Consider the following 288,358-nt stretch of genomic DNA (forward strand, 5'->3'; position numbering starts at 1 on the left):
TCTATGAAGAATCACAAAGGTACTGGGTTACTCCGCCGCGGTACCCCCGAAGCAATCTAAAATAGTCTGAATATAAACACTTATTCTAGATGATTCAGGACAAGCTAAAAACACGGTTTGGAAAATGGATTCATGGTGTACTCGCTTAATATATACATTTGTCTACATTTTGAACACAAACAAAGTTACGGACCGCAGCTCTGATTGGTTGTTTCTTACCGGGAGCGATGTATTTCTGCAAATGGCAATAGGAGCACTGGGAGGAGCCAGAGGAGCTTGATTTTTTTTCACAGATTATCTGTCTCATATTCTACTGTCAGGACATAATGACAGGTTTAACAAATATGTAAAAAAATATATTTTTTACAAAAGTTTCCTACTGCAGCTTTAAATCATGTCTTCAAACAAGGGAACAAAACATTAGTAAAATGTGCCATTAATATAATTGACCCAAAACTATAGGAGACAAGTTGTTTGCATCTTGTTTTTTTCTGTCTGCATTTTTTTCAGTATTTTTAGCTTTAGTTTAAACAGTGTAATGTCAAACATAAAACTGTTTAAACTGAAGCTAAAAATTTTGTGAAACCGGTTTTCAAACGTTAGCATGTTCACCGCTGAATTTCATACAGTATGTCCACTAAAAACCAACTGCAAACTGCATTTTTTGCACCCTTGAAGGAAACCACAGGAAAGGGACGAAAGAAATTGAGCAAATGAATCTCTTCAGAAATGGAGGAATGACAAATTTCGTCTTTTATGATCTTGCCGTCCTGAGTTTTTATTCATTTATTTGATTAAAGTTAACTTGGAATCGAACCACTGTGAAATATTCCTTTCACATTTATACACATCGTATGTTTTTTTCTCCCCCAGTCTTAACAGATGAATTTTCTTAAGCATGAATTTAGCTTTTTATGTTGTTGTCATGGAAACACAATAAAGTGGCGGTTACGTATGGCTGTGCAAATGGCCACATACTGTATGAGACAGTAATGCCCTGCACCCTTGAGAGCATCTGCCCTTCAGAGTGCGTCGGGCAGTGGGTGCTCACATCAGAATGAGCAGATGAGACGCTTTCATAACTAATGCAATGAAATCCATGCAGTTTTAATTGCGACTTAAATGTCTAAACACATTTGGGGTTGCCATATTGTTTGTGAGATTGGCAAATGCAAGAAAAAATACCTTTGCGTGATGTTTGCTATATTTGCATAGTGTTTGACCACGTGCAATACTAGACGCATTTCGAGATGATCAAAATCAACAGGCGTCGGGTTAAACCCTGCGTTTAAGAGACCTTGAGGTGCTGAAAAGGCTTCTTTCTCTGCTGTTGTGCGCTGATGAAGAGCCTGTGGGGACTGAAGCTCTGCCTGCAGGTGTGTGTGTGTGTGTGTGTGTGTGTGTGTGTGTGGAGATAGAGAGGCTGTGTCCTGCCGAGGGCCGGGGATGTTATTCCTCTCGTCTCTGAGGAAGTCAAACTGGTGGGATCTTGTGAGGAGGTGGAAGGCCGACCCCCGTAACCTCGCTATCATCTCAGCATCAGATCTGCTGCCCACCATCGGTTTGAGAAACTCGCGCCACCCCCAAACACAGTCCTGCTCCATTCAGAGCCAGCATTAATGCATCTCCGGCTGATTTCAGTATGAATCCTGTGTGGAAATGCTTATGTAACATCCCCAGCCTTGTAAGATGCGCGAGTCACGTGACGCTCAGGGAGGAGATGCGAACCCAGAGGTCTCGGTTTGCCCTGACCCCTCTTCAGAGCCTCCGGGTAATTGCGAGGAAAATGGATGTTGTGTTGAAGTTGTGAAACACAAGTGGGCGTTTTTATGGAGTTACTCCAACAAGTGCTCTAACACTCATCTGCCAATAATTGCCAATAATTGTGCACATTAGTGCTGCTCTGATGGATTTTGTGAGTGAAATATTTCTGCTCTTTTAAAAGGCCTCTGGGACAATAACCACAAGGTATTACGGGCACCGCTGTACAATTAATACAATCAGCAGAAGCAAGCTAAACCATTAGGCCGACTTCACGGCGTGCCATCAAATGAGAGCGGGACAACACAATGCCATACTGCAGGAGGGAGGCTCATCGGGGTTTGATTAAAATCATCACTCGTGGCAGGTTGACCACGTCGAGTCAGACACTTCAAAATAGTGCCATAAAAACCACCTGGTTGAATCACAATATTTCAATTGTCACCTTAAAAGAGGGGTTTCGTGCCAACGCTTTATAAGAGAGTGCTTGCTGTTGAAGTATGTTAGTGCAAAGCCATTAGTTGCACTCGAAAAATTCTGATATTTTTAATTAGGTTTGCTTCTCCTTTGTGTGAGTGAGTGTGTAATGCATGACACATGGCTGTGCACTATTAAAGGAATGGTTTCCCTTTAAATGTTTAATTCGCTGGAAATTTACATCCAAAACGTACTGTAGATGAATTTGTTTGTTTATCAGAACAGATTTGGAGAAATGTAGCAGCACTTGCTCAACAAAGGATGCTCTAATGTGAATGGGTGCCGTCAGAAAGAGAGTCCAAACAGCTGATGAAAACAACACAATGATTCACACGTAATCCTCAATGTCTTGTGAAGGGCAAAAGCTGTGTTTGTAAGAAACAAATCCATCATTAAGGCGTTTTAACTCTGAACTGTTGCTTCTGGACAAAAGAAGGAGTCCATTCCTTGTTGTCCTCACATCAGAATCTAGCAACACGTTTGTTTAAAACTGATTTCACTTGTAAAAGGTGCTTGATCTCTGCATATTTCTCTCCTGATTCAGACAAGATGACTTTTTTACTGCGGCAATATTATGTAGATTACTCGTGTTTTAGCCGTAAGCAATGGTTTGAGTTTAAAAACATCTTAATGCTGGGTTTATTTATTATATAACGTGCACCTTTTCACTTCAAAATATTACTGGACCGGATTATTGTGATGTTTTAATCAGCTGTTTGGACTCTCGTTCTGACGGCACCCATCCACAGGTGAGCAAGTGATGAAATGCTACATTTCTCCAAATCTGTTCAGATGAAGAAATACACTCATCTACATCTTGGATGACCTGAGGGTGAGTACATTTTCAGCAAATTTTAGTTTTGGGTGAACTATTCCTTTATAAAGGGGAATAATTAATTGAGAAATAAACATGAAAACTCACCAGGTGTATACATGATGACAGATAAATTTTTTTTGGGGATGAATTGTCCTTTCTCTGAAATAGATAAAGTGTGATGTCTTTTGTTTTTTAAGACGAGCTGGCTCTTTAAGGCATGGTTGTGCAGCGAGCCGAGTGCAGACCTGACATCGAACTAAAAAAGTCAAAGTTTGATCACAATATCTCAGTCTTATCAAATGCATCTAGAGATGTGTTTTATTTACAGACTACAGACTGAAGAATCCACAAGCTTGTACACGTAAGTAAACTTTAAATTATTCGTGATAACACATTTGAATGAGGCAAAAATGAAGATTTGAGATTCGCAGTACAGTACAAGTGCACTTTCAACAGAATTAAGTTCACGTCTTCTCAAGAGTTGATCAAAACTTTTGCTCAAGAACGTTTGTTATTAGCAATTTTGAATCATGCACGAGAAAGATTAAACCCAGTAACAAGAAATTATAAATACAGTATTCTGCTTGGTCCTGGTGTTGATTATATTATCATAGTTAAGTGAGCTCTTGATGATCCTATGAATAATTGCCACTTGACTGCTGCCTCTGTCTCCCTGAAGGATTGGAGAAATATAAATGTGACTGAAGTGACATGACTCACAACTGAAAAGAAACTAAACCGAACTGAGTAAGATAATTATTACTTCCCACGGTGGTCTTGCCATTTAGGATAGATTACACTAATGGAGGCTAAATAAAGAATTTAGCACTTTTCACAAAGTTGTTAAGAGAGATGTGGTTAAGAGTTGGATGTAAGATTACATTTTGTCCCCGTCGATCTGCTCGTCCTCTAGATTTCCCTGGAGGAGATTGTTAGGGAGATCGGCGTGTACACTTCCACAGGGCTTCATAAGAGCTGAAGCCTGAATATGGCCACTATGAGGAAGGACAGGAGGAAAAACTGAACTAATCCAGTTTACATAAGCCTGGGTTGGGTTTTCTTCCATGCAACTGCTGTTTGTTTCTGTGCCAGATCTGTTTCACTCCCAGGTGGAACGGATGTCAGTATAAAAGAAATGAGATAAACTTTTTTTTCTTGGGTTACATAATAAAGTGTTTCTCTAAGAGCATTATGAAATGAATACTGCAATTTGCATATGACTCTAACATTCTTCTGAGTTAAGAGCACTTGTGTTTGTGGTTACAGAAGCACATTAATAACATTAATGAAAGCGCAGACACACTTAGGACGTTCCATTAGTTTAATCGTTTCATAACTCTTGTCAGTGACAATTTAGAGGTTCTGCAAATTAACACATCAGGAATAATCACCGACAGGAGTAAACTACATAAGATCACGTTTCACCACAACTAAAGAAAAACTATACTTGCATTGCAAGATGAAGCCTTTTTTTAGGACCAGCAATGATTTTTGGATTGTTACATGATCACAATTTCTCCCAAAATGTATTGACTTTTAGTGCTTCTGTATTTAATATTATTCAGTACAGTGTTTTCTCATTACTGTAGTTTTAGAAATAAGAAACTTATTTTCTAAAAATAAAATGCTGAGATGTTTCCTCTATTATAAAAAAACTATTTTTCACCACTGGCAATAGACAGATTAAGACAGTAAAAACGGTTTATTACAATTTTAAAGTTTTCTACCGTAATAACTTTTTAAAAACATTTATTCTTGTGATGCAACGCTACATTTTCAGCATTACTCCAGCCTTCAGGGTCACATGATCTCAGAAATCATTCTAATATGTGATTCTCTCAATGTTTAAAACAAAATGAAAGATTTTTTTTTTATTTCAGAAATCCTTTGCTGAATAGAAAGTTCAGAAGAACTTATTTACTCAAAATGGAAAACTTGAGCAAATTTATGTCCGTCACTTTTGATGAAATGTCTTTTTTTTAAAGAAAGTGACAGACTTAGCAGTAGCATATTCTTTTCAGTTTTATATATGCATTTTATTTTTACAATCATTAAACCATGAGCTGTGATTAAGAAAATGCAGGCGAAGTCATTTATAATTGTAATTATTTCTTCATTACAGTAAGCAAGCATGAAACTCGACTGCAGTTTGGATACCTTGTTGAATGTTTATTATGAAACAGGGAGAAATATCACAGTGGAGAACATCAGACAATAACATTACATAATATAACACACTAAAGTGGCACATTTACATTTGTGTTGATCTGGGCTTTCTCTACCCTGCCCAGTGTGTGAAGCCATGTGTGGAAGGTACTGTAGGTGTGAAAGTCTTATTCTATCACCACCTTCAGAAATATTTGTTTTCAGGCTTTTCAGCCCTCCACTGTTATTTTCCATCGGCTCGGGTCGATCCTCCACACCATCTGGATTTATAGTTTTGCCTGTGGAAAAACTGGCAAGAGAAAAGGAGTCAAAAACAGAGCCCTCGGACCTCAAAGCACACAGCGCAGCACAGACGAGATGTGCTCAGGTAATACATGCTATTATGTAGTTTCACTGGTCGTGACCTCAGCCGGTTGTAGTCATCATTGCACATCTTTACTGCGTTAACGTCTTGACATTCACTTCAGTTCATGTTGCTAAACCATTTGCACTAAAGGTGCATTTAAGATCGTTGGACGTGTCATACCTTACAATCCTTGACGTTTGTTGTTTTCTTGGCGTACCATTCAAAGTTTCACTTCATCTTGGCTTTAATGCTGCAAACCTAAGAGAAAAAAAACACAGCTTTTAGCTCATTCACCATCTTCTAAAACAACTGGTATAATATCAGTTCGAATGCATATTCATGAGACAGAAGGGCTCTTGACATAGTGAGCACTCACTCGTCTGCTAATGCAGCACCTGACAGACAGGTAACAGACGCCTCCTGCATGCTAAATGCATTTTCATTTAACTCCCTTTCCCTCTGCTCTCAGCGGATTCACGGACCCCAGGGAGAGCGAGTGGCCCATGTCCTGTAGACGGAAAGAGAGGAGTGTCAGTTAGTCACTTCATTACTGGCTGAATGAAAAATTGCTGCCCACTGCTCCAGGTGTGTGTTTGTGTGCGTGCACTTAATGGGTTAAATGCAGAGCACGAGTTCTGAGTATGGGTCACCATACTCGGCTGAATGTCACATCACTCCAGTCAATCAATAGTGGTTTCCCATTATCTAGTCTAAAAAAATGGTCAGAGAAGTAACACTTTCTTTGTCAGGATCAGTAAGGTTGATAGATTTATTCATAAAAAATGACTTTGATAAACCTGTGAGGTTGTTTTCAGGTGACAAAAAAAAAAAAACTATGAAACAAAAAGATTTCCTTTAGACATGATGCAGGTCAAGGTCATTAGGTTTATAATTGACTTCCACTTTTCCTTCATAATTTTTAGAAATCATTCTAATAGGTGTTTTATGTGAATGTTAAAAAAATAATTGGAAATGAATTTAAACTGATTTCAATCTACAATTTCAATTTATTTTTAATATTTTTTTCAAATGGATAATCATCATTACTGATCATGAAGCACGGATAATAATAATAATAATAATAAACTGTATGCGTGTATGTGATGTGCGTATGCTTGTGTAGAGCTGAAAAGTATTTCAATGCATTTTCAGTCATTTTAATTTCTACTTGTCACGTGTCACCACCACCATGAACCGGTCTAGAAATAAACACTGTTGGTCTTTTTTTCCCCATAAAATGTATGTTTACTAAATCTATGTGCATATAGATATTTACCACATCGAATATTATTACAATGTTGGCTTGATTTGTACTTCATCAGGATAAAATATCAGCCATATATTTGTCCCAAATCAGTTAATTTATCTTACAACTTAAGTGTTAAAAAGCACAAAACGTGCCTATAACTTAAATCATCATATATTATACATATGACCAAACGGTTTATGATATCACGCCATAATCTAGAAGACATGGTGCGGAGCACGTGTTTAGCAGGCTAACACCTAGCCTTGCACAGCAAGAACCAACAAACCTGCTGCAGAACAACTAATAAACGACACATTTAAGACCTGGTTCAGATTACCTGGGATGCCGTGCTGGTAAATCGCTGTAGAGGACTGTAATCTGGCCATAGATGCAATAAGAGTTGAGTCTGACTGTCTCTGCTCTCTTTCTTTTACTGTCTATGGTCTCTGCTCTGCGTCTTCCTGGAGAAAGGAGGAAGGTTCTCGCTCCTGGGGTTTAAGAGGAGGAAGTGTGCGCCCTCTACAGGACAAAACTGAGACAAACTGTTGTGAATATACTGGCGTCAAAACTTTGCAAAGTACAATAAGTGTTGGGCTCGTTACTCCAAAAATATAGATTGTTACTGCATACTATATTTACTCCTTTTAAACGTAATATTATTATGCTACTAATTCCCATCTGGCAACAGTAATTAATTACACTACTAGTTAAATTACTTTTCCTTCACGCCCCACAGAAGTTATAATTGTGTATTGTCCCCACAGGGGCGGATTTAGACATTTTGGGGCCCAAGGCAAACACAGACATGGGGCCCTCTACATCTCTTGTTTCCCTCCTTTTGTCAATCCTTATTTAAAAAAAAAAAGTCCTACTTGTTACTTCTCTTCAGCAGTCTTCACACAGCAATGATGTATAAACATCTGCCGTGTTTCCACTATCGAGCTAGGACCGGGCGTGCTAGTGCGTGCCAGGGCCAGTCGCGTTTCCACTGTCACTTCCGGGGCTTGATCGTGCCTCGCCGGGGCTTCCTCGGGGCCAACGGCCAGGGTTTTTTGGCCCGACGAAAACCTTGAGCCAAAGCGGGCCAGCTGGGGCTAGAGGAGGGGTTATGAACAAAGGCGGAGTTTCTCCGTGTCTGGAGAGCGTCAGCGGGGATCATTTCAGAAAGATAACAGCTTTAACACCAGCATTAAAGACGTTTTAAAATCAGTTGAGCTCAAAACTCACTCTTAGTTCGCAGCAAGTGTTTGCTTGATCCGATGTGGATTATAATCACTAAACAAGGCAGAAATATTTATAAGCGATGTAAAAGACTATGCACGCTAAACATTAACGTTACACAGTAAACATGTTAAATATGACCGCTTGGAGAAATCAGACGTCAGCTTCTTATTCTCTATCACAATTGTGTATTTATTAAGTAACATTTTATCTGTCGTCTCGTTTCAAGAGTTTAGCTCCACGTTGCATATCATCAAAATATAATAATGATTTTTGTTCGGGAGCTTTTATAAAAATAGAGAGTCTGCGCCGAGGATCATTTAAGAAAGATAACAGCTTTAACACCAGCATTAAACACTTTTTTTTTTTTTAAATAAGTTGAGCTCAAAACTCTCTTTCAGTCAGTAGCGAGTGTTTGAAATAACTTGATCCAATGTGGATAATCACCATACAAGGCAGAAATATGTATAAGCGATGAAAAAGATATGCACGCTAAACATGTTACCATAGTAAACATGGTAAAATATGACCGCTTGAAGAAATCAGATGTCAGCTTCTTATTCTCTATCACAATCGTGTATTAAGTAACTCATATTATCTTTCACAAGCCTCGTCTCGAGTTTATCTCACGTTGCCTATCATAAAAGAATATAGCCTAATAATGTTTTTTGTTCGGGAGCTTTTATAAAAATAGAGATTCATTCTAAATGTGACGGCTATACTGTGGCTAATAAACAGAGACAGACTCGACTGAATAAGCAGGCTATTGTCATAAGCGTTAAAAATAAATAAATAAAATAGAAATAAGTGTATTTATGTGTGATTAATTTTGAGTCCTGATAAATTAAATCAATTCTATAGTTAAAACATCGATGATTTTGAATTTGAATATATAACAAAGCATGCAAACAAACGGCCTCTTTTAAGCCCTGGCTCGCACTGGGCCGACAGTGGAAATGCGGCTAGTGACTGCTAGTACTCATTACTCATCAATTTTCCTAAAAACTTTTTGCTTTCTTCCTGTTTCTTCCTTTTTTCAGCACCGCTTGGGTAGCTTCGCTTCATTTTTACTGTCAACACTCTCTCTCTGTACACAATGTCTATCACTGTCAATCACTTCTTCTTCGTCAGTTTTTTGGCGCATTACAGCCTTGTCACTTTCGCAGATGCGCAGTAAGTGAAATAATGGAATAGTCCAATGTAGTGAGGTGGGGGGGGGGCCTCCTGTCTGCGACACTAATGATTTGATGCCATTTTTCGCAAATGGAGTTTTAGAAATATATATTTTGCACGAAGTAAAAAAAAAAAAAAAAAATCTTTAAGCAAGTTAATGGGGCATTTTGGGGGCCCCTAGGTAGCTCGGGGCCCAAGGCAATTGCCGACCTTTGCCTAATGGTAAAGTCCGCCCCTGTGTCCCCATTAAATTCTTCTGAAATATTACTAACAATATTTCTGCCTCATCATTTGACCAAAATCTACACTGCATCGTCAGACGTTTACAAACACTCAATTGTGACTGATTTAATTTCTCTGTTGCCCAAATATGATTGGCTATTAATATATTAAGTTAGCTTCTACTTCTGTTAGGCCTAAACATCAAAGCAGTAAAATCTGATACTTTTCAGTGGTAAGACGTGTTTTATTCACATGACTGATCTTGTTTTTGATGAATGTACTCGGAGATTGAACAAATATGCCACAGAAAGAGTTTCTCAGGTGTTGTTTTCAGTTCTGCCTGTAGGTTACTCTTAGTATCAGCAGGGGGCGCTGTTCAACAAGAGATCATTCAACATACCAATAACTCAATGAAAACTGTCTTAAAGCTACAGACAGACCCTCAGCCTCCTAGAAATTTCATCAATATTTAATAATAATAATAATAATAATAATAAATAACAATTTATAAACTAGAGTAAACAAAATCTAGTCTAATGCTGGAGACGGTGCTTGAAGGGCTTTCTGAGCTCAGACAGATGATTAATGCTGCTCTTTTTTGTATAATTAGTGTCTGGGCAAAATAAAGCTCGGGCAAAAAAAAAGAGCTATTTTCCCTCGGGATACAGATTAAAATAAACGGAACGTAGGCTATTTGTACGCAAAAAAAAAAAAAAAGTAAAATAACTGCGCTTCTGTTGCGTATACGCAGTGATGTCCAGATGTGGGCAGTAGTGCATTACTGTACCGAGCTACATTTGACACTTTTATGGAAGATTTTACTTCTGGAGCTAAAGCAATTTATAACTGACAGCATCCCCTCAAATAGGCTACTTTTGACCGAGATCTTCACAAAAGACACTATAGCTATAGCACTTAGACTATTATAATATTTCAGCACATATTTCAGGCCCTTCGCTGCACGTCCACTTAAGAGATAACAAGAAAAAGCAATCAAATTCTCAAATTACCCACAACTTGTCATGTTCAGCAGAGTGTCCAAGCCTCTGTCGCCTCTTGATACAACAACAACCAGTGACTCAATTACGATAACATGCTTACAATGTGTGTTCAAACCGGTGTTGGTGTGTGTGTCTTCAGAGAGATGCTGTGCACGCGCACATGAGCTGCTGGTGAGAAACGCCCAGTGCAATTAAAGTCTTCAAACTGGGGATGAGACTCTGAGTGATTTATCAAAATTAGCTTCTTTCCGCTTTTTATCTGGAGAAAAGGGTGATTTTATCTGGAGAAAAGGAAATGTAAGTCAATGCATGAGACCTTTAACCCTTTCATAACTCTGACAGTCTCCATTCAAACCGCTCGATTTCCTGCTTTATGCTCAATTGTTCATCTGTAGATGGCATAAAATCTTCCCCAGAGACTTTGGGGAAATGTAAGTTTTTAAATATTAAAGATTACAAAGATTTACTTTGAACATTTATTGGTTGTTCGTGCATGCTGCCAGGTTATATTTATGACAGTAATTTTACTGTATTTAATTGGAATATGAATATTTTAATGTATAGTTTATACCCTTAAGCTGTAAGGTACTATCAGAAAAGGCAGAAGTGTTATACTTTAAAATCATGGGATATTATATTGAGTTATTTTTTGCATAGTCAAAGACAAACTTTTAGAACTTTTAGGCTACTTTTAGATTTTTCAGTAAAATTTAAGAGATTAAGTATGGAAATCATGCTTTCTCTTATTTTTCTTTCTTTTGTCAAAATTTTAAGTCAAACATTTCTCAGATTCTCTGAACAGAAATGAGATTTGTCTGATAACTGAAAAGTAATTCAATTTGTTATTTTGGCAATAAATGCATAATGAGCTATCATGGAACTACTATGGTCATTAAGATGGTTAAATTATTATTTTTTTTTTAATTCTAATTACAACTTGTGAATTAAAAATTGAAACTTTTTCAGGCAAATTTTTGTAGTTTGTTGATTTCAAAATCATATGCCAGCCAAGCAGTCTCCTGATCTTCCAGACTTGAAGACCACACTGAATATTGGAAAATGCACAGTTTAAAATTTTTTGAACAGATAGAATATTATGAATATTACAAACATGTAAAATAGTGTCCCTAGACTTTGGTACCCCACTGTATCTGTCAGCGTACGCATGCTGGACCACTCTCCTCCACGGGTTTTGACAGAACTCTTGTTGTTTTAATTCCTCAATGGTTAAGTCATATAGAGAATCAGGGTAGTCTGGGGCCGCAGTGCCTTTTTTGGGAATGTCATGTGAGAGCGCTGATGCCGTTTCGCCTGAAAATAAAGTGGTAGCTGTCTGGAGGTTGTGGAATGTGTGGCCGGCTCAGGGCCAGTGCTGTGTTTGGAGACGACTGGCCGGATAGCAGGGCTCTCAGGGACACCCAGACAGACGCGAGGCAGGTACCTGCTCCTCCCAGCTCATCTACACACTCATGAGGAGAATACAATACACAAAAACACTTCTAAGAATAGCCTCCATCACAGTTGAGTGATATCCCATATGTGAATCCAAATGCTTAAGTCCATCATTTGATGGCAGCTCCTTTTTCTGCTGAAGGGAGGATTTTGCTGCTGATGCCCTATATTTAAAAAAAATATATTAATAAAAACTTTATATATACAATACCAAACTCATATGAACTTTTCTTCCTTTTTCCTTTAAAATAGAGAGAGAGAGAGATTTCTCCAAATGTCCAAGCTGCTTTTTGTCGTACAATGAAAGTCAAAGAGGACCAGATGATGTCAAGCTCCAAAAAGTACCATTAAATTACCGTTAACAGGGTTATTTTAGTATGATTTAGACAGTTTTTATGAATATTTTGATTATTTGTATAATTTTTGTTTCCATTTTAATTGGAAGGTTTATTGTATTTTTTATTTTATTTTTATTATTATAATTAAAAAAATAGTTTTCATTCATTTTATTTCTGTTTTGGATTAAGTTGTCCTGTTTTTTTTTTTGTGTGTGTGCTCTGCGATGTTTAATTATTTTTAATATGTACAGTATATATGGTTTTCAGTAATTTTATTCCAGTCTGAATTCATGTTTTTTCTATATATATTTTATTTTATTTTATTTCCCAAATTGTTTTTAATTTTAGTTTTAGGTATAACTATCGTAACCCTGGTACTGTAAAAGTACTTACTAGAACTCATATGCTATATCCCAATTCTTGTGCAAAGTGAGGAAGAGACCCACATTTTACATATTATTTACTGATACTATGGAATATCTGCTGTTTTGTTCCGTGAGTGTTATAATAATACTAATGTGATCTATCCCTGTCGGCAGCAGCAACATACTGCACTTTGTCTTCTACAGAGCATGTCTTTAAGGAACATTTCCCATCGTTCTGTACATTTCCTTACATGTCTCACAGCAAATAAAGTCACCCATGCAGAAACAGACACTGTTATACAAGCCAATCCCAAGGAGGACAGTAATAGTTAATTCCTTTCATTACTTTATTCCCATTGCACGGGGTTATAAATTGAACAAAGTCATCTTGAAACTATTCCAGAAACTCCCAGGGCAGCCCTAAGGTTTAATGGAGCGTGCTTGCTCTTATCTTTGGTTCATTCAGTCTTTGGAGGATGGGAGAGGAGTGGATCATTAGCATGCCAAGGTGATCATATGCTGCTGGCTGTTTGTATTGGGCATTAAAAAACAGCACTGCAATCAGGGAAATAAAGAAATTGGGAAAAAGTGGGAAATATATTCTAGCAGTGTGCCTTGTGGATGTCTAATATTAAGAGATGCTTTGTTTCTTAAAATGACAAACTAAAGCTGTCCCTTGTGTTAAAAGATGTACACTTTAGCATTCTTTTAAAAAAAGCACTTATTACAAATATAACAGACTTAGAAACATACTTAACTTTAATGATAGTTTAAATTTGTATTAAATGCAATTATTTTAATTTTAAAGTGTTTTTCCCCCCTTGACCCACATAAGTGACACTTAACTACATCTTTTATGTTATTTCATAATTGCTTTCACTGTCTTTGAAACAGCTTTGAAACTTTTAAATGGCCTTATTATAAAGTGCACTTACTCTCGTATTATTATTTGCATTTTGCATTATTATTAATTATATTAAAAGTAAGTACAGTTTAAAAAAATATACTAATAAGATGTAAAGTACAAGTGCACATTCAACAGAATTAGCCACACTTATTTCATGATTGGAGATGCTTAATAATAATGCTGTGTGTGATTGTCAAACTGTTTGTCTGTGAGTCTTATTTACTGTTGTCTGTCCAGTTTAAGAGCTCCTAGACAATGCCCAAAAGCAAGGCGAAAGTTAAGCATTCTGGCGATTCCAAATCGCGTTTTAGGCTGTGTGTTCCTCCCTGCCCGAGATATATAACGGGTGGGGATACACACAACCTTTGCGTGGTTTGCCTGGGTTCGAAGCACGCCGAGTCGGCTCTCGAGGGGGCCGACTGCCCGCACTGTTTGCGGATGTCGGTGCGTATGCTTCGTTCCCGGAGGGCCCTCTTCGAGGAGGGGGCCTTCGCCAGCGTTCCCCGCGGTGCTGGTCCCGCTTCTGCTGAGGCAGAACGGCGGCTGCACTCGTGGGGTTCGCAAGTGGATCTGGTGGAGGGAATGGAGACGGGCCAGTCCCTATCTCCTTCCACTTCTGCCAGATCCGGCACCCAATCCCTAGAGTCGGAAGCACGCTCAGCGGTTCCTTCCACTCAGGGAGAGGGGTCGACGCTTCGCCTCTCTTCCTCCGAGGAGGAAGTTGATGTGGAGTCGCTCGACAGGGATTCGCCACCCCACTCGCCGCAGTATGAGGAGCTCTTGGAGGTGGTTACTCACGCGGTGGCCAAGCTAAACATCGATTGGCCCACCGAGAAAGCAGCTGAACCGCAGAGAAGCAAGCTTGATGAACGCTTCCTGCGCGCGAGTCAGCCACCTCCCAGCCGGGGCCTGCCATTCTTTCCCGACCTGCACGATGAGATCTCCAGGTCGTGGAAACGCCCATTCTCGGCCCGCCTCTACATCCCCTCGTCAGACTACTACGGGAACGTAGTGGGGATGGGAGAGCGCGGTTATAGAGCGATGCCCCGGGTGGAACAGACGCTCGCGAGCTATCTGTCCCCCGGTGCGGCGTCGTCTCTAAAGGCCCCGGCATTGCCCTCAAAGCCACTAAGAACAACTTCGGCTTTGGTAGGCAAAGGGTATGCGGCAGCAGGTCAGGCTGGTGCGTGTCTGCACACCATGGCGGTGTTACAGGCGTACCAAGCCGATCTGCTCAAGGAGCTAGATGAGGGAGAGGAGATCAAGTCCCATGATATCTCTGAGCTAAGAAGGACCGCTGATCTCTCCCTCCGCGCCACCAAGGAGACCGCTCGAGCGATTGGGCGGTCCATGGCAGCTATGGTGGCCGCGGAGAGGCACTTATGGTTGACCCTGTCTGATATGAAAGAGCGGGACAGGGTCTGCCTCATGGACGCCCCGATCCAGCCGACTGGCCTGTTCGGCGACGCAGTCAATTCTGTCGTCGACAGGTTTCAGGAGGCCCGCAAGCAAGCGGCGGCGTTCCATAAGTTCCTCCCTCGTCGCTCCCTCGGGGCATCTGGGCGGGAGATGCCCCAGCCGCTCCCTAGCTCCTCGTACCGCGAGGCTCAGAAGCAGAGCGTCGCCTCTCGTGCTCCTCCGCGTCGGGAACGAGAGTCTCGACGACGCTCTCGGCCGAGGACTTCCCAGCCCAAACAAGATCTCAGGGCGGTTATTGAAGCTAAGAAGTCCTCGGCCAAGAAACCCTGACGCCAACAACCCAGGGTTTCAGAGGGCAGCCTCTGCTGGGGTAGAGCGGTACACACCGCAGTACACGGTGCCCGTCTCCCCTCAGCGCCCTCTGGGGGCCGGTCTGCTAACCCTGCCAGTGATCCAGGGCGCAGCAGGTCCCAGCGAGCATCGCTCTCAGTATCTTCCGCCCGTGCGCGTAGCGGAGCTGAGACGCTCGCCGCCCCTGCGGGGGCCTCTTACACCAGAGATCAGTCTCGAGAGACTGATTCCCTTAGTAGATTATTTAGCAGCGTGGAAACTACTGCCAAATGTATCTCGTTGGGTCCTGCACACAGTAGAAAAAGGCTACCGCATTCAGTTCGGCTCCGTGCCGCCAGTATTCAACGGGGTCGTTCAGACAGTAGTCGGCCTCAGGCAGGGTCTGGTTATGGAACAGGAGGTGAAAACCCTATTAGAGAAGGAGGCCATCGAGGTGGTCCCTCCTCAAGACAGGGAGTCCGGATCTTACAGCCGGTATTTCATAGTTCCCAAGAAGGATGGGGGGCTGCGTCCGATTATAGACTTGAGGGTCTTAAATCGTTCAGTTATGAGACTAAAATTCAGAATGCTCACAATCAAGCAAGTTGTAGCACAGATCAGGTCCCAGGACTGGTTTGTCACGATAGATCTCAAAGACGCATATTTTCATATATCCATCCTTCCACATCACAGGAAGTTTCTGAGGATCGCTTTCGGGGGCGAAGCTTACCAATATCGAGTACTTCCCTTCGGCCTTGCACTCTCACCCCGCACGTTCACAAAATGTGTAGACGCGGCTCTGGTCCCCCTGCGCATGCAGGGCATCCGCATTCTCAACTATATCGACGATTGGTTGATCTTAGCTCAGTCAGAGCAGGCTGCGGTTCGGCATCGAGATGTCGTCCTCGCACATATGGGGGAGCTGGGTTTGAGACTGAACGCCAAGAAGAGTGTACTTTCTCCGGTTCAGAGAACCACCTATCTAGGCGTAGTATGGGATTCGACCACGATGCAGGCACGATTGTCCCCTGCTCGTATCGAGTCGATCCGCATCTCAGTCGAGAGAGTCAAACAAGGCCAGTCATTCACTGTCAAACAATTTCAGAGATTGTTGGGTCTGATGGCAGCTGCGTCCAACGTGATACCTCTTGGCCTGCTGTACATGAGGCCCCTGCAGTGGTGGCTCAAGACCAAGGGATTTTCCCCGAGGGGCAATCTACTTCGCACTATCAAGGTCACGCGGCGCTGCCTACGTGCCTTAGATGTATGGAGGAAACCTTGGTTCTTGAAACAGGGCCCGGTGCTGGGAGCTCTTTGTCGCCGTGTAACGCTAGCGACAGATGCATCCCTCACTGGTTGGGGTGCAGTCATGAGTGGCCACCCTGCCCGTGGTCTGTGGAGCGATCGCCATCGAACATGGCATATCAATTGTCTAGAAATGCTAGCAGTTTTTCGTGCACTGAAGCACTTCCTCCCAGACCTAAGGGGTCACCATGTGTTGGTGCGCACCGACAACACATCGGTGGTCTCCTATATCAACCACCAGGGAGGTCTGCGTTCGCGCCCTTTGTACAAGCTGGCGCACCAGATCCTGGTGTGGTCCCAGAGCAAACTCCTCTCACTAAGAGCAGTATATATTCCTGGGAAACAAAATGTGGGAGCAGACATACTGTCAAGGCAGGGGCCGAGGCCCGGGGAGTGGAAACTTCACCCACAAGTAGTGAAGCAGATTTGGAGAATATTTGGCAGGGCTCAAGTAGACCTATTTGCATCTCAAGAGACGTCTCAATGCCCCCTTTGGTTCTCTCTAGTTCATCCAGCTCCTCTGGGACTGGACGCTATGGTACAGACCTGGCCGAGGCTTCGTCTGTACGCATTTCCCCCTATTGCTCTGCTCCCGGGAGTTCTGGCGAGAGTGCGCCGGGACGGGGTCCGTCTGTTGTTAGTAGCCCCGTTCTGGCCGGGCCGAGTATGGTTCTCAGATCTAGTCTCGCTCCTCGACGGCTCTCCGTGGGAGATACCGATCAGGACAGACCTCCTCTCGCAGGCGCAGGGTACGATAATTCACCCTCGCCCGGAGTTGTGGAAGCTGTGGGTGTGGCCCCTGAGGGGGCACAACTTTTAGCAGCCGGTCTCTCAACCGAGGTTGTCGAGACCCTTCTCCAATCCAGAGCTCCCTCAACGAGGAAACTGTACGCCCTGAGGTGGAAACTCTTCACCTCATGGTGCAGAGACCGCCAGCTAGACCCAGCAAACTGCCCGATTGGTACAGTTCTGGAGTTTCTACAGGCTAGGCTCTCTGCAGGGTTGACCCACTCCACGCTGAAGGTTTACGTGGCGGCTAGTGCGGCCTACCACGCCCTTCTCGATGGCCAGTCTTTGGGAAGACACCCCTTAGTTACACGTTTCCTCCGCGGTGCGCTGAGGCTTAAACCTCCAGTACGGTCCCGTATTCCCCCGTGGGACCTGGTGGTGGTGTTAGAGGCAATGTGCAGACCCCCATTTGAACCTATTCAAGATATCTCAGACAGACACCTTACACTTAAAACCTCCTTTCTGTTGGCTATCACCTCTCTGCGGAGAGTAGGAGACCTTCAGGCCCTCTCTGTGGCCCCTACTTATCTTGAATTTGCACCAGGCATGACTAAAGCGTTCATATACCCTCGAGCGGGATATGTTCCTAAGGTTCCCTCTGTTACACCACAACCTGTCGTACTGCAGGCCTTCTGTCCTCCTCCCTTTCGGGAGCCTGACCAGGCGAAGCTAAATTGTATGTGTCCAGTTAGAGCGCTGGACGCATACGTCCACAGAGCTGCCCTGTGGAGAAAGACCGATCAATTGCTTGTATGCTACGGTCCCCCCAAGAGGGGTTTTCCTGCTTCTAAGCAGACTATCAGTCGTTGGATAGTCGAGACTATCAACGTTTCCTATGAGTCCTCTGGTCGTCCCCCGCTGTCGGGAGCCAAGGCTCACTCTACCCGGGGTATGGCGGCCTCCAAGGCCTTCTTAGCAGGTGTATCCATGCTGGACATCTGCAACGCTGCGGGATGGTCCACGCCCTCCACGTTTGTCAGATTCTATGGCCTAGACATGCCAGTCACTCCAGGCGCTTCAGTCCTCCTGACCTAAGCTGTGCTCTTCGGATACACACTAGGCAGGGGTTTGGTAGTCTGGCGGCGTTGGTACTCGTTCCCCAAAGCGCTTTTGACGCAGCTCGAGTTCCTGAAGAGGAACGTCTCTAGGTTACGTATGTAACCCTAGTTCCTCGAGGGAACGAGACGAGTCTCGGAGCCATACCCCCCGGCATCCCTGCCGGCGCTTGCTGGTACTCGAAGCTGACGCCAGCTGCGTGGCACGTGCTTTTATAGCTTCCTGGTCGCTTACGTCACTCCGCCGGTGACGTCACGCTCTTCCATTGGTCTGATTTCACACGATATTCAGAGTCACGCACGCTGGGCGCGTTCCCCAAAGCGCTTTTGACGCAGCGTCTCGTTCCCTCGAGGAACTAGGGTTACATACGTAACCTAGAGACGTTTTAATGTATTTTGATGTTTTTTGGTTTGTTTTGTTTTTGTCTTTTTCGTGCAATTATATTATATTAGATGTTTACCAGTGCCCAATATTTCAGAGTGCTCTTAAAAGCATGAAAAAAAAAAGATATTTCCCCGTGTCTGCTGTCTTTGACGTCACAGCTCAGGAGAGTTCGTATGAAGGGCTTCAGAGTTTTATCGTACTAATAGAAAGGCAATTAAAACTGTTCAGTTGTGCTCTATTTCTAGGTCTTGCATGTCTGTGATTGTAATTTTGCAATTTTCCATCTGGGTTTATCTGTTTGAATGTATGCTTTATTAATAAGGTGTACTAAACTTGACAGCATGCCTAATGCAAAACATTATGCATTAATGCATTAAAAGTGTCCAAGAATACAAAGTTTGTTAAAGTGTTTAATCCAAGTTTAAAAGGAAGAAGGTTTGAGCTTGTCTCTTTCAGCGCAAAAATATAACAAAGTCTTTGATGTGCATTATCTGTCACATCTGTGCCATATGTCAGGGAGCGCATGTGAAGGAGACATAAACACACTAAATAAGAGCAGATTCTGGTTACAGCTGCGCAATCGAAAAGATCAAACAATGAGCCGATCAGCAAGCTGGCAAAGGGGTCGTACTCCTGCAGCTGGAGGTGTATGTGTGCCAGGATTGAGCTTGATTGCATGCTTCTGAAAACACTTGTTAGCGCTGTATGTAAGTACTGAGCATCATGTCATTATCAGTTCATATTGCCACTGCTTTATGTATTTGATTCTCTAATGAGCAGAATGTCATTACTTTCTAATTTAGTGAATATTGTGCATTTGCCCCGAGCACATTAACTGAAGTGCTGTGAACATGACACCAGAAACCTCAGCATCCTCATCGCTGAACACCAGAGAGCGAGAGAAAGCACACATCGCAGTGAGCCGTGCAACATGAGAAAGGGAGAAGTCGGGGAACATGGCAAAGAATGAAGTTTTCTCTTCATAAAATCCCTTGTTTTCTGCTGCATGGAGAAAGGACATGAATCCGGCCTAATTCCAGCCTCATTACCATGGCTTTTGGACAGGGTTCAGACTACTATAATGTCAGCTCGATTGGCAAAGCTTCAATTTGCACAGCGTGACTCCTCAAAAGAGCAGGGCCGGGTCTGTTCACTACCAGCTTGTATTCAGAGGCTTTCATCAAAGTATTTAAACTAGAGTCAGAGGAACTGTGACCATTGTGCGTACATCAGATGAATACAGTTATTTAAAGATGTTTTATTAAGTGCTTTTAAAGCAAGACACTACAGGCAAGCAAAGCAATTTTGCTTCCATAACTTGTAGGAAAAGTCCAAAATTCACATATTTGATTATACTTCTATCTATTTTCATCTGTATTTCAATTACAAATCACATCTTTAAATGCTGTGGGTTTTGTTCTTATGCACTTAGCCAGAAATCTCAGTAGCACCAAACTTTATTCCTATCTATATTCAGAAGAATATGTTTGTTCATATATTACAAAATATATGACTGTATAAGTAAAAGTGTGTATCATCCTGTTAATGGTCAACCTTTTTGCCTTCATTAGTTTATTTTAAATGGTCCCGCAGTGTGACAAATAATTTTTTGATATGGGATTTTAAGTATTTGTAAATATTATTTGCAGTCTGTCTGCATTATATAACAGCTGCATACATTATAGTTATTAAAAAAAAGATTTTTTTTTTTATTTTTTTATTTTTTTTTTTTAAGTTCATTAGAATTTTTCCCCATCCCAAAAATACTATTTTTACATAACAACACCACTCATGCACAATATTTAAATGTATACAGAGCATACATGGTTTATTTAAAAGGTTATCGGGAACTATTTCAAATTCAACATGTTTTTTGCGTGTGTGTGTGTGTGTGCGTGTGTGTGCGTGTGTGTGTGTGTGTGTGTGTGTGTGTGTGTGTGTGTGCATGTGTGTGTGTGTTTACCTCAAACCACTTGGGATGTACGTAATCAAATCCACTCAAAAGACATAAGATGGAAACTCAATTATATTTGCCCCTTGTGGCAGCACTGGGGATCTACTTCTAATCAGAAATGTCCAATGATTTTATAAAAGAAGAAGAACACTGAAGTGTTTTCTACTTCCCAGAGTATTCTCTTCTGTTATTCATCCTATATTTCTCGTTCAGCAGCTGTGGATCATAGATGCATGCAGCACAGACACTACATCACAGTAACTTAGTTTCTCTAAATTAAAAACATTTCACTTAGAGATTATGAACCATGGCTACATGTACACTTGAGGATACTTGGACAGATTGCTATTTTGCCTTGTTAAAACTATAAAACATAAATGATGACTTTTTAAAAAATTAATAGGTTATAAAATATTAAAGTGGTCAAGAGATTACTACACATACCATATGTAATTGTAACAAACAACACAAAAAGTAAAAAAGTGATGCAATTAATTAATTAATGTTTTGTTCATTAATGTGGATGGAAGTATGTATAAATACAAATATTTGTATATTTATTTATAAAATATATAATTTATTTATTTCCTTTAATATAAATGAGTGAGTCTCAGTAATCTACACAAAAAAGAATGACAGCAATGGCTATTTTAATGAGAACTTGAACACTTTTAGATGATATTAAGAGTAATCTCAGTGAAAAGAACAGTGCTCGAGGACACCCTGTTCTAGAGCTTATTGAAGTGAACTGAGATCTGGAATGGCAGCATGTTAGCCAGTGTTTTACTGTGCTGTTCATGTGTGAATGAGGTAATCAGCAGGAGCTGGCATTCTCTGCTAGTCCTTCAGCAGCTGGCAACACAATGTACAGCCTCACAAAAAGAAGTGCGAGAGGAAAGAAGAAGGAATTCTTCATAATCCTTGAGCACAGAAGAAGGCATGATGGAGAATGTCTGCTATGCGGAGCATTCACAACAATGTGTAGTGTCACTGGCAGGGCCCTACAAAAGCGCCGTTCTCTCAGCTGTCAAAGACGCCATTGTGGCACGAGTCGAACAGAACCAACCCGCCAAGACTCTTTATCACTCACACATTCCACTCATACTGCCCCCTGATGCACATTCCCCTCCATTCACCCTGTGATCTCCCTCTGCCCTTCTTTATTACACCTGCCTCCAGCTGTCATGCCACAAACGGGACGGGAGCTACCAGAAAGCAGCGGTTCCTGGGTGTCGCAAAGAGCACTCAGCACCTGAGGAGAGTTGTAGTTTCTTAAAGTGCCATGACGGCTGATGTGTCCTGAAGAGATGACGCCTCCCGGGGCACGGTGTCAGTCAAGCGTGGGAAGCACCAGTCGACGTGCGCACGCCACCCAAAAGGCGCACCGCAGCTAGGATCGTAATCTCTTTGAGGAAAAAGTGGGATAACAAGGGCTTTAGCCTACTTATCCCTCTCATGCGTCAAAACGAGGATGTGTCGCTCAGCAGAGAGGAGCTCCTAACAGGATAAGACATCTCAATCCTTCGGGGAAGTGATACAAATTGGAAGCTAATTCCATTGTGCTGTATTCACCCAGCCATTGTCTTGCCATCCAGCTTTGTGGATCGACAGCAACAGGGTTGCTCTCTCGGGGTCCTGGCAGGTTTGCTTGTTTAGGGCTTGGCCTACCCACTGAGAAGCTGTTCCTAGCTTGCCCAGCCTGCTGGCTATGGGTAGGGTTTGGATCAGATCCCCTGCCGAGCTTGTCTTGGTGTGAGCGACAGGAGCCCCAGCCCAGCTCTTCACACACCCACCTCACCAACTCAACTTCCTCTTGGGTCCTATAGCAACTAATTGACACTTGTTGTAAGGGCCTGGCTTCATGAAGACGTTTGACATATGTGAGGTGTCTCCCTCCTGTCATGTCTTCCCTCCCTTGGCTCTCCTCACTGTGTTAATGGGTGCAGGTGGCAGCATGGGTTATGAAGTGAGTAAAATATTGTTCACAGACTTGCCAATCAAGGGTCACCATGCCAGGGCTGGATTTCCCTTCCATTTCCCATTATAAGTCTAATTCGATAGTAGAGACCACTGGTGCCAATGCTTTCTACAGTCTACTTTGCTTTTGGGAAACATAGACAGGCATATGCAGGTAATGCATGTGGCAGACCCTAAAGTTACTTAGGTTGCATTGAAGGTGCATTCCCTCTGCTTTGAAGACAGACCCATGATCTTGGCATTACTAATGCAATTCTATCCTGTAGTTTGAGCTACAGGAAGGCAGTGTGCGAGTTCATACCTGAATCAGGAACTTGAATAGAGCGCTAATCAAGATCCATCCATTCTTCAAAACTGCTTGCTCTATATGGAGTCCTTCACTTATTATGTTTTTTGCAGGCCAACCAGAAACTGAACATCGCCCTGGTTCCTTCTAGTTGGCTTTTGGAATATTGCAAGAAAAAATGAGCTCTGGGACCAAACAAAGTGTATAGTTCTTGCATTTATGACCTCTTTTACCAAGATGACAACAAAATGACAACCCCATTTATGAGACCCACCAGTACCTATGTGTAAAGGGGTTGGATCTAAGTGGATTATGTTGCTTGTTGATCTGGTTCATAGGTAAGATACTGTATGAGAAAGAGTGAGGAGTAGTACATGAAGCACATTATTAAATTGCAGAGCTGAAATGTTAAGGGCCAGTCCAGTTGATGAGCCTAATTGGGGACAAGACAGGATTTTGACGGATCACTTCCTGCATAAACCTTAGCGTCTGTTCTAACTCAGTTAGTTGACAATGGCTGTGTTTGTAGGGACAGGGTGGAGTGTGGGACCACTGTGCGAGTGCATTGATAGTTTGTAGATTTAGGCTGATTCAGATCTACAGGGGGCCGTCAGAAACCAGCATGTCAATGACAATGGAAGGAATTGAGAACACCCCCCAACACAGCACTGAAGCCGACACAATATATGTCCATTGTGTTTTTTTAAAGGAAAAGTTAACCCAAAAATGAAAAATCTGACATCATTCATCATTCATTCATGTCATTCCAAAACTCTATGACTGTCCTTTTCTATAAGTCATATTCCAAGTTATTGAATATTTAAAAAAAAAAAGTTAAATTGTACAGTTCCAACTCTTAAGTTGCTCTTTTGTTGTTTTAGAGCTTGAAAGCATCAGTGCCCATTCACTTTGATTGTATGGATAAAAATTACAATTATGACAGAATATTTTTTAGCACTTTATTTTAAAGGCATGTTCTGCGTGCACATACTATGTGCTTACAATTACAATAACTGAATAATAACTAGGTAGTAACCCTGAACCTACCCCTAAATGTAACCTAAGTACACGTAATGTAAAACAAAGTATAGCTGAATATTTATTTTTGGGTGTATTAAGAATGTGACACAATATTTTAAATTTAACAGTTGGTCACTGTAAAGGCTGACTGACTGTACTCTCATGCTTTTGTTTTCTATTCAACATGTGAAACCTGAGTAGTGCTGACATATTCCAGTAAAACTGTCCATCAACTGGTAAAGCCATTCAATTCAAGTTTATTTATTTGTATATCGCTTTTTACGATAAAAATCATTGCAAGGCAACTTTACAGAAAATTAAGTTTCTACAATATTTAGTAGTAACTTAGTAGTGGTCACCGTCAGTTTATGTGCATATGATAGGAATTTTCAGAAAAAAATAATACAAGACGTAGTCAACCAGATGATGAACACTATTAACAGCAATTATTATATGATTGCATAGTAAGTAGCAATATTTTTAGTTCTGTATGTTGTTTCAAGGTTGGCATCATCTGAGGTCCTCTGAGGAATTGGCATCATCTCTTCTCAGGTGTTCTGGATCCCGACTGGAGCTTGTGTAAATCCTAGTGCTTGATGGGTTGTAGCGTGGTATAAGTCTAGTTAGGGACACAGGAGCTAAACCATTTAGGGCCTTATAGGTAAGTAATGATAATTTGTAACTGATACGGAACTTAATAGGTAGCCAGTGCAGAGCCTGTAAAATTTGGGTAATATGATCATATTTTCTTGACCTGGTAAGCACTCTAGCTGCTGCATTTTGGACTACCTGTAGCTTGTTTATTGAAGAAGCAGGACAACCACCTAGAAGTGCATTACAATAGTCCAGTCTAGAGGTCATGAATGCATGAACTAGATTTTCTGCATCAGAAACAGAAAACATGTTTCGTAGCTTGGCAATGTTTCTAAGATGGAAGAATGCAGTTTTTGTAACATGGGAAATATGATTTTCAAAAGACAAATTGCTGTCTAATATAACACCCAGATTTCTGACAGTAGAGGAAGTAACAGTACATCCGTCTAGTTGCAAACAGTCTACTATATTCTGTGGACTGTTTTTGGGTCCACTAAGTAATATCTCTGTCTTATCTGAATTTAATTGGAGAAAAATATTTGTCATCCAATCTTTTAAATTTTTAACACACTCTGTTAGCTTAGATAATTGAGAAGTTTCATCTGGTCTCGTTGAGATATATAGTTGAGCATCATCAGCATAACAGTGGAAACTAATCCCTTATTTTCTAATAATATTACCAAGGGGCAACATGTATATTGAAAATAGCAGAGGACTTAGGACAGATCCTTGTAGCACTGGTGATAAATAAGATGACTCTCCATTTAAGTAAACAAAATGGTAGCGATTGGACAGGTAGGATCTAAACCATCTTATAGTTTTGTAATCTATCTATAAGTATGTCATGATCTATGGTGTTGAACGCAGCACTAAGATCAAGTAAGACTAGAAATGAGATGCAGCCTTGGTCTGACGCAAGGAGCAGGTCATTTGTAATTTTAACAAGTGCAGTTTCTGTGCTATGGTGGGGCCTAAAACCAGACTGAAATTCTTCATACAGATCATTTTTGTGCAGAAAAAACAACTTTTTCTAAAATTTTAGACATAAATGGAAGATTTTAAATGGGCCTTTAATTTGCCAGTTCACTAGGATCTAGTTGTGGTTTCTTAATAAGAGGCGTAATAACTGCCAGCTTGAATGGTTTTGGGACATGACCTAAAGATACGAGTTAATAATATTGAGAAGCGGTTCTTCGGCTACAGGTAACAGCTCTTTCAGTAATTTAGTGGGTACAGGATCTAATAAACATGTTGTTGGTTAAGATACAGTGATGAGTTTATTTAGCTCTTCCTGTCCTATGGTTGTAAAGCACTGCAGTTTATCTTTGGGTGCGATGGGTGAAACTGAAGTGTTAGACGCTGTAGAATCTACATTCGCTATTGTATTTCTAATGTTATCTATTTTATAAGCAAAGAAATTCATAAAGTAATTACTATTAAACGTTTATGGAATATTTGAATCAGGTGGCGTCTGGTTATTCGTTAATCCAGCCACTGTGCTAAATGAGTTTGTGTATATGCTCTGCCCTAGCAGTTTTTAGAGCCTGTCAATAGCTGGACATACTGTTTTTCCATGCAATTCTAAAAACTTTCCAAGTTAGTTTTTCTCCATTTGCGTTCAAGACTTTGAATTTCTTTCTTGAGAGAGTGAGTATTACTGTTATACCATGGCACAGTACGTTTTTCTCTAACCTTTTCCAATTTGATGGGGGCAACAGCTTCTAATGTATTAGAGAAAATAGTGCCCATGTTGCCAGTCATTTCGTCTAGTTCATATGTATTTATGGGTATACATAGCAGTTGAGATAGATCAGGCAGGTTATTTGCTAATCTTTCTTTGGTGGCTGGAACAATAGTTCTGCCCAGACGGTAACGCTGATCCGTGTAGTTACAGTAATATCAGTTATACGCAGCATGCACGATACAAGGAAATGGTCTGTAATATCATCACTTTGAGGTGCAATATCTATATAAGTATGCAGATAGTTTACATTGTAAGTCATTGAAATCTGAATGAGGTATATGTTTTACTGGGCTTCATTTATTTGTCATGCTGCTGTACCTTAAATCTGCTGTAATCCTGGGCAATGTTCTCAGCCTCTTTCCCTCTGCGGTCTTAAGGAAGTTAGTGATGATGAATGACTGGCCTGCACATTACAGTGGAGCTCTGGCTGGTGCATTTTTCCTTCTTACCTGCATTGAGTCATGGCATGTGTTTGGGTTTTGTGAGAGAGTGCAGTCGAAATCAGTGCATTCCTCTGGCTGCTACATGCCTCAGTGCTGCTCAGCCACAACCTCTAAGTGATTTCAGATGCCTGTCTGGCACTTCTGTCTATCCTAAACTCCCATGTCAAGTACTGTCTTAGGTTTTACATGTACATGGGCTTTTATTTTATGACATACCCCGACTCCCTAACCATACCAGGCACTGGGTAAATGCATGGTACAATAAAAGGATTTATTTGTCTGGTGTTGATGGTGAGTTTATAAGAAGCTGCATCATTATATTTCCTGGTTTAAGTGAGAAAAATAATCTAACACATGCTGATGTAAGTGATGTGCATGATTCAACGAATTGTCTAATAAAAAAAACATCTACCGTGACTTGCACGTCATCACCATTAGTTTTTTTTCTTCATGTGATGAAAGACCAGGGCCATTGTTTAAAATCATGGGCCCCCAATCTGTGCTTGACCTGTGTTTGTCACAAATATATTTATAAAGAACACACCATCAAACAATCCCTTTGTCACAAAACCTTAAATCTAATCTTAAATGAATAGAAATGATTTCATATTTTTGGACTGTAAATGTTCTCATTTCACCCGCAATTGGCAAGTTAATTTTGGACGTTGTCTACAGTATCATTCATATCTCACCAGCCTGTGACAGTTGTTTTTCCTTTTTAGCCAACAATGTAATTGGCTCATGTAAGTAGATTTTAAATACGGTGGTGTTGTGAATTTACATTCCCCTGAGTTTGTTTACTTTGCTGTGGTGGTTGTTGAGGGCTGGTCTGGCCCTGGAGAACACAGTGATCTCATTGTGAGCATGAGAAGCTTGTGGCCCAGCACTGTGATTGAAAAGCACAACGTGCCAAACAGATGGAGGGGCTGCACTCACTTGCTGAGCCCACTCTGCCCGTTGCCAAAGCGCCTGAACCCTAGAAACAGGTGGAGGGTGCCTATTAATCTCTTATTAAAGTGGAGAAATATTTTAGCTATGCGTATGCTCCACTCTGTTATTCTAGCCCTTGTCCGAGCACTGCCTTTCATTACCTAACAGGGCTCATGCTTTGCTTACAAACTCCATTAAATGACTAGAGAAAAGTCGTGTAGTGCTTCTCCCATGGTATATCATGCTCCCATGCAAAATTGGTCATTTGAAAAATGAAGTCAATTTTGCTCAGAACAGCTCGATGGCATGTCATTGAGAGAAAAGTAAACCCTAAGCTATCGGATTAGTTATGTTATATAAAGGATCATATAACTGAATGTCTATTGAGACCAGCAGTGCCAGTCCAGCTTTTCATCAGCTTTTGGTTTTCCCATTCATTTTTCCCTTAGGGTTTTTATTTTATTTTAAGTATTTGTTAAAGAGTATTAAGCCTTGAACCAAACCAACCAGCTACAAGGTAGTGTAAAATGTAAAATTGGTGTAATGTGTGAGTGTTGGTTTTTCACAGTGCTTAATGGGAGTGGGCTTTTATTATTCTATGACTGGTGGAGATTTATCTGTAGAATCATGGGAAATGTAGTTTTTCACCATCACTATTACACATTATTATTATTATTATGTTGGGCTGATGACTTCAACAAAAAGATAAACCATCAATCATAAACCTTGTAGCGGTTTAAATGTCTTTAAAGGCTTATATGTAAATGTAAAATATCAGTTTCAGTAACGATTGTGATCTTTTACTTGGAGAACCCATACTGCACTTTAGTCTTAAATAGATATTTTATCCAACAATCTGTACATTTCGCAGAAGGAAGTCGGTAACATGCTAACTAGACAAACCCTATGCATCCATTAAGCAAAGATGGCAGATTTCAGACTCTGTACCTGACCTGCCATTGAGATTAATGGGAATGATCACAGACAGCAGTTTTGGATTGGGAAGGAACATATTACATTTATACTGGCTTTTGAGCTAACGTTTTTATATCCAACCCAATCAGGCTGCTCAAACAAACACACTGCAACACCAAAATTACATTTAAACCTATCCTTGTGTGGGATAGGAGGAAATGGTTAGATTTTAGACAAAGAAAATTGAAATGACCTGGCTGTGAGATCAAGATTAAATGAGAGGATAAACCTGTTGAAGAATCCACTCTGCTACATTGTACACTAGCTTCCACCTGCTCAACTCATCCATCAGCAGACCACAGAGAGTTTAGACAAAACAAAGGTGCCAGTCTGCGAACAGGAGCAGTCCTCCTAACGAATGCCTTCCTCTCATCAGATGACCTTGAGTCGCAGTGATTAGCTCCAATAATGATAACGTTTGGTCTTCAGCTCAAAAAGAGGAATCCCTTTCTTTAAGCTTATCCCTCTATTAAGACCTTCTCTATCTGGACAGGGGCCAGAGCTCAGATATTTGGGTGAATAACTCTTACTGTGTGTCTGTATCCAAAGCACCACAGCCCTGCAGACCGGCTCTTCGTGGCAGGAACTGAAATGTTTATAGCTGCAAGGTTTAGACAGAGTTTTGCAGGAGGAGACTTTGTTGGACTCTAAAGCACTACTCAGATTTCCAGCATATCATTCACACTTGTAACAAGGATAAAATGGGTAGGGTTTGGAATAAAATGTTTGGGACTGAAGCAGGTAATTTAAACCTGCTTCCAATGAGATGGACTTACAAGTATAAAGAGATAAAGAGCTTGAGTAACTTCAAAAGTCAAACCATCCCAAACCATCATTTATTTAAATGAATAGTAACTTTTAAAGCATGGTGAGAAATATATTTGAACACATGAAAAATGTACTCTTCAGGAATGCCCATTTAGCAGGATAAATGCTGTTATTCCCAAACACCAGAAGAGCTAATGATAAAGTCATGTTTGTGCTATTTCTGGTTCTGTGTAGCACCTACTGCTCTGTATAGTATTCTTTGAAATGATCCCACGATTAAAAATACGCAGTTCAACTACTGATCTTTGCAATAAAACCACTGATCTTAACAGTATGAGCTGCACATTTACACATTTATCCAAAGTAACTTACAATGCGCTTTAAGACCTCGTTACAGCAATATGACTGAGCTACAGAAAGACATTGCAGCACAGATTGTTTCAAGAAATTGTCACATTTGTAATGTATTCAAGGATGTGGCTGCTATTTAATGACAAACCTGAAGCTTTTTAATCGAGCAGAATTCTACAGAAACCATGCACTTGCCCTTTTCACATTCAAACAGTATGTTTTATTGAGGACTGTTTAATTCAAAGTAGACCTTTCATAGCACTAATCTGTATATCATTATAAGTGGACCTCAGTGGGAAAATATGATATGGACATATTAACGTGGACCCTCGTGTCTTCTAGCTGCTCATGATTCGGACCTCTCAGAGTGTTGTTAGTTCTGCTCAATAGTATTTCCACCACAGCACTGAAGTTAGGAAGTGTCCCAGAGGAAGGGAACGAGAGCATGCAGCTCTATTCCTCCTTCAGACTCCCTCATACTCTTCTTTTCATTATATTCCTCTTGTGTTCAAGTTGGGTCACAGCTGCCAGGTCTGTGAAGTTAATTATATTGTGTATTTCACTAAATGTAGGCAGTTTTTTTTCTAGTTGTCCTCTTATTGGTCCTCGTATACTTGAGATAAAACCAATTATTGTGCTAGATTAAAAATATAAATTTTCTCATCTGTCTTTGTGCGTCCTAGAGAGTATAAGATTTGTCGTCCTAAATGAGATCTTGTTCAGACTGGGGTCAGCATGGTCACTTGCTTTGGGTTTGTTAAGCTTTAAATGAATTACAAAGGGGCTGTTTGCTCTCAATGTGGACTATTTCGTTATTATGTCCTTTGGTTAAATGCAGTCTAGGCAGTCAGGTTGCGCACCATCCGGGGGTGCGTTTCCCAAAACCATTGTTGGTTGCAATGCAATTTCCCATTGCCAACCAACCAAGATGTTAACAGGTTAGCAACTATGGTTTTGGGAAACGCACCCCTGGTTGGGAATCAGATGCAATGCTAGTTGACATGAAGTTGCAAAGTTACAGTTAGTAGAATGTCTAACATGGACTTTAGAAAAAGTGTCACTGGATTGTTTATGTTTTTATTATGTTCATTCGTCAATGGAATTCAGTTCACATAATGTACCATAAAGGTTAGAGATCTGTGCAGGTAACTGGCACATTGGAGGTTCAAAGACCAAAAGGGGTCACTTGTACCCTTGAGTGGAGAATGTGACTCCTTAACTCCAATATATAATATATAAACCATGCATTCCCACCCACAATCTTTTGTTGACATTTTAAATGCATTATGGATGAACCATCTTCATATAGTTTTTGCATATTAAATAAAGCACGGCCACTATCAGGTGTTAAATATTTGATAGCATCGTCAGGTTTTATTGCACTGTGTGAAATAGGGAGGAAACTAAACTGTCATTAAGAGCGAGGTATGCACTCTCATTACACTCTGGGTGGGCATGTGCTCTGCAGGTGCTCTGCGATTTTAAACTCTCATCAGTGTCGACTTTAGCCCATGTATTAGCTCTGTGCTTCACTTTGATTTACTGCCACGCCAGCTGCCAACGTTTCCACAGACCACATGCTCACACAACTAATTTAACAGTGCTGTGCAAATATGCATTTTTTTCTGCAAGTGCATGCCACATGTATACTGTGTATATAAACAGTCTTCATGCTTCTGAATAGGTGGATCCTAACCCTGGAGAGACTTTTGGACCTACTTGAAAATAAAGGTTCTTTATTGGCATCGATTATTGGTTCCATAAAGAAACTTTCAAATCTATGGGCGCTTTCCATTGGTCAAAAAGGCTCTAACTGTTCTTCACACTAAGAATTAAACTGTTCACTGAAAGATTCTTTGGAGAAACCATGTTCTCTATGGCACTGCGGCAAAAACCTTCTTATGATATACAGTCAGATGTGTGTTTAAATCAGTTTAGAATTAGAAATTTCATGAACACCATGAACATGATTCTCCAAATGCCACTGAGCAGCCTGTTTTTAATTACTCAATGGTCAGGTGGCACTAAAAACAAGAGCTCCAATCTGAGGACATAAGCAGTTTAATTCAAGCACCACGCTCCATTTAGTTCGACTTTGGAGGGTGTTGACAGAAATGGACCCTGCCTTTAAAATCCAAACAGAGCCAGAGCGAAGTATGCTTGCATGAAGAAAGTAAATTATTCCAAATGTATCTTTCAAATTGGCAGAATTATTGGCGTGTGGATGTGACAGATCAGATCATATTTGGTTAAAGCGCTCTTTATGATTGGTATATGCTCCTCAAGCTCAGTGAACAAACAGAGCGGTGCCAACTGAGCCCGGTCAAACAGGGATGCCTGTAGTTAGGTCGTTTCACATCATGGCAGCTGGTATTGTGTTGGTGATTGTTAAACTAATCATCAGCTCGATTACGCAGGAATGTGCCTGAGAGAGACGAGGAAAAAAGCTCTGTTTTGACAGCTCAGCACTCCAAGGGCGAGAAGTCAAGCCCTTCTGCAGGTTCACCCTCTTTTACTGGGACTTGGCGATTTGACACCATCCTTTTCAGGTTATTATCTTGCATGAAGCAAAATAAAGATTAGTTTTTCAGGATTTGACACTTTTACCATTTAATCTGTTTCCTTAAACGTATTTGAGAATTTATGGATTTTTATGATGAAACTGTTTGAAATCATGTAGCATCTTTTTATCCAAGGTCTGAAGAATCAGTGATGTTATAAATAAATCTTAGAAGTTTTATTGAGTCATTCAGTGAATTTGCGATCAGATTTAAATGGGCTGAATCATAAATAACACGACTGAAAATGTACCTTTAGGAAAGTACAGTATAGCTGTGTGACAGATTGATCAATTAATGCTCCAAAAAAAACTCGAGAGCTTTTTCAGACTCCTGGGGTTAATTGGCATGAACCTTAACGCACCGGGCTTTTGTTTGACCCACAGTCGAGCCATTCATTTCATTTGACTGACTTTAAAGGAAGTATTTGAGCCGATTTGTGGATTCTGATCTGTAATAGAAAGAATTTATCCATAGACTTACTCCAGCAGTTGGACGTACAACATACAAGTATGAATGAAAAACTGTTTTTAAATATCTTACTTTGGTTCATAATTAGATTTATTTAGACTAACAGTACTGAATTCAATTATTCTGTATTCATTGCTACAGATGTAATGGATGTCCGTTGCACATACAGTGTCCCCACACAGACTCTTGAAATGCATATAATGCATAAGACAACAGCCGTGGAGAGCTGACAGGAATTAGCACAGAAGTGCATGCCATGCTAATGTGAAGGCTGCAGTGTCTGATGCTCCTGCAGGCAGGGCCCGGTGGTTTCCTGGAGGAGGGGCGGAGCCTGTGGAGCAGCCCATCAACAAACTCAACTCAAAAGACAGCAGGAGCCCAGCACAGAAGTGCTGATGACTTACCACGCTTTAGCTGAAATAGATTATTGTTGGTCAGTAATGACAAACAGATAAAAATGTAAATAAATAAATACTCTTTTTAACAGTGTTTCATTTCCTATTTCATGTGAATTATTTGTGTATATGTATTTTTTAACCACGTCGGCCTTGGACGTTTTTAGAACAGTAAACAGTAACCAACTAAACATGGAGGATAACATGAGCAGATAAATTAAGAGAACTGTGAAATAGTTTTTTGCCTTTATTTATTTGTAGATTTTGGCTTTGCTCATTGTATCTGTTTTTATGCCTTGCAAAGGAAATTGCAAAAACTGAATTCATTGAATGCATGAAATAATACATTTTTAAATCCATTGCATAAGACGCTTTGATAATATATTATTTTTGTATTTTATTTATTCATATTTTGTTTTTATTTATTTATTTTTTAAATGGCGGGGACAGTGAAAAGATTGTAAAATTAGCAAAAGTCTGCACTGAAGAAAAAAAAAAGATTTACAGAAAACCAATATAACTGCATTATGTTTTACAATAAAATATTTTTTTCACTATTTCTACTTAAAAATGTTTATATTTAATTAAGCGCATTAATTGCCATTTTTTTATTATTTCTGCAATTTACAAGCAATTTCAACTAAAAACTTAAATAATAAAAAATAAAAAATCAGTGTGAGCTAGAAAATAAAATAAAATAAAAATTTGTTTTGTTGAATCCTGACATTTAAAATGTCCTGGTATAATTGCAAAAGTTGTAAATTAAGATGAACATACACTGATAAATGGACTTCTACTGGTTCATTATAAGAGTCACTTGGCAGTCAGTGTCAGACCCTGTTGTCTTTCCGTATTTTGACCATCAATCACATGATGGCTTAGTTCTGCAGTAAACACTCCAGTATCGTGCAGTGCCACACACTGACCTGTCTCTGCCCGCTTCCTGTTCAGAAGACTGGCCATGTGTTTTCTGCTGTCAATGTCACTCACTCTTGTGGAGAGGGGCTGAAAGTAGCTGGCAGGTCTCTCTACCCCTCATTTATCTGCTGCTTGCGGTCTGTCAGGGCCACTTGAGAAGCTCTCCTACTGCCTGTGATCACAGGGCCATCACAAAACTTATATAATCAAGCACAGCAATTAGCAAAGCAGAGGGATGGTGTACCAAACAGGCTTATTCATCCACTAGAGCAAGATAACAGCCATCATTCAAGTCCCATCATTTTATTTTAATGGGTGACATGAACAAAAACACTGAGGGATATGGATGAATCAAGATATAATACAATGACTGTTAGACACACGAGTTCAGAAGAAGACTCTTGCACTGAAGGACAAAATCATTGTCATTCATCATTTTCAAATCTTAATGCTTATTTTATGTGGATTAGAATGGGGTCTTCGCATACTCATGTACAAAAAGAACAATTTACCGTTCAGCATTTAGGTTTTAAAAAGAGTGGTTTCTCTCTTAGACAATTAGGCAGAAATCTAATGTCCTTTCTTGTTTCTTGCACTGCTTTCCTCTACTTTGAAAAATTATCTGGTTTATAAAGCAATACTGATTTTTTTCTTTTATGTGTTTGTCTTCAGTATTTTCAATAATTGCTCTGTATACAGTTCATCTTTTTCTTTGCGTGTGAAAAAACCCTTTAAATCAATATAAAGACATTTAAAAAAAAGTATTTTAAGGAATAAAATGCAAACTGGGTGTAAGGTTTTCACACCCTTAACTACATGCAAATTAAATATTGTTTAAATTTGTATTAAATACAGTTGAAACGTAGTGCTTTTTTGACATATTTAAAGAAGATAAAAAAAATTACACTAGTAAAATTAGCAATATTGTTAAACTGAAATAAAAAGACTAAAATTGTACTTTCTTGCAACATACTCCAAATATCTGTTTTTTACAGTGTAATTTTATAATTCTGATGGTTAAAGTGTACTTTCGAATGTACTGACAAGCATTTATAGTAAACTAATACAGTTATTGAAACTTGTGTGTCATGCATTTAAACATATTTGTAATTTGTTGCTGTTTAGTACATTTTAAAATATCTTAACTTTAAATAAGCAATCAAGTACTTCACATGTGCTTTAGTATGTTAGTCCACACATTAAAACAAGTGTACATTAAAGCAAGACAAACACATCTTAAAACAATGATTTAAAGAGTAATTTAAAATAAACCTTTTGAATTGCCAATAAGTTGCTTTTTATTTTATTCATATTTATTATCTGCAAAAATAGATTTGAAGTACACTACAAATGTACTTTCAATTAAGCACAATTCTGTTTTTACAAAGGTGCATTAACGCAAAATAGTCTTTCTGGCCTAGAGTTTGAGAAATCTGTCATGTCCCAGTGTCTAGTTCTGCCTCAGGATGAAGCAGCTGCTGATGCAGGAATGTGAGGGTCACCTGGTCAGAGATCTCGCTCTCGAACCCTACATTCACGGGACAACCAGCCCAACAGCTGTCTTTTACCACAAATACAATGCAATATCTGGCACTGAGCTGGTATAAAAATATTTAAAGCTGCAGGCCTCCAAAATAATGCTTGATTTCACACCAGCATACTCTACGCTCTTTGCATTCTTTCTGTGGATTTGGGTCGAAGTTGCACAGAGAGGGCGATTGCCACATTCTTCTGCTTTATCAGGATCTCTATTAGGACGAATCTTCAGTGGATGAGAGGAGTCTGTTTTAACTGCAATTGTTCAAGTCGACTCGGATCGCCAGACAGGAAGCGCATACCGACTTTTGACATTTAAGAGATGAAGTTGAATGTGAATGGAATGACACTATCCCTTCTGGGACTTCGCGTTCTCCGTATTTCCTTCCCAAAATTGGTTAAGAGCAGCATAAGCGGTGTGTTTCGTTGCCACTGACCTCTCAAATGCCATACACCCCATTGATGAGGAAAAGTAAACATTTAAAATAAATGTGAAATTATGAAGCACTTCCACCGACAACATTTAAGGGGACAGTAATCACTGCAATGATTTAATAATCCATCCAAACAAAAATGATCGTCTGCCAATAAAACTTAGCAGTTCATGTATAGCAGTAAAAAGAAATGACTTATTCCTAAGGCGATTTGACATCAAAAATAATCTTTTAACATGTATAACGAACAGAAAACACCAATCAGTAAAGTCACAAGACAAATATATTAAAGTAAATCAAGATTTTCTCACACATTTCTGCCTGCTGTACGAATCAGTTCTTTCAACAGAACCTGTGGTAAGTACATAAACACAGCACAGAGAAAAGAGAGACATCTACCTCTTAAACCTCATTTAAGGCTGTGTGGCATCCTTTACAGAAGCGTCCTGAACTAGATCTCTGTCCATGAGCGCACATTAAGGGCACAAACTCAAGACAGGATGGTATGCTTTACTAAAACACTAGTTTGTCCCAAAGCTGTTTCTGTGCTTGTCTCTCTGATAGAGACTGATGATGATCCCCTGAATAGTTCCCAAGAAAGTCCTGTGAGGAAGGGATCCCCACGCAGCGCTGCAGAAGTGGTCCGGTCTCTGTCTCAGAACCAAACACTGGCCTTCACTTTGTCCTGCTCAAGCGCTGCGGGTAAACAGATAAATCATTAAACACGTCTGCTTTACTCAGCAATGGAACATTAGAATGTGTCATTTATAATAGCAGAGGATGTGCTAGAAGGAATGCAACACTATTCAAATTCTGGTTGATATTTATTTGCATGGGATTTTGATTCAATTAAAAAATAAACCAATAAAATCTTGAAAACTGAAAATAAATAAAGCACATAAATTAGGCATCACACCATTATAAATTTACTGAATTAAAAAAAACGGATGTTCATTAAATTCTGAAGATTACATTTAAAAGTGTTATTAAATTCTATGTAAATATAGATTTAATAGTACATCATTATTTCTCTATTTTTTTCATTTGCCATATATGAGCATAAGATGATGGCAAAAGTCATCTAAATGTAAATATAGAGAAATTAATGTATGTGTGTGTGTGTGTGTGTGTGTGTGTGTGTGTGTGTGTGTGTGTGTGTGTGTGTGTGTGACTATCAATGGCAGGGCTGCTTTATATTATTTATATGTGAAAGCAACAAAAATTATAATGTGAAAATAAGGGTGATTTGTTTTAAACTATTCAAGACAATGAAGAATTCATTATTAAAGGTTATTATTATTATGAGTCACAACTATTTTTTTTTTATTTTTTTTTTACTGTTTTAGTTTTTAACTCGTAATGTGAAGCTATTTTTGCCCTAATGCTAGACTTGTCATTTATTTGTTATATACTCTACTGTATAAAAATTTTTGTGGATCACTCGCAAATTAATACTTTTATTCAGCAAAAATGCATTAAATTGGTCAAAACTGACAGTAAGGAATTAGGATATTTATAATGCTAATAAAATTAATGTAGCTTCGCTGAGTGAGCATAATACTAATACTTTGAAAGCTAGTGTATGTATTTATGTATGTGCATGCAGTAGCTTTTGACTGTAAAGAATTATTTCACTATACCATGATAATTTACACACTCTAACACAGTAAATGCACCCATGCTGCAGAAGTGTCCTTATTCACGATGTGTCCTCTCATCTCGTCTCACCTGTCTCATGACAGATGTCCACTGACCCATGGAAAGAAGCAGGCCAGTTTGCGATGCTGCTTGGATCCAGCTCAGTTTTGATTCCGTCTGTGCCGGACGTCGGGCTGCAAGACGCTCTCGCTCCGGACAGCACAAGCGGGCTGAAGCACGGGTCCAGAGCGGGGCTGTGAGCGTGATGGAGCACGTGGTGGGCGTGGGAGTGTGCATGCGGGTGGCGGGGATGCATGTGAGGGTACATCTCGTGAACGTAAGGGTATCCCGCTGCACCCTGGGCTCCCAGGCCGTAGTGCCAAGAGTCAGTGAGAGCAGAAGGAGGGGGCAGGCTGTGACTGCTCCAGAGGCCAGCGTCTGCAGGGTGGAAGGCAGCGGCGTGGGGGAAGTCTGGGTGAGACGAGCTCTGAGAAGGGTAGCCGTTACCCCACAGGGACGACGCTAAAGGTTGACCCTCAGAGTGGGAGTTTCCTTCTGAAACACAACAAACTGTAAGTTCCCAAGAGTGGCTTTCACGGCGCTTAAAATTAAGGTGAATGCAAAAAAGTGATTAAAAATTTAAAAATGTACACTTTTCAGTATGGATTTAATGAGCTGAAACATAAAAGCTTGATGTTGACAAAACAGTTTGCAAACACAGAATATGTTTAGTTTAAACAGCGAGGCTGAATTGACCAATCAGAAGCCAGGACTGGAACTATCATGTCTAATAATAATGTTTAACCAATTTTCTCTTGACATTTTGTCACTTTTCTGTTTTTGATTCTTGAAAAAAAAATTGATAGGAATTTAATCCATAATCTTGGCTTTGCTAGTGTCATGATCTTAGGGTTTGAGCTGCAGAAATCACACAGAACAAGGGCTTTTTTTTTTTTTTTTTACACTTTTTGTAAAAAAAAAAGACAATAGTAACAATGCTGTTTATAAAATGTACCATTCATGAAAAAAATGGGTAAATAATTCATATGTGTGTGTGTGTGTGTGTGTGTGTGTGTGATTTGTAATGTGTGATAACTATTAATGTTAGTGATTATTTGGTGAATTAAACTGAATTCAATTAGGGCCAATTTGACAGATTTTTTATGCAAAATGATTCATTTTTAATGCAAATAAACGATATACATTTATTCGCACTATTTCTGTATTTTAGGATCACAAATAGTATAGATTGCCATAAAACACAGTCTTCTACCTTTCCATGGTCCTCCAGAGTGAAGTCTGCCGGCGTCACTGCTGAAGGCGCTGGGCTGACTCAGCGCACGAGAGAAATGCTCGTCCACCACATCCCCGATGTCTCCTCGGAAATAGGTGAAGACCACACACCTGGCACTCAAGTACTCGGCCTCGGCGGGCTGCGTCTCCTTGCAGCGCTCCTCCTCCTCTCGTGGACGCTCAGGCTCAGGACGGGGCTTCGGCGCTCCAGACTGCTTACTCTGGCCACAGTCCGAGGGAAACTCCTCTGAATCCTGCATCCTGCTGTAGACGCTGAACTTCTTCTGCCGACACAGACACAGAAAGAATGTGAAGAGTGACTGATCAGGGGTTAATAGCTGGAGCACACATTCACCACCTGGTCCTGGACTAAAATAGAGGATTGTCTCTGAACTGGTGGCCCAGTGCCCACACTTGGCACATTAGTGGTATGCCGATTTACTCCCAAGAAGATTTCCGCATGAGACACTGTATAAACACATTCAGCTGTAATTCACATCTTGGAATCTGAGGAACTCTATATCGGATGTGATGATAACAGTAGAATATATCAGTCTGGAGACACCCTCTCGTATCAGTATTATTATTTTACACTTCTTAGAGTAGATATAAATCTATAAATGAAAGTTTAGGAATGACTGAAACGTCAAGGGAAAAATATGCTCCATGAACTGCATCCTGACTGTGAGATGGTTTTAGACACTTGTTAACTGCAACTCTAACTCCATTAAATAAAACATATTTTTATTTCTTATTATTTGTAACATGTAGATATTTTAAACATTGAACTGAAATATTGCAAATTAATTTCTACTTAAAATGACCATGCATGTAACATTTTTACAGCTGATGCTCAGCTCTGAAGAACGCTTTTAAACCATCTCAGTAAAACTATCTGAAGCAGAACTGTATTTGTCTAGCTCTTCATCAGTTGTGTGTGTGAGTACCTGCTGCTGGTGATGATGCTTGTAATAAGCCGCTTTGTAAGCCGCTGCTGCTGCTGCTGCTGATGTCGCGGGCAAGTAATGATGAGCTCCATAACTCTGGTGATACATAACATCCAAACAACTCATGGCAGAGGCTTAGACGATCTCAAGAGGCTCTTCAGGAACACGGCAGCTTCCTCAACCACAGATACATGCAGTCATGATTCCCCCCAATATAAACCTGGGCTTTGACAAAAGCGCCGCAGTTTGTGAAAGAAAATATTAGCATGAAAACAAAAGCGTCGCCTTCGAGGCTTCTGCACTTAATACACACAGAAGGCGCATCAAAACAGAGCGTCAGGCGCGAGCTGCGCGTGGAAGTTACAGCGGCTGCTCTGATTGGTGGGAAGTTTAGAGCGCTACGATCTGATTGGTGGAATCAGGGCTTCGCTGAATAAAATGAATTATTCATTACTAGTTAGTGTATAGAAAATGGTAAAGAGTTTGGTAATGAGTTAACTTGTAAACCCTCAAAGCTAACATTTAAACAAGTTGTTAAGAGCATTACGCCTTTATTTGCATTTTTGCTTTGCATTCCTAGTTTTTGTTTATGTTTCTGTGGCGTATGACACATTTGACGCTGGCAATATGTAAAGCGCTTGAGGGCAAACTGTAAATAACCGAGGTTTTGTTTTTATGTCCTCGTGATTAGCGATGTTTTCGGTAGGTTTGCATCAGGCATGTGCTGCCACCTGCTGTAGACCAACTGAGTGTCCAAACCAGAAATCACTGCCTGACAGTTGCTTTTGTGAGAAAATATGTTTTTCTATAAGATTTTACATTTTAAACATCGGGCAAAGAATGCATCTTTTAGCTTTAATACAGTTTTTTTTGTCTTAATAAACTACGTCATTTTGAAATTAATAATTATAATAAGAATAAATCATTATGAAATTATGGCATATAGCTAGATAAAAAAAAGAGGTTGACAGTTTTATATTTTAAAAAAATATATTTTTTTCAATAATCAATTATAGTGCAGAATCATGGCAACGGGGTTTAACTAAACAAATTATGAAAAGGACTTACATGAATTGACATCTTAGATGAATTATGCTTTTATGACAGGGTTTTTTTTTGTTTTTTGTTGTTGTTTTTTTTAGGACAGAAACACCATAAGACAGATCTGGGAACCAGATTAAACAAAATACTGCTCCATATTCAATGGTCTATATATTTCCATTTTAATTAAATTGGGAATATTTCTTAATAAAGAGAGAGAGAATTTGTAAAGAGATAGGAGTGACAAGAAACATTATTACATCTATAAAATGTGTGTGTGTGTGTGTGTGTGCGTGTGTGTGAAAAATGTGCTTATTCAATGGAAAATCACTGTAGTACAGTATTATACCGTAATAACTCTAATAAAGCATACTATAATATAACACAGAACAATTATGTGTGTCAGTTAATCATTGTTAAATTCATGCATATCTTAATAAGTGGCACATGACCCATTTGCAAACATGGCAAGACTGATTATATTCATGGTCTATTATAAAGCAATGGATTGACATTTTGATCATTACATCAACAATTTATTGTCATATCAGTGACACACACACACACACACACACACACACACACACACACACACACACACACACACACATGCTTTCAGTACTGTGCAGTGAAGTCTTCTGAATGATTGAACTGAATGAATCTCACCAGCGCTCCACTTTCCTCTAATATAACTAATTATGATAATATTTAACATGCATATAATTTTTTTTTATAAGCGTTTGAGCAGGAAACACAGAAGATATATAGTAGTGATTAGTGAATGTTTTTTCTTTCTTTCTCTCAGCCTCACAGCTCACAATGACTCCAGTGGCACACATTTAGTCAAATCCCCCTTGTGGTGGAGTCTGGAATCCACCTGTCAGTCTCACAGTCTCCTTATATATAATTTAACATAATGACATAAAAATAGAATATGTGTACAAATATATAACAAGTATTCATATGTATTATTTATATTAATATTATAAATGCTATTTGTGCCAATTATATAACACTTTGTGCTGCAATACGTCATGTGTTACTTTTTTGATTTTGATTGATACAATTTGCTTTTTGCTTAGAGGTGGCTGCATGTCTATCCAGAAATAATCTTGTAATGTTGCAGGTTCAATAGAGTGCTTCTTAGTGAGGTGTATATGAATTAAAAAAGATATAATACTTATCAGGTTGAGACATAATCATGATACAATCCTTATCATTTTTAATTTGAAATTTTCAGCACAAGTTCTTCTTGAACATCCTCTCTTCCTCTTCTCCAGAAATCTTTTAAATTCCTTGAGTCTCAGAAATGCAGGAGCTCTTAAATTAATATTATTATTAATTATGAATTTTCCTTATATTTGTCTCTTTGATATTTGAAAGACATGTTTCTTGCTGTCCTGGCTGATGTTACGGTCAATGATGTGTTATAATAATCTGGCATGATTGTTTAAATGAAGGTCGAATGCATAGTTAAGTTTTCTAACCACCTTATGGTTATTTAACTGTCTTCTTTCCACTTGATGAGCCACAAATTGTGTCAAATTATAGAGATTCACGTGCACAGCAATATCTCCACCAGAATGAGGTATTGTAAATATGATTATTTTGGAAAATTAGCTTTTTGAAAAAAATGAACAATTATGTTAAATTAGAACTTCAAAGACCTCAAAGACTGAGACAATCACACTTATCTTTGCTCTTTGAGTGTCACTGAAAACATACTTTTGGATTGTTATTAACAATGAACTGTTTAAAACAGGGTTTCTGAATGCACATTTAGGACTTTTAAAGACCTTTTAAAACATAGTAAAGAGAACAAATACAACAATGTTCTCTTAATATAAACGTCTCGTATTAACAACTCTTCAAAGTTTGAGAATACAACTTTTCCAACAGATCGCCATTACTTTTTCATTATTTTACAATAATAATAATAATAAAATCAAATAATAATAACAAAAAAGGCTTAAGGTTTGAATACCTCCCAACTGCTAGAATTTTGAATACTTTTACTTTAAGCTACCTTCTGGTCACAGTGGAAAAAAGCTTGAGTTAGTATCTTTACATGGAACATGAAATGTAATTTCTTTATAACTTAAGATTTTATGTTCTGATTTAAGACATTTTTAAGGTCTTAAAACAGTGTAAGGGTGAAAAAGACTTTTTAAGACCTGCAGAAATCCTTTATGTATTAAGCATACGATCTGATCAAGTCTTTCACTGGAAATGGGCTTATTGGACACATTAAACGTTGCATTTTATAAGTTGTACAGAATGCAATGGTTTATCAAGCAAGCTATTGTTAGTAATAAACCTCACAGATTTAGTCACAGGTCTTTCATTCTGCTGTACCATGCAGCGCTTTTAGTAAAGAATTCAGTTCATTCCCATGCATCTCTGCCTGAATTGCTATAATTACACGGCTTGTACTTAGACCTCAGTTAGACCCTGAGCAATGCTGGCACACAAAGTCTGTCAAGGGTTTATATTTCTGAAGGACAGCGTTTTCCTCCATGAAGGACTCATTCTGCTGATGCCCTTGTGTCTTTGTTGATTCTAATTCCCCATGCAAATACCATTCATTTGACTCAGTTGAATAATTCTGGCCTCAGTTTAACACCAAGTCTGTAGAAGAAGACCTGCCACTGGGACCCCATTTAGGTGTGCAGCACCTCACTTGATCATTTTATGGTGTTATTGTGTGCTACTATCCATGCACTAGACTGATTAATTATGTTGTCATTAACGGTGTAGTATGTCACAAGCGCTCATGCATAATATGTCGGTCAGTCAGTCAGTCAATGGGCCCTATCTTGCACCCAGCGCAATTGACTTTGTACACCGAAGCATGTGTCATTCCTATTTTGCACCTGCGCAAAGCGCACTTTTCCCTCCACAGAAGCACGTCGCTAAACTAGTGAATGAACTTGCGCTCCCTGGGCGGTTCAGCGCAAAAAAGGAGGCGTGTTCCGGCGCAAACAATCCCTGGTGCTATTTTGCTGTTCCATTAAACAATTGCGCCACTGACCAGAAAAAACCTAGTCTAAAGTCAGTGGCGCGTTGCGCGTTGTTCATTATGCTATTTTAAGGGCGCATGCTTGACCATAGTGTATAGCGTGCACAACGCGCATACACTTTGCTCATGTAATCTACACAGATGCAACAGTTATTTTTGCAAATCATAAATTGTTACACTAAAAAAATATTAACACTTGAGATGACGGAAATCATTGTGGTGTGACACGAAGATGTGAAAAAATAGGCATAAATCTAGCTTACAAATTATTCAGGCTAATTGTAGTAATTAAGGATCAGACATGTTTGAGGTCATATATGTATATAAGGACATCTGACAAATTGGTTTGTCCGTCAAGAACCAGGAAAAAAAATCGATGAAACAATTGTGGCTATTTCCTCCCACGCCTGTTTAACCGACGCTATTTTGGGTGGGTTTCTCCCATCCCCATACAACACAACTTCTCTGTCTTTCACTGCTCTTACAAGAACATCAGTCTCCTCGGCTGTGAACCGCTCCTGGCGTGCGCCTGGTAAATACGCCATAATAATAGCAATCCATAATGGAACTTGCGCACCTGCTTTTAAAGGGAATGTTGGATGACGCTCTGATTGGTTTATTTCACGTTACGCCCAAACCACACCTATGAATAATGAAGCTACTTCAGACCAACCCATTTTAGATTTGCGCCGGGCGCAAGAGCCATTTATCCCGCCGGGAAAATAGCAACAGCGCCGAGACCCGCCCACAAACTTACTTGCGCTTCGCGCTTTGACACTTGCGTTTCAGATCGTTAAAATAGGGCCCAATATATTAATGCCTTGCCACCAGTCCAGAGCAGTCGAACAAAACGTATTCATCACCATGAAGATGTGGCTACTAAATCAACGTGATGAGACCCAGATTCAATGCTTCTTGTTTGCATACATCTAGAAATCTGTCTTTTTAACAGTCATGTTTTGAACACTAACATTGGTGTCATTATATAGTGTCATAAAGATTATTTTTTCAATATAAGGTGATTAATTTTACATTGCATAATGTATTGTTTTTTTTTGGTATGTATTATATGCAGGGCTCCAGAGTAACATCTGATAGCACTGGGGGGATGGTGTGTGGGAGTATTAAAAATAAAGATGATTTAAATATAAAATTACTATTCTTTTTCATTAATAAGTGCAGTTACTAATAATATTACACATTTATTTCTTGGTAATATACATTTGACAATAGAGCATTGAGTTGGGAAGCATGCAAAGTGTACCTTTATTAACGGCAGCAACATGTGCAAAATATAATTTTTAGATCTATTTTTTTATTCTTATTAAATGTATCATCATTACTATAATATGGAACTGACCAATAACTTCAGTGATTATAAAAAGGAACACTCCTCATGTGTGACTCAGTCGCAAATTAATGAAAAGTTTGTGCATGTCAGAGCACTTTGTGACTTTTTTTATTTTATTACTTCATACAAAAAAAGTGCAAAACTTTGATAAAAATTACATTTCTTGATGATCTGATGTTTTGCAAAAAGTGGTTTTTGTCATTTTAAATTATAAAGCAGAAAGAAATGAAATACTAATAAGCCAATAAGTGCTCCTCTGCTGCCATCTAGTGGCTATAGTAGCATTTTAATTTTTTCTATTTTTTTCTATTTTACATGCATACAACTGTTTGTTTACTACTATGGAATCAGATTTGTGCCAAATAAAATGAACGTAACTTTTGCGAAAACGAACAAAAAATATACATTGATTAATGAGAAAACCACTCTCAAAATAAAAACAATAAACTAAATAGCAAAAAAGTAACAGCGTCTTCAAATAAACTCGTTTTCGCTTTCCAAGTTTTTGTTTGCGCTTCGCAGATTTACGTTCGCCATTCTGACACAAACCTCTCGTGAGGGCGGGCTTAACAGCAACTTACTCTGATTGGCTCGTGAGATTTTGATCGGCAGCTCATTGAACCGGAAGTAGTGTTTTAGTGGCGCGGGCACATGTGGGGAGATGTTATGGTAATAAGAGGATATTAAAGAAATGTATATCAAGGTTTGGTAAGGTGGATAACTTCTTTTAGTTTTCTGTGTCAACACTGTTTGATCTGTTTGTAACAGAGAATTCTGTGCAGAATCCAAACTGGATCTCGAAGAAATAAGTACCGAGGTTTCGTTACTCTTTTGTTTCTGTTGGTGTCTCTCTCATAGCGCTTACAAAATTTAGTCGCACCGACAGAATAAATGGTTGTAGTCTGGAGCCCTGATTAGTCTTTTGTTCAATTCATACGCAGCCCAATATTGCAGTCGTCTTGGATCTTTACCGACACCTAGTGGCACGTTTCTGGTAAGGGAAGGGTTAACCGTGGTAGTGAATATCATTCAGATCGTAATGCGATTTAACATAAACGTCATGGCAAGTAAAAAAAAAAAAAAAAAAAAAACTAACACAGCCCACAGGCTTTACCAACACAGCCCTTTAAATAAAATGTCACAAAACAACATTATTGTAAATCTACTTACTTTTGTGGCTACTCCATAAGGAATTAAATATGGCCTTGTTGCCTTAGTGTGATTTTTTGTTTGTACTCTCCTTGATAGTGCTTATATAATTATCTTATTCCTTAAGTCTCACAGAAAAAAGGTTTCTGATAGCTGAATTTACAAGTATAGCCTAATCAAGAGATTGATAATATACACCTCAGTTTCCAAATTCTTAAAAAAAATAAAAAATAAAATAAAAATAAATACATGAAACTGTCCAATTTGTCATTTATAAATCTAGAAACGTCCCACCATAAAAGTCAGTTCTCACATCTGATCTCAGATCTGCATAATTAGGATAGTTGGATGGTTAGATTAACAGGTTATCTACCTCAAGACTTAACAGGCATTTTATCTTTCAAACACTTACTTTTAAACCTGTCTCAAACAAGAAAGACATTGTCACTATTCTAATTTGATAGAATTTGTAAAAATCTATTTCATTTATTTTTTGCTTTTATCAGCTATAAAGATAACTCCTGCATTTACAGACTCGTACACGTGGTAAAGTCTATAATAAATGAGTGGTGTGTGTCAGTAAAGCAGAAGAGCTGGAGGTAAGCTGATATTAAATCATCTGAATCAGTCATGGTCTTCTCTACTCACGTTCTGTTGTCATGGTCAAGCTGAATTCCCATCATGTCCGAGTCTTTGTCCTCTTGACCTTGGTGCCAAGGTGAGCCGAGCGCCATCGTGCCAAAGTATCCTCTCAGATGGCAGAGTTGGTTGAGCTCAGCAAGTTTTGTGTACGTTGACCCTCCCTCAATAATACGTTTCCAATACGTCATCTTTCGCGTAGACTTGTACTTGTACACAAACTCTCTCATCAAGGTTCAGGGATGGGCAAGTAACAAAATAATTATCATTATGTTAAAAATAAAATAAAAACTCTGTGACTTTTTTGTACTTTTCCTATTTTTGTAGTTTTCACCTCACATTATTATTAACATATAAAGAAAATTTTGATATTTTCATAGCTTTAATCCATATTTCATTCTTTTCAGAAGTTTAAATTAATATTTAAACTTAACATGTTTTTTTCTTTTAACCTATATTCTTATATTACTTATTTTCTTACTTTTCTTTTATATTTTACTTTCAAATGTCTATTTTTTACTTATTTGCATATCTCCCTTTTACCATTTTATTTTGAAAGTTTTTATGATTTATTAGTTATATTAATGAGTGAGTAATTTTTCATTCATTTACTTGTTGATTACTATAATTAAAATTATATTTCACTCTTTTTTTAAATATTAAAGTTAAAGCTGTGAATTAGCTGCCTAATATTTTTGTAGAAATCATGATACCAAAAAAAAGAATTTATTTGAAATATAATTTGTAATGTTCTGCCTGAGTTTCCCTGGTTTCACCACTGGATGGCGTACTTTCAAGCCCAGAGCACCTCTTTATTAGAGACTTGTAGCACACCTGTATTGATTCTTTGATAATTGCACACCCTATTTAAATGCCTCACTGACTATTGTTCTTGTTCAGTCCTAAAGTCTTTTTGAGTATGATGCTGCCAAGGATTTTTGGTTGGAGAATTTAGCTGTCTTCTGTTGAGTGTTGCTTTGGATTTCTCTCTTGTCTGACATTTAAGGACAGAGTTTTTTTGTTTTGAGTAAAGAACTTTAGGAGTCAGACTCTGAGCCTCTTGGTTATTTCCTCTGCATTCGGGTTAGACCTGCTTCAGTGGAGCAGTGGTTAGTGCCAAGGTTATACACACTACATACCTGAGTTCGATCCCCATCTGGATCATAACAGTAGGACTGAACCATGGATACAAGCCCAGCAGAGGAGAACCAACCTTTATCAAATGCAGAGCGCATCCTTGCTGCTGTTTCAAGCCAGTGCTGTTCACCATGGAACGACATGAACAAGTACTTGCACAACAAGAGGTGGCGGTTTCAAAGCTGGGTCAGGCAATCACAGAAATCCTACAACATCTTCAGTCTCTTTCAAACCCACAGCAGGAGGCTGAGTCTCAACCCCAGGTCCCACCAGCACCTCCTATCACTGCAGTGCAAGGTTCAGATGTCCACCTTCCTCTAGTGATGGCCGATTCGTGAACGAATCGTTCAAATTAATCCCGGTTCTTCTTAGTGAATCGGTTGAACCAGTTCACCAAATTGAACTGAATCGTTTGAAACGGTTCACGTCTCCAATAAGCATTAGTCCACAAATTACTTAAACTGTTAACTTTTTTAATGTGACTGACACTCCCTCTGAGTTCAAACAAACCAATATCCCGGAGTAATTCATGCACTCAAACAGTACACTCACTGAACTGCTGTGAAGAGAGAACTGAAGATGAACACCGAGCCGAGCCAGATGACGAACGAACACGCCCACTGCTGGAGCAGTTCTCGTTCTCGAGTCAAGAACCGGTTGCATCGGTTTTCGGATCACCAGTACACTGAACCGAGAATCGTTTCTGTCGGACGTGTCCGATTTGAAAACCGATGAACCAATGATACTGCCCATGCGTGTGGTTTTCAAAGGCAGTTTCCATAACTTAATTACAGTCTTATCACTGTATGATCATGTGATTGAAGCAATTAATATTGGAGCAAGAGAAACATTTTAAAAATATTTATTTAAAATATTAATGTATCTGTGTGTCTTAAAGGACTTTGTGTAAGCTATTTAATTGAGGATTATGTTAAAGAGTTTTTTATGATTTTGTTTAGGTGTTGGACCATAATAATTGAGACGCTATGTTTAACATGAAACAAGGGATGATTTATGAAATACCTCTAGGCCTACTGTCATTATAGTTAATGATGAAGCATTCATAAATTGAGTTTGTATTAAATAAACAATATTTTAATAAAATTGTATTAAAGTGTTCAGCGATACAAATTTTTTTTTCAACAATACAACTGCTGGAAAAGTGCATTTACACACTGTAATTAACTCTAAATGTTTTACACACTATATTTAAAAGGTACTGCCTGTTGTTTGTAAATGACTAAAGTTATTGTGCATTATCAAAAAAAAAAAGAAAAAAAAGAAAAAAAAAACACATGTTGGAAAGAAAATTGAAAAGGCAGTTTTAAACAGAGATTTTAACCACTGTAGTGAAAAGCTGTAACAACATGCAACTTGACCCTCTCTTATGAGGGTAGGTTTGAATTCAGAAAAACAATCTGCCTAACTTTGTTAGGACTCAGTCTGTTTCGCCTTTCTGAAATAATCTGACCCGTTTTCGAAAACACTCTCTCTGATGGCACAGATGTAGCAACTATGCAAAGTCTCCTCTTCATGACGGCTGTCAAACCTTCATATACAGTATTGTTCAAAATAATAGCAGTACAATGTGACTAACCAGAATAATCAAGGTTTTTCGTATATTTTTTTATTGCTACGTGGCAAACAATTTACCAGTAGGTTCAGTAGATTCTCAGAAAACAAATGAGACCCAGCATTCATGATATGCACGCTCTTAAGGCTGTGCAATTGGGCAATTAGTTGAATTAGTTGAAAGGGGTGTGTTCAAAAAAATAGCAGTGTGGCATTCAATCACTGAGGTCATCAATTTTGTGAAGAAACAGGTGTGAATCAGGTGGCCCCTATTTAAGGATGAAGCCAACACTTGTTGAACATGCATTTGAAAGCTGAGGAAAATGGGTCGTTCAAGACATTGTTCAGAAGAACAGCGTACTTTGATTAAAAAGTTGATTAGAGAGGGGAAAACCTATAAAGAGGTGCAAAAAATGATAGGCTGTTCAGCTAAAATGATCTCCAATGCCTTAAAATGGAGAGCAAAACCAGAGAGACGTGGAAGAAAACGGAAGACAACCATCAAAATGGATAGAAGAATAACCAGAATGGCAAAGGCTCAGCCAATGATCACCTCCAGGATGATCAAAGACAGTCTGGAGTTACCTGTAAGTACTGTGACAGTTAGAAGACGTCTGTGTGAAGCTAATCTATTTTCAAGAATCCCCCGCAAAGTCCCTCTGTTAAAAAAAAGGCATGTGCAGAAGAGGTTACAATTTGCCAAAGAACACATCAACTGGCCTAAAGAGAAATGGAGGAACATTTTGTGGACTGATGAGAGTAAAATTGTTCTTTTTGGGTCCAAGGGCCACAGGCAGTTTGTGAGACGACCCCCAAACTCTGAATTCAAGCCACAGTACACAGTGAAGACAGTGAAGCATGGAGGTGCAAGCATCATGATATGGGCATGTTTCTCCTACTATGGTGTTGGGCCTATTTATCGCATACCAGGGATCATGGATCAGTTTGCATATGTTAAAATACTTGAAGAGGTCATGTTGCCCTATGCTGAAGAGGACATGCCCTTGAAATGGTTGTTTCAACAAGACAATGACCCAAAACACACTAGTAAACGGGCAAAGTCTTGGTTCCAAACCAACAAAATTAATGTTATGGAGTGGCCAGCCCAATCTCCAGACCTTAATCCAATTGAGAACTTGTGGGGTGATATCAAAAATGCTGTTTCTGAAGCAAAACCAAGAAATGTGAATGAATTGTGGAATGTTGTTAAAGAATCATGGAGTGGAATAACAGCTGAGAGGTGCCACAAGTTGGTTGACTCCATGCCACACAGATGTCAAGCAGTTTTAAAAAACTGTGGTCATACAACTAAATATTAGTTTAGTGATTCACAGGATTGCTAAATCCCAGAAAAAAAAAATGTTTGTACAAAATAGTTTTGAGTTTGTACAGTCAAAGGTAGACACTGCTATTTTTTTGAACACACCCCTTTCAACTAATTGCCCAATTGCACAGCCTTAAGAGCGTGCATATCATGAATGCTGGGTCTTGTTTGTTTTCTGACAATCTACTGAACCTACTGGTAACTTGTTTGCCACGTAGCAATAAAAAATATACTAAAAACCTTGATTATTCTGGTTAGTCACATTGTACTGCTATTATTTTGAACAATACTGTACTGCTTGCCTTGCTTTCCACCAAGCTAGTGGGTCTTCTGTTCTTGGAATCAAGGTCTCTGCAAGATACCCTCTCATTTAAGCCACTGCAGTGGATGTTGGGTTGCTGATGCTGACTGCATCAGCCACTCTTTCATCAAAATCCTCCCAGACTGAAGACTGCTGTTCAGAAGACGGAGGGGCTGGAGGAGATGTGTGCTCAGCTTGAGTTTGCTCACCTGTACTGGACCAAACCCTTGCAGCAGCTGCACTTATGCTTTTGGCTGCGTCATCTGCTGCAGCACTATCATGAAAGGCCCTTTGCTTAAATCTGGGGTCAAGAAAGGTAGCCTCAGAAAGCAGACGAATATGCTCTATGTTGTGGAAGCGATTTTGCATTTCCTCAGCCAGTTTGTTCATCATTGCAATAACTAGGCCATGTTTAGACACAGCACCCCGCAATCGCTGGACAATTTTTTGCAGTCCTCTTGCCATCAAAATGACCTTGGATGCGGTCACATATCTGTTTTAATAAAAAGACAAAATAACTTAATTAGATCAAATGTATATATATATAATGAAAATGTAACGGGGGTATTAAGCCCGTTGTGTAGGGGAAATGGATTATGGCTGCCCTGGAAGTTTGGACAACGAAAGGATCTTGGTCCCCATTCCCCAACCTTTTAGTCTCGTTACACACTAATGTGGGTATGTGGTTTCTTACTCTATTGTGTTAGAACACTACTGATTGACAAGGGTAGGCTTCAGTTATAGTAGTGATACACGGTGGCTTCCTGAAGTGAAATTGCATATATGACAGTGCAGTGTTATATGCTCCTCCCTCCCCAGATCTAATAAAGTAAGTGAGACTTCCCCACTCTCTGACAGCTCCCAAGAAAAGAGTACACGTTCCAAGTTTAGAAATTAAACTATTTATTCTAGATTTCTTCTTCCTATGATTTTTATTTTTTTTGTCTGATTAAGAAAGCAATTAAACGAAAATATAAAGAATTTACAGTATTTGTGCCGTTGTTACAAATTTACATAATCACCTTAAACATATCAGTTGAAAGAAAAACTTTCACTTGTGATTTAACAAATACCTAATGAAACTTCAAAATGAAATCACATACAATTTTTCAATTGGTAGACCCACAAATTCTCACCCTTCTCAAATGATCACTTTTAAACAATCACATTTGAAGAAAACAATACACAATTAAATCTTACTTTAGAATGAGCACTTATAAGAAATGTCCTTTGAAAGGTTTACTCACAGTATATTCTGTTCTGTAGTGCACTTGAATTATCACAGTTCACTGTTTATCAGTTCAGTCACTGAATAAAATAAAAAAAAATGAGAAAAATACCAGTTCTTAGAACGATGAATTAGAGTGCATTGTCTGGACGTAGGGTGCGTTGAAATAAACTGAACATCACAGTTTAATTAAAAAAAAAAATCACTCAGTCTTGTAAAAAAAATAATAAATGAAAAAAATATCCCACAGATAAACTGCCTCAAAAAGGTTCAAACTGCGATGAATCAACTGGAGATGTCCCTTGGATGGCAGGGTAACAACTCAATCTTCAAACTCTGATCGGAGGAAAAGTTAATTGCATTTCACAGCGGTCTCGGTCTCACGTGCGCTAATACGTGTGGGAAGCTTAATTACACGTGAACAGTCTCGTTGACATGTTAGATCTCGCCGATGCGTTTCAATCAAAACACGAGTGCAAAATGCAGCAAAAACACATAAAAGATATTAAAAAAAATACAAGCAAACAGGGTTTTCACTCTAAGCTTACTCACAATCTCAGTGGCCTTCACGTTACGTAACTGCGTCACTCTAACAGCCAACACACATCACGAGAGAAAAAATCTATTTACTTCTATGAGCCGCGGGTCACTTTCCACACCTTCACTTAGTGCAGTTGTATTTTACTCGACGTGAGCCTCGATAATCTTCCGTTGAATCAACTTTATCGAACGAGCTTCTCGATCACAACGCTGCACTCACTTCTGTGTGCGACACACCCATACATCACGCTCTTCTTCGTCTACACCTGCTGCAATTACAGCATGCGCAAAAAGCGGACCACTCGCCAAAATAAAAGTATCCCAAAAATAAACTTCTTTCAAAATAATATATCCGTTACATTCCCCCCTGCTAGACCCTGCCACTCCATTGACATCTCCGGCAGATTCATCTCTGAAACACAAAACAACATGTTAAGAAACATGGCATTATAGATTAATAACTTATTATTACCCAAAGTTTCAGAAGACTCTGAACTCTTATTTCACAACATAGTCACTTCTGTACTTCACAGGTAAGATACCCTTGTTTTGCCTCTGAGAACGCCTAGGCTCAGAAATACTTTCCCTTTCAGTTTCGGAAACATCAGCATCATCTGAGTCACCTTGTACCCTCAACTCTGATTCTGCTATTACATTCTGATTCTCGTAGCTGTCACACTGTCGTATTTCCTCTGACTCCCCTTGACCCACCCTTGTGTGTGCATGGTAAGTGGAGTGTTGCGGAGCTTCAGGATAGCAGACAAAGTCCGATATGTCTGTGACTGTCTCTGTTTTATCTCTCACACGATGCCGGCATGTACGCGGTGTTGTAGGTGATGGGAACGAACAGTGCCGAAGTTGATCTCGGTGTACTACTTTTGTAGGACCCCCCTTTTCTGGTTTGATGGTAAACACAGGTAAGTCTGAGTGGTTTTGCTTTATCACTAAATAAGGTGTGTCTTCCCATCTGTCCTGAATTTTATTTCTACCCCTGTGTTTGTGATTGCGCAGTAGCACCCGATCTCCAGGCCTCACAAGAGCTCCAAATGTCTTGCGATCATAAATCCTCTTTCTCTTTCTGGAAGCCTCTTGAGATGCTGCGTTTGCAACTTCCACAGCCGTCTTCAGTCTTGCATGATGAGCTTTCACCCAGTCATCTAGGTTATCCACCTCATCCTCTTCTAGATCCTTTTCTCCAAGGACATCCATTGGTAAACGTGCATCCCTTCTGAACATTAAATAGAACGGAGAATAACCAGTAGATGAATGGACATTACTGTTGTAGGCCATTAGCAGCTCTGGCAGATGAGTCTTCCAATCTCTCTTCTTCTCTGGAGGCAAAGTTCTTAACAAGTCGTGCATGGTACGATTAAATCTCTCACACTGAGAGTTTCCCTGTGGATGGTATGGGCTCGTACGACTTTTACCTATACCATAGATCTTGCAAAGCTCTTTGATCACATTGGCCTCGAAACATCTGCCCTGGTCAGAATGCAAACGAGCCGGACAGCCATAATAAACAAACCAGTGCTTGAGCAGGGCCTTTGCAGTTGTATTTGCAGTCTGATTCCTGGTAGCAACAGCGACTGTGAATCTGGTAAACATATCAGTGAGAACGAGCACATTTTCATACCCTCCAGAAGATTGTTCAAGCTGTGTATAATCCATGGCTAGGACCTCTAATGGAGCTGAAACATTACTGCATGTCATAGGAGCTCGAAGCCTGGGGAAAACATCTTTGGCCAGTGTACATCTCTTGCACTGCCTTATCCAGCATGGAACATCTGCAGACATGGTAGGCCAGTAATAACTGCGTCTCATTCGAGTTAATGTACTTCTTTCACCGAAATGACCTCCGTGTTCATGTTGTCCCTCATACACTTCATGCTGTAGAGGCTCAGGAACGACCATCTGCCAGATCTCTTCCCCATCCCTAGGATGCAGGATGCGTCTGAACAGCACTCCCTGACGCAACTTAAGACGGTCAAACTCTTTGGCAAGCTTTTTCATTTTAGACTCCATACAATTGAGATTCATTCTACTTGGTCTCTTGTTCTCGGATACTGCTTTATAAATGGGGCCGATCAAAGGATCGTTCTTCTGCTGCTTTCCTATCTCGCTCCAGCTATACCCATTTATTTCTCCTCTTATTGATGCTTGAACCGCAGCTTTACCTTCAAGTTCCTCTCGGTCAATTCTCCTGCCTGGCCACAAGCATGCTCTCACCTCGTCAGCTCCTAGTCTGATGAAATCCTTTCCATCATCGTCCTCCTCTGGTTCCTCCCTTGAGGGGATCCTTGACAAGGCGTCTGCATTTGTGTTGTGTCGGCCAGGTTTATAACATACCTCAAAGTCATACTCTGCCAGCTGTGCTACCCAGCGCTGCTCAACTGCACCAAGATTAGCGGAGTAAAGGTACCGTAGTGGGTTATGGTCAGTAATCACCGTGAATTTTGAATACATGAGGTATTCTCTAAATTTTTCTGTGATCGCCCACTTTAATGCAAGCAGCTCCAACTTGAATGCACTATAGTTTTTATCATTCTTCTCTGAACCTCTTAGTCCTCTGCTTGCATATGCCACCACACGCTCAATCCCCTCCTGCTTCTGGCTAAGGACTGCTCCCAGTCCGTGATGACTTCCATCCGTGGTAAGTGTAAAGGGCTCACTGAAGTCAGGGTATGCCAGAATTGGTGGAGACATTAAACACCCTTTCAAATCATCCAATGCGGTCTGGCAGTCTTGAGTCCAAGTGAATGTTACTGGCGTCTTGCTTCTCTTTCCTCCACTTACCAGCGCATGTAGTGGTTTGGCCATTTGAGCAAACCTTGGGACGAATCTTCGGTAATAACTCATAAAACCGAGCACTTGCCTGACTTCTCTCACATTTCTGGGAACTGGCCAGGTGTCCAAAGCTTTAACTTTCTCGTTATCTACTTTTATGCCTTCTGAGCAAATCTGGTGCCCTAAAAACTTTACTTCAGGCCTTAGAAAGAAGCACTTGCTTGGCTTTAACTTCAGACCATGTTTTCTTAGCCGGTTAAAGACAAGTTCTAACCTCTCACAGTGACTTTCAAAATCTCTGGAGAAGATAATGACATCATCCAGATAGACCAGAAGAACATCAAAGGCCAAGTCACCTAGCACCACACCCATCAGACGCTGAAAGGTGGCCGGAGCGTTGCACAACCCGAACGGCATCCTGGTCCACTCAAACAGCCCAAATGGGGTGGTGACGGCTGTCTTCTCCCTATCTTTCTCACTCACAGCCACCTGGAAATACCCAGCAGTCAAATCCAGTGTAGAGAACAGTTTAGCGTTGCCCCGCGCATCCAAGGACTCGTCCACCCGTGGAAGCGGATAAGCATCCTTATACGTCACTTGGTTCAGCTTTCGATAATCGCAGCAAAAACGCACACTGCCATCTTTCTTCATTACGATAACTGCCGGTGATGCCCAGGGGCTACTGCTTTCTTTGAGGATTCCCTGAGACACCAGGTTTTGGACATGCCTCTTGACTTCTTGAAATATCTGTGGTGGTACTCTACGATGACGCTGTTTTATCGGTGGTGCTTCGCCAGTAGGGATATCATGCACCACAGCTGTGGTGTAACCATAATCTCGGTCATCTCTGGAGAAGACATCTCTGTTTTTTTGATAACAACTCAACGAGCCTTTCACATTGTGTTGGTGTGAGACCCTCATAATTTACTTCAACCGGAACTGGCGGCTGCAGAAGTAAGTTATTATCAGCATGAACATTATCTTCCTTTAATCCTTTGACATGAAGTACACCGTCATCTTCCTCCAATTCAAGAACATCCTTTGTGACCACCTCTTTTGGCTTAAAAATAGAAGCCACTCTAGATCGGGGTGCAATTCTAACAGTCTTTCCACTCAAGTTCAGCATACGCACAGGAACCTTTCCACAGTTTGTTTTAGCAAGAACATGAGCCACTAAGAGTCCTTTTGGCAAACTAGTGCCATCTGCAGGTTCTACCAGCACATTACATTTCACCCTAGGTGACACTCCACAGAGGCCCTCAAGTACCTTCTCACAGCGGGGAGGAATAGTGACAGCTTGTCTTCCAGCAATCTTAACATACCCAATCCTTCCGCCAGGCCCTAGATGTCCTGCTTCCTTCTCAACTCTTGCAAGTACCCTCCGGACTTGAGCTTCATCTCGCTGACTATACTTGTCTACCTTTTCCATCCCCTCTGCTGAGATGAACAAAGACTGCACTTCATTGAGTATATTCATACCGATGATCCCAGACACTCCTTTCATTTCCTTGACATCAGGACTTGTGTCAGTCAAAACGAATATGCACTTCCTAGGAAACACTTTTCCCATACATTCGACATCAGCCTGTAAGCAACCTAAGACAGTAATGTCTAGTCCATTGGCCGCTGTCAGTTTAACCCAGCACGCAGAGGACAACTTTAGCTTTTGCTCCCCAAAATGCTGTCTGAAGTGGGATTCGGAGATGGTGGACACCTCTGACCCTGTATCTAAGAGGCACTTGGTCCTGACACCGGCTATCTTCACATCAACTGCAAGACAATCCCCAAAAGCACTATCCTTCAGTTTATCAGCAGCCTCATCCACCAGCCATTCTGCTGTGTGACATCTAATCAATGAGGGCCCTGGGCTTTTCTGTACTGCACCTCCTGAGTCTTTCTCTATAACTTCAGCAGACTCCCCTATACACTGTGGTGGGGCTGGTCCCCTCCCAGACTTGCCTCCTTGTGGACAATAGCGGCTGGTGTGTCCAGGTTCACCACATGAATAACAAATATAACGTCCTTCACTGTCTTTTAACGGTTGTTTCTTTGGATGGTTCTGCTGTGGTCTATCCCTTTCTTTTGCATGAACGAATTGATATAATTCCTCTTGACGAGCAGCTATTTTCTGAATTGCTTCATGCAACTTCTCTAAAGACAGAGTGGAGGGAGCATCCTGCGTTGCAGCAGCATTTACTACCCCTCTAGCACGGATACTGGGCCTGAGATTACTAGAAGACTGTGCTTCTTCCTCCTCTGACCAGGTAATTGCCGCTTGCATCAACTCCACAAAACTCAAATCTGGCTCAGCCTTAATTCTGCGTTTCATCTCTCGGCGCAAGAAGTCATCTTTTAGGCCTAGCACCAGTTGCTCTTTCAAAACCTTTTCAGCATCTGCTACTCTAGCTGGCTCTCAGCGCTGAACACAATTAAGTCTTTCCCGAAGGTCATATGCATAGGAACGTATTGTTTCTCCTGTATTCTGAGCACGATCATAGAAGTCCTTCAGCCTTGTACCAATGGGCACTTTATCTCCATAGGTGTCAAGGAGAACAGTGAAGATGTTGTCAACAGACTCCTCTTTTCCATCCATCATGAACTTCACTGTGGCTTTGGCCTCATCTTTTAGGTGCTGTTTCACCAGCTCAACCCGATCCTCAGTGGGCACCCTCATGACTTGAAATGCAGACTTCATTGATGCCACCCATTCTTCAATACTCAGGTCACCTGGTTTTGAAACGCAACCAGTGAAATCAGGGAGCTTCCGGTCCCTAGGGATATAAATGGCAGCTGGGGTCGCTTGGGCAGAGGCCTGGCTCTCAATTACGACCTTTGCTAAGGATAGGGCTTCTCTCTGCTCTGTCCTGGCTTGGTCAAGTGCCCCCGCCTGCTCAGCAAACCTCCTCTGCATCTCTGCCATCTCTCTCTTTAGTTCCTCCAGCTCAGACATTTTCTTACTTGACAAAAATTTGTGGGCCTGGAGACGTGTGACTATCTAAATGTGCCTAATTCGATCCTGTTCGTGACGCCACTTTTGTAACGGGGGTATTAAGCCCGTTGTGTAGGGGAAATGGATTATGGCTGCCCTGGAAGTTTGGACAACGAAAGGATCTTGGTCCCCGTTCCCCAACCTTTTAGTCTCGTTACACACTAATGTGGGTATGTGGTTTCTTACTCTATTGTGTTAGAACACTACTGATTGACAAGGGTAGGCTTCAGTTATAGTAGTGATACACGGTGGCTTCCTGAAGTGAAATTGCATATATGACAGTGCAGTGTTATATGCTCCTCCCTCCCCAGATCTAATAAAGTAAGTGAGACTTCCCCACTCCCTGACAGCTCCCAAGAGAAGAGTACACGTTCCAAGTTTAGAAATTAAACTATTTATTCTAGATTTCTTCTTCCTATGATTTTTTTTTTTTTGTCTGATTAAGAAAGCAATTAAACGAAAATATAAAGAATTTACAGTATTTGTGCCGTTGTTACAAATTTACATAATCACCTTAAACATATCAGTTGAAAGAAAAACTTTCACTTGTGATTTAACAAATACCTAATGAAACTTCAAAATGAAATCACATACAATTTTTCAATTGGTAGACCCACAAATTCTCACCCTTCTCAAATGATCACTTTTAAACAATCACATTTGAAGAAAACAATACACAATTAAATCTTACTTTAGAATGAGCACTTATAAGAAATGTCCTTTGAAAGGTTTACTCACAGTATATTCTGTTCTGTAGTGCACTTGAATTATCACAGTTCACTGTTTATCAGTTCAGTCACTGAATAAAATGAAAAAAAATGAGAAAAATACCAGTTCGTAGAACGATGAATTAGAGTGCGTTGTCTGGACATAGGGTGCGTTGAAATAAACTGAACATCACAGTTTAATAAAAAAAAAAAATCACTCAGTCTTGTAAAAAAAATAATAAATGAAAAAAATATCCCACAGATAAACTGCCTCAAAAAGGTTCAAACTGCGATGAATCAACTGGAGATGTCCCTTGGATGGCAGGGTAACAACTCAATCTTCAAACTCTGATCGGAGGAAAAGTTAATTGCATTTCACAGCGGTCTCGGTCTCACGTGCGCTAATACGTGTGGGAAGCTTAATTACACGTGAACAGTCTCGTTGACATGTTAGATCTCGCCGATGCGTTTCAATCAAAACACGACTGCAAAATGCAGCAAAAACACATAAAAGATATAAAAAAAAATACAAGCAAACAGGGTTTTCACTCTAAGCTTACTCACAATCTCAGTGGCCTTCACGTTACGTAACTGCGTCACTCTAACAGCCAACACACATCACGAGAAAAAAAATCTATTTACTTCTATGAGCCGCGGGTCACTTTCCACACCTTCACTTAGTGCAGTTGTATTTTACTCGACGTGAGCCTCGATAATCTTCCGTTGAATCAACTTTATCGAACGAGCTTCTCGATCACAACGCTGCACTCACTTCTGTGTGCGACACACCCATACATCACGCTCTTCTTCGTCTACACCTGCTGCAATTACAGCATGCGCAAAAAGCGGACCACTCGCCAAAATAAAAGTATCCCAAAAATAAACTTCTTTCAAAATAATATATCCGTTACAAAAAGGAAATAAGCATAAACTAGGTGGGTTGAAATATGTCATTCACAAAGTATTTCACCAGTGGAAGCAGTTATGTTAAATTAATTTATACATACCTTTCAGCACTGATTTCAACAGTGACTTCTTCAAAGGGCTTTAAAATCTCACACACATCTTTGATTATGTCCCACTCTTCAAGTGTCAGGGTTGGAAGGCTGGGGTTGACCAATGCAAGCGTTGCAATGATTGCTTCTTTCTGCATCCAAAATCTTTTCAGCATGTAATAAGTGGAGTTCCACCTTGTTATTACATCCTGCTTAAGCTTCAGCTCTTCAAGGCCCATTTGTTTTTGTGTTGCTTTTAATCGCTCTGTTGCAACAGTGCTTCTGTGGACATATTCAGCAACATTCTTCACTTTTGGTTTTAAGCTTTCCCTCACAATTAAGTTTAAAGTGTGGGCAAAGCATGGCAAGTGCTTCCATTCAGCTTTACGGATAGCTGCTTTTATGTTGCTAGCATTGTCAGTGACACACGCAACAACTTTGTTTGCGATTCCCCACTCATCACAAATCTTTTTAAGTTCAGCTGCCAGATTGTCAGCAGTATGCCTCTCTGTAAATGAGAAGCAGTCCAGAAGAAATGATGAAAGTGTAAAACTTTCATCAATGAAATGACAAGTGACTGCCATAAAACTATTAGTTGTCCTTGATGTCCAGCAATCAGTGGTCAGACACACAGCTGAAGCTTTGCTGACTTTCACCATCACCTCTTCTTTAATTTTGCTGTAGAGCTGTGGTACCAGAGTGTTTGATATGGTCTTTCGGTTTGGTAAAACGTATGATGGATCAAGTGCCTTCAATAACCTTCTAAATCCTGTGTCATCAACAATTGAAAAAGGTTGTAAATCCAGTGCAATCATTTTGACCAACTCCTCATCAACTTTGCTTTGTCTGACAGGGGCAATTGGTGTTCTCACAAAGCTTGTTATTTGACTCTGTCTTGACCTTTGGACACTGGTGCCAGATCCAGATGCAGAAGAAGTAGAAGCAGTATCTGAAGAGACGGTAGCTGTAGAAGCAGTACCTGAGTCTAATGTTGATTCTGTAGACTCCTCTTGTCTCACTTGCACAAGCAATGCAGTTGGATGCTTTGTTTGCAAGTGTCTTCTATAATTTGATGTGGATCCTCCTTGGCCTGACAAAATAATGCTACAAAGCTTGCATTTTGCTTTCTGGGGTCCAGCCTCATCAAAGTGAAGCCAAATATTGCTTCTTTTTCTGGAGGTCATCTTGTGTGGCTGTTCTTTCTACCTCTCTGCCTTGGTTGTTGTTTGTAACCTTTGGGGTGAAAGGTGTCAAAAGAAGGTGACCCTTCTCCCAAATCACTTTACAGCATACAGCTATGTGGGGGAAGGGTATACATGCCCTTTCACTTTTGAGGTTACAATCAGATTCCCTTAACAACAGAGAGTTTTAGCAGACTAACCAATAGAAAATTGATTGCTCTTTATTCCTCTTAAAATTTATTCTGGCAAGTATTTTAGCATTTACTGTAATGCTGTAAAAAAAAAAAGGTTTCTTGTGCTTTTCCAAATACACCATAACAGATTAATAGCATAAAACATATACTGTACAAGAAAATACATGCAACATTAACAAATATTTTGTTATATAGTATATTGTTTGGAAGCATTTCATTGTTGGTAAAACTATAAAACTGAACATTTATTTATTTAATATAATCCATTTTTTTCAACAGTTTATTTAATTTCTAAACAAGCGACTCCTTTTGAATCACACTTGCGTTTCTCGAATCTCGTTCTCGAGTAAAGAACCGGTTGCATCGGTTTTCGGATCACCAGTACACTGAATCGAGAACCGCTTCTTTCGGACGTGTCCGATTTGAGAACCGGTGAGCTGATGATACTGCGCATGCGTGATTCAGCGACAGCGTGTGTGATCTGAACTACCGAACCGAACAGTAATGTCACAGCACAGCAGCTGCAGCTCCGCCCGCCAGACGCCACAGAACTCTGAACCAGGCAACTGATGCCAACGTTGAGCTCGGTTGAAACGAGGATAGTGAACAAATCCGGCGAAACGTAAGTTTACTTAATTACAAATAAACCGTAATGGATTATACATAAGTGGAGCATAGTTTCTGCGCTGATGAAGACTAATTTATTGACGCCATAACTGTAAAACATCCTAGTTTGCAGATCAATGCCTGTATATGTGTTGATGCTTTAGATACGTTTCTTAACATTCAGATTTTTGTATCGGATTATAATGATGTCTTAACTGACCGATGTTATGATTTCTGACTTGATATTTAAATGTGTTAAGCCCGCGATAGATTTGACGGCTTTGCGTCATCGCCAATGACGTCATTACGTCGAGCGTAAAAGAATCGGTGAACCGGTTTTTTAAACCGGTTTATTAAATCGAACTGTCCGAAAGAACCGGTTCGCGCAAAAGAACCGAACTTCCCATCACTACCTTCCTCATCCTGAAAGGTATGATGGAAGCCCCGGCAGATGTAAGGGCTTCTTCACCCAGTGCTCCTTGAACTTTGAATTGCAGCCAAATAGATTCCCAACGGCACGTAGTAAAGTGGCTTATATTATTACTCTTTTATCTGGGAAAGCCCTTGCCTGGGCAACTGCCTTGTGGGAGCAGTCTCCACAACCAGTAGTTTTTTCAGATTACAGGCACTTTATGGAGGAGATGAGGCGAGTGTTTGATCATCCTGTGTGTGGACGTGAGGCTGCTAGCCGCCAACTTCAGTTGACCCAGGGTTCTCAAAGTGTTGCTGAACTAGCTGTGGAATTTCGAACTCTAGCTATGGAGAGTGACTGGAACCAAGAGGCACTAACTGTGGCATTCACTCGGGCGCTGGCTGATGATATTAAGGACGAATTGGCAGCCTGGGACCCTGTGACAGACCTAGAATCCCTGATTGATATGGCCATTAGACTAGACAATCGCCTTAGAGAGAGGCGTAGAGAGCGCACTGAAACTTCTAGAAATGTCCCCAGTCAAAGATCCTTGGCACCTCTCATGTCTCCTGACCTCCCTGCCACGTATGTAACATGCACTGAGAAACCAATGCAGCTGGGCCGGTCACGGCTCACCCGTTCCGAGCGGGACCGCAGGATGAAAGAGAGGTGCTGCCTGTATTGTGGTGAGTCTGGCCACTTTCGAGCTTCCTGCCCAATTCTCTCGGGAAAAGCCAGCTCTCGTCCAGGGAAGGGAGGACTGTGACGAGAGAATCAACCTCTCCCCACTCAATTTCTTCTGGGGCTCTCATGAATACTCATCTTTTATGGAAAGATCAGTCACTTCCTCTAAAGGCATTCATAGACTCTGGGGCAGCTGGTAACTTTATGGATTTGGAAGTCGCCAAACGTCTTAAAGTACCTCTCACCAACCTTGATGACCCCCTGACTATCACTGCACTAGATGGGAGGCCTCTGGGGTCTGGACAGGTGAGTCTGTGCTCTATTCCTTTATATCTCTGGATTGGGGGTCACCTAGAAACTATACAGTTTTATGTAATCAAGTCACCCGAATTCCCTTTAATCCTGGGGTTCCCTTGGCTAGTCCTTCATAATCCCCAGATAGACTGGCCCTCCAGTAACATTCTCAAATGGGGGTCTGACTGTGATAAGTGTCTCTCTGCCTCATCTCTTGGAATTTCTGTTTCTCCCGAGTTACTTCAGGCTACCCCCAGCCGGTTAATGTCTGCTCTACAGTTACCAAGGACTTCTCCAGAGTTTTCATGTGTTCCCCTAGACTATGCAGACCTGTTAGAGGTATTCAGTAAAGAGAAGGCTTTGTCTTTGCCACCTCACAGACCGTACGATTGTTCCATAGACTTGTTGCCTGGTACGTGCCCCCCCTAGAGGGAGATTGTTTTCCCTTTCGGCAGCAGAGAGAAAGGCCATGGAGGATTACATACAGGAGTCTCTGGCATCTGGCTTTATTCGCTCCTCAACATCACCAGCTGGAGCTGGTTTCTTTTTTGTTGCTAAGAAGGATGGTGGTCTCCGACCTTGTATAGATTACAGGGGCCTTAATAAGATTACCATAAAGAACCGTTATCCTCTTCCATTGATGTATACTGCCTTTGAGTTACTCCAGGGGGCTACTATATTTACTAAACTGGACCTTCGCAACGCATATCATCTGGTCCGCATCCGTACTGGTGATGAATGGAAGACTGCTTTTAATACACCCACTGGCCATTATGAGTATCAAGTTATGCCTTTTGGTTTGGTAAATGCTCCTGCGGTATTTCAGACTTTGATTAATGATGTGCTAAGAGACATGCTAAACAGATTTGTATTTATATACTTGGATGACATTCTTATCTTTTCCAAGAACCCCCAGGAACACGTGCAGCATGTTCGCCTGGTCCTCCAGCAAGTCCTGAGAAACCATCTCTTTGTCAAACTGGAGAAGAGTGAGTTTCATGTTCAAAAGGTTTCCTTTTTGGGTTTCATTGTGTCTAAAGGTCATATCCAGATGGACCCTGCAAAGACCCAAGCAGTTAGAGATTGGCCTCAGCCCACCTCCGCCAAGCAGGTACAACGTTTTCTTGGCTTTTCCAATTTCTATCGAAAGTTCATTCGAAATTTCAGTGCAATTGCTGCTCCACTTACGGCTCTAACTAGGAAGAGTGTTAAGGGTTTTCAGTGGACAGATGAGGCTGAAAAGGCTTTCTGCAAACTTAAAGACAGATTCACCTCAGCACCCATGCTTACCATTCCAGACCCTGAGTTACCCTTCATAGTGGAGGTGGATGCTTCAGAGGTAGGAGTAGGAGCTGTACTTTCCCAGCGAGCCATAAAAGACAACAGGTTACATCCATGTGCTTTCTTTTCATACAAGCTCTCATCTGCGGAAAGAAATTATGATATTGGTAACAGGGAGTTGTTAGCTGTCAAACTAGCATTGGAGGAATGGAGGCACTGGTTGGAGGGAGCCAAACACTCCTTTTGTAGAATGGACCGATCACAAGAATCTAGCCTATATCCAAGAAGCCAAGAGACTTAACTCTCGCCAGGCCCGATGGGCTTTATTCTTTAACCGCTTTGATTTTGTTCTCTCCTATCGACCAGGATCAAAGAATCAAAAGCCTGATGCTCTTTCCAGGCAGTTTGACCCACCCAACATGACCTCAAGCCCAGTAAGGACCATTCCCCCCTCCAAGATTGTGGCACCAGTCAAATGGGGAATAGAGTCCATCGTCAGAGTGGCACAGCAGCAGGAGGCTGACCCAGGTAATGGACCTCCAGGCCGTCTCTTTGTACCTAAAGCAGTGCGGTCTGATGTTTTGCAGTGGGGACACTCCTCACTCCTTCAGGGGGAAGTCGTGGCCTAATGGTTAGAGGGTTGGACTCCCAATCGAAGGGTTGTGGGTTCTAGTCTCGGGCCGGCAGGAATTGTGGGTGGGGGTAGTGCATGTACAGCTCTCTCTCCACCTTCAATACCACGACTTAGGTGCCCTTGAGCAAGGCATCGAACCCCCAACTGCTCCCCGGGCGCCGCAGCATAAATGGCTGCCCACTGCTCCGGGTGTGTGCTCACAGTGTGTGTTTGTGTTCACTGCTCTGTGTGTGTGCATTTCGGATGGGTTAAATGCAGAGCACAAATTCTGAGTATGGGTCACCATACTTGGCTGAATGTCACTTCACTTTCACTTTCACTCATCAATGACATGCCACCCAGGATCTAGTAGGACCCTAGAATTCATTGGCAGACGTTTCTGGTGGCCTAGGATGGCTGAAGACATCAGAGCCTATGTGGCTGCCTGCTCAGTTTGTGCTCAGCATAAGGATTCCAGATCCCGCCCCCCAGGGTCTCCTGCTACCCCTCCCTGTTCCTGCTCGGCCATGGTCACATATTTCTATGGACTTTGTAACGGGCCTACCACCTTCACAAGGTAACAAAGTGATCCTGTTAGTGGTGGATAGATTTTCAAAGGCTTGCCACCTTGTACCACTCCCAAAACTTCCTTCAGCTCCACAAACTGCTGATATTGTTTTGCAGCATGTATTTAGGTTGCATGGTTTTCCCCAAGATGTTGTATCAGACCGTGGTCCCCAGTTTGCTTCCAGGTTCTGGAAGGCCTTCTGCCAGCTGATTGGAGCTACAGCCAGTCTGTCATCAGGGTTTCATCCCCAGTCTAATGGACAGACTGAACGAACTAATCAACAGATTGAGACAACTTTGAGATGCCTGGTCTCATCCAACCCAACGTCCTGGAGTAAACACCTAATTTGGGCAGAATTCGAACACAATACTCTTCGCCATTCCTCAACGGGTATGTCACCTTTTGAGTGTCAATATGGGTTTCAACCTCCTCTGTTTTCTGAGCAGGAGTCTGAGGTGGGAGTCCCAGCTGCCCAACATCTGGTTCAACGCTGTCGCAGGGTATGGAGGAGGGCCCGGGCTGCGCTTAAGACTTCACAGCTACAACAGCAACGGGCCAACCGTGGGCGCAGACCAGCACCAATTCTGCGTCCAGGGCAGAAAGTCTGGCTTTCAAGCAAGGACCTTCCCCTCAAAGTTGAGTCAAAAAAAATGTCTCCAAGGTTCATAGGACCATTCAAGGTTATAAGGAAAGTAAATCCTGTTTCCTACCGTCTTCTGCTACCCAAGTCCTTACGTATTCATCCCACCTTTCATGTTTCACTTTTAAAGCCTGTTAAATACAGCCCTCTGTTTCCTGCCACCAGGCCACCCCCAGCACCATGCATCATCGATGGCCAGCCGGCATACACTGTCCGGCGGCTCCTGGACTCTCGGCTGGTTTGTGGAAGACGTCAATACCTTGTGTATTGGGAGGGATTTGGGCCAGAGGAGCGGTCTTGGGTCCCTGCTCGCCACATACTGGACAAGAGTCTTAAGGACTTAATTCGGCTCCACACGACCCCAGCTGTTGGGAACGTCAGGAGCCGTTTCTAAAAGAGGGGGTTCTGTAATGTTTTGCCTGAGTTTCCCTGGTTTCACCACTGGATGGCGTACTTTCAAGCCCAGATCACCTCTTTATTAGAGACTTGTAGCACACCTGTATTGATTCTTTGATAATTGCACACCCTATTTAAATGCCTCACTGACTATTGTTCTTGTTCAGTCCTAAAGTCTTTTTGAGTATGATGGTGCCAAGGATTTTTGGTTGGAGAATTTAGCTGTCTTCTGTTGAGTGTTGCTTTGGATTTCTCTCTTGTCTGACATTTAAGGACAGAGTTTTTTTGTTTTGAGTAAAGAACTTTAGGAGTCAGACTCTGAGCCTCTTGGTTATTTCCTCTGCATTTGGGTTAGACCTGCTTCAGTGGAGCAGTGGTTAGTGCCAAGGTTATTCACACTACATACCTGAGTTTGATCCCCATCTGGATCATAACAATAATTGTTTTTGTAACAATGTAAAAGTCTTTATTTTGATCGGTTTAAAGCATCCCTACTGAATAATAGTATCATTGTATTGGGCATTGTTTTTTGAACAGTATTGAATATATAAAATATATATGTATATATACACTTGTGTAAATAAGTTCTAGCAGAACATTTGCATTATTCTATCTATCTATCTATCTATCTATCTATCTATCTATCTATCTATCTATCTATCTATCTATCTATCTATCTATCTATCTATCTATCTATCTCTCAGTTTCAGATCAGTGAACTATGAGGATTTTCCAGACGGTTTAATTGCATGTTTTTCTCTGCCCCATCCTGTCACAGATATCATTAAAGGGCAGTCCAGAGAGCTGAGAGGCACCCAGAGACAGATCACCAGAGACAGAGCTGCCCTGGAGTGACAGGAGAAGAAAATGGTAAGTGGAGAAAAACAGTTTCAGATCAGTTGACTTCAACTCCCAACATCCTCCCTTCCAGCACCATGTGTCTCTGCTTATTTCAGAAAGTCCCTCTTTAATTTCTTTGTATTGCAACAAAGAATAGAATAAGCTAATGAATGTAGTTTTGATCGTCCTGCTAATTGCACTTCGAAACAGGTAGGTCACGTGGCCTTCATCTCTCTTTAAGTTAAAAACTGTTCATGGCTCAATACTTATGAGGATGACTTGAAACACTTCCCCTCGCTCCCTCCATTTACGTTAATTGTTTCATAAAAATGTTCATAATTGCTTCCCAAAGTGGGGTGGGGGTTCTTTTTTTCTTCAACTTTTTTGTAATTAGACATGGTTGTGCTTTGTTGTTGAATGGTTTTTTAATGACCTATATGGTAAGATAGCTGCGGGGCGGTCTAACACGCTTACAGTGGGTCCAGAAATCTGATGTAATGCAAAATCTCATTTACATATAAAGACACTTTCTGGATGGTGGGGAAATTATAAAAACATTTATGTTTTGGTTGGATCTGTTTTCACCCCTCAAAAAAAAAAAAAAAAAAGAAAAAAACCCTGCTTCGGCTGCCGTAATGTCTATCATCTGCTGGATCATTATTAGTCATCAGAAGTGGGCCATGCTTTTCATGATCTGTTTTCTGAAAGGGTTTTGTTAGGCACATCAGTCTGTCACTTTTATACGAGTTTTCTGACGCTACAGCTTCGTCTCATTTAGCTCTCATTATTTTTATCATGGTGCAACAGTAAAAAATACCCTAGTCCAGTCATATTTTGTTAGTGACATGTAAACATGGGCAATATTCTCAGAAGCAGCGTCGTATTGTGTTAAAGTAGGACGATGGTGTGTGTGTGTGTGTGTGTTTTGTTTAGCAGGCATCATGTGAGGTGAGTTCAGCATGTAATGTGTGTGTCACTAGTGTTTATTCTTCCTAATGTGCCTTTTTAGCCGATCAGCAGGAGTTTACATGAGAGACAAACATTAAGAGCACACAAGAGAAAACAGGATCTGCTGAGGTAACGTTAAATGTTTAAAAGAATATGCCTAGATATAATAATAATGACTGTCTTAAAGATGAATTGTGTAATTTTCTGCACAACTAGTGAAACCAAACTGCAGAAACACATTATATTGTTTTCTTTTATATTTTATTTTAAAATGTAATTTATTCCTGCGTCACATGATCCTTCAGAAAGCATTCTAATATGCTGATTTGATGCTCAAGAAACATTATCAGTTGCAGAGCATTATCAGAAAACACACTTGTGCTTAATATTTTTGTGGACACTGTAATTAATTTTTTGATGAACTAACTTTTTGAGGTTCAAATGAATAGCATTTATTTGAAAGAGAAATCTTTTGTTACATTGGAAATGTCTTGATTAATTTAATGCGTCCTTGATGAATGAAGTCTGCACTTCCCAAAACGCTTCTTCTACATCACCTGCCATCGGTCGAAACTGAAATATACACGTTGGACCTCTGAAAAGAGCAGTGTTTTGGAAGTGTCTACGCTCTTTGCTGTGTCAACCCACTGATGGCCTAATTATAGTCAATTTAGCCAGATCTCGCTTGAAAATGCAGCAGCCGAGTCTGACAAAACAACACAAAATAAGCCCAAATGATTCCTCATACACATTTTATTAATGACTTTATGAGACACCAGTGAGTGGAAACTATAAATTATTGTTCTTTTTAGCTGATTTTTTTTTTAATTTTATTAAATTAAAAAACACTTTTATGGTTTTAGTTAGTAACCCTTCTATAAAAATCTAGTTATTAAAATATTGAAATATGTTCCAAACAATTTTATTGATTTAATTTAACCGGCATGAAATTAAGTCTGCACAACACTGCTTTTGCCCTTAGAATAGCCTCAGCTATGGGATTACAATCTCAACTTCCAGCTTTGTTCTTAAGCCTAATTTTTACACTTCACATTTTATGTGAAATGGTTATGTTTATTGATTTTACCTCTGGAGACAATATTTTATTGAATAAGAAGACATGCAAATACTCAGCATGCACTTCTAATGCACACACTTCACAAAGCATGTTTTATCTTTACCAGTTACTACAAGCATCACATAAAATGCAATTTCAGCCAATTCCTGTACTCCCACAAAAGATTCAGTGTGTCTGTATGCAATCCATATTGTATGAGGAAGGAAGCTATTCATACTTCCTCGCCTGATTGTTAATGCATGGTGGGATTTGTAGTCAATCATAAGGAGGTAGCTGGTGTAACAGATCTGAGATGGGTGATAATGAGGCTGTGTGTAAATAATTCTCCCTAATCAGACAGGACTCTTCCTGTGTGTCTGTCTAGAGACCCAGAGAGCCAGTAAAACACACTTCTCTCCATGCAACCTATTTTTATGTTCCGCAGATGGTAAGAGCCCCCTCAGCAGGAAAGATCCTCCCTGGCGCCCCACCAGCGAAGTCTAATGCGGCCACCATCTCAGACGCCGAGATCGAGAGACAGCTGAAGGCTCTGGGAATGGACTAAATCTCTTTACTCTATACACATGTGCACGACCATAGGGAGTGTCCAAGAAATAAATGAAGGAAATGATGTCAATAAACATACTCTTATTGGAGTATCGCAGGGAGTTGCTGGAGGAGAGTCAGTGGTCAGATAAAATGCTCTCTAAATCTGCTGCACGTATTTTAGGGTATAAGGGGGAAGAATGTCATTAATGGAATTGCAATCTGTTTGAATATATGTCTGAGGGTTCATAAAACAGCAGGTGAAAAGTCACCGGGTGACCTGCGACATTCGGGCGAGATTGTGAAGTGCACATCTGATGAACTCTTAACTGTCCCGTGAGGACACAGGACAGGGTTTGTGAATAGTAGGGAAGAGACACAACTGACTCTGGTAGGGCAAATGGTGAATGTAGTACATCTGGATTACATTCATACTATTTAGCACATGCTTTTCGCAAAGTGATTACTTATTTAAGAAGAAGTACTGCATGTACCTGAGTATGTGGTTTTGGATGCAGCCATTATTTTTGCAGATCTGTTTAATGCTGCTAGTGTGCAGAAATTACACCCTTTACTTTTAACTTTAAAGGGTGCTATTACTGTGACAATGAATTTTCCTTTAAATCCTTAACATCTACAGAAACACTGGGAGATTCATGAGATGCCCATGTTTTTTAAGGCTAGTCGTCTGAAACATGTCATGTTAGTCGAAGGATGCTAATTATGTGTATTTTGAATGTCTTTTTAGGTTATGTATTACTTAAGGAAGTATATTACCGAAAACAGTTTTCCTTTGCAGTGAAATTTGGTAAAAACTCTTGCATACATACAGTACAAAAAATTATCTTGAATGAGAATCTTTGTTGATATGATAATGTGAATTGTCAACCTTGAAACAGTACAACCATTGAGACGCTTTAACTGCTTGGTGATCTTGGTAGATAAAACTAAACAAGCTGTAGTTTCACAATGGTACAACTTGAATAATGTGCAACATACAGTACCATCATATCACGACGATGCCGTGAAAATAAATATAATAATAGTAATTCCTCAGGTTTAACAGAAATAATCAGTCCTGTGAGCTTCCCTCATCGATTTACATTATTTACACATTTACACAGATTTACACAGTCAGGTCTGCCATCTGGAGAGAATGAACAGCGTGAGGACTAGAGGTGATTTTAGTGATTAACGGTGAATGAAAAAAAAAAAAAAATATATATATATATATATATATATATATATATATATATATATATGTGTGTGTGTGTGTGTGTGTGTGTGTGTGTACAGTTTATGGTTTGATTTGATTTTCTAATTAATAAACTGGTGTTTCAACCTGTTTCAGCATTTAACCGTACGGTTAGCTATGACCATTAAGAGGCCAACTGAAAATGAAGAGGGCTTGTACTGGTCTGTTAAACATTTAAGCTGTAGTCAAAATGTTACGAGCCTCTACAATTGTTCTAATGGCCTTTCAAAGCATCTCATATTTCATTAAATTAGACATTGTTATTCATAATCATACCGAAACGTGATTTTTAAATAAGGTCTTAATGAGTTTGTAGAGTGACCTTTCTTCAGTGAACAGTGGTGTAGTCTGTTCATTTTAAAGTAATTTAATGAGGTTCGGATGTGTGACTGCTGCAAACATTTCTGCAGGACTGTAAAACCATTCAACGGCAGAGTCTGCTGAAATACATAAGGCCAAATACATAATTTTATTGTTTTTATGTATTATTGTAAGTTTTTTTTATGAATGAAATATGCCAAATCCTGCCAAAATCATCCCAGAGTATACTGTATTTGTTTTATTATTAGATCAGATGGGGTGACAGTCAACAGCAGGAGAGGATGATCATCATATACAGTAGATCATCAGTAATATCTCTCTGCTGAGAGCACTTGTGTGCAGGTGAGAGGCCGAGCTGCCTCGTTATAACACTGTGAGGAACAATGTAATACTGTAAAGAAAACCCAGCAGAGTCTGATGATTACACCGTCTGCAGTAAACCACACATTAAATGAACGCATGCCACATACACACATGATGCTTCATTCTCTCTATACAACTATGTTTGATTATATTTAATAATCTGAATCACAACACACTTACCATGTTACAATTCATGTGAAGCATGTAATCCCCATTATAATAAACAGATTGCAGCAGAGCCGCTAATGACATGCAGGATCTTATGATAATATGACAAATCAAGCATGGCTACAATGTAAGTTATTTATTTGGACGAAATCTCTGTACAAATGACAATCGGTTGCTTCATACAAAACTGAATTTTTTTTTGTTTGTTTTTTGCTAATATATTAAACTTTGGAATTCATTTAAATATATTAATGATAAATACATTAACAACTTTTTTTTAAAAAGTATCAATATTCTATTCTACACATGTTCTCTTTGGGTTATAGAATCACAAACATTTCATTTGAGAGCAAATCATTTATAAAAATGTAAAAACATATTTATATAAAATATGTCTTTTCATAGCTCAAGTTTAAGTTCCAGTAAAAGGGTTGTGTAAATCATCTGATTTATTAAAGCAAAGACAATAGAATAAAATAATGTGGACACTATAGGCACACCTAATAATCTATGAATGTCATTGCATTATAAAACTGTATTTAAACAAAACAAAAAAGAAAACAAAAGAAAGAGATCAGAAATTTGTTGGGTTTCATATGACAAAAGAGTGGGTGTACATTATTAAGAGAAATACTGAGACACTATTATTTATAAAATGTTAATGTATCATATATTAATAAATTAGTCCACAACTGTGAATACTCTGATATGACACTTGTGTGAAGTTGAGGAAAACTGAATTCAGACATCTACTAAAAACACCTAGAGACCTTTTCCAAATGCAAACATGTTTCATAATGTCACAGTTTGTTTACATATGTCACTTGGTTTAAAATTGTATTTCCTTGATATAACATTCAGACATGTGTTTTTTTTTTGGTCACTCCATGTCCTCACTCTCACAATAAACCCACTCCCTGCCAAAGGTTGGTGGTGATGTTTTGCCTGTAGATAGTCACAAGATCTACAGGCCGTGATCTCTTTGGCCATGAAGGAGCTGTGATGTAGGCTGGTTTTGACCCTCTTCTCCCTCTGTCTGCGGTTACAGAACCAAACCCGCACCACCTCCTTCTCCAGAAGGAGACCCTCCGCCATCCGCACCATCTCCTGAGATGATGGCTTACTCTTCTCCACAAAATTCCTTTCTAAGGCTTCCTTAGCCCCAAGACTGAGGGAGGGAATTAAGAACTAATTAGGTATTAATTAGATGGAGATGCTGATACAGTGGCTTATGTTTTTTAGTTCAGATCCTAATCTACCTGATGGATGTTCTCCGTTTGCGTTTACGCTCTTGCATGCCCATCTTCTCATTTAAAAGAGCTGATGGGAATCACAAATTAGAGTTAGGTAATTCTACCATCTTGTGTTTTCATTAGAAACTCAGGTATGATAGTGGTAGGTAAATAAATAAAGAGCAATCTGACTCAGGAGTGTGTGGACTGACTCACCACCGGCTTGCTCGGCCTCCTCCAGCCACTTTGCCAGGATGGATCTGAGCTTGCAGGCGTTTTTGAAGCTGAGCTGCAAGTTCTCGAAGCGGCAGATGGTGGTTTGGCTGAATTCAGAGCCGTGCACAGCCGCCAGCGCTTCACCAACATTGGTCTGTGTGTAACCTGTCAATCAAAGCTAAAAGTAAGGAGAAGCTTTAACCCCTTGTGCAAAAGCAGTGTTCTGAATTGTATTGAATGTGCACTTTTGATGTACCTAAAACATCTTAGAACATATTTTGTTAGCTGGGATATTAATGAAATAAAATGTTTATGTTTCGTAACACACATAAGTAATGATTCAAAAAAGTGCACTTTGTAATAACATCAAATTAAAAGTTTTACTTAAAAAAATGTTGATATACTGCATGAAGTCTCATTTACATGTGCTGATTATTCTGGTCTAGAGTTGCCAATTTAGGCAGAGAAATGACCAAACAAAAATCAAACAAACAATCTGTGCAGCTGAATGTAGATAATGTCCGTCCGTGAGCAGGGACTGGGGCAGCGGCGGTAAGCCCAAACCGTGCTCTGGGAACTTATAGAGGCGTGGAGCCAGAGCTCCTGTGGGACGAATAACTGAAGGTTGAACAAAACTATAAAAGGATTACCAATTACTCAGTTACCATTTCCACATATTCCAAATAATAATTAAATAAAAAAACACCTATAATACTCCCAAATAAACTGCACTTTTTTCCATGTGTATGTATGCATGTGTGTGTGTGTGTGTGTGTGTGTATTTCTACCAGAAAGACTCGGGAGATAAAATGTACGAAGCATACATTTATTGACAGCTCAGCAAGCGCAATTATAAATTTCTTTGGCGGAAGGCCCCGTCCATGGTTCGTAATCCGAGGGTAGCGAATCTGCATTTCCTGCCTGAAGACGAAGGCAGGGGCGCAGCGGACCCCCCTGGAAGGTAAGGACAGGACCATCCTGGTGGTGGTGGGGAGGGTGGAGGTTGTTGTCGCGTCGGCATCTGTGAACTCAAACATGTGTAAGTACGATGTTTTATACAGGAGTATAAAGACGTGATTGGATAATGATGAAGGTAATTAGTGACGAAGTGATTGAGTCTTCCTGGCAGAACTTAGGCTAAAGCTTCCATATATATATATATATATACAGTGGGGATCGAAAGTTTGGGCACCCCTTGCAGAATCTGTAAAAATATGAGTAATTTTCAAAAAATAAGAGAGATCATACTAAATGCATGTTATATTTTATTTAGTACTGTCCTGAGTAAGATATTGTGCATAAAAGATATTAACATTTAGTCCACAAGACAAAAAAATTGCTGAAATTATTAAAATAACCCCATTCAAAAGTTTGGGAACCCTTGGTTCTTAATACTGTGTTCTGTTACCTGATGATCCTCGACTGTCTTTCTGTTTTGTGTTGGTTGTGCATGAGTCTCTTGTTTGTTCTGAACAGTTAACTGAGCAGCGTTCTTCAGAAAAATCTTTAAGGTCCTGCATATTCTTCAGTTTCCAGCATCTTTGCATATTTGAACCCTTTCCAGCAGTGACTTTATGATTTTGAGAAGCATCTTTTCAGACTGAGGACAACTGAGGGACTCAAACACAACTATTTAAAAAGATTCAAACATTCACTGATGCTCCAGAAGGAAACAAGATGCATTAAGAGCTGGGGGGGTGAAAACTTTTGGAATTTGAAGATCAAGGTAAATTGTACTTAATTTGTGTTCCGGGAAACATACAAGTATCTTCTGTTGCTTACGAAGGGCAGAACTAAATGGAAAAAAAATATATTTCAATAATATAAGACAAATTTGGCCATCTTCATTGTGTTCAAAAGTTATATATATATATATATATATATAACTGTTATGTGAAATAGCTTATTCAAAATGCAATTTTGCAATATAGTCTTTACTGTTTTAAGAATAAATTGATCTGCATCTCCCTCTAGTGGCTGGATATATTCAGAGCAATATCACCTCTTCCTCACACACACTGTATTTATGTTTAAAATGGAAGTTGAATTCAGTGGCGAGAATTATATGATCCAAAAGGCAAATCAATGTAGCCTATTTCTTTTACATGTAGAATATTCATAATGCATAAACATTAATATGATTCTATTATAAAGTTATAATCCAATACAGGCAAATGTGAAATCAAAGGTTAAAGCTGCAGTAGGGAACTTTTGATGCTCTAGCGGTTAATAAACAGAACTGCTTGCGTCTTGCGGAAGAACATCGTAGCCGGAACTACTTCTCTCTGTTTATGTCTATGAAGAATCACAAAGGTACTGGGTTACTCCGCCGCGGTATCCCCGAAGCAATCTAAAATAGTCCGAATATAAACACTTATTATAGGTGCACCCTAGTGATTCAGGACAAGCTAAAAACACGGTTTGGAAAATGGATTCATGGTGTACTCGCTTATTATATACATTTTTTTTCTACATTTTGAACACAAACAAAGTTACGGACCGCAGCTCTGATTGGTTATTTTTTACCGGGAGCGATGGAGTTTCTGCAAATGGCAATAGGACACTGGGAGGAGCCAGAGGAGCTTGATTTTTTTCACAGATTATCTGTCTCATATTCTACTGTCAGGACATAATGACATGTTTAACAAATATGTAAAAAATATATTTTTACAAAAGTTCCCTACAGCACCTTTAATGCAAGGGTTAATTATTTGTATTGTTTTTTTATTATAATTATTATTTTATTCTGTATGCATCACTAAACCTAACGCTAGACACGCTTGTTATTTCCTGCCACAGACACTAGATGGAAGCACAAACATATTGAAACCACCAAGTAAACGCTCACATTTCTAGTAGTGCAAGTCAAGTGTGGCACAAACACGCACGCGCTGCTGTCATTGTAGTGGATCATCATTTTTCTCGGATTATACATTATTTATTCTGGCTGACTTTGAACTTGTACAATATGTACACTTGGCTGTTCTGTTTGCCAGATCTCAACAGGAGTGCACTGCACACACGTGCATGTGATGGGGCTGAAGGTTTGGATTTAAGCACAGGTTGTACCTTGCAGTGAGTTGGCACTGTTGACCATGCTGGCACGAGGCATGCTGCAGGTCTGCAGGATGCGGGTCTGAGAGATGCTGGCAGAGTGCATTTCCTGTGCTGGAGACAGAGATCATACATAACACACACACACACACACACACACACACACAAACTAAATCCTGTATTTCTGTGTGTGTTTATGATGTACAGTAGTACATATGCACAGAAGAGTGTAACTTGCATAACTTGGCGTACCTGCCATCATGCCGTAGGTGGTCTGCTGGTTATTATATTGACATGGGGGCATTGAGTAGTGCAGGCTGGCTGATTCATTGCCTAAAGCAGAAGCGGACAGGTGCATATGAGAGCGTTTGGATGACTGGACCAGAGGGAGACCTATGGGGAATAAACCAGACACTAATATCTGTGATATATCCTAGATAGAGAGTCAGACAGCAATGCATGCAGAAATAATGCGATCAACCTTTGTTTTATCCAGAGTGCCAGCAGTTAAATCCTCAGATACACTAACAACCACATTATGATGAATAACTCTTCAAACTTCAGAAAGCTGTACACTCTGACATTCCCAGCCACTTTCCGCAGGTGTAAGCGGGACTGAGTTAACGGAGGGCATATGTGCATGAATAAAAATGCCAAAACATTTCATTTGAGAGTTTTGCATCTTCTGGCTCAGAGCCCGGGCTGAATTGCACAGTTCAATAATTATGCATAAGAAATATGATTTACTATGGCAAACAATGAGCGGAGATTTACTCAATTCACTGAGTTTCTGACAAGACTTTCACTTATGTTCTCTCGCGTGTGAGACAAAACCGGGACAAAATACGTACATGATAATTTATCCATCAACTTGTCAACATAATAATATGTCTGCTTTGATAATTATCTTTGAAGAAGTAACAGCTGTGCAAATTGAGCTGATTAGCCACGTCTACATAATTTCCATTTATTTCAATAAATTAATGTTTGTCTTGCTCCTGATAGTGAGAGGTGTCACTAAAAACCATCTGATAAATTATACCCTACCTTTTAAAAGTTTAGGGTCAGTCAGAGTTATTCTTTTTTTAGAGTTTGAAAGAAATTAATAGTTTCACTCAGCAAAGACGCATTAAACTGAAATGTCAGGAAAAGACATTTATAATGTTTCTAAATAAGATTTCTATTTCAAACAAATGCTGTTCTTTGGAACATTCTGTTCTTTAAAGAATCCTGAAATCTACCAGTTTTCAGAAAGTATTAATCAGTTTTCAACACTGATGATAATTAATGTTTCTTGAGCATCAAATCATCATATCTGAATGATTTCTGAAGGATCATGTGATACTGAAGACTGGAGTAATGATGCTGAAAATTCAGAAAACAGTTATTTTAAATTTAGTATTTCCCAATATTATTATTATTTATTCTTTTTTTTTTTAAATAAAGGCAGCCTCTGTGAACAAAAGGTACTTTAAAAAAAAACATTACACAATCTTGCCTGCTCCTCTAATTTGAATCGCAGTAAAATGTGTTTTTCTGATATGAAAGACATTGTTCAATGCATTAAACTTTGATTTGGTGATATCTCTCCAAAAACATTTCCCCTGGGACAAAGAGATGTGATCTTTGGAAAGGTCATTCCTCAGAGTGAGAGTCAGACAGATTGTGAGTGGTGACAGCAGTGAGGACTGGAGATAATATCAAATAATATGTGAACTCTAGGGTCATATAGACTAGGTCTAAAGAACATCCGCTCGTAGTCCAGTGTCTGTCTCTTTCATCACCTTGAGCTTGTTCTGTGTGTTTCATAAAAACCTGAAGGAAAGTATGCCCAATGGACAAATGCTATCATTTGCAGAGTTGAGAATGATCTATAAAAGTACAATTATAGACTTAGACTATAGACAGCTTATGCAGCGGATGCCACTTCTTTCATATCTTTTTTTTTTTTTTTTGGAAATTATTCATACAATAGTGATATATTTAGTGATATAAAATTTGTTTTAAATAAACAAATGATTTTATTCAGCAAGGATTAATTAAAATGTTCAAAAGTCATTTATAATATATATATATATGTATTTATATGTATTTATATGTATATATATATATATATATATATATATATATATATATATATATATATATATATATATATATATATATATATATAAACTTCAAACAAATACGTTGAACTTTCAATAGATCAAAGATTAAATAAATCTTTTACAGCTTCCACAGACATTTTAAATGAACACATCTGATCAGCAAGGATGCATTAGATTGATCAAAAGTGATGTCAGCTTTCTATTTATGAATTTATGATGTCAACATTCTATTCATAAAAAAGAAAAAAAGAAAATAGTTTCCACAAAAATATTAAGCAATTTTTAATTTTTTTGAACTTAAGAAATCATGTGAAACTAAAGACTGGAGTAATAATGCTGAAAATCCAGCTTGGTATCAAAGAAATAAATTACTTTTTTTCAAATATATTACAATATAAAACAGTTTTTTTTTTTTATTGTAATAAAATGTAACTGGTTTTACAGTATTTTGGGTGAAATAAATTGCAGTGGTGAGCATAAACATTTTACAGACCCCAAACTTTTGAACTGTAGTTTTAATAAAATGTTTAAATAAACCATTTTTAAATCCTTAATTATAGTGTTTGATCGGTTGTGCTAAGCTGGTTTTGTTTCAAATTAATTAAATATAAAAGTAAAAAAAAAAAATGTGACAGAGTCTAATGGGAAAACTGACAATTGTGTAAATAAATACCAGCAGAACTGTACCAGCCAAACACATGGATCAAATACTGCATTAGCATCATCGCTAAATGCCAGATGGATTTGCACCAAAATACTGCACAGTTTTGACACCAGCAATAAAAGGGACACATTTCCTTGTCGTTTTAAACAGTTATTAAGATGATTTATTTAGATACCCTAACTCTACACATTTAGTTAGTTGCATTATATTGTTATCATTCAGCATGATGTTTTCCCTGCTCTCAGTTGTGAATGACTGTGTGATCATCAGATGTACCTGAAGGCATCATGTTGGCCGTGTGGCTGGTGACGGGCAGACAGTCTGCGGCTCCGCTGTGATGCATGAGCAGCGGCAGAGCGGCCGAGTCTCCGCTCAGAGTAGTGAAGCAGTCCGTGGTGCTGAAGGCCTGGCAGGTCATGACTCTAGATGCTCACTACTCAGCACACCTGTGTGACACCAGCAGGGCGTGTGCAGGTATTTATACTGAGCCCCCTCAGACCCCCTTCATCCATGATAATGAGCTCTCGCTGTTAACAAACCATGACAGCCCGCTGAGGCAAAGAGGTGCAATCTGATACAGTCCATTTCCACTGTGTGTGGCTTCCAACAAACACCAGCGACAGCGCTGACAAACCACGGCTTATCTGATTTAAGATTAATTAGCTGTTTAAGAATGTGTTTACATCTACATTAGAGATGCATAGAGGGATTGAGTTCAACTGCATAAGTATGGAGTTATCACTGAATGTGTGACACAACAAAATCACACAAGTATTAAACCATAGTACAGTAATAAAGAATTCTCAGAAGCACATTAATATTTATGAATTATATTATATTTATACATTTCTACCATGTCCATGTTTGTTATTCAACATCAAGGTTTTAAATTAAAACCACACATATATACTGTATGTTATAGCTAAAACATTGGTTTGGTATTTCTTTAAAATATTTTTTTCTACACTTTTGAATTTTCTTGTGTTTCAAAATTGTTTAAAAGTTTAGGTTTTACTGAAGGCCTATAATGTGCTAATGGGGCATGTTGTTAAAAAAGGTCAGTGTATGATGAATTAATATTTTAATCTTATTTTCTAGCCACCATTGGTGGAATTGCATTATTATTATTATTATTATTATTATTATTATTATTATTATTATTATTATTATTATTATTATTATTGTTGTTTTTATTGTGCTTTTTTGTTAAGCCTCCATTTGTTCTTGTTCAAATACGAAACTACAAATACATTTTTAACAGAACAAATATTTAATGTATTTTCTCAGTTAATGCCATAAAAAGTGTATACAGAATAAATAGAGCTGAAGCATTTTTTAATTAAATTAAATTTAAATAAAAGCATGTTAAAATGCTGATGAATTACAGAAGATCAAACTGCTATTAACTATTCACTTTTTATTTGTTTTACTATGATAAACATGAGTGAGCTATTTATGGGTTATGTTGTCCCAAAAGATCAATGCATAATCAATTAATATTTTAACTCATTTATTTTCTAGGGAGCAAGGGTGTAATAATAATAATAATAATAATAATTTTTGTTACGACTTCAACATACTATTTCTCACCATTATAATAACTAAAAAGCCTCCACTAATTATTTTAAAAGAAAGAAGAATTATGACAAATGTTTTTAAAAGCACAAATACTCCATGTAGTTTCTCAATTAACACGAGGTCATAAAAAGTATATCAAGAATAATTACAGAGGAGCTGAAACCTTTTACATTTTAGATGAATTGCAGAATGTCAAACTGCTGATGAATTGCAGAATGTCACAGGCATTCAAACAATGTTTCATTTCATTTGGAGAAACATGCTTTGGCTTGATCCCACACGAGTGTGAATGTTTACATGACTGGTGTGTTGCTGGCCATCTGGTCACTGGATAATTAGTTTGTGTTTTGTGTGTTCTGGCACATTCACTTGTTTGTTAAAATAATCTCCAAAAGCCCTAGTCTTGAGACAGAGATGTTGTGACTTATTTGTGATCATCTAAATCACTCTGCTTAGCCGAGCAGGTGCCCATCTGCAGGCTCAGGTACAGCACAATAGTTCACTTCAGCACAACATCCTGAGGCTTCCTGGTGCCTGAATGACTAATTAATTTCCTGAAGACTATCTTCCTTTTGCATACTGAGGAGGATGTGGAGAATATTTCTCATTAGAGTTGTTAACTGTTGTACGGCAGCTTGTGATTTTTTTCTTTACTTTCTTCAGGCATCTAACACACAATGGCTGATTATTAAATACTGCAGAATTGTAAATTAAAGGTCCCCTTCTTCGTGATCCCATGTTTTAAACTTTAGTTAGTGTGTAATGTTGTTGTTAGAGTATAAATAATATCTGTAAAATTATAAAGCTCAAAGTTCAATGCCAAGTGAGATATTTGATTTAACAGAATTCGCCTACAAAAAACGACCCGTTTGGACTACATCCCTCTAGTTCCTGCAGTAATGACGTCACTAAAACAGTTTTTTTACTACCCTCCGCCCACATGAATTCACAAAAAGGGGGGCGTGGCCTTGTTGCATTCCAACAGAGAAGAAGGAACAGCTGCGTTTGTGTTCGACATGTAATCGAAACGCTGTCATTTTCATCTTGGAGTCCAATCATCTTTGTTTGGGCTTCTCAGGGACGCTGTACTTGGAGAATAATGGTTTATGTTTAACTCGGTTCCCGAAAATTATAATCCACAGGTAAAACTATGTGCAGCACATTTAGCTGAGGACAGCTTGCTGAGGACAACTTCCTCAATCTCAATCAGTTTAATGCAGGATTCGCACAAAGATTATCCTTGAAGGTGGAGCAGTTCCCTCTTTGTTTGGAGAAGGCGTTGTTTATGGACCACAACCAGTAAGTGTATTTTATTATTTAAGTTGGTGCGTTTAACAGTTTCTGTAACTTATTACACAAAGGGCAACGCTGTTTAGCTTTGTTAACTAGATGTTAGGGCTGTGCAAAAAAACGTATTTCTCACGTCACGTATTTCTGAAGGAGGGACTTTATAGAACTAGGAAGTCATCAGCCCGTTTTTATGACAGTGAAAACAGCGGCATACAGATAGGTGAATTGTTTGAAAAATACTGTGTTTTTTACACGCAAAACATGAACACATGTTATATTGCACACTGTAAACACAATCAAAGCTTCAAAAAAGCGCGTAAAACGGGACCTTTAAGGTCTTAATCATGGATTCACAGGTGAATTACTACTAGCAGAACAGAACCTATAGATTATTGTGCATGCGCGAGTGAACGAATCACGCGAGACGACTCGTTCTTCCCGAGTCACATTAAAGATTCGTTCAAAATGAATGAATCATTCAAGAACGACGCATCACTACCGTAAAGCAACAGGAAGAAGACGCCTCATGCGCAGGCTGTGTCGAGGACGTTCAGGCATTTTAGTGCATCAGTGGAAAAAAAAACCTGATATAAATACTGCTCAGTATCTTGTACAGACTGATCGTTTCGTGTCTTTAGACATCAGTGTATCGACAGGAGCCACAGGGTTTAATTTGGTTTTGTTTGTGTATGTTCTTTGACTCTCAAAACTGTGATTCCCATCAACTTACATTATAAGACTGATAGACTGCAATGGTTTGAGCTAAAAAATAAACATAACATTTTCATTTTCATTTTTTTTTCACTATCTCTTTAAGTCGGGAAGCAGGCACATGCAAAGCAGAAGACTCAAAGCGGAAGACTCGAAAGATAGCATTATAGTATATTTTTCTTATTCTAAATGTGATCAAAGTCGCTTAAATAGATGTGTTGGGGAATTTGGCTATTAACGTGTAACATTTTAACTATATTCTGCTGGAATGAATGAAATGACTTGAAAAAATATTTGTTCATTTTGATGAATGCGATTTAGAGATCCGAGTCAGTAAATCCATCCAAACTTCCCATCAAGTGTGCACGAGTGCAAGCACGAGCAAATACGTTGAAGGCTGCAGTTCACTTAACAGCAACCGGTGCCGCTAAAAACAAGGGTTTCTGAATTTTATTTTCATGTCTATGTAACTTGCAATTGCAACCAGTTCCAACCCAGTCAAAACTATACTTTTTATCCAATTAAATAATAAACTTTGCTAAAGTTCAAAGCATTTTTTTTATTTAAATTTTGAATTATTTTTCCCATTTTAAATCTAAAGTTTTAGTCATTTTGTTATGTGGTTTATCATTTTTATTAGTTTAGATTTTTTTAAATATGCTTATATACTTATATAGTTTATGTTTTTTTGTTTTGTTTTTTTTACTTTTATTTCAATACCCTATTAAGTTTAGTTGAGTAGTTTTAATACATCAAATTTAACTAAAGGACAATGATAAATGTTGCCTTTGCAACTCGAAATGTTTTTCATTATATTCATTTTATATTTAGTTACTTATGATTAAATCTGCATTTTAAATGCTCTAATTACATGTCATTTGTTGTTTAAAACTCACATGACTGGCTGAAAAACAGCTGTTGCCCCTTGAGTAAAATTACAAGTTTATAATATCATGTTCTGTGCCAGCCGAGTCTAACACTAGGAACACTAACACATGCTTTCTCTAGATATTGTAGAAAGCCTCCTTACTGAAAACAAGCACAGTATTTTTCTAAGTGCCACAAATTTCACTTTTTTTGTAGAGATCAACCTATGAATAGCTTAAACTCTGCACTTATGCAGAAAAAAAAAATGTTTTAACAATGAATGAATGACATATTTAACTGTTCACTATTTGATTAAATAATTAATGGCTGAAATTATAAATGGAAGTATTAAATAATTGCATTACTAAGAAATGAGATTTAAAAAAGTATTATTATTAACAGTTAAACAGTCTGGTAAGTCCTGCAGTAATGCGACAGCACTTTCAAATCCTCAAGCCAAGAGATCAATGGAGATGAATGCAACACATGCCCCAAGTGAGTTGGTGTCTGCTCTTAAAATAACCCCTTTTGTAGCTACGAGCTTCTGTTGTGATGGAGCGTATAGCAGAGAGATAGACGAAGAGAGAGAGAGAGAGAGAGAGAGGATGAGGCAAGACCAGTAAAAGCAGGCTTCAAGCACAGGATTAGGGAGACCGTGAAGAAGACCCTTTCCCATCAGAATGAACAAAGGACATGTGATTTGAAGAAGTAAGACCATATTCATTACGTCTCAAAGGTAAATCCCTGCACACTGAGTCCTCGTAGCCTGCCAGACTAACCAAGCACAACTTCACAAAGCCCCTAAACTTCATTAGTGCAGGGAGCAAGAGCTGAGGACCAGTGTTCAGCGCCTGCACCTGTCCTGACCGGGTCCTCACCCCAACCTGACATACACACACCTCAGCCAATGATGCAGCCCTGCAGTGGGAACATGAGCATCTCACACCTTCTCACAGGTATCACATCCGTCTAGCCCAAGACACACTCGTACCGTACAGCTTCCTAATTCTGTGTGTGGAGAAACATCCTTATTCATTAGACTCACTGCTTCATGATTGGTGGGTCGTGACCCCAAAATGGGTCACAGGTTTGTTGTGATAAAGCCATAGACAGCAGGAAAAACAATGCTCGATGCATGGGAGTTTGTTGTCTTATGGTCATTCATTCATTTAAATGCAGTAGATAAATACATTAGACGGTGAAGACCTATTTTCTGCACTAATGACATCAACAAATAAATCCCTACGGACATAGGGTTTTCGTTGAATTAACAATTTACTCAAATCTGGTTCACAAATCAAACGACTAATCTAAATGCTTGTACTGTATTTTCCATTTCAAATGAGCATAAATAAATAAGAATTATCAAAAGAGCAAATGTCAAATGTTCAAATGCAGACCATTCCTGCTTGAAACATTTTTTATGCATTGGGAAACAATTATAAATTCAGATCAGCCAGCACAGATCTCACGGTTAATAGGAAATTAAGGGAAGAGATGGGCCGTTATTAATTACATTGCTGAACAGTCATTACCCCTGGTTTTCACTCTCAGAGTGTGTGATGAGAAATCAGAATTTATAATTCTGAAGTGCTGGAAGAGCATTGCTTACTAAGTTTCTCTTACCCTCTTTAGAAAGGAGCTTGCAACTTGTGCTTGTTTCATGCACATCAGTGTTAATTTTGACACGAAATTTTAATTTAGTTTTAGTCTTAGTCTTTTGACTATAATTCTTTTTAGTTTTAGTCAAGTTTTAGTCATCTGATTTGTTTTAATTTTAGTCTTATTTTAGTCGACTAAAATTGCTTGGTATTTTAGTCGACTAAAATTGCTTGGTATTTTAGTCGACTAAAATAAGACTAAAATCAATAACAGATTTACTAGACAATTTTTTACAGCTGGTATAGGAAACAAACTTAACCAAAATATATAAAACACAAATTCAACTTTATTTCAACACAACTGTGTCTTTATTTCGATTCAAAAGCTTTTATGCAGCAACAAACACTGTCATGATAATGTAAACAATAACTAGCTGCCAATTGACCATCAATAAAAGAAAAATAATGTTAGGTCCAGGACCTTAAAGCTTACAGCTGAGCTGAACAATAAGTGCATACATTTAAAGTAAATATTTAATAAGTTGGCAGCTAGGTGGATAAAAAAAGTAACAAGATTTTATAAGGTATTCATTTGTCTAGCAATATTGTATGTTTTAAATACTACATTATTGCTAGATTTGTATGTATAATGATAGGATGTGAACATTCATGTTTCACATGACTAATATAGAAATATTTGTGATATTGTCAACAAGTGGAACATTATAAAATATACTAAACATTAGTATTAATCAAATGTATTTATCATGATATTACGTATTAGTATTGTGCTCGCATCTAATTTGAAGAAGGGGCTATTTTACAGTACTTTTCAGTTCGTAATATTTAATGCTACAACATCTACGCACTGCACTATTCCAATTTTGCTTAGCTCAATAAACAAAAGAACATCGTTGTGAAATTACATTTGAGAAAATGTCCGGGTGGCTCGTCTGTTAATGTCTTTTCAAATTGGTTGTGTTCTTGCCACGAATGAGCGCTCTGCGTGCTTTACACTTTGTTTTGTTTTGTTCGTCGTCAAACGTGAAGTGAGCTGTGGACATTTTGTCGCTCTTTTAAGACAGTAGGGACTTTAAGCAACAGCTGCGAATGGAACGGCTACAGCGACCGGAAGTTTGCCGTCACACCGCTGTAGCCAAGAACGTAAAAGTCACTAAGCAACGGTAAAACAGAACAGCGCAACGCAGCATTAATTCATTTATTGAGATCCCAAAATTATATAATTTAAAAAAGCAAGAGAAGGATTGCTTTTGGCGTTAAATGACAATCTTTTGTCAGAAGAGGAGTTTTTAATATTGTATGATGTAAATAAGTCTAAAAACATAACATTTATTTACCTAACCTCTCACGTTGTAGCGACTCTGGCAAATCAGCTGTTCTCCCGTAGTAGACCGTTAAATTAGAACGTCACAAAGTAGCAGTTAAATTCGCGCAGGCAATACAACGCCAGAATGGCTTTGCCGTTCCACCAGAGGCTGTTGCTTAAAGTCCCTATCACCTCTTCGAATGCCGACTTCCCGGGAGCTCATAAAAACTGAAAACCTTCGCTTCACGTCTCAATAAGTCAGGCTCTGATTGGTTCTCTTCTCTCATGCAGTCTGTTCTTTTTTGCCGGTTCTTTTGCTCATTCCTCGCATCTCTCCCGTCTGCTGATTTGATTTTCGTCACAGTCTATTTTCGTCTCGTCCTTTATTCGTTGACGATAATGTCAATCAATTTAGTCATAGTTTTAGTCTCCATCAGTGCCTTCTATTTTAGTTTTCGTTTCGTTTTCGTCGGCAAAAATATATTCGTGACGAAAATAATGACGAAAATATTTAGTCAACGAAATTAACACTGATGCACATTAAGCATGTGCCTTTGGCTGTGATGAATGTCATCTGTAAGTAAACAGGCCAGAGCTCAGGAGCAAAGTGTGTTGAGCAGCCTCAATTCCTTCATTCATTATGCAAACCCAGTGTACTGATTAATATCAAGAGAACCTTATGTTTAAGTCCTGTAACATCTGCCGAGAGGGATCAGTCATTCAGACTTCAATACATAAACATGCAAAACCGAGGCAATAAAGGTAATTTCATCAGTATATTCAACATCAGCCCTTATTCTGAAAGGTTAAAGCAGAAATCCAGCTCTCTACAGTGACCACATCGGTACACGTGAATTTATCAGTTATTTAGCAAATCTGATTTCCACTTGTTTGCTCTATTATAATTCATGAATTGCATATTTTAAGATAGTGTATGGATTATATAAAAGCATTTTCATTTGATGTACTGTATAGCTCTACAGTAAAGGTACAAAAGTTGTCACAGGGACAGTACCTTTTCAAAAGGTACACATCTGTACCTTATATTTTCCCCTAAAGGGTGCATAATGGTATTTGTACTTTTCGAAAAGGTACTGCCCCAGTGACACTTTTGTACCATTTGTGTAGAAATCATTAGCCTTTAAGACACTGTACAACATGGGCAGGTTTAGTGAAAATGTTTTTATTTAATTTTATGTTTTTATAAATTATCTCCTATTTTTGCAGCATTTTACAGCTATGTGTTTTGCATGGTTCGGTATAATATCAAATAAAAAAGTACCTTTGTTTTGACTTGTAGGGCTTTTTAGTAAATCGAGCAAACGCTCAAAAATAAATCAAATTGCACAGAAGATAAACATACTGACTCACTGACTTGAGTGACTCTTTTTATTATTATTATTATTATTATTATTTTATACAAAATGGAAAAAAGTACCTACCTTTCAAGCGGAAACAGATGTTTGGCTCTCTGTATTTTTCCCGTGGACTAAAAAGCATCTAAATGCATCCATCAGTGCGACAGTGTCCTCTTCTCAACAAACTGAACTGTGCTAAACTCGCCACAGGCATTGCATTTAACATTTCTAAAAAAAAAAAAAAAAAAAAAAACCCAATCATTGAAATAAATGTGATGTTTCAAGAGTTTTAGCGCAGCTCCACCTGTTTGAATCTTCTCTCTCAGCCTCACATCTTTCACCCGTGAACATCAGGTTGGGAAGTTTTAAATGTTTACTTATGCAGCTTCCAAATGCTTCATTCATACCTTCTCCATTTTCATCATGTGTCCAGTCTGTGCAGTTTACAGTGTTCGGCACTAAATATTAACATTTGTGAGTCAACAGCAAGTCAATCTTGATATAATTATTAATTTTACTCAGCTTTTCTTGACAACTTCCTGTAAATATTTCACTTGCTATTGCATTTTCATAATGTGCGGGGAAGATGTACACATTTTGTATTTTTATGATAATGAGCAAAATCAGTAGATGAATGGTGACCAGGATGAAATTCACAGCAAAATCGATTACATCCACATCATCCACCGACGTAAGATGGAAACATTTAGAGATTGCAGGTAACTAAGCAACAGGGTGAGCGAGGAATGCTTGCTGCTGTGGACAGAAGACACACGCTCTGCAGATCATGCTGCTGTCTACCAAAGCACACTAGATAGTAACCTACAGCTTATAATCTTCTATATTCTATATTCTATATTCTAACCTGCATCCAATTCTTAGGATTTCCTTTGTTTCTCTTTATGTAGTGGAAAATAGCATCTGTACAATTTAGGACATGTATTTCAAAATGTACTAGATTTTACCAAATGTAAAATTCGAAAAGCCAGTCATCTACCCAGAAAATATCTAGTTAGGGTAGATGACCTTCAAGAACAGACAGCAGGTAAAAGTGGTTCAGTCACAGTAATAAAGGCTTTTCCAGACAACGTCTACTTGTGAACCTCAAAAGGATACTTCGGCACAGAACAATGGCCTTTCATGTCCACCAGAAGATTCAGAGCACTCAACAACAGCCACAGAAAGGCCCAATGCATGACCTCAATTCACTGACACATGCTTCTGGTGTTGATAGAAGCCCTTATTTCTTCCTGAAGGAAGACTCACAAATTGAGAATCAATATTGTGTATCTTCATGTACGTATAAGACCACAATGTTTTATGGTATTAAACATTTTACTCATAAACTGTAAGTATTCTGTGTGTGGTTTACCTAAACGTCTACATTTATTTCAAGAGTTGTAAATATCAGGGGCATCATCCATTATTTTTTAAGGGTCACCACGGCAGTCCATGATCACTTGAAACTGCAGTTGAGCAAGGAGCAAGGTATATACAGAGAATTTATAAGTTGTAAAATATATCTATATTTTCTTTTTTTCATCTTTTTTGTGTAAAGCACTTTAGACAAATGCTTTTTGCCCACAACAACCATGCAACTTTTTTCTTTTTCTTTTTTCTTTTTGTTTTCTTTTTTTTTTTTTTTTTTTTTTTTTGTGGCCATGAGTCATGATGGAGCCATTTGAATGGGTCTGACACTCTTGGTAAATATTGACGCTTCCCCCTCAGGGCTCAGTTTAGAGGGCTGTCATAATGTTGTGTGTCTGACACATTCTAATCTCCTATTCCCCGTGCAGCACTCTCATTTACCTAGCATCTGTGTTTCCAGCCCAGATAATAATTAGCTTCACTTTTGTTTTAGTTGACAAACACTAATCAGCTAAGGCAAGAGGTTAGAGATTAGAAAGCAAGACTTTCAATGTTCTTGCACAGTTAAAATGGTTTCTAGATGGCATTTCCATCACCATGTATGGGTAGTATTGTCTGATCAGTGGTTTGGATGCAACCTTTGCAGATAAAAGTGTCACAGCTAATGATAGGCTACTGCTGGTCCTTTAATATGAGCCTGGAGGTTGAGATCAAATAGACTATGATGAAAGTGGCTTGCTGCTGTCTTGTTGGACAGAGATTCAAGATTAACCATAGCAGGCCCATGGCAGTTCACCTTATTCTTTTGGATTCTGGGAGCTTCATTGATATGATGCCATACAGAGTGTAATCAAATGATAATGTCAAGTGTCCTTGTAAAATGGCTGTAACTGTCCACTTAAGATCCAACATCATTTTGACAGTTTAAACTTTGTTGGAACTGACACAACTTTCTCGCTCAAAGCAGACAGACTAGGGTTTATTTAATATGAGTGCCTAGGAATTCAATTTAAGTTGAAAGTTTCATTGTAGGGTGTGACCAAAGGGGTATGGCAGACACATTATGATAATACATTCACAAGAGCCCAAGTGGCAGCTCCATTTGAAATTCAACATATGCGAGGCGTGGGTTGACGTCAGTTTCCTTAGGGTGGTTTTAAAAGACCTCTAAATAAGCTCGTGCAACAAGTGCAACACTGCTGACAGGGAATGTTCTCAGAACTTTGGTGGGTTCTTTTGGCATGGTTCTCCTAAAGTTGCTTTAAAGCATTCTTCCAGAAACTTTAATAGAGTGTTTGTTCAAAGTGATCTATGCTGCGTCTGAACATATCTGCTTCAATACTAAATAGTATGAAAGTAGAAAAACCTCTTCTCAATATTAATAACTCGTCGTTATCTTTAGGTCACGTCCCAAAACAATTCAGACTGGTGGTTTTTAGATCTCTTATTAAGGAACCACAGCTAGATCCTAGTAAATTGGCAAATTAGCGACCGATTTCAAATCTTGTTTATGTCTTAAAAAAAAAAAGTTTTGTCTGCTAAATTGTGCTCCTTCCTGAAAAAATATCCCTATTAATAATTCCAGTCAGGTTTCAGGCCCCACCATAGCACAGCAACTGCACTTGTTTCAAATGATTGCTTCTTCCTTCAGATCAAGGCTGCATCTCATTGCTAGTTTTACTTGATCTTACTGCTGCTTTTGACACTATTTTATGACATACTGATCAATTACAAAACTATATAGGTATTCATGGGCAGGCTGTAAGATGGTTTAGATTCTACCTGTCCAATCGCTACCACTTTGTTTATTTAAATTAAGAAAGTCATGGCCTAATGGTTGGAGATTCAGATTTGCAATCCAAAGGTTGTGAGTTTGAGACTTGGGCTGGCAGGAAATGTAGGTGGGGGAATGAATGTACAGTGCTCTCTCCACCCTCAATACAATGAATGAGGTGTCCTTGAGCAAGGCACTGAACCCCCAACTGCTCCCTGGGTGCCGCAGCATAAATGGCTGCCCACTTCTCCGGGTGTGTGTTCACGGTGTGTGTGTTCACTGCTGTGTGTGTGTGTGCACTTTGGATGGGTTAAATGCAGAGCATGAATGGGTCACCATACTTGGCTGTACATGTCACTTTTTTTTCCTTTCACTTATAAATGAGGAGTCATCTCAGTTATCACCAGTAAAATATGGAGTGCCACAAGGATGTGTCTTAGGTCATCTGCTATTTTCAAAATAAGATACTGTGCAAAAGTCTTAAGACACTAGTATCTTCACCACACATTTTTTAAAGTTATTTCTATGTGTTGCTGTAGTGTGTCGATAGAAAATATCAGTTTACATTTTCAAATATTATTTTTTGACATTAAATGTATTAATCCAGTGCGATTTCTTTTTTTTTTTTTGCACACACACATGCGCACACAAACACACGCACACACACACACACACACACAAGTGTGACTGCCACACAGGACATTTGTATAGATTAGAATCTGCCAAATAAAATCAGTCACAAATTGAGAATACAAATATGATGGGGTGAGATATACACAAATGCACTCACACAAGCATACAGTGTGTTATTGTTTTCTAGTGTTCACTCTTCACATCTGTTCATTCCTGTGTGTTGCTTAATGATTTTTTTTACCATTTTTTAAAATTTAGTTCATTGAAATAAATAAAATGCAACTAAAATCACTCTAAGTCTTGTCTTGTGACATTTTTCTGTACATTTCTGTGGCATTGTTTTTAAGGGATTAAGGTATGATCTCTATTGCCCTCTGCGGGATATATGGTCAAACACTTTCTTTCTAAAACTGTAATTCCTAAGTTTTTCTACACAACAGATGGAGGTTTCTTTTTTCTTTTTTTTACAGTCATTTACTGTAATAAATGTTTGGGGTCATACTTACTGGAGTCATGTGAATAACTTGTGGATTTTTGTGATGTTTTAATCAGCTGTTTGGACTCCCATTCACTGCAGAGGATCAAGTGTTTCTAATAATACATTTCTCCAAATCTGCTCTGATGAAGAAACAAACTCATCTATACTTGAGGGTGAGTAAATCTTTAGCAAATGCCCCTTTTGATGAATAGTTAGTTTAAGAACAAAACTTGATGTAAATGGAACAAATAAAAGGAAAAATATCCAGATGACTTTCCCTCTGCCTCAAGGAACTTTTGTATTTTTTCACTGCAAATTAACTGTATGCGATGACCTTCTGACAACTTTATATTGTCTCATCTGCACTGGGTCTGTGTCTAAAGTAGATGTTTGAGAATAAAAGATGGTCACTATGTTCTCTTTGAATTCAGCAATGCAGTCAAAACTAATGTCAGTCTCTCAGTATTCATATGACTTTAACCTCTGTGATGGCTCAAACTGTAATAGCAGAGGCTAAAGAAGAAAGTCTTTGGTGACAGGCTGTTAGTGGGAGATAAAAGACTGATTCAGACACTCAGGCAGCTACGTAGATCATTTCATGGCTCTTTAACCACCTGGACAAAAAGCAGACGACTATATACAGTATAAGGCTCTGTGAAATGAAGGACAGATTGTAAAAGAGGCAAAAGATGTGGGACAGAGACGGTACCAGGAACAGACTAACTGGCGAACACAGAGATGAGGAGAGTTTTCATGGCTGTAATTAACAAAAATCAACATCTGCCTGGAAAGCCGTGGTCATATATCTTTTCAGTCCATCTGTTTCTCATCTGCTCATCGCTGTTTGAAACTTGTGCATAATGTTGTCTCACGGAGCCCACACACCGTATTCACAGTGCTACTCGTCTACAAATTATCCAATGTTTTTCCTCTAAAGATTTTACATATTGCCTTTAAACTATGGGTCGTCAGTGCTCTCTAAACAATTAACGAATGAAATACACAATACATAGGTTTTTATATATTTATCATACGTTTATTTATCATAAACTAACTGAATATCACTTGTTCAAATCTGTCTGTCTACATCCATCCATCACTTAAAATTTTTAACAGTACTTTGTTGACCTTTAAAATATGAACAAGCTTTTACAACAGACTATTTGTCTCTCTGTAGCTGAATGTGTTATGTAATCAATAGAGAAAACTTTCATGTCCTTATTTGCTTTTAATAAGTCAGAGGTACTTCATTATTCAGTGGAATTGAACTTTTCTAAATTAAGAGTCTGGTTCAATGGTCTTGTTGATTTTTTGAAGAGGACTGACCATAGTTTGGAGAGATGGAAACAAAAAAATAAATCGAGTAAAACCGCAATATTCTCTATCATTAATTATGCTGAAACATGGGAATTTCGAACTATTTGAGGCTTGGGAATGGATGCACAGGGAAAATAATGTGAGTGGCTAAAGACGAACATTATTACACGTCTGGTATGGCTGGGAATTCCTGAAAGCATGAAATTGCAGTGCTGTGTAATGCATGTAGAACATCCTCATTAGCAAAGCTCTGCGGAATTCTGTTCTAATCACACTTTGTTAAGAAAACCTCGGAGGAATGAATTGCCGTATGGTTGCGCCGCAGTGTGTTTTGAGTCTCATTAAGCGTTGCTGTCACTTTTCTTTTGGGAGACAAACAAAGGCCGATGAATCTTCTGGCGGGTTTCATAAAGATGCTGTGGGACCTGAAGCAGGAGCACTCATTAAAATAAATAAATAATCATAACTCTGATTGCAGCTAAGAGGCAGGTCAATTCTGAAGTACTTAATGGTTGTTTATCTAACCATTATTTATGATTACATTACGTTATGTTGAATTCATTATGCATCACCATTAAAATGCTGCATATGCCTCATTTATTCGTGACTCTGGAGCACAAAACCAGTCTTAAGTCTCTGGGGTTTATTTGTAGCAATAGCCAACAATACATTGTATGGGTCAAAATTATCTATTTTTCTTTTATGCCAAAAATCATTAGAATATTAAGTAAAGATCATGTTCTATGAAGATATTTTGTACATTTCCTACTGTAAATATATCAAAACTTATTTTTTGATTAGTAAAATGCATTGCTGAGAACTTCATTTGGACAATTTCAAAGGCCATTTTCTCAATATTTAGATATTCAGATTCCAGATTTTCAAATAGTTGTATCTCGGCCAAATATTGTCCAATTCTAATAAAACCATACATCAATGGAAAGCTTATTTATTCAGCTTTCAGATCTAAATTTGACTATGAATTTGAATATGACTGCTTTTGTGGTCCAGGGTCACATTTCTAAGATGCCGATTTTCATTCTGAACTGCTAGCTTTTGCAGTCAGTGAAAAGTAATTTTCATGACTTTTATGAATGATGCATTTCCTGTTTTTCATTATTATATTTTAATAGCAATGCTTTTTTAATGAAAACTTCCAAATAACAAATTCTCACGTTTTGTCATAATTTCCATTTTTCTACATTTTTAATAATGGTTCTTTAATAAAAGACATTTTATGAAATGCCACATTCTCATGTTTTTCATAATTTACAATTAGTTGCATATCTTTTTTCAACATTTCTTAAGCTGTTAGTTGTTAGATTGATAGATTTATTCAGAATGATATGTTGTGGTGATGTAAAACTATATATTAAAAAAAAAACATAGAGATCAGTTTAAATTTTTTTTAAATCAACTTTACTTTACAGCTTATTTCTAATTGGTTAAAACCATAGTCTCCCCATTAATATAATTTTCTCATTTCTGTGTATTAAACCAAACCTAATACGAAATTTTGAATTCTAGTCTCAACAAGCCCTCCAGCTGCTGTCAGTCCGTCCTCAAAGGAACTGTGAAATAGAGCAGTGTCTCAAAGAGTGCCATGTCTTTGATTCACTGAGCTGAATGATTTATGATTTTAATATTTTCTCTCTTTTTTAAATCTGACAGTTTCCTCCCAAAGACCTCCCCAAAAAAGTGTTCAGGCATGTGTTTCAGGCGCAGTTTTAAAGCCAAATGTTTGGAAGAATCTGCAATGCTTCAGATAACAAACTGGCATAATCATTAGTAAGTAATCATTTTAATTCCTACAAAGGTTAAAGCTTTAATTGCGAGTTATACAGCATGAGGTTCCTATGCAAGCTCTTTTAATTTCCCACTGAAGCAGAACATGAAGACCATTCAAAATGCAAATGACCAACTGGGATTTTTATTGTATTATTGTCCAGGGAGAGCCAGAATGGTCAGGAATTGTGAAAGTGGAAATCACACATGATGTGATACAATGCACTTGTGCCAAGTGATTATGCCCTGGTCATTTTTTTTTTCTGCCTGCTTTTACTTTAAATATAACAGTGGTACTGACCATTTGAGTCCATAGATTTATATGTCTGACATGACATTAGAAAGGATTTGTTTTGCCAGAAAAAAACATATATATAAAATAAAAAATGCCCTTATGAACTCTGTGAATTATGTCTGAACTCTAAAAATGTGTTGCCTGTGTGGTGTCAGTCTGTATTATGATAAAATAACCATTCAAATGCAAGTCATATCAGTCCACTGAAATAAATTATTCATAATTGTATTCATGTCACTGGATGTACAGAACTGTATCACATGTTTTTATTGTGACTAAGCATTTGACTTCATTTCTATATATTATTTAAAATTTTCTTTTCTCTTCGGAATGTTACAAGCTCTTGGTGCATAAAGAAGATCTGTAAAGTCTCAAATCCAAAGAGATATTCTTTATAAAAGTTAAGACTTTGCTACACCCCCTAAAACAGCTCGTCCACTTCAAACACATCTACAAACACTCTACGTCACTACAGGTGCATCTCAAAAAATTTGAATATCACAGAAAATGTCTTTATTTTTTTGTAATTTAATTCAAAAAAGCAAACTTTCTTATATATAAAAGTTTTTTGTATTAATACTGATTGTTATGACTTACAGCTTAGGAAAACTAAAAATATAGTATCTCAAAGTATTTTCTCAAAGACAAATTTTAGAAAAAGATTTACAAAACAGAAATGTTTAAGATCTCCAAAACAGGTTTAAATATGCACTCAACACTTAGTTGAGGCTCCTTTTGCATGAATTACTGCTTCAGTGCAGCGTGGCATGGAGGCGATCAGCCTTTGGCACTGCTGAGGCATTACTGAAGCCCAGGTTGCTTTGATAGCAGTGTTCAGCTCCTCTGTATTGTTTGTCAGATGTTACTTATCTTCCTCTTCACAATACCCCATAGATCCTCTGTGAGGTTCAGGTCAGGTGAGCTGGCTTGCCAATCAAGCACAATAATATCATGGTCAGCAAACCACTTGGAAGTGGTTCTGTCACTGTGGGCAGGTGCTAAAGTCCTTCTGAAAAATGAAATCAGCATCTCCATGAAGCTTGTCAGCGGTTGGAAGCATAAAGTGCTCCAAAATCTCCTGGTAGTTGGCTACATTGACTTTGGACTTGATAAAACACAATGGAGCAACACCAGCAGACGTCACGGCACCCCAAATCATCACTGACTTCAGAAACTTCACATTGGGCTTCAAGCAGCTTGGATTTTGTGCATCTCTAGTCTTCTTCCAGACTCCAGACCTTGATTTCCAAATGAAATGCTAAATTTACTTTCATCTGAAAAGAGGACTGTGGACCACTGAGCAACAGTCCAGGGCCCGGTTCCACGATAACACTCACTCTTAGCACGCTAAAAGACCTCGAAAGATATATCTTACCAAAGTTGTTTATGTTCCTAAGTGTTTTCCCCGAAGTGTCCCTTAGGAAGCTTCTTAGCACTCTGCCTCTTACGTTCGATGTTAAAAAGGCGCTGTCCTAAGTGAAGGTGCTGAATTAGTTGGCATCGATTGCTCAGGAATCACGGAAAGGTGTATAAGAAAAGGCATTAAGGCGTTAAGAAAGACAACACGTTCTATGCAAATGAAACATTCCTCAAATTATTCCAGTAAAATTTATTATAACATAGTTTAAGTTATCAGTAGAATATAGACTATTAATTAAATTATCAAATGGTCAGTAATATGTTCACATGATATGTTGTGACGTTAGACGAACCGGGTATCCCTCGCTAATCATGCACCCTCCTTATCCTGTTGTGCCACTTGTGCTGCTTCTTGACATGGGTTTAATGACTTCTAAAAATTATGTAATACACTTTTATATTAATGGTAAGATACTTTACAATCAGAATTGATTAGCGAGCAGCTGCAGTTACTTCTGTTTAATGTGGTATTGATTTCCATTGGTTAATGTTTTCAATAAAAAGCAACCTATCTACAATGAACAGAGAGAGAGTTAGATACAGATGGTGGGGAAGCAACGTAAAAAAGGGCACCAAGCTTCTCGTCAGAGGAACTTGAAGTTTTGCTGGACCTTGCCACCAGGTCGGGGATCACACCCCTATGGTCCCCTATAACCTGCATGTTTATAGCCGTGTATCCCTTTCGCGATATGTACACCTGATCAATCACTGATGGATTGGCGATAGGGATGAGTGCGCTATCCACCAGGATGTAATCCCCGGCATGGTGCAGAAGGGCGTTGGTGACAGTGTGGATGCACCTCCACACCGAGGAACCAGGTGTTGAAACCTGCTCCGTTGAAACCAAATCCAAATCTTACTTCGCATCTCTTCCAGCAAGTTTTAAAACAGCTGCACATTAAGCATAATCAATCTACTGCATTTCATGCACAAAGTCAGGGAGCATTGGAGAGATTCCATCAGTCGTTAAAGTCACTTCTCTGTGCATACTGTGTGCAGCTGGATAGAGATTGGAAAGAGAGTTTACCGTGGATGATGCTAGCTGCACGTGGAGAAGTGCTTGAAAAAATGGGTTTCAGCCCTAACGACTTGGTCTTTGACCATAATGTTCGTGGACTGTTGTCTGTATTTCAGCAGGTTGGTAAAGCTGTAGAGCCTCCTAAAAACTTGGTGTCATATGTATTGGGGTTTAAAAACAGACTCATCCAGGCTAGAGAACTAGCTAAATTAAGTCTCGAAAAACATCAAAAAAACATTAAACGATTGTATGATCGTACAGTTGAACGTCAAGTTTTTGTACCTGGTGATCAAGTTCTTGTCTTACGACTGATGGTATCTTCTCCTTTTGAAGCCAAATTTGATGGTCCATTTGTTGAGGAGACCATTTCGCCCGATCATTGTGTTTTCCGGGGTCGTTTGAATAACTCTGAGTCATTGCACAACTTGGAGTTGGAGTTCTCCGTCATTTATCTCCTGTAAGATGTCAGAAGTTATGTGATTTATTATGTAGTTTTCCTGAATTATTCGGTAATGCACCATCACGTACTGATTGGGTTGAACATGATATCGCAAAGTTAACGCTTTGACAAAACCAGACTGTTTTCCTCTGCCCCGCGTTGAAGACTGTGTGGACCAGGTTGGTTCAGCCAAGTTCGTCAGCAAGTTTGACTTGCTGAAGGGCTATTGGCAAGTGCCTTTAACCAAGACAGCGCAAGAAATGTCATCTTTTGTCACTCCGTCAGGGTTACATTCTTATCAGATCTTGAGTTTTGGCCTGCAAAATGCTCCGGCGACTTTTCAATGCCTCATGAACCGAGTAATTTGTGGTCTTGAGGGTTGTGCCGTCTATTTGGATGACTTGGTAGTTTTTAGTGACAGTTGGGAGTCTCATTTAAAACGTTTGCGTTCGTTGTTGAGACGTTTGGCTGATGCTCGACTTACAGTTACATTTTGTTACTCTTTTCATTTTCACTTCAACACTACATTACACTTCACACCGGATCTTGCTTTACACACTGACCTTACTGATGAATACAGAAATACTGTTATTTTCTTTAATTGTTTTCATTCTATAATTAAGTGTTGTCTTATTTTGTAATTAAATAAATATTACTTGGTTTTCGTGTGTCCCTTGTTTTGTTGCTTCCCTTGAGCCAAGGGTCATAACAACACAAAATAATGATCTTTAAAAAAAGCATCATAGGAACCCTTTAAAGTAACATTCATGATGCTGTCGTAATTTATTCACCATCATTTCTTTATAAACCTCTCTACTTTTCTTCCATAAATCACAAAATGAGATTTTAGACCAACAGTCTGCTCCTTTAGAAGAAGCCGGCTGCAACATACTCTGTCCTACACCAACTAGGCACAAATTTACTATAATATATGCCTATGAAAGATGATCGAACCAATCAGAGTAGATATGGGGCGGGGCGGCACATGCAGCCCCGCCCCAGGTGCATCCCCTCCTCCATCTGCAGGCTGCAGCCGAGTGTACTTGCCTTTCCATGCTGTGAAAATCTCTAAATCAAAGTCAATATGACTCATGCACAATATTTCAAGTCTTTTGAAGCCATATTAGACTGTAATTTATGCTATTATTAACCAATTATCTTGCCTTTAATATTGTTTTGACATATTAACCACCATTAATTTCTGAAAAGAGCATCTTAAACATTCAGACAAACATTATATTTTGTGTTCTCTGGGGGACTGAAATTAATATGGATTTAGAAAGACACAAAGGTGATTAAATGAATCATTTTCTAGAGCTATCTCTTTAAATTTAAGTTGAATTAGATGGTTAGATGCATGTTAGTCATATATAATCCCATGGTCAATTTAATTATGATTTGGAAACTGAATGAATTAGGAGAGTGCCACACAATATGCTCTTCTTGAATAGGCCAGTCCACATTAATCAATGCCTGTCAGTGTCACGGTAGGTTGTGCATATCTAATTAAAATGCTAAAATAAACTCTCATTAGTAAACAGGAGGCACTGCTTTGACATTACTTGTGAAAACACACCTGGTGGCTCAGATAATCAGCCTCCTCATTCCCTTGCTTGTTGGAATTGAATTCTTTGACATTTTACTTCATCTTGAGTGTAATTCTCCTGGGCTTATCAGTGTGCTTATTTCCATATTGTCTTAAAGCAGGACTGCAGTAGCCACTGCATCACACTACAACCTTGTGCTATTTTCATCAAATAAAACTTACACTGTTTGACAAACATATCTGAGAGATTATGATTACAGTATATGAAGTGGTGGTATGTGAGTACATAGAGTACATTAGCTGTTAATACATCAGCACATCAGTTCAAGGGATACTGTATGGGAAGGAACTGCAAAGAGTGAAAAAGATGTTGAGCTACTGTAAAATCTGAGTTTGTTCTGAGTGTTAATTAATGTAATAAAATACCACCAATTAAAATATTTTAAGTAAATTCAGTGAGATTTCATTAAAATATTGTTTTATAAATAAAAAAGGTGTCATTATGTTTTCAATGAACTAAAGTGATATTTTCTGAAAATATTTGCCACACTCTTAGCTGTAATTTCTGTGGCACTGGCATCATCAAAAGGAAATTGTTAATATGCATAATTTACCATTAATGTGCAATCAACATGTTTTTTATGATCTCATCACATCACGTGTTTATTTGTATTTTGCATTCCAGTTTTGTAGGAAAATAGGAGCTGAACTATGTAAGTGTAGCTTATTTTACTTATAGCTCATGTACACATGAAATGGAAAGCCAAGTCATGTGCATTTCATTGTGGGATATAGTTTTAATTCATGCAGTGTGCTCTGTTACAGCTTTTGTAAATGTGAGACCATCCAAGCAATGCATAAAGAAACAGTATGCATATAACTGCAGTCTGCAGCAATAGTAAGAGAGGTATTTCGACACTTTCTGCTTGCCGTATAGTGACATTTGCACATGGTTTGCATTCTTCATCACAGATAAATTGGATTTGATGAAATATTTGGCAAATACACCAATGTTTCAGACATTTTCATGAAGCAACGGAAACACTTTTAATTCAATACTTTATTTACTGCTTAATACAGCATTTATGTAAAAGAATAAAGGTCAACATAATTGTACACAGGATTTAGCTATATTTTTACCAGTCTTATTTTGATAAACGTGACAGTCTGCAAATAATGCTGCACAGAATGGGCCAGCCAACTGTTCTTGAATCGGCCTTCTGGTACTTTAATGGTGTTGACACTTGACAATATTTCAGTAACAGCAATATTTTTTAATATTTTGTTGTTGCATGTTGTCTGTTTATAAAACACATGCTTTATTCTATATAACCATATTCTAGATCCTTTAATCCACCCCATACCTAAACTTAGCAACTAACTTATTATTACTATTAATAAGCAGCAAATTAGAAGTTTATTGAGGCAAAAGTTGTAGTTAATAGTTAGTTAATAGTGAGAATTGGACCCCAAACTAAAGCATGACCAGATTTCTAACCAGCATGCACTGCTTGAAGTCAGGCAGTGATCGGTCTATGGAGCCAAAAGAGTCTCAATAAAGATAAATGCACACACTACATTCACATATGCACACACAGGATTCATACATGCACACACATGATTCATAAATACACACACAGGATACACAAATGCGCACAAAATTTACAAATGCACACACAAAATTTAAAAAGCACAGAAGATTCACAAATGCATACAAAATTCAGAAATGCACACAAAATTCAGAAATACACACACAATTCAGAAATGCAAACAACATTTACAAATGCACTCAAGATTCACAAATGCACAGGACAAGATTCAGAAATGTATTTCTGATGCACACACACATATATCTTGATTTACTGCTTGCGGTCTGTGAACTTCACTGCATTTGTGTGTGAATTTTGAGACTCCTCTGACTTGGCTCGACACACAAATGCTTTTTTTTAAACAGGGAATGATCAGCAACCAATCAGATATCTCCCTTGAAAAGCGTTTCACGTGAAAAAAATCTCACATGAAAGCGTTCACACAGTGCGATATGCGATATGAAAATACAGATGTTTAGATTACTATTCAGGTTTATTTTTTATTCATTTTTTACAAAATATAAATGTAAAAATGTCTCAGTACATATAGCCCAGACTGTGACTGCAGAAAAAAAGTGAGTCATTCACTGAGGAAAGTGAGTAGTTCGCTGATTGGCTTTGGGTAAACAATCGCCCACCTGGGGTGCATTCTTGTGATTGGCTCAAACCAGGGAGATATCTGATTGGTTGCAGATCATTCCCTGTTTAAAAAAAGGCATTTGTGTGTCGAGCCAAGTCAGGGGAGTCTCAAAATTCACACACAAATGCAGTGAAGTTCACAGACCGCAAGCAGTTTGTAAATCCATATATATGTGTGTGTGCATTAGAAATACATTTCTGAATCTTGTCCTGTGCATTTGTGAATCTTGAGTGCATTCGTAAATGTTGTTTGCATTTCTGAATTGTGTGTGTATATCTGAATTTTGTGTGCATTTCTGAATTTTGTATGCATTTCTGAATGTTCTGTGCTTTATAAATGTTGTGTGTGCATTTGTGAATTTTGTGCGCATTTCTGAATTTTGTATGCATTTCTGAATGTTCTGTGCTTTATAAATGTTGTGTGTGCATTTGTGAATTTTGTGCGCATTTGTGTATCCTGTGTGTGTATTTATGAATTATGTGTGTTCATGTATGAATTCTATGTGTGCATATGTGAATGAAGTGTGTGCATTTATCTTTATTGAGACTCTTCTGGCTCCATATCGGTCTGCACAGTCGATCACACACTGTTCTCAAACAGGTTTTGGTCAGACAAATAGTCCCACCCCAAACTCACACCATTGGTGGAGTCAAAGGGTGCCTCTCAAATGCAAGGCTGCATCTTAGTAAAACTAAATATCTCATTATCGAAGGTCGTCTCAATTTAGAGGATCCTTGGAAGGCCACCTTCATTTCTTTTGAATCAAGTGTATCCTTTGCATTCCTCCGATCACTCACAATACTTCACACACAATCTGAAAAAAAAAAGAAAGAAAATGAGTTGCACTGAACTTTTTATAAAATGCAAGGCAAGAATTTATTTTGTTGTTGTCGTTGTAAGGTTAATCACATTACTCTGAACTGTCTGTGACAAACAATTCTCCTTCATTTCAGGTTTGATAAACAATTCAGGTTTAATAAAGGTTTTTAAAAAGTATATTTTCTAAATTAATTTTTAAATAGCATTTTTGTGCCATGACAAAAATTGTGTAACTCTGTATCACAAATATACTAGACAGTCTCATAGGAATTAATGCTGAGGAGGTATGTGTGCTTTTAAAGTGCTAATATAATTTTAAAGCACTAATTTGTACCTTTAAGATACTAATATGTTCAATTTAGGGTAAATAAGGTACAAAGATGTACCTTTTAGTGTACCGTCTCAGTGAGAGCTTTGCACTATTTTTTCTGAGACCCTAGGACTAGTGAGGACACAGTCTTTGGTTTGAGAAGCACCCATCCTTGCTGCGGTCTGCTGGTCAGGACAAAACAAAGAGAACGGAAAGAGCAATATTTTAATAGCATCCCCAGAGACACAGGGTTTCACGTTTTAAAGGAAAATCAGTATGAATCTCATCCTTGAATATTAAGCGGAGATTGGAGAAAGCATCTTCACATCAAGAGCACACTTCACCTCTATTTTCAATGTGTCTTTTTGATTCCCCAAAATTGACTTTCAGTAGGTTGGCTTTTACTTTTTTCAAGCAGCCTAAACAATTGATTTTCCTCTGTCCAAAAAAATTCCTTCATAAACCCATATATCAAAAACTGTACGTTTTGCCCCTCGCTCAAACCATTTAAATCATACTGCAGAGACAGTGTACGGTCAGGGAAATGGTTTCTCAGCATATACCAACAGAGAAAATGTGTCCATTGTTCAGAGTTAGCATTATTTGCATGTGCCTACCTCTCTTTATGCAACAGTTCCCAGATACTTGTCACAAACCTAAGGGCTTAGCAAAGATGAAAGGACTGACTTCAGAGAGAGACAGTATTCCCCAAACTCTGGGTCTGAAAATGCCTCAATACCTGACAAAAACAGTAAGGGAAAGAGAAATGATCAAAACGCATCTGTGGCTGGCTGCATAATGCGTGCTTCTGTATTAGCAATTGACTTCATTGAGACAGAGCACCCAGCAGGTGGCTGAAACAGAGAACAAACCTCCTTGATCCAGAATAGCCTGTTTTGTTACTGTTGCTGCTCTTTTGTTATTAAAGGGATAGTTTGCCTTCAGTTGCTGGTCCACATTGACTTGCATAGTATTTTTTTTTTTGCATACTATGGAAGTCAATGGGGACAAGCAACTGAAGGTGAACTATCCCTTTAAAATGATGTGGCAATTTTCTATTTGTGTTAAAAGCCTTCAGTTTTATAAAGAAACATCATTCTAGCAACTTTTATCCTACACTATCAAAATGTCAGTCTAGTGCCATCCATTTCTTTGCTCCAGGCTAAAACTACTGGGTTAAAATTAGAACCATTTCGCCCTTGTGTCCTTTAAAACCTGCATGATTTTCTTCTGGAAGACAAAGGATTTTTTTTCTCTCTTTTTTTTCCTGTGTGTCCAGTATGTGAAGTTTTGGTGGTGCAAGGATGAGGTAAAGTCTGGTATCTTTGTTTGGATTGATCTCAATCATTTTGACATCGTGAGTTCTCTGAGACCACTGAGGCAGACCAGCACAATCAAGACTAGATCTAGATCACCTCAATGTCTGGTGGTTACAGCATGCATTACTTTCTCTGTAAAAGGAAAATATTGCCCTACCGAGCTCGAATTAGAGCTGATTAGAACTAGGCAAAAGCCAAGTGCTCATGGAGACAGCTGGGAATGCTAACTCAGCGGGACAGGGAGAGTGATCCTCTGGATGTTTTTGGATACTGCCTATTTAATTGGAGACATTTTACAGTTAACCAGCTAAAGAGGGAGGACGAGACCAATTTACTCATGAAAAAGGTCTTACTGTTGCATGCACAAAAAAAGTCAAAGGTCACTGACAGTGACAGCCTGACCTTTTCAGCATCCACAGCTCCGCTAATTAAATTCCTAAACCTTAATTTTTCGCTTTTTCTTCATTGTCTGAAAGGCAGCTTACAGTTTACTCACATATTCTATACTCTGGGTGAATGGAAACATATGCAAAATATGAACATATCTAAAAAAGGAAATATATTACTATACTATATTTAGCTTCTCATTGTAACTGTTGGGTTAAAAATAGGTCACCTAGCTATGGAAAAACTAATGTAGCCTAATTTAAATAGAAACCACAAAGGTAACATTGTTTACAAATAATAAATCATTCATTTCATTTCAAAGCATTTAACATAGAGGCAAACATATCTTAACTGAAGTAAAAAAAAAAAAAAAAAAAAAAAAAAAGATATGAGGAATTAATTTTCCTAAATCTTTTGAGATAAAAGACTTAAACTGTACTTTGGAAACTTTCAAAACTCTAAAATCAAGAAACTTCGCTATAGTATATTTTTTTTAAACAGTAATCTGCAAAAGTGATGTTCGTGTTCACTAAATTATGACTGTTTTTGCTCCTAAAAGCTTCCTAAAAATGAAAATGTACCCCATCGCGAAGCACCCCATTGGAAAAAATAATTAATAAAATCATATGATATGACTGCTGTAGACTGTCAGTGAGTTTATAGTAAAACAGCTATATTTTTGGATAGCTACTGCATCCTCAAGATGTGCGTTATTCTGTATCCGAGCCTTTCAAACACTTAAGAGTTCTGCTGTTTCATTACAAAATAAAAAATGTCTCATAAGTAAGACATTATTGAGTCATATATTTATCTAAACTACGGTGTAAAAAGCCATTGAAAAGGTAACTGCTAAAGCTCATTTGCACTCAGTTAAAAGCGCAAAACCGACCTCAGCTACAGTAAAAGTCATCGGTTGCGCCTTTGATGATTCTCTGAGTGATGTCAACGGAAAAGATCTAGTTTCTATTCTTTTGTTGTTTGAGAGAGAGCGAGAGAGAGAGAGAGCACATTATATATACCGTTTACTCAAACTAAAACTACCTGTATCAAGCAATGCACTCATTTACACAACTGAGTGTGCACGTGAGTATTAAATTGCGCGCTCTCGGCGCCTGGTCGATCCCGGTTGAATGTCAGTATGAGCGCGAGCGCTGCTCTGTGCGCCTGTGATAGACATTCATCTGTCTCGTGAGGAGAAACATCAAATTCCGGCGTGCGCTTCTAGAGGAATGCCATCACCTCAACAAATTGCATCTCAATGTAAGTCATTATTTCATTCTTGTATCAAGTTGTATCAAGTTTCAAGTTGTATCAAGTTCGTTGCATGGTAATGGCTTGTTGCAATATTGCAAAAATAAACAAGCTTATTAAGATACAGGTAGTTTTCAAACTCAAACGGATAAATACGCTTTTCAATTAAAAACGATGTGGTTAACAACAGTGCGAATCATTTAGTATCTTGCGGTATTATGTTATTTTCTGTTTCTAGCCCCTTCCCTTGTCTCGTGTAAACTAAAGAGTTTTACTAGACACATTATTTTATCAGATCAAATCTATCATTATCAAATTCTTGATCTGAATCATCGGGGGTTTTATGATTTATAGCACTGTTCAAGATGCATCTTTTATGAACAGTTTGATAGTGATTATGAATTTTGTCAGATAGCTATATGAGGAGAATGTGTGTTTTACAGATATATAGATATACATATATATCAATCACACACACATGCAATAATCAGTTCTACGTCATTAATATTACCTCTGCTGCATGTATAACAATAACAATAGACTGCAGTGAGTAATAAACACTAATTTGGTGTTTTTCCATAACCTTTTCTATTTATAACGATGTCTAAGTTCCACACCATGTCTCATTACCATACTGGCCCGATATGGGCAAATGTTGTTTTTGTTCATTAGCATATTAGCTGAGGACTTGATAAGTTGGTCTTCATTTTTTCCCCATCCGTGACATGCAAGTGATTGATGAAGGGCTTCATCATCAGTATCTTAAGGAAAGCCTCTATCTCAACATATGAGAACACTGTGTGAGTCATTATTTCATTTTCTTTACCATTATTGGAGGTTTCTGGTTCATCCTAGTTTTTGCTAGGTGCTGTTTATTGGCAAATACAGTTTTCTGTCATTAGCATATTGGCTGCTCACCTGATACTTTACCATTAGTTCTTTGCATTTTTCTCTCTTACCTGACATGCAAATGATGGATGAAAGGCTACCTCAGAATCCTCTGTATCTCACCGTTGTTTTAGAGAAAAGAAACAATTCTGGACAATTCTGGACTTCATCCAGTGACAGTGAGGCACAGTAACATATCTTGTGCAAGAGTCATTTGTCAGCAATAACAGATTTTTGCTCGGGAGCATTTTTCAGCATAGGTTTAGAGTGAGAGGAGTTTATGGACTTGGTCTTGTGATTTCACACCAGTCTGAGTCCCTGTTCTGAGAAGACTTGGATGCAGTCATGTGTTTAGTCTAGAGAAGTGTGTGGTAGAACCGTCTTGATGTGTGTTTTTGTTTGTTTGTTTGTTTGTTTGTTTTTCTTCTCACAGTGAACAATTTAGAAATTATCCATATGGATATTGCAGTTCTTGAAAATTGGGTAAAGGGAAATGTAAAGGGGCTTCATAGTATATATTTATATATAGGCTATATATTCTTCGTTCTAAGTGTGAAGAACAAAGGAACATTTTGTGCAAAAGAAAGATTCCATGGAATCTTGGAACCATATATTCCATATATTTTTTGCATTGTCATTTTCATTATTTTTTGCTGTTTAAATATTGGTTAAAAAAAGAGGTAAGAGTCAGGTTCCTACGTGACACCTTACCCCATATAGTAGGACGTGTTGTCATAAAATGTGACATCTAAATGTGTTCAGTGAACTGTATTGTTTTTCTTTGGGCAGTAATGATGGATGGAATATTCTAAAACTTTTTTTGTTTTTTGTTTTTTTTGAAAAGGTGAGCAGCCAGTGTTGTGCTAGAAAAAGAAATAATGTATACTGTTTACATTTCCTAAGGCCTTCATCTCACCAAATACTTCTAATGTTAGGCTGTTATCTGATCTCATGCAAAATCTTATCTAATGTTATCTGATCTTTGCGAAGCTAAAGTTTAAAAACCAGCAGGGATTAATGGGGGTTTTGTCACACAGCTCAGATGTATCCGGGTTATGTGGTTTCAGATCTGAAGATGTAGGAATTAGTGAGGACAAAAGCTATAAAGTGCCTCCCCTGAGACATCTTGGAAACTGCTTTTATGTGAGCAACAGGACAAATAGACTGTGTCCTCAGATAGAATAACAAAGATATTTTAGAAAAATGGCTGATGTGATGAGACAGGGTAATACAGTATAGCCATGTCTACTGTCTCAGTTCAAAACGTGTTTGCATTTGAGACAGAAGTTGCAAGACGTCTGCTTTGCATCCCTTTGATCCATATGGACCTGTTTAATATCATTTTGTCCCTCCATGGCTGGCATCATAGGAAGCATATTTTCCCATGAAGAGCTGTCTGAGAATGTAACAGAAATAGCATACAATCTCCAGGCATCTCTTTGAGTAACGTTAATTGTATTTTTAAGTGCTTCAGCTCAAGTTTTGACATTGTACTAACAAAGAAAAAGGGACTTCTTTCAACAGGAGACCCTTTAATGGTTATTCCTTTGACACAAAGAATGTCAGGTCAGCTATTTTTCTCCCATCTCAGACGGTGCATACGAGTGTATTGCAATCACTTTCATCAAAACACAGCTGAAGAAGTGCAAATGGTTCCAAACCATACAATAATTTGATATATGGAAACGGCTAAAATTAAAATGTTGAACAAGGACTTGAATAGACATTTTATGGTTTGCTTTTTGTGCATTTTGTAATCAAAACTACCTTGTTCCATGGCAAACAACAAATGAGGTTTGACATCAGCAGTGTTATGACCGATCATCATTGACGAATGCATTGTCGAAATGCAGCAAGTTTGAACGAGCAAATGTGCAAATCTGTGCTACATTTTGGTCTGTTATTCATATCATATCTATCATATGCTATCAGATTGCTTTATTATACTTTGACTGTGTTCTGTGACTGGATTCTCACTCACTTTTATTTAAATGGCAAAGACCGGTGAGTACATTATTCAAGATTCCTCCTTTTATGTTCCACAGAAGAAAAAAAGCCATGCATCTTTTGATCTTTGAAATGACACGAGGGTGGGTAAATGATGACAGAATTATCATTTTAATGAAGGTCATGGTACTGTATCTCCCCAAACCCCAAAATTATTCAACAAAGAAAACACGTTGCGAAGGAGCACGTCGTTCCCCTCAAGTGGTGAAGGAAATGATAAAGCAACAGTACAATGCTCAGGATACTTCATATTTGTGCTGCCACAGTATTTGTCCTTGAAATGCCTGGATCTTTGTGCTAGTAGAACACAGTTCCTGTTTCATTCAAGCAGATTACTCATTCAGTTATCATCAGGACTGCTGATTTTTGCCATTCTCTTATCATGGCAAGATATGCAAAATGTGGCTTTTAAATGAAAGCAGTAATGAAGCATGCATTTGATGGCATCCCTGCTTTCAAGTCAGTTTCTTAGTTCTTCATTTTCTCGTACACCCATTTTCCCAACTATATCACGCTTTGTGTAAGTACAGTCATTCTCAGTTCTGTCATATTTGGTGCTGCCCTGGCTCTGACGACATCACTCGTTATATTACACCAAGTGGCACTGTTATCTTTTTCCATTAGTACCTGCTGTGAAGAGGAAGTGTGTATTAAGCGTTCTCATCAAGCATGCCATTTTCAGACCCAGTGTTGAGAGGCAGCTCGCTCCAAAATGCAATTAGAGCTCTTTCTCGATTGCTTAGACATCAAGAGGTGGTGCATCTTGTCATCTCAAACTTCATTCATAGCTTACCATCTTAGAAATGTTAAAGTTTATACAGTTGATATCAAATATTGATGTATGCTGCATAAAGGCACCTTTTTGCTGAATCGCTCAGAATAATACTCGACTGATTTGCCTTTGGGAATTTCCAGCTGTTAGCGAAGGTCTTTCTTTGACATAAAAGCATCACTGATCATGTAAATTAAATAATTGAATGCCTATTTTAATATACAGATGATAAGCATGTTTTTTAAGGGGGGTTTTGGTCTTAAGCCTTTTTTTCCATCTGTAACAATATGAATGTTTGCTACAAACGCAGCTAAAAAATGGTGTTGTTTTATATTATTAGCAAGATATGGGGATATTTTTCTGCTTTTTTAGTGGAGTATTATCAGTAGGGAAAAATATTCAGCAGTTTTGCATTAACTCAACAGCAACTGATTTTAAAAAGATGTATGAAGTCACTTTTCTTATGTTCACACAGGTGTGGCTCATTAACTATGGACATAATCTGAAGTTGTCACAGTATTTTGTTATATTTTGAACATTACAGTATTGTACAATTTAAAACCTTTTGTGAAATGTTTTTCTTAAGCTGTCTTTATCTAAAATAAATAGCAATAAGCTTAATATGCTGTATTCTAATGTAATGACATTAGTGTTGTTTTAGTATTATTTTATATACTGTTATAGTATTTATACAAATTTTGAAATACCTTTTATTTTTTGTATTTATTTAAAAATATATATTTTTCTGGTTTATTTCAAACTTTTTTTTTTAAATACTGATTTTAATAGTTCTTGTTAACAATAACAAAACATACATGAATTATATATGGTTTTAATTTGCAAATACTCTAAGAAATCACTTTTTTGAGCTCATAAATATAAAAGTAAAACTTACATCGGTAATATTTATGAAAAAACAAGATAAAGACATAGAATCACAGACTGCAAATAGTGCAATAAATATTAGGCTAAATGTGTATTGAGAGCAACTTATCTTCAAAGTGCAGAAGGTTTCATGTCAAATGTTCCAGTTTTTATTCATTACTTGATCCTTGTTTACATGTTATTACATTTTTTGTCAATCATTTTGTGTGCCAGATGTTTGCTTTAAATATTCATACGTGTTTATGATTCTAACTAACTAATCTTTGGTGTGTAAAGTCTGATAATTGAATTAGAAATCCATGCTGTAGAAACTGTTGCAGTAAAAATGTATTTGATTTAACCGAAAACAAATGATTCCAGCATTCCGCAAAATGCTCATTCAGTGAATTAGATATGCATGTCATCCAACAAATAGAAAAAGCAACTGGCATCTGTCATTTTGCGTATGAAATGTGTTTGCACTTTGGGTCACACAGTTCATTTAGTCCATGAAATTGCATAGTCAGGTTACACTTGGCACCCCATAAAAGACTCTTATTATAACTGATAGAGTTTTGTTTTTGTGTGGGTGAATCTGTTGCTGTTTATGCATGTTTATTAGTCATGGATCTTGGAAAAACATATTGTGAAGAACATAATGTGGCCTTTGGCCTTTTATTTTAATACTATTATGCTGGTAATCAGTGTACAGTATTTTAAGGTTCAAAACAGATTGTAGTTTGTGTTAACATTACATAAAGACATGCAAAATATACAAACATTGGCATACATGAAACATTGTCAGTGCATTGTGTCAATACTTTGACAATCTGGATTGTCAAAAGCACTTTATAAATAAAGGTGACTTGACTTGACATTTTTTTTAAAGTGAGGATCTGGCAACCACAGTCACCTTCTTTTTTCACTTTATATTTAAAAGGAGTTTTTACATTGTCAAATTCAGGAATAAAAGTAAAAATGTAACATTTAGTTTCAGGAAGTTACTCTGCAAAAATATTGTAAATATTGCAACATTCTTCAGTGATGTTCTTATGTCTTTTTGTATTATTTCTGGCAGTGTCAGTGTACCCTAGAGAATCTCCACACAAGAGCGAACAGAGAGCATGTGGGGGGAGACAGTGATAACAAAGTAAAAAGAAGTTTGTTCTGTAGGACAGAACTGCTTAAGTTAGGAAGCGCAAAAACAGTAAAATGCAAGAAGACTCATGCGAAATGAATTATATTCTTATAGCGTAACCAAATTTTTATTTTGGTAGTCCTCAGACATACCTTTTAGGTTTTGTAACTATCAACAATGATGTTTTGCAGCTTTTAGTCTGTCTGTCTTGTGCTAATGTATAGTAAAGATGATAATATTCATATGCACGTTTCAGTTTTGAGGAAGTAAAAAAAAATAATGACTCATTTTGCATGTAGAGGCATTTTGTGGACTAAAATGCTGTTTAGTATGAGCATGTTTCTCCCTCTAACATCACCTGCAACTAGAATATCTAGAGAGAGCGATCCATTAACGTTCCCATTCATCTGAAAGGCAGTTGCTCAGTTGGCACATGCATCACCCAGGAGTACGTGAATTGAAATAATCTACATCTACTATCATGGAAACAGTTACTTTGGAGATTCAGGAAAATGATATCAAGAAACTGATTGGATGAGACCCATGCCCAAATGTTTCATTAGGAAACACCATACATGAACAATGAGGAGTGAACCAGAAAACTGTGATCGCCTGATGATTACATGAGATCAGTGAAGAGTGTCGTCTGATCAATATAAGCAATTTAGCAATGTGGCCGAGTGTCACTGAGCTAAATAACTCCACTAGCTGCAGGAACAACTAAATCCTTTTGTTGAGAGCCTGTCCTAATGTCTGGTGCTTTAATAGACAGATTGGAAGAATCAACATAATCATTTGTTCTATTCTATTTCTGACTGTTTCAGGTTATACATTGGAAAGGAATAATTTGTTAATAATAAAAATTTTGAATCAATCAATCAATATATATACACACACACACACACACACACACTGGCCACTTTATTAGGTACACCTTGCTAGTACCGTGTTGGACCCCCTTTTGTCTTCAGAACTGCCTTAATTCTTTGTGGCATAGATTCAACAAGGTGTTGGAAACATTCCTCAGAGATTTTGGTTTCAGATTGGCATAATAGCATCTCGCAGTTGCTGCAGATTTGTCGGCTGCACATCCTGAATTTCCCGTTCCATCACATCCCAAAGTTGCTCCATTAGATTGAGATCTGGTGAGTGTGGAGGCTATTTGAGTAAAGTGAACTTATTGTCACGTTAAAGACACCAGTCTGAGATGATTTGAGCTTTGTGACATGGTGCATTATCCTGCTGGAAGTAGCCATCAGAAGATGGGTATACTAGTCATAAAGGCATGGACATGGTTAGCAACAATGCTCAGGTAGGCTGTGGTGTTTAAACGAATTTCAATTGGTACTAAGGGGCCCAAAGTGTGCCAAGAAAACATCCCCCACACCATTACACCACCAGCAGCAGCCTGACCCGTTAAGACAAGGCAGGATGGATCCATCCTTTCATTTTATGACCACACCATCTGAATGTCACAGCAGAAATCATCAGACCAGACAACGTTTTCCCAATCTTCTAATGTCCAGTTTTGGCGAGCCTCTGTTTCCTGTTCTTATCTGACAGGAGCATCACTCGGTGTGGTCTTCTGCTGCTTGTTGCTCATCTGCTTCAGGGTTCGACGTGTTGTGTGTTCAGAGATGCTATTCTGCATACCTTGGTCGTAACAAGAGGTTACTTGAGTTACTGTTGCCTTTCTATCATTTCTAATCAGTCTGCCCATTCTCCTCTGACCTCTGACATCAACCAGACATTTTCCTCCCAACAACTGCCGCTCACTGGATATTTTCTCTTTTTTGGACCATTCTCTGTAAACCCTTGAGATGGTTGTGCGTGAAAATCCCAATAAATATTCCCATGTAAAGAGAGATTCCACAACAATTAGCTTAAATCTACCAGTTCTTCAGATAAACTGACCTTACATCTAAAACAATCTGACTAATAGACTAACATCATCATGTTGGCAGAGAAAGAGCTTCTAGAGTGTTTGAAATCAATTGTTGTTGAATAGCTCTGGCCTTTTGGTCAGAAAGTCCATCCCCATGAGTCTCTATGACAACCATATTCTCAAAGCCAGCACTAATACAAACACACTGCCAGCATGTGATGAAGAGTGCATCCGTACAACCATTTGTGTTACCCACTCTCACACTTTTAAGCTCATTGCATAGGTATACAATGTATGTGTGCATGTGTGAATATTATAACATATTGTATATTCTATTCATCAAATAATCTTTAAAAAATTGCAGATTGTGAAAAAGACATCAAATGCACAAGTTCAAGGGACAGTCATAAACAGCTGATACTTGATGTAATGAAAATCAGCACGTTCAGTCAAATTCCTCGCTGTACTGAATAGAAAACATCCTGCGAGCTCTCATGTGGCTTTCTCCGGCCCGTTTTCCTTTTAAAAGACAGCGATTCAGATGCTCTTCAGAAAAAATCATATTCCTCTTTCATCAATGATTTCAGCAGCAGTCATAACATCTATTCCCTCCCGTGTTCTGCAAGGACAATCTGACAAACTCTCCTTTGACATTAACACTCCTTTTGATCTTTCAGATGATTTGTGGCGAATGATGGAATAGACCACCATGGTCAAGATCTCTGAACACAATGCTGGGATGACGTGCAGCTCGATGAACACACACAGACAGAAGCTGTCAGATGAATAAGCAGCACTTCTACAGGTATGAATAGTGAAAAGCCCTTCATGATATTTCAATAGAGTAAACCAGGTGAACTCGGAAGTGTTCCCCAGTGAATAAAAGAGGCCACACAAGAAATGTCCACATTATTTAATGCCCATGAAGGCCATTAGGTTTATGCTTTCTTGTTATATAACTCACACTGTAATAGTTATCCGTTGATTTCTATTTAGACAAAAATGAAATGTTTGATGACTTGGGGAGAATTAGTGAGAATGCTTCTTAGAATGAACAAAACTGATAACTGGTGAGTCATTAAAAGTGTGATTTTTAATGACTCACTAAAGTTTCTGTTTTATTTCAAGCTTTCTGCGCATCATAACATTTGATAGCAAGCTCAAAACCTTACATTTATTGTAAAATAAGGTGTGTGTGTGAAGCCGATTTCATTCCTGCTACATCAGTAGTTGCTACATTTCAGTTCAAAGAAAAAGTTTTTCAAAGAAAAAGTAAAACAAGTATTATTAGAGTATGTTTTATAAGAAATGTTGTTTCAGTCTTCACATTTATTTCAGTATGTTACGTGACTTTTATCTGTCGTATTTACTCTACTTGTAAATCTTAAAGCAAATCTAAATGAAAGTTTGCTGAAAAGGCCATCAAAGATGTAGATGAGTTTGATTGTGCATCTTGAACAGATTTAGAGAAATTTAGCATTTCATCAGTTAAGGCACACCGAGTCAGAAATTTTTGTCCGAAATTTTCGCACGTTAAAAAAGAAATACGATCTCACATTCTGTCAATCACGTTTACACACTGCCTCCAAAACTTTCGTCCTGATCGAGTTCGATTTTCAGTGTTTTTGACATCCGTAGCAAGCATTTTCAATTCAATTCAATTCTGAGAGGTGTTTTGACAATTCAGAGCCACCGTACAAGCAAGGCGTCTGACTAGTTGATCCAATTATTTTCGCTGCACAAAGCCCTGTATTGGTCCTTGCACACTGAGAAAACAATAATTGGGTGGTCTTCTTTTTAATATGTGGCCCCAGTATCACTAGCGAAGCATCAAACTGAGCCATTGACATCCTGAAGTAAACATTGGATAATCCCAAAGCTCCTTGATAAGCACGTGGACCTCTCCTTGGATTGGATGATGGATACAACATTTCCTCTTTCTTTTTCTCTTTTTAAAGAAAAGAGAGGCACAATTTAATTTAGACAATTTAGAGAACACAATCATCCTCACTGCTCAAAGACTGCATTTTGTATTGTTTTGCGGATTCTTTCACAGCAGATTAATTAACACGCATCAGTGTGCAAGGTTTGTGTGCGCGACACATTTTTAGGATGACGAATACGAAAAAAGCATATGAAAATTTCTGACTCAGTGTGCGAGGAACTTTACTCCCCAGTGGATCCTCTGCAGTGAATGAAGCCGATGAAAACATCACAATTATCCACAAGCAATCCACACCACTCCAGTCCATTACACTGGAGAAATGATGCTGAAAATTCAAATTAGAAAAATATATTCAAATAGAAAAGAGTTCTTTTAAATTAAAATTGTCATTTTTAATAAAGTCTATCAGGTAATACATAAACACACTGAAATAAACCAATCGACTCCAAGTTGGAAACTTGGAGTAAATATTCTGTAAATATTTCGTTTACATTGAATAACTAATCAGCTTAGTTTAATTTTCAGTTTAATGCTCATTTATGTATCATATACTCTATACAGAACTCACCAGCAGATTTTTTTTTTGTCCTGTCTTGGTGATTCTGTTTGTCCTGTTCTGTCCTAGGCATGAATTCAAATGAAACACATACAGACACATGGGGCGTGATTGTCCTCTCCCTCACGCTTTCGTTTCTTGCTATACTGACGATGGCCATGAACTGCTTGGTCATTACAGCCATCATCGTCACACCCAAGCTGCACCATCCTGCAAACTATCTCATTTGCTCACTGGCCGTGACTGACCTTTTGGTGGCCATATTAGTCATGCCCTTCAGCATTGCCTACATTGTGATGGAGACATGGGTCATGGGTGAAGTCATGTGCAACATCTGGTTAATCGTGGACATAACCTGCTGCACGTGCTCCATCCTGCACCTCGCGGCCATCGCTGTGGACCGATACCGTGCCATTACAGACGCCGTGGAGTATTTGAGAAAGAGGACGTCTCTACGAGCCGCCATCACGATCATTGTGGTGTGGCTCCTCTCGATAATAGTCTCTCTGCCGCCAATGCTATTGAGAGGCCACCAAGAAAATGAGTGCATCATTAAACATGACAACATTGGCTCTTTGCTTTACTCCACGTTCGGAGCTTTTTACATCCCGCTAATACTCATTATCATTCTTTACTACAAGATCTACCAGGCAGCAAAGACTCTTTACAAAAGGAGAGCCAGCTGCTTCAACAAGCCAGAGATAAATGGACACATGCTTCCCAAGTGCAGCGACCAGGAGCCCACATCCCCGGACACCCTAAGCCCTCCGGAGAAATCAGTGTCTGAACCCTCCACCGAAGGCGAAAGAGTGTGCATCGCTGGGAAAAGCCCAAAGACTCGGTCTTTCAGAGAACGGTCCATCAGGAAAAACCGCATCTCCAGCACGCATGAAAGGAAGGCCGCCACCACTCTGGGACTCATTATTGGGGCTTTTGTCATCTGCTGGCTGCCGTTCTTCATCCATGAGGTGATTGTTAACATGTGTGCGTCCTGCACTCCATCTCCTCAGATGACCAACTTTCTGACTTGGCTGGGATATCTGAACTCTCTCATCAACCCGCTGATTTACACCATCTTTAACGAGGATTTCAAAAGGGCTTTCCAGAAGTTAATCAAGTGCAAGAATTATCTCTAACACCAATGAAGGGATTGCAAAAAAAAAAAAGAAAGAAAAAAAAGAAAGAAAACCTTCAAAGAACTTAAAGGGGACATATGAAGCACTTTTACAAGTTGTTTGAATTGAAATGTGTGTTAGCAGTGTGTGTACACAACCACCCTATAATGATAAAGACACAGGCAGGTTTTTCTTTTTTTTTTCTGCTTAAATCTTTACCCCTTTATCAAATCGAGCCTATCTCAGATGCCTGTCTTTGTGACATCACACAGACCCAGGCCCCTCCCTCAATAGTTTGATTGACAGAAGTGTGTCAGCACCGACTGGACTGGTGTTTTACCTTAGACTGCCCTGAGTGACTGTCATCAGTCCACCATTGTTTCACCGCCGGAGCAGATGTAGACAAGAATACCTCCTAAGTGTTCTGTTGTTGAATGTAATAATGAACCCAGCAGTCGTCATTTACTCCCGACACCTTGAAGACGCAGTGGATTCATGTTACATTTGTTTGTGAAGGGAATGCAGCCCCAATCTACATAAATGCATCTATGTTTGCACAAATCATTCGTGATCTAGCTTTACCAACAGAAGGAGTGTAAGGTCTTTTAATTAATCTTTGCCAATCGTCTTTCCTTAATACTGTACTAATTAGCAAGTTTCATGATTAATGCAGCTAAAGTAAACAGTCCCTCAGAGAGCAGCTTGAAGAGAGGGGCGTGGTCAGCAGAGCTCATTAACATTTAAAGGAAAATGCTACAAAACGGCGTGCTCTGAAAAGAGCTGTTTTGTTGGCATCCTATTACTCCTTTAATTAATTCAAGCCATTATTCTGCACAGTTAAATATTGGTCTTTTAAATTAAATGTTTTGTTTAAATTGATTCCATGCAACAATTAAATGTAACTAAAACTGAACAACGTAAAACCAAAACATTTTTCGAGAGTAATATGAAATACCTGCAACAAACTGTGTCATTTCAGTAGATGTGAGGAAGGAAAAAACTGCCACTTTTATACATTTTCACAAATGTCTTATATTTAGAGAGAAATCCATATATGCAACTCGATTACTTAGAGCTGAACAATATTTTAGTGGGTTTTAATATTATAGATTTCAAACAGACCTTTTGTATGTGAAAAACATACTATTTTTCATAAGAGGAAGAAATTCAGTGTAACACTTTACAAAAATGTCCCATTTAGTTGACATTAGTTAATGTATCAACAATAGCTAACAATGAGCAAGACATTTGGAAAAGTATTTATTAATCTTGGTTAACATTATTTAATTAAAATACAGCTGTTCATTGTTGGTTTACGTGAACTCAAGTTCATGAAATAATATTAACAGATACGACTTTAGTTTTTAATTTATTAGTCAATGCTGAAAATAACATTGATTGCTGTTAGTTCAAAAAATACAGATAACTAATGTACCCACTGTTAACAAAATATTGTAAAGTGTTACTAAATTCAGTGTACAGCCCATTACATAAATATTTAGCCATATTAAGGGCAAAAATATACTGTATGTAGATTGGAACATTGCACTTGCATTTAATTAAAATTGCACTAGCAGTTAAATGCTTGGACACACTTGACTGATCTCATGTTTCTGATGGTCTTCATCAGAAGAAAACTTCCCATAATGTTATTGTTTTAATGGCTATACATGTGAGGGAGTGTCCAGATGTTTCACTGGTGCATTACACAAACAATGGAAAGGTTTATTATTAGACACTTCTTGCATTTGGGCTTCTGCTGTAAATTTGTTAGGCAAATCTGTTGTGCATTTGTCTATTTCTTTCGTAAGAATGTTACTCTGATGTTTTCTCTGATAAGACTCATGTGTGTTTCTCCAAATTATATTGAGACCAAAGACACAAACAGAGAATTAATTCACATATAATCTTTTAGAAACATGATTGGAGAAGGGCCCGTGATGTACAAAACATTTGATCTCATAATGTAGCTATCTGTTGTTCATATTATTAAATGTTTTGCATAATGTACAATATGTTGATTATACTGATTATATTATATAAAGTGAAGTATGACCACATATTTCTAAACTTTAAACAAAGGTAAGCAAGTTGTACAAGATGTTCAGCAAATGTTGTAGCATTAAATGATTTTATAAAAATGTTATGCTCATGTTTTCTTGCATTCAATTAAAACTGGTGCATAACATCCTGTCGTCCCCTTTACCATTTCACACTGTAATAATTCCATTAAACATAACACAGTTACTCTCATACAGTTCATATTCAGAAATAGACATATTCAGACTATCATTGCTGTTGGTACGTCACACTAAATAACTCCAGCGTAGAGCTACAAGTCACAGTCATTTTAGAGAGTTTTGTTTTGATACTTCATTTGCTTCATTAAACTGATTCAGTGTTTTGTTTGAGTCATCATCACTCAAAAGTATTCCCAGAAGTCTCCACATCACATTTGACACCCTTAATTACATCCTAATCGTGTTTGTGCTTGTTAAACACCAGCTGATTTTTGATTTTTGTATTCAAAAAAATCTAAATGCTTCTTCAAAACGGTACTAGCTACATGAAATATGGAGTAGCACCGAGCACCATCACTTTCAAATAGTGCTCCGGTTCATCATTAGAATTGCCATGGCCTTTGTGCGACAAACTCAGTTTATCTCAAGCTACTCCAGGGTTGATTTGCTCATGTGTGACTCTTGCTGCCTGTCTCCGTATTTTGCACCATCCATTTCCCTCGTGTTTTAACAAGATGTCCGGTTCCTGCAGATGAAAAGCAGCCCCTCAGCAAGAGGCTGCCACCACCGTACTTCACAATGAACAACTGTATGTGCTTTCTGAGGTGTAGGAAGTGTCAGATTTGCACATACGACTTTGAATTCGGGATTAACGAGCTCTATCTCCGTCACATCAGACCGTACTATCTTTTCCCACACTGCGGCTAGGTCACTATTAATGTTTGTTCTGCACGGTTCTGTCGAAGTAATGGTTTTTTCGGCTGTCCTGAATCACTGGCCAGTGTTATTCAAAGCTTTTAATGTGGTCAGGCTGTTTTGATGTCATGTTCACTTCCTGATAACTCCTCATATTAATACTGCCCACTGCAGACATTAGGATATTGTAGGCTATTTTGTCCTAAAAATAACTATTGTATTGAACATTTTATTAGGAATGCTCTTCAGCTGCACATTTTCCTACCTGAATAATGAATATCTTTGTGGTTTTTACACAGGAACAGGTAGTTATTTTAATTATTCACAGGAGATGCAAGTGTAAGGTGGCTGTGTTCTCATTAGGCCCATTTATTTTTTATATGTGAGTGTGTGGAGCTGCTGTAACACTGGGGTTCAATATTTCAGCACTTCAAGGTATTTTTCTTTCCTTTTTTTAAAGAAAAACAACACATTACAATAATTTGGGTTTCAGGGATTAGAAATAACATTACAGAGAGCTTCAGGTTTTGTAATTGTGTGCCTCGAGAGGACTGGAGAATGAATATCTTACTGTGCACAATCAACCTGATATCATAGGAAAATATTGCTACTTTATGGGGTGGAGATTTCATATGAATTTGTATGATACTAATCTTACACAAACAAAGTCTCTCCTTTGGGTCACGCTAATCTGCGGTGATTGGTCTCATTTCCATTGCATCAAGCCTGTGATGCCTGTTAAAGCCCCAAGTAAAGCAGCGTTTGTGAGCACAGTGCTGCTTTGTGTACAGTGTTACCGGGAAACAGCTATATTTACTGCTCCAAAAGCGGCATTTAGTGGCAAAAAATAGGAAAAAAATTTGCATTTTCATTCAGACCAACGCGAAAAGATCAACAAGTGGGCGTGCATTATGCTAATATTTCATGATGACATAAACGGCTTGGGATTCCTTTTAAAACAACTCTCAATGATTCAGAGTCGACTCTTTCTTTTATACGCGGTGTACTCTCAGATTTAAAACTTTGCAGGATGCTTACACATTGCAAGAAAGGTCATTTTCAAAATCCATATTGGGGCACTTTAAACTAAGCTTGAAGGTCCACCCCATAACATAAACATCACTGAGGCTTAAATGAATAATTTGCTGGAAATGTACTCACCCTCAGGTCATCTGTAGAATAGTTTGTTTCTTCATCAGATATTTATCACCACATCACCTGCTCGCCAATGGATCCTCTGCAGCGAATGGGTGCCGTCAGATTGAGAGTCCAAACAGCTGATAAAAACACTAGTTAAAATACAAGTCCTTAAAAAAGTCCTTAATCCATCAAAATGAAAATGGTCTCTCTTCGTTCATGAAGTCTGAAAATGTTTTCACTTCACAAGACATTAACTGATGGACTGGAGAGTTGTGGATTACTTGTGGATTATTGTGATGTTTTTATCAGCTGTTTAGACTCTCAATCTGACGGCACCCATTCACTGCAGAGGATCCATTGGTGAGCAAGTGATGTTGTGCTTCATTTCTCAAAATATGTTCTGGTGAACAAACAAACTCATTTACATCTTATGTGGCCTGAGGACAAGAACATTTTCAACAATTTTTCATTTTTTTGTTGAACTAATCCTTTATGTTGTACAAAAATATACAAATGACTTTCTACCAGTTCAAACAAATTAGCCACCAATTTGCCAAGACATTACATAGTTCTGAATCGCCATGAGATTGTGTGGACACAGCACACTTTCAACATGCGTTACTGGGAACTTCTTCAGTAGTTCACGGGAAACCTTGGTGGAGACATTGTTGGTTTGTGAACAAAAGACATAAAACAACAAGCTGCTTATTCTCTGTCTCGCCTCAGCATTCATTTAAAACCTTTATATTTTTGAAATTTTGTTCAAACTGTTAAAAATCAGCTGACATTAGCGACCTAAACAATAACCGCCCAGTCAAAATGGACTTACAGTACTTTGCAAAACCTTTTATCTAACCAGTGCTTCTACCCTCCTCTCTCTTTTTATAACACAAAAATGCATTTCTAAACCCAAATATGTGACCACAAGGGTTAATTTTTCCAAATGGAGATTTATACATCATCTGAAAGCTGATAAATAATTTTTCCGTTGATGTATGGTTCCTCACACATTACACATAACATCTGCATCCTGTGCAGTTCTACAGAGGCTTAATTTATCTACAATATATTTGTTTATTGTTGCTGAGACTTATGCCTATTTGACAACAGGCATTTACATTTTCTAGATTTATTCATCATGTCTGCATGCGATGTTGCAAGGCGAGCTCATCGGCTGCGGTTAATATGTTGTGCCATTAGACATGTATCGTGCGAAACAACAGTGCTGTGGTTGGCTAATCTCACAATCATGGGCTCAAATGATGATTAAGGCACCAGGGTTGCAAAAAGCTTCTCAACAGCATGCAAAAGTCTTATAATGTTCAAACCTAAGACTGTTAACACTGTAACACTGCCATTTTCATTTTAGATGTACTGATTAAGCTATTGAGTTTGCATGACAGTGAAGACTAACCAGAAATTCATGCATAGTGGTGTTCAAAAGTTTGAGACCACATGGAGTATCTGAGAATTTAAACATGGCATTAACCATTTATCTCATGGGATTAACTCAATTAAACATAATAATGAAACTTCATTCGTTTTTTTTTTTATTTATTTTTTTTACTTAAAACAAAGAAAAATCAAATAAAGAAACATTTCTAATTCACTAATCAAATGTGAACAGGGTAAAATAAATATTCAAATAAAAACCGATTCAAAATACTAATAAAAACTGTAATAGTATCTCAAAAACACTGGAATGACACTGCATGTGACTCATTTGTACACAGACAGATGTTTTTGCCTTATCTCATCTTCATAAGATCATATCAAATCATACCAGAGAACATGATAAAAGATTTCAACAAACTTGTGGAGTTGTACATGACAGCAAAAAAGAGACTAACCACAAACTAAAGCTCATGCTTACTTTTGAGTTTAACTGTTGATTCAGAGTGTTATCATGAATGCAAATACAAAAGCTTAAAAAAGGTTGCATACTATATACATTAAAAAACAGTTCTCGTTTTCATTGATCGTTATTAGATCTGTATATAAACGTATATAAAAATGCATTGTTTTAGTGAAATTGAACATAAAGCAACAGTGCCTCCCCCTGAATATAACACACACTGCAACAGGTCAGTGATTTCCAGCTCTTCTCGACTATACAATGGACATCAAGTGGCCACCCAGAATTAGTCACTGTAAAAAGAAACCAAACTAAATGTATTAATATTACCACAAACTGCATATAGGCAAAACAATATGCAAAAAAATTGGTTTTGCATGTTATTTTGTTTCTAGATTACTTAAATTTCAGTTTTTTTTCAGCTTTCAGCAGTCGATAATGCATAATATCTGGCACACTTCATGTCACACGACCTGTCCATGTTATATCTGTCTAATTTGGTTGCTTTTCCCACTTGTGCCTACAGCATTTGACTTATACAAAAGATGTGCAAAGCATTTCCTCTTTCCTTTAAACATGATTCACTTATTTTCTGCTGTAACCATGCATTATGCTAAGCTGCATATTATTATTTACATTATTCACACAGAACAAATATGGCACCTGCTTTTCATTTCAACAAAAATAAGTGAACATGAAAAGCCCACTGCATACATTTTATCATTGTTGCTTTATTTATAAAAGACAGTACAGTATTGCTCTAGATCATATAATTAATCTCCATGCATCAGAATCAGTCCAGTCTTCACATTTAGTTGAAGGTGATTGCATTGCATTGATGTCCTTCCTTACAGTGAAAGAGAAAAGACTGAGGTAACTCTGGGACCTTCTCATGGGTGAGCTATGATTCAGAAATCTCTCCGCTTGCAGATGAAAGTTTCAAATGAACTGATTTCCTGAAGTAATGGGATGTGTGCTCGAGTGGAGGAACATGACTCTAAGAGTCTCATGCAGAGCTGAAAAGGCACTGTCTGAAACAGGAGGCACTGAACCTCATTTTACTCATGCATCTGATCCCACAGCATCAGCCCTTGCAATACTATTCTATAGTATCACATGCATTACTATTCAATTGCATGCCTGGAGGAAAATCAACATCTATTAAAACAGCATCTTTCAGATCCATGTTGCTCACAGAAAAAAAAAGAAAGAATGAAAGAAAGATAAAAAAAAAGGATTTTCTGGAGGATTTTCTCTGCCTGAAGCAAGATGAGGAATCACTTTTCAGAAAGTTTCAGTCTGGATCTCATTTTCTATAAAAAATATTATGGGAATACTTTTTAACCCTTGATCAAATCAGGCACTGAGCTGCATCTTACAAAACAGGCTGTGTTTATGAGAAACCAGTTATGAGATTCTTTCAGCCCTGACGCCTTTTCAATAATTGATGGAATAACATCATGTATTACAAAAAGTATTGGATGCTACTGGCTGGTGTCATTCTGGTGAACTGATATGTGTTCTGCTCGCTTCTCTGCTGAAGACATCCATCATCCAGACAGAGTGAGAGACAACAGACAACAGACAGCAGGAAAGATGCACAAACCAAGTCTCAAAATGTTCCATGTCCTACGCATTTCCCTACAGATCTTTTTAACAGAAGCACGTCTGGATATAAAACAGTGAAACAGTGGACAACACTCAATGTACAGCAAATTAAAAATATCAGTGAATATATTGCATCTGATCTTCATAAAAAGCTATCATATATCTCTTTTAAAACTTGGAATATGACTTAAAAAGTCATACTGTATATTTTTATGATGCATTTTTTCCTTTGTGGGGGAATACAAATTAAATTGCCATTCACTTTTTTGTTTAATAGAAGAAAAGAAAATAATATTAAGTTATATTATGAGTTAATAGAACCTTTTTATTTCTTGGTGAAGTATTCTCTAAAACAACATTGTGAATAAATGTATTTTTCAAATGTATATATATATATATATATTTCTGCGAATTTAGATATTGTGCCATCAATTAAGATTACATAATAAAAGTATCCGTGCAAATAAGTCATATATTTAAATGTTTTTGTAAAAATATACATAGGTAAATATTACGGTTTATTATTGTCTATTGTTAAATTGGTGCACACACACATTTCTGAAATATATTGTGTGTGTGTGTGTGTAAATTAAATATAATTTTTCCTTGAGGTCTTTTGAAAAAGTGTAAATTACAAGCAATTTTTGTTTTGTTACGTTCCATGGTACTTTTTTCACTTATCATAGTGTTTCTGAAATATATTAAATAATTGAAACAAATAACAACGTCCACATATATACAGTACAATACATATAATAATGTGGATAAATTAAAGACATCCTTGCATGAGAATATTTCAAACATGTAACTGCATAATAATCAGTGCAAAACACTGCAATACAATTAGGAAAATTATAGGTATAAAATTTCATTAGAAATATTAGGCTACAGTATCACATTGCCCTTTGGGAGGTGGAAGATCAAGGTAAAGGGATCGAAATGCATAGTTTCAGGGTACAGTTTTGTTCTGAATCGCTCGTCCAGGAACACACAATACGTGAGCGACACCAAGTGTGTGAGAATGTGGTTCAGTTCAGTCTGTGCTGTTTATAGACCAGTCATAGGGCAGATAGCTCACTTTGACCTTTCCTTCTGACAGCAGAGCCTGTAGAGACCTCTTCTTCTGTGACGCTCCCATATGGTCAAACACCCAGTTCAGCAGCTGACAAAGAAAACATTAAGAACCAACCACTTGCACTGAATTGAAAAGAGCAGCTTGGAAATTCAGCTTTACTGCTATTGCTTTAAATGAAACCAAATGTGCACGAATCGAGAGTGACCATATATTTTTATTAATACCTTCTCATCGGTGCCTCCAAAATCTGCTTTGTACCACTTGAAGATCTGGCTGAGTTTCACTTCTCGTCCCGCGCTGTCGATCACGCAGCTGTCGTCATTCTCCAGGAACGCTTCTGCTGCGGCTCGCAACTGACTGTCAATGTCCTGATGTGACACACGCAGGGAGATCTGACCGTTAAACACTATATGCTGTACTCTGCCAGAAAGAATGTATTGACACTTATAGACTGTACTGTAATTGAGAGTATTCTGGATGTTAACCTGTGGTGTGTATGTCTTGATTGGAGGGCAGCCCTTTGCACCACAGTTCAGTGCAAAATGAATGAGAGGCTCAACATCAGGAAGTGCCACCTAATGGAGGAAGACACGCATTACTAATGATACTAGCATTCACTGACAGCTTTATGTTTCTCAGTCTTTGTCATAACAGTTTTAGTACACTACCAAAAGTTTGGGGTTGGTGAGATTTAATTAAGTCTCTTATGCTCACCAAGTATTGCATTTAGTTGATCAAAAATACAATACAAACTAATATTGTGAAATACTTCTTCAGAGACACATGATCCTTCAGAAATCAGTATAATACGCTGATTCACTGCACAAGGAATGTTTATTACTTTATTATTCAAAAGAACAGCATTTATTTGAAATATAATTTTTTTTTACATTTTACATTTTTACTGTGACTTTTGATCCATTTTATGTTTCCTTGCTGATTTAAAACACTACTTTCTTACAAAAAAAAAAGAAATAAATAATCTTACTGACTCAAAACATAAATTGACAGGTTTAGACGTCGTACACCGACACATTTTTTTTTTTCACTAAATGGGTTAAGCCATTAAATTAAAAAAAAATATAAGTTATACATGTATGAGTATATAAAATATATGAGTCTTTTAATCATTATTTTAATCTATTTTCAGTCTTTTGACAGCACTAATATATTTTATTTTAAAGTTGTATTTTCTGATTTATAGGCTTATTAAAATAAACTTGAAATATTTCCAAACTTCACCTGGAAACTGCTTAAACCACTGAAAATGTTGCTGTTGATATAAAGGTTTAAACACTTTAAACAAGGTGTTCACCGTGATTCCAAAGAAAAAACATGTTTGGTTCCTTAAAGAACCTTTCAGTTCTTAAAAGAACCATTTTTCTTAGTACAAAGAAATTGAATTTTCAAAAGAGTTAGTTCACCCAAAAATTAGGAAAATTAGGCCATAGATTACTAACTTGAAGGCATCCTAGGTGTATGACTTTATATAAAGTAAGCATATTAAGTAGATACACCTATACACCTAGGATGACTTTTGGTAATTTATGGTTTAAGTTTCATTTTTGGGTGAACTAACCCTTTAAAGATTCTTCATTGAACCATAGATACCCATTAAAAAACTTTTTATATAATATATACCCGGAGTGAGAACAGAGTTCACATCCTGTTCCTGGAATACCTGCAGTCGAGGGTCGTTCCTGGAGAAGGGCTTCAGGAGCTGTGCCACACCTTTGCGATTTCCTCGGAGCACCCCGTTCTCAATATCCTGCAGTGTGTACACCTCACCGCCAATGAAGTAGCTCACATAGTTGAAGAACTGGAAACCAGGAGCCCAAACGTACAAGCACTGAAAGCATTTCACATTTCCTCTTTCTATTGTTGATCAAAACAGCAAAATCAAGTCTCTTACCCGATACCTTTGCCATATGTTTTTGGGAAAGCCCAGACGCAGGTTCCCGTGGATGACAAGGGCGTTGTAGATGTTGATAAAGAAAGCCAGTTTCTCTTCACGACTCAGAGACAGCAGATCCACGCGCTGGAGGTGGACAGCTAGATCACAGTACCGCTCGAAGAACGGGCTTCGGGACATGGCCTTGTAATCAACTCTCTGGTCAAGAGTGGAGACACATACAACCTTTCTTATTTAATAATGTGGCGTCATGCTCCTTAGGTTCATTCACCCACCACTAACATCAAATGTCTGAGCATGCAGTGTTTGTGTCTGTGTCGAATCCATTGGTCTTGACTCTGTTTGATATGCAGTGTGTGATGAGATGAGTTGTGAAACAGTGCAATACCTTGCCATCTTCAGAGAGATGATCAGAGTAGAGTTTCAGGATCAGATTCCTCAGAGCCTCCGAGAGCGCACAGGCTGCTTTGGGAAAACATGAGAATCAGAACGACTGAAACAGCCAAACGGAAACTGTTTTAGTGTAGGTTTATGTCATTTCGCTGTTGTCACACTGGTCAGCATGTGATGAAATGATCACATATGGACAAGGAAGACGAGACCAATCAATAAAAGTATGCAAATAGATTTAAAAGAGGAGATTCATTGAAATCCAGTAAGCAAATATCATGAAGATGTCATATTTTTTCAATTCTATCATTGCAATCTTAAAACATTTTTTAAATACACAATAATGATTGTTCAAAACATTTAGGCACATTAAGGATGTTAAAGAAATTTAAACTTTTTTGATGCTTAATTATAAAATAATACAAAAGTAAAGGCATTTATAATGATATAAAATATAAATATAATTTTACATTTGGATCATAACAAATGTTTCTTGAGCAGCAAATCATCATATTAGACTGATGTGACACTGAAGACTGGAGTAATGATGGTGAAAATTAAGCTTTGTACCACAGGAATAAATTATATTTTAAAATATGTTCAAATAGCGATTCGTTGTTTTAAATTGTAATAATATATCAGAATATTTTGTGATATACTACAGCTTTTTTAATGTTTTTGTGTTCTTTTCTTTCAAAAACATAAAAAATCTCAAAGACCTGAATCTTTTGATCATTAAATCTGATTCCCCATTGCATTTGTGCAACGGTCGTGTTAAAAAATATTAAGCATCTGCAAAAATTACACCACATTAGGAATCACATTTTGATGTAACGTGTGTAGACTTAAATGTGATGCTGCACTTGACACTTGTCATGATTAATTCATTGCACACCTGTAACCATGATCTTGATCATTAATTTAACTAACTGTGACGCGCTAATTACAATATCTAAAATTAGACAGGACACCTTAAGCCTGAAAGTATGAAGTAATACTGGATAAATAATATTCATTATACTTTATAAATAATATTATAAAAATGTATAGATGTTAAAGACTTAACTGACTGCAGTTTTATACTCAATACAGACACTGCAATAGCAAGCATGTAACTAACATTTAACAATGAACCAAACTCATCAGCGATTAAATAATCATTGAGTGTAAGTAACCCCATGCTTCATGCTTTAGAGACGCATGCAAAACACACACAGTTCAAATGCATCCTCACCATTAAACTCTAGCTAATTTCACCTGCTTCTTTCCTATCTACAATGAGCAAGTATAAGTGGAGCCAGAACAAGCAACGAGAGCCAGCACCAATGACAAACACTGTTCACTACGCCATGCTTTCACTGCTTTTCACAGGAAGTAAATACAAAAATGTCTTTATGACAGCCAGGAACTCATCATTACTATTATACAATAGACTAGGGATGTGTCTAAAAGCTGAAAAATGCTATATGAAGATAAGCATTGTATGTGTTTTATATGTATGTGTAAGATAAGTGTTATTTAGTATTATATATATACACTATTAGAGGATTAAAAAAAAAAAAATAATTAGGTTTTATAGTTAGATTTTCTCTTTATGTGCTTTTGATATTTTATTAGTATTGGTTTTATTTTAATATAGTTTTAATTGATTTTTATTTCTTTTTGTAAGTTGAAAAATGCTACATGAAGGTAAGAAAGACGTCCGAATCAGAGGTTTATATTTTAAAAATATCCATTTATTTTCCTATTTTATTAATTGTCCTTTATTCTAAGACACATGCTACATTTTAGTATAATTTAAATACTATTTATTTATTAAAGTTTTTAATTCACTTTTATTTATTTGCAGTTTTCAAGTTAATGCAGTTTAAGTATTTCCATTTTTGTTATATGATTTTCACATTGTTTTATATATATATATATATTTTTTTTTTTTTTCATATGTTTAATTTGTTTTTATTTAATTCAGTCATTTATATTTTATTTTATTTCAGCTTTATTTCAATCACAAAGAATATTTTTTTAACAGTGTCAGTTTTAGTTAACAGTAACAACAATGAGAGATAACAGTTTGGTTATAGCAAAGCTCACTTAAAATCCTTTTAGAGAGGCCATTGCTGTACCCTGGAAGCCGTCCTGAGCTTCATTCATACGATGCTGTCTGTTGAGTCACTGACAGACACGGCAGTGAGGGAGCTCTACAGGTTCTGCAGTAAATCATGACTAGTCCCACACAGATTTTAATTGCTGTCCTAACCATAACTAACCAGTTTGTGGCTTGATAAGAATGGAGTTAATTAATGTTACACCCAAATAAATTCCTTCAGGTTCAGTTGGCTTGCTGAAAGGAAGCTGCCCACACCCTTCTGTACATCCTGACAATCACCTCCCTCCTCGCGTCCACAACCCTCCCAAACTTGAACTCTCTTAAAGAGCTACTGACTGACTACTGAAACTCACCTGCATTACGCTACACATGCAGAATACAATACCAAAGCTTTTGCATAATTGTTTCTCATCTTGTTAAGCTACTTAAATTAATGCATAACTGAGAAAGGATGCATTAAATTGAAAGACAACTCTTTTTTTAGTAATCAAAGCAAACCGATAAAAAGAGTTTGTCACCTTCTCTGAACTGAAAGAGGGCTCTGTTATAACATTAATAAAATATACCATTTCTAGTTGTATAAAAGCAAGGGAGAGACCTTAAGGGGATGGACTGATTCAGGTATCTTTTATCAGTATAAACTGACAACAGCAGACATGAGTGGAGAAACAGCTGGTGATATGGTAAGGTTGGCTCATGCAGGCACAAAAAAATAAATAAAATTAAGTTCCTTAGTTAGAAAAAGGTCACAAATAGCAATCATTACTTCAGCACTCAAAGCCAGCAACGAGTATAAGGAAGTACTTTAGAAAAAACATCCGAGTGTGTTTTTCTGAACACAACAACAAGCAGACAGTTCATGAGATACTGACCTCCATCCACCTCAGCATCAGAGTGTAGGCCGTGGTCCTCAGGAACAGGAGGAGCGTCCAGAGGCACCGGGTCCTCTCGTACTGACAGAACGAGACGCTCCAGATGCTCAGGATCCTAAGGACAACAAAACAAACTCTATTTGCTCAGTTGAAGTAAATCTCAAGCCAGCTGTCAGTCAATAGTGAGATCCTGCAGCGGTTACCGTTTCTGGTCTCACCAGGTTCTGGAGGTCCTCGTTGTTTCCCACAAACAGGTTATTGAAGAATATCTGTGGCACGGCACTGAGACCCGTGAGCTCTTTCAGTCGTGCTCTTAACTCGCTGTGTTTGTTCACATCCACGTCACACACAGGCACACCGAGCGCACTCAGAGTGGCTTTGGCCTGTGTGCAGTGTGCACAGCCTGGCACGGAGTACACTGTGACCCGTCCCCTCATGACGCTCCCGTCCTCCACCATCACTGCACCTGGAAGATCAGAGGAAACACATCGATCAATACCCTGAACAGACGTAAAACAGTTCATAAATAAAAGGCACATTCCACAAATACATCAGTCCCATGAATTTTTGAAACCATTACAGGCCAAAATCCTGTGTTTAAGATATAAAATGGTCTGGATGTCTTAACGTTCTTTATTTTGTGTAACACTTAAACCATAAAACTTAGCTAACTTATGCCATAAATTTGGATTAATATATTGAACTGATATTCAATTGTATTTTTTTTGTACCATTATCTGTATTCAATATCTACAAGGTCAATGTACATGTGATTTCCAGAAATACAATCATTTCACAGCAAAACAGACATATTTAGCTTCAAATAAATTACAGAAACAACTCCAAAGATGATAAATACACATGCATTAAGCATAAACTAACCCAAAACTCTCTCTACACCAAGGTGTCACAGAGGGGGAGTGTTTTTATCCATCTAATAACGATGCATTTCCTTGCCACTAGTAGCAATTCATCTAACAATTTATGACCTTTAACGTCCAGTGTCAGTGACATTGTCTGTCTTAAAGACTCTTTTTGTTGACATTTCTATTAAGCTTTGTTTTATTTGTATTTCAGTCCTATAAATTTAGTTTTAGTCATTTTTTTTACTTCGACTTTAACGTTTTGACATTTCTTTCATGTTTCCATTTCTTTCACTTTTACACTTTTTCAATCTTCAGTTTTTATCTTCTTCAGTGTAATGAACAAAACTAATGTTAAATAGTTTTAAATTTAGTTCATTTTTATTAAGCAAAAATTACAAACATCATTTAAAAGGTAAATCAGCTCATATTTAGACCCTTCAGATTGAAAAAGGCCAAGCACCTCCATTTATGCTTTATAAAAGAGGTTTTACATAGAGGTTTTATATACTTTTTATAGAAAGTTCTTTCTTTACAAAAATGGACCACACGAAGACAAAACACAGTTATGGTTCCTCCAGTAAAATCATAATGAACAACACATTATAATCTTAATTTAACGTACTTCCATTTTAACTTAATTCCAAGGAATGTATGACAACCTGTTTTTATACAGTCTATGATAACAACACAACATACCAATGAGTGCATTTCATCACTGGTTACTAAAGTAAACGTTAGTACAGGAATCTAAAGACTTGAAATATCCAAGCAGCACTTGTAATAAGAGCCAACAGTTTAATACAGGAAGAGAATCCGGCTCTCTCCCTGAACTACAAGACTGCTGAAGCTAAAAAACAAAACATAAACCTCCTTAAGCATTAAGTGTGTTTTCTTCACGTACCTGATCTTCTCTTCTCTTATCTTCTCTGATCTTTTCCTGCCAGCTGCTTTGGCTCGTGTCTCTATCAATGCGCCGCATAGACTCTAATCCTGACGAGCTGTATGCAAACAATTAAACATTGTTGTGCAAAGTAACTGCGCCCTATAATGCTATTCATAATGACCCAAAATGATTATCATCTGCAGCTGCATGATTCTCAAACGACTGAGTAGAGGAGAAAACAACCCGGACAACGGAGGGAGCGTGATCCTTCCAGCAATGTGAAGTCAGAAAACACAAGACTCTAACGTTACTTATTCTTCTTTTTCTTCTTGTAGCGTTTATTGTTGGAGGTCAAGCCACAAGGCTCTACTGAACGAGTCTATAATTTAATAATGATAATATTAATAATTTATGTATACAGTAATTTATTGTGTTGCATTCTGTAAAAAAATGTATACATATTTTCATTTGTATGCATATTCAGTAACATTGGCTCATTATACTTTTGTCTTGTCTCATTGGTCATTAATGTTTTTCCCCCCAATTTGCTTATTTTTTAAATAAACAAATTTAATTTGTAAGACACTTTTTACGCCGAAATAGGGTCTTTTATTTTGAAATATATTTCTTCCTGACACCGCAGCGCTGAAGACGCGCTCCCGTTGCTTCGCTCCTCACTCCATTCGTGCACGCGCCGGTCGGTCGCTAGAGACGGTGCTGCTGAACCGAGAGAGAGAGAGAGAGAGAGAGAGAGAGAGAGAGAGAGAGAGAGAGAGAGAGAGATAGAAACGGTTGATGCGGTAGGAACCGAGATAGAGAGAGACGGCTGATGCGGTAAGACCACAGGGCTGTTTCACTGAAGTCTCTTAAATATGCGCTTATATCTTTGACAGATGCTCTCTCGGCGTGTTGTCGATCACTTTTGATTAAACACGAATTCTTACGACCTTCATACAAACGAGAGATCTATGGGGCGCCGTTTGTAAAGCTGCTCACGCTGAAAATAACAGCAACATTTTGTCACATTTAGCTTCAAACTATGTTTAAAAAACTGGTATGAATTTTTGACGGTCACTTTTTATCACATTTACAACAATATTTGTCAACTTAAAGATATTTTAAATAGTTAAATCTAAATATTAAATGTTAAATCTAAATATTAAATGTTACACCTAAATGTTAAATATTAATCTAAATGTTAAATCTAAATGTAAATGTTAAATCTAAATCTAAATGTTAAATCTAAATCTAAATGTTAAATCTGAATGGTAAACCTAAATGTAAATGTTAAATCTAAATGTTAAATCTAAATGTTAAATCTAAATCTAAATGTTAAATCTAAATGTTAAATCTAAATCTAAACATTAAATTTAAATCTAAATGTTAAATGTAAATGTTAAATCTAAATATAAATGTAAATGTTAAATCTAAATCTAAATGTTAAATCTAAATGTTAAATCTAAATCTAAATATTACATGTAAATGTTGAATCTAAATCTAAATCTAAATGTTAAATCTAAATGTTAAATCTAAATCTAAATCTAAATGTTGAATCTAAATGTTTCGGGTGAAACTAAATATTTAACTAATATGCAAATTAAAAATGCCGACAACCGGAAGTGCCAAAATAAAAGCTCCAGGAGGTAAGTGTGTGTTTATAGCATCGTGTCAAATAAGAAACGAATAAAAACCATCTCATCCCAGGAAACTGACTCTTGGACATGGTTTATCGTAATAATAACTACCTAAAATAATAAACACGTTTGGAGAAACTGTATTTGAAGAGAAGATTAGTGTCATTTTAATGAAAAGTGCGGGACTTATGATGACCTGTAGCCATAATAGCCAGCCACAAGGGGTCTCACTTTGACTGAATGTTATGTCCTTCACACAGTCTGTGGTCCTCACTCATCATGCTCATCGTCACGCTGTCATCACTCTCTGTCGTGTTCGCATGCTAAAAGCCTATATCACCTCCCGCCCCTGACCAGGTACGGTAACTGTTCACGTTACTGTCGTTCAAAATGTCCAACGAATCGGCGTTAGCCGAGAGCATCGGCAGAGCCGTCCTGGCGGCTATTCAAAATGTTTCAACAATGACAACAACCGCCTCGGGGCCACCACAGGCCACCTCAGTAAGTATGTTTTCCAAATCACGTAGCATTGGATTGTTGTTAAGGCTAACTTAACTAAACTAGCTAACGGTAGCCAGTAGAGATTTGCTACTAGCACCAAATGCACTTTATGTGTAGCACATTTGTTTCTGTAAACGTAAAACTCACACCGGTTAAGGTAAGTGACGTAGTGGGAGGAACTCATGAGTAAATGTGAGTTTAAGATTATGTGAAGATTTTCTGAGCTGCAAAGCATGATAAATTATATAATTTAGAGTTACTGCTAACGGAGGCTACTTGTCACCCCTCAGGCCCACAAATGACACTGTAAATTGTTGTTAAAATGGAAATCTGCCTCTGTCCTCAGTCAGACATCTCTCCTTGGCTAAACTTAACGTTACCTGCTGGCCTTTACTCACAAGATAAAACCGTTCTCTGCTTGGCTAGAGAGCGAGAAATGCTAATGGACAGAGGCAGTCACAATGATAAAACATTTAATTTAATGTGAATAAGGTACCAGAATCAGAGTGCATACTGTAAAAAAAAAAAACATAAAATGTATCTCTCTGTTTCCTTTGCCAATCTCAACCCTGCTTTGATTGCTGGGCATATAAGCATTAAAAGCAATTGAAATATAATGTTGCTAATATTTTGCTAATGTCTATTCAGGCTCCCACCACTTACAATTACACACCGGGGCCAGCCACACCCACCACCTCCACTGGGACATCATACCGCTCGGTATACTTGCATACTCATGTAACCTAGCTGGCTGTTTGTTGGTTTTTTTAATTTTTGATGTGTAATGTTTCAGCATTAGTTCCAATCATGATGGCATATTTTATACAACACTAACATGTGACAAGATAACGTCTTTGGTATTTTGTTTATATTTTAAAACTCCTCAGGGCTCCAGCACCAGCGCTACCACACCTTTACCAGCAACAGACTTCACTCCAGTGATCTGTCTGTCAGTAAGTACTCATTAATATTCATGTTCATATTTGTTTGATTTATTTCTCATTTAACTCTCAGTAACATCTCATCTTTTGATTGTCCATTTTATTTAAACATTCCTCAAGTAAATGTACAGTACAATCTATAATTTTTTTTCAGAAGATAATGAGTGGATGTGAATGGTCATCATGTCTATAATTCTCTCTTGAATAACCCTTGTTTGTTATATAAACATTCAAAATTTCATATTCTTTGGTGTGTTCTAGAATGACTACCAAGGAAGACATCAGATTTCCAAAGAGGAGCTTGAACATGTTCTTTCACTGAAAACCACCTTTACCGAAGCGGCATCTATTCTTTCAATCTCAAGGCCAACTTTCTACAAGTTACTGCAAGACTATAATATCCCAACATCAAAATTTAAGAGCATCAGTGATCAACAGTTGGATCTTGAAGTGTCACAAATAAAAACTCAACACCCAAATGTTGGAGAAGTGATGCTTATGGGGCATCTCCGTTCCAAAAACATTGTGGTCCAAAGACAACGTGTAAGAGATTCACTGCGAAGGATGGACCCAATTGGTGTCCTAGCCAGGAGAACAACAGCAATAGCTCGCCGAGTATACTCTGTCCCACATCCAAATTTCATATGGCATGTAGATGGAAATCATAAATTGATTAGGTGGAAATTGGTTGTTCATGGTGCCATAGACGGCTACAGTAGGATGCTGATGTTTCTTCACTGCTCCAACAATAATCGTGCTGAAACTGTAAGAGACCTCTTTACTGCAGCTGTTGGACAGTTTGGCAGACCACTGCACATCAGGACTGATCACGGAGGAGAGAACGTTCAGATTTGGGAGGACATGCATGTGAGCAGGGGGGAAGGCTCTGTCTTAACAGGAAGTTCTGTACACAACCAGAGGATTGAGCGTTTTAACCGAGACTTGAACAAAAACTGCAGCCATATTTATGCACCCATTTTTTATGAACTGGAATCCCTGGGTATCCTAGACATAGACAATGCAACAGACCTATTTTGTCTCCATTATGTCTTTCTACCCAGAATCAACCACACTTTGGAAGAATTCAAAGCTGGATTTAACAATCACTCTATATCATCTGAAGGAAATAGAACACCAGTTCAGCTTTTTACTCTGGACAATGATTTGCCTCATTTTCACAACCCAGAACTCTCAACAGCAGGGTTAGTTTTTTGTTCCTCACCAAACTCTCAAAGAGGATTTTCCCCATTGAATGACAGGGATTTGCAAGAACTGAATGATGCCATTAACCCTCTTCAAAATGACAACAACAATGGCAAAACATTGTTTCAGAGAACACAACAGTTTATTTTTGAGAAACTTGTAAATGTGTGATCTCAGCATGACATGGACAACTGGGTAGCATTAGCCTTATTGTACTTTCAAAAGTACACTGTGAAACAAATACTGATGTTTTGTTGTGCTTCTTTAACTACAAGATTAACAGCCTCTTGCCAGCATATAGATTTTTGAAAATTACATGATGGAACATAAATGATGTCAGTGTTAAAAAGGCTACAGACGTACTTTTGCATCTGTTAGTTTTCTGTCAAGTCCAAAGCAATGGTAGTGTGGATAAATACAAGATGACTCATGTTATGTGAAAGAACAGTAAAATACTTTTCAGGGCTCTACAGATGTATTGATGCATAACTGTCTTCCACTACATTGTTCCTGATTTTAAAGTACCTAAATATGCAAAGTAAAAGTACTCCGTGAAGTAAAACGATACCTGTCAGTGTTTTTTAATATCTTGTATATTACATACATAACTTGTATCTTTATTATGTATCTCTGAGAAGATGGCTGTACATAAAGGTAAGACATTTTTTTGCATTTTGCAGCTAATCCAAAAGGTTTTGTCAAGTGATGGAGTGGGAATTTTTTCAACATATGAACATACAATCTTCAGTTAAGCACAAAATATTCAACAGCAATAAATCTGAATATACAAGCCTTTCAATGGTGAGGAGGGGAATTCAAAATTTAAATGTGAAAAGTACTTCAAATTTCTACGGAAGTACCTTACTAGAGTAAATGTACATATTATATTCCTTCACCACTGATTCAGTATATATATAAAAAAAAAAAAACTATGGTAGTTAAATTCATAAACAATCATTGTTAAAAAAAAACACACACATCACAGGGTTAAAGTAACTACATTGGTAATTTATTATTACTGCGATGACTGATTCCATATCCTTCCAATCATACAGTACAACATCTTACAGTATAAAGAAGGGGTCAGATAGTCCTCACAGAGGTAAACGTTTTTTGTAAGAAAACAAGGCAAAGAGTGTGGAGCAAGATGGAAAAACACAATCTAAAGTATTTATTTTTCAGCTTTTTTATGTACTGCAATTGAAACCATTGCTTTATAACATGGACAAACTATGTCCTCTATGAACAAACATGTGGAGCCCTGCACTAAACAGTGGTGTATTACACTGCAAGGGTTCTTTCACAAATTAACAGTTGAACTGTTTGTTTAAATGGTGCTGAATAAAGATCCATTCATTAGAGCTACTAGGAAGCAGTAGTTAAATTCATCATCATCAGCCATTGTTTTTGCGTTTACAAAAAGGTGGAGCTCATTTGCACAAGTGTGTGCAATGGGAAGATGTTTTTTTTCATCATGAATAAACATTAATTTAGGAGCTGGATGAAAGCCAATGGCTGGGACTTTGCTGCTACCTGTAGCAAATGCCAGGATGTGACCAGGGCTCAAAATCTTCAGGAATGCCTCCTCATCGTTGGTTAGAGTCCTGTCCCCATACGTGTCTCTCAGCTCTTTATCTACAATCAAAGGGAAAACATTGTTGACTTGGAGACTGGAAAATACTCCGGTTTAAGAAAGCCTGAATCAATGAATAATTGAGTGACTAATGGATTGTTATGGACTGTATAGGTATTTTGGTGAAAAAGCAATTTTATTCTGAAAAGCATCAGATAACTATTCTTGTTTGTGGTACATAAACATTAGACAGGCACAGCTTCATGAGTTGTAAAGAATAAAAGTAATCTGTAAATTTCCTGGATTGCCTTGTATAATATACTGAATTACAAATACATACCAGTACTTACTTTCAACACATTGGAGAAACTCCCTAAATTTGACCACTATCAACTCCTCCTTAGCTCTTCTGTTGCTCCCCAGTACGGAGTAGCTTGGTTTGAGAATACCAGCTACAAAATCAGCTTCTTGACCTTTGTCCTCTCCTGGTATGTTAAGCAGCACACGCAAGCTGGGGTTCTCTCTCAGGAGTGATAAAACCTGGAGGGAAATTCAACACCATAAATGAAAGGCCATAAAGATAATCAAAGATGATACAGAACTGTGAGGTAAATCTTACTCCATAGTGAGACAAGCCATCAATGAGTTGATCAAGACAGCTCTGCCGTTGCACAACAGTATGATATAGAACTGCATTTTTCACAAACAGATCTCTGTTGGCCATGGTGACTACGACTGGAAGCCCCTCTACTTGATATCGCCATGAGTCACAGCAGCTGACAGCTTTCTCCAAATCATCCTGCAAGGTTGCATGTTGAACCTAAATATTACAGATCAAATGTTATTTTCTCAAATTACTGCATTTAACCAACATTAACAGAATTACTATGTAGACTGTGCATTTAACTTAATAGTTACTTACCTATGACAAGAAAAGTTCGAATTTTTAGTTATTTATTTGGTAATATGAAATCAAAATTATTTTGATAATGCATTCTACCAAAATAAAATTAACTACTGCTGTGGAATATTTAAAAAAAGCAAAGGCTTACTACAATAGTCTTCAGATCAGAATTACCTTATTGAGGTTTTCCCTTAAATCAGGGTCACCTATATCATCAGGTGACACGTGAACTTGAAGGATGTCCCCAGACACAATGTAGTCCACTACACTTGGGGACAGGAATGCAGGTGGTTCACCCCCTTGCACTATTATTGTTGACATCATCCTGCCAATGGTTCGATACACTCCATTTTGCAAGTGGAGCATGTTCAGTCTTGGTGTGCATCCATTTGGTGTGCCTGAAAGATTAAATAAGTTAAGCAGCACATTCTGTATCATTTTCTCTGGCATTTACAAACCAATATTTGTGGTCAGGTAGCCACAAAATAAATATATATATAAAACCTTCAAAAGCTCCACTGTCCTGGAAGATAGCCTTCACCAGTAAACGGAAAAACTCTCGTCTGGGACCCCCAAGGTCAGCAGCATCTTCCACAGCATCATGTTCATCGCTTGTAAATGTGACATAGAGCTTGTCACAGCTTTCTGCAAAACTGGGTCTTTTAAACACACGCAAGGCTGTGGTCCAAACATTGGCTCGACTGATATAGATCTGTCTTGTTCCCGATGTAATAACTCTCTCACTGTGAGCTTGTAGAAGACCTGCAATTTCTTCTTTGCTCAGCATTTCAGATGACCTATATTAAAAATGACAAAGATGAACAGACCTTTGATTATCTGTGCATTTACTTCACTATTACCTTCAGTGCACGATGACATAACTGTTTGATTTTATTTGCGATTTTTACACTGGTGTAAACACGTAATTTACCGTAATAAAATTACTTGTAACTCTTACTTTAAAGTATTAACAGCAGGTACATCCCACTCTTCTAGCAGACTACGCTGAATTGCCTCTTCAAGAGCCTCATCTTCCTCCAGATAAACAGGGCTGAGCAAATGGAGATAAATAGGGACAGCAGAAAATTCAGCAGAAACCAGAGAGAGAGAGTGTGAGTGTGTGTGTGTGAGAGAGAGAGAAAGAGAGAGAGACTTTTATCAGAGGTTCATAATGTAAACGGACTAACATCTACACTGCTGTATTTCTATGAAGCCCAAACAATATATTACACAAATTCTGCCACATTATAAGGAAACACTTGTCTCAGGTCCTCTGCCTGGCCCTGACTTTCACTCTCTTGAGTGCTGCTCTCTGTCTCCTGACATCTGGCCTCACTTTCCCTCTGTGATGAAGGAACTGTACTCAGCACTGCATAAAGAAAAGGAGGTAAAAGGGAAATATTTTTGTAATGATGTTAATCTCATTTCATTTAAAGTGCAACTTAACCCTAATTTCATTTTTAATATTTTTCCTTTAAAATAAATTTAATAGGCAGCCTTTAAGGATCGAGGGTTAAGCAAAACTGAATGAGATGAGCAAGGTTTGAGAGTCGCCTTTTCCTTTCAGTAGAAATGACTGAATTGTGCTACTAAGCTCAGTCTACACTTCTTATAATGACTTGTATGTAGATGAATCAAGACATCCAATCCAAATCCATTTGAGGCTGACAAAAAAAATAAAATAAAATAACTGGTGGTTAAATTCTGTCAGTTTGGCCTTTGTTAAGCTTTGGTCACACTACAGGACTTTCAAAGTCTTAAAGGATTAGTTCACCTCAAAATGAAAAATTTCTAATAATTTACTCACCACAATGCCATCCAAGAAATCAATGTCTTTTTTCCTCAGTGGAAGAGAAATTAAGTTTTTGAGGAAAACATTTCTGGATTTTTCTTTACCATCGTTTTTCAAGTCCAGATAAATGCAGTTTCAAAAGTCTTTAAAGTGCTTTAACTTCGATCTGCATGATCCCATCTGAGGATTAGGGGCTAATCTAGTGAAACGATCGGTCATTTTATGAAGTACAAAAAATAAAAATTATATACTTTTTATACAATTTTTCGGATTGAGCACAAGCCGGAAAACTGAAATCACACATTACATTTGGTTAAAAAGTTCGTTGATTGCTCTCGGCAAGTGGAAAATCAGGGCTACAATCCTAAAGTGTGAACTCAACTTTTGCAGGTAATAAAGCAGTAATTATTGAGTTGTCAAGGACAAGGGAATACTTTTTTTAATCACACATACAATTTAGTACAGTGAAACTTGTCCTCTGCATTTAACCCATCCCAGGAGCAGGGCAACCATAGCACAGCACCCATGAACCAACTCCAGATTCTGAGCCAGTGCCTTGGTCAAGGGCACTGACTGGATAATTAATCTAAATGTGCCTGTTTTTGATGGTGCAGGAAACCCACACAAATACAGGAGAAAATGCAAACTCCACACAGAAAGGACCAGGGCTGGACTGGGGTTTGAACCGAGTTACCATACAGCCTATAGAAAATATAATTTAAAGTGCTTTAACCTGTTAAATGTCACCCCGTCCCGTATACGGGACGCCTTCGTTGACTATACTATATTACAATCAAATCTAATCTAATCTTGACAAACTATATATCGTTGGAAAGGTCTAAGACTCCCAAATATATATTTTACCAATATTTTTTGTTAAAAATTATGTAGGAAAAGTAATAGATGAATTTATGACAAGAGTGCACCCTCAGAAATCTACATTACAAAAGGAGCTTTGACCTTTGTTTAAAAAAAAGACTTCCTCGTTGCCTTTTTCTCTATCACATTTTAGAAATCATCAGAAGTTATATATCACTTGAAAACATAAAATCTCAAAATTCATCCTTTAAAACCCATTTTAAAATCAGACATTGCATTACCATGTAAATGGCACATCAAAATCATGTTACAAAATGTTTTCAGTCATGAATTATAAAAATTCATGCACATTCATGTCTATCTTCAAAAACGTGAGTGACAGATAACAGGTTAACTTACTTCTTTGATGTGATGGACTTTCTTGCATTCTTTCATTTTCACTACCTTGACTGATGAGCTCACTTTCACTTGTGGAAGGTGACACTGTATGAACTAAATGACAGGTTATGGACAAAAGAAGGGAAAATATATATCAGTAACTGGAAACAAAGTACTTAACATTTTTAATGAATTACCCCTATCAGAATTTTGGGATGAACAGAATTAGAACAGATACATTTTTTTATAAATGAATGATAAACCCATTGCTGTGAGAAAATAACTGTTGACTCTGCCTACAACCTGTTGCGAAACAACATTTCAAATTCTCAAACCCACCTCTCCTTCTCAAGCCCACAGGACTTTCAAGGTCACTATCGGAGAGTTCCTCAGGTTCCTCCAGGAGAAAAAAAAATCAAGCCATAGGTAGTTAACTATTTAACACTAAGTTAAGCTAAAATAAGTATATGTTATTTATGTAAAGAAGCAAAATAAGCAACATAAATATTTTTACTTCTAATACATTGAATGTTGCCCATAACTGAAACTCTGTACTGTCATATAAACTGTTTACCTGTAAAGGTTTGCTTATCAATGCCATTATATAGAGACAAGAGGCTGAACTAATCGAGGCAACTTCTTTTCCACCCCACAGAAAACTGCTTGAGACGTTTGGTTTCATTAGTCTTTTGCATCCCTTGACTGTACTCAAATACTCAAATGGGAAGGACTGGCCCATAGACAATGCAAACGTTCTTCTGAAAATGGCACTCATTTCTTCTTTAAGTTGTGCTTCAGACCAGTCAGATGTAAAGGAGATCTTCCCAATAAGGCCATCTCGTGCTAAATTTGCTCTTGAGTCTCCCCTTGGAATGCGGAATGTTGATGCTGACGAAAAAGGCAAGCACACAACATCTCTTGTATAGTGTTTGCAGGCTTTGTTTTTCCTGCCAAAACGTGAGTGTGTAGCAGTCCTTTGATGAACTGATGGAAAGGGAACCTGAAATCAATGAAAACAGACACTTGTGCAATAAGCAATAAGTTTTTGTTAATTGTGAATGCAAACTGTAGATGCAAACCAGTTAACTGACCCCATCATGGGGTCTCTATAGGGGTGGTGTTAGCGCAGTGGATAAGACACACGTCTGTGGTGTGGGAGACCCGGGTATGAATCCACTGTGAGACACCAATGTGTCCCTGAGCAAGACACTTAACCCCTAGTTGTTCCAGAGGCGTGCGACCTCTGACATATATAGCAATTGTAAGTCGCTTTGGATAAAAGCGTCAGCTAAATGAATAAAATGTAAAATGTCTATTGATCGATTACCAGGTGGTTAATTAACCTTTTTTTTTGTCAATAAGCAATTTATTTAATAAAAATACTGGTGTTGTATAAAATATGCCATCATGATTGGAACTAATGCTGAAACATTACACATCAAAAATTAAAAAAACCAACAAACAGCCAGCTAGGTTACATGAGTATGCAAGTATACCGAGCGGTATGATGTCCCAGTGGAGGTGGTGGGTGTGGCTGGCCCCGGTGTGTAATTGTAAGTGGTGGGAGCCTGAATAGACATTAGCAAAATATTAGCAACATTATATTTCAATTGCTTTTAATGCTTATATGCCCAGCAATCAAAGCAGGGTTGAGATTGGCAAAGGAAACAGAGAGATACATTTTATGTTTTTTTTTTTTACAGTATGCACTCTGATTCTGGTACCTTATTCACATTAAATTAAATGTTTTATCATTGTGACTGCCTCTGTCCTCCATTAGCATTTCTCGCTCTCTAGCCAAGCAGAGAACGGTTTTATCTTGTGAGTAAAGGCCAGCAGGTAACGTTAAGTTTAGCCAAGGAGAGATGTCTGACTGAGGACAGAGGCAGATTTCCATTTTAACAACAATTTACAGTGTCATTTGTGGGCCTGAGGGGTGACAAGTAGCCTCCGTTAGCAGTAACTCTAAATTATATAATTTATCATGCTTTGCAGCTCAGAAAATCTTCACATAATCTTAAACTCACATTTACTCATGAGTTCCTCCCACTACGTCACTTACCTTAACCGGTGTGAGTTTTACGTTTACAGAAACAAATGTGCTACACATAAAGTGCATTTGGTGCTAGTAGCAAATCTCTACTGGCTACCGTTAGCTAGTTTAGTTAAGTTAGCCTTAACAACAATCCAATGCTACGTGATTTGGAAAACATACTTACTGAGGTGGCCTGTGGTGGCCCCGAGGCGGTTGTTGTCATTGTTGAAACATTTTGAATAGCCGCCAGGACGGCTCTGCCGATGCTCTCGGCTAACGCCGATTCGTTGGACATTTTGAACGACAGTAACGTGAACAGTTACCGTACCTGGTCAGGGGCGGGAGGTGATATAGGCTTTTAGCATGCGAACACGACAGAGAGTGATGACAGCGTGACGATGAGCATGATGAGTGAGGACCACAGAGTTTGTGAAGGACATAACATTCAGTCAAAGTGAGACCCCTTGTGGCTGGCTATTATGGCTACAGGTCATCATAAGTCCCGCACTTTTCATTAAAATGACACTAATCTTCTCTTCAAATACAGTTTCTCCAAACGTGTTTATTATTTTAGGTAGTTATTATTACGATAAACCATGTCCAAGAGTCAGTTTCCTGGGATGAGATGGTTTTTATTCGTTTCTTATTTGACACGATGCTATAAACACACACTTACCTCCTCGAGCTTTTATTTTGGCACTTCCGGTTGTCGGCATTTTTAATTTGCATATTAGTTAAATATTTAGTTTCACCCGAAACATTTAGATTCAACATTTAGATTTAGATTTAGATTTAACATTTAGATTTAACATTTAGATTTAGATTTAGATTCAACATTTACATGTAATATTTAGATTTAGATTTAACATTTAGATTTAACATTTATATTTAGATTTAACATTTACATTTATATTTAGATTTAACATTTACATTTAACATTTAGATTTAAATTTAATGTTTAGATTTAGATTTAACATTTAGATTTAACATTTAGATTTAACATTTAGATTTAACATTTACATTTAGGTTTACCATTCAGATTTAACATTTAGATTTAGATTTAACATTTAGATTTAGATTTAACATTTACATTTAGATTTAACATTTAGATTAATATTTAACATTTAGGTGTAACATTTAATATTTAGATTTAACATTTAATATTTAGATTTAACTATTTAAAATATCTTTAAGTTGACAAATATTGTTGTAAATGTGATAAAAAGTGACCGTCAAAAATTCATACCAGTTTTTTAAACATAGTTTGAAGCTAAATGTGACAAAATGTTGCTGTTATTTTCAGCGTGAGCAGCTTTACAAACGGCGCCCCATAGAGATCACACAATTATAATGATGTAGCACATTTAATCAATGTAACTTACTAGTCTTAGTACGAGTATTATTTTATTTGAATGGAAATGAATGCTTATTATTGTTATAGTTAAGCACAGTCTCTCATAGACACTTGATCTGCTTAAACAGCATCGTTGTAAGTCGAGAAATGTATTAGCTTTGACAGGTCAGACACGATCATAACTAAAAGATTAAATGATGAACACGATACTGTTTAAATAAGCGATGGTTTGTTTGTTCACATCCCTTTCAGTCGCTCATTCTTTCTTCATGTTTCTTCAGGATATAAAGCCATTGATGGGACTCTTCATAATAATGGCATCTTGTGTCTTTCTGATCAAATCACAAGCTCCTGTTGGTCTTGTGAACATCTATCTACAGGCATTCTGCCTAACATCGTTATGAGATTTACTAAGCAGCTGTAATACACTAGTATTGGCGCGCGCACACACACACACACACACACACACACACACTCGAGCATGGCACCAGTCCCACCTGGCATCCGCTTCCTGGCGTCCTTCAACAGGGTCCAGTGGTGAGTTTGTGTCTTTTATAACTCTTCTTTGGCTGTATGTTCATGATTAATGATCAGCAGGGCCAGATCTGCACATGAAAAACTTTGTACAGATCCTCAGTGCTGCTTGGTTATGGGACTAAACCATAACCACCATTACTTTGGGCAATGGTGGGATCACAGTTATTAATTTAATGAGCTTTTTACTAATATATGCATGTGGTTTCAGTTATCAATGAGAGTATATGTTTAACAGATTTAGCATCCATATAGAATTCATCAGTATTTCCCCCAGAATGAGAAGAAACTTCAGACTGTGTTTGGATGTGTTAAGCGTTAATATAGCTGCTCTGTGCTGAAGAATAATATAGAATAGATTAGTACTTTAATGATGTATCCTCTATTTAATTTTAATATAATCATTGATATTGCTTTCTGTACCAAACCAAGAAGTCATTCTCTATTGACCATGGAAGCTGGATTACAGTACGTATAGAAAAGAATAAAAAAAAACAAAAAAAACCAGATTAACTGATATGGAAAAAGGATCACCCTCATCCTAAAAAAGACTTATAAACTCAATCAGGTGTAGCTAGTCACTTTCTCAATGGCACACAGAGCCATCTGACTTTCAAAAGTTATCAGCTGTGGTCATTTTGTTCAAGAGTTTTCCTGGAGCATTTCAGTCCTTTGTAGTGCAACTGAAGCAAACAATCAACTCTGGGTGACAAGGCACTGCCGAAAGATCTTCAGGATAAAGTTGTGGACAGACACAAGTCATGAGAGGGATACAATGCAAAAAAATGTAAAGGGTTTATCAATGACTAGAAGTCCAGCGAAGACCCTGTCTGGATCAGGATGTCTCTCCAAACTGATGAACGAGCAGAGGGAAACTGATTAGAGAGGCGACCAAGAGGCAACTCTGAATCAGCTGCCGGAATTTATGACAAAAGAGTGGTCATTGTGTGCATCTGACAACAATATCACAGATTGTCCACAAATGTGGCTTGTATGGGAGGGTTGCATGAAAAAAGCCGCTCATTAAGAAAGGACAAATGCACTCAGACTGGGCTTTACCAAAGCACACCTTGAAGATTTTGAGGCAGATGAGACTATTATTTGGCTTCAACAACAATCATTATGTCTGGGGGAATCCACTAAAGCTCACCAACCATATAACAGCATTTCTAGAGTAAAGCATGGAGGTGTTAATGTCCTGTTATTGGGGTGTTTCTCTGCAGCAGAGACTGGAGCACTGGTCAGGATAGAAAGAAGAAAGGATGGGGTAAAATACAGTACAGTGGTCAAAAATTGCAAAGTCTAGATGTTAGCAGAGATGGAGACAAATCCCAGCAGACTAAAGGCTGCAATTAAAACTAAAACTGACACAAGAAGGTGATCCTTTTTCAAACTCAGTGAATCTGTTTTTAATTTTTTCTGACATGTTGGCATTACACTGTTCACTTGCATGTTATATGTTGTACTGAATACATGCATACAGCTGGATAAAACTAAAAGGTTTTTTCTTTATTTCAAATATATCAAATATACAAATATATTTTAAAGTGGGTGATTCTTTTCTATACCCTCTGTACATTTATGTGAGTTCATAAACACCTGTCTGTGTTTAATCAGAGATTAAATTCCTGCGTCATCAACACTTTTACAATATAGATTGTGAAAAATCTGGTTTAGTGAGTTCCTCAAAGAACACACAAGCTAGACTAGGTGTGTTTAAATTCCTATGTGCTTTAATTAAACTTCTGAAATAAGATCGAGATAACAACTTCTGCCCTGTAGAATTACAGGAAATCCTTTTAGATCCAGACAGACCAGATATGCAGTGCACTGAAAATAAGAAATATAAATAAATAAATTATATATACATATAATTAGACAATAGAGAAAAGAAATTAGAGGGAACATTGCCTGTAGCTTTGTCTCTTATTTTTGTTGAATTATTTTTGTGTTTTGTGTTAGCCTCATGATGTTTTGTGTGTGTATGACTTGCGCTCCGTTTATACACTCGTACAGGTGATGTTTTCTAAACAGGCCACTTCCAGTAAATTTGTGATGATTTATCATGTTTTAGGAGGAAATGGAGGACATTTCACTGAAAAATGTCCCTATTTCCCTGTTGAACTTTGCTGTGTTTGGTTCATGCAGGTACAGGGCCTTCACGTTTGCGCTCACGTTCCTGCTCTACACAAGCTTCCATCTGTCCAGGAAGCCCATCAGCATCGTCAAGGTAAGACTCAACAACCCTGAAATTCACCAAAAAATACAAATGTGCTCACACTCAGGTCATCCAAGATGTAGATGAGTTAGTTTTTTCATGGGAGCAGATTTGACGAAATGTAGCATTGCATCACTTGAAGGCACCAAACACGAGCCCTCTATCTATAATACTGCTTTATTATAAAGTTGAATCTATAAATGTGTCCAACTATATCTATAGTATAGTATATGCACTGCACATATATTCATCTTTTTTGGTTTATGTACTCCTTACGTGTTTACATGTATACATTTCCTGGTCATTATTTAAATATGTAGTTAAAATAACTGGAAATAGATGTTTTTTCAAGTTTAGAATTAGCTTTTGGAGAGTGTAGGCAATTGTGCCAAAGCGCCACCTAGTTATCTATTACCAGCAAGTGCTTGTGCTTACTAGAACATTTCCGGTCACATATTAACTTTCACTTAGATGTTATAAGTTGCACTGAGTAAATACAGCTGAATAAAACAAAAACTGTGCCCATTGTTGTGCACATTTCAGGCTGAATGTCAGATGTGCGCTCATGCTGTGTTGTGTCGTGTGTGTTGATTCAGAGTGAGCTGCATAAGAACTGCTCTCATGTCATGCGAGCGCCTACAGAGAGCAGCAGCAGTCAGCAGACTGTACTTCACCCTGAACTAGACTGCAGCTGGAAACCATTCGGTAAGATTCAGATACTATACTATATCATATTCAGAGCAAATATGTGTTTCTGTCATTTTCAGCCAGTGCATTAAATATTTGGCATCTCTGTTCTTCTGTCTCTATAGACAGAAATAACTATAAGCAGTTGCTCGGAGCAATGGATTACTCTTTCCTGTGTGCTTATGCAATAGGCATGTATCTCAGGTAAGAACAGATACAAAACACTCAAATATTTATGCATTTGCGCTAAAATGGCTTAAAAAGTGTTTTTCAGAAATCTAGAAGATGATCATTTCCTCACGCATTAATGTCAATCCAAATATACAGTGGTGTAATATAACAAAGTAAAAATAGTGATTAAATTTAAGCTTTTATTCTCATAAATATCGATCAGCGCACATACATAGAGCACATCAAATACGGTAAACCGATGCAAAGTTTTAGTGTAATGGACATTCAGTGGAGCATCAGAAATCTCAAGTTTCATTAAAAATTCAATTGTGTTTCAAAGATGAACCAAAATGATGTGGATGGAGAATGACTTGAGAGACCGTAAATGATGACAGAATTTTCATTTGCGGGTGAACGAACCCTTTGCTTTAAACAAGAGATGTTTTCTACTTAGTTTTTCATTAAATACATTTGAGAGAGAGTGATGTTTGATGTACATTTATACTTATATATTTTAATACATGAGAAATACTGAAACCATTTGAACCAACACAGCAAAATTGAATTTGTTTGTTAGATACTGATTAATTCTTAATCCACTCCTTTCAGTGGAATAATTGGAGAGCGTTTGCCCATTCGCCTGTACCTGACTGTGGGCATGCTGACCAGTGGTCTTTTCACCTGTCTCTTTGGACTGGGATACGTCTATGACATCCATAGCCTGGGCTTCTATGTATTTGTTCAGGTGGGTGTCATACCTGGACAAAATAAGCCTGATACGTTCACCAAGGCTGCATTTAATTTAATTTAATTTAATTTAATTTAATTTAATTTAATTTAATTTAATTTAATTTAATTTAATTTAATTTAATTTAATTTAATTTAATTTAATTTAATTTAATTTAATTTAATTTAATTTAATTTAATTTAATTTAATTTATTTATTTTTATTTTATTTTATTTTATTTTATTTTATTTTATTTTATTTTATTTTATTTTATTCTTGTGATGCAAATGATCCTTTAGAAATCCTGTTTTTCTTTGTGTAGGTGGCCAATGGTTTGGTTCAGACCACTGGTTGGCCTAGTGTTGTGACTTGCATTGGTAACTGGTTTGGCAAGGGCAGGTGAGAAGCATTACACTTTCCACTAACATCATAAAGTCAATAAAAACTGTAAACATGAGCATCCAGTTTTTTTCCTTTGCTCAGACACTCAATATGAAAGAGTGCTTATCCTCTTAGTTGCTGGGTTGTTTTTTACACACTCTAAATTGTAAAAGTTCTGTTATTACCTGCCAGATAAATGTTACGTGATGTGTTGTGGTGTCAGGAGAGGCCTCATCATGGGTCTGTGGAACTCTCACACATCAGTGGGCAACATCCTGGGCTCTTTGATCGCTGGATATTACGTCTCCTCTAACTGGGGTCTGTCCTTCATCGTCCCTGGAGTTATCATCGCTGCTATGGGAGTCATCTGCTTCCTCTTTCTTATAGAGCGTACGTGAATATGTCCTCTGCCTTACTGATTTGTGCACGTGTGTCCGGGTGCAAAATTGTCACAAAGCACTAGTCATTAGTTGATGGGTTTTAATGCGAATTCTTCTTTATTTCCAGATCCGAATGATCTGAAGATCGCCATTGCACAGAGCTCAGCTCCAAGCAGTCAGGTTAGTCTTCAAGAATATAATGTAAGTATACACTATTGTGAAGGTTTGTTTTGTAAAATTAATAATGATAATTAATGGCAAATCAGCATATCAGAAGGATTTCTGAAGGATCATGTGACACTGAAGACTGGAGCATTGACGCAGAAAATTCAGCTTTACATCACGGGAATAAATTACATTTTGGAATATATTCAAATAGACAATGGTTATTTTGAATTATAAAAACATTTCTCTGTTAAAAAAAATTCTACATTTTTGATCAAATAAATGCAGCTTTAGTGAGCATAAGATATTTCCTCAAACTTTTGAACAGCAGTGTATACTGTACCTTTGTTCATACTGTGCACAAATCACAATAATTAATTTTTTTGACAGGTCCGTCAATACTTATTCCAAAAACAATTACTGAGTATGGTTTGTTTTGGGCATGTACATATCTTTTCATGTGGTTTTTGCTGTTCAGGTCAGATATGCAGAATAAAAATATATTTTTGCTGTATATCTGAACAAAGGTGTGATCCTCACATGAGTTAATGTCTTTTCCCAGCGATCTGAGGAAAGGTTGGTTAGAAATCATGATGCGAGTCTCAGTCGAGCGTCAGGTGCTCTTCTAACACAAGGAGACTTCACAGTCCTCAAACGCTTCATCAGATTGATTTGATTCAGGAGGAGTGGCTGATCAGGAGTAACAGAGACAGAGTTAGGGATGGAGAAGAGGGGCGATAGCAGGAGGAAATGGAGATTGACACCTCTCTTTTCCTCATTTTGACTGTGGAGGAGGAATTAAACAAATTGAAGACCAATTTTCAAACACTTTTCAGCTTGCTGCTGCATAATTCTTAGTTCTCTGTCATTGTTCACGCTAGTACTTTTTGATTTGTTTCTATGGGATCCTTAAATATTAATAATAGTGATTAATTAAGTGCAGTTTCGGAGTGTTTTTGGAAACACTGCGAGAGGGAATTGGGTCAATAATACTACATGATAATTAGATGCACTTTTTGAAAATATAAGCAAATATTTAGCATTTTGATATGTTATATTGGTAGTTGTATATATAAATATATAAAAAATATAATATTAGTGTGTGTATATATATATATATATATATATATATATATATATATATATATATAATTTTTTTTCTGTTACTTGTCACCATTTCTTCACCACTTTTACTCAACTTTTTGAAATCGCAATGTTTTTCAGAGAATGACAAATAAATATTTAAAAGTTTAAAAGTTATATTCAATATTTTAGTATAAATACATATTCAGATTACTTACAACTATTTCCTGTATGGCCCTTTATTATATCTAATTAGATAATTAATAAATAAAGAAAGTTACATGTTAAAAATTGCATGTCATCTCAACTACCCATGTGTCCTGTGTTATATTATTATCATATATATAGTATACCTAGTCTATGGATATTTCTCTTTGTCAGTGTGACACTATTTTATATCATATTATTATTGTATGTTTTTTCTCAGAAGGTTCATAAAAACTGGAATGGTGTGAATGGACATAAAGACCTTTACTTGCAGTACAAGCCAGGAGCTAAAGCCCAGGTCAGTCCAGCACACTGTCTGTCATGCGGTCTCTCCGTCACTCTCTAGAAGTTTTACCTGAGATATCTTGTGTGCTGTGTTTGTTAGAGCTGGGACACAGAGCTTCTGCTGGGACAGGAGAGCGTTGGAGTGTGTGTTCCTGTGCAGCAGCAGCAGGTGGTGGTGGTGAAGAGCGAGGCTGAACCATCACCCATCAGCTTCATGGGAGCTTTACGCATTCCTGTGAGTGCTGCGCATCCGTCTGTCCGTCAGTCAGTGTGTGTTACAGCTTCACTCATCTTCCTCCTGCTGTGTGTTTTCAGGGAGTGGTGGAGTTCTCTCTCTGTCTGCTGTTCGCCAAGTTGGTCAGTTATACCTTCCTCTTCTGGCTGCCCCTCTACATCACTAAAGCAGGTAACTCACACCATTTCATATAAGAGCTCTTACATCATTTCTGACAACAAATATTCTCTGTATAAATATAGGGATGCTATTGCAAGCAGGCATTTTAAAAAAAGTGTGTCATGTATCGATTTGCACCTTTTTTTTAATGAAAATTTATTTGAAATTTACTCACCCTCAGGCTGTTCAAAATGAGTTTTTGTGAAGCAGAACAGATTTGGAGAATTAGAGCACTTGCTCACCAGTGGATCCTCTGAAGTGAATGGGTGCCGTCAAAATGAGAGTCCAGACAGCTGATTAAAAACTTCAGAATAATTCACAAGTAATCCACACATTTTTAAAACTTCAAACCACTGTTTCCTGCTAAAAGATGACTCCTCTATTCATAACATTGCTTTCCCGTGTGAACAGTCATCTTGTCTGAACCAGGAGAGAAATATGCACAGTTCAAGCACCGTTTACCAGCGAAACACAGTCCAGAACAGATTTAAACATTGATGTAAGAGGACAACAGGGGATGGACTTTTTCACTGCAGGAAGCATTATTACGGACTCGCATGTTGCCCGGAAGCAGTGGTTTAAAGTTACAATGCATTAATGATGGATTTGTTTCTTACAAACACAAAGCTTTTCACTTCAAAAAAGTGAATTAATACACTGTGGTCATGAGGATTGCTTGTGGATTATTGTGAGGTTTTATCAGCCGTTTGTACTTTCATTCTGACGGCACCCATTGACTGCAGAGGATCCGTTTTTCAGCAGATTTTTATTTTTGAGTGAACTGTACCTTTAATTAATACATCACACTGACTGATGTATTTTCTGTTTCTCAGTTCACCTTGATGCCAAGAAAGCTGGAGACCTTTCAACTCTGTTTGATGTGGGAGGCATTGTTGGTATGTAGAGATATCAGTGGGGTTTTTTTGTGTGTGTGTATGTTTTGAATATACACATGTGGACACTAATAGGTGGCTTTCTTTATAATGACACAAATTGTGATGTGTCTCATAACACCACATACTAACAAGTTCATCCTCACCTTGTAAGAGATTTTTTTTATTATTCAGTAAGGATGCATTAAATTGATCAAAAGTGACTGTAAATACATTTAAGATGTTAAAATTGATGAGAAGTCTGCAACAATCAACCATGTTTGTCTATCTCATGTTTACATAGAAAAGTGACAGAAAAACAGTATAGAGTGATGCAAAAACAAATCACGACCCTTAGGTATCCCTGTGTGTGTGTGTGTGTGTGTGTGTAGGAGGGATCCTGGCTGGAGTGATCTCTGATAAGATGGAAAAGAGGGCCACCACCTGTGCTGTGATGCTTCTGCTGGCTGCGCCCACAGTATGTCATTCTTCTGAGCAAATACAGCGGAGCTTGTGCATTTAAAGGCTCTTTGCTGTGTCACTTTTATCTCACTACTCACAGTGGTTTGTGTGTGTTTTTAATAGCTCTACGGCTTCTCTATGATGAGTCAGTTTGGCCTGGGTCCCACTATCGGTAAGACATCCAATCCTAATGTTGACTTTCAGTTTTACATAAGCGCTTTTGACCACCGTTGCTTTAATCGATTCAGATGAGAGAATTAATAAGATTAACATTGGATAGCTGATGCCAACTTCAATGTGTTATTATATTTAATGAAAAAATGCTTGGTAATAATGCGTTCTGATGTTTGTATGTTATTTGCTATAAAGGCATGCTGCTGGTGTGTGGTGGTTTAGTCAATGGACCGTATGCTCTCATCACAACGGCTGTCTCTGCTGACTTGGTGAGTGTCTGTCTGCTTTGTATCAGGTCTAATATGTGCTTGTGTAATTTTATGCTTATACATGTGTTGCATGCTGTTTTAATCTCTAGGGCACACACAAGAGTCTGAAGGGCAATGCCAGGGCTCTGTCTACAGTCACAGCTATTATAGATGGCACTGGATCTGTTGGTAAGAGTGTTATAACTGCCATTCATTGATTGGTGATGCTGTAGAGCTGAGAGGGGTCACTCTTACACCTTTCGTCTTCTGCAGGTGCTGCTGTGGGACCTTTGTTGGCAGGGCTGCTGTCAGGACAAGGCTGGGATCAGGTCTTCTACATGCTCATGACCGCAGACTTTTTAGCACTGCTGGTGAGTTGAAAATAGATGCCGACTGCCGATTTCAGAGGTTTGAATGCATAGTACACATAAAAACCTTAAATAATGTTTATATGTATTTTTATTTTTTTTGGAAACCCTATATGCTGCTTTTTCAATACAGTTTTAAGAGACTACCAAGCTCCTAAAAGAACTGAAAAACACAATAAAAGTAGTCCATACACGCCATGCACAGTTCAAGTCATCTGAAGCCATGCAGTCTGAGAAACAGGCTGAAATTTGAGTTGTTTTGCAAAGAAAGGTTTTCTCAATTCTACATTTCAAAAGTCTGTTTCTCACACACAGTTAGTATATAGTTTCAGAAGACTTCCAGACAAGTCCTAAATAAATTGGTTTAACAAAGAAACAAGCTTTTAAATAAACTAAATTAGCTAAAAATGTTGATTTAAGCAGACATTTCTTCAGACATTTGTCAGCTGCTGTTATTATTTTAAGAACCAGTGTTTTAATGGTTGCATTATGGAATTTAATAATTGTGATTTCAATTTTTTTTTTATTCTAATTATTTTTTTTTTTTGTCATTTCAAATTGAGCAAAATGAGCAGCTTTGTCAATACAACAGAAGTACCTTATGCTTATTTTACCATTTTTTGGGGGCCTTTTTGAAGCTGGACACAAGTGGTCCCTATTAATTGTTGAATGGGAACATACTTCTTTACTAACATGGTTATGGCTTCCAAAAAGAATTAACCAAAACTTGTTTGTGTGCTCTTCAGCTTTTGCTGAGACTTGTGATGAAGGAGCTTTGCTCTCAAAGGAAGCGTCCGGGAGTCACCGTCGAGTGAGTGTTGTTTTGTTCTTGTTCTTTAGTTAGTTACACTTACAATTCAATGGCCAGAACACACAGGGGACGTCCTATCTTTTTTAAATACGGTTTTGATGATACATATTTTTTCTGTTTCTTTCTAGACTGAAGGAACATTGAGCACTTTGCACTGGATATACATGTTCATATCTGACAGCTTCCTACCCTGGACCAAAACTTGACTGAAACCTGTGCTTAGTCCTCGGTTTTAGAAAAGAGACATTTTATTTCCTTTCTCAGATGGGGAAGGGTGAAGCAACTTGATATTTTCTTACAGAATATTTTTCTCTCTAGTTCATCATGAAGATTCAGTCTGGACCTGCAGCTCTGCTTGCATTTGTCCTTTGGTTGCTCCCAAACAAATGAACATGACTCAATATGAGATCCAGCCTAAATATCCCTCCAGTTAAATAATGCACAATTGCACAACCAAAAGTAGCCTCCCTTTGCTGCTAACAAGGGGAATTTAAAAGAAAAGCAGTATAATTTCTGCTTCTAGATCCCCGCCGGGCACACAGCGCCTTCATTAAACACGCAGAACAAATGTCCCGTAGATAGTTCATAAATCCTTTCTTGCATGAATTGTCACATCGAATTGAACATGACCGTTTATGTAAGAATGGTTTAAGAATGATTTACACCTAATTTTGTTCTGCTCGTGTTTCATAAACGAGGCTCATAGAGAGCACAACCGATTGTCTTGTTTATTTATGTATGTTTGTGTGTGTATATATATTATATGCTAAATCTATAATATATTATAAATCTCATCTGCCTTTCTATAAACCAAAGCCAATCATGTTATAGATGTTGAGTAAATGTGTTATATCTGGGTTTTCTGTGTCTTACTGTGGTGAAGTTAATGGTTCTCATCCTGTGTTTATATATGAATAGGGGATCTACTAGCTGATTATGACAAATTATTTTCTTTTATTGAATTGTATCTTTATTTATTTTTTCACCGCTGGCGTGTGATTTAATAAATAAACACTGTGTTTTGAGTCGGTATGACGGAAGGTTAATAATAATGTTTATCAGACCACTATTCACTCGTATTCAAGCTGTTCTAATTAATAATAGAAGATGTATCGACATTATAATTTGTTTTCTCTGTAGGATGCAGTATGAAATGTTTGCAGGTTTAAAATGCTCCCATCCAGCTCAGTTTGTACGATGTGTGAGCGAACCCAAAGCGTCTCCTTGATTGTAATTGTGTGTGCACATTCAGGACCCACACCTGCCTCGGCAGCTAATAAATATTTATAGTGTCTGTTTGAATGTTCAGGTTTCTGTGGGATTGTGTCGTTCTGCAGAGCTGGAGGACCTCTTATGTAATCATGTGTGTAGCACGTGAGCATTTGCCCTTACAAGACGACATACTCTTGGTAAATGAATGTTTCTGTATCATTTCTGGATAGATCCCTGGTGTAATGAGAGAAAATACATTGTGCCTTCTTTCTATTTTTGATTTTGTATAGGGATGTCTTTGGAGTGTTCATTTTGAAGTTATTATCAGCACCTTTACAGAATCTGGGAACAAATAAAGTTTTATAAATTAGCTGTACTGTGTTGCTGCGTGTACAAAGAGGACTTTGAATAAAGCAGACACAAAAGGAAATACATCTTCCTCCTTTTTTAACTATTTTGTTTAAAAAAAGTGTTTAAAATATATACATTATGATAATTGTATACAAACAGATTCATGAATGCAAAATTAAATACAATGAAGAATAATAATATAATGTATCCATATATAATATAAAAATGTATGAATTTATTAGTGATGTCAATAGATTTAAAAAATAGCATTTACAGTAACTGAGAGCCATCAATAAAAAAAAAATAATAATAACTTAACATAAATGTCATATTTAGCTACCTGTGCCCTTCAGCAAGTAGGAAATTTAAGGATAATTGAATAAAGTAAATTAATTATTCAATTAAATATTGATTAATCGTATTGTCTGTATTTTCTCACAGCTTTTCTGACTCAGTTCAGGTCTTAAACAGTGTGTTGCCAGGTCCACTGTTTTCCCGCAGAATTGGGCCAGTTTTACACTGTTGCCGCAGAATGTTTCTCATGTCTGTGGGTTAAAGTGACTCATATAACATGATATTTGTGACCCTGGACCGCAGTCTTAAGTTGCTGGGGTATATTTCTAGCAAAAAAGCCATGTATGGCTCAAAATTATACATTTTTCTTTTATGTCAAAAATCATTAGGATATTGAATAAAGCTCATGTTCCATAAAGATATTTTGTACATTTCCTACTGAAAATATATCAAAACTTAATTTTTGATTAGTAATATGCATTGATAAGAACTTCATTAGAACAAATCTAAAGATTTTTTTTTTTTTTTTTTTTGCACCTTCAGATTACAGATTTTAAAATATTGCCAGTTCCCAATAAACCATAATGGAAAGATTATTTATTCAGCGTTCAGATGATTTATAATTCTAAATTTTGAAAACTTTACTCTTAAGAATGGTTTTTTCCAGGGTCACATTTAGCCCTTGGAAGGTGACTTTTACCGGAGGATGGTCCCGAAAAGCCTGTGGGCTTGTTTTGAGTAGCAATTGGGTGGGATTTGCTGTAACCTGGTCTTAAAGGGCCTGTTTGATTTCACCTTGTCACTTATTGCTTTTTCTCTTATCAAATAGCTATCCGATTGTGAAAAGACAAGGTGTAAATGCCCTCCAAAATGCTTTCAAGATGGATTTAAATCCGATCTCTTTAACTTCAGAAGGTCTGGGACGCATGCCCCCGATGTTCCAGCTATGATATAATCTGGTATGTTACAGTATGTTAGACACACCTTTATTAGCATAGATTGTTCATGTTATTATTTTTTTAATCAATAACATAGAGATAAAATGTATCTAAGTTCAAATTCACATTCATCAAACAGCAGAAGAAAAATACTGTATGTACAAAAAGAACTTTTATACCTCAAAATCAGTATTGTTGAAAAATATTTCTGCTGAGGTGAAATGATTAGAGAGAATCCTACTGAGCATGTTTCATCACTCTAGCTTGATTCTGAAGGGAGGAATTGAGTGTGTTATAATTGCCCCCGGTCTCATTTTAAGAGGTCACAGTGAGTCATCGAGTGCTTCGAGTGTCCATGTGCAGTGACACATTCATCAGTGCACACACACACACACACACACACACACACACACAGGTGGCAGTCAGTGAGAACAAAACAGATACACTTTCTCTGTTGAAAGGGTAAGTGTTCCACGGTGTGTGAATTCATACATGCATATAATTGAGTTTAATGAGCATGTTTCAGCTCTTGGATTATTACAGTATAACAGATGATTCATTTGACTTGCCAGAGGGAATCACACGCTTCCCCTGAATGACTCTGTGCTGAACCCCATCTGTTCATTCTGACACCACACCGCCCACAACCCAGACTCACCTTCATGAACTGTCACGTGCATCAGCTGCTCTCATGTTACGATAGGACCTTTACAGATAGTCCCTACAATGATTTGTTTTTATTGTTATTTAAGGAATTGAAGAATTTTTTTTTATTGTTATTATGATTTTATTATTATTAATATTATTATAAAAAAACATTTACAATACAAAATAATAATAATAATAAAATCGAATAATATATATAATATATAATATATATAATGAAACAAACAAATTACAGGGTTATAAAATTAAACAAAACACATTGCATTGCATACAAGTTTCAACAGTTTTGAAGCCACACGAGTTAGAGATGGTCTTATAAGTAATGCTGAATTACTTTGGAAACTCAAGAAATAGGATTTAAAGGATTTATCAAACCAATCAATAATCATCTTTGTGCTGTTGTTTTCCCTACAAAAGTGACGTCACTTCCTGGAGGATGATGTCTTTGAAAGTAGTTCGTTTAAAAATGAATTTCTTCAATGAAACAACTGCACTGGCTTTTGTAGATTAAAGGGAAGGATTAATTGTAGGGAAAGTGATACTGAGCACAAACATTAAAAATTTTAATTAAAAAGGAATATATAGCCTATATATACAGTTTATAAATATTAGAAAACATTTTTGATTGAAACATTTCGACGAAAGCAACAGACAGAATGAAAGAACATAGTTCGGGTTGTGCTTCGGCTCAATCGCAAGGAGCACACAGAAATAGCAACATTTATTTCGTTTTACTGTGGTGTTTCGCCGGAGGTCCGCCGATTTGAATAATATATGGTAAAGTTTTGGCTTTCGCTAATTATGATTAAAAAAAAACGACAACAAGCCGAGGATAAGCATGCAATTTCCCGCGAAATCCTTCCCTACAGCAAAATATAAGCTATTGTTTTTATAGATGTTTTTTTGATTGTTGTTATTATTATTATTATTATTATTATTATTATTATTATTTATATCTATCTGTTTATTTATAGAGTGTATGTGGGTAAATAGGTGGTTTATAAGATGGAGTTTTCACTCTTTCATTAATAAATCTCATTAGTGAAAAAAAAATAGCGCTGCAGCTTAATAACCTGGTAATGTTAGGTCTATATTTTGTAGAAAAATCTGCCAAAGCAAAAATAGTGGAATTATTTAAAATTCTCATTTATGTTCACTTAATGTTAAAACGAACTAATTTTATTTCCATGTGTGGGATAAAAAAAAAAAAAGAGCTGTCTGCTGCTGCTTGACCCTCCAGGGTTTCACACACCGCATCCTCGCGCGTCCTCGTGGGGCTCGGTTACTATGGAGATCACGAGGAGAGCGCGCACTCGTGGGAGTCGAGTTGAGAGATCAGTGGCGATGAGCGACACGGTCTCTGTTATCAGATCAAGGTTTATATCAGGACTGTCACGGCGGACAGAGAGAGATGGGCAGCGCGTCTTCGGCGTCTCGGGTGATATTCCTGGACGTGGATGGACGAACTCAGAAGGTAAACTCACTCTCTCTCTAACCTTAACTCACATGCATGACGGAAAGAAAACACATTAACGAATAACAAACTGCTCAGAAAGTTGCAGCTGCTTTAGTATCTGTGTATCTGTAAAGGATATATATATATATATATATATATATATATATATATATATATATATATATATATATATATATATTAATTTATGGTTGAATATTGAACCATGTTGCCATTTTATACCGTAAACAAACAACTGATTATTTAGAAATGGATATTTGAGAACTACAGTAAATCACATTCGAATTTAGAATGTCTCAATTGACATGTAGATTGAGCTTTATCTAAAATATTCAGAGAAATAGATTTAAAAACTCTTAAAAAAGTATTTGTAAATGGAAAATAGAAATGTAATAATTTTAAATAGAAATGACTGGTTGATTTGACTATATGACTAATTTGGAGATTATTAATGTTATTGTAGGTTTTCTATTTTTGCATTTACACTTTACCTAATAAATAATATATATATATATATATATATATATATATATATATATATATATATATATATATATATATATATATATATATATATATATTTATTTTTTATTTTTCACTTGTACTGTCACTCACTCACACCCTCTGTTTTAATGACTCCAGGTTGCCTTCATAAATTGTTTTATTAGTTTTTACACACAGAGTAGCCTGTATGTGATGCTCCACCACATTATAAACTTACGCTGGGTCATGTTTTCAGGAAAATCTCAACTCTGTCATGAAGAACCGGTCTTGAACTACCTAAATTGGCTTTTTGTCTCAGAACAGATAATAGTTAATCGTAAGTGACCTGTTCATAAACGTGGCTAATACAGACACTAGTGCACAGTGTCATAAACACAAGACGCAATGCAACAAACATTAATTAAAATTCTGGAAATATAATTTTACAGTTTTGCATTGTAAATTATACAGTAATCCATAGCGTTTACTTGTAAAAGCTATAAATTTGACTGATTTTTTTTAACATATAAAGGAGTCTTTCTCCATATATAGTAGCAGCTTTTAAGCATTTTATGCTTTTTCCTGAGAAAATGTAAAACCTTTTTTTACAGTGTGCATTAAAATGCATCATGTTTAGTATAAAGATATTCAGTTCTGCTTCTACAAGAAAATAAAAGTTCGCTTAAATACTATAGTGTACTATTATAATAGCACTTTTACAATGGGGTGCAAATGATGATACATGTTATTTCTGTACATGTGTGATTACATGCAGTCTAACAATACATGCATAAAATAATAAATTGAGACTAAATAATGATTTGCACCAAATTAGTGTGTTTGCATACATTTTTAGAGTCAAACAATGCTGATGGTTTTATTCAGTTTGTTGCATACGTCCATCTGCCTGCCATTATTCAGCCTAGTAGGAAATGAGACAATAACAAACTAATCAGCATATAAAAGCTTAGAACACAATGAAAAACAAATGGACATTTTAATGAGCACATCTGTGTGTATACGTACACCCACACTTTCTGCACACACACAGACAGGAACATTTTTGTTCTAATGCAACTGCATGTCTTCAGGCTTTCTAGTGTGTATTCAATTACAGCTCTACAGTCCAGAAAATACTAGAAACTTCTCAGAGATCTCTACTTAGATGCTGCACTGCTAAAATTAAACTATTATAACTATTAATCTATCAGATTTTTGCTCTGTTGTTGGTTGGTGGTATATAATTTTATCATCTCTATTCTTTATGGCTGTTTTTTGTGGGTTTTATGTTTCATCTTTGACAAAGTGCTCAATTAGAAATGCCTCTTTTGGACACTAATAAATATTTCTTATAACTTTGAGCTCAGAACCTGTGATTGTATTATGGAGCAGTTGCCCTGTTCTCTCTCTCTTTCTCTTACCCTTTTGCTCACTCTCATCTGTCTTTGCAGCTCTAAGTCTGATTATCCTTCTCTCTCTTTTCCTCTTCCTTCGCTCAGTCTGTCTGCACCCTCCTCATAGTTGTTTTGTGTTGTCACCTGTTTTTGTGCCTGCTGATGATAGATATACATGTGTTGTAAGTGGGTCAGAGTGCTCAGGGTCAGGACTGGCATTACATACAAATGACGGACGACAGCACTTGACCTCGGCTGTGTGCAGAGTCTCAAATAATCAATAAACTATTAACTGTGATGCTCAGCATCCTACATAGAAATTAGGAAGATAATCATACTTGCATTGATTCTGCACTGTAGGGTGATTTATAACAAGTTTTAAAGCAATCATTATAGTTTTAAAGGAGGGATTATTATTATTTTTTTTTTTATGTCTTCAATTATTTTTTCCCCTTTTTTGAGCTTGCGACCTACCCAGCATTTTGAACTTCTATCTATACTTCTATCTAATCTACATATTTGATTAAGCATTGATCATTTACGATTACAATTTGAGATTGCACAGTGCAATTTATTAATGCTTAAATATATTATTTATCTCATAAAAGAAATATATATATATAGTATTTAAAACATGGATTAAAAATCATCAAAATTCATTATTATTATTATCACTAATGACCTTTTACTAATTTTGACAGATTTCTGTAATTTTGATCGTCACCCACTCAGAATTTTAAACTTCCCCTTTAAAAAGTGTTAAAATCTGTAAAAATTATATAATTTTTTTTAATATAATTTATGCATTAATGCTTATAATATAAAAAAAATGAATAACAACCAACTGCTGTCCCTAATAATGGTGTTATAACCATCATGCCACACATTTTAGAAAAACATTGAGGTTTTGCAAAATTCTTTATTTTTGGTTTTGTTGGAATGAAAATGAAGAGGGAGCCTTTTTCTGACAAAGACATCATAGAAACCATCTGAAAATCAGAAACATCATCATGATCTGAATGAAGCTTTATTAGGTGTCAACCTGTTCAGCATTTGATCATTTTTAGTCATTAAAACATTTATTTTAAGCTCCATGTGAAGCAACACAAACTGAGATGCAGCTTGTTTTATTGGCAAGTCCAAGACCCCAAAATGACATTACCATCACACGCCATTACCAGTGCACACAATATAAAAAATCCACACCACAGGCTGATCAATCATGATTAGGTTATGATTTGATCGTTCTTTCTTTAACATACCATAAAGAAGATTTATTTTTCAGGATATTAAGTCAAAAGTTGGCCAAACTGAATAAATCTTTCCAATTCTTTTGTAGGTGGTTTTCAGCCGTTTCTGCAGCCCATGTGATATAAAAGAGTTATTCTGCACTGCCACAGGGCTCTCCAGGTACCGTAAGATATATGTGTGTGTGTGTTTGTGTGTGTAGTGGAAGTGTTTCCCCTTCTGAAGTGCTCCCATATTTAGAGAATGTATCTGCTGCTGACAGGAACACAACCATCTCCCTTCTGGACTCAACAGGAGCAATGGTCTCCATCGACCCCACAATGCCAAACAACTCCGAGAGGTAACATAGCTCTCCATCCCATTTATAAACATGAAACCATTGCTCTTTAGCTGGAAAAGTGCCTTATACACATGCATACCTTTCACAAACTAATGTCAAAACATTTAATTATGTCAGAATCTCTTAAAACCTAATGGTCCACCATATGGTGTTTCTATAGGTAACAAAATTTCACTACTTTTTATAAAGGGTCTTTTATAAACTCTTTAGAGTATTGAATCTCCCTTAGTAGTAACTTTTTTGTTAAATACTAAATGTTGGAGAGTTTATAATAATAAAAAAACCAATGGTCCAATTTAACACCAATTAGAGCCACACTAAGTGAAACATAGAGACGTTGTTTAAACAAAAGCCCAGTAAACTAGCCTACTTTCTGAGCCTTATCTGTTGGTTATATGGAGATTGGCCCTTCATTTTATACAAACAATGATGGGAGCCAGATATAGATAAAGGGGAAGTTACTCCTTGAGAACCATGTCCCTGTTCACTGTCTCAATCACAGTCGACTGCCAGAGGAGCAGACATCTTGAATAGTAATACTACAGAAAGCTGCAGCTCTCATGAGGAGTTACTGGACTGTCCTGTAGGGAGAGGGCACGTGTTTTAGACTGCTTGTAACTTCGTTTGTCTGTTCTGGTGTTTTTGAAGCTCACCGTATAAAGTGGTGCCAATAACTGGTGGACAACTTGCAGGTAAGTGTCAGATGTTGTGTATGGGATGTCATTTACTTTACTGATAGTGTTTACATTCCGGTTGAAAGGGGAAATGGGGTTTGTTTTATTATGAAGACTGAAACAGCTCTGAAGTGATCACTCATATGTTCTCTATAAATGGAGTGTGCGGAAAGCTTTATGTGTTCACAAGAGCAGCTCCATTTCTCATTGTGGTAACACTCCTGCAGTGGGGTGGACTGCACTCTTCTTAGATAGATTCTCTGATTCATCTGCATTACAAGACTGTTTCTTAGTAGATCTATTGTTAACATAATATATTTTTTTGCTTGGCTTTTCAATATCCTATCAATTACGCACAAATGCTGTGGGTGTTTTTGGAACAACATACTACCATGATACTGTTTCTGCATTATAGAGCATAGGCTACTACGCATAGTATGCACATTTTCTGTATGGATTGACTACATTTAGGAAAATGTGCTGTATCAGAGACTTTAATTGCAAATTTAGCTGTTGGTGAAGAAAAAATGCCTTCATTAATTCATTGTTGTAGTTTGTAAAAGAAAAAAAAAGAAAAGAAAGAAGTACACAAAAAATCTTCCTTTGTCAATAAGTAAAAAAAGACAGAAGGAAATGTGAAATTGCACAATTTGCCCATTTATTTCCAACTAAAATCACACACAAGCACATAAAATGTGTAAGTAGGAAGTGCACTGGATGGCATGAAGGCAGCTATAGCCAGGTTATGTCGACGTGACCTCTGACCTCTGTGAAGTCATTTGATGAGAGATTACTGGTTACTATCCTGAGCTGAGTTGTGAAAGACAGCAGACATGTGAAAACACTGGCAGAGCTTCTATAATGTAGTGAAATCTCACCGATATGAACACTACCGTCCAAACGTTTAGGGTCAGTCTGCTCTTTTAAAAATGGTTTTGTAAGAAGTCTTTTGCTCACTGAGGCTGTATTTATTTAATTAAAAAATATGGTAAAAACTGTAATTTTATTATAATTTAAAATATATGTTTTCTGTTTAAATATATTTTAAAATGTAATGTATTCTTGTGCCACAAAGCTGAATTTCAGCATCATTAATCCAATGTTGAGCGTCACATGATCCTTCATTTTGTAACATTATTAATGTCAGTTTACCATCAGTGCTACACTAATCCACCAACAGGACATTATTGTGTCTCAGGTTCTTCTGTTAGGCTGAACTCTGGCCAAGACAGTGAGTCCAGCTACATTTGAAAGTGTGAATGTTTAACAGGTCTCACTCTATATAACCGTGACTGTCAAGATTGTCAAGAAAACTGATTTGTTTTTTGTTTGTTTGTTTCTTCATCTTCATATTCAGTCTGTTCCGCCCTCCATTTATCTGTTTACACTGTTTATTGTAGAGCACTTTATTCATTGTACATCTGTATTAATTGCTTATGTTATTTAGGCTGACAGGAGAGAACACAGATATGTGAAACTGTGAAATACTTAACACGTCTGTGTTTGGACATGATTATGTAGATGTGGCTTGTTTTGTCATCTCTCAGATAAAGAGGAGGTTTTCCAGAATGTTTTGACCCAGGTGGCCGAGCAGTTCTCCAGGTATTATCACCGTCTCTGCTTCTGTGACGCATGTTCAATCTCTCAGCTAATTCATAATTTCTCTCCATCTGCTCTCCAAGGGCATTTAAAATCAACGAACTGAAGAGTGAAGTGACAAATCGCCTAGCCATGCTGGAGAAGAGAGTGGAGTGTGAGTTTTAAACTGTTTTGGTTTTGTTTTGCTAATGGACAGAGCTCATGTTTGATTTTCACTTCATTTCAAATCTTCACAAACAAGACATTCTGGATGCCGCTCCCGCTGAATTACTGATCATTTATTCTGTAGCACTTTCAGCATCAGCAGTGCATTATAGGTGACATCATGGTGAACCCAGTGCAGCATGTTGTATCTTTTGCATTAGGGATCATGATATGAGGAAGTAAATATGTTTTTTGTTTGATTTATATAAGAGGCTCATGTAAGAAGCCTTCCATACCACAGCTGATAATGACGGCTATTTATTGTGCAATATATCCTATAAGATTTAGCGCTACAGCAGATGATGCCTGTAGCTGACACAGGTCACATGCACATGTCATTAACAGATGAGCATGTTGTGCACAGTGTTTTTTAGAGGCATGGCTATTGAACTTTTGAAGAACACAATAGCATGCATAGGATCTTTAGTGCATCACACAAAACATGTCCAGGTCTATTTTCACTTTCAAAATCAAAGGAAAAAATCACTAAGTAATATAAATATAGGCCTCAGTTCTTTATGCACAATAGTATTTATTTAGTTATTAATTGCATTATTATATATTTTTATGTATTTTTAATGTATTCATTCCCATTCATTCCTTTGAAATGTGACCTGGGCCTGTTCTTTACAGGGTTTCTTGAGATCCACTTATTTGGCATCCTGCTGGTGTGTTTTGTACCTCTATCATCTCAAAATTGTTATTACTCTACACTTCCTTTGTTTCATCATTTGGCAAACTCTCTTTCTCCTGAGCGATTGATCTGGGGTTAAGTGTTTTGATGAAGGCTAATATTCAGATTAGCGCTTGCCGCTTTATGGATATTATGGGATCTCTCCAGTTCATATGTTACTTATTATTTAACTTCCCTGTTCACTGATTCACTATCTTAAATATATTACGTCACTTTGATAAAATTCTATGAGGACAGTGCAAGGTATTATTTACATTATTTGGTATAGATTTAGATCACTTGCGTGTCATTGACATTAAAGGCACTTCTGATCTTTTCAGCTGTATTTAGAAAGGAAAGTTATTCATTAGTTTTTGACACTGTATATTTTATAAGGCTCTGTACCCCGCTGAAGTGTCGTGTGCATGGTGCTGTGTCCCATCAGAGATCAGACAGAACATGTAAAATACAGTATTAGGTCACAGTTTCATATTCATTGTTTTTGCTCTTATAAGCATGACTGTCGTGAGTTCATTTGTTTAAACATTTGACTATATCTTGCTTATTTGTGTAAAGCAGGTGGAGCTATTTTTCCCTTAATTCCTTTTCCTGTTATCAGATTAAATTGGACTGTGCTGGATATGACTGTAGCACCCTAAAAAACAACTAATAAAGAAAGTTAATGCAACAGTTTACATTGATCCTTTTGAAATTGGTTCCCTGAATAGGTTTAATTTATTTATTTATTTTATGCTTTGTGCATCTGGCAGATGCTTTTGTCAAAAGCTGCTTACGTATATTGCATTCAAGGTACTGTTTGAGTTTTTGTTTTTTTTGAGTAAGTGACTGTGTGTGTAGACAGATTAAATAAGGTTCAGTTTAGTAGCCTCTCAGCGCATCATCTTTGCGCTTCTTTATTTCGGTAATGATGCTCCATGTAACATCACCAGAGACCAGGATTCATTCCATTGCAGCACGTCTTTGTGTCCACAGAAGTCTAAAAACAGCCATGATGTAATCAGTCACCATGGCACTGGACCCTGACCCCTTCATCAGTGTGAACCGTTCATTGGCCTCATGCAATTTGAGGTGATTTATTACTGTGCATGGCTTATAAACAGAATAGTAGCAGGAAGTCCAGAGATTCAATGATGTATATGATTACACTAATTAAATAATACAATGTGAGTCCAGAGGCCGTGTGTCTAATCAAACTGGACAGTACTTTGGCTCGAAATTCATCTATTATTTGAATTTCGAGATAAATTCGTGTTGGGTGGTGTTGGCGCAGTGGATAAGACACATGCCTTTGATGTGAGAGACCTGGGTTTGAATCCACTGTGAGACGCCAATGTGTCCCTGAGCAAGACACTTAACCCTAGTTTCTCCAGAGGCGTGTGACCTCTGACATATATAGCAATCGTAAGTCGCTTTGGATAAAAGCGTCAGATAAATGTAATATGTCAAATGTAATATTATTTGGTCGAAGCAGCTAAATTAGACAAAAATGGACAGGTGTGACATATCTTCATCCTCACAACCAAGGTTCGAGATGTAAATAAAAACAGCTTTCAAATAGATGACAAAGCTGTTCACTGTTGCATTTCAGACCAGAAGGATGATTTTAGACAATGCCTTTTTATGGATCAGCAGTCTGTATAGGAAAAAAAAAAAAAACTTGCGTCTGCAACCCATGTTCACCAGCTCATTTCCATATTTTCTCTGTGTTTTGCTTATTTGAGATATGTAAACCATCTTTTATGTGTCATTCTTGCATGCATGATGTGTGTTTCCGGCATTTTCCTCTCTGTGTTTCAGTGGAGGGGATGAAGGTGGTGGAGATTGAGAAATGTCGCAGTGACATCAAGAAGCTGCGGGAGGAGATGGCCTCCAGGAACAGGTCAGTGACCTCACTGCTTCTTTATTTATTTATTGGAGATGTTGGAACGGTATTATTGAACTGAATAAATGCTCAGTTAAAATATCAGGAAATATCAGTAGTGCCTTGCGACTGATTTTACATCTGTGATCTGATATGTTTCAAAGCAAAACGATATTAAATTAGAAAAGAGGTGAAGACTGGATTTTATCCTTTAGGAAATGATATTATTGTGAAATGTTGCATGAAGTCAGACGGTTGGAAGGATGGGGTGAAAATGAAAATGAAATGAAAGTTTCTAGGTGACGTTTAACATAAATATACTTGCATTTGATAATAATATAATATAATTAATTAAAATGAAAAAAGTCCACTTCAGTGTACTTAAAAAAGTACAACTTCATGACTTTAACTTGTAAATGGTGCACTTTATGATAATGTCAATTTATTACAAAAATGTGAAGAAATACATTTCGATGTGTTGACTAACATACTACAGCACATGTAAAGTACTTTCACATACAGATTTGAACTGTAGTGTCTTATCGATCAATTGTGTAATTACAAATATTTGTAAATACATGAAATGCACATTTCCATAGAAATGGCAGTAAAGTATATTTTAGTTTATGATAAATGCTCGGTAGTACATGTGACAGTTGGCTACATTTAACAATATAAAAAAATACAATAGAAGTAATTATGAAATTACATACAGTACAAGACGTACTTTAGTCCTACTTAAGTGGGTAAGAAACACTCTAGTACAGCTTATTGCATTTAATATTAATTCTGGATAAAGAAACATAAATCATATTAAATTCCATTACTATATAATTAATAAGTAACTACAGTATGACTGGATCAGATTCAGAATGCTGATCAAAATATAGATGGAGTAAATCAAGTCCATCAACACCCCCCCAAAGCTTGCACAGTCCTAAACCACATTTCATTCAGCAGTATAAGTTTTGATTTATAGGTGTTGAAAATTTGATATGAGCGTAAGCAATGCTTTTATGTACAAAAACACTGCTTCTTCAGTTCGCTTGTTTCTGCTTCTTCCTCACTAGATTCTGTACTATTTCAGAAGATGCGTAACAACTGCCCCCTACCATATAACAGTGAAGTAGCAGGGAAGCATTTTATCATAAATGACGGAAAACCCATCAATGGCGGGAAAGTGTCAAAATACAATTAAGAATCTCATTTTAAAAGCATGCTGAAGTGTACTTCATGTACACAAAGGAGTATCTATGGCAGCTTATTGTTTTCACTGCTAGCTTAAATGAGAGGAGAATTAAAAAGCAGCCCAGGTGTTGTCTGTCAGCTCAACAGATGAGGTCGAATCTATTCCTTTTTGAGGCTTAATGAGCTGACATGGCTCTCACATGCTCTCTTATTAGCGAATGATCAAACTCTAGATGAATCAAAGATAACTCTTTTTGAGAGATGATGACATGACACTTAAAAAATGAAATGCACAGCATGTTCTGTACTAAACTGAGCTCTCAATGCTTTTTACCTTTGCAGTAGTTTCCTTGAAGACAACAAGAAGTTAACTCCTCACAGAGATGTGTCCTCATATCCAAAGGTAAAATGGCCGATGTGTTTGTAATGGGCTTCTTTATTATTTTGTGTACTTATTCTGCTTTAATAATATGATATAGGACAGCATATACAGTACAGTACCATTAAATTACAGCAAGGTTTGTAATCAGAGTTCAAGGTTTGTCCTTTAGAGAGACAGATGGTTTATGTTTAAGGATACATTAAGGAAGGTTTTAAGATAAAAAAACTTGACTCCAGTCTTCAATGTCCCATGAACATTCAGAAATCATTCTAATACGCTGATTTGGTGCTCAAGAAACATTTTATATTATCATTATCAATATTATGAAAAGTTGTGCTGCTTTATATTTTTGGTCTGAACATTTTTTTCTGGATCCTTTGATGAAAAGAAAATTGCTATAGAACCGCATTTATTTAAAATAGCAATCTTTAACAGTATATATATATATATATATATATATATATATATATATATATATATATATATATATATATATATATATATATTAAGGGTGTAACGATACGCGTATTCGTATTGAACCGTTCGGTACGACGCTTTCGGTTCGGTACGCGGTACGCATTATGTATACCGAACGGTTCGTTGGAGTAATTAATTATATTTGAAAAAAAAAAAAAGAGAGAGAAAGAAATATAATGATATGTGTTCAACAAGGTAGCCCAATAACCCAAACAACGTAACAGGCAACGCCCCTGACACTCCCGAAGAAAAAAAAAACAATATCTTATATGTTTATGTTAGGCTACTCAGCAGGCGCTCGCTCACTCAGTACGCGCTGAGGCTCGTTGCAAAATAGCCAATGCGTTTAACAGACTAGAAATGAGAAGATCCTCCAATAACCAACAGGTCTGGTGTTTGGGTGCACTTTGGATTCCCTTTAAGCTATAATGGTGATGGCAAGAGAGTGGTGGATAAAAAAACAACGGTATGTCGCATCTGCAACATGACAGGGTACACCAGCGGGATTACAAAAAAAAAAAAAAAAAAAAAAAAACAGCGGGAATATCTGGGATATATGCGTCAGTACTATCTGGGAAAAGACGAAAAAAAGGAGAAACATGCACGCAGCAAACTATCCCTGCAGCATTTAGACACTATAGCTTACAGGGAATCCAACCCAAACACCAGACCTGTTGGTTATTTTAGGATCTTATATTTCTGGTCTGTTAAATGCATTCGACATTTTGCAACGAGCCTTCAGCGCGTGCTGAGTGAGCGAGCGCCTTAGGGGCCGTTCACATATCGTGCCTAAAAACGCATGGAAAACGCTAAATGGATAAATGGATTTGCAGCTCTAAAAATCGCTTGCAGTAGCTCTGCTACTGAATTTATTTCAAAATTGCAATCCATATACAACTATGATCAGCTGTTCCTTCATCTTGGCTGAGCTCTCAACGTTGTTACGGGAAAGGATGAAGCTGATTGGTTGGTTCTTGTCACATGACCCGCGGTGCGCTTGCGGCATTCTGAAAAGTTGAGATGTTTTTTACATTTTGCTGTATCTAAAACGTATCGAACCGAACCGAACCGAACCGTGACATCAGTGTATCGTATCGAACCGAACCGTGAATTTTGTGAACCGTTACACCCCTAATATATATATATATATATATATATATATATATATAATTTAGCCATCTTTAAAAGTATATATTAATGTAATTTTGATACATTTATTGTGTACTTGTTTTAAAAACTTTTTTTTTAGAATAATAAAATATATATAATGATTTCAGTTAATTTTTTTTTTTTTGGTATTCAAATCTTCACATAGGTCTTTTCTGTCTGTCAGGCTTGAAAAAGGACTACAACAACAACAGCATCAAAAGTCTATAAAAGAAATGTAAAAGTAGTCCACTGAAATCTCAACAAATCTGCATTTACATTAATTGAAAAATAAACATTTTATGTCACTGAGATTATTATTGTGATTATTGACCTCTCAGTGTGTGACTTGGAATATAGTAGATTATGGACTACATGGTATTATTTCTGAAGCTTTATTGTTGTGTTCACTGTGAGCTGGAAAAGCTGTGTGTGGATTTCACAAAACACAGCATTCAGATTAGTAATGACATGAGTGTAAATTATGATATGAGGAAATAATGATGAAATTACATTTAAAGAAAGCGTTCTTCTTTGGGGTTAACTGGGATGTTGAACCTAGATGTGAATGTAATGTTGGCCATCGGGGGTTAACTGAGAGCTCTGTCACCTGCAGTACATGCTCTCCCAGCAAACCATAGATGCCCTCAGAAAACCCACCTTCGACGTCTGGCTGTGGGAGTCCAACGAGGTAAGAGTCTTAACTCGCCTCTGTTCTGTCTCTTCTGCGTCTGAGGCCTGTGTTTGTGGGGCTTGTGTAGTACCACCTCTCACAGCACACAGTGGAAGCTTTGAGTCAGCCGATGTTTGATGTGTGGCAGTGGGAACCTAATCAAAGACGCAGAGTTGATGTACCAATGCACAAGATGTGTGATGTGAGACACTTGGTGAAAATGACTGACGGGCAAAACCACATTTTTGGTATCATCAGTGTTTTGTGCTTTAAGATGCTGAGCTGTTTGGAGTATATGTACCATGACCTCGGACTGGTAAAGGACTTTAATATTAACCCCATCACGTTGAAAAGATGGCTGGTAAGACTATACTAATAAATTACAATATTACCTGAAGAATATATATCTCAGGATCCCTTCTCAATATAAGTTTCTGTTTCTTTTTTGTGATTTCATCAGCCTCCATGCAATATATTATAGTCTAAAATGAAATGCCATGAAAATGCCTCTCTCTTCACTTTCAGCTTTGCATCCATGACAATTACCGGAGCAATCCTTTTCATAATTTCCGTCACTGCTTCTGCGTCACTCAGATGATGTACAGTATGATCTACCTCTGCAACCTACAGGTATAGACACTTTCTGTTTCTTCCTGTTTGAAACACACCTTTTTTCTTGCTCTACAGGCACCTGTTTCTCTAGCTCAGGACATCTGGAGCATCAGAGGTAGATTTAAGAGAAGTGGGAGGTGAATGAAAGAGACAGAGATGTGATGTGTGGAGTGTAAATGCAGCTCTGCGTCTGTGAAGATGCTTTGAGCCGCTCTGTGCTGCTGTTGCTGTGGACGTGTATTAAGAGGTCACTGGATTAATTATCTGAGCTGTTACAGGCCGAGCTATTAGAGGGCAAATGATTTACTCTAATTGAGCAGTGTAGCTGGGATACGTGTGCAGACCCGGCCGCATGACTGTCAACATGCACACAACAGAAAGAGTCTGACTCTGCTGTGCTTCTGTGTTTTTCAGGAGAAGTTCACACAAGTAGATATTCTTATTTTGATGACAGCAGCTGTGTGTCATGACCTGGATCATCCTGGGTACAACAACACGTAAGAGCCATCATTCAGAAGTGCTTATAAAAACTGACATTTAAATTACCACTCATAAATAGTTCTTACCAGCCATGTATATTTCTTTATATTAGCCATAAATATTTATTTTGCATTATTTCTATTTCATAAACACTTAAAGGAATTTAGACTTTAATACAGGAAGGATGCATTAAATTGCAAAAGAATGCAATACAAAAGATTTCTGTTTCATATAAATGCTGTTCTTTTTAGCTGTCTATTCATGGTAGAACTCTGAAAAAATAGTTTCCATAAAAATATTCCACAATAAAATGTTGTTTCCACACATCGCAACTATTTTTAACATTTTATTTCTTATAATAGTAAATGTTTTTTTTAGAGCAGCATATCAGCATATTAAAATGATTTCTGAATGATCATGTGACACTGAAGACTCATGAAAATTCAGTTTACATCACGGAAATAAATTACATTTGAAAATACATTCAAACAAACATTTGTTTAAAACTAATTGTAATAATATTTCAGAATATTGTTATTTTCACCATATTTTAATCAGTATTTTTTTAATATAAGAGACTTTAAAAACATTTTTTAAAAAAAGTCATACTAACCCCAATATTTTAAACGGTATATATTCTTTGTCCCTGGAATTATATATATATTATGAAAAACTGTTATTTTGAATTGTTATAATATTTCACAGTATTGCTGTATTTTTTTACTGTATTTAAAAAAAAATAAATCACTCTGCCTCTGTGTTTTGAACATTGAAGGTTTTTTGTGTGATTTATCCTTACACAAGTCATTGTGTTCGACATATTCTACATATGTGCTGCTTCGTGGACAACAGATGCAAGTAAAACTAGTATTTGCATGTGGCACCTGTGGAGTGTCTTGGACCCTGTACACACAGCCTCCTCTCTGTTTTGCAGGTATCAGATTAACGCACGCACAGAGCTGGCGGTGAGGTACAATGACATCTCTCCTCTGGAGAACCATCACTGCGCCGTGGCCTTCCAGATCTTCTCTCAGCCTGACTGCAACATATTTGCCAACGTTGATCCCGAAGCCTTCAAACAGATTCATCAGGTGTGCCTCAGGCCTTTAAACCGAGCTTTGTGCACACATGACACATAACAATAATAGTTTGCTCTGTTATTTCGTCTCTGACAGGGAACCATCACCCTGATTCTGGCCACAGACATGGCCCGACATGGAGAGATCCTGGACTCCTTCAAACAGAAAGTAGATAGCTTTGACTTCACTAATGAAGAGCATGTTACTTCTGTAAGTGTTGTATTCACCTACAAAAAAAATGCTGTGATGAGCTTATTAAACGTGTATGTTTGTATCTGTGACAGCTAAAGATGGTGCTGATCAAGTGCTGTGACATCTCTAATGAGGTTCGGCCGATGGAGGTCGCTGAGCCCTGGGTGGACTGTTTGCTGGAGGAGTACTTCATGCAGGTAGATAACATAGCATTAAAAGAAATGAAAGAAGTAGTTCATCCACAAATTCACACATCCTCAGGTCATCCAGTATGTAGATGAGTTTGTTTCTTCATCAGAACAGATTTGCTCACCAATGTGTCCTCTGAAGTGAATGGGTGCCGTCAGAATGAGAGTCCAAACAGCTGATAAAAACATCATAATAATCCACAACACTCCAGTAAATCAGTTAATGTCTTGAGAACTGAAAACTGTGTGTTTTTAAGAAGCAAATCCATCAAGACATTTTTTACTGTTTTGGGCTAAAATACAAGTTATCGATCCATAATATTGCTTTCTCCAATAATAAAAAAAAAAAGTAATCTTGTCTGAATCAGAAATATGCACAGATCAAACACAGTTTACAAGTGAGAACAATTCAAAACCTCTCTAAATAAATAAGTCTGTGGATTTTGATGTGAGAGGACAACAGGACAACAGACTTTTTCACTGGAGGAAGCGACTATGGATCCATATTTTGGTTCCAAAGCAACAGTTTATCATTGTAACACCTTAATGATGGATTTGTTTGTTACAAACTCACAGCTTTTCACTTCACAAGACATTAACTGATGGACTGGAGTGGTGCAGATTACTTGTGGATTATTGTGATGTTTTAATCAGCTGTTTGGACTCTCATTCTGACGGCACCCATTCACTGCAGAGGATCCACTCGTGAGCGAAAGATGTGATGCTACATTTCTCCAAATCTGCCCAGATGAAAACACTCATGTACATCTTGGACAGCCTGAGGACAGCATTTTTGGGTTGAAATATATACCAACTTATTAACCCTTAAATCTGACCAAACCAGGTGAAACCTGTCCCTAAATTTACTACAGGAATAAATTAAATTTTAACATATATTAACATAGAAAAGTTAATTAAAAAAATTATTAAGAATGTTTCACATCAATCCCAACATGTTGCCTCTTTATAGTGCGCTTCCTTCTTCATCAGAATTGTGTTCTCTCTCAAAAGAGCGATCGAGAGAAAGCAGAAGGTTTACCTGTCGCCCCTTTCATGGACAGAGAGAAAGTGACCAAGCCCACTGCTCAGATCGGCTTCATCAAGTTTGTCCTGATCCCCATGTTTGAGACCCTGATGAAGGTAAATGGGTTAGGCTTGGAGATGAAAGTACAATCTGAAACCTGCTGTGGATACAGAGTTGTGTTATTTCTTGTTCTCTGTGTTGCAGTTGTTTCCTCAGATTGAGGAGGTAATGGTACAGCCCTTACGAGAGTCCCGGGACAGATACGAGGAGCTTAAACAGATAGATGACGCCATGAATGAGGTGATTTGCAAGCTTTGTTTTTTTTTTTTTTTTTAACTGGCATTACCTATTTTATCTTATTATCCCAGTTTCATTTCATAGGTGCAGAAAAAGAAGAGTGAAAATTTAACAGTGGGAGGAAAAAAGAAATGAGGAAGGTCAATGGCAAAACATTTTACTGCAATTGTACTGCAAGCATTTTAGTTATTATTTGTGTTAGATGTACAGTGAAACCTAGTTTCTGCTTATTTGTTTCAGCTGGAATCCCACCAGAGGCAGTAGATGAGTGAAATCTCGGCCATCTGCTCAGAAAATCCAAAGCATCTTTCAGGGAATTGAACCATGTACAGCTCAGCCATGAACCATTTGTGTTGTTTTCATTTGGTTTTGTAACATATAAACAGTATAAACTATGTACAGATTTTTATTCACATTTACTCAGAAAAATAAAAGTCTAACTTTAAGAACAACTGAAGCCACTTGTCTCATTTTTAAAGCACTCTTATTAATGCAATAGTAAGTTATGGCCTTGACAGTATAGCGGCCTCTAGTGGCCAAAGCAGACCTTGCCGTTCAGAAAATAGAGACCAAGTTTAAACTGAAAGGCTTTACTGGCTGAATAAAAAGCCATATAATCATCGTCAATTAACAAGAAGAATTGTATAATTATACAAATATGACAAAAAAAAAGCTGAAATTAAAACAACAACGATCTCTCGGCTGGTGCTGTGAAGCACAGTGCTGCTCTCCCTCTTTGGTTTACAGCCGTTTGCTGCTGCTCTCTTCTTACTCTCCTTTTCTAGTCTTTCCTGTTTCTTCTGCAAATATAATGCCATGTTGTCGAAGTTCACCTCATACAGGTGCTTGAACTGACTCCAGTCCCACAGAAGCTGTGAACAGAGGACAAGAGGAAAGCATGAAGCATAAAGTGTTCGGAATAAAGGGAGAAAAAAAATTAAACCAGAGCTAGTGATACATTAACCCTATAAAGCCTACATTATCATATTTGATACATTAATTGAATTTTATTTAATATATCAGGCCTAACAACTTCTGGTGTTTTCTCTCTCTTTCTTTCTAAACTTCCTTTATATTACTTTGACAGGACAGTAAATTGTGTTTTTTGCAGCTTTCAAGATCTCAAACCATCAAGGGTAAATTTGCTTCATCATGATAGGACTCCATTAATTGGTGTATTTGATTTTTTGGTTTCATTATAATATCTGTTTGATTTTGTACCTTTAAAGACATTCCACTGAGCTTGAAATGCTTCAGTGATACTCTTTAGTTCAGGAGTCTCTGAGTCACACAGCTATAAACAAGCAAGATGAGTTATACGAGCAGAGTTGACTTCAAAACATGGAAATAAAGCCACATCAGCATGTACGTACCTTCCAGTGCTGCTCCGAGAGCACATTCACGTCTTCAGTCTCCAGTTAGACCCACAACTGGCTCTTTGAATCAAATGTGATGTCCCAGGGTGAATGAGGAACAGCAGGAGTCTCAGCAGGGATCAGACGCCCCTCTGTCCCAGAATCCACCACGAAGAGCTGAACTGAGGGGAATCTACACACATGGACTTGAGTATTTCCATTTTAGATAAAGAGCACTGTTCTTCGATAAAAACTAAAGCCCCCTTTCATATATTGGGATAAAAGTTTACAGGTTTATATACACATTTGTAATGCTAATGGTAAATATATTATTACAATGCATTACCCTTTTATTTAAACAGTTATAGTTATATTACAATGTGCCATAGCTTTCCTCATTGCATATGTGTTAGTTCATAGCATACACTAATTTAGGGGTGAAACGGTTCATAAAAACAACAACAGTTTAGTATTTTGCATAGTTTTGTATACATTAGTTTTACCTAACAAAGCCCTTGAAATATAATGTGTATTAAACTTTAATTCTCTGTATTACTAGTTTATCCTGCCGCAATAAGGCATCTTCTTTTAGATCATTAATTTATTTTATTTATTTTTTTGTGATTTACATTACTTAAAATCCTATAAGCATTGATATGATGAATAAGAGCTAATATTGGACAAATAAACCTTCATTGTGTTGGAAATTCATTTTCACTAAACTGTGCCAAAACTGTGACAATAGAACTCTATCTTTAGAAACTGTGACACCCCTAATTGCTTCTCCACAGCCTCACAGGAGAAAAGTAGGCTCAAGTTACTCTTCCAAGACTAGATTCATTTTCTAAGCTGTGGCAGAGATGGCACACCATTTTTCTTTTTAGATGGTGTATTTTAGGTCTGTGCCCTGGTCTTCAATCCATGAACATAGCCTGTCTCCCCATCCGTCATCCATCGTTTGCGCATGTCTGCATTATTTATGTGCATGTTTGTATTATTATTATTTTTTACTCTTCATGTTATGCAGTACATGTTCTTCACGAAATAATTTCCATGACTGCTACCTTTCAGGTGTATTTATTGTTATTGCAACTTTTCAATATTTTCTGTATAGGGCTATCAATTTAACAACAACAACAAAAAAATATAGCACTCTGAAAAATAACTTAGTGTAGGTTCAGCTTGTAATTATTTGTGGCAAGTAACATTCAATTTAATGTCAATTTTCTGAAACATATTTGTGGATTCTGGCGTAAATATGCATGTCTGTTATTTAGAGATATTATATGCACTTATTAATTGTTGTGTTTCCTGTGATTGTCAGCTGGACTGGATCCCATTCAGAAACTTTTCCTAGATTCAATTCGTGTATACTCCACAAAAAGCGAGTCGAGTTTATTGTCAAACTCTCGTTTGAGTTTTACTCTTCTTTGTGATTGATCTTATGTTTTAATTAAGCCAGCGATTTAATTAAGCTAATGATTTGAACTTTAATTTGAACTTTAATGTTTTAATGTTTTGACTAAGATTATCCCTTTTTTTACAGAGCCTAAATTTGATGAAGTGTCCTCTAAGTACATTATTGTTGTCCTCTCGTGTACAATTTTGTGAAAGACGTCTACTTAATGACTTGTCTTTAATCTGTAAAAGTGAACATTTTGTGAGATTTTTTAATTCTAAATAATAAATGGGTATTTTTAAAAAAAAATATCCGATGGAACAACTTCCTGTTTCTCGTATAACACACATGGGAAAGGCATCATAGCTTAGCTGTGAAATAAATGATTGTCGCTTTTCATTATGATTGTGAACGCTTCGTTTGAGGGAACTATTGATGACAACCAGTTCGTGAAGTTCATTTTCCACACGGACAATAATAAGAGGAGAACAAAGATGGCGACGTCCCTGCTCCGGTTAGGACGACTTGGATCTGTCAAGGTAACAATAAACTGATTTCGCTGTATTTCTACGAAGATGGTCTAGAGATGCTTTGTAAATGTACATGAAGTGCCTTTTGCGTAAGATTTTGGTGTAGACGCGTTAAATCAGGACTTGATTCTCTATTCGTTATAAGTAGTGCAGTGATCAGCTTCATGTCAGTAAATTATTACATACAGACATGTTTCAGGATTAATAATATCTTTTCTGTGTTCACACAGTGTCTCCTGCGTGAGGGCTGGAGCACACCTCGGACCCCATTTGTTGCAGCTCTCTGTACTAAAGGGGACGTCCCACCCAAAACAGCAAAGTCAAAGGCTTCAAGTAAGTGTAAATGCATGCTTTTTCTTCCCATACATCCTTAATGTCCTGTTTGTGTGATGTTCATATGTTATGCTATAGCACAATTACTGTATACAGCTTGATTATGAGTATAAATAATATTTGTGCTTTGAGGTGCTGTATGTGATTTTAGCTTCCATTCTTAGGGCCTATCTCAATACCCACTCTTGTTGTCTATGTACTTAAATAAGTACACATGATGCATTTCCTGTATTTAGTCTGTGTAAGTGTTGAAGTGGGCGTGACGACTGCAAGGGTGTGTCAAACGTGATTAGCTGATGAGACAGACTTACAACATTTGCATATTTTGCAATATAAACTAATGAGTAACCTTTTATATCCTCATATGTAACAGATGACCATTTTTGAGTGTGATGCTCCTCTAATTAAAGGGATAGGTCACCCAAAAATGAAACTTCTGTCATCATTTACTCACCCTCATGTCATTTCACCCAAAAGAAAATATAATGCTAACCAAGCACTTTTGATTCCCATTCACTTCTGTTGTATGGACAGAAAATACCAAAACAGGTACTCGTTTAGTTATGGACATTCTTCGGAATATCTTTTATCTTCTACTGAAGAAATGCAGTCATAAGTGCAAATGTTTTGTAAAATACACACACAATACACACTAACCTCTGCACATATACAATGTGCAACACTTTATTTTTTGCTTCCATTTTTGGCCATTTGAGTTCCTGACCATGACGAATGATAGGATAGACTTAGCTTCAAATACTGCTCTGAACTGGTATTAGGGATTGTGTGGGTTTGGTGTGCATTAAGGATACTGAGCTTTTGGCATTTTTCAGACTTGGGACAGTCTTACTTCCTGTCACATGTTATATGGTGGCCAGGATCATTAGTGTGGGTATTTGGACAGGCCTTTAGCCTCTGGATTAGATCACTAGATCCCGTCCTTTCACCCTCATGCTTTCCAAAGACATGTGCTTTCAAAAGCATCATTTACTTTTGGCTGAACTTGAGGACATACAGTGTGAGCCCATGCAGTTTTATTAATTGCTTTCAAAAGTACACAAATTACCTCAAAATATGACTCTTTGGATTCATCAATGCTTTTACTATTGAAAATGACATATTTACAGACAAATTTGTAGTACTTTTAATGTGTAAAGTAATGGTTTTAATGATTTTTTTTGTGCAGGACATATTGAGGGGTTTGTCTTTTTTATAATTGATGGCAAGTATTTATCATTTACGCAAAAGGACATTTAAAATAGTAATGGACATGCAAAATGTATACTTCCTTGAATGCAAGATGATATGAGTATGTTTCATGGAATTATTTGTATATTTAAAAACTGTATATTTGGTAAAATATCTTCTTTTTTTAAATCTTTAAATAGTACACTAGAATATGCACTACTACAAAAATGTGGATCTAGTAAGATGTTTTTTTTTAAGGTTTTTGAATGAAGTTTCTTATTTTTTAACTCTTTTTAAGCTCATTAATAAGATCAGTATACAGTAAAAGGTAATGTTGTGAAATATTATGACAATTGAAGAACACACACACACACACACACACACACACACACATATATATATTTTTTTTTTATAGATTTTTTTCTGTGCTGGTTCTCTGATTTCTCAGCAGCCATTACTTCAGTCTATAGTTGTATACTTTATATTTTCAGGATTCTTTGATAAGAGGAATGATGAAAAAAGACAAAAATAAATGTTGTAAAAGTACACGTCTTTACCATCACTTTTGATGATTCTTGCAGAATAAAAGTATTTATATTATAAAATATTTATAGGAAGAAAAAAAAACATACTTACCCCAACGTTTTCATGGTTGTGTAGGTGGCCTCTAGAATTACAGACAAGGATGTAAAGGAACAAATCAACAATTTTGTTGTCACAAGGTCACAATTATTGAATTAAATAGAATAATTGCTTGACAATGGTGTTTGTTTGTTACCTGGGCTAGCCTGAAAAAAGCCTGTTTTCTACATTATTTCTACAGTCAATGTTTTTGCAAGACTTTTTTGGTGATATGAACTAATTAATTGAAGCATAGCAAAACAGATTTTGGTCTTTCCACATTCAGGCAAGCCTTAAAAGGGACTTTGACAAGGTGTGCAAGGGTTTCTTATGGTTACAGTGAATAGGAGGGTTTATCAAATGTAATAAATCATTCTCATGTAATTTATCCCATTTGCCGTTTCCTCAGCCATAGAGGCCGATGAGAGGGCTTCTCTTCTAGCCTACAAGCCCACAGTTGCCTTCCCTTCTAAGCTGTCTGCCACAGGATTTCTTCCCACAGACATAGCTTTAGCTGAGTCTGAAACCACTGAGGCTGTGTCCACAGCCGCTGCTAATGAGACGACGGCTGGGTGTCTAGACGCTGACGCAGCAGCAGCTGAAGAGATCACTGAAGTCCCAGCTACTAATGAAGTCCCTACAGGAAGTCAAGCAAGGAAGGCCTCAGATGTTGAGGCAGAAGGACAGAAAGATGAAGACGATAGCTCTTCTTCATCCTCATCCTCCAGTGATTCTGATTCAGACTCTGATTCTGATGACGAGAAGCCAGAGTCTGAAACACCAGTAAAGTCTGGAGAGAAAGCAGCACGGAAGAAATCTCCTGGTCTGACGATGGAAGTAGATGTTGCAGATAAGGAAACAAAGCCTGAATCTGCGTCACCTGGTGAAGCTCAAGAAAATCCTGGAAATGTGACTAAAGCAAAACTAAAAGAGGCTCCCACACCAAGTGCTAAACCAGAAGGATCAGATGAGACCCTTGTTGATCCTGCCCCTATATTATCTTCCTCCACAACTGAAGCAATTTCAGAAGTGTCCATTGAATCAATTCCAGCTGACACTCCTGACAACACCATCCACACTGCAACAGAAGTTAAAATAGCTCTAAAGAAAGAGATTGTTGTTGAAAAGGAACCAGAAACCAACGCTGAAGCTGCTGTCAAATTTGCTGCAGACGTCCCTACAGAACCTAGCCATGAAGAAGTAACCAAAACTGCTTCTCATGGAGAAGCTCCTGAGGCGCCTGGAGATGTAGCAGCTTCGCCTGAGGATGCATCATCCCAAACTGAGGCAGGAACACCAGCAGCCCCTTCAGAAGAGCTGGTCGACCCTGCACCTGTGGCCGCTGATGCTGTGGAGGCTCGGGCTGAGAGCAACGGTGTGGAGACACCTGAGGGTACACCACACATCCTTACTCCGTTTCTTTCTCTGGATCCGTCTCAGAAACACATTTCTCTTAGCATTTATTTAACGCTAATACCTTTTCATGGCAGCAGTGGGATTGCTTTTGCACAAAGTCTTTGCAACTTTTAATCTTCATTATGCTTTTACATAAAATTTGCTTTTCTTATTTCCTTATTTAATTGCCTATTGTATTTTCATTAAATTTGCATGACTTCATTAATTCTACCTGGGCTGATGCAACCTTGGGTTGAGGTTTAAAATGACTTCTATGAATAATTCATTACTTCTCCTTTGTCTGCTTTGTTGTATAACTCCTTTCAAAATAGTTCTGTAGATCTAGAATGAAGTATGTATGCCTTCTTATATATATAAGAAATATTCCCATTCCAGTGATAAAATTGCTGGATGTAGTGGCTCGTAACATTTTTTAAACATACAGTACTAGCTTTTGCTCACATTCTTTTCCCTCTTTCTGCCCCTTAAGAGCATCTGCACTCTCAGTGCTGATTTATATTTTGTGCTTGATGTACCCACTTTCTTCATTTGTGAAATATGGTTTGTGTGATCATGTTACACTAAAGGTAATATTGATGATATTTTTCCCATGCGAAGTCTAAAGTGTGTTGTGGTGATTTGTGAATGTGTGATGTTTGATTTATCAGTTTGTGTTGTTATACTCTCTAGCTCTTTTGTGTTTTATTACAACTATTGGGTGATATAATGTTGTTGGTAAGAACTGAGCAAAAGAATAGCGTAATGTGGAAAGATCCTGTCTTTAGAAGCATCTGGTTTACTTTAAAGTTTGATTCACTCGAGCTGTAGTCGGTGAAATGCAAAATAACAGAGTAATTAGTCAGACGTCTGTAGTCTAGGTTCAAAGCTACTAGAGGCACCTCACACCTTTTTGTGTAAAGGAACACCTGCGGATTGAAAGTGATTACTCTAACACCATGAAAGTGTGAAGATTCAGAACAGAAATCCTTTTGTAGAGTTGTCCTTCAAAGAGTTGCTTTATAAAGAAACTTTGTAGAAAAAAAAAAACTTATTCAGCATTTTGGTTTATTTTTTACTTTTCAAGATTACCTTCCAATCTGAAAAAATTTTCATTTACTTGTTCCTTGGGCATTGTACTCATTGTTTGGGCTTTATTCCTGAAACAACTTCTTGTCTTTCTGTTGCTGTCAGATGCATTTTTTTATTGGTATTTCCCCCCAGTTCCTCGTGTCTTAATCTCATATATTATTGATTTCTTCAGAACAAGCCCCGGAGCCGGAGCCCGAGCCCTTTGACAACAGCACATACAAGAACCTGCAGCACCACCAGTACAACATGTACACCTTCGCTGATGTGGATGTAGAGCTGTGTAAATACCGTCTGCCCCAGCCTTCCTCGGGCAGACACTGAGTCTGTGCTGCTGCTGCATTGGTGCACAACTCTGTTTCTTCCCAATGTTCTCTGTTCTTCAGATGATATACTGGCAAATCACAAGCTTTATGCTAGAATTCTCTAATTATGGAATTAAAATGATTTAACTTCAACAGAGTGCATCTAGAGTTATTTGTTGCTGTTGTCTTTTACATTATTTGAATGGTGTTAATCTCAATTTAAACTTTATTGTAATGAGTCTACGCTTTCCTCGACTTAATAAAGGAGGGTTAATAATAATGTTTCTATCATTAAATTGGCAAATGGTTGAAACGCTGTTTAAAATATTCGCTGAGAGGCGAGTCACTTCTCCTCCCCCTGCTTAGTTATTCATGAGCTGAAGGCCGTGCGTCCCCTTGCGTGGTGACGTTGCGCGACAAATGCGGATCCCGATTGCTGCAGCCGCTTGTCAGTGTGACGAAGATTGGCACCCAGGTAAGCTGTCACTCAAACTCGTCTTTTTTCGCTGCCTATCAATCAAACTATCCGAGCGACGCACAAAAAATGCCCGGGGCTGAGGGAAAGAGATAGTACTCTGTTAGGGGCTCACAGGACTGACGTGGGACAGTCGAGCCAATCTTCTCCTAAAAACATCTAGGAGGAGGGGAAATGTGTCGGGTTTTTGAAGGACAGGAGGTTTGATACTAGCGAGGGCCGAGCGCTGAGTGAAGGCCAGGTTCAGTCAGCCCAGAGGAGCGCTAGATGACAGGCTCAGGCCTAAATTAACAGCTTTAGAATCGGCTTTTAAACTAACAGTAATTAAAAGTGCACGTTACCGTCCTTTAAATTACATTTACGTCGAGGACCGCGCTCATGTGTGTAACGTTAGTATTTGTTTGGCGCTCGCTGCTATGGCGACTCGCTCCTGTGTGCTAGCGGGCTAATTCTCCAGCTAACGGCTCCGGGAACATGGCGTTTGCTACTCAACACCCGCTGCTACATTATTTCTCAGTCCACATAACGTGAACATTTAGACTGGACCGACAAGTGTTTCCTTGGTTTTCATGTTTAATCGGAGTCAATGACTTAAACGATCTGATAAAAACACGCCAACTAACTAACGCGTCGCAGTCTAGTCGTTATTTACACCAGCAACGCTTTAGCTAGACTTATTTTTTGTTAATAAACCAAATTGTCAAATGGCTTCTGGTTGAGATTGGCTTAAACGGACTTGCCATTATGTGAAGTTAGCGTAGTTTTGTTGGATAATAAGTATAATTTATGTAAATTGCTCAACACCAATGTTGAAGACATGAGAGAAACAGAAGCGCACTCCCCACAGCAGCTGTGATGGTGATATAGTGGGTGTGTGCTGATCAAACATGCAGAATCAGATGTCGATCTGTAGTAAATCACGCTGGGTTTACATATCAATACATTCAGACTTCCCTTTGCTAGTTTACACCATGCATTCCCCCTTTGATTAGGTGCATGTGCTAAATACGAAAGAAAGCTATAAGCCCGTATAATCATGTTGGTTAAGATCAAAAGTGGTTTACATAGGAGTTTACACTAACTATATAGCTGTTTCTGTCAAAAACCTTTTTTTTTTTTTAATGCATCTTTACTTTTAGTTCGTTCCCAGCTGCCTGCCCTTATGGTGACCCAGTGTTGGCAGCAGTCACTTTATGATGTCTGCCCATTCTTTGTCTGTAGACAAATATCAAGAGGGAGATCAGCAGGTAGGAGGGATATATTAAAAAATAAAAATAAATAAATATTTTTGCCACTTTCAATGAGAACTGCCGACTTTGGTGTCCCCTTACGTTTTTACCCCAAGAAAGTTTGAAACACCTAACTATCACAGTTAACTTGGTTTGAAACAGAACTAGTTTTAAATGCATCACATTTTCCCATCTCTAAAAATCCCGGGCCGGCAATACCACGACTTAGGTGTCCTTGAGCAAAGCATCGAACCCCCAACTGCTCCCTGGGTGCTGCAGCATAAATGGCTGCCCACTGCTCCGGGTGTGTGTTCACTGTGTGTGTGTGTTCACTGTGTGTGTGTGTGTGTGTTTGTGTGTTCACTGCTCTGTGTGTGTGCACTTTGGATGGGTTAAATGCAGAGCACGAATTCGGAGTATGGGTCACCATACTTGGCTGAATGTCACGTCACTTTCACTTTTTTCACTTATATATATAATATACACACACACATACATTGGGGAAAATAAGTATTTAGTCAGCCAACAATTATGCAATAACTCTCGTTATTGACCAAATACTTATTTTCCACTTTAATTTGCAAATAAATCCATTAAAAATCCTACAATGTGATTTTCAGAATGTTTTTTTTTTTTTACATTTTGTGAAGTGTATCTATGATAAAAATTACAGGCCTCTCTCATCATTTCAAACGGGATAACTTGCACAATTGGTGGCTGACTAAATACTTATTTTCCCCACTATATATATATATATATATTAGTGCTGTCAATCGATTAAAAAAAATTAACTAATTAATCGCACAATTTTTTAAAATTAATCGCGATTAATCGCGATTAATCGCAATTAAAAGACTGAAACTTTTTGGATATGTAAATGTAAAATGTAAATAATTAATGTAAACTCAAGACAAAGAAACTATTTAAATTCAAAATATGATTGTTTATTGGAATTTTTGTTTAACTTGTAACAATCAATCAATATCCTCCAAATTAACTGTTGGCTTGAAAGCCATATTTATTACAGAAATAAAAACACAGGCATGTAAGTACCATTTGAATTTCAAAACAATCAATGCCAATAATAGACAAAAATGATTTCCATGTTGAATTCTAAGTGGACTGCAAAAAAATTCCAAAGTATAGTCATTGCCAGTGCTTTAAGTGGGCCGGTATGCAGTACCGCCACTTCCAAATATAGCTCTTGAGCGTACCGCCACCTCTCCTTGCGCCCAGAACGTGCTTGTAGCGTACCGGTACGATCATTTGGACATCTGTTTTAATAGAGGTCTTAATCTTTTACCTGCACTGCCGATTTTCAGAGCGCCCTTCACAATGCAAGCTTCCTAATTCATCCCACCCAGAGCAGAAACTACATTACTCATTCACCCTTAAGTTATACAAGTGAATAGCGCATGTGTCGCTTTTCCCACTGTTAAGTGTCAACAACTCAACGTGGCCGGAGAAGGTGTGTGAAACTCGTTGTGAGTTATACTAAAGCAAAATCTTGAGTATTTATTGTCTGATAAACATTAAAAACTGTCTGCGGAGGTTGAGTCGTCCTGCAGCCCCCGCTGGCTGCTCATTGGCTGCAGCATCTTTTTTCTAAGTTCTAAAAAAATACCGTAGACGGCAAGGCACAAATTTAGATATTCATTTATCTAATTAATCTATAGCCTATGCACAAAGACAATATGATCTTTTTGTCCCCTTTTTGTTTTAAAGCTTGATGAAGAGAGAGAGCGCAAGTTGCTGCAGCTGCGAGGAGGACAGTGATGCACGCGCACAGGAGTGATTGACAGTTCGCGGCACTGTGTACAAAAAATACTCCGCTACACAATTATTTCGTTATTTTCGTTTAAGCTTATTAACGTTAGCGTTACAGAAAGGTCTGATTTACGCACTGTTACAGTCATTGTTTTTTTTTTTATTTTTTTAAACAATGACATTTGAGTTCATAATTTTAATGTTGCTGTTTCTTGTGGCAGACTGAATGAAGAATAATGTTTCTTGTGGCAGACTGAAGAGTAATCCGGCAGAGTTTTATACTGAAACTTTCCGTCTAAAAGTCCTTCCTTGGTCTTATCCATATTTCTTTGCACGTTGAACACACATAGGCCACAACTGGAAATAAAAAAAACTGCAACCGCGTTAATTGCGTTATTTTTTTTTAACGCGTTAAATATTTCAAATTAATCGAATGCGTTAACGCGCTAATTTTGACAGCACTAATATATATATATATATATATATATATATATATATATATATATATAATATTTTTTTCGCTAGAAAACAAATCCGTAAAATCAGGGGTTTAAGCTACAAAAGTTGCACAGATGTCATAAAATTAATAGAAATTTAAAGAACTATTAATACATTTGTTTGAGGTCCTGACATTGATGATCAACATTTAAACTAAATAGATAATTTTTTGTTATATATTTAATTGCTGTTAATGAGACTTTGTGAGTACAAGTTTAACTGTTGAAGTGTACAACTGGAAGTGATATAAACTAATTGAGCTACATATGCTTAAATACCACTGTCAAAGATATCGTTAGAAGTAGCATATGAGATGTAATCCCTTGTTGCTGTTTTCTCTTGGATCAGATGCAGATCATGGAGCAGTCAGAGAGTGACCTTGAGAAGGGCTTTGCCAGTGAAAACAGGGGAAGCTCCAGCAGCCCTGCATCCACTGAACCACAAACACAAATGGATGTCTACAAAGCCTGCATATATAGGTGACATGAGTGTCTGTATTTACACTTTACATTTTATAAGTAGACATTACACTTAAAAATATATTTATTACAAATTCAGCAAGGATGCATTCAATGCATCAAAAGTGCCAGTGAAGACATTTGTAATGTTACAGAAGATTTCTGTTTCAAATAAATGCTGGTCTTTTGAATTTTATATTCATGTGGCAGTACAACAACTATATTCAACATTGATAAGAATTATTTCTTGAGGATCAAATCATCATATTAGCTGAAGGAGTGACTTGAACAGTGTCTTCTCTTACACATGGTTCTTCTCCTCCACAGACATCCCCTCTTCCCTCTCTTGGCCCTGCTGTTTGAGAAGTGTGAGCAGTCCACTCAGGGCTCTGACTGCGTAACCTCTGCCAGTTTTGATGTTGACATTGAAAACTTTGTACGCGTTCAGGAGAAAGATGGCAAAGCCTTCTTTAGTGAAGACCCAGACCTTGATAGCTTGGTAAGATATGTGACAGATGGTGTTGAATTAGCTAATATTATTGTAAATACCTCATAGCTTCAATCTTAACTTCAAACACTGACGAGTGTCACAACTGTTTCCGTTCTTTTAGATGGTCAAGGCCATCCAGGTGCTAAGGATTCATCTATTAGAGCTTGAGAAAGTTAGTGATCTGTGCAAGGACTTCTGCAGCCGTTACATTACCTGCCTCAAGACCAAGATGAACAGTGAGACACTTCTGAGTGGAGAGCCAGGCAGCCCGTACTCTCCAGGCCATGACCAAGTAAAGGCTGTTTTCCTTGGATTTTAGACACTAACACTCACAGCGAGTACACTGGTGTAGTGTTCATTTATTTATTCTTTTGCAGTTGTCCAATGCCTTCTCAGGTGTCCTCAATCCCCAGGGCATTGTGGTGCCCTCACAAGGTCTTCAACAAGGCAGTGTTACAATGACCACGGTCAACCCGTCTCATGTGGTCACAGGTACATGTTCATCTGTCATTAGTTACATTGGAAGCTGCAAAGAGATACAATCATATGGCATACGTGAAATTTTGCAGATAGTTTGTATGCAACCACCTGACTGGATGGGGATGTAGTCTAATAGAAACCATGAGCACGAGATGAAAATAAACAATATTTCAATGTAATTCTGTAGACACTATTTTCCTGTAAAACTCTTTGTTTTCTAATGGCATTAATCATGCATTGCTTTATTATATGTGAAAATTGTGAATCTAATTGGCAACATTGGCTATTTGGTTGAAATGATGGCTTCTCTGGGGGAAAAGAAAATATAAAATCGTGTTTTGTGCAGGTAATACAGTATATCAGCCTGTGACTGTAGTCACACCACAGGGGCAAGTGGTGACACAAGCCATCTCACCTGGAACCATACACATCCAGAACTCACAGGTTTGGATGACACCCCAGCAGAGCACACACACACACACACACGTTTACTCACAGATCACGAGCAGACTCTCTGATCAGTGTCCCCTTCTACTTCCTGCAGCTCCAGCTTCAGCTCAATCAGGACCTGAGTTTCTTTGGGGGAGATGACAGCTCACCTAAAAACAAGCGTGGGGTTCTCCCCAAACAGGCTACCAATGTCATGCGCTCCTGGCTCTTCCAGCACATTGCGGTTAGTTGGCAAACAAATGTTAAAAAAGAAAGTCATTGCAGTATCGTTTTACCTGATATAAATGAATTAACACTTAAATGTTCACCGACTTTATGTAGCACCCCTATCCCACTGAGGAAGAGAAAAAGCAACTTGCAATTCAAACAAACCTGACTTTACTCCAGGTCAACAATTGGTAAGTCAATCCAGCAAGAACAGAGACTCTGTTGCAGCTTCTCTGGAATTATTCTGAAGTTAACTGATTGTGAAATTAACCACATAATCAGTAAAATATGCTGTATACTGTAATAGAACTGTTTAGTAATATCATAAAATCATAAGCTTTTTTTTTCATACTTAATCCTTTCATTATTCCCACATTATTTTATTTGTATAAACACATCTGTCTTTCATTTGTACTTAATTACCAAAATAGCAGCCCATTTTGACAGCCCTACTTTATGTTCCTAATCTTGTTTTATCTCCTTTATAAATAAAATATTTAAATTCAGTTCTCAAATGCGGTGCACTTATGTATTTTATTGATAGTGTACCTGGGAAACTTCTGACGTCAGTCATTTAAGTTCTAAACACAATAGTAACTAACAAAGCCAAATAATTATAGTGTGAACAATAAACCCAAGTAACTACATCTGAATTTAGAATGTATAGAATATTCATTTCTATTATGTAGTTATACATATGAAAACTGTTTGTTAAATAAAACAGACAGTGAAAGTCAAGTTGAGTTTATCCGCTGTTGTATGCATCACACATTTAAAATCATTGAAATACAGCATGCAAAATTAAAATAACTCGCGAAGCCATTCATTATAATTCACCACACACTGATCTATATATAGATTATATAATTCTTTATAGAACAATGCTTTTTATTCTTCCATGCATAACGAGGGATGCAAAATATTGTCTTTTGGGTCTGTCCTGCAGGTTTATTAATGCTCGAAGACGGATCTTGCAGCCAATGCTAGATGCCAGCTCCACAGAGATGTCTAAAGCCAAGAAGAAGAGCGCTCCGAGCCGCCCGCTTCACCGCTTCTGGTCTGACTCTATCACCTCATCTGAAACCCAGCAGCAGCTCACAATGCCAGACGGTACCGCCTCAAAATAATGTGTTCTCACAGCACTCCTGCTCCAATATTAAAACAAGTCTGTTTTCTTGGTTTGATATAACAGATTTTCCTTTACTGAGTTTTGACAGTGAATGTGCTGATTGTGTGCAGGTAGTATGGTTACAGTGGGGATGAACGTCGATGGCTTCCAGACGCTTTCATCAGATGGGGCAGCTCTTGCCATGCAGCAAGTCATGATGGGAGATCACAGCGAGGATGAATCCGAGGAAAGCAGCAATGAAGATGAGGCAGATTTGTCATCTGCTGACATGACTGGGCTGGGTTTAGATGTTAGTGAATAAGACACATGGACCTCAGGTCACACACTGCATGCTTGCGTTTACATGACACTGGTGACAAGAGATCCAGTCCCCTCGTAGACTTTCAGCAAAGCTGATACTTGTGCACTACAAAAACAAATAATTTAAGAGTACGGTATGTTACTCACACAAACATTTAACAGAGAGCACAACGTTACTGAATCATGCAGAGCGAGGAGTTGCAGTTCTGCACCTGGTTTTATTGCATAGACATGCAGGTGCGTGCACTTTTATATACAGACCCTTCATGAAGATTGGAACAGTAGAACGCAGAGGAAAGGTTTTGAGCTTCTGTAGTGAATGTTTGTAATGGACTTTTTCCTATATTAACTCGTTTGAATGCCAAGATTTTAAGAGTGTTGTCGTGCTGGTTTTATTCACAATGCATGTTCATGTTTTCTTGTATGCCACGCTTGTAGAGAGGCTCCAGACGGAGTTCGAGAGAAGAGATGATTATTTTTATATATGAATGTTGTAAAAAGTGTTGTTTTTTTCTTTTCTTCTTTTGTTTGTTTGTTTGTTTATGTTTTATAGGGAATATTTATGTACAGAAACGGTACTATCTGCCCTGTTTTCGGGGGTTGACAAAGTTTTTTAGAAAAAGCTAAAAAGATGTTGGATTATAAACATTTTTAAATATGTTAATTGGTTTTAAAGGAAAACGCCACAGTTTTTTCATATTCCACTATTTTTCCCTCAACTTAGACGAGTTGATATAAAATGTGGCGATTTTTTTTTTAAGCAGATAAAAATGACGACTAATGTGTGCTGCGAAGTGCTCTTCAGTCACTCATTAACACATTAAGTGTGTGCTCCTAAATTCGTCCCTGTTTGGATCCTAAGGAATGAATGATCCTAAGTTAAACGCAAGCATAGTGGCACCGCACTACAGCAATTGAGTGCTTGGACTGAGATGGGAGAGGTACATATCAACTCTTCTAAGTTGAGGGAAGAACATATCGGAATATGGAAAAACAGTGGCGTTTTCCTTTAAAACTCACATACAAAATGCCTTACATATTCTTTTGTAAAACTATACTGCTGATAAGCACAGAAAGCCTGATATGTTGATTAAATTTAGTAATATGAGTTACATAAAAGTCTCTTCCAGTAGTGTTGCTTATGCTGAAGATGTTCCTTAGTTTCAGAGGGACATTTTTGTTTTTACTATGTAGGTTAACATGCAAAGCTTCCTTTAATCAGAGTTATAGATGCTTTGGGCAATTATGGCATAAAATGTCCATATAAAAGTCAAATAAAGGTCAAGTTTTTAGTATTTTGCCACACCATTTTATGTTAAATGTTATAAATTGTGATGTTTTTTTTTTTTTTTTTTTGCTTATTTAAGGACTGTAAACACTACAGTAGTATAACATATTAAAGCCTTTAAAAAGTTTTGCAACCGTGAAAATACTTTTTGCATTGATGGTTGGACTTCGTCCTTTTTTTCACCATAATCATTGAAAAATTATTAGACAAGCACATTGGAATATTTGTGTATTTAATACTTCAGGACACGTCAGAGGATTGTTTGGCAGCTGTTTCTTAAAACTTAAAGCAAGTACTGTCTAAGACTACTTACAAATAAAACCTTTTCAGATTTGAGTGCGTGTACTATAATGGTATCTTAAGCCGTGCCTGTATTTGACATAGTGACCAGTGCAAGGTTTGTTTTTACCTGGATTCAGTTCCTTGATGTTGTCTTTCCCGTAAGTAAACTGTAGAGCTGGGAGTAGAGGAATGCAGCTTTTATTCTCTCTGTATGAAAAGTAGCAGAGACGATTATTGTAGTTTTTTCTTCTTCTTGTAATTCTTAAACCACAAGAGGGCGCTGTTTCATCAGAATAACTGATGAGATGATTTCAGAGTGTAACCACTCCCTTTTTACAACTGCCTTGTTTCTGGTATTTTTCCATTCGATTTATAAGAAATGAATCACAACAGTGCAAACTTTAATTTGAAGGAGTGTACAAAATTCATAAAAAGGAGGTGTACCTTTTGACAAACCACAAACTTCTTTGTTCACAGACGAATGTGACATGATCACAATCCTGGCTCCATCCAGGTGTAAACCCCAGGTTCAGCTTATGTTGGGTATACAATTTTCACTCCACCTTTCTTGTGATTTTAGACAAAAGGCAAATTGGTTTTTGTTCATGTGAGTGATGATCACAAAGTGTGACTTCTGCATATCTGAAACCACATTATTTCCTGTACCACTTCTTTCACTATTGTTTTTTTTTAAATGAGACACAGTAAACAACTTTGAAAATTGTGTAGTGTATGGATGACTTTAGTGAAACCTCACTGTCAGTCATTACAATAGCAGTGGTTCTTCAGAATAACTATTTTAAACAAACACATATTGCAGAAGGTACCACTGAAGCTGAGGGGCTGCACCAGTTTCATCAGAGCCATATCATGGTCCAAGCCCTTAGGTCTGTAGCAATTTTAATAAATGATCTTCTCCACTGCGAGAGATTGCATTGCATTAACTGGCTGTTCAATCAAACCAACATGTCCACAGTTTATATGCAAACCTGCATGGAAAGCTGCAGACTATCATCATTTCCATGTGGGTGTCTGAATATTGTTCCATGAACCCCGTATACACAATGTGCAGCAGTCAGTATCCAGCGAGATGATATGATGGAGCCTCCACACACACAGGTGCTCGTTCTGAAAGTCCCGGGGAACTGACCCTCAACGGTTACGGCTTGCTGTATAAGCATTAAACTTAGGTCTGGAACCACAAGCTATGCAGAAATAGATCAAATGATTATTTGGTAAACTCCGATGTGACCAGTATTATTACATTTGCAATTTATAGTTATAAAGATAAATTTTTAAAGCGAATACAAAACTTTTCAGAAAACTCCAAAATAGCAGTTTCGAGAAGAAGAAAAATCTGATTGACTTTGTGTGGGCGGTGCTTCCTGCACTTAAGTGTTGTTATCATTCCCAGAATGCATTGGGTTTTACTAGTAGGGAGAGAGAAGAAAACAAACCCATTCAAATGGTTAAGAAATTGTATGTCAATAATACGGGTTAATTCATCCAAAACCATATTTGCCTTGAGAAAAAAGAAAGGCCTGTTTTGAATAAAAATCAGCAGTGAAGGGCATGACTATGACGTAAGGAAATATCATATGAGTAATATGAGCTCCTAATATGTCCCATGGAAAAATGAAAATCAAAAGGGTTTGTTTTACTTGAGGTAAGAAAATGATGACAGAAATTGAACTCTTCATGCATGCTGAGAAAATCTACAAAATATTAATAACATTTGACTTTAAGATATTAATCTACTATGCTGGAGAATGAAAATGAAAAGCAAATCAGCTGTAAAAGAGTCAAATATGCACAAGTGTTCTGGGAAACTGCTGTGAGCAGAGACTCCAGGCCTAAAATAGCAGGCTTACACAAACCACAGGGGCCATAAAAGGAAAGAAGCTGTACTATGTGTACAAAAATACCCTGAATGGCTTGTAAACAACATACCAAACTCAATGTCATATTTACAACAGTGTCTACAATTCTAAGCAGATTACAGATACATTGAAATGTATTCATTCCTGAGGGTGAGGCACACGTGAATGAAGAGGTTTTAGTTCTGTGTAAATTAAATCAGATCAGAGCTGCTTTAGCTGTCACAAGACTCAGCACACATCTTGCTTTCAGTCAACATATAAGAATCAACTGAAATAGTTAAAGAGCGGCTAGAATCATTAAATTGACTGATTACAAGTCAGTTTGATGTCAATGCTGTCAGTTACATTTAAAATGTTGGGCATTTATGCAGCATTTATGCTGGTAAAGGCCCAAGAAAGATTACAGATAACTATAACACCAAAGCATACTGATGTTCTCTTTCGGCTATTATAAGATTGCAGGGCATGCATTTCCTAAATAGCAACTATGATAACAATTTATGTTGTTTCTAATAGAGTTCAATGGAACCTATGACCATAGTTAGTTTACGATGTGTTGATGAAGAACAGAAAGCTGCTTTGTTTGAATGTGAATTCTGTGTGGGCTGTGCTATATACTTCTATCAGCGGAGTTCAGGACATTTTTTCAGAATATTGCTGCCTTGCAAACACTGTAAATAATGAGGAGACTGTTATACCTGAAAGTGGTTATGTGTGCATCTTGATGGGCTGCTGGACATTTGTGTGGTTCATACTTATTGACACTAGGTTACTTTGGAATTCCAGCTCAATAGATGATAGAGGAACAGCTTTCACTTTCCTTTAGTTTACTTTTTATGTACTTCACAGAAATGGGCTTTATTTACTCCTCAGAAATATACTTAAAATAACATTTAAGTAAACTTGACTTACACTTACAAAAAGTCTAAATATATTTGAGCTATACTCCTAGAATCTGTGTATTCATTATTACATGGTAGAGGGTGATAGTACACATCTTCTGTACAGAATTTCCAAAAAAACACCAGATACTTACACGTGTAAACACGAGCACTTGTGTCAAACTCAGCACTAAAATCCAATAGCACAAATAGAGAGATACAATCAGATGAAAAGAGCGGGTCATTTGTCTCAGTACTATGATACCTTTTCTAGTATCTTGGACAGAAAAGGGAGATTCAAGATCGGTCTGTAATTAACTAGTTCTCAACTTTGGGATCAAGTTGAGGTTTTTTGATGAGAGGCTTAATAACAACCAGTCTAAAGGTTTTGGGGACATATCCTGATGGCAATGAGGAATTAACAATAGTCACAAGATGATCTATGACTTCTGGAAGCATCTCTTTTAGTAGCTTAGATTGAATAGGGTCTAACATACATGTTGTTGGTTTAGATGATTTAACAAATTTGTACAATTCTTCCTATCCTTTAGTAGAGAATGAGTGGAACTGTGTCTGATGTGATACTGTAGCTGAAGGCTGCATTGTTACAATGTTATCTCTAGTAGTATCGATCTTAGAAGTAAAGTAGTTAAAAAGTAGCATAAAGTCATTTCTGCTGTGATGTTGACAAATGTCAACGCAGTGTGCTTGATTTCCCAGCAAACTCACAAGACCTGAACCCCATAGAGAATCAATAGGGTATTGTCAAGAGGAAAATGAAAAACCAAAAAATGCAGATAAGCTGAAGGCCACTGTCAAAGAAACCTGGGATTCCATTCCACAAACTGATCACCTCCATGCCACGCCAAATCGAGGCAGTAATTAAAGCAAAAGGAGCCACTACCATGTATTGAGTAGGTGTACAGTAAAGGAAAAATTTATAAGACCAACTATTCACAATTTTTCTTTTTATTGTTTTTTATTTGTTAGTTAGTGAATTGGTGGGTTTTTGTTAAATGTGATCCAAAATCATCACAATTAAAAGGACCAAAGTCTTAAACTACTTCAGTCTGTGTGCATTTAATTTAATTACAATACACAACTTTCACAATTAGAGTTGAATTACGGAAATAGATGAAATTTTCCATGACATTCTAATATATTGAGATTCACCTTTATATCACAATGGGGGGTTCACGTGTTGTGAAAGTTCACAACACGTGAACTTTCAATCTGAGGTGGAGCTAGTCTGTGCAATCTAGAACTTTTATTGTTATAGATCTTTTAAAAAGTAGAGATGCAACAGCACATTTATGCTATTTTGGAGGCTCTTATTTTGTAATTCCACATCAGACAGTTCTGAAAATATGCAGCTGACATTGTGGCAAGGTGTACTCTCAGTCTAAGGGTGAAAGTGGCCTGTGCAATCTATGACTTTAATTTGTATAGATTTTTGAAAGTAGAGATGCAGCAGCATATTTATGAGATTTGGGAGGCTCTTATTTTGTAATTCCACATGAGATAGTTCTGAAACTACACAGTTGACACTGTGGAAATGTGTACTTTTAATATGAAGTGGCACTAGTGTGTACAATCCATCTATAACTTTTATTTTTATAGATTTTTGAATGTAGAGATGCAGCAGCATATTTATGAGATTTGGGAGGCTCTTATTTTGTAATTCCACATCAGACATACCTGAAATGATACTGCTGACACTGTGGCAAGGTGTTCTCACAATCTGAGGTTGAACTAGTCTGTGCAATCTAGAACTTTTATTTTTATAGATCTTTGAAAGTAGAGATGAAACAGCATATTTATGAAATTTGGAAGGCTTTTATTTTGTAATTCCACATCAGACAGTTCTGACACTATGCAGCTGACATTTTGGCAAGATGTACTCTCAATCTGAGGGGAAAGTGGTCTGTGCAATCTATAACTTTTATTTTTATAGATTTTTGAAAGTAGAGATGCAGCAGCATATTTTTGAGATTTGGGAGGCTCTTATTTTGTAATTCCACATGATATAGTTCTGAAACTACACAGTTGACACTGTGGAAATGTGCACTTTCAATATGAAGTGGCAATAGTGTGTGCAATCAATCTATAACTTTTATTTTTATAGATTTTTGAATGTAGAGATGCAGTAGCATATTTATGAGATTTGGGAGGCTCTTATTTTGTAATTCCACATCAGACAGTCCTGAAATGACACAGCTTACATTGTGGGAAGGTGTTCTTTCAATCTGACATGGAACTGGTCTGTGCAATCTAGAACTTTTATTTTTATAGATTTTCGAATGTAGAGATGCAGCAGCATATTTATGAGATTTGGGAGGCTCTTATTTTGTAATTCCACATCAGACATACCTGAAATGATACTGCTGACACTGTGGCAAGGTGTTCTCACAATCTGAGGTTGAACTAGTCTGTGAAATCTAGAACTTTTATTTTTATAGATCTTTGAAAGTAGAGATGAAACAGCATATTTATGAAATTTGGAAGGCTTTTATTTTGTAATTCCACATCAGACAGTTCTGAAACTATGCAGCTGACATTGTGGCAAGATGTACTCTCAATCTGAGGGGAAAGTGGTCTGTGCAATCTATAACTTTTATTTTTATAGATTTTCGAATGTAGAGATGCAGCAGCATATTTTTGAGATTTGGGAGGCTCTTATTTTGTAATTCCACATGAGATAGTTCTGAAACTACACAGTTGACACTGTGGAAATGTGTACTTTCAATATGAAGTGGCACTAGTGTGTGCAATCAATCTATAACTTTTATTTTTATAGATTTTTGAATGTAGAGATGCAGCAGCATATTTATGAGATTTGGGATGCTCTTATTTTGTAATTCCACATCAGACAGTCCTGAAATGACACAGCTTACATTGTGGGAATGTGTTCTTTCAATCTGACATGGAACTGGTCTGTGCAATCTAGAACTTTTATTTTTATAGATTTTCGAATGTAGAGATGCAGCAGCATATTTATGAGATTTGGGAGGCTCTTATTTTGTAATTCCACATCAGACATACCTGAAATTATACTGCTGACACTGTGGCAAGGTGTTCTCACAATCTGAGGTTGAACTAGTCTGTGCAATCTAGAACTTTTATTTGTATAGATCTTTGAAAGTAGAGATGAAACAGCATATTTATGAAATTTGGAAGGCTTTTATTTTGTAATTCCACATCAGACAGTTCTGAAACTATGCAGCTGACATTTTGGGAAGGTGTTCTTTCAATCTGACATGGAACTGGTCTGTGCAATCTATAACTTTTATTTTTATAGATTTTCAAATGTAGAGATGCAGCAGCATATTTATGAGATTTGGGAGGCTCTTATTTTGTAATTCCACATCAGACATGCCTGAAATGATACTGCTGACACTGTGGCAAGGTGTTCTCACAATCTGAGGTTGAACTAGTCTGTGCAATCTAGAAATTTTTATTTTTATAGATATTTGAAAGTAGAGATGAAACAGCATATTTATGAAATTTGGAAGGCTTTTATTTTGTAATTCCACATCAGACAGTTCTGAAACTATGCAGCTGACATTGTGGCAAGATGTACTCTCAATCTGAGAGGAAAGTGGTCTGTGCAATCTATAACTTTTATTTTTATAGATTTTTGAAAGTAGATGCAGCAGCATATTTTTGAGATTTGGGAGGCTCTTATTTTGTAATTCCACATCAGATACTCCTGAAACGACAAAGCTGACACTGTGGGAAGGTATACTTTCAATCTGAGGTGGAACTGGTCTGTGCAATCTATAACTTTTATTTTTATAGATTTTTGAAAGTAGATGCAGTAGCATGCAGCTACTTTCTGTCTGAGGTGGAACCAGTCTGTGCAATCTAGAACTTTTATTTTTTATAGCTTTTCGAATGTAGAGATGCAGCAAGCATATTTTATTGTTCTTATTTTGTAATATGAGTATTAGAGGGTTTTTATTTTAGTATTCAGCATCAGACAGTAACGGACTGTGTGTTGGGGAAAAAAAAGTAGTGTTTGCTGGAAGAGCACTGCATTCAAATCAGTTCTCTGATGGTTTTACCGTCACACATAGTTTATACGCGACTCTAGAAATAACTTGGCAGCTAGATTGTCCGTGCTTTTCTACTTGGTGGCTTGAAGTATTCTACTTTTTGGTAAGGGTAGCCTTAAAAGTGCTATAGCTAACAAGTCAGCACAAGCTTTTTGTCATGATTTGTCTAAAAATTCCTAAAAGAGGTGAAGTCTTGCATCTACACCTAAAGAATAAACTATAATTATGCTGTTTTTGTCTTGAACGGTGTGGGAAAGTTTCGATGCGGCTCCTCTGGGTGTGTTAGCATGTCGGCACAAGTGTGATGGACACTTTGTGAACAAGATGAGGTCAGCGGTGGAAATATGAGAATTAAATATGTGGGATAAGTGTTAATTATAAGCATTCATGTCATTATATGCATTTATCTTTAATTGAGACATAAAACGATGAACTAAAAAAGTAAATCTTTAATTATTTAATTATTCAGTGTCCCATAAATTAATTGACCATAAAGCAAGGCTGCAGTCTGTATTAGATTGTGCAAACTGAGTTGGAGACATTTTATGAAGGTGTGTAGATCCTGAGTTGTGCAATCTAATCCAGACTAATCTGTTAACTTTTCAATGCAGATGTGTAGGTTTTTCTTTAAGGGTGTGTTCTGTATTGTATATACTATCCAATCATCATAGTTAAGAAAAAGAACAGATACATTCATGGACATTGACTCAAGTAAAATTTAAGTAGCTCATAAGAAAAGTACCCAACTGAAAACGAGATATTAAAAGATATTAAAGAAAACAACAGAGATGAAAATATACATAAATATAGCCATGAAAGAATGAAATAAAACTAAACAATAAAAATATGAGAATAAATATTAAAAAGATGTATATTGTGGAATTAAATATAGAACGTCAAAATGGTCAAAAATGGGTTCAAAATTGCATGATTATCTGTTGTGTGAGTAGCAGGGCCGTCGCTAGTGGGGTGAAAGGTGGTGACGATTATAGGGGCCCATGGCTGAGGGGGGTCCCTCAACGATCTCAACCGAAAAATATGATCAGGACAGTTGACGGGCCACTGCTGTCACGAATACGAACCCCGTGAGTCCCTCCAGAGGCCAGCAGAGGGCACCATCGCCCGAATACTGACACCTACAGGCATCCAAACACTCACTTACACTGATACTCACTACATTACCCAACAGCCCCGTACCTTGGACTGATCACCGGCCAGGTGTTCCATATCAGAGACTGCCATATAAGCCAGACCTTTGCGTCACCTCATTGCGAAGTCTTGTTTCTGCCACGGCTAACATTTCTGAGCGTTCTACCCTGTCTTGCTATCCCAGTTGCCAACCCTTGTTGTTTATCGATCCTAGAACCTTTGCTGCCTACCTTTGAACCCAGATTGTTATACGGACTGTGATACTTGCTGGTTACCCCGACCCACTGCTTGGTATTGACTACGATTCTGATATCTCTATTATACTGTGTTTGCTGATCCTGACCCTTCGCCTGTACGACTACGAGTGTTCTAATAAAAGCTTGCAAATGGATCCCATGTCGAGTCAGTCATCGTTACAGAAGACTTCGCCAGGACAAGATCCAGCAGCCTATGAACATCTCTGCACCAACCTGGCAGCTCAGGCAAGTCAGATCGCTGCTAATCAGCAACAGTTAAATCATCTTACCGCCGTCACGGAGGAATTGGTGAAGGCTATTCAGAATCTCCATAGTCCTGCTGTCACGACACCCGCGCCACAAGCGGCCGCCATTGCACATGCGGTTCCCACGCCCTCTCAGATTAACCCACGACTGGCTTTTCCTGAGAGATTCGACGGTGACCCTAACAAATGTAAAGGCTTCTTACTACAATGTTCGCTGTTTGTGGAACAACAACCCAGCGGAGAGGAATTATGATGTGGGTGATAGAGAACTGTTAGCCATGAAGGCAGCGTTTGAAGAGTGGAGACATTGGCTCGAAGGGGCTATTCATCCTTTCACCGTCTTTACGGATCATAAAAATCTGGAATACCTACGCTCCGCCAAGAGACTCAACCCACGCCAAGCCAGATGGTCCTTGTTCTTCTCCCGGTTCCAGTTCAATGTCACTTATCGCCCAGGTTCCAAGAATACTAAAGCCGATGCTTTGTCACGTATCCATGATGACGACCCTTCCATCTCAGTCCCCGAACGCATATTGCCCTTCCATGTGGTGGTTGCTCCCATCCAGTGGGATATCATGACTCTTATTGAACAACACAATTCACAAGAAGCACCACCAGCCGCCTGTCCACCGGATAAAACCTACGTACCTGCCCCTCACCGTGATCAGGTCCTGAGTCATATTCACTGTCTTCCTGCCTCTGGTCACCCCGGCATCACAGCCACACTCCATCTCCTCAAGAACCGCTTCTGGTGGGAGACCATTAACCCCGACACTATTAAATTCATTCAGAACTGTCAGACGTGTAACATGCACAAAACCCCTCGTCAACTGCCAGCTGGCCTCCTTCAACCTCTTCCTATCCCTCAACGACCCTGGTCACACCTTGCCATAGACTTCATCACAGACTTACCCCTATCCCAGGGTAACACGGTCATACTCACGATCATCGATCGATTCTCCAAGGCTTGTCGCCTCATACCCCTACCCAAACTCCCCACTGCTCTTCAGACCGCCGAACTCCTGTGTAATTGGGTGTTCAGGTTTTACGGCATACCTGACGACATCGTTTCGGATAGAGGTCCTCAGTTCACCTCTCGTTTATGGAAGGATTTCTTTCAAGCCCTAGGGGTCAACGTAAGTCTCACGTCTGGCTATCACCCCGAAGCCAATGGTCAAGTGGAACGCCTCAACCAGGAGCTCACTCGGTTCCTCCGCTCCTACTGCAGCTCCCATCAAGAGGACTGGTCTCGTTTTCTCCTATGGGCCGAATATGCTCAGAACTCCCTGATCAAGCCTTCCACTGGAATCACCCCCTTCAAATGCGTTCTAGGGTACCAACCACCCATGTTTCCCTGGTCAGGTGAACCCACCAATGTTCCCGCTGTTACTGATTGGCTTCAACGAAGCGAGGACACATGGAATCAGGCCCACGTACATCTTCAACAAGCTGTACGGCGCCTGAAGGAACAGGCCGACCGTCGTCGACGCCCTGGACACACTTACCAACCTGGTCAATGGGTCTGGCTGTCCACCAGAGACCTTCGGATGAGATTGCCATGCCGAAAGTTAAGTCCTAGGTACGTGGGTCCATTCAAAATCACACAACAAATCACTCCTGTGTCATTCCGCCTTGCTTTGCCTGACACATATCGTATTTCTCCCACTTTCCACATGTCACTGCTCAAGCCCGCTGCTGCCCCTGAGGAGGAGGGTGAGGGGAGGTCCCGTGAGCAGAGTCCCCAACCGGTTCAGGTGGAGAGCGAGGAGACCTATCAGGTGCGAGAGCTGCTTGATTCAAGACGTCGGGGACGAGTTCTCCAATACTTGGTTGACTGGGAGGGGTACGGTCCAGAGGAACATTCCTGGGTCAATGCCGAGGACATTCTTGACCCCAACTTAACCACTGATTTCCATAGAGAACATCCAGAGAAACCGGCCCCTCGACCTCGAGGAAGACCCCGACGTCGCCCTCCACCTCACGCCAGGAGGCGTTCGCAGGGAGGGGGCTCTGTCACGAATACGAACCCCGTGAGTCCCTCCAGAGGCCAGCAGAGGGCACCATCGCCCGAATACTGACACCTACAGGCATCCAAACACTCACTTACACTGATACTCACTACATTACCCAACAGCCCCGTACCTTGGACTGATCACCGGCCAGGTGTTCCATATCAGAGACTGCCATATAAGCCAGACCTTTGCGTCACCTCATTGCGAAGTCTTGTTTCTGCCACGGCTAACATTTCTGAGCGTTCTACCCTGTCTTGCTATCCCAGTTGCCAACCCTTGTTGTTTATCGATCCTAGAACCTTTGCTGCCTACCTTTGAACCCAGATTGTTATACGGACTGTGATACTTGCTGGTTACCCCGACCCACTGCTTGGTATTGACTACGATTCTGATATCTCTATTATACTGTGTTTGCTGATCCTGACCCTTCGCCTGTACGACTACGAGTGTTCTAATAAAAGCTTGCAAATGGATCCCATGTCGAGTCAGTCATCGTTACAACTGCTGCACGTCGTCATGAAAGCTTATCTTTTTCATGTGATTTTTAAGCCTTACCGGTTGTCAATTTAAACATTAAAGCATCCAAAAACAAGACGCGGAAAAGCTGAACAGAGTAGCTGGTTACTCTCATTATGTGTTCGGTGCACAAGAGAGAGAGAGAGACGCGTATCACGGACAGCGACACTGAACCGAGCTCTCTTCTGCGAAGTTCACATCGAAGTCCCTCCTGCATCTGAACGAACAAATACAAATCGCAGTTTGAACAAACAAAAAGATGTGAAAGAGCCCATTTCAGTACAACGGTGTTCTGGTGTTCAGGGCTCACGCAGACAAAGGCGTCTCAAAACGCTTGAACACTGAATTTGCTTCTTTTTGCTCTTGTGCCGACAAATACATACAAAATATGTCAAAATACCCACCTAGGAAAGTATGGTCAAAAAAAACTAGTGAAAGTAGTGAAAGTGAAAGTAAACAGTTGAGGAAAAAAATTATTTTGGATGCGTTCATCGTCTCTTAAAGTGACCTCGCCTAAAACAGCACCTTATAAAGCACCATGTATTGCTTATATGTTTATTTATTATTATTATTTTTTTTTGGGAATTGTTAATGCAACCTCACACCACAGTCTGAACAGAATGAAGCATTGCTTGGTAATTGGTCAACAAAGTGTTGATAGTTGTTTAAATATTGTCATAAACAGTTGGCTGTAGTTTTGGTTGATTGTAATGCGTTATATACATTCCTATAAAAGTTATGACATTATCAAGACAAATTTGTTCTGACACAGTTTAACTCTTAAGCAATAGCAAATAAAACTGTGGGCCTCAAACAGGGCCCACTGGAACAACCTTCACTGGGGCACCGCAAACCCCAGCTACGGCCCTGGTGAGTAGGATGCGTTTCACACAAGATCTGACAACTGGACAACCTTGGAATAATATATTGATGTGATTGTTCATGTAAGGAAGTAGGGCCATACAAAGTAACCGCTCTCCGCACCGCTTCGCTAAATATAGGCGCCTAGTCTATTTTTGACGGACGCGCGTCCAAGTCGCACCGGAAATACAAAATAAAAGTCAGAAATCCCTGTCAATTTCAAAAAAAAAAATAGACTAGGCGCCTATATTTAGAGACTTCTGGGAAGCTTCTGAAACGCGCTGCGTCGCAGCCGGTGTAAACACAAGCATTGACTAGAATGGGCGCGATCAGCTCCGGTAGCCGTGTCGCAGCCATAATGCGCCGCACATGTGTTCAGTGTAAATGAGGGGTGAGGGAGTTTAACAAAAGTGAAATCACAAAACGGGAGGAGGTGGGAGATGAGTGTGAAATACGTGAGAATCCCGGGAAAAACGGGAGTATTGACAGGTATGGACATGGCTGTATGTCACCTCTCACACTAAAATCCTAACTTTTAGAATGAAGAAAAATTCAATTGCACTCTAATTTAAAATATGTGCACTTGCTACTTAGAGTACTAAGATAGTACTGTGTGTTATAACTATGGGTTAAGCTAAGGTTTAGGGTAGGTTTGGAATTAGTACTTAGTTATAACCCGATTTTTGTAATTACAATTACAGGTACATAGTATGTAAATGCATAACATATTTGTAAATAAATTAATCACAAAACATGATCAAAATTTAGATATCAGAAGAATGCTAAGATTACTTGAGTTAATTTAACAAGAAAATACTGTTTCAGTCTTTGTGTTAATTAGCTGTTTCTTTGTAATTATTTGTGAAATGTACAAGCTGTGTGATTTTTTTTCCCCCAGTCCATATGGCTGATAAGATGACACATACATAATAGGATAAGATGAGGAGCTGCTCTGTGGTCATGACCATCTGTTCTCCATTTATATAGCCCCAACATCTACACCTGCTGTAGACTCCAGCTCCTCTGGATGAGCCATGACTTTCTTCATACACTTATCTCAACAGCACTCAAACATATACGACTGACTTTAGATCTGACTGGGGAAAGACAGCAGAAGAAGAGTTAATGAGTGAGGAGAGAGAGCACTGTATGATAATGGACCAACAAACAATACACAAAAGTTCGACATGTCTAATTTATCTAATAGAGTTATATAGTCTGTGGTTTCTAATTTGCTTGAGTTTTGTCTTCGTCATCTGGCGTCTTAAGTCTCACTATTACACAATGAAACAGAGAGAGACATCTGATCAGTGGCATGCTGAGATGTTGAGTCATTGTGAGAAGGATCAGATGACCCAGTATCTCTCAGCTTACAGACGCTTGTGGCCCTGATTAAAAAGGTGCATGTAGGGGCTTTTAGGATAGGAGATATATAAAAGATAGACTTTAAAATGATTCATTGTGATGTGAATGAAACATGGCGTTAGTCTGGGTTTATTTTCAGCATCATTTCCTGTAAATGCTTTGATAGTTTATGATAGCCTTGTGACGTGAAGCAGGGCAGGTGAGAGCTGTGGGAGAGGGGCGAGGCACACCTGTGCAAACACCCCAGACTCCAGACCTGTGTGTCGCAGGTGTTCCTCATTAACACCGGCCCCACCGGCCTCGCCCCTCTCCCACGGCGCCAACGATATCAGTGGAATCACTATACATTTTTCCAGCTGATGTAAAATAAAAACATCAGAAATAAATCCTGCTATAATAAGCTCGAGAGTTTTTGCCTTATAGTTATCATTCTTGGTGTTGAATGGGCCTTTATTCAGTATGTAGTCAGTTCAACCTTTTTATTTTTTTTTATTTTTTTCTCTGTTCGCATTTTCCAACATTCACTGTTATTCAGCATGTTCATCTTTATTTGGAGTTCAGAACTGTCAGATGGATCGGCTTCATTTCATACAATGAGATGAAATATGACATGCTCTACATAATAAACTCATACATATCAAACTTTTTAGTCATTGAAAAGTTGCTATAAAATATAAATAATAGATGAAAACATAAATAAAAAAAATAATGAAAATTAGAAAAGTTGGCAGTGTGACCATTTAAGCTGAAGTACTAAAATAACTATATATATATATATATATATATATATATATATATATATATATATATATATATATATGAAAAAATATGACATAAAATAATAGCTAATTTAAAATATTAATAAATATAATAAAAGTATATAAATATTACAAAAATAACACTGGTATAAATGTATATCTCATTCATTATTAAACTATACACACAGTAGAGACAAATAAATAAATATGTACATATTTACAGATTCATTATAAACGCATATTACATACGTCTGTGCACAACTCACAGACGTATTTCACCCTTCATCAGAATTCTGTGGCATTTTCAGTTTGCAAAAATAAGAGTAAAGGTCACAGGGATGATCTCTCGCTGCGACTGCAGCAGCTGCATCACCCTAGGGATGGTCCTGTTTGTGGGGAGGTCATGGCCTCGTGGCTAGAAAGTTTGACTCTTAACCCTAAGGTTGTTGGTTTGAGTCTCAGGTCGGCTGTACCACAACAGGTGCCCTTGAGCAAGCAACCCTCAACTGCTCCCCGGGCACCGCAGCATAAATGGCTGCCCACTGCTCTGGGTGTGTGTTCACAGTGTGTGTGTGTGTGTGTGTGTACTTTGTATGGGTTAAATGCAGAGCATGAATTCTGAATATGGGTCATCATACTTGGCTGTATGTCACGTCACATTGTCACTGTTCAGAATAAAAAGTTTAATGAGATAAGGGTTTGCGAGGCAAAAAGTGAGTGCATGCCTGGTGCCGGCCCACTTTTTTCCCTTTCCTCAGCTGGCCTTGCTGCGACAAAGCCAGGAAGAATCCTGTGCTGACGGAGGAGTATGTGTTGTAATGATTCTTCTCCATGTGCTCTTTAAACAGGCATTCGTTTGAGAACTTCTTCTACAACAAAAAATAGACATAATGTTATTGTTTACATATGCAAATGTGTCATTATTTCAGGATGCACTTGATAAGAATAGTAATTATTCCTTACAAATAGCCAAAATTACTATTATTTCACATAAGCGTAAGAATTAATTGTTGCACACAATCTACTACTTGGGTTGATACTTTTTAGTAAGTAAAAGGCTTTTTTTCTATAATTGTAAACATGTCCACCTTTAGGTCATGGTTCACGTATCTCTTTGTTGTCTATTTACTGTTTTTTTATGAATTAAACATGATAATAACTTTTATATTTTTAGTAATATTTCAAGATAAACATTTAGTGGACTGAAGCAACTTGATTAACCATATATATATATATATATATATATATATATATATATATATATATATATATATATTGGAAAACTCTTTATACAGTATGTGAGTATCTGATATGATTTTGATAAAGCTTTGGATAAATGTTTTTTTTTCATCTCTCAGTCATAATTGTATTGCATTGCATTATATGTTTTTCCCTGCAGAGCTTTGCTCATTAAACTAAGAAATCAAATATTATCCTACTAAGACATTATTGGGTGATGCAGAGTCACAACTGATATTATAGTTTATGTGCAGTCTCATTGTCAATAGTTTGCTATACTGTTATAAAGATCTCATTGATTTACATTACATATTACATTACTTTTAGTCCATTTTAATAACAACGTCTGTACCAAATTGCATATTTGTTTTTCAGATCAGGTTGGACCTTATGAGGCATAATGCATGATATGGCACCAAAACATACTCATGCATATTTCAGAAAATTGTATTTTATATTTTGTGCATAGGTTTAATAAACTGTAACATTACAAAGCATTAGATTTTTTGACTGGTTTCATATATCAGGCCTTACAGGCATAAATGTGATTCTGAGAAATGTAATGTTGTGTAACAGATGACCTTTCTCACCATTCCCTGTGCGATTCCCTCCGGATTCATGCACAAATATCGCTCGCTCTTCACACCACAGATACCCACTATGCCTGGCCTGACAGCAAACACTCTCAGCAAGCCTTAAAGACAAAAAGAGAATGAAGAAGAAATCATTACATAGAAATAAAATAAATGGGAATGATATAACGTACATTTATTCTGACAATTTAATATGTGCAAATCTCTGTAGAAAAAAGTTAGGTGAGTAAATCATACTGTACTCAGAAGGCTCGTGAACGCCCCAAACACTGCCGTTCATCACAATCTGAAGGTGGAAGCCAATCCCAACACGGCAATACAGGAGCTGATGTCGAGCTGGATTAGACCCCCCTATGACTGCTGGGATATTCAAAGAACAGTAATAATTTACATTTAAGAAATGTTGAACTATAGTTAGATGGTAAGATGGAGAACATCTGACATTGCACACTTCACTATTATATAGAAAAACAGTATGTGAAGAAAGTAGTATGTGTTTTTAAGATTCTATGAGGCCAATAGAAGAAGATTTGAGAATGAGAGAGAAGCAACACAGTATGGCGGATGTAGTGCGTCCAGATAACAGTCAAACTACACACATTCCTATTCTAGGAAACTTATTTAAACTGACTGTTTAACTTTTTTAACAGATACTAGGGAATTGTTTACTCAAACATGTACCAGAGTATGATTTTGGACACAGCCAGGGTGATAAGGCTGCCGAAGGTGGATATTTTGTAGAAATTTCTCATTGGTTAAAATATTGTTTTGAGATGAATATATTTATAATCAGTTGTTACTAACAAACTGGTTTGATTGTGTGCATGTTCTCTTGAACAGCTGCCTTGCTAACACACTTTATGCTATCAGCGAAAAGTTATCAGCATGCGTCACAGATCTGTCCTTGTGTCTTTGATTGCTGTAAACAAGACATGACCTGATGCACACTGCACACTGAAGCTCAGATCCTGTGTGAATGGCTATATGTGGCCACTAACATGTGTCACTGGTCTCAGTAACAGCACAATGCAGGGAGCATCAGTATGATCAGTATGATGATATATATATGTATATATATATATATGTATATATATATATATATATATATATATATATATATATATATATATATATATATATATATATATATAATTGAATATCATGCATATAAGTGACCAAACAAACTTTAGAACAAAATATAGGTATCAGAATAGCACACTACCATACTACACTTCATTTGCAAAATATTACAATTTATGTATGCATTTTATACCTGGATGACCTACTTTGACTTTTTTCAAATGTGCAACAAAATAGCAATAAATATATTGTGTACTACACAATATTCATTCAATAGTAATAGGTAAGATAGTATTTAATACCATATGCTGGTGCATTCATTCAGTTTTTAAGCAACAGATGGTGTTATAAATAGGCAGTAGATAGACAGCTGTCATGTGTTCAGCTCTTAAGCCACATTTGTCATCTGTGCTGCTCTGTGTAAAACTTATTTTAACAAAAATTATGGCCTACTATTAAGCTGCTAATACTAATAAAAAATTCATATAAAAAAGTACTGGGATTATTGCCAAATGCATGTACCGTACACACATTATTTTTGACACAGTGTCATGTGACACACAGAAACAGCCACTATGGTCATTCTCAGTCTTTCTGACACAAAGCCCCATGACTTTATTTAAAGACCCCATGACTTTTCCAGTGGTTCGTGATTTGATGGAAGATGACTAATGATAAAGATTTTAAATATATTTTGTAGTCTAAAAAACTATTTTAGAATTTGGCATAACAATAAATATGCATATTAAATTTTAAAAAGTAATTTATGTAACCATTCCAGGTTTAGAAATCACACTTTTGAAATTAGGCTACCTCATATATCTTATATATATATGAGATGGGGAATTTAAATCATGATTTTTAGCCGTTTTAGCTTATTGCAATGCTTTGTCTTAAATTTAAGTCACTTTTAGGCATCTTAAGGCCCAGTTAGAAGTTTCTTTGCAGAAGAAACACTTATGTACCATTTATTCAGGCAATGATGTATGAGATGCGGTGCTGTATTCTGAATACACTCACAGTAAAAGGACATTAAGGTGCAACAACTTTTACCATGTTAAATACTGAAAAAAAACAGCATGGTTTTGAGTTCTGTATCACTTTTTAATTTGGCTTTTAAACAATTTTAGTCCGAAATCACCATATTTACAAACATAACATAAATTAATTACAGAAAATTAGCAATACGAAATAATTAATTAAGTCTTAATGTGCTGTGATTAATCAACTATTTATTCTCTCTCTCTCTCTCTCTATATATATATATAAATATATAATATATACATGCATATATATTTGGATTAAAGATTCCCATGAATATTGAAAAAGGTGTTTTGAATGAACAAGCTGGTACAGATTTGATCTTACCTTTCTCTCTCATTTTCACATCCCTCATTGAGAGCAGCCACATGTGTCTCACGTGACTGGCCTGGTCACCTAAGGACTCGGTGTCTTCATCTGTGCAGTTACATCTTACACAAATTGACAGTATAACTGATATAAAGCATAAAAGCGTCCATATCCAGGAGAGAGGCATCAGGAACACAAATACGGCCTCCAGGTGAAGCTCTTTGACATGCTGTCGGCTCGTGACCGCACTGACACCTGTGAAACCGTCTCTGAGGCCCGGAGTGTCCTTCCTCAATCACCAGTGCTGTGACTGACTGATATATTGAAACTAAAGGAACATAATGTCCTGCACTCAGTGTAAACAAACTTCACTACACAGGGTCAGCGTGCCTCCGCTCATCATATCGCCATCCTTTATACATACATCATCTGCACTGATACATACTAGATGAACATTCAGAACAGATGCACACAGAGGACAGAACTATAACTAGAAGTATCTCTTCGCTCATGCACATTCATAGGTAATGACACAAGTGAATGTGTATGAATGAGAGCCTTAACTCGCTTCCATTTCAGTTATTGATTCATTTGCCTTTATTAACTTGACCTCAAAGCAGTGTTTCTGTTCAATTCTAAAACTAATAATGCACTACTACTAATAGTACAACTACTGTTGTTGATAACATAAAATACTTGCTAATATTGTATGCATTTTACTGTTCAGCAAAGGTTAACATGGAGAAAATGATTGCATTTCAAGTGTATCAACATTTATGTGGAAACTTGTTTCCGCCACAGAAAAAAAGAAAAAAAAGAAAACAATTTAAATGCAACTTTTTATTTCAGAATTCTTACCTTTTCTCATCATTTTGAGAAATATGTCATAATTGTGAGTTATGTCTCTCAGTTCTAAGAAAAATTCAAAAACACAGAATTATCATATTTTTTTCTTTCAATTTCAAGTTGATATCCCACAATTCTGACTTTTTTCTCTCTTAATTCTGAGTGTATATCTGATATCATTTTTTGCAATCGCAAGTTTACATCTTGCAAGTCTGACTTTATATCATATATTTTTCAGAATTGCAAGATGTTTCTCAGAATTGCCAGATATAAATCTGCAAGATATAAACTCGAACTCACACCACACTAGCACCCGTGAAGCCTCTCATATCTGAGGCCCTATATGAGTTTTGCAATTAATGTGTGATGATGGTTCCAATGAAGCCAGAAGAAATGAGATCAAAGTGGGTGGTAATAAATTGGTCAGTTTATTTGTTTATGTACTGGAGGCCTCAAATAGCACGCTCTGATGTCTAAATCATTATGAAGAAAAAAATGATATGCCTCATATCTTAGGTTCCCTCAACATTAGCACTGACCATTTGCTTTCACCATGGAAAGAGTGGAAATCTTTATTTATTTATTGTGGAAAATTGGTTAACGCTGTCCTCCTACAAAGTTTAAAGAGGTATGAGTTATTTACGCGGATCAAAGTAGAGCTGTTTTTATTTTATTTGTATGTTTAATCAGAAGCAATTCTAGATTTTTAGAAAAGCAGTTGAGGATTTGTGAGTATAATGTTCTGTGATTATTAGTTAACATTACTGGAGTTGTTGAGATGAAAGGGTGTAGCAACCCTTTTCTCTGTATAGTGACGTAGATCCGAGTGAAATCGATTGTTGAAGAAGAAGAAATGCAGGAAATTCCAAAAAGAACTCACAGCAAACATAAAACCAGGGCTGGCTTAAAATGTAACCAAACAGCTCTATTCTGTGACTTTAAGTGATATCTTATAATTCTTTCAATAAAAAAAATATTTATTTATAATGAAACTTATCTTGAGGAATTACATTTTGTTTTCAGATGTAGCTTATTCTAGCAGAAAAAGAAAAGAAAAAAACGTTTTTGAAACAAAACGTTATTGTCTTGAATTTATCAGGACGGATTGTAATTCATTAAATTCCCTTCCTCTGGGATGAGAGTGACTCATTTCAGATTTATAATCATGAGAACTAATGTGCTGATTCTTAGATTCAGAATTCTTCTGTGCAATTTGACCTGAATCAAATAAGTCTGTTCTTAAAAACTTTACAAACGCAATATTTAATTTATTAGATAAATGCTGACGTTTATTAAAAAGTTTTGTTATACGACTACTTTGCAAAGTACCCTGCACTTGTAACTTTATTAAAACTATAAAAGCAGTAGTTGAATTACAAAAAAACACTAACCAGTCGCGCTTTGATCTCGAAAGCCTGACAATCCTTTCACGTGATTGGTCAATTCCTTGTAAACATGCTGAGCACTTAGGTGTCTTTGCAAACGCCTGAAGAAAGAAAACTCAGCCTAGTCTATGAATGTACTGTGCAGAGGCTGCTGTTGAATGTCTTTCATTACTGAAGTGTGTTTTTATTTGATCTTCTGCGACTGATCGCGGTCTTTTAGGCTGCTGTGAGAACATTAAAGTCTAGTAAAGTTAGTGTTCAGCTATTAGCGCGCGTCAGTCATGGACTGCAGAGTACTGTCTGTACAGAGTCATGTTGTCAGAGGATATGTGGGAAACAAATCTGCATCTTTTCCTTTACAGGTAAGAATAAGTAGCTTTTGCAGTGCATTAGATGCCTGCAGCGTCATTTACAGTTTTAACGTACGTTAGCTGTGGTGCAAAGCATAGAACACGAAAGCTGCTTCCTGAACATTTACAATAAAGACATCTGCTTCCTAAACCCTTAACGTTACAATAATGCACCATCTGCTTCCTGAGTCTAAAACAAAGTTAGTTTCCCCTCTACAATGGATGTCAGCATGTGTAACGTGTAACTTGTGTGTCACTGCTAGGTGCTGGGCTTTGAGGTCGACACTATCAATTCTGTGCAGTTCTCCAATCACACAGGTAAAGAAGTTATGTTGCCCTTAAAGAAAAGGAGCAAAAACCAAACACTAAGACACTCTGTAATTCATAGAGTTTTTATTTTCAAATTGTATTATTGCTCAAATTATTTGCTGCTGATAAAATGTCTAAAACTGTTGACTAACAGATTGTCACACTGCTGAAATGGCCTTGTTGTGTAATGGAGGCTGGAGTTCACTGAGGCGTTACTAATTACTCCTCTTGGTCTGGTTTCTCTGTAAAGCCTTTGTTTCAGATAGGGATTAAAGATAGGAAGTTAGTATGGTGGTTTTGCATGAATATCTCACCAGCATTGCTAAAGCATGCTTTAGTATGTTCTTGTTTATAAGAGAAAGACATATGTGGGTGGGTTTATCTTGGTATTGTTCAGCTATCTTGGTGTGGAAAGTTTTCATGAGTGCTAAAATAATCTATGTTTCTTTGTCTTTATCTTTCGATGCCATCGGACTATTCTCAGTTTTTGCATAGGCCCATGGAAAGAAGTAAATGAACATTAAGCCTTTTAGTCTGCTCACAAACTTCTTCAAAGTGTATTAATACATTCACACATTATGTAGTTGCATTGCAAGGGGTGGTGTTTTAGTTTATCCAATGAGATATGGATTACATATGTGTTGAGTATGAGCCAAAACAACAAGTTAGCTGAAGTAAGCATATAGTCAGCCATTACTGGACATTATAAGGAAAAATACTGACAGTAGAATACTTCAAGGACAAAAGGACAAACTAAACCCAGCAACCTGGGCCCACAGAGCTCCCCCACCATTCTTACTGATTTATCTCTATGAATCATTTGTGCATGTGCGTATACATTGAGGTTAAGAGATATATAACTAGAGAATAGAGAGAAAGAGAACACAGATGGGAGGAGATTGAAAAACAAGGAGAAAGAAAGGGAGGACAGGAGTAAAAGAGAAGATAAAATCACTCACACTCCAACAATAATAGGAAACATCTGTGGAAAGGAGCGAGTAAGAAGGGATTGCAGAGGGGCAAACTCACAGAGATATCTAATAGAGATCATGATTTAATCTACAAGAAGGTCAAAGATCATCTCTGATCAGCATCTCTGGGCTCACAGTTGGCCCAGTCTGTTGTGATTGGTCTACAGTGTCAGTGTTCTGCATACCATACCATACCATATCAACTTTATTTGTTAAGCACTTTAAAACAACCAAAGTTGACCAAAGTGCTGTACAGAAAAAAATAAACACATGTACCATTAATAACCACACAATAAACGCATTCAAAGTAACAAATTAAATCAAGTGAATAAAGTCGACATATTACTGACAAAAGCCAAAGAGAAAAGAAGGGTTTTAAGAAGGGTTTTAAAAACAGATAAAGAAGAGGCCGGCTTAACATGTATGCACTTTGATATTAATAAAAATGTATATACATCTGAATGCACCTACAACGGAAGGTTTATAATTAGTTGATAATCCATTACAAATCATTAAAGTTCCATTCCATAATGCATCCCTGTAAATCAAACAGCTATATTGCTGAAATTAATGGATTTGATTCCCAGGGAATGGATAACAAAAAAAAAAAAAAAAAAAAAAACACTTTAACTAGCGTACTTCGGCTAACTTAGTCGTTTTATGTTTTCACCGCTACGATGGCAATCACAAGAAAAAGCTCTTATTGGAATGTGTTTTAAAATACACCTCCCAACTTCAAAATAGAAAAACAGTAGAAATACTTAAAAATACCATTAAGATAACTTAATGGATAACTCAATAAAATGTCTACATTAAATGCAGCGCAAGTTGCTTTGGATATGTATGAATGTAAATGTAATGCATGAAAGTCAATGTATTTTGGGTGATCTAATTGCATGAATTCTGAGTATGGGTGACCATACTAGGCTGTATGTCATGTTTTTTTTTTTTGTATTATTATAGTTTATGGTCAGGAAAACTACCAGGAAATAACAGAACTTCAATCAAATAAACAAATATTTGTTAGTAAAACAAACGTATTAATATATTGCTAGTCCGTTCCTCCTCCTTCAGCAGCCAGTGGTTAATTCGGCTAATATAGTTGATGTTAGCTTACTCACCTGTTACCAACGCAGCGATGGCAATCACAAGAGAAGACTCCAGTCACTACCATAAGACCACTTGAAAATAAAACACAAAAGATGTACTTAACAGGCGTGTCTCTTATAGTTTTCTTCACTATTTCACGTTATTTCGCTGTTAACGTTATGTAATGTCTTTAACTAGTTTACTATGGCAAACTGATGTTAATGTTGATGTTACGATGGCTCCAAAATACAACTGCGACATTGCAGTTGATATGATCCACAAACTTGAACATAGATAACAGAAACAATGAAAAAAACTTTAGAGCCCTATGAAATCCATTTTATTTTTTTTCAAAAGTACAATTTATTTTTTCCAAAATTTCCCAAAGTTAATATTTTTCTGGATTCCATTTTTTTCCTTTTTATTTTTTCTTGCCTTTTTTTTTAATGGTTAAATTAAATTGTATTAATCAAAAAGCATGTCTAATTAATTAAAATAATGAAACTTATAAATTTTCACATCAATTTATTAAAAGTTTAACAAATATTACATGTTTAGGGCCCTATAAAATGTTTTATTTTTTCATCACCATGTTTTATTGTTATCTTATTCTGTGTTTTAGCATGTCTAATTATTTAGAATTAAAATGAATTTAACTTAATTTTTTCAATTTTATATAAAAAATAGCCTTATGAATTTTTATATATATTTTTTTTCCCTTTTTGGGGGGGTATTTACATTTTTCTGGTTATCAAATGAAGGCATAAAATATTAATTTTAAGTTATCTTTTAATTATTGAAAATTAAACTTTATTTTTAGTAAACAAAGTGGATTTACTATTACAGTTAAAATTTAGATTTCTGGCAAATACTTGTCTTTTAAATTTAAATTTAAATATTTATTTTGACAGTTTGCCGTGAATACCTTTACAGTTCTGTGTATGTGATGTGATGCTAGTTTTACACAAATCAAATGATCAAATGCTCATGAAGTGACACAGACACGCAGAACATGCAGGATTCATATTTAAATCGACTTTTCCAGCTTAATATTTACAGATACTAGTCCATATCGCGATTTGATTAAAGTGTAATGACCTACTTTTGGTGAATTAATTCAAAACTTTACAAATTCCGTGACCTTCCGCGTTAAACTGTAAATTCCGTTTTTATGACTGGATTCTGCGATTCCGTTCGCATTTTCTGCATCACGTAAATCGTAGGGCCCTAAAACTTAAACAGAGGTGTTGCCTAATTCACTTTATTTCAGTATATTCTGTTATTACGCTGTTAAGGTTAAGTTACTATCGTTTTTACCTGAGTTAACTTGCATTATAGAGGCAGTAAAACATACAAACATTGTTTCTTGGTTTAACTGAAGTTTATTTCTTATAGATGTTGGTTATTAAATAAACCTGAGCAAATGTGGTTGAAGGAGAAAAATGTGAATGCTCTTGCATAACCTTGTCAGAGTCCAGACTTAAACTCCATTGAAAATATTTGAAATAACTGAAAGACTGCAGTCCATAAACGCTCCCCATCAAACTGAACTGAACTTGAGCAGATCTTCAAAGGCAAATATTACAAAGATGTGCAAAGCCAGCAGAAAGAGAGACAAATGACTAAAGGCTAAATCCCAACAGACTAAAGGCTGTAATTAAAGATAAAGACTTTAAGGCACCAATGTTTGCTGACAAAACCACCACTAGCTCTGCACCCCTTTACCTAAATTCATCTCTTCAGACTAAGCTTGTGTTCTGCAAGTGAACGTCACTTTATTGTAGCATCCCAAAGATGCACATAATCATTACACATACTTTTAATTGAAATGTTCATTTTTGCTCTATTCTTTATCTATTCTGTTTTCTTTTTATTTATTATAATTTAGAAGATAAAACAACAACAACCTTGCTACATGTACATCGTTAATCTAACTGAGACTTGTCACAGCACATATTATTGCCCTTTTGTTGGTTTTGATTGTTTCATCTGTCCTCATTTGTAAGTCGCTTTGAATAAAAGCGTCTGCTAAACGACTAAATGTAAATCTATGTAAATGTAAAGGTGGTTCAAAAAAATACTGACACAAGAAGGTGATCCTTTTTTCAACTCGGTACTTCTGTTTTTTCTTTTCTTTTTTTTGACGTTGTTCTTGAATCTTTCACTTGGATGTTATAAGTTATCCGGAGTAAATACTGCTGAATAAAACTAAAACTGTATTTGTCTTTATATCAGCGTGTAAAATTCCACTATCGAGCTAAGACCGGGCATGCTAGTGCGTGCCAGGGCCAGTCGCGTTTCCACAGTCACTTCCGGGGCTTGATCGTGCCTCGTCGGGGCTTCCTCGGGGCCAACGGCCAGGTTTTTTCGGCCCGATCCTATCTAAAAAATGAAAATAATTTTTGATAAAAAATGTTTGTAAAAAATATTTTAGTGACACGATTTTGGCGGTTATAGAGTTCTAATGACGGTGTTCAACTATAACCGCCGGTCTCACGGTTATATACTAACCGTCACACCCCTAATTATAATCACTAAATAAGGCAGAAATATTTATAAGCGATGAAAAAGATATGCACGCTAAACTTGTTACCATAGTAAACATGGTAAAATATGACGCTTGAAGAAATCAGACGTCAGCTCCGAGAGTTTAGCTCACGTTGCCTATCATAAAAGAATATAGCCTAATAATGTTTTTTTGTTCGGGAGCTTACAAAAATAGAGATATTATCATTAATTCTAAATGTGACGGCTATACTGTGGCTAATAAACAGAAACAGACTAGACTGAATAAGCAGGCTATTTTCATGAGCGTTAAAAATAAATAAATAAATAAAATAGAAATAAGTGTATTTATGTGTGAATAATTTTGAGTCCTAATAAATTAAAACAATATGATCAATGTATCACTTATTCTATAGTTAAAACATTGATGATTTTGAATTTGAATATATAACAAAGCATGCAAACAAACGGCCTCTTTTATCATCTTCGTTTTGTGATTGCGCATGTTCCAGTGACTTATTTCTTAGTTTTCTGATAACTTCTCTTTGATGGTGAAATTTTGAGGTTGCATGACGTTGTTCTGAGAGGCGTGTAAAGGGCGTGTTTTAGTGACGTGCAGCGGTGCTTCAAGCTCCACTGTGGAAACCCTGCCCTATTCTGGCCTCGTGCTACTGGCCCGGGGCTATGAGCCCTGCCCGGCCCGCTTTAAGCCCTGGCTCGCACTGGCCCGACAGTGGAAATGCGGCTATTGACTCTCTGTTCCTTTCAGAGCAGGTTGCTAAGCGCTCTAATGGGTTTTTAAGGCTATTTGTCCTCGCTCTGCTGGTCATGCTGTTCACATCCCATTCCATCCACCACATTCATTTTACTTTTGTTTTTAAGGAGGATTTTGTAACAATACTCCCACTTTACGGGGGTTTTTTCTCACAGTGTTGTTGTTCTCCTCACATTTCCAACCTATTTCTCATACAAAGCATTTTGTGTTTATCCTCTTAAAAAACATTTCTCTTCCTTCCCCAGCATGAAATCACAGAATGGTATCAGGACTTATATATAAATGTATATGTAAAATATATGGATAATGTAGTAGTATTTGATTATGATCAAACGGTTCCCTGTGATACTTACTTGGCAGGACAGACTGTGTTTCTCCAGTATTTTGTTTATTTTTAATTAAGTCATCACATGCTCTTGTGTCAACATCATGTTTTAGTAATTAGGTGCAGAAAGGGTGTTGAACTAAAGGGTGTTGTCGAGCTTTCCACCTATTCATAATACAGAAAACTACTGGCCTTATATAAAACCGTTACTACATATTACGAATATGAAGCACCCACATTCAAATTAAAATGTTATCCCTTAAAAACCACGTATAAAAAGTTCAGACATGTTTCTGTTTTCAGACTACTTTTTTACCAATAGTAAAAGATGTACATGATGTGCTTTGAACACACACACACACACACACACACACACACACACACACACACACACAGAAAAGCAAAAGTGTAGTATAGACCTTTACAGATTAACTGGACAGCAATCATATATTAAACGCTCTAAAACCTCTAGTGAGAGAGATGGAAGTTCAGACCGTTCAACCAGGGGCGTAGATTACGATGGGGACGGGCCCCCCCCCCACTTTTAATATCACGGATCCGCCCCCACCCCCACTTTCTCGGTCAACTGTTTTCAAGGTTTTCAAGAGCTGGTGTGAATAATTTAAAAATTAAAACTCAAAAAGAGACATAATATTTTATTTGGACCTAGAAGGCGAGATGAATATTAGGGGATGCCAAACACCCCTGCAGTGCGAAACATACGATTGCGACCATGTGTTTTTTTTTCTCCAAGTCCTCTCCAGCAGGTGATCAAGTATATGAAAAATTATATTATTACAGTATAAAAACTATTCTGCCTTATTATGTGATAAAAAGTGTTTGTATTTTATAAACAAATCATTATTATGATTTGTTTTTGTCCAGCATTTATAGATTTCTAAGCCAATTAAAAGCTAGAAATTAGAGAAAAATTTAAGTTGCCTATAGTATCCATTACCAGTCAAAAGTTTTTGAACGGTAAGCTTGTTAATTTTTTTTAAATAAGTCTCTTCTGTTCACCAAGCCTGCATTTATTTGATAAAGTACAGCAAAACAGTAACATTTTGAAATATTTGTAGTAGTCTATTTAAAATAACTGTTTTGAAAGTCATGACATTTGCTAACTATGGGAACCCATACTCCGAATTGGTGCTCTGCATTTAACCAATCCAAGTGCACACACAAAGCAGTCAGAAGTGAACACACCGTGAACACACACACACCGTGAACACACACCCGGAGCAGTGAACACACACACGCCGTGAACACACACCCAGAGCTATGGGCAGCTATAGATCCAGTGCCCTGGGAGCAACCGGGCGTTCAGTGTCCTGCTCAAGGACACTTCAGTCATGGGTATTAAGGGTGGAAGAGAGTGCTGTTCATTCACTCCCACCTACAACTCCTGCCAGCATCCAGACTCAAACCTGTGACCTTCGGGTAACTAGTCCAACACTCTAACCATTAGGCCACAGGTGCACAGCTTTTTATTTTAATAGATTTCAAAATGTAATTTGAGATTTCAAAGCTGATTTTTTTTTTTTGCATCATTACTCCAGTCACACAAATTCTGATATTCTGATTTACTGCTCTAAAAAAAAAAAAAAAAAACTTATGATAATGTTGAATGTAATATAATGTTTTCAGGTTTCTTTGATGAATAGAATGTTCAGATGAACAGCATTCATCTGAAATATAAATATTTTGTAAAAATGGTGCCTTTATCATCTTTTGTTCAATTTAAATAATCCTTGCTAAATAAAAGTAAAAATAGTAAAAATAAAAATAAAAGTCATAGTTAATGGTTAGTTAATAGTGAGAATTGGACCCTAAAATAAAGTGTGATGAAAATCTTACTGTTCAAAAACTGTTGACTGGTTGGCTATATAGATAGAAACATATGTAATGTAATGTATTGCATTGTTATATATATATATATGTGTGTGTGTGTGTGTGTGTGTGTGTGTGTGTGTGTGTGTGTGTGTGTGTGTGTGTGTGTGTGTGTGTGTGTGTGTGTGTGTGTGTGTGTGTGTGTATAATTTCTGTCCCCCTCTTCTGAAAAGATGGCTATGCCCCTGTGTTCAACTGTTTAAACTGTTCAACACCTGCCCACTTTACAAACATTAGATCATGTTACAGCAAACTGAGCTAGACAGCGTGAATTCAAACAGTATTTTCTCACTAAGAACAGTATGATTACTTCTCATTCATTACAAATAGGATTCAGACAAGCTGAGTGAAAGATGACAAAAGATGCTTTGCATTATTTAAACCTTAAACTAATCCTAGATATAAAAGACCTGGGGCCGGGAAAATCTTCTTAAGAAATCAGTTAAGAAATTTCTTAAGATAAATTCCATGAAGTTCGTAAGAAGTTCGTTAAGTGCATTTCTTAATAAGTTCTCAGTGTATTCTTAAGAACATCTGAATTTTTTTTCTTAAGAAGAAAATCACAGCCGTTATCTGAATGAATACAAAACGCACGATAAACTTAAACTTTATTCTCTTTTCGTGCTTCCTGCAGATAACCCTAATAATTATAATAAGCACAAACACAATTTTTGTCGCGACTTTGCTTAGAGCTCAGCTTCACATTTTTAATGCTGTGTGTTTTTGAACAGTTACTTTTAAAATAGCCTGACTCAAGCTACAGCGATACGTTTCAATTATTTTTGTGCTTTGTTTTTGCTAAATGCGCGGAATACTGCTAAGAATGTTGTTTTTATGAACTAAAATTAAAAGCGTTCAATTAAAGCTCCCTATTTGACTCGTTTTAGAGTTGCTACTGAGTTTTGAAGTCAGCAAAATGTAGCATCACACATTGGCTAATCATGACAAATCATGTTTACTTAACTGTCATCGCTGTCACTCCATAAAGCTCGTGCACATCCCTAGTCCTCCTATGTATTATATGTAGCTGTTGTCAGGGTTTGGCAAGGGAGGGCCCAGATGCAGAATTATCAGGGGGAACACAGTTTATTAACAAGCGTGAAACATAGATGATGCAGTAAGACAGTCCACAATAGGGCAGGGCACACGACAGGAGAACAGGCTGGTCAGAAGGACATGGCTCCAGACTCTGTGGCAAAAGGAGACCTGGTAGCAACTCAAGTAGGAAGGGCCTGATAAGAAGCAAAATACTGATTAAAGAGTTCTAACAAGACTAAACATCCAAGCTAGAGACTGTACACAAGGCACACACAAAAACGAACCAGCAAAGACCAGAGGGAAATGAGCATGATATAAAGGGAGCAGAGCGCACAAGGATCAGGTGAACAATTAGACAAACAAAAAGACTAAACAAGGGGGCTTGGTGATTAGAAACGAGGAGGCAGGACAAGGGGAGGACACGGCCAACATAAACAAAGACACAACCATAGCCGTGTCCAAATTCAGGGTCCACATCCTTCGGAGGACTCGTTTGAAGGATGTTATGTCACAGCGCCGCGACGTAGGCTGTCCAAATTCGTAGGATCCTTCAAATGCGGCCCACAAATGCGTCCTCCTTTTCCCCGAATTGGAAGGATGGGTGTGGTGGATCCTTTCGCGTCCTACCTATCCCATAATTATTTTCGGCAGGACGAAGCGAGCGGTAGCGGAGTGGGGGAGGAGTATTATTTTCGATGTTTTTTTAAAAAACTGGCTTTTAAAAAATATATATTTTCAGTGGTTTTCTAGTAAGGCATTTTGTTTTAGCATTAAGCGTTTTTTTTTTTACATTTGTACGTGCATATGTAAAAAAAAAGTTTACTTACGTAAACTAGCTTCTTCCTTACTGCCTGTGTGAATATTCCCTTACACACAGCTTATTTGTTAGTGATTGAAGCTGTTTTTAACGCTTCTAAGGACGAAAGAGCAGACAGAAGTGTTTATAAAGCTCCTGGGAGAGAACGATGAGCTCTTCACCTGCGTCTTGCTTAGCAGCTGTCACAGTTGCTAGGCAACAGGATATGAGCAACGGGTAAGGGAGGGAACTGAAAGAAGGGTAGGCTGTCCAAATTCACAAACACCACCACCGACTTCCGGTTTTTGCGGTCGTCGGAGGACCCATCCTCCTTCAACCGGGTAGGACACAACCATTTGCTCAGGCACAAAATGAACAGAGACACATTAAACAAAGATAGGACAGACAAGACTGTCAGGGCAGGATCCTGACAGCTGTTGTTGTAATTCTTAAATATAACAATTCATTTGAAATTACCCAATAAATTAATTCAATAATTCTTACTGTTTGGGAATTAAGACAGGTCTGGGGCAGTCCTAAATTTAAGATGTTATTTCGATTGATTTTTAAGAATATTCTTTTCAATAATTTTAATTCTTCTTAGGTTTTGTCTTAAGAACAGTCTTAAGAAAAAAGATAAGCATACTCTTTAAAATTGATTTTTGCCAATACAAAATATTTTTAACTTTTTTCTTAAGTTAAATGAGATTAATAAGAAAATGGAAGTAAATGTCTTAAGAATGTTTCGTGAATCTGCCGAAGATGTGTTATAATCAATGTTACAAAACAAGATGTTGGCACAATAGCATGTGATGACAAAAAACACACAAAAAAAGACAAATAACGACTGGAGAAAGACTTGTATAAGGATCCATTTAATAAATATTAAAACATAATCAAATATTACTACATTATCCATCTATAATTACTGAACATACTATTTAACATTTTATCCTTTTAAAAGTACAAAAAAACAACAACAACAACAACCTTAAATAAATTTTGCGCCTAACTTGTGCTTTTCAGTGTGTGTGTTCAAAGCTCATCTTTTACACCTTTTAGTAGTGCTAAAAAAGGAGTTTGAAGACAGACACATGCCTGAACTTTTTATACATGGTTTTTAAAGGGACACTAAGTAGGAATTACTCCCATCTAGTGGTGAAATTGTATTTTGCATTCAAACTAATTTTGCTCTCCAGCGCCTCGCTTTTTCAAATGCGCGTTGCATCTACGGTAGGCGATATGTACCAAAAAGCTTTGACGGGATGTCTTCTAATAGCACTTCGTCGAGTTTTCCTTCAGGTGAACAGGTGTGTTATTTCAAACAAACTGCAACATGACAACTAACAAACGAATGTTACAGTATGAATTACTGACTGTGGAAAACATGAAATATTGTAATTAGTAGTTATTTCTAATTTATTCGTTATATTTTCTGAATTATATGCATTGTTAGATATAAAAAAAATATTATAATATAGACTGTAACACTGACTTACCTGTCGAGAAGAAAACTGGCCACTTCAGCGTCTCTTTTGAAATCTTTATCAAGCATTAGCTCTTTCCACCTAGAAAAAGCTTCCCCGACATTAACTCTTGTTTTCTGTAATCTACGGTCACGTTTCCTTTTACGTTCTATTTTTGACTGTTTTGGCGACTATGTTTTCTTCTCCTGTGGCGCGGCATATGTATGGTCCATAATAAGAATGCAATCCAGACTTTTAAACTTGCCGGTGCAGTTTCAAGCACCTCACTGCTCTGCACCTGCGTTTCTGGCTCCGACCGAAAACGCGCTGTGGAAACACGTTGGCTTAGTACTTTTTGACCCTCTCTGCTATTATAGTTTTGCAAGATGGCGGAACTACATGGAAGCCTCCGTCGACCTACCCGTCCCATGTATATAAAGATAATAAATTCTTCATCTACAAGGATTAGTTTAAACATTGGCATAGGTATTTGTACACCATTGAGGGCATATTTATGAATAAAAATATTGATTTTAGATCATAAAATACCTAAAAAGTTACTTATTGTCCCTTTAAGGGATACCATTTTAATTTTAATGTGGTTGCTTCATATTTTTAATATGAAGTAACTGTTTTATGAGCCAGTAGAGTGTTCTGTATTATGAATAGGCGGCAAGCTCGACAACACCCTTTAGTTCTTCAACACCCTTTCTCCATCTAATTACTAAAACATGGATTTAAGATGCATATGATGCAGACTACTTGAATGAAGTCTTTCTATTGCTAGGATATGAGCACTGGAAAGGGCAAGTGCTTACTGCAGATGAATTGCACGTCCTGTACGAGGGGATCAAGCTGAACAACGTGAACCAATATGACTATGTGCTCACAGGTACTCTTACGTCAGATGTTATTTAATTAATCATGTACATTATTCAATTACTGTCGGACTTACAGCAGACACAAGCCCAGATTGTTTTAAATAGAATAATGTATGTCCAAAAATGACATGACTGTTTATAACTATGATTGCATTAGGTATGATTTTTAATAAAAGACCATAGATCTCTAAAACCCTGCCCTTTCAAAGCTTTGTCCACCAGCATTGCTTAGAATAATTGTCAGTTGATATGGTCCAGATATTTTCCATCATTATTTATTTCAGGGTACTCTAGGGATGATTCCTTTTTGGATATGATGGTGGACATTGTACAGGAGCTGAAGAGGGCAAACCCGAACCTGGTGTATGGTATGCATATTTTAAAACATTATCACTTTTCAAGGTCTCATGTGTTACCTTTAGTTAACATGAAAAACAGAACTGTATTTTTTTTATTAACAAACAAAACAAAGATTAATAAAAATTTCCCAGATATAATTTTATGTTAGATAATGCATTGAGTTTGTAGCTCATTTATGAAACTCTAGATGGGACAGATCCTTTTTATTGCATTCTGATAGCTATCACATTATTCAACACATTGCACAAGTTGATTGGTTGTCTCTACAGCCAATGGAATGGTTTGTTCAAATAGGCTATTTTCTATCCTGTTTTTGAGCCTCTCTTCAAAATGGTCCATCAGTTCAAACTGATGACAGACACAGTGATGATGCTCATATGTATGCGTTTGCTGTTCACAAGCCGCGAAAGCTGACTCCGATGTGATGAGACCCAGTCTCTCTCTCTCACGCCCTAACACAAAGTGATACTTTACACAGCACAAAAATCCACATTTAAACAGTCAATAGCAAATACTTTTAAGAAAACATACTTACAGTAGCTGATTCAGAATAAGCGATAGATTATTATAGCAAGTCTGAATCGACCCATTTTATTTTTAAAATAGCCTTTGCTCAGTCAGCCTTGTAGGTTACTCTCATAGGTTCACAAATCTGTCAACCATAAAATGCATTGCACAAATTTGAACATCTGGGTTGTGCTGTTCTGTTGTAAATAAATCTTAATAAATGATTCATCTTTGCATCTACTTCAGGAAGGCCAAATAAAGTGCTTTTGCTTTTGCACAGAAACACACAGCATCTCCCTGACATGACTGCACTAACCCTACTGCGCTTCCTCAAACCACGCCTTCTTTCTTTGTGTGAACATTTGGGTGGCATTACGCAAATATTTCCCCATAGTGACATCGACATGTGGGGGGCGTTTTAGCCCTGTCTGGATCAGCCTTCTCTTTTAGATAGATTGAGTCCTTTTGTGAGAGACTTTGAACTTTGTAACACTGCAGATCTTATACATCCACAAATAGCTACATAACACACTTAAGAAAAGGAAACATAGAAATCGCATCATATTTAAAGACAGATTATCCCAAGACATGATGCAGCAGATTTTATTTCAAGCACTGATCCAAACATCAATGTGTTACAGCAAGTTATGTTTATTGTGCTTATAAATGCTGTTTTTCTGCTTTCCAAGTCTGTGATCCAGTGCTGGGTGATAATGGGGCTATGGTGAGCATATCTAAAATGCTAAAATAATTTCCCTTCATCATTTGCATCTTATTTTTCTATGCAATAATGTAAACATTTATTCAACAGAAACACTGTTGAACTAATGTTAAACACTTAAGACGTGGTTAGAATAGTTTAAGGAAATGATCACTTTCTGTGTTATCTTTAGTATGTTCCTGAGAACCTGCTGCCCATCTACCGGTGCAAAGTAGTTCCAGCTGCGGACATCATCACTCCCAATCAGTTTGAGGCAGAGTAAGTGTCCTGTTATGCTGATTTTTTGTGCGTGTAGAAATGCGTGATGAAGGCACTGTGTACTCCTAGATCATATGCTGTGATCATACTATATTAGTATGTACAATATGTCTTCTGTGAACATTTGTGATGGACCAACCCAAAACAGATGTTCATACCAAATGCAAATGGTGTCTCTTTAAGGGATGAAATTTGTGGTTGCTGCCATCCGAGATCTGCACACATGCTTAAGATATAAAGTTGTTAATAACACATGTTGTCCACACTCTCCTGTCTGTCTCTGCTGTCTTATAAATAAAGGCAAAAGGGGGTAATGGGGGATTTTGTGGATGGTTGGATTTCCATGTTTTATGGCTGTGCCCTGTGGCTCACCCACAAGTCATTGCCGTTATGACACACCCAACATATGTAAATAATATATCGTTTCATTTTCTTTCTCACAGGCTCCTCACTGGTAGAAACATAAGTTCAGAAAAAGATGCAGTTGAAGTAAGTTTTTATAAGCTGTTTTATTTTTGCAGCTAGGGAAATCTGGGATGTTTTTATGATGTACCGCTGTCCACACTCACAGCAGAATTTCAGCAAAACATTTGCACACAAAAAAAGATGTATTATTTGTTGTCAACAAATGCAGGTATAAAGCACAGCTCACACAGAAGTCATTTTTAAACCGAGCATCGCAGCAGATTCAGCGCAGTGATCAACTTGAAAATGAACAAAATATGTACTGAAATTTTTCAGCCTCTAACATGAAATGCAAATCAAGTCTCCCTTGTGCTTCATTTTAGAAATACTGATGGTATGACACTATATAGTTGTCTATCTAAATCGGTTCCCTTTCAGTGAGGAAGTTCAGTTAGTGGAAACGTGGTGTGCCTCATTAGGTGAAACCTGTCAGAGAAGTCCAGTGTAATCGCTCTAAATTTGCTTCCCCATTCACTTTGGCTCAACACATGGCTCTTTGTGTGTAAGAGACAGTCTGCTATTGTTAGCCTCCAGTTTCCACTGTGGTCCAAGCTCTGTCTGACAACCTTGTGTAAAATACCTGCATTGTATTTGTGTGTGGAATTTTCAAGCCCTTTAAAATCACCCACTACTCCCCTGTGCTGAGTCCACCGTCCTTAATCAGCACTGAAGATACTCTGCACAAGGGCTAAAATAATGAATAAAGGAAGCCATGCTTTGAGTGTCTTAACTTAGCCAAAAGATCACTTCAGCCTGGCTTAGAAGATTTCCACAGAGTTTCATTCAGAATAAACTAGTAAAAATAATCCTATAGGATGAACCTAAATTATGATATAGCTCAGTGGTTCTCTACTTATTTATTAATATGCACACACAGGGACTGGGATCTATCTATTGGTTGCTGACTGGATTGAAGTAGATCTGAATGTGAGCTTCATTCAGTTGAAAGAAAGGGGCAGGGTTTAAACTGACTAAATATTTGTTTTCTTTAACTTTGTGTAGTATTTTAACGGTTTTTGAGAATGAGGGCTTCAGGCAAACTGTTCATGTTGGTGTCTATCTAATTACACTGGCTTCTGCCAAATTAAAGATAAACTCAAGGCAACGTATCATCTAGGCGGATTCAACAGTGAAAACTGAAGAAAATTTACCTCTCTCCCTAAAAGAGAAAAAAAAACATCATTATATGGTATATTATGATATATTATTTGCATTTTACATAGTTGTTAAAGCACACACAACTCCCACACAACTCCCAATCGATTTGGTTTTGCCTGCAAAAATTTTCTGAACAACAGTAAATGTTCTTGTCGTTTTTAGTGGATTCCACCCCTCAACTCAAAAACAAAACAAAAAACAAAACAAAACAAAAAACAGGTTAACAGACATATAGTTTGTCTTGTGGCTATACAATTGAAACTTTTCTCAGAGCATTATGCCACTACTGAGCTTAACTTGTCACTTTAATTAATGTAACTCCAACTGGAGTTGGAACAGAGCCTGAAACTGTTGGTTGTATTTCAGGTTATGAACCTGTTGCATTCGATGGGTCCAGACACCGTGGTCATCACCAGCTCTGATCTGCCCTCTCCTCTGGGGGATCAGTATCTGGTTGCTCTGGGGAGCCAGAAAAAAGGTAATTTTGTTCATTTAAAAACAAATAGGAGCCCAGTGCAATGGAACTTAATCTGTTAAAGGTCACCCCGTCCCGTACACGGGACGCCTACGTTGACTATACTATATTACAATCAAGTCTAATCTAATCTTGACAAACTATATATCGTTGGAAAGGTCTAAGACTCCCAAATATATATTTTACCAATATTTTTTGTTAAAAATTATGTAGGAAAAGTAATAGATGAATTTATGACAAGAGTGCACCCTCAGAAATCTACATTACAAAAGGAGCTTTGACCTTTGTTTAAAAAAAATACTTCCTCGTTGCCTTTTTCTCTATCACATTTGAGAAATCATCAGAAGTTATATATCACTTGAAAACATAAAATCTCAAAATTCATCCTTCAAAACCCATTTTAAAATCAGACATTGCATTACCATGTAAATGGTGCATCAAAATCATGTTACAAAAGGTTTTCAGTCATGAATTATAAAAATTTAGGTTTTGTATTATGCACATTCATCTCTATCTTCAAAAACGTGAGTGACAGTTAACAGGTTAAAGTTCTCGCCATGCTTGCTTCATACTTTTAATCAATGCTATTTGACAGGGTTGAGTAAGTTGCTGTTATATTCGGAATTCAGTTGATTCGTTTTGCATGTCATGTTCAAAGGTCACGCCTGGCAGCTTGTCTCTGTTTGCACAACAGATAGAGACTCTAAATTCTGATTGGATGAGCTGTTCTTGAAACTGTTGTAAGAAGATAGCCACATGCTCCAGTGACCACTTTATATTACAAGTTGCTATGTGGTTTGGCAACCGTGAACAGCCAACTGACTTATCGAGAGCAACAGTCTGGTTCTGACAGGAAAATTCCATTCGTTTTCTCTAGAGGAATAGTTTTTTAATGATGACTTATAAACTGTGAAGACAGACCTACCGTGAGTTAAACAGTGGTAATCAATGGTATGTTTTGAAGCCATCAGACCACATTATTTTTTAAATAATCATGTTTCAATAAACAATTAACCCTCAAATTGTGTTCATGTTATTTTGACTCCGAGAGGATTCTAATAGTAATTTTGTGCCTTAATTACTGGTTAATGTCACATTAGACTAAAACTTAGCAACACAACATACAACAACGCCCCACCCTCACCCGTACACACACACACAAAACAAACTTTTGATTTTTTTTTCAGCCCTGTGCCACTTTCCAGCCTACAAAAATTTACTAAACATTATTATTATTTTTTTTATACCAATTAATATTCAATCTGGATTAAATCCTCTCCTTTCAGTCAGCACAGGTTTTGTATTCCTTTTTGGAACTAATTGATTGTAGGCTTATTCTACATTATAGCTTACACATCTCAGTTTTTGTGTGAACGTGGCCATAATTGTCCACAAATGATGCTTTTTCACTTTTATTTCTAACTACAATAATCATGTTTAACAGCAGAATTTCTGTTAAAAAACTGCATTACCCATGATTCCGCTTTTTGTCTGATTTGGTTCATGGCTTAAACCGGTGCATGGTCTATAATGACTAGTGGCTTCTCTAGGGTTTCATCCCAGTTGCCAGTTGAATGATAAACTTGTGTTGTTTTCCAGTGACAGCTGATGGTACCTTGGTGACTCAACAGATCCGTATGGACATCCCCAGGGTGGATGCTGTGTTTGTGGGAACAGGGGACCTGTTTGCTGCGATGCTGCTGGCATGGACACATCTCCACCCAAATGATCTGAAGGTCAACACCATGATATCATGCTAAAACATAGTTGCATTATCAAGTGTGAGAATAAAGCAGTTTGCTTTTGAATCAGCAAGCATTATGCAGTGGCTACATTTGGTCATTTAAGCAGCCTGTTAAAATACTTGGATTAAGTGTACAAATAGTTTGGGGCCACTTAACAAAGGTCCAAAATAAAAGCTAAAATGTTCTGCAAGGTATGCTGAATTACACCCAAAGCCCTTGATGTGTTTTTTACAGATGGCCTGTGAAAAGACGGTTTCAGTCCTTTACCATGTCATTAAGAGGACCATTACTTATGCAGAAGGTAAGACTTTCTGTTGCAAACCAAATATTGCTTAGTCCCTATTATATGATGATAATAATGTAACTCATTCCTTACCTTTGTTCGTCTCAGAGGTGGCCGGTCCGAATCAAAGGCCCAGTCCTGCTCAGCTTGAGTTGCGGATGGTTCAGAGTAAAGCAGACATTGAGGATCCTGCCATAGTTGTTCATGCTGTAGTTCTGTAGTGCTTTAATCTGAGACTCTGTACTAGACCGTATGAATGTCATTCATCTAACAGCAAGAGTTTACAAATCACAATACTTTGGATGGTGGATGACTTATTTTTATTCTTTTATAACAACACTACTGATCTTAGAATTGAAGCTGGGATGTCTGGTACTTCATAGTGCATTAGTGCAGGTACTGCATCCAGAAACTAACATGGTACCTAAAGTTATTATGTTCACATTCCAGCCATTATGTGCATATGACTATTATTAGTATTTTATTATGATTTATGCATGTGTATATCTTGTGAATTTATGATGATTGATTAACATTAAGAAAATGTCATATGAGTGTTGTCTAACATTTGATTTGATTCAGTCAGTTATATGTAACATAGTATTCGATCCCTTAGTCTTATTTGATCAGTAAAACTGTACAAGCCAGTCAGGCCAAGTGTAAGAAAAATGTCTATTAAATAATACAAATCAATTGTCTATACCAAGAATGTGCCTTGAAAATGCTGCTATAGTTTATATCATACTAAAAAAAGTATTTATCGTTGTAATAACTAACAATAATGGCCATGGCAACTGATATATTTTGACTATTATAATAAAATCCTTAAATTTTTATTCACCCTTTGTATCCAGGAATTTCTTTTTTTTTTTTTTTTTTTTTTTTAAGTATTTTTAATTATTATGGTGTAACTGAAGACATTTTACTCTACAGATTTGTGTAGTTACTGTGTACAAGGATTTTTTTTTCCCGCTCACTTGGCTTTTACTTCAGTAAGAGTGGGGAAAATTGTGTTTTTCTTTATGGAAATGCAGTGATGGTGATTTTGAAATAATGCTGCTTTGTGTAATCTCAACGTCCACCTCAACCATTAGAAGCACCATGTGCTTCAACACTAAATCTGTTTTCATTTGATACATTTTACATGTATGCTCTGCTAGAGTGAGTACATGTCCTGGCTACAACCTGAAACGTTTAAATGACAGTTTACTAACAACAAAACAGGTTGCTGAATCAAGATTTCATTGTTGTCAAACAGGTTAAGAGGTTTACTATTACATACAGCTGAAGAAAAAACTTCATCCAAATGACCTTCAGTTACAGGCTGAAGTTTAATCTTTAATAAAAGTATTACAAATAAATTAAGCTTGAAAGTACATATAATAAAATGGGTGGAAAACAAAGTAAAAGGGACTACCACTATTCTTCAAGCAAAAGTAAAATCACACTTCAAAAATAAGTCAGACATATTCGGTAACAAAAACAAAAGGAAGCCACACTTGAAACACTCAAAAATAAACAAACTAAAAAATGCTGTCAAACCTCATCAACTTAAGCACTAGTATGTGTTTGCAGAACACAAGCCTCAGATGGTTAAGGCACTGAATCTACTTTGTGACCATCTCTCTCTCTCTCTCTTTCACACACACACACAGACACGAACATTTGAACAGTCAATAGCAAATACTTAAACTAATAACAAAACATATTTACAGTAGCAGATTCAGAAGCGCGAGATTGTCATAGCAAAGTCAGAATTACCTCCTCTGGTTCATGAAATGGTGGTCCATAAAATGTGTTGCTGTTCTGTTGTAAGTAATCTTAAAGATTCCTAAATGCATCTACTTTCAGAAGGCCAAATAATGTGCTTTTGCTTTCACTTAGATACACACAGCATCTCCCTGACATGGCTGCTTCAACATTAACTGCAGTTACTGAAACCACTCCTTTCTTTGCGTGAACATTTGGGCAGCATTACGCAAATATTTCCACATAGTGACATAGACATGTGGGGCATGTTTGAATGAGACATTTTAGGGGGGGTTTATCATTTATAAAGAATATCTCTTTGGATTTGAGACTTTAGTCTTTGCAACTTTACAGATCTTCTTTATGCACCAAGAGCTTGTAACACTCCAAAGAGAAAGTAAAAATTTAAATTGCATCATATGACCCCTTTAATTTTTACATCAAACAAACAATATGACTCTTGTTCACAGTTATAAAAATATATGTAAAACTGTAATGTAAAAAAATGTTTGCACAATCACCCATTAAGTGTTAAGTGGCATTAAAAACTAAATTTGACAGTAAACAAACAAAAAAAAAAAAAATAGTAGTATGGCACATTTTAAGAATATTTGTGTCCCAAATGATGCACTATACACTATGTACTTATGCACTATGTACTTAACTTTGTAGTGTATGAATTATATAAGGTTATTTTGTCATTCATCATTGGAGTCTGATTTGCCTTCCCCTCTGCTACATAATTAAAGCTGCGACAGTTGGGTGCATTAAATGTCCAACATTCCACACTTAGTTTTTTTCAGGCAATTAAAGGTCCCATTTTTCATGCTTTCTTGAAGCTTTGATTGTTTACAGTGTGCAATGTAACGTGTCCATGTTTCGCATGTAAAAAAACACAGTATTTTTCACACAATTCACCTATCTGTATACCGCTGTTCACTGTCATAAAAACGGGCTGATGACTTCCTTGTTCTATGAAGTCCCCCCCCTCAGAAATACGTAACGAGTTCTGATTGTGCCAGCGGTTCCTGTGTTGTGATTCGACAGCAGCGGAGCCTTATAATTTTCGGGAACCGAGTTAAACATGCATTGTAACCATTGAGCTCTAAGTACAGCGTCCCTTGGAAGCCCAAACAAACTGGACTCCGAGATGAAAGTAACAGAATTTCGACAACTTGGCCACAAAAGCACTCTTCTAACGCAACTCTTCCTCCGTGCGAGCGCAACAAGACCACGCCCCCTTTTTGGTGTATTCCTGTGGGCGGAGATTAGTCAAAAAACGGTTTTAGTGACGTCATTCCTGCAGGAAGTAGAGGGATGTAGTCCAAACGGGTCGTTCGTTGTAGGCGAATTCTGTTAAATAAAATATCTCACTTGGCATTGAACTTTGAGCTTTAGAATTTTACAGATATGATTTATACTCTTACAACAACATTACACACTAACTAAAGTTTAAAACATGGGATCACGTAGAACGGGACCGTTAGTGCATCATTCTGGTATTTAAAATGCACTTTTTCTTTTTGGAATTTTCAGTGTGAATGTCCTATTTATACTACAAAATTGCATAGAATAGTGCCAAAAGTAAATGAATTGGGATGCGCCTAAAGTTTATTTTGTTCACCGTGGAAATTGCAGTTTTAGAACTGGCTTACAGGGCTTACCCCAGGGGTGTATTTCAGAAAGCACAGTTATCTTACTGTCTATACCCTGAACTTTCAGTTGATTAACCACAAACCTTGCTTACTTGAGGTATGTGGTTCCAAAAACGTGTACGTTTATTTAACTCAGAGTCTGTTCCTGATTAAGGGGCCATTCACATATCGCGTCTTTTGCATGCTCAAGTTCGTTATTTCAAATGTAGACACGGTATGCGCGCTCATAATGGAAGCGATGCACTCGTTTTTTCCAGGCGCGTCCGCACCACATCGAGTTTAAAAACATCTAAACTTTTCAGAATGCCGCAAGCTCACCGCAGGTCATGTGACAAGAACTAACCAATCAGCTTCATCCTTTCCCGTAACAATGTTGAAAGCTCAGCCAAGATGAAGGAACAGCTGATCATAGCTGTATATGGATTGCAATTTTTAGAATTTTTATTCTAATAAATTTAGTAGCAGAGCTACTGCAAGCGATTTTTAGTGCTGCAAATCCATTTATCCTTTGCTGAAATTTCCACGTCTTCATGGAGAGAGCACGTCATGGTTGCTTAGCAACGGCAGGCGCCTCAGGGGCACAACTGCCCGAGTGCTTTGGAAAGAAAGAGAAAGCGGCGCGCATAGCGTTTTCCACGCGTTTTAGGCGCAATATGTGAACAGCCCCTCAAGACTCAACAGAACGACGAATCGATGAGTCACTATGGAAACGGATGCTAAGAAAAAGCATACCATGCTGATTCTTTCTTCTTTTGTTCAATGGTCATTTACATGCTTAGTGCATAACGCCACCTAATTTATACTGGTGCAATCATTTTATTTCCCTGTTTAATCTTTAATCTTTGAAAATATGAATTCATTTAAATTAATGCATTTAGCAGATGCTTTAATCCCAAGCGACTTACAGTGCATTCAGGCTAACTTATTTTACCTAACATGTGTTCCCTGGGGATCGAACCCACAACCTTGCGTTTCAAACACAATGCTCTACCATTTGACCTTTATAAACATCCAAATAAAAAGAAATAAACATTTGAAATATATCAGTCTGTGTGTAATGAATGAATATAATATACAAGTTTAACTTTTTGAATGTAATTAGTGAAATAAATCAACTTTTTGATGATGTTCTAAATCTATGACCAGTACCTGTACAAGTGCACAAGTGAGTTTTGGAACAGGAATACCGCAAAAAGAGTAACAAAAGTCAGAGCGCCAGGATTTGTACTTGTACTGCCAGATCTGAGAGGTTGTAAGTGCGGACTTGACGTTGTGCAGTGCCAGTTAAACTGAAGTGAAGTGCAAAAGAAAATATGTCATTAACATTTGTGTATGTCATTTTCTTGGTGTGAATGTCATTCTACAACTTCCAATTCAAAACATGGGTGTTTTGGTCATTGTCTGTGTGTGAAAATTGAAAGATGCAGCTTTTCACATCAGAGCTGTGAGTGTAAATTTATACTTACAAATACAAACATGATTCCAGAAAAGTTGGGACACTGTAGGAATTGTGAGCAAAAAAAGGAATGGAATAATTAACAAATCTCATAAACTTATATTTTATTCACAATAGATAACATATCAAATGAGACATTTTGACATGTCATGCCAAATATTGGCTCATTTTGGATTTCATGAGAGCTACACATTCCAAAAAAGCTGGGACAGGTAGCAATAAGAAGCTGGAAAAGTTAAATGTGCACATAAGGAACAGCTGGAGTACCAGTTTGCAACTTATTAAGTCAATTGGCAACATGATTGGGTATAAAAAGAGCCTCTCAGAGTGGCAGTGTCTCTCAGAAGTGAAGAAGGGGAGAGGATCACCAATTCCCCCAATGCTGCGGTGAAAAATAGTGGAGCAATATCAGAAAGGAGTTTTTCAGAGAAAAATTGAAAATAGTTTGAAGTTATCATCATCTACAGTGCACAATATCATCCAAAGATTAAGAGAATCTGGAACAATCTCTGTGTGTAAGGGTCAAGGCCGAAAAACCATACTGGATGCCCGTGATCTTCAGGCCCTTAGATGGCACTGCATCACAAATAGGAATGCTACTGTAATGGAAATCACGACATGGGCTCAGGAATACTTCCAGAAAACATTGTCGGTGAACACATTCCACCGTGCCATTCGTGCTGGCTAAAACTTTATAGGTCATATAACCATATCTAAACATGATCCAGAAACACAGGTGTTTTCTCTGTGCCAAAGTGGAAAACTGTTCTGTGGTCAGACAAATAAAAAATTGACATTCTTTTTGGATAACTTGGATGCTATGTCGTCCAGACTAAAGAGGACAAGGACAACCCAAGTTGTTATCAGCGCTCAGTTCAGAAGCCTGCATCTCTGATGGTATGGGGTTGCATGAGTGCATGTGGCATTGGCAGCTTACACATCTGGAAAGGCACCATCAATGCTGAAAGGTATGTCCAAGTTCTACAACAACATATGCTCCCATCCAGATGCCGTATCTTTTAGGGAAGACCTTGCATTTTTTCAAAACGACAATGCTAGACCCCATAATGCATCAATTACAACATCATGGCCGCGTAGAATCATAATAATCATCATAAAGAGGAAGATGCGACAAGATAGTTGAGCAACTGTATTAGACAAGAATGGGACAACATTCCTATTCCTAAACTTGAGCAACTTGTCTCCTCAGTCCCCAGACGTTTGAGGACTGTTATAAAAAGAAGAGAGGATGCCACAAAGTGGTAAACATGGCCTTGTCCCAACTTTTTTGAGATGTGTCGATGCCATGAAATTTAAAATCAACTTTTTTACCCCTAAAAATTTTACATTTTCTCAGTTTTAACATTTTATATGTCATCTATGTTGTATTCTGAATAAAATATTGAAATTTGAAACATCTACATCATTGCATTCTGTTTTTATTCATAATTTGTAGAGTGTCCCAACTTTTTTGGAATCGGGTTTATACAAATATTAATGACAAGTTCTCACATTCAGATTTTCAACCTCTCGAGTTTAGCTACTGATTTACTTCCATATTCCTTTTATACTCATCATTGTATCATGCACTCCAATGGCCATCTTTGCACACAATGGGTCTATTTCATGAAACATTCGTAAATATGTGAGTGAATTACGCGTAAAGAGACCTTCCCGAAAACTCTTCTCCTGATTCACAAATACTTTGTAAATGTCAGATGTGATAGTGAAATGTGTGTGTGTGTTAATGAATTCCAATCAGTCGTAAATAGGACGCGCGTGCACGCTCATTCTCAATTACCATAAATCCCGCCCATTAAATCCGACTGACAACTATACAATCATATTTTGACACCAAACAAAGGATTTCAACATGTCTTCTCAAAAGCAACTGAAAAAAAATTCTCAGGTGCAGAAATTGAAGTTTTATTATCGGAAGTTCATTCAAAACGCCACATTTTATTTTCAAGCGTACATAGTGGCGTATCAGGCTCTAAAAAAAGGAAGCTTGGCATAATATTACAGATCCTATTACTGGCTCTCATAATAAAAGTAAAAAGAAAAACCATATGTAATTACTATATGTAATATTTTTTCAAAATGCTGTGTAAATATGTACCTGATTAAGGTGAATTAAAATGCAGCTGTATTAATGAGCAAAATGTTCAGATGTTAAACGCACTATTTACGCGTGGCTGGGATCAGGTGTAGATTTATTTCGTACCAACTGACATTTGGAAAATACAAACATTTTAATGAATCCGAAAATTTACGCCAGAACCACGTTACACACGATTTACGCAAAAATGTGTTCTGCTCCTGTTTCATGAATGAGACCCAATGATTACAAAGGGGATTACATTTGGATATTTACACACATCCATATAAAGATTTAACAGATTTTTTTCCCAAATTGCACTGGCTATTCTGAAACATACGGCCCTATAATTTCCACAATGTGGAAAACAGTTGAATTAAAATGTGATATGGACCAGTGTCTGTGAATATTTAACGCAAAAAAAAAAAAATAAAAAAAAATAATATATATATATATATATATATATATATATATATATATATATATATATATATGAGATGCACCTTTCGATCTGCCAGGGATCAAAATCAGACGATTTTCATCAGTTGATCAGTCTTATTTATAACCGATTTTGAGCTGATCCATTTTTATACCATCGGCACAGGCACTGTTTAGTTTTTTTGACAGCCGATGTCGATGCCAATATCTTGGAAAGCAGGGTAGCCGATATAAAGCAGATATAATTTTTTATTTTAATTAATATTTCAGAAATTTGAAATCATTTGACAATGGATAAAGAATAAATGTGTAAAATAAACATACTTTAGATGACAAAGTATTTTTCACAAATAAATAAACATTTAATTAAAATATTATTAAAAAGTAAGTAAACACTGTAACCGACAGGACACTCAGTATTCTGGGAAGTTTGTGTGGATTGGGGGAAACAAGGGTAACACTCATTTGACATGCAGTAGGTGGCCAGCCTATCTGGGGCTTATCGCCGCGCGTACCGCCACAACAGTAATTCAGTCGCGTGTTAAAATCATTCGCGAAACTACCGCCAGGTGGTGCAAAGGGATGAATTGTGAAATTAATGTAATTGTAAAATGAGATAAAAGAAGGAAGTAAAACAACAATAACATTATGATATAACATTATGATATTTTTTTTACAATTTATAAATTTTTAAAATGTAGGATAGTCTTAGACTACAGTCTACTAAACAAAAATTAAAAGAAGACCTTAACACAAAGGATCATATGCAGGCCTATATATTTATATGTAAGCTAAATGTTTTAATTTCATTTTCATTTTGGTTCATTCTTGGTTTAAAAAAATCTCCAGGTTCCATATGCAGAGCGAAATGGGAACGGTCCAGCATTTATCAATAATTAGTATTAACTCTTTTATTATTCTTGATTTTTCAAACTACCAGCATTTTTAAATTATGCCTTATGTGTGACAAAAAATTAAGTATTATTTGTTTCAGCTGTTTGATAGTGCTGGTGCCTCACGCACATATTCACTGGAAACAGCAGTCGTTCACCAGACATTCGGCGTGAGCACTTTGACATATTGTTAATTATGATTTTTTTTTTCAGCGACACTGAAACGCACACAGCCTATTTACCTCATGAATAATACTTAAGCTTCAAATGGGCAACATCACAAATATGGAAATGTTTGATTTCTCCCGATTGAGAAAGCCCAAGCTTACCTTATGCTTAGCTTTAAATTATTATTATTATTATTTATAACTAAGCCTATATTATTATATACTGTAATTATATTTATCCACTAGAATTATATATTTTTAATTATTGTTTTGTTCTGATAAATTTGTTACATTTAAAGGATTTGTTGTAAAATATTTTCTAATAGCCTATTTTTTTTCCTCTCACAAACTGATTTATTTTTTAGAGTGTTTAAAAAAAAGAAAAACATGCAGCAAACAAAAATAAGGTGATTGATCCCTTAAAATGAAACCTATACACGACTCATATATTTTTTTAATTGATTTTTTAGCGTGTTTAAAAGATAAAAAAGAAAGAAAACATTCAGCAAATGAAAATAGGTGATTAATCCGTTAAAATATGTTACTCTTGGTTAACAGTAATTATAATTATTTTACTTCAGAACAGAGCCTGGGACTAATCTAGGTTATCCATGTTTTTTTTTTTTTTTTTTTCATTGCATCTAAAAATGACTTTGTTCATTACATTCACTTCACGCAATATGGCGCAGATCAGCATCCCACAAAGCTCAGCTGTGGACGATTTAAAAATGTTATAAAGCAGTGGTTCTCAACCCGCGGCCCGTCACTGTCGGGGTTTTGGCAAGGGAGGAACTCAGGTGCAGACAGGGATTCTCAAACAAAGGGTTTATTAAATACAAAAAAAGGGGAAAACAAAACCCACGAGGGGGAAAACAGGACTAGGGCAGATACAGCAATACTAAATAAGACTGACTCGACAAGATAAACAAAGACTCAAAACAGGAGAACACTGACTACAAATAACACTCACGGTTATACAGGGACTTCAGAGGTACAATCACAAGTGTGGAACACATCTGAGAAACACAATGAACCGACGCAAGACAGAGCACACTAGGAGATCTAAATAGGGGGAACAATCAAGACACGACAGGTGGCACAGATGGGACAATCAAGACACGACTAGGTTAACAAGGGGGGCGGGGCAAGGGAACGAGACAACACAAGCACATGGCCCAAAGACAAGGCCAAGCGCTTGTACAAAAAACATGGGTCTGTCATGATCCTGCCTCAAGACTAGGAAAAATCAAGGACACGAGGGCAGAATCATGACAGAACCCCTCCCTTAAGGAGCGGCTTCCAGACGCTCCTCAAGGGAACAAACACGGGACACGACTGACATGACAGACTGGGACACAGACACAAACCAACAGGACATGACAAAAAATAACAATGGCAAACATGAATACACAACGGCAGGGTTAGGGTGACAAATCAAGAAAAACAAACAGGGAAGGGGAGGAGGCGGGACCACAAAGTTCATGGGGGACAGACCAGGGTGAGTGGGTGGGGCAGGAGTTTTAGGAGGACAGGACGAAGGCTGACGACGGGGGGTACGGGCAGGTCTGGGTGGTGAGGGGCGGGGAGGGGTCTCGGGACAACTGGCAGGGGACATGATAGGAGCAGACAAGGGACACGGGGCAACACTTACGGGGCGCGGGGCAAGACTTACGGGGCGCGGGGAGACGACAGCTGGACACGGGGGAACAACATCTACTGGACACGGGACGACAACATCTACTGGACATGGGACATCTACGGGACACGGGGCAACATCTACTGGACACGGGGGGACAACAGGACACAGGACATCTACGGGACACGGGGCCACATCAACAGGATACATGACTTCATCAGCAGGACACGGGGCAACACTCACGGGACACGGGGAGACGACATCTACGGGACACGGGGAGACGACATCAGGACACTCGGGATTTCTGGGGACAGGGTCTGAGGACAAGACAGGACTGACGGGGACTTCTAGGATACGGACAAGACTAGACAAATAATCAGAAAAGGCTTTAGCCGCTAAGACAATTGGCATCTCCTTACGAGATGAGATACACTGAACTAAAGTCTTTGCTGCAGAGTCGGCCGCGGCACTCTCCTGCGCTCTCACGACTGCCGACTTGCATACTGCCCTCTTCTTTGCCGGCTCGGGCACGCCAGCGCTCACCGCTGCTGGCTCGGACACGCTCACCGCTGCTGGCTCGGGCACGCTCACCGCTGCTGGCACGGGAACGCCCACCGCTGCTGGCACGGGCACGCCAGCGCTCTCCGCTGCTGGCACGGGCACGCCAGCGCTCTCCGCTGCTGGCACGGGCACGCCAGCGCTCTCCGCTGCTGGCACGGGAGGAGACAGGGTCACAGGACCGGCAGGCCCCCTCTTCCTCCTCTTCCTCCTTGGGCGCGGTGCAGAGGCCACAGCTGGGTCAGAGGCGGGTTGGGGGAGTTTGGTCTCGGGCAGGGCAGTCTCGGACGCCGAAGACTCAGAAGTTGACTCCCATGAAAACCATCTCCCTCGTTTCATGGGGAGACTGCTGGCTGAGGAGGGCACCTCAGGACTCTGGGAGGGGCTTGCCTGACCCCCCAGGGTTGCCACGGCCAGGACACGACCCTCCGGGATCGCCGGCAGCTGGGTAGGTGGGGACCTCTGGGGCTCCTCCTCTCGCCCGCTCGCTCCGGAACGACCTCCCCTGGTCCCCCGGAACACCACAAGGCGAGAGCCCTCAAAACAATCTCGCTGGCTGGCTGATGCCATCCAGCATTGCCTCCTGTCTGCTGAGTTCCTTGGTGGTCGGTTCATTCTGTCGGGGTTTTGGCAAGGGAGGAACTCAGGTGCAGACAGGGATTCTCAAACAAAGGGTTTATTAAATACAAAAAAAGGGGAAAACAAAACCCACGAGGGGGAAAACAGGACTAGGGCAGATACAGCAATACTAAATAAGACTGACTCGACAAGATAAACAAAGACTCAAAACAGGAGAACACTGACTACAAATAACACTCACGGTTATACAGGGACTTCAGAGGTACAATCACAAGTGTGGAACACATCTGAGAAACACAATGAACCGACGCAAGACAGAGCACACTAGGAGATCTAAATAGGGGGAACAATCAAGACACGACAGGTGGCACAGATGGGACAATCAAGACACGACTAGGTTAACAAGGGGGGCGGGGCAAGGGAACGAGACAACACAAGCACATGGCCCAAAGACAAGGCCAAGCGCTTGTACAAAAAACATGGGTCTGTCATGATCCTGCCTCAAGACTAGGAAAAATCAAGGACACGAGGGCAGAATCATGACAGTCACGAATTCAAATGCGGCCTGCACCACATGCTGAATAAAAAAATTCAATTTTATTAAAAAATAAAATTTTATTGTTTACATCATTTAAAAAAAATATGCTACTAGTGAAATATAAGCTATATCCTAATGTTTTTATGTGATTTTTTTTCTTCATATATTATTTTCAGACATGAGCACTAGCATAAGCATTTAACAAACACATACAAGTGCGCACTTTGGCAGAATTCAATTCAAATAGTCATCAACAGCCATTAGGTAAATTGCCTTTAAGGTAAAATTGCGCATCAGAATGGACAAACTTGTTTTTTAAGGGAGAAAAAAAAGAAATTCAAAAAATGCCAGCGAATGAACATGTACAAACTGTGAATAGTTGCAGTATCAGCATTGAAGGAGAAGTGCTCGTTTTTTTGTTTGTTTTTTTTTTGCCCCACAACTCACTTGAAGAAGTTCAGATAAATGGAAACACCGTACACTATGTAGCCTAACAATCCTTAATTGAAGAAATGTGGCAAAATATCTCAAGAGAGAACCTCATATTATTAAATTCAAAAGTGCTTTGCTTGCATCTTAAAGCCTCTGTCAAACTTGCTGCGTCCGCGAATCTGCTATGGACAGTTAGGTAGGCATGACGTAAACATGTGCCGAGGCTCTGAGCAGACGACCGCGCGGACAGGTGCGCGTGGTCAGTAGGCTTCAAAAGCAAAACTGCACATGTGCAGGCAGAGTGAAGAAGGTCATTGCTACTCGAACCTGTGCAATCCGTCAATAAAAGAATACAAAGACAGCGATGTGCAATAATTCTGGGCAATTGCAGAGCTGGTCATCAGCCTGCGCATTCAGAAGTATAAATTGAAGAAGTCTGCATCTGCGCTGGCCCGTGTCCGCGTCCGGATTGCTCATGCGGAAAGTATAACACAGGCGTTACAATCGCAACTTCTTTGTGTTACTCCTTTCAAACTGAATCTCACAAAATTGGTCAGCTCCCGACAGCATCAGGTGTTTTATTTATGGGGAATAGAATTGTTTATTTCAATGAATGTAATAGACTATATATCATAATAGTTAGGCTATAATATTATAAATCAGAGGGCCCGGTTTCCCGATAACGCTCGCTCTTAGTGCTTCTTAGCACGCTGCCTCTTACGTCCAACATAACAAGAGCGCTGTCCAAAGTGTGCTGAATTAGCTGGCATCGATTGCTCATGAATCGATTTTCCACTTCACGCGAAGGTGCAATACAGCGTTAAGAAAGACAACATGTTCTATGCAAATGAAACATTCCTCAAATTATTATAGTAACATTTATTTTAACATATTTTAAGTTATCAGTAGAATATAGATTATGAATTTAATTATATGTTCACACGATATGTTGTGACGGTTAGACGAACCGGGTATTCCCTCGCTAATCATCCACCCTCCTTATCCCGTTGTGCTACTTGTGCCGCTTCTTGACATGGGTTTAACGACTTATAAAAATTATATAATACACTTTTATATTAATGGTAAGGTAGTTTACAATCTGAATTGATAGGCAAGTAGCTGCAGTTACTTCTGTTTAATGCTGTATTGATTGCAATTGGTTTATGTTTTAAATAAAAAGCAACCTATCTACAATGAACAGAGAGAGAGAGAGAGTTAGACACAGAATATGATGGGGAAGGAACGTAAAAAAGGGCACCAAGCCTCTCGTCAGAGGAAGTTGAAGTTTTGCTGGACATTGCCACCAGGTCGGAGATCACACCCTTGTGGTTCACTATAACCTGCACGTTTATGGCCGCGTCTCCCTTTCGCCACGAGTAGCCTACGCCTGATCAATCACTGATGAATTGGCGATAGGGATGAGTGTGCCATTCACCAGGATGTAATCCCCGGCATGGCGCAGAAGAGCATTGGTGACAGTGTGGACGCACCTCCACACCGAGGTCTTGATAGGCCATAGCCCTCTCCCACGTCCTCGACGAAGCTCTCTGTAGCAAAAAAATAAATAAAAAAAAAACCTTTCGCTGGGCTTCAGGGCTTAAAGCAAAATTCCGCTGCATTAGGCTGGCAAGCGCAGGTCTGAGAAGGTCCAGCAGCTCCATAATGAGTTGTACTGGGAGGCGAATTTATTTTCATATATCCACGTCAGGCAAAATGTCAGAAGGGCTTAAGTTTTGCCGAATGAAAAAATTGACATTGTCTAAATGGGTCCGCGTCCGGCTCCGTCTTTGATTCAATACAAGGACACGTTGGATCGCTGCTATGGTCGCTTACTGGACACAGCCATGATTACCCATTTATAGATCTTAGCCATTTAGAGCCAAATTGTATGCAAGATTTTAATTATCAAAAAATTGACCGCCAATTCGCTTTAATTACATTACGAAAAAGCCTAGGCTAATTACCACCATATTAGTTCTGATACCACATAAAGTCAACTTCATAAATAGGCCTGTAATCATTGCGAACATAATTTATTATGAGTCTTAAAAATTAACATAAAATCATTGTTGAGCCACAACATTGTCAACATACCATAGTTTGACTTGTACTTCGCTGCGCTGATTTCTAAAGACTGCTTTACAGTAGCGTCTTGAGCTCAAACAACGCTAAGAGAGAGCTTACGAATGGTCCAGACCAACCTTACGAAAGTGTGACTTACAGAAGATATACTTAGCGTACGAACGTGTCGGGAATCACGCCATAAGGTTAAGAGAGAGGTTAAGGAATAGGTTAAGAACTACTTAGCGATAAGAACGTTTTGGGGAACCGGGCCTAGATTGGTTTGTATTACTGACGTTATATGTAAATTATATGCGTAGACTTGCACTTAGACCATAGTGCAGCCCTCTGGAAAAAATGGTTGAGAACCACTGATATAAAGGTTGCTGTCCCATTTTATCCAGGAATTGTTCATTTAAAAAAATCGAATTATATTTTTAGTTCTAATTATATTGTTAACACAAGTTCATTTAGAACTTTTTTTTCCCCTTATACACTCCTTGAGAATTTAATGTTAGTTTAATAGTATTTAAATTCAAGTAAAAAAAAAGGTTTTAATTGCTTAAATTATTTTTATTAATTAATAACATATTATCATGTTTATTATTGATTTATTATTACATATTATTGTAAAAAATACGTGTTTATTCTTTAGGAAAACAAGGGATAAAATAAGGGACAATCTGAATATTTGTTTTGCTTTACCTATTTATGTAAGCTACAATTATTCAAATAATAATAATAATAATAATAATAATAATAATAATAATAATAATAATAATAATAATAATAATAATAAAATAATGTCATTAAAAAATACCATTGCCTGAGTAATTTTGACCATTATAGAATTGTGACTTTAAAGATTAGTCATTTAGGTGGTAAAAATACTGTGAAATTAATAATGGTATCCTGTGTAGGGATAGCCAGCGGACTGCGCACGGCTGCTTGAGGCTGACCATGTCCTCATCACTGAGTGCAGCTGTTAATTGGCGGAGCCGGGCTGTTCTGGTGGCAGAGTGTCTGTAGAAGGAGTACACCGAGGAGATCGTGTTTTTGTAAGCTCTGATGTTTTCCACAGCTTTCTCTGCGTCCAGCGCAGCAAGTGCAGCCCGGTGGGCAACGCAGTGCACCTGGATAGAAAATGGATTTGCTTGCTTAAACAAAGCACCCACCCCACCATGCCTTCCCATCATTACACTTGCACCATCTGAACCCAGGCCAATGACACGGGACAGTGCTATATCCATTTCGCGAAGCACCGCAACAAAGCGATCATAAATGCATCTTGCTGTCCGGGAGTCCACATCATAATTTCCAAGAAAGCATGTCTCCACCTTTCCTTTTATTTCCAGCTTTTGATATATGATTAACTTTTTGTTCACAGTGATATTTACAGTTTCATCAATTATTATTCCAATGAAGTCACTGTTTTTCAGTTTTTCACGGATCTGTTCCACCACGATGTGTTCTAATGCCTTTTCCATATCATCCACAGAGTCGCTGTGGCAATAAATGCCATCGGTGGTGACAAAATCTGGAGCCTCGAGAGCTTGCAGTAGCTCAGTCTGTTTTACAAAATGGTTAGATGGGAGATCATGTTTTTCCATGTGGAATACAATTTTGAGCTGAGAGCATAGTTTTTCTTAGAAGTTTCCGTGGCCTTGTCACAGTGGCCTTTCATTGCAACCTGCTGTGGCGTTAAATTGTGCACCGCAACATGGTCATTGCTCTGACTATGTTCAATGAGAGCAGACATTCTCAAATAATTCGACCCTCTTGTGAATCCGTTGTGTCGTCCTGCCTTTTCGCAGCGCGAACAGAACATTTTTTCGTTACCATCAACTACCTCACATCTTAGCCATGGGAACTTGTCACTCCATTCCGACCGATACGCCCTACACTTCGGCTTTTTCTCCGGTGGTGGCGGAGCTGTCTGGCTCTGGACATCTGAGGCTTCAGGCGTTCCTGATTCAGTATCCTCCTTCGCGTCTGGCCTCTGAAAAAAACTTTTAAGGCTAGTCTGCCTGGGCCTGGCCATATTTGAAACGTCTCTCAATAGTTTGTGGTTTAGGTCTATATTATAGCCGTTAGGCGCGTGCTTTATTTGAAATGAAACGCTGTTTATGGTTGTGTTCCATAAACAGCGCCTTCTCCAGACAAAGAGGGAACTGCTCCATCTTTCAAGAATAATCTTTGTGCGAAACAGTTGTCCTCAGCAAGCATTCCCCATTGACTACCAAAGCATATACTTTTTCCTACTATGGAAGTCAATGGGGACCGAGATCTGTTTGATTCTGTCATTCTTCCAAATATCTTCCTTTGTGTTCAACAGAACAAAGACTAATAAGCTGAACAAAAACAACTCATACAGGTTTGGAACAACTTGAGGGTGGTATCTGACACTAAGTGTTGGCAATGGAAATGTGTACTTGTCACTAAAAATATATGATATATTTAGCTTAATCACCCCCGGTCCCTAATCACACACCACCGCACCTCTCTCTATCTCTCTCTCCCTCTCACACACACACACACACCAGAGTATGTGAGCGGAGTGGAGCGGCAACAATTTCCCCTCTGCGCTCAGAGCATTTAATAATCACTCCGCTCCAGCTCCGCTCCGGGTTCACAATTTCCCGCACCCGCTCCACTCCGTGCTCAGTGATACCAGAAACACTGCTCCGCCTTCGCTCCATGGCTAAAGTATTTCAGTATGTTTGAAATGTTATGTTCATAATGTAGCCTATATTAAAAAAAAAATAAATAAATAACAGGAGAGTTTCAAAGTGGCTTAGGCTATTGTGTGCAAACTTCTTTTTCCTACCACATGCCAAAGTAATAGCATGGATGTCAGCATTAATATAATTACTGTATTCTGCTGTGCAAATTTTGTTTGTGATGAAAATAACAGTACATTTTTATTTTATCTACAGATCAATGCATTGATTACAGATTTCCGCTCATTCAAAATCAGATACAGATGAAGTAACACTGTAAGATTATATTTGTTTGAATGCATTATTGCGAAAGCGATTGCGTGTGAATGTGCTGTAACTGTTTAAATCATGCTTCGACCCGAAAATATTCAGTAAAAGGAACAGACAAACTCCTTGAGAACTAACCTATAACTTCCCGCTCGGCTATTGTCGTCATTGTAACCTTCTGATTTGAGAGATCCATCTGTATCAAGCTATAGTTAAATATGTTTAACGTGAATACTTGCTAAATATGCAGTTATATTACGGCCCGTTGGCATGAATTGTAATCGTGATGGAGCGGTGGTGGAGCGCTCTTGGAGCGAGTGAAAACCACAACGCTCCGACTTTTAAAAAATCCGCTCCTCGCTCCTGTCAAAATTACACCGCTCCACTCCACGCTCCGCTCACATACTCTGACACACACACACACACTTCTCTCTCTCTCTCTTTCTCTCTCACTCACTCACACACACACACACACACACACACTTCTCTCTCTCTCTCTCTCTCTCTCACACACACACACACACACACAAACACCCCTAAAAGAGGACTGTTTTGGAGAGCTTCTTTCTCGTGCTCCCTTTCTGTAGTTCAAGGGAAGCGAGTTTGGCAACATGGTGGAGCCTTATCTTTAGAAATAAGCTCACAACTAATGACAACAAATCAGACTGATGGTTGTCAATGCCAAACTGGGTCTCCTCAATGTGCTCCCCAAGAAGGAAAACATCCTCTGTCCCAATCTCCTCCCGCACAATGTGTGTGACTGTTGAAAACTTAGGAGCTTGTATTGCTGAAGCTTTGCGGATCACCCACTCTGCAGCTCTCAGCACCTTATAATAATAATAATAATAATAATAATAATAATAATAATAATAATAATAATAATAATAATAATAATAATAATAATACATATTTATATAGCACTTTACACAGTACTCAAATACACTTTACAGAAGAGAGAAAATAAGAACAAAGCAACCTTATTATACATAACATCCTGATATCACGTGCGCAAACACAAATAACAGGTATTATGTCCCGTAGAACAATGTATGCAACTTAATTAACTTCAGATTGGATTGTGTTGGTAATAGGCACTTAACGTTACCTAATGCTAAAAGTAAGTTCCATGCATCTAACAAGTGCTTTCGAACTTCTTTCTGATCTGAATAGTTAGTTATGTGGAAAACACTTGAGTTGAGGGAGGAAGATCCATAGCCTAGCTAACGTTATAGCTACGATTTCAGTACAGTACTATAAAAGATCCTTGCTCCTTCTCAATTCTCTGGATTTAAGGACAAAATACAACCAATAGTACGATAGTAATGTTAAATCTTACTTGTGAAAAGTAATCCCGAGCCGTACTTGTGATGGTCCGCAGATTAGAACAGGAAAATGCTGCACAGTGCTCTGGCATCTTAACTCCTGCTACGCAACGAAACTAGGAGTACGACCGGTTCAAGATGGCGGCCGCAAATCTCAGCGGCCAATAGGGCATCTACCTATATGATGTCTATGGTTCTAATGGTCGAGTAGTACGTTCACATTCAAATGTAGTACCCAGTACGCAGTATGCGATTTCGGATGCAACGATAGTGTTTGAGTAAAGAATATGCTGTACTATTCAAACAACAGTTATTTATTTACCGTTGTCTCTGTGCGTGGTGCATCAGTCTGAATGGAGGTGGTGTGAAGTTACAGGTTTCACTGACAGTTTGAGGATCCAGTGGCGTTATGCACTTTTATTATTGGTTTAATATTTGTAAAAACGATTTAAAGTAATAATTATGAAATATAACATTATAAATTTGGATAATTTTTAATGGCACACCTGACTGGGCTAGAATATGGCAACTGCATACTTTGCCATTCTTGATGCAAATACCAAAATGAGTGGCTAACTGCACTAAAATGTTCAAATACATACAAAATTATGTCAAAATGCCTGTCTTGGCGAGACAGAGTTAAACATGTTCAGTTTTGGAACATTAAATAGTTGAGAAAGAGAGTGTATGTTGTGTAACAGTATATTGTGGATAAACTCTTAAAGGGACTGCAGTCCAATATTCCTGCTGCTGACTGTTATGTTATTCAAAGAACAAAAGACAAAGAAAATCACTTTGGACTGAATATGTTTTATAACTTTAATTGTAAGCATTAATATGTATTTAATTTTTACAATGAAGACTACCGAAATTTAATGAAAACATTTTTTTATTTTTTTATTTTTTACATTTGATTAATTTTATTTCTGTAGTATTTCTTACCTGAATAAAAAATAATTAAAAGGGTCATATGATGCGATTTAAAATTTTCCTCTATTTGGAGTCTTACAAGCTCTTGGTGCATAAAGAAGATCTGTAAAGTTGCAAAGACTCAGTCTCAAATCCAAAGTTGAATATAAAAGTTTAGAATCGTTCCCACCCCCCTGAAATGGCTCGTTCTAACACACCCCCACATGTCTACGTTACTATGTGGGAAGATTGCTTAACACCACCCAGATGTTCACACAGAGAAAGAAGGCATACCTTTTATTATTGTTGTAGTATTGTTGTTGCCGCCACCGCATTGTCATATAGATGCTGTGTGTTTCACTTTGAAAGTGAAACTACTTTGTTTGGCCTTCCAAAAGAGCACAATATACGCTTCTTCATGGCTGGAGCTGATCCGTGCCGGTCACTGAGGAAATACATCAACTTTGCACTGTGGATGGCCAAATCGTCTCTTTCCGTGGACGAAGCGGGCGTCACATTTGGTTGCCACAATGCCTGAGGTACACCCTTCATAGAATCTGCCTGCCGCCCCATTCTCATGCCGCCTGTCTCTGCTCATTCAAGCCAGCCATTCTAGACCACGGCTCACTCAAGGCTGCGGTGTGTCACTGTTTCGTTGAGAAAGCGAAACTACCAAAAGAAGACACAGACATCACAATATGTTAAGAGGCGTAACATTTCCATCACACGCTTGAGGCATTCACACAATCACAACGCACTAGATAGCCAGCCAATCAGAGCACACCTCACTTTTCAGAGTGATGAGCTTTGTGAAAATCGATGCGTTTCATTACACCAAATACACAAAATAATTTTCTTTTTATCAGCATCGTATGACCCCTTTAACCTTAAAAAAATTTAGTTTCATAGCTCTCTTTATTGTATTGCATTTATTTGTACTGTTGTTTGCAATTTTTTTATTTGTACTTATTTTATTACTGACTATTTACTTTTTTTTTTACACTTTGCACTGAAGAAAAGTAGATTTTTGTTTGTATATGCTGTCAATTATAGTTCTTAGGAAAAAAAAATCTGAATCGGAAAAATCGGTATCACACTAACAAAAATTTGGAAATCGGAATTGGACATTAATGGCGCAGACATACGGTTTAATTTACTACACATAGGCCTTCTGATGCTAGCAGTGTTTTCAGCCTCTGCCGCCTCAATATATGAGTACCTGAACACATGAGTCCCTTCATGAGCATTTTACTTATTTTAAGAAAACTATGTTCATATCATATACAAAGACACCAATGTTTCTAAAATACACCAATGTTTTAGGAGTTCAGTTCACATAGGATGCTTATCTGATGAGCGTATTTGAGTTGATGTATATGCTTTTATTTATTATTTTTCTTTATCTTTAAAAAATAAAAAATCCAAACCATTGTTGGATGTTTCATATAGTTATGCAAAGATTGGTTTAAAAAACAGTATCAGTAAACAATTCCTTATTGACACGTATCATTTTATTTGAACGCTTCAATAAATAATTTATTAAAACAGGGATTTGCTTCCACTTACTGGCGGTTTTATTGTCATCTTTATCCATGACTTCAATACCAGCCAAGGTGCCAGCACAAAATCACATTCAGCAAAATATTGTTTAAGTAGCAGTATTGACCCAAATTCCTCTATTACAGGCCCCAGAAAAGGAAAAAAAGCTTCAAAATATTAGTTTGTTTAAAAAGCTGATTTTTCAATAAATAACAGCCTTTTAGACAAGCATTATGTACAGCATTCCCTGCTCCTGATACAAGAGGCACAGCAGGATATCTTATATTAGGATGACCAAACATCCTGTTTTCCCAGGACAAGTCCTGTTTTCACGTCCAATAGGGCACACTGCACACTCGAACAAGCAAGCAGACATCCATCTGAGCACTTCTGCCTGCAACATGCCAAAGAGCAAATGTACATTTACCTATGAGAAGAAATTCCCCACTTACTCTACCGGTCAAGACAAGTGGGAGTCTGTGTGCACCATGTGCAGTACAACTTCAAAGACACTTCTTTGCTTTCATGCTTATTTGTTAAAGGGGGGGGGGGGGGGGGTGCTATTTCATGCATACTGAGTTTTTTACACTGTTAAAGAGTTGGATTCCTATGCTAAACATGGACAAAGTTTCAAAAATTAAGTTGTACGTTTGAAGGAGTATTTCTCTTCCGGTTTGTCACAAGTTTCTGAAAGTTTTTTTGGAGTATGGCTCTGTGTGACATTAGATGGAGCGGAATTTCCTTATATGGGTCCTAAGGGCACTTCTGCCGGAAGAGCGCGCGCTCCCGTATAGCAGAGCACTGAGAGCACAGACATTCACTGATCAGAGCGAGAGCGTCGCGAAATGTCACAAAAGAAGTGTGTTTTTGGTTGCCAGGTCAAGACAACCCTGCACAGATTACCAAAAAAAAAAAAACAGCATTAAGGGACCAGTGGATGGAGTTTATTTGTACAGAGCATCAACGGAGTTGTGCAACTGTTTGTGTTTGTTCCCTGCATTTCGAAGATGCTTGTTTTATCAAACAAGGCACAGTTTGACGCCGGATTTGCACATCGTTTATTTCTTAAGGATAATGCAGTCCCAACGAAAAAGGGTCACGATCGTGTGTTGGTGTTAATTTATGTTTTATATTCTGCGCATGTGCGAAGAGCACCTTTTAGGGGGTTAGCGCAGGTTTTTTGTAGTGCAGTTCAGTCTTGTATACGGAGCTGATGGAGTTGAATGTGTTTGAGCAGTAAAGAGTGTTATTGCTAAAAACAGTTGTGGTTATTGAGTCAACATTGGTAGCAGAGGATGGCTGCTGCTGGAAATTACAAAAATCCCCCGCCGTTTGACGAGAAGACGGCGTACGAAATTTGGAAAAATGAGGTTGAAATTTGGAGACGTGTCACCGACTTGGACAAAAAGAAACAAGCTTTGGCAGTTACCCTGTCACTAACGGGCAGAGCAAGGGAGAGTGCACTGGAAATTTCCGCTGAGGATTTAAATGCAGACACTGGAATGCAGACACTTATAGCGAAATTGGACTCTGTGTTTTTAAAAGAAGAAAAAGTTAGACAATATGAGGCGGACACGGAGTTCGTCCGGATCACAAGAGAAAGCAGCGTTTCTATGGTGGAATACATCGTCGAGTTCGAACATCGATACAACAGGCTACGTAAGTTCAAAATGGAGCTCCCAGATGCCGTACTAGCCTTCAAGCTACTAGATACTGCCGGACTTACCGTTAAAGATAAACAGTTAGCGCTTACAGCTTGCCCCAGCGTTTCTTTCGTTGATATGAAATCAGCCTTGAAAAGAATTTTTGGAGATAACGTTGCTTCACCACGAGAGGGCAACAGTGCATTGCAGAGCGCAGATAGTGACACTGCCTATTACACGAGATACTCAGGTAAACGGGGAAATAAGTCAAACACCACACAACAACCCCAAACCGTGGCTCAAGGCACAGACCCCATTGATAAATATGGGAGAAGAACAAAATGTGCAATTTGCCAAAGCACTTATCACTGGGCAAAGGACTGTCCAAACAAAAAAGAACATGTAAGATTGACAAAAGATGAAGGACTTAAAGATAATGTTGAAGAATGCAACATCACTTTGTTTTCAAATGAATCCTTGTCTAACACAGAAATCTTCATTGTGGAGGCTTTAGGATCAGCTGTGATTGACACAGCTTGTACAAGAATAGTGTGTGGAGAAAAATGGCTGGATGATTATTAGAGATGTTCCGATACCCTTTTTCTCTTCCCGATACCGATTCCGATACCTGGGCTCAGGGTATCGGCCGATACCGAGTACTGATCCGATACCTGGGTGTATATCTGTATATACAGCTGTATATATTACTAGCCCTGTGCAAATTGCTAGAATTTTTTTATGGTGTGCTTCAGACAGATCCCTCAATAAAACATGAACAAATACATGGTGAACTACTGTATTTATTACAGTATTTTTATTATCTAACATGAATTTGACAGTATTATTTATTTTCTTATGCAAAAAAGAACTTCAAATGCAGCCAAAAATCTAACACCGCAAACTAAAAAAGGTATTTAAGTTTTACAATATAACTGTATAAAAAAACTGCAACAAATAAGTCTAGGAATATAAAAAAAGATCTATTAATCAGATAATCTCTAACAAGTAAAAAACAAGTAAAAAACAAGCAACCATCTAGGCATAATTATTATTATTATAGAGATGTATTATTATTACTGTAGGCTACAACAGTAGCTTTATATATTGTCAATTTACTCATGTAAACCAAACATTTATTTTAATGGGCTGCCATGAAGATCTTTGAGTGTCTGTGTTTATGATATGACAGTATTCTCAAATGAAACGGTAAATTCTCATGAAGTGACGGTTTATGCGTTCGTGTCCTCATGACACACAGCAGAGACTACAAAACAGCGAGCTCTCGCGCATCTGTGCCAGTCACCCACAGAGATGTAGATTTTGCGGGAGTAATATTTAAATAGTATTTTGCAGTTTAATATTCACAGACACTAGTATATATTCGGCTACTGTCTGGAGCCCTGCGTTTTGACTTACACGGAAGCAACTGAACGCAGTTGCCGGTACTGAATATACTCGAGAGTCTGTAACTACCGGTACTACAGAGACATACTGCTAACCACTGATCTATAATATAGTAGCGGCTTCACTGTCTTTTGGCAGTTTAGAATGTGATGAGTGATCCAGTCATATATAGATAAGGGCTGCTAACGCGTTTTCATTTCTTCTTCGCTGCTCTAAACAGGGGTTGCTTGTGGCAACACAGCACAACTTCCTGTGTTTTCAATGCATTTTGAGCAGCGAAGAAGAACCGTGCAGCGGTTAGGCAAAGCTTGCGGTCATAACTAGGTCTTTTTTAAGAAAATGGTATCGGATCGGTATATGGGTTCATGTACTCGCCGATGCCGATGCCAGAATTTATTGTGGTATCGGAGATATTTCCGATACTAGTATCGGAATCGGAACAACTCTAATGATTATACAAGTGGGCTGCCACAGAGTGAGTTACTGAAAATAGATGACAAACAAGTTCAAGACCTTTCAGATTTGGTGATGGCAAAGTTATTCACTCCACAAGGAAAGTCACCATTCCAGTTAAAATAGGACATACCAAGTGCAAAATAGAGACAGAAGTTGTTCCTGCAGATATACCAATGCTCTTAAGCAAGGCTTCATTGAAAAGAGCAAGTGCAGTTCTGGACATTGCAAATGACAAAGCAACCATGTTTAAACAACCTGTTAAGCTTGAACTTACATCTTCTGGACATTATTGTGTGAACTTAAGAGATGACAGTCATCTGGGTCAAAAGGAGACAAGTGAGAGCAAAACACAAAATGAAAACGAAATTCTTGCTGTGACAGAAAACATGACAACAAATGAAAAGGAGAGAGTACTGTTAAAACTACACAGACAATTTGGACATGCTTCAGCTGATAGACTGCAAAAATTACTGGCCTGCTCAGGTAATCATGATGATGAAAGCAACACAATCCTCAAGAACATTGTTAAAAACTGTGATACATGTATCAGATACAGCAAGCCAAAACATAAGCCTGTAGTGGGTTTGCCTATGGCATCAGCCTATAATGAGACTGTGGCTGTGGACTTACATGAGCTTGAGCCAGGAGTATGGTATTTGCACGCTATTGACCACTTCACACGCTTCAGTACAGGGAGTATTGTCACCACAAAGAACCCAAAAGAGATAGTGAAGCACTTTATTCACTGCTGGATAAGTGTTCATGGTCCTCCATGCAGACTGTTTAGTGATAACGGAGGTGAATTTAACAATGATGAAATGAAGGACATGGCTGAAAAGTTTAACATTGAAGTTAAAACAACTGCAGCATACAGTCCATGGAGCAATGGCCTTTTAGAAAGGCACAATCAGACCCTCACTGAAATTTGCTGAAAGTGAAGAGGGACAACAACTGTGACTGGAAGACAGCTCTAGATTGGGCATTAATGGCAAAAAACTCTCTGCACAATGTCCATGGTTATAGTCCCTACCAGTTGGTGTTTGGGAAGAACCCAAATCTACCCTCAGTCCTCACTGATAAGCCCCCTGCTATGGAGACAAGTAAGAGTACTTGGATAGTTAAACAAATCACAACACTACATGCAATAAGAAAAGCATTCACAGAAGCTGAATGCTCAGAGAGAATCAGAAGAGCGCTTCGTAAGCAACTGCGGCCCATTCATGACAAATATGGAATGGGGGACAAAGTCTATTATAAGCGAGTAGATTGTAATGAGTGGAAAGGTCCAGGTGTGGTAATAGGCCAAGATGGTGGGGTGGTATTTGTCAGGCACGGCGGCACCTATGTTAGGGTGCATCAGTCTAGACTAAGAAAGGTGGATGACCCTCAAACAAAACTGGAGAAGACAGAAAGAGAACAAATAAAAACATATGAAAATCCTACAGTAACGCCAGCAGCAGATCTCAGTGACACTGAAAGTGAAAATGAGGAAGTGACACCAGAAAATGATGGACCTACTAATGCTGAAGATGACAGTGAACCTCATACATCAATGCTGCCAGGAGGAGATAATCTTGATCAATCCCAGATAACACAAACACACTCATCCATGAGCTGTGAAGGCCTAAGACTAAAAATTGGCCAAACGGTGAAATACATAGACAATCAAAGTGGACAAACCCACACTGGGAAAATCCTCAGCCGAGCAGGAAAGGCAACTGGAAAGCACAAGAACTGGTATAATTTGCAATACAGCGAGCCTGAGGAAATTGCTGGGACAACTGGATCAGTCGATCTTGGACAGATGGACAGTGTTCAGGCGATTCCATTTGAACATTTTAAGCTGAGCACTTACTACAATGAGGATGATATAATGATAGTACATGATTGTGGCGAGTGGGGCGGGGCCGAGAGGCGTGGGAACGAGGAGTGAGGCCAGGTGTAGTGATTGGAGATGAGCTACACCTGAGCCCCACCGCCAGTATCGAGTCCCACGTAGGAGATGGAAGGATATAAAACTGGAGCGACGACCGTGAAGGACGAGAGAGGACCAGGCCTGGGACAGTGCTGTTTTCCTCGCTACACTCTACTCTGAGATTACCACTGGTGACTGCTCATGCAAAAACTTACCCATTGTGTGTATAACAGACAATCATTCCCTTCTCGATGCTCTCAAATCTACAATATCTGTCACCGAAAAGAGACTGCGCCTAGAAATCAGCAGTATGAAGAAGCTCATACACTCTGGAACTGTTCAGCAGATCTTGTGGTCAGCCACCAAAGAGCAGCTAGCTAACTGCTTAACAAAAAAAGGAGCATCTGCACTTGGCCTTTTGAAAGCTCTGAGCACAGGCGTTTGCCAACTTGAAGACTAACAATGATTTTCTTATGTTTTGTCAGTGTTTAGTCATTCAAACTAAATCTCTGTTAACTAGTTTTGCATAAAAGATAAAAAAGGGGGAGATTGTTAAGTTATGTTTTATATTCTGCGCATGTGCGAAGAGCACCATTTTGGGGGTTAGCGCGGGTTTTTTGTAGTGCAGTTCAGTCTTGTATACGGAGCTGATGGAGTTGAATGTGTTTGAGCAGTGAAGAGTGTTATTGCTAAAAACAGTTGTGGTTATTGAGTCAACATTGGAACCGCATGTGGTGAGTAAAACTGCTTCAAATATCTTAGCTATCGGCGCGTAAGCACATCAAGTAAATAACATGCGATGTTGTCATCAAACTGCACTTTCCACATGTACAGCTTAAAAAAAAAAAAAAAGATGACATAAAGTGGAACTTAGTCATTTTCCAAAACCGCTAAGCAAATATCTACAGTTTCAGTACATACCACATAGATACGTCATTGCTGATGCTGCTCTTGTTAAATTTCAGCCTCTGGATCTGATTCTGGATCATAAATATACGCTGAATCTGACTGTTAGCCATGGTTTGTTTTGGATGTTTTTTTCCTCATGGTAATGTCACAGCTTCCAAACGCTCACAACGCAAAAGCCTACTCGTGATTCTTTAGCTCTGCCCACACGTCACGCCTCCAGCCGGTCGTGTTTTTCTGGGAAAAATCGGTACAGACTATCTTTCTCTTATAAATATAATAAAACTAAAGACTTTTTGGAGTTATGAAGGATGCAGTACTACTCTATAGGTACTCAAGATTAACAGGATACTGAGTGAAAACGAGCATTTCAACCCCCCCCCCCCTCTTCAAGCAACAAAAAACTGCTGGGAAAGATCAGCTCTAAAGCAAAATATAGATGTATGAACAAGGAGGAGGATGAAGAAAACCCGGGTGACGGCTTCTCCCCCACGGAACCGCTTCGCTCCCCTCTGCGAGACAGGATGTGACGCTGTGATCATCGGAGACTCCATAATCCGACACCTCCGTGCTACGTTAGCCGAAGGTAAAGTGCACACACTCATTGTTTCCCTGGTGCTCGTGTTCTCGATGTTTCTGCACAGATACCCGCGATCCTGAAGGCCGACGAGAGCCCCAGAGCAGTCGTGCTTAACCCACCGCGTTAACGACACCACGCTGCGGCAGACGGATACGCTGAAGAGGGACTTCAAGAGCCTGATCGAGACGGTTCGCAGCACGACGCCCGTGGCGATGATCATCGTTCAGGACCACTGCCCACGTATCGACAAGGACACAAAATGTTCAGTAGACTTTTTGCTTTAAATGAATGGTTGTTGTCATGTTGTAAAGAACAGAAATTGCTATTTGTTAATAATTGGAATCTTTTCTGGGAGCGACCTAGGCTGTTTCGCGCTGATGGCCTGCACCCCACCAGAGTCGGAGCGGAGCTGCTCTCTGACAACATATGACTAGTAAGACAATTCTCTATTATGACGATTTTTGTTCCACAAGCTTAAATGATAAAAGTACTTGTGCTTTACAATCTATTAAGACTTTGTCAGTTCCCCAAATAGTGATGTCTACATTAAAAAGTCCCTTAAGTCCCGCCTCTCTTGGGGTGTTATCGGTCAGCTCGTGCTGAGGAGGCGGGAACTTATGGTTATTTACATCTCCCTTTTCCAGGTACTTTGAATGAGTGTTGCTTTAGAGGTTTTTAAATAAGCTTTATATGTGTTTGGGAAGATGTTCTGTTAATCGTTTTGTTGACATGTCGAGTGTTTTCGGTATTATATTTCGTTTTTTAGACTAATGCTAATAGCTATTATTGGGATATTGTTTGCATACCTGTTGAAGAACTATGAAATTAAAGTGTATATTATTTTAATGTTTAAAAACAGTAAATTGTTACATTATTTATACCACCAGAGAAAAAGCTTTGTATGGGCGTTTTTTTCTCTCCTTTTCTGATTTTGCGTTTTTTTCTCCCCTTTTCTGATTTTGCGTTTTTTTCTCCCCTTTTCTGATATTGCGTTTTTTTCTCCCCTTTTCTGATTTTTTTTTTCTTTTCTTTTTTTTAATGTAGGATTATTTTTTTCCCAGCCAAACGCTGCAAGCCGGAAATCCCGCACAGTGCCAGAGAACTTTGAGCCCTGCATTTTGTACCCCTCTGTCAATGTGTTCATCATTTTTATTGTTTATAACAAGCCACATCCATCCCCCACACTTTTGAAAAGCTTGCTACGCCCCTGAGTACAGAACAAAAGTTTGTAAACATTACTATTTTTAATGTTTTTGAAAGAAGATTCTTCTGCTCATCAAGCCTGCATTTATTTGATCAAAATACAGACAAAAAATGTAATATTGTGATATATTATTAGAATTTAAAATAATTGTTTTTAAATGTATTATACTTTAAATTATCATTTATTTCTGTGATGCAAAACTGAATTTTGAGTATCATTATCACATGATCCTTTAGAAATTATTCTTATATGATGATCCATTATCAAAGTTGGAAACAGTTCTGCTCCTTAATATTTTTTCAGAACATGTGATACTTTTTAGGATACTTTAATGAATAAAAAGTAAAAAATAAAAATAAAGAAGCTATGTTTTTAAAATATAAATATTTTGTAATAACAATATACACTACTGGTCAGTAATTTTTCTTTCTTTCTTTTTTTTTAATAAAATCAATACTTTTATTCAGCAAGGATGTGTTAAATTTATAAAAAGTGATAGTAAAGAAAATATATTATTAGACTATATATTATTAGAATATTTTTTTAATACATGGTTCTTTTTAACCTTTTATTAATCAAATTTATTAGACAGCAGAACTGTTTCCAACACTCATAATAAATCAGAATATTAGAATGATTTCTAAATCACAGGAATGTTTTTTTTTTTAAAGTATATTCAAATAGAAAACTATTTTTTTAAGTTGTAATAATATTTCACAATATTACACTTTTTTTGTATATTTTTGTATTTTTGTATTTTGTTTTTCTGTAATAAATGCAGGCTTAGTGAAAAGAAGAAACTTCTTTCAAAATCATTAAAAATAGTAATAGTAATAGTAATAGTTTCCAAACTTTTAGTCTGTACTGTATGTTGACCCTTGGTAATTTTATTAGAAAATACGGGATTAGTTTCCACTGTTATGCTGATGATACTCAGCTTTATATCTCAACGAGACCAGATGAAACTTCTAAATTATCTAAGCTAACAGAGTGTGTTAAAAATGTAAAAGATTGAATGACCAATAATTTTCTCTCATTAAATTCGGATTAGACAGAGATATTAATTATTGGACCAAAAAACAGTACACAGAATCTTGTAGATTACAATTTGCAACTAGACGGATGTACTGTTACTTCCTCTACAGTCAAAAATCTGGGTGTTATATAAGACAACAACTTCCATCCATCCATCATCTTCCGCTTATCTGGGATCAGCCGGGTCGCAGGGGCAACAGTCTAAGCAGAGACGCCCAGACTTCCCTCTCCCTAGCCACTTCTTCCAGCTCTTCTGGGGGGACCCCGAGGCATTCCCAGGCCAGCCGGGAGACATAGTCCCTCCAGCGTGTCCTAGGTCTTCCCTGGGGCATCCTGCCTGTGAGACGTGCCTGGAACACCTCCCTGGGAAGGCGTCCAGGAGGCATCCAAAATAGATGCCCGAGCCTCCTCAGCTGTCTCCTCTCGATGTGGAGGAGCAATGGCTTTACTCTGAGCTCCTCCCGAGTGACCGAGGTTCTCACCCTTTTTCCAAGGGATCGCCCAGCCACCCGACGGAGAAGGCTCATTTCGGCCGCCTGTATCCGGGATCTTGTCCTTTCGGTCATGACCCACAACTCATGACCATAGGTGAGAGTAGGAACGTAGATTGACCGGTAAGTCGAGTGCTTTGCATTACAGCTCAGCTCCTCCTTCACCACGAAAGACCGGTACAGCGACCGCATTACTGTAGAAGCTGCACCGATCTGTCTGTCAATCTCACGTTCCATCCTTCCCTCACTCATGAACAAGACCCCAAGATGCCTGAATTCCTCCACTTGAGGCAGGAACTGTCCACCAACCTGAAGTGGGCAATCCACCCTTTTCCGACTGAGAACCATGGCCTCGGACTTGGAGGTGCTGATTCTCATCCCAGTCGCTTCACACTCGGCTGCAAACCATCCCAGTGCACGCTGAAGGTCCTGGTCTGAGGAGGCCAACACGACAACATCATCCGCAAAAAGCAGCGACGAAATCGTATGGTCCCCAAACCGGACACTCTCCGGCCCTTAGCTGCGCCTAGAACCGAACCGTTGACAAAGGGCAGCCCTGCAGGAGTCCAACATGCACCAGGAACAGGTCTGACTTACTGCCAGCAATGCGAACCAAGCTCTTGCTCCGGTCGTACAGGGACCGAACAGCCCTAAGCAGGGGGACATCGACCCCATACTCCCAGAGCACCCTCCACAGGATGTCGCGAGGAACACTGTCAAATGCCCTCTTCAAATCCACAAAACACATGTGGACTGGTTGGGCAAACTCCCATGAACCCTCCAGCACCCTGGAAAGGGTATAAAGCTGGTCCAGTGTTCCACGACCGGGACGAAAACCACACTGTTCCTCCTGAATCTGAGGTTTCACTATCGGCCGAATTCTCCTCTCCAGTACCCCGGCATAGACTTTCTATCCCTATAGTTGGAACACACTCTCCGGTCCCCAACCGCCAAGACAGCCCCACAACATCCAGAGACTTGAGGTACTCAGGGCGGATCTTATCCACCCCCAGTGCCTTGCCACCGAGGAGCTTTTTAACTACCTCGATGACTTCAGCCCGGGTGATGGACGAGTCCTCCTCCGAGTCCCAAGCCACTGCTTCCTCAACGGAACACAAGTCGGTGGGATTGAGTAGATCCTCAAAGTATTCCTTCCACCGCCTGACGATATCCCCAGTTGAGGTCAACAGGTGCCCATCTATACTGTAAACAGTGTTGGTAGGGCAATGTTTCCCCCTCCTGAGGCATTGAACAGTTTACCAGAATCTCTTCGAGGCCAACCGATAGTCCATGGCCTCACCGAACTCCTCCCAGGCCCGATTTTTTGCCTCCACGACTACCCGGGCTGCAGTCCGCTTGGCCTGCCGGTACCTGTCAGCTGCCTCCGGAGTCCCACAAGCCATCCAGACCCGATAGGACTCCTTCTTCAGCTTGACGGCATCCCTTACTTCCAGTGTCCACCACCGGGTTTGGGGATTGCCCCCTCGACAGGCACCGGAGACCTTACGGCCACAGCTCTGAGCAGCCGCAGCGACAATGGAGGTGGAGAAAATGGTCCACTCGGACTCAATATCTCCAGACTCCCTCGGGAGTTGAAGATCTCTCTAACAGGGGGCTCGGTCAAACGTTCCCAACAGACCCTCACAGTACGTTTGGACCCTCGGCTCGGTTTTCATCTTCAGTTCTCTCTTCACAGAAGTTCAGTCAGTGTACTGTTTGAGTACATTAATTACTCCGGGATATTGGTTTGTTTTAACTCAGAGGGAGTGTTAGCCACATTAAAAAAGTTAACAGTTTAAGTCATTTGTGGATTAATTCATATTGGAGTTTAAAATGATTCAGTTCGATTTGGTGAACTGGTTCAAAAAGATCCGGTTATATCGAATGATTAGTCCGTGAACCGGATATCACAAACTGCTTTGTTTTGAACTCTCTCGTAAACAGACACGGAAGAGAAGACCATGATGAATAAAGTCGTAGTTTTTGCTATTTTTGGGCCAAAATTTATTTTCGATGCTTCAAAAAATTCTAACTGACCCTCTGATGTCACATGGACTACTTAGAATATGTTTTTCTTACCTTTCTGGACATGGACAGTATACCATACACAGTTTCAATGGAGGGACTGAGAGCTCTTGGACTTAATCTAAAATATCTTAAACTGTGTCCCGAATATAAACGGATGTCTCACAGGTTTGGAACGACATGAGGGTGAGTTATTAATGACATCATTTAGATTTTTCGATGAACTAACCCTTTAATGTCGCAAGGTCCTTTAGCCATTTGTTTCCTTGACAGAAAAGGGGTCCAGACAATCTTGAGCATTGTTTTTCCTCAGCTAATAATTAACGGTGTTCAGATCGCAGATGGGAGCAAGTAGGCTTTTCTAATTCCTTTGGCAGAAGTAGCCGATTCTGTAGTTATTTGCGTGACTGTTCACCGAGGTCCTACACTTTTTATTTATTTATTTTTTATTTTTATTTTTTTTATATATCAAAATTAAAGAAAAACATGTTGATTCACAAAAATGATGCGGCCATCTTAAGCGGATTAATGTATAGAGCATGAGCCTGAGACTATAAACTCATTCTGATTCATGTCCACATAAATTAAAGTGTTTTGTAACTGCACAGGAGAGACTGGATTACCACTTTCATTCTGATCACCAGGGTCTTCCTCCTGTCTTTGTTCTTCTCCACTACCCTGTGGAAAAAGTTTAGGCAAATTATAATCATGAATAAAATCCAAACAATTCACACTATAATTTTGGTCAATGAGATTTTTATTTTGGAAAGAAAGTAATATTCAGCCATGATGCATTAGATTGATCAAAAGCAACATTAACCACATTTATTTTACAAATTCAGCTTTGATATCACATGAATGAATTCAATTTTAAACATATTCAAACTGACAACAGTTATTATAAATTGTATTAATACTTCACAATATTATTGTTTTTACTGTATTTTTCATCAAATTTAGCCACGATTAGCATATCGGTGAACATAAGACAGTCCTTTCAAAAACATGAACAAAAAACAATGACTGTTTTCATATGATGTGATTTCAAATGTTCCTCTCTTTGGTGTGTTACAGGCTGTGTGTGCATAAAGAAGAACTGTAAAGTTGCAAAGACTAAAGTCTTAAATCCAAAGAGATATTCTTTATAAAAGTTAAGCCTCATTCCCGCCCCCCTGAAACGGCTTGTTCTAACACGCCTCCACATACAGACCAAAAGTTTGGAAACATTACTATTTTTAATGTTTTTGAAAGAAGTTTCTTCTGCTCATCAAGCCTGCATTTATTTGATCAAAAATACAGAAACAAAATGTAATATTGTGATATATTATTATAATTTAAAATAATTGTTTTAAAATTTATTATACTTTAAATTATCATTTATTTCTGTGATGCAAAGCTAAATTTTTAGGATCATTATCAAATTATCCTTTAGAAATCATTCTAATATGATGATTCATTATCAAAGTTGGAAACAGTTCTGCTGCTTAATATTTTTTCAGAAAAAGTGATACTTTTTTGAATACTTTGATGAATAAAAAGTAAAAAAAAAAAAAAAAAGAAGAAGCTATGTTTTTCAAATATTAATATTTTGTAATAACAATATACACTACTGGTCAGTAATTTGGGGTCAGTGATTTTTTTTTTCTTTCTTCTTTTTAAATAAAATCAATACTTTTATTCAGCAAGGCTGTGTTAAATTGATAAAAAGTGATAGTAAAGAAAATATATTATTAGAATGTTTTTTTTTTATTTTTTATAAATGCAACAATTATTTTTTACCTTTTATTCATCAAATATATTAGACAGCAGAACTGTTTCCAACACTCATAATAAATCTGAATATTAGAATGATTTCTAAATAATCATGTGATAGACTGGATGTTACATGTGACACTGAAGGCTGGAGTAATGATGCTTAAAATTCAGCTTTGCATCACAGGAATAAATTATTTAATTTAAGTATATTCAAATAGAAAACAATTATTTTAAGTTGTAATAATATTTCACAATATTAGAGTTTTTTTCTTTATTTTTTATCAAATAAATGCAGGCTTGATGAGCAGAAGAAACTTCTTTCAAAAACATTAAAAATAGATATGTTTCCAAATTTTTGGTCTGTACTGTATCTACATCACTATGTGGGAAGATTTGCATAAGCCAAAATGTTCTTGACTCTCTAATCATTAGGCCACAACAACAAAAACCCTCATTACTGGAACGCTGTAGTAAAACAAAGACCCACCTGTACTCCCTGATCACTGGAACACTGTAGTACTCTAATCCATTCCCTAAAATTAAAATAAATTTAACATAGCAGGACCAGTTTGACCACATGTTACTTCAGTCTCCATGTTAATGTGACCAATAACCAAAATGAAGAACCATAAAAAGTGTTTATTTATTTTGTTAATTCTGTTTTTGACACAATGATAACAACAAACCGAAAAAGCATTTTTTAAAGTCAATACTGTAATTTCACTCACATGTATCCACAAAAATAAAATTGTGAATTTTTTTTCATTTAAAAATGGATGTATATTTATAACACTATAATGTGTATTATATTACATTGCCATTACATTAATACAAACTAATTCAAACTAAATTAACATTTTTGCCAAGATAATGCTGAGTTTTCACACAAAATCCTACACTTGTAATTGTGTCAAACAAACAGCTCATCACTGGGAAATGTTTTAAAGTCTTAAAACATATTTTATTATTGTAGGGCAATATTAAAATATGACCCAAAACAAACTAAACCTGATATACAAAATATCCAACTCTCAAATCACACTAAGACAAATAAAGTGTTCAAACTCACCGCTTGTATCTGAATATCACACCAAAAACAACAAGAACAGCACAGCAGATGAAAAAACCAAACAGACCCCAACAGACGTCGCTGGTTTCTAGGAAAGAGGGATGGAGAGAAGTAAATGCAGAAGTCCACACTTCTACTAATTTTACTAATCTTTTTTTTTTTTTTTGCTTGCCAGTTCATTTTACTACCAGTTGTATTGAAGTGTTGCATGCACACTTATATCTTACTGTCAAAACAATAAATGTAAAAGTTCTCTAAACACAAGTGAAATTGTGAGATTTTCAATTCAGTTCTGTTCACAGGAACACACAAACACACCACTTTTTCATAGCATAGTTTCAAGAACATCAAACACCATGTACCATGAACTATAAGAACAAAAATAGACTCACCAGTATGAACACTGATATACAGGGAACCTAATGAACTTCCATATTGGTTTGAAGCATTACAAATGTACAAGCCATTAATGTCAGGGGACAGTTTGGGCACAGGAAGCTTCTTGCCATAATAGTGTGTACTCTCTCTGTTAATAGAGAAATATGCAAGATCAATGAGTATGTTCTGCTAGTACATAACAGTACACTTGATGGTTAGTAGTAAACTATCTCTAAAAAACTAAAACAAAGTTGGATAACAATTCAAAAAATTCAACTAGCAACCACAGGCCAACACCTCAGCAACTTATCAGAACATCCATGCATCTGTCTCTTTTTGAAACCTAAAAACTTTAAGCATCTAAACCTACAACATTTTACACTTGGCAGACAAAACAACATACAGAAAGTAGACATGAAATAAAACTGACATTATTTATTTTCTTAATGCACATTACTGGTCTTATTGTGAATGATTCAGCCATGCATTATGTTTTTGACCTTGTAAACTTTAAATAAAATGTAACAACTTGCTCTCCCTGTGATACGACTCACTTGATGTCTATGACGTATGTACACCAATGTTGCAGTTAATCTACCTCCATTCAGGTGTGCAGTGCTCACTCACTCGCTCTTAAGATGTTTACTTTGGAAATATTTCCCAATATAAGCAGTAAAGACTTGAAACTTGAGGGCCTGGCAGTTTAGACAAAATATGCAAAAGTAACTTAAAATGATTAGCTTGTAGAATAACAACTGCCACTAAGAAATATATATTTTCGTATAGCTGGCCTTCAATAATCTATTACTTGCTTGATAATTTTTTGTCTTATTTTCAGCTTATTTAAATAGTGCTGAATTTACTTTTTACTGTCAAGAGCAACTATTAGATTAAGCACAAGCCATTATACACAGCCCAAAAAATATTTTTTATTTTATTACCTTGTCCAGATGTAGCTGGTTGGTTCTGGATTACTATCCACTATACACCTGAATTCTTTAGCATTTTTTGGACTGTCAGGAATTATAATCACTGACTCAGGAGGATCTAGATAAAAACAAGCAGCAAAAAATAACTATATATCCATAAACACTATCTACTATATGTGAAACTAAACCCATATTTCTATTGAAACTTTGGGTTAGACAGCACAAATATATACACACACACACGCACGCACACACACACACACACACACACACACACACACACACACACACACACACACACACACACACACACACACACACACATGTTCTCTAATGTCTTTGGTTATGGTTATCTTCATCTCCATTTTTTTATTAGCTGTAATAACTGAATATTCATTCTTCACAACCAAAAAAGTTATTCAAAAAACAAGGCTTTGTTACTTGCACTTGAAACATGAAGTTTTGGTTTTTTATGAATGGTACATAAAAGTCATTTGTATTTAAGCTGTCGGTTGATACACCACATGTGTACTTACAATGGATGTTTATTGTGTAGTCCAGCACAAGTTCCTCTTTTTGGGTGTTGTTGTGTTTCACCAAACACTGGATGTTCTTCTTATTTAAATGTTTTAATGGGACACCAAGTAGGTAGGACACAACAGTAACGGTCCCATCTGGGTTTATTGTATGATTAGTTTCAGTCCTCAGAGAGTTTTCCAGATCTCCTAATCTCCACATCACTTCTGCTTCAGGCCGTGCATTAGAGGCAAAGCATGATGCCAACTTCACCTCTAAATATCCAGCAACAGGTGCCTCCCCTCTTATATTAACCTCAGGACGAGCTAGATTTAAAATGGGAAAAAAAAGCTAATGGATATGCATCATTAAATGTGAACTGTGAATAGTGAAAAGTAGCCCAGCCCAGCCCTTTCAAAATTTAAATCGTTTACTCATTTAATTTTTACAGTTTTCACATAGCACAAACCATTTCTTTAGGAGGAAAGTCAGGTAGGAATAAATTCACAGCGATATCTGCAGGCATTGTGCCATAAAATTACATGAACAAGCCATCTTACCAAAAACGATGACGTTGATGTCAGTCTCTAATGGCCCACTAGGGAATAGGCTGAAGGTACATGTGTAGATCCCTTCATCCAAAAGCCTCATCCTGAGCAGCTGAATAGACCCATTTTTCTCTGCAAAGTTCCCGATAAATTGTACTCTGTTTTTTAATCCATTCTTGAGTTCAGTTTCGCCCCCTGGGCGAATGACAAAGAAGGGGGTTTCCTCAGGGTTTTCTCGTGTCTTTTTCTTCCATATAATACGAGTTAGATCATCATCAGTTTCAGTCAGATGACACAGCAAAGTAGCATTTTCTCCATTTATGCCTGTTGTATCCTGACCAATAACCTTTCCATCTGGAATATATATAAAAACAATAATTAACAAACATTTTACTAAACTGCAAAACCTGGAAGTGTAGAGGACAGGTAGAGTAGAATTAAATGAAAGAGAATGGATTGTAATATAAATTTGTACAATTATGTGTACTCTTAAAGGCTAGAGTTTACAATACTACACATATAACTTACACATTACAACTATATTTGTATTTGTGTTTTAGCAGACAATGTGTATAGCTGAGATGGTTCACTACAAGAAAAAGAGAATAAGGACGGACGTATAATGATAATAATAAATATAGATGCAAGCAGCAATTACGGGGCCAAGCACTCCACCGGCAAATTGAGGAGCTAAGCATAACATGGAGAATCACACCAAACCTATCACGTTTGACCAACAGGTGGCGATGTAACCAAATCATTTTAGTGTGTTCTGTGTGATTTGGCAATAACACACAAAAAGTTTGGTGTCAATATGCTAAAGCATTGCAAAGATACAACATTTTGGCATCATGGCTGGAATTCGTCGCTGTGGTATGCAAATATAGTTTTGTCTTTCAATATGAAATCCATAACATTTTGTCAGCACAGTCTAAAGATCATCTGATTCAATTTTGGTGAAAATCGGACCAACGGTTGATGAGGAGTTCGAAAAAGTAAGTTTTCAATATAAATCAAAATGGCGGAAAGCAAGTTCGGCTTACTCTAGCATATTTGGTATCTATGTTGTCGGAATAAGCCAGGGAATATTTTGAGACCATTTTCATTGATATAACCTAATGCTTTAAAAAGTTATTAGCATTTTTATAAATGTAATTATTCATGGTTAATGAATGTTTTTTTTTTACTCTTGACCAATAGGTGGCGCTGTTACCAAATTTATGTGGCATGGTCAGTGTAAGGTGACGATGACACATATAAAGTGTGGTGCAAATATGTCAAAGCTTTGCAGAGATACAGCCTCAAATGCATTTTGGCACCCCTCCAGCAAATTCGTTGATACGCTAAATGAGAACCACCAACACGAAATCCATAACTTTTTGCCAGCATGGTCTGAAGATGATCCACGTCAAATTTGGTGAAAATCGGACTAACGTTCTAGGAGGAGTTAGAAAAACTAGGTTTTCAACAATAATCAAAATGGTGGACAGGAAGTAGCTTTTCGTCATATTTTTCAAGTGTCATTCAAGAACGGTTTAACGAATCATCTTGAATTCCATAACTTTTAGCCAGCATGGTCTGAAGATGATCTGAGCCAATTTTCGTGAAAATAGGACAAACCATCCTGTGTATCCTTGCTCATAGCTCCTCTGAAAGCTCCTTGCTCCTTATTCCTTGCCCCTTCGTGGTGCAATTATAGTATTGAGATGAACTTCAAGATGGGTAACTTTGATCAGTTTCCCGGGTAAAAGGCTGGAAGACGAGTATTTTTGGAATTTGAGTATCAGACATTTCCAAACACCACCTTGTCTTTGCATTTGACCATTTGTCTACTTAGATTACGTATTTCCTGTGTTTTGCCCATGTGTTCAAGTAAGCATGAAGACCACAAGCATTTATAGAACTTTTTACTAACACAGTGGGACACACTTGTGTTGCGGTAACATTGCAAGTATTTACAGAGCTTTATTTTGTTATATAACTTTATATCAACATTTTGAATTTTTAAATTAGTAGCCCCTATAACAGGTGACACATCTAATTACAATTTAATATGCAATGTTTCTAATTAAGTGATTAAAAAAAACAGTTGCACAAATTACACACTCATCTTTTCACCAATAAAATGTGCAACACTTTATGTTTTACTTCCAAATTGCAATATCTAATTATTATTCATGTTTAACTTACACTTGAAAGGTATCTTTGACATCTCTTGAAATCCTTCGTTCTTTCAAGGTACCCTGCCTAGACGGATCTCCACAAAAATGTGAGTCTGTACTTTGCATTATTAAAAATTTGAGAAACAGCTATGGACAGCTTCGATTTTGAATGCAGTTTTCAGTTATGGTGAATGGAGGCTCCAGCATGTTTGCTTGATACGCAAGAATGAATGAATTTCATTAACGTGTGTGCTATACAGCAAGTTTGATTTTCTGGAAAAACCAACAAGGTTTGCTATTGCATATCAAGCATGTACAGCTGAACTTTTGTTTACATTTGCTGATCAATATAAATATGTGAATAACTAAATCGCTTAATTAATATACTAGTCAAAAAATGTTCAGGCTGACAAAAGGAGCACAGAAGTCATGTGAACTACTTAGATATGCTACTCAACAGACTCAACTGCGATACTAATCACAGTGTATTGGGTTAATATACATGTATATATACATATCACAGATTCTTGAGAAGTGGGACAAAACGGTGCAAAATTGAAAAAATAAAACCTCATACACAGACAAATGAAACTACATTTATGTATCATATATGTACTAAGCTATTCTTTGATTCAACCTCCCAAACGTTTCTTTTTTTTTGTGATTGTTGCTAGCAAAAATCCTTGATTTTGCGGCAAGTTTTCTTAAAAAATGAGATGGAATATGCGGGATATTTTATTTTATTTTATAAGGCTACTACCTTAATGTAAAGAGTAATTTCTTATTACTTCCTATGATAAGCGAGCATACTAAATCACAGAATATTTAAGTTGCAATCTCTTACTGCAACGTAAATTATTTTACATACTACTAATATAATTACAACTGTAAGTTTCTGGTATTTTTCTGTATCAAAAAAGTGCAATCTTACAAATGTAAAGTTGCATCAACTTCTGAATGAAACTACAACAGTGTTAGTAGCCTAGTTAGAAGGGGGTGTTGGGGTAATCACCTTTTTTCTCTATTTCATCAAACCGCAGTTTTCGCAAGTTCTCGCAATATAATTTGGCTCCACTGTCATGTAACAAATCGGGAAACTGCTTAGCACGTTCTTTTGCACTTATTTTTGTTGCCAAATAAGAATGATTTGCGCGCTTCAAGTTTCACCCTGGTTTCACCATGGGGTTTGCAGAGGATGTTCACATCACGTAATTACGTCACTTCATAAGGTTCCCATGGCAATGGGAGAAAATGGCACTTTACTTGTGTGAAGTAAACGCAATATTTTTCAACTTTCTGCTAAGATATATGTGTGTTTTTGCAACGAAAATACAGGGATTATGAAATCATGCTAGCCCCGCATATGCTAGCCTTTATTTCCTGAAATCGGCAATTTATGCGGCAAAAGAGCGGCGTATTTGAAAAAATGTGACCCCGCATAAATATGCGGCCTTTGGCTGACTATGCATTAAATCAAGCGATCGCATAATCACGTTTTTCTGGAGGGACTGTAATGACGTTATCGCGAAATAGCATAATATCATTTAGCAACTTTTATACTTAGTGTTTTATTTCTCCTCTTTTTTTTTTCTAACTTCTATCTTCTTTTATTTCTTAATGTTCTCCTGAAGGGGGTTTTATATTTTTCATCCTATTTCTTTTTTAAAAAAAGCAACTTTTATCAACAAATCAACCCTCCTTTAGCAACTTTCTCTAAAAAATAGTTGGCAACACTGAGTGGTGTTAGGGCCGAGCGGCAACCTCCCGCTCGCTCTCGTGAAGCCAACAAAGAAATGACTAAAACTGTAATTCTTCAAACGGCTGCTTGAGGCTGAATGCAAAAGGGAGATGTTCGTCATCCGTAGACTCCTGAAGAGCGTTTTTGAAGCTCAAAGTGTGCAGAGTGGGCCGTCACCATCTTGGCAGAGTATCACCGCACTACCCTCCCAGACAATCGAAAATGGGCAAAAAGGTGGGAGCTGGTTGCTGAAGCCACGCCCACCTAACTTGACGGCAGTGTCAGCAGCGGCATACCACCTGTCACTCAAGTGGCCACGCCCTTAACTATGAAGAACTTTAAGTCTTAATATAATTTTTTAGATGGATGAGTTAAAAACAAAATTCACCCCCCTCACAGTTGTCATGAAGGGAAAAATTATCTATATAGATCAAAATAATTTTTTGAACCAGGCTGTAAAACTTTTTTGGGGCATTTTGGGGAGTCTATGGGACTCCCCAAAATGACCTTTTGCAGTCAACCTCAAGCGACCAGTCGATGAATTACAGTTTTAGTCACTTCCTTGTTGGCTTCATGAGAGAGAGCAGGAGGTTGCCGCTTGGTTAGGATCCAAATAGCACACATAGCTGTGTCCCAAAGTTAAGTGTATAGACTCCGGAGTCTGCATTTGAAGTGCGAATGCGTCACAGTGGCGCGACGAAGGCTGTCCCAAACTAAAGTGTGTGGACTACTTTTTTTTTTATTAAGTAAAAAAACTGAATGCAACAAACTGGCATTAATTAGTGTACAAAAAAGATTCTGGTATGGAAGGCTCAACACAGTAGAACCATAATAAGCTCCAGAAAAAAAGAAAAACATATGTGGCCAAGTAGTGTAAATATACCTTGTTTCTATTTTGCATTTTCTCACGATACTATTCACTTTCACTGAAATGTATGCGCGCGACCAGATAAGCCATTTTGGGTGCGTTCGACTTGAAGCAAGGCTACAGACGGTGATCAGCGAGAGTAGCCATTTGTAGTCGGGGGCAGAGTTGAAAACAGACATGTCAAGCCGGACATCTTCTCCTCCTGTTAGTGACATTCACGTGGTGTTTGCATACTTTATCACAGATGAAGTGAATTAAATACAATATTTGTAAAATACACAGACGTTTTAGAAACATTTTCATGAGCAACAGAAACTATTTTTAAGAACTGCTTATATTTTTGATATAAGCAGCGCTATATTTTCAAGAATAAAATTAAACATAAACATATACTACTTAAATACTTATACAGTGGGGAATATATGTTTTTATCAGTGTTGTATGATAAACAGGACTCAGTACAACAGTGCGACTACATTAAAAAGCTTTTACCATTCTAAAAACTCTAGATTTGTTGCCATTATTGGAACTGAAAAGGTTTGTCTAACCCGAAACACACATGATCATTGTCATGTGCTGAATCTGGCCAATCCTGAAACAGCAATGTCGTCATCAGCGCTCCTGCAGTCACTCTGGAGAAACTGTGGAGGTTGAGTCAGCCAGCTGCTCTCGAAACGCTCTCGCGGTATTTTGATGGCACACATGGCAGTCATGTGGCGTCGGCGCCATCTCAAGTCGGACAAAATTTCTAACCGCCATGTACTGCTTCAAGTCAGATAGCGATCGATTTGCGCAATGCTGCACAGTGTTGCCAGATGTACGAAAATTATTGTATTTGTACGATCATTTTTACCTTTGTACTTTGTACTATGCTTCTTTACTCATACATGAAATCGGCTCATTAAAGACACTCTAAATGCATTCGTGTGCACCTGAGGGTGTGTTAAGAATGCAGGAGAGTGCCCTGCTTTAAAGCCAACGAGCACTAGTCGCTGTCCATGACTGCAAGAACCCCTTCAACATCTGGCAATACGCAGGACTCTGATGACAGCGGCTCAGATGTGGAGTTAATTGCAAAACGCAGCAACAGCTAAATTCCTTCTTCACTGGACGCGACACAGCAAGTGTTCAAAATAATTTTAATATGTTTTAATATGCGCCGCGACGCAGACAGTCACTGAAAATAATGGGATTGTATTTTGTCTCACTGCTTCCGTCCAACGATACGCCTTGCTATCTATTGTGGTAATTTGCAGGTCGTGTCAAAATGCTGTTGGTTTAGAATAGATAAATAACTCTTTTGACTCGTGTATGATAATTTTCTTCCAGATACGATAATTGTGAACTTCTGGTACGATACTTGGACATTTCCAATCTGGCAACACTGATACTGCATGAAGTCGAACGCACCTTTTGATTGTACAGAGGAGCTCCATGTGGTTGTGCGTGCATTGATCGGATTTACTGCATTTTATAATCATCTTTTTTTTGGTAAATATTACTCACAATATCTTTATTATTCACAAATAAGTTGTGAAGCGGAGTTTAAAAGAACATTTGGTGTGTACATTTGTTTATAGATTTATCTTTTTTCTTTTTTGGGAGAGGGGGAGGGGGTGAATGGAATCAGCCGTTTTGAACGAAAAGTTTAATTTGATTCAATAAATACTTAAACCATGAACCTACTGGCGGTTTTATTGTCATCATTATTTATCCATGAAAGGCCTAAACCAGACAAGGTGCCAGCACTAGCCTAATACCAGCACAAAATCACATTTAGCAAAATATTTACCAAAGTTAATCAGTTTCATTTAATAAGGCAACATTTTCAATAAAACATTTTTAAAAATTATGATTTTGTAATTTGTAATCATTATGTAAAATTAACTACAGGACCAAGAAAAAGACTGAATATATAATATTAATATAAATATCAATATAAATTAAATTATAGTAAAGATTAAAAGCTTAATAATTTATTTTTTAAGTAACCTTTCCTGGGGTCCAGTTTATAAAAACGTAGTACTGGGGTTTTAGCTGTTTGCTTTACACCTCGATCTAACCTGTGCCTTTTTTTATTGCTTAGCTTAGCTCTCACTATATATTATAATAGTTTATATCATATATTTTTAAACATTATATATTTATTAGCCTACTTATTTATGAAACTGAATGAAAATACAGATGTTTAGATTATAGTTCAGGATAATTTTTTATTATTTTTTACAATATTTTTTAAAATAACTCAGTATAGCCTAGTGACTGCAGAAAAAAAAGTTAACAATGCATTCACAAATTTGCAATAGGCAATTATTTCATTTTATTGAAATGTACACATTTTTAATATTTAAATATTATATCTAAATATTCTTTTGGATGTAATATAGAAGTCACTTTAATTATAATATTCGGTCCCTACATGAAGAGAGAGTCAGTGGTCTGCTGGGAGAGGAAAGTGAGTCTCCGGCTGCAGAAAGTGGGTCTCCGGCTGCGAAAAGTGAGTCTCCAGCCTTGCAAAGTGAGTGGCCGGCTGCGTGAGTAAAGTGAGTTGTTCGCTGCGTGAGAAAAGTGAGTCATTAGCTGCGTGAGGAAAGTGAGTCGTTCGCTGCGTGAGTCATTCAAAGTGAGTCGTTAGCTGCGTGAGAAAAGTGAGTCATTAGCTGCGTGAGGAAAGTGAGTTGTTCGCTGTGTGAGGAAAGTGAGTCGTTAGCTGCGTGAGGAAAGTGAGTCATTAGCTGCGTGAGGAAAGTTAGTCGTTCACTGCGTGAGTCGTTCGCTGAGGAAAGTGATGAGGTCTGGTTCACACCGGATGCCAAAGCGATGCGGAAGCGTCGCGGAACGGAGGCCGCTTCCTTTCGGCGCCCATGTTAACCTATGGTGTCATTCACACCATCATATTTGTGTATCTAAACAGACTAGAAAAAAAATAATAATAAATAAAACACACACACACACGCACGCACAAACATGCACACACAGAGCAACAGGAGTGGGCGGACTTTGATGTGAATAAACAACAACTGAGCAGAAGCGCTTGTCGAGCGCCGCGGAGAATACGTGTCTGGTGTGAATAGGCAGGCGCCGGACCCCGCGTGATTTTCCGTTCTGCGCCGCTTCCGCGTCGCTTTCGCGTCCGGTGTGAACCAGGCCTAAAACCTATTAATCTCAATGGCTTGCGCCGCGCAAGGATGTTTTGTTGCTGCGTCCACCGAAGCGCAAGCTCAGCGGTGCGCATCATTTGCATTTGGATCATGCCACGGTCAAAGTTCTAAATAGTTCCATTTTTGCAGCTGCGCTCTGTGACGATTAACAGCGTGACCAATGGAATCGGTAGATCCAAACAAGCACGGAAATCAAAATGGATCAACGGCTAGTACTGTGTGTGTCAGAATTTCATGAGCTGTACGATACAAGTTTGAGGTTGTACCAACAGCCTCTTCTTCCATGCTTCTCTCTTAATTCTCATCAGCAGGACTAGCGCTATTGCTCGCTTCTTACAACGGGACAGATACATGCTGACCTAAAGGAGGAACAACATACTATGAAAGAGCTCCCGCTAAAAGTTTTTAAAACTCCGCCTACGCCATAGCGCAGGGCAAATCGTGTTGTATCTGAAGGGCAACGCTGAACCCAGCGGCAAGCGGCAAACTCCGCGCGTACCGCGTCCTGTGTGAAAGGCCCATAAGGAAAGTGAGTCGTTTGCTGCGTGAGTCGTTCGCTGCGTGAGGAAAGTGATTCGTTCGCTGAGGAAAAAGAGTCGTTCACTGAGGAAAGTGAGTCGTTCGCTGTGTGAGGAAAGTGAGTCGTTTGCTGCATGAGTCGTTCGCTGCGTGAGGAAAGTGATTTGTTCGCTGAGGAAAGTGAGTCGTTAGCTGTGTGAGGAAAATGATTCGTTCGCTGAGGAAAGTGAATCGTTCGCTGTGTGAGGAAAGTGATTCGTTCGCTGAGGAAAGAGACTCGTTCGCTGCCTGAGGAAAGTGAGTAGTTCGCTGCGTGAGGAAAGTGAGTCGTTCGCTGCGTGAGGTGAGTGTTAGTGATGGGAAGTTCGGATCATTTTACCGACTCAGACTTTTGAGTCTCGTTCAGCAAAATGAACTAATCTTTATTCGAGTCATTTCGTTCATTTTAGCAAAATGTAATTAAAATATTAAGTGCTACCTCCCCAACACATCAAATACTTATGCAGACGTTGATCACACTACAAACAATACAACACTAAAATGTTATAATATATAGTTATAATGATACAGAAAAATATATAAATTCTTTACCTGGGTCTTCAGTCTGTGATTAGCTCACCTCACCTCTTATCTGACAAGAAGTCTTCGGGTTTAAGTCATTCCTTAATCATGTGACAGACCCATACGCAGTGTTGGGGAGTAACTAGTTACATGTAACGGCGTTACGTAATTTAATTACAAAATTAATGTAACTGTAATTAGTTACAGTTACTAAGAAAAAATGAGTAATTAAATTACAGTTACTTATGAAATTTTTAACGATTACAAAGGGGATTACATTTGAATATTTACACACATCCACATACAGATTTAACTGATTTCCCAAATTGCACTGACTATTCCCTATTAATTTCCGGGATGGTTCTTAGAATCCAGTCATAAAAAAGGAAAGCCTAACGCGGACGGAATATGCCATATTTTGGATGATTAAATCAAAAGTAGGTCAGTACACTTGAATCAAAACATGATATGGACTAGTGTCTGTGAATATTAAGCCCCAAAAATGCAATATATGACTCCTGCACGTTCTGCGTGTCAGTTGAAATCAGGCGCGGACTGGACACCGGGAGAACCAGGACAATTCCCGGTGGCCTGGCAGCTTCCTCAGTCTTCCTCAATTTGGCCCTCTATTTTAATATCATTATTGTATACTGCCTGCCGAATGTACTAAAGCGATCACTCACGCCTCCGCCAAACGGTTTGGATCAGACTCCGAGTAATCAATGCGAAAGAGAGAGAAAAGAGTGGACTGTGGAAGCGCACAGCTGGAGCAGAGAAGCAGAACTACTGTTCAGGGTTTCAGGTCAGTTTCATCTGTAAAGATGCTTTTTTGTCTTTGTTTGTTCTTGTTTTTTTTACACAAGCACATAAAAATAATTTCTTGTAACGCCACGCCAGCAGAGGGAGCCCTCTCCCCGAGTACTGACTGTGATCCGCTCCCTCTGCTTCACCTGTACTTCCTGTTTGTGCTATATATAAGCATGGCCGCCACCACTGTCACGTTGCGAAGTATTGCCAGCCTGTCTGCCTTACCGAGCGTTTTTCCCATTGCCATAGTTTGCCTTCTTGTGTATGATCTTTGCCTGGTTTCCCTGTCTCTGTCTTTGGATTTGCCCACTGTCTTGTTGTTTGGATTGGACTGCCTATCTGTGTATGATTCTCTGCCTTCTATGATTACGATTCCCTGCCTACTGTTTGGATTTGTCTGCTGTGGAAGTTATTAAACTGCACATGGATTCTAACGCCACCTCCGCGTCATTACATTTCTAGAACTGCTCTGTCACTTCATGCATTTTACTTATTTTGAGAAAACTATCATCATATCATATACAAAGAGACAGCAGTTAAAAAAAAACACCAATGTTTCAGGAGTTTATTATACAGAATATGACACATGCTTATTAGATAACTGTATTTGAGTTGATGTATATGCTTTTATTTATTATTATTTAATTTTCACAAATTTAGAAAAGTAATCAAAAAGTACTCAAAAGTAATTAGTTACATTACTTTAATAAAGTAATTGAAAAAGTTACACTACTATTACATTTTAAACAGTGTAACTTGTAATCTGTAACCTATTACATTTCCAAAGTAACCTTCCCAACACTGCCCATACGCAAAACCAACGCGGTCTTGAGCCGGAAAGATAATTAATTAGTTATAATATAATAATATAATATAAGCTATATAATAATATAATAATCCAAGCTTACAATAAAAAGTATTTATAGACTAGTTTGTTCATTTTTACTCCAATTTTGAGTTTGCTGGTATAATAATTGCTTTTCCTAGGCATATTTGACAAATTGGTGTAATATATGTATAAGAAGATTGCTCAAAAAAGGACATAATGACATACATTAAAAGCAAATAACATTTTGAATTTGAATTATTAATGTTAGTTTAAGACATTAAGGTTATGATAACTTCAGCTTTAACAGTTTTAACCCAGCTCAGAGTGAGGAGTTTAAGATCCTAGTGCGACTGCCAGTGCAGGGGCCATGTTTTGAGAAGACTTTGACGAGAGGGTAGCAAGCTTGAGGCCTTCTGCTACCTCTTCTAAGACCTCAGATGCTATAATGGAGATGCGGGCCAATCTTGCAGAGCCACTCTTACCCCGCACATCAGACCCTCTGGCCTGGTGGAGGAGATGTTCACCTGAATACAAAAGCGTTTCTGAAGTCACAAAGACAAGACTTTGCACTGTGGCCACATCCGTGCCATCTGAATTTTTTTTTTCTAAAACTGGGCAGATTATCTCAGATAGAAGAACTCACAGACTCAGCCCATCTAAGGTCAGGGAGCTTGTTTTTTTTTGTAATGCAAAAACAGTCCTAAAAATATAGCCAAAGTGTGTTATTTATTTTAAAGCTTATTTATTTTTATTTATTTAGGAAAATACTAGCTTGTTGTGCAATATTTTTGTTGTGATTTTAAAGGTAATTTGTTATTGTTATAAGGCTCTGTAGCTTTAGTATCTCTTAATTGTCATTTATTTTTTATTAAAATGGTTTAAAATTATTTTGTGAATAGTTATCCTCTTTGATAATAATTTTTTTTTATTTCGGCACAAAAGTGTTTATTTATTTTTAAACTTATTCATTTAAAATTATTATATAAAAAAAGCAAAGCGTGTTGTGCAATATTTCGTTTTTTATTATTTTTTTTTATATTTTACTTTTAAAGTTCATTTGTTAAGGTTACTAGACCCTGTGGCTTTATTATCTTTTAATTTTAATTTCATTTTTATTATTTTAATTTATTTTGGAATAGTTGTCCTCTTTGTTACAAAGCTTTTATGGCACAAAAATAAACAATAAACCACAATTCAAAAGTATGTACACAGTGTTTTTTAATGTTTATAAAGTGTCATATGTTACAAAAGTATGGTTTACACAGACAATCTGATTTAATAACTGCACAACTAAACAAAAACAAACACACAAACAGACAGAAAAAAATATCAACATTTTAAGCATAACCAACTCTTTATTTCCACATTCAGTGTTATGGAAAAGTTTGTAAGGAAAGTTGTTAATTAACTAATTACTCTTGTCCCGTGATGTGACAACATTGACTAAAGAACGAAAAACCAGAAGAACCGAAAGATGAACTAATCAATTCTCTTTCCGGCTCAATACTGCATTCTTTTACTGTTTATGCTTTTAGCGTATGGGTCTGTCACGTGATTAAGGAATGACTCGACCCGAAGACTCATGAGATTAACTAATCAATTCTCTTTCCGGCTCATACTGCATTGGGTTTAGCGTATTGGGCTGTCACGACACATCACTAGTGAGTGTGTATACTGATGCACCGCCGGCCTGTCAGTGGTAAACTCAGTGGCTACTGGCAACTGTACGGTGAATTCCCGCGACAAGTCAGTAGCCTTATTTTTGGACCGGGCCGCACGCCATGCGATCGAATGCGATCGAATGCGTAAAATCGCTTAATCCGGAATCTGCTGAGTACAAACAGACGTCTTTAAAATGTCCATTTTACACATATTGTAATCTAAATCCTAAACATCTTAAACACGTTTTTTAAAACGTCTGTTTGACATCTAACGACCACATTGCAGCAGTGCCGGCCCGGGCCCCCTCCACGTGGAGTCCCCTTTGCTTCAAAATTATTGACACAAATGTCACGCTATAATGTTACATTATAAATGAATACAGTGAGGTTATGTATTAATACAAAATAAATAAATAAAAATCAATACTTTAATAACATACTTTACTCTTAAACTTCTGAATACAAACTGTCACAAAACATGAAATAAATAATTAGCAAATGTCCAAATGCAAATGTGCATTAAATGTGCAACCTTTTAAATGAAACCAAAATAGACAAACATTAACATAATAAAAAATATAATGTTACAAAAAAATAGTAAAAACTTAAATATAATTAAAGCTGCAAACAGCAACAACTTCTCTTGCTGTGGCGAGACATAAAAATTTGTCATGACGCCATGGACATGCCCTTTAACAAAAACTTAAGATCTCCACAAGTTAACATTGCACAGGCCTTTAGATTAGACTGACTACAAAAAATACATTAATCTAAAAAAAATTCTAGGAGTAGTTTGTCACAGCATACAACATGTCACTTTCTGTTGCCAGCAGGTGGCGCTATGACTATAACTGAATATGGGCATGTAGATCTGTTAAGGGCAGAAGTCTTATCTAACATGTGAAGTTTGGGGCAGATTGGACATTGTAAGTCTGAGTAACAACAACTTCCTTTTTCATGGCGAAACATCGAATTTTGTCAGTCCGCCATGGACACGCCCTTTAACGAAATCTCAAAATCTTCGCAATTTAACATCGCAAACGCCTTTAGATTTAATTGACCAAGTTTGGTGTTGATCTGAATATATCTCTAGGAGTAGTTTGTTAAAGTACAACCCCTGAAAATGGCAAAAACAATGCCAATTTTGCAGAGAAAATTCTAAATAACCGACTTCCTGTTGGGATTTGGATTTCCTACTTTGTGGTAGGTATTTTGTAGGTATCTACCAATGCATTTACTAATGTTAAAAAATGAGACATTATTTTAATTTGTTACCAAATCCTTAAGTAATTAAAAGTGTTTTGTTATAAATTTATTGACCTATAAGCATTTGTGAAATAGGTTTGCTTGCATCACAGCTTGGTCGTCATCTGTGAGCTGAACAGTTTTACTGTTACATCCATGAGATTATATCAATTCAGATTAATGTCAATCACAGGGTGTCAGAGGTCAGTATCAAATGAGTTTGAAATTATGGACCCACTTTATATTAAGTGGCCTTAACTACTATGTACTTACATTTTAATTAATAATTTAGTACAATGTACTTATTGTGTACATACATGTTTTTACATTGTACTTTTTTTTTTTTTAAACTACATGTAATTACATCTGTATTTAATTTCTGTAATTGCATTTATAAATACACTGTTGACCCATACTTTACACCTTAACCCACCCTTAAACTTACCCATACCTCCAACCCTCTCCCTAACCTTACCCCTATCCCACCTCAATAGCAGCAAAAGTGTTTTACAATACAATATGAACACAATAAGTACATTGTACTTATTTTTTTATGTAAGTACATAGTAGTTAAGGCCACCTAATATAAAGTGGGACCAAAATTATTATTTGCAGCACAAATAAGTATTTTTAGAATTTTTTTTTTTAATCACTGAAACTGTCAGAAAAGGATACGGCCTAAGATATTTCTTAAGCTGTAATGAAAACAGCACAATTAGCAAAAAAACAAAAAACAAAAACAATTTTAAATAATATTTTTTTTTCCTGGTGATTAAAGAGATGTTTAAGTCCCTCTCTCTCTCCCTGTCTGTCTGCCACTCAGCTCATGCCCATCCCCCACTCACACACACACACACTCAGTCAGCACACATACATTCCTCAAACAGAGGGACAGATTGAGATGAGATGTCTGACAGTTTTTTAATTGTCTTTTAATCATACAGTGTCGTAAAGTCATGAAACTATGCATATTTCCTCAGAATGATTTGATCTCTGTATGAGAAAATGCTTTTAAGTGTTTGGAAGCTGCAATTTAAAGATACAAGAGAGTTAATGATTCCTTTTTTGACTGTCATTTCAAAAAATCACCACGACAAAACCGTTCAAGCTAACCAAAATCCGTTTGCAATTTAAGTTCCTCAATGTTTTTGCAACAAGTAGATAAAGTTTGGTAAGTATAGTGAATTTTTCCTCTGAGAAGTATGGATTAAATCACAGCTCAATTTTTTTTTCAAAAATCCATATTCAAATCAAAATAGCCGACTTCCTGTTGGTCGTAGCTGATAACTGTGAATTAGAAGTTGTCCGTCTTGATAAGAACAATATACGTAACGAGTTTGGTGTCTGTAGCTAAAACTAACCCCCCCCACTTTTGACAAAAGGTGGCGCTATACAGTGCCTCTTCCACGCCCTTGTAAAAGCTTTTTCCATTGTCCAGCTATCAATAATACTGATATGTGTTTTGAGTTTCATGTAAATCTGAGGTTGTTATCTGCCTCAAAATCACCATAACAGAATATTCACGTTTGACACGTTGCCATGGCAACAATATATAAGATATCAATATTCCCACAACAGGTTTACATCGGCCATGCTTTGTCATTATTCTGATGAAGTTTGAAGCAAATCGAGTAAAAATAAGATGCTGAATTCAAAGCATTTTGAAAATGACTCAATTTCCTGCTGCCAGTTAGTGGCGCTATAACGTTGACTCTTAATAGTCACATATATACGATCGGTATCATACTTCGAACAAACCGATGAAGTTTGATCAAACTCAGGTAATGTATGTGGATGTTATTAGGCATTTCCTGTTTCTAATTTTTTGCCCTAAATTCAATGCCACGCCACGGGCAAACCCTTCGAGGTATCAAAAATCCCCTCGCAATTTTTCATCCCCAATGTCTTGAGACCATGTTCACCGAGTTTCGAAGCAAACGGTTGAAAGTCCTCAGAGGAGTATTTCAAATTCCAGAGCATGCTTTTTTTAAACAGCCCTGA

General features: G+C 37.8%; 12 protein-coding genes and 1 long non-coding RNA gene across 25 annotated transcripts; 6 read left to right on the forward strand and 7 right to left on the reverse strand.

Moving 5' to 3' along the window:
• Positions 1-5,203: 5,203 nt before the first annotated feature.
• LOC113053474 (uncharacterized) lies at positions 5,204-7,814 on the reverse strand. The gene is made up of 5 exons (XR_003277229.1): positions 7,689-7,814; positions 7,154-7,348; positions 5,944-6,075; positions 5,748-5,825; positions 5,204-5,510 (listed from the first exon to the last, which is right to left on the reverse strand). It is a non-coding gene; the product is annotated as an uncharacterized LOC113053474 (long non-coding RNA).
• A 28,406-nt stretch (positions 7,815-36,220) lies between these two features.
• On the reverse strand, positions 36,221-40,350 carry LOC113053475 (transcription cofactor vestigial-like protein 3). Of its 4 annotated transcripts, none has more exons than XM_026218545.1 (4): positions 40,011-40,350; positions 39,044-39,344; positions 37,861-38,340; positions 36,221-36,828 (listed from the first exon to the last, which is right to left on the reverse strand). In XM_026218545.1, exons 1-4 carry the CDS (start codon positions 40,134-40,136, stop codon positions 36,788-36,790), a joined length of 948 nt encoding a protein of 315 aa, XP_026074330.1. In that variant the 5' UTR covers positions 40,137-40,350; the 3' UTR covers positions 36,221-36,787. The 4 variants fall into 4 exon arrangements, with proteins under 4 accessions (XP_026074330.1, XP_026074329.1, XP_026074332.1 ...); XM_026218544.1 differs by having other exon boundaries at positions 39,044-39,347; XM_026218547.1 differs by having other exon boundaries at positions 37,861-38,322; positions 39,044-39,347; positions 40,011-40,349.
• Positions 40,351-73,369: 33,019 nt separating this feature from the next.
• LOC113053773 (pituitary-specific positive transcription factor 1-like) lies at positions 73,370-80,961 on the reverse strand. The gene is given in 7 exon segments (XM_026219040.1): positions 73,370-74,321; positions 74,413-74,473; positions 74,602-74,857; positions 75,095-75,204; positions 77,671-77,769; positions 77,908-78,048; positions 80,704-80,961. Coding segments are annotated over 7 exon segments (1,185 nt in total). The 5' UTR covers positions 80,846-80,961; the 3' UTR covers positions 73,370-73,945.
• Positions 80,962-107,406: 26,445 nt separating this feature from the next.
• LOC113053476 (5-hydroxytryptamine receptor 1F-like) lies at positions 107,407-120,823 on the forward strand. Its single transcript, XM_026218548.1, has 3 exons — positions 107,407-107,555; positions 115,778-115,905; positions 117,671-120,823. The coding sequence occupies exon 3, from the start codon at positions 117,673-117,675 to the stop codon at positions 118,735-118,737; it is 1,065 nt and encodes a 354-aa protein (XP_026074333.1). The 5' UTR covers positions 107,407-107,555; positions 115,778-115,905; positions 117,671-117,672; the 3' UTR covers positions 118,738-120,823.
• A 4,535-nt stretch (positions 120,824-125,358) lies between these two features.
• zgc:152951 (Thioredoxin_like and DUF547 domain-containing protein) lies at positions 125,359-134,655 on the reverse strand. Of its 4 annotated transcripts, none has more exons than XM_026218551.1 (9): positions 134,379-134,655; positions 132,830-133,077; positions 132,612-132,726; positions 129,631-129,707; positions 129,243-129,440; positions 129,012-129,149; positions 127,816-127,905; positions 127,555-127,698; positions 125,359-127,417 (listed from the first exon to the last, which is right to left on the reverse strand). In XM_026218551.1, exons 2-9 carry the CDS (start codon positions 133,067-133,069, stop codon positions 127,289-127,291), a joined length of 1,131 nt encoding a protein of 376 aa, XP_026074336.1. In that variant the 5' UTR covers positions 133,070-133,077; positions 134,379-134,655; the 3' UTR covers positions 125,359-127,288. The 4 variants fall into 4 exon arrangements, with proteins under 4 accessions (XP_026074336.1, XP_026074334.1, XP_026074337.1 ...); XM_026218549.1 differs by having other exon boundaries at positions 132,815-133,077; XM_026218552.1 differs by having other exon boundaries at positions 129,631-129,704; positions 134,379-134,654.
• A 387-nt stretch (positions 134,656-135,042) lies between these two features.
• On the forward strand, positions 135,043-159,297 carry LOC113053479 (glucose-6-phosphate exchanger SLC37A1). Of its 2 annotated transcripts, XM_026218555.1 has the most exons (20): positions 135,043-135,194; positions 147,776-148,031; positions 150,177-150,258; positions 150,843-150,951; positions 151,059-151,137; positions 151,714-151,849; positions 152,154-152,230; positions 152,436-152,602; positions 152,720-152,772; positions 154,268-154,345; positions 154,433-154,567; positions 154,648-154,738; positions 155,560-155,622; positions 155,991-156,076; positions 156,184-156,232; positions 156,430-156,503; positions 156,593-156,671; positions 156,756-156,853; positions 157,597-157,661; positions 157,790-159,297. In XM_026218555.1, exons 2-20 carry the CDS (start codon positions 147,976-147,978, stop codon positions 157,803-157,805), a joined length of 1,593 nt encoding a protein of 530 aa, XP_026074340.1. In that variant the 5' UTR covers positions 135,043-135,194; positions 147,776-147,975; the 3' UTR covers positions 157,806-159,297. The 2 variants fall into 2 exon arrangements, with proteins under 2 accessions (XP_026074340.1, XP_026074341.1); XM_026218556.1 differs by lacking the exons at positions 147,776-148,031; positions 150,177-150,258; positions 150,843-150,951; ... (14 more) ...; positions 157,597-157,661; positions 157,790-159,297 and adding exons at positions 136,255-136,495; positions 137,144-137,215; positions 137,383-137,448; positions 137,698-139,203 and having other exon boundaries at positions 135,074-135,194.
• Positions 139,627-146,832, reverse strand: LOC113053478 (uncharacterized). Its single transcript, XM_026218554.1, has 12 exons — positions 146,325-146,832; positions 145,602-145,673; positions 144,680-145,105; positions 144,445-144,502; positions 144,127-144,219; positions 142,347-142,485; positions 142,075-142,167; positions 141,621-141,913; positions 141,291-141,514; positions 140,832-141,032; positions 140,563-140,752; positions 139,627-140,274 (listed from the first exon to the last, which is right to left on the reverse strand). Exons 1-12 carry the CDS (start codon positions 146,433-146,435, stop codon positions 139,967-139,969), a joined length of 2,208 nt encoding a protein of 735 aa, XP_026074339.1. The 5' UTR covers positions 146,436-146,832; the 3' UTR covers positions 139,627-139,966.
• A 3,146-nt stretch (positions 159,298-162,443) lies between the features above and the next one.
• On the forward strand, positions 162,444-179,283 carry LOC113053480 (high affinity cGMP-specific 3',5'-cyclic phosphodiesterase 9A-like). 4 transcript variants are annotated; one of them, XM_026218558.1, is made up of 19 exons: positions 162,444-162,596; positions 165,813-165,883; positions 165,984-166,061; positions 166,710-166,753; positions 168,283-168,337; positions 168,418-168,488; positions 171,030-171,111; positions 172,624-172,684; positions 174,903-174,977; positions 175,234-175,320; positions 175,485-175,589; positions 175,986-176,068; positions 176,986-177,142; positions 177,227-177,340; positions 177,415-177,519; positions 178,522-178,650; positions 178,739-178,834; positions 178,903-178,971; positions 179,072-179,283. In XM_026218558.1, exons 1-18 carry the CDS (start codon positions 162,534-162,536, stop codon positions 178,933-178,935), a joined length of 1,509 nt encoding a protein of 502 aa, XP_026074343.1. In that variant the 5' UTR covers positions 162,444-162,533; the 3' UTR covers positions 178,936-178,971; positions 179,072-179,283. The 4 variants fall into 4 exon arrangements, with proteins under 4 accessions (XP_026074343.1, XP_026074342.1, XP_026074344.1 ...); XM_026218557.1 differs by having other exon boundaries at positions 178,916-178,971; XM_026218559.1 differs by having other exon boundaries at positions 177,227-177,298; positions 178,916-178,971.
• Positions 179,284-181,990: 2,707 nt separating this feature from the next.
• On the forward strand, positions 181,991-187,196 carry LOC113053481 (nucleolar and coiled-body phosphoprotein 1-like). Its single transcript, XM_026218561.1, has 4 exons — positions 181,991-182,124; positions 182,346-182,448; positions 184,667-185,650; positions 186,914-187,196. The coding sequence occupies exons 1-4, from the start codon at positions 182,080-182,082 to the stop codon at positions 187,060-187,062; spliced, it is 1,281 nt and encodes a 426-aa protein (XP_026074346.1). The 5' UTR covers positions 181,991-182,079; the 3' UTR covers positions 187,063-187,196.
• Positions 187,197-187,408: 212 nt separating this feature from the next.
• Positions 187,409-195,821, forward strand: LOC113053483 (homeobox protein PKNOX1-like). Of its 3 annotated transcripts, none has more exons than XM_026218563.1 (10): positions 187,409-187,518; positions 191,361-191,491; positions 191,798-191,969; positions 192,082-192,252; positions 192,338-192,452; positions 192,787-192,884; positions 192,985-193,113; positions 193,212-193,288; positions 194,044-194,207; positions 194,337-195,821. In XM_026218563.1, the coding sequence occupies exons 2-10, from the start codon at positions 191,361-191,363 to the stop codon at positions 194,525-194,527; spliced, it is 1,248 nt and encodes a 415-aa protein (XP_026074348.1). In that variant the 5' UTR covers positions 187,409-187,518; the 3' UTR covers positions 194,528-195,821. The 3 variants fall into 3 exon arrangements, with proteins under 3 accessions (XP_026074348.1, XP_026074347.1, XP_026074349.1); XM_026218562.1 differs by lacking the exon at positions 187,409-187,518 and adding an exon at positions 187,553-188,765; XM_026218564.1 differs by lacking the exon at positions 187,409-187,518 and adding an exon at positions 189,028-189,051.
• A 14,403-nt stretch (positions 195,822-210,224) lies between these two features.
• fgf9 (fibroblast growth factor 9) lies at positions 210,225-212,945 on the reverse strand. Its single transcript, XM_026219041.1, has 3 exons — positions 212,145-212,945; positions 211,905-212,008; positions 210,225-210,944 (listed from the first exon to the last, which is right to left on the reverse strand). Exons 1-3 carry the CDS (start codon positions 212,185-212,187, stop codon positions 210,759-210,761), a joined length of 333 nt encoding a protein of 110 aa, XP_026074826.1. The 5' UTR covers positions 212,188-212,945; the 3' UTR covers positions 210,225-210,758.
• A 3,686-nt stretch (positions 212,946-216,631) lies between these two features.
• On the forward strand, positions 216,632-235,776 carry pdxka (pyridoxal (pyridoxine, vitamin B6) kinase a). The gene is made up of 11 exons (XM_026218565.1): positions 216,632-216,930; positions 217,182-217,236; positions 228,870-228,974; positions 229,248-229,331; positions 230,520-230,554; positions 230,724-230,809; positions 231,253-231,298; positions 232,799-232,910; positions 234,507-234,643; positions 234,887-234,953; positions 235,044-235,776. Exons 1-11 carry the CDS (start codon positions 216,850-216,852, stop codon positions 235,154-235,156), a joined length of 921 nt encoding a protein of 306 aa, XP_026074350.1. The 5' UTR covers positions 216,632-216,849; the 3' UTR covers positions 235,157-235,776.
• An 18,672-nt stretch (positions 235,777-254,448) lies between these two features.
• Positions 254,449-278,287, reverse strand: LOC113053830 (poliovirus receptor-like). Its single transcript, XM_026219067.1, has 9 exons — positions 278,162-278,287; positions 272,819-273,302; positions 272,279-272,584; positions 271,755-271,860; positions 270,828-270,961; positions 270,436-270,523; positions 269,854-269,899; positions 268,235-268,289; positions 254,449-255,082 (listed from the first exon to the last, which is right to left on the reverse strand). Exons 1-9 carry the CDS (start codon positions 278,285-278,287, stop codon positions 255,042-255,044), a joined length of 1,386 nt encoding a protein of 461 aa, XP_026074852.1. The 3' UTR covers positions 254,449-255,041.
• Between the last annotated feature and the right edge of the window lie 10,071 nt (positions 278,288-288,358).

The sequence above is a fragment of the Carassius auratus genome, chromosome 34, assembly GCF_003368295.1.
Source record: "Carassius auratus strain Wakin chromosome 34, ASM336829v1, whole genome shotgun sequence".
NCBI lineage: Eukaryota > Metazoa > Chordata > Actinopteri > Cypriniformes > Cyprinidae > Carassius > Carassius auratus.

Coding starts and splice junctions, on each gene's coding strand:
- LOC113053475 (XM_026218544.1), bottom strand. CDS start 40,136: ATGAGTTGTTTGGATGTTATGTATCACCAGAGTTATGGAGCTCATCAT. Junction 39,348..40,010: donor AGCATCATCACCAGCAGCAG/GTACTCACACAC, acceptor CTGTGTCGGCAG/AAGAAGTTCAGCGTCTACAG. Junction 36,829..37,860: donor GGACATCTGTCATGAGACAG/GTGAGACGAGAT, acceptor GTTTACCCGCAG/CGCTTGAGCAGGACAAAGTG.
- LOC113053476 (XM_026218548.1), top strand. CDS start 117,673: ATGAATTCAAATGAAACACATACAGACACATGGGGCGTGATTGTCCTC.
- zgc:152951 (XM_026218549.1), bottom strand. CDS start 133,069: ATGGTGGAGGACGGGAGCGTCATGAGGGGACGGGTCACAGTGTACTCC. Junction 129,441..129,630: donor ATCTCTCTGAAGATGGCAAG/GTATTGCACTGT, acceptor ACTCTTGACCAG/AGAGTTGATTACAAGGCCAT. Junction 129,150..129,242: donor ACATATGGCAAAGGTATCGG/GTAAGAGACTTG, acceptor CCTGGTTTCCAG/TTCTTCAACTATGTGAGCTA.
- LOC113053478 (XM_026218554.1), bottom strand. CDS start 146,435: ATGTCCAACGAATCGGCGTTAGCCGAGAGCATCGGCAGAGCCGTCCTG. Junction 141,515..141,620: donor GGACAGTGGAGCTTTTGAAG/GTTTTATATATA, acceptor TTAATCTTTCAG/GCACACCAAATGGATGCACA. Junction 141,033..141,290: donor TAAGGGAAAACCTCAATAAG/GTAATTCTGATC, acceptor TGTAATATTTAG/GTTCAACATGCAACCTTGCA.
- LOC113053479 (XM_026218555.1), top strand. CDS start 147,976: ATGGCACCAGTCCCACCTGGCATCCGCTTCCTGGCGTCCTTCAACAGG. Junction 152,773..154,267: donor GCTCAGCTCCAAGCAGTCAG/GTTAGTCTTCAA, acceptor GTTTTTTCTCAG/AAGGTTCATAAAAACTGGAA. Junction 156,672..156,755: donor AGATGGCACTGGATCTGTTG/GTAAGAGTGTTA, acceptor CGTCTTCTGCAG/GTGCTGCTGTGGGACCTTTG.
- LOC113053480 (XM_026218557.1), top strand. CDS start 162,534: ATGGGCAGCGCGTCTTCGGCGTCTCGGGTGATATTCCTGGACGTGGAT. Junction 171,112..172,623: donor GAGATGGCCTCCAGGAACAG/GTCAGTGACCTC, acceptor TTACCTTTGCAG/TAGTTTCCTTGAAGACAACA. Junction 178,651..178,738: donor TGTTTGAGACCCTGATGAAG/GTAAATGGGTTA, acceptor TCTGTGTTGCAG/TTGTTTCCTCAGATTGAGGA.
- LOC113053481 (XM_026218561.1), top strand. CDS start 182,080: ATGGCGACGTCCCTGCTCCGGTTAGGACGACTTGGATCTGTCAAG. Junction 182,449..184,666: donor AGCAAAGTCAAAGGCTTCAA/GTAAGTGTAAAT, acceptor CCGTTTCCTCAG/CCATAGAGGCCGATGAGAGG. Junction 185,651..186,913: donor CGGTGTGGAGACACCTGAGG/GTACACCACACA, acceptor TGATTTCTTCAG/AACAAGCCCCGGAGCCGGAG.
- LOC113053483 (XM_026218562.1), top strand. CDS start 188,712: ATGATGTCTGCCCATTCTTTGTCTGTAGACAAATATCAAGAGGGAGAT. Junction 192,253..192,337: donor ACTCTCCAGGCCATGACCAA/GTAAAGGCTGTT, acceptor ATTCTTTTGCAG/TTGTCCAATGCCTTCTCAGG. Junction 193,289..194,043: donor TTACTCCAGGTCAACAATTG/GTAAGTCAATCC, acceptor TCTGTCCTGCAG/GTTTATTAATGCTCGAAGAC.
- fgf9 (XM_026219041.1), bottom strand. CDS start 212,187: ATGAACGGCAGTGTTTGGGGCGTTCACGAGCCTTCTGAGTACA. Junction 212,009..212,144: donor TCACGAGCCTTCTGAGTACA/GTATGATTTACT, acceptor TTTGTCTTTAAG/GCTTGCTGAGAGTGTTTGCT. Junction 210,945..211,904: donor AGGGAATCGCACAGGGAATG/GTGAGAAAGGTC, acceptor TTTTTGTTGTAG/AAGAAGTTCTCAAACGAATG.
- pdxka (XM_026218565.1), top strand. CDS start 216,850: ATGGACTGCAGAGTACTGTCTGTACAGAGTCATGTTGTCAGAGGATAT. Junction 231,299..232,798: donor CAGAAAAAGATGCAGTTGAA/GTAAGTTTTTAT, acceptor GTTGTATTTCAG/GTTATGAACCTGTTGCATTC. Junction 234,954..235,043: donor GACCATTACTTATGCAGAAG/GTAAGACTTTCT, acceptor TGTTCGTCTCAG/AGGTGGCCGGTCCGAATCAA.
- LOC113053830 (XM_026219067.1), bottom strand. CDS start 278,287: ATGACTGCCATGTGTGCCATCAAAATACCGCGAGAGCGTTTCGAGAGC. Junction 270,962..271,754: donor ACCAGCTACATCTGGACAAG/GTAATAAAATAA, acceptor CTCTATTAACAG/AGAGAGTACACACTATTATG. Junction 270,524..270,827: donor GTATATCAGTGTTCATACTG/GTGAGTCTATTT, acceptor CCTCTTTCCTAG/AAACCAGCGACGTCTGTTGG.